The sequence below is a fragment of the Halictus rubicundus genome, unplaced genomic scaffold (assembly GCF_050948215.1).
Source record: "Halictus rubicundus isolate RS-2024b unplaced genomic scaffold, iyHalRubi1_principal scaffold0031, whole genome shotgun sequence".
NCBI classification, from domain to species: Eukaryota; Metazoa; Arthropoda; class Insecta; order Hymenoptera; family Halictidae; genus Halictus; species Halictus rubicundus.
In genome coordinates, this window is record NW_027488572.1 from 204,154 (window position 1) to 492,511 (window position 288,358).

At 44.1% G+C, this 288,358-nt stretch overlaps 2 protein-coding genes across 2 annotated transcripts; both read right to left on the reverse strand.

Annotated features, from left to right (window-relative positions):
- Window positions 1-38,259: 38,259 nt before the first annotated feature.
- LOC143363305 (uncharacterized) lies at window positions 38,260-43,564 on the reverse strand. Its single transcript, XM_076803912.1, has 6 exons — window positions 43,479-43,564; window positions 42,954-43,129; window positions 39,490-42,170; window positions 39,331-39,440; window positions 38,769-39,058; window positions 38,260-38,702 (listed from the first exon to the last, which is right to left on the reverse strand). The coding sequence occupies exons 1-6, from the start codon at window positions 43,562-43,564 to the stop codon at window positions 38,260-38,262; spliced, it is 3,786 nt and encodes a 1,261-aa protein (XP_076660027.1).
- Window positions 43,565-43,648: 84 nt separating this feature from the next.
- Window positions 43,649-185,520, reverse strand: LOC143363306 (uncharacterized). The gene is made up of 7 exons (XM_076803913.1): window positions 185,435-185,520; window positions 184,910-185,085; window positions 181,446-184,126; window positions 181,287-181,396; window positions 180,725-181,014; window positions 180,220-180,658; window positions 43,649-43,799 (listed from the first exon to the last, which is right to left on the reverse strand). The coding sequence occupies exons 1-7, from the start codon at window positions 185,518-185,520 to the stop codon at window positions 43,649-43,651; spliced, it is 3,933 nt and encodes a 1,310-aa protein (XP_076660028.1).
- Window positions 185,521-288,358: the final 102,838 nt, after the last annotated feature.

Genomic DNA, 288,358 nt, shown 5'->3' on the forward strand with positions numbered 1-288,358 from the left:
AAGATAGGATAGAGGATAGGATAGGATAGAGGATAGGATATAGGATTGGTTAGTATAAAGGATAGGATAGGGGATTGGATAGGATAGAGGACAGGAGACGATAGAAGATAGGATAGGGGATTGGATAGGATAGAGGAAAGGAGACGATAGAGATTGGATAGGATAGAGGATAGGATAGGATAGGATAGGATAGAGGATAGGATAGGATAGAGGATAGGATAGGATAGAGGATAGGATATGATAGAGGATAGGATAGGATAGAGGATAGGATAGGATAGAGGATAGGATAGGATAGAGGATAGGATAGGATAGAGGATAGGAGAGGATAGAGGATAGGATAGGATAGAGGATAGGATAGGATAGAGGATAGGATAGGATAGAGGATAGGATAGAGGATAGGATAGAGGATATGATAGGATAGCGGATAGGATATAATGGAGTATAGGATAGGAATGAGGATAGGATAGGTTTCAGGATAGGATAGGATAGAGGATAGGATAAGACAGAGGATAGGTTAGGATAGAGGATAGGATAGGATAGGATAGGATAGAGGATAGGATAGGATAGAGGATAGGAGAGGATAGAGGATAGGATAGGATAGAGGATAGAATAGGATAGGATAGAGGATAGTATAGAGGATTGGTTAGTATAAAGGATAGGAGAGGATAGAGGATAGGATAGGATTGAGGATAGGATAGGATAGAGGATAGGATAGGATAGAGGATAGGATAGGATAGAGGATACGATATTATAGAGGATAGGACAGGATAGAGGATAGGATAGGATAGAGGATAGGATAGGATACAGGATAGGATAGGATAGAGGATAGGTTAGGATAGAGGATAGAATAGGATAGAGGATAGGATAGGATAGAGGATAGGATAGGATGGGAAGGAGGATAGGATAGGATAGAGGATAGGATAGGATAGAGGATAGGATATGATAGAGGATAGGATAGGATAGAGGATAGGATAGGATAGAGGATAGGATAGGATAGAGGATAGGATAGGATAGAGGATTGGGCCGTTCGGGCCATCCTCCCGGTGTTCGATCAATGGAACAGGGGATGGATGGGGCATAGGGTCTCCTACCGGGTGACGCAGGTGATGAGCGGGCACGGGTGCTTCGGCGACTACCTGTGTCGCATCGGGAGGGAGACCGAGGAGGCGTGTCACCACTGCGGCGAGCCGCGGGACACGGCGCAACACACTCTGGAGGAGTGTCCGGCATGGGGGGGAGAGCGCCGTGCCCTGCGGCGCGCGGTGGGCCACGACCTCTCGCTCCCGGCTGTCGTCGCTGCGGCAGCCGGTGGCGAGGAGGCGTGGAGGGGGTTCGCTTCCTTCTGCGAGCGGGTTATGCTGCGGAAGGAGGCTGCGGAACGGGATCGGGAGCGTAATCACGATCCCGGCCGAAGGGGGGGGAGGCGGCGCAGGGTACGCCCCGGGGGCGTACCCCCGTTGCGACGCCTCTGACGCGAGCGGGGACGCCCTTGATGATCTCGAGGCGGGGGATCGGATATCCCCTTACACTCGGTCACCAACGGCGTCCCCGGAGGCCGCCGGGCATCTCGAGCGGGGGCTCGGATGCTCATCGGGCGGCCTAACAGGGGGGAAGGCGCCACGTCGTCCGTTGCGTGGTGCCTTCGGATAGAGTAGGTACGGGAGGGGGCCGCGTCCCCCCCTGGGTGGTATGCAAAGGCGGGGGCACACCGGATTGACATGCGCGCGCAGAGCACGGGTGCCCCCAGGAGTCTAGGGACGGACGGGGAGGAGTTAGTGGGTATACTCGGCGTTGCACCAACCAGCCGAGGAGTCCCACATAACCCGGACCACCCCCCCCCGGGGGGGTTCGGGTATCCGTAACGAGATTACCTCCTCGGAAAAAAAAAAAAAAAAAAAAAAAAAAATAGGATAGAGGATAAGATAGGATAGAGGATAGGATAGGATAGAGGATAGGATATAGGATTGGTTAGTATAAAGGATAGGATAGGGGATTGGATAGGATAGAGGACAGGAGACGATAGAAGATAGGATAGGGGATTGGATAGGATAGAGGAAAGGAGACGATAGAGATTGGATAGGATAGAGGATAGGATAGGATAGGATAGGATAGAGGATAGGATAGGATAGAGGATAGGATAGGATAGAGGATAGGATATGATAGAGGATAGGATAGGATAGAGGATAGGATAGGATAGAGGATAGGATAGGATAGAGGATAGGATAGGATAGAGGATAGGAGAGGATAGAGGATAGGATAGGATAGAGGATAGGATAGGATAGAGGATAGGATAGGATAGAGGATAGGATAGAGGATAGGATAGAGGATATGATAGGATAGCGGATAGGATAGAGGATAGGATAGAGGATATGATAGGATAGCGGATAGGATATAATGGAGTATAGGATAGGAATGAGGATAGGATAGGTTTCAGGATAGGATAGGATAGAGGATAGGATAAGACAGAGGATAGGTTAGGATAGAGGATAGGATAGGATAGGATAGGATAGAGGATAGGATAGGATAGAGGATAGGAGAGGATAGAGGATAGGATAGGATAGAGGATAGAATAGGATAGGATAGAGGATAGTATAGAGGATTGGTTAGTATAAAGGATAGGAGAGGATAGAGGATAGGATAGGATTGAGGATAGGATAGGATAGAGGATAGGATAGGATAGAGGATAGGATAGGATAGAGGATACGATATTATAGAGGATAGGACAGGATAGAGGATAGGATAGGATAGAGGATAGGATAGGATACAGGATAGGATAGGATAGAGGATAGGTTAGGATAGAGGATAGAATAGGATAGAGGATAGGATAGGATAGAGGATAGGATAGGATAGGATAGAGGATAGGATAGGATAGAGGATAGGATAGGATAGAGGATAGGATATGATAGAGGATAGGATAGGATAGAGGATAGGATAGGATAGAGGATAGGATAGGATAGAGGATTGGGCCGTTCGGGCCATCCTCCCGGTGTTCGATCAATGGAACAGGGGATGGATGGGGCATAGGGTCTCCTACCGGGTGACGCAGGTGATGAGCGGGCACGGGTGCTTCGGCGACTACCTGTGTCGCATCGGGAGGGAGACCGAGGAGGCGTGTCACCACTGCGGCGAGCCGCGGGACACGGCGCAACACACTCTGGAGGAGTGTCCGGCATGGGGGGGAGAGCGCCGTGCCCTGCGGCGCGCGGTGGGCCACGACCTCTCGCTCCCGGCTGTCGTCGCTGCGGCAGCCGGTGGCGAGGAGGCGTGGAGGGGGTTCGCTTCCTTCTGCGAGCGGGTTATGCTGCGGAAGGAGGCTGCGGAACGGGATCGGGAGCGTAATCACGATCCCGGCCGAAGGGGGGGGAGGCGGCGCAGGGTACGCCCCGGGGGCGTACCCCCGTTGCGACGCCTCTGACGCGAGCGGGGACGCCCTTGATGATCTCGAGGCGGGGGATCGGATATCCCCTTACACTCGGTCACCAACGGCGTCCCCGGAGGCCGCCGGGCATCTCGAGCGGGGGCTCGGATGCTCATCGGGCGGCCTAACAGGGGGGAAGGCGCCACGTCGTCCGTTGCGTGGTGCCTTCGGATAGAGTAGGTACGGGAGGGGGCCGCGTCCCCCCCTGGGTGGTATGCTAAGGCGGGGGCACACCGGATTGACATGCGCGCGCAGAGCACGGGTGCCCCCAGGAGTCTAGGGACGGACGGGGAGGAGTTAGTGGGTATACTCGGCGTTGCACCAACCAGCCGAGGAGTCCCACATAACCCGGACCACCCCCCCCGGGGGGGTTCGGGTATCCGTAACGAGATTACCTCCTCGGAAAAAAAAAAAAAAAAAAAAAAAAAAAATAGGATAGAGGATAAGATAGGATAGAGGATAGGATAGGATAGAGGATAGGATATAGGATTGGTTAGTATAAAGGATAGGATAGGGGATTGGATAGGATAGAGGACAGGAGACGATAGAAGATAGGATAGGGGATTGGATAGGATAGAGGAAAGGAGACGATAGAGATTGGATAGGATAGAGGATAGGATAGGATAGGATAGGATAGAGGATAGGATAGGATAGAGGATAGGATAGGATAGAGGATAGGATATGATAGAGGATAGGATAGGATAGAGGATAGGATAGGATAGAGGATAGGATAGGATAGAGGATAGGATAGGATAGAGGATAGGAGAGGATAGAGGATAGGATAGGATAGAGGATAGGATAGGATAGAGGATAGGATAGGATAGAGGATAGGATAGAGGATAGGATAGAGGATATGATAGGATAGCGGATAGGATAGAGGATAGGATAGAGGATATGATAGGATAGCGGATAGGATATAATGGAGTATAGGATAGGAATGAGGATAGGATAGGTTTCAGGATAGGATAAGACAGAGGATAGGTTAGGATAGAGGATAGGATAGGATAGGATAGGATAGAGGATAGGATAGGATAGAGGATAGGAGAGGATAGAGGATAGGATAGGATAGAGGATAGAATAGGATAGGATAGAGGATAGTATAGAGGATTGGTTAGTATAAAGGATAGGAGAGGATAGAGGATAGGATAGGATTGAGGATAGGATAGGATAGAGGATAGGATAGGATAGAGGATAGGATAGGATAGAGGATACGATATTATAGAGGATAGGACAGGATAGAGGATAGGATAGGATAGAGGATAGGATAGGATACAGGATAGGATAGGATAGAGGATAGGTTAGGATAGAGGATAGAATAGGATAGAGGATAGGATAGGATAGAGGATAGGATAGGATGGGAAGGAGGATAGGATAGGATAGAGGATAGGATAGGATAGAGGATAGGATATGATAGAGGATAGGATAGGATAGAGGATAGGATAGGATAGAGGATAGGATAGGATAGAGGATAGGATAGGATAGAGGATTGGGCCGTTCGGGCCATCCTCCCGGTGTTCGATCAATGGAACAGGGGATGGATGGGGCATAGGGTCTCCTACCGGGTGACGCAGGTGATGAGCGGGCACGGGTGCTTCGGCGACTACCTGTGTCGCATCGGGAGGGAGACCGAGGAGGCGTGTCACCACTGCGGCGAGCCGCGGGACACGGCGCAACACACTCTGGAGGAGTGTCCGGCATGGGGGGGAGAGCGCCGTGCCCTGCGGCGCGCGGTGGGCCACGACCTCTCGCTCCCGGCTGTCGTCGCTGCGGCAGCCGGTGGCGAGGAGGCGTGGAGGGGGTTCGCTTCCTTCTGCGAGCGGGTTATGCTGCGGAAGGAGGCTGCGGAACGGGATCGGGAGCGTAATCACGATCCCGGCCGAAGGGGGGGGAGGCGGCGCAGGGTACGCCCCGGGGGCGTACCCCCGTTGCGACGCCTCTGACGCGAGCGGGGACGCCCTTGATGATCTCGAGGCGGGGGATCGGATATCCCCTTACACTCGGTCACCAACGGCGTCCCCGGAGGCCGCCGGGCATCTCGAGCGGGGGCTCGGATGCTCATCGGGCGGCCTAACAGGGGGGAAGGCGCCACGTCGTCCGTTGCGTGGTGCCTTCGGATAGAGTAGGTACGGGAGGGGGCCGCGTCCCCCCCTGGGTGGTATGCTAAGGCGGGGGCACACCGGATTGACATGCGCGCGCAGAGCACGGGTGCCCCCAGGAGTCTAGGGACGGACGGGGAGGAGTTAGTGGGTATACTCGGCGTTGCACCAACCAGCCGAGGAGTCCCACATAACCCGGACCACCCCCCCCCGGGGGGGTTCGGGTATCCGTAACGAGATTACCTCCTCGGAAAAAAAAAAAAAAAAAAAAAAAAAATAGGATAGAGGATAAGATAGGATAGAGGATAGGATAGGATAGAGGATAGGATATAGGATTGGTTAGTATAAAGGATAGGATAGGGGATTGGATAGGATAGAGGACAGGAGACGATAGAAGATAGGATAGGGGATTGGATAGGATAGAGGAAAGGAGACGATAGAGATTGGATAGGATAGAGGATAGGATAGGATAGGATAGGATAGAGGATAGGATAGGATAGAGGATAGGATAGGATAGAGGATAGGATATGATAGAGGATAGGATAGGATAGAGGATAGGATAGGATAGAGGATAGGATAGGATAGAGGATAGGATAGGATAGAGGATAGGAGAGGATAGAGGATAGGATAGGATAGAGGATAGGATAGGATAGAGGATAGGATAGGATAGAGGATAGGATAGAGGATAGGATAGAGGATATGATAGGATAGCGGATAGGATAGAGGATAGGATAGAGGATATGATAGGATAGCGGATAGGATATAATGGAGTATAGGATAGGAATGAGGATAGGATAGGTTTCAGGATAGGATAGGATAGAGGATAGGATAAGACAGAGGATAGGTTAGGATAGAGGATAGGATAGGATAGGATAGGATAGAGGATAGGATAGGATAGAGGATAGGAGAGGATAGAGGATAGGATAGGATAGAGGATAGAATAGGATAGGATAGAGGATAGTATAGAGGATTGGTTAGTATAAAGGATAGGAGAGGATAGAGGATAGGATAGGATTGAGGATAGGATAGGATAGAGGATAGGATAGGATAGAGGATAGGATAGGATAGAGGATACGATATTATAGAGGATAGGACAGGATAGAGGATAGGATAGGATAGAGGATAGGATAGGATACAGGATAGGATAGGATAGAGGATAGGTTAGGATAGAGGATAGAATAGGATAGAGGATAGGATAGGATAGAGGATAGGATAGGATAGGATAGAGGATAGGATAGGATAGAGGATAGGATAGGATAGAGGATAGGATATGATAGAGGATAGGATAGGATAGAGGATAGGATAGGATAGAGGATAGGATAGGATAGAGGATTGGGCCGTTCGGGCCATCCTCCCGGTGTTCGATCAATGGAACAGGGGATGGATGGGGCATAGGGTCTCCTACCGGGTGACGCAGGTGATGAGCGGGCACGGGTGCTTCGGCGACTACCTGTGTCGCATCGGGAGGGAGACCGAGGAGGCGTGTCACCACTGCGGCGAGCCGCGGGACACGGCGCAACACACTCTGGAGGAGTGTCCGGCATGGGGGGGAGAGCGCCGTGCCCTGCGGCGCGCGGTGGGCCACGACCTCTCGCTCCCGGCTGTCGTCGCTGCGGCAGCCGGTGGCGAGGAGGCGTGGAGGGGGTTCGCTTCCTTCTGCGAGCGGGTTATGCTGCGGAAGGAGGCTGCGGAACGGGATCGGGAGCGTAATCACGATCCCGGCCGAAGGGGGGGGAGGCGGCGCAGGGTACGCCCCGGGGGCGTACCCCCGTTGCGACGCCTCTGACGCGAGCGGGGACGCCCTTGATGATCTCGAGGCGGGGGATCGGATATCCCCTTACACTCGGTCACCAACGGCGTCCCCGGAGGCCGCCGGGCATCTCGAGCGGGGGCTCGGATGCTCATCGGGCGGCCTAACAGGGGGGAAGGCGCCACGTCGTCCGTTGCGTGGTGCCTTCGGATAGAGTAGGTACGGGAGGGGGCCGCGTCCCCCCCTGGGTGGTATGCTAAGGCGGGGGCACACCGGATTGACATGCGCGCGCAGAGCACGGGTGCCCCCAGGAGTCTAGGGACGGACGGGGAGGAGTTAGTGGGTATACTCGGCGTTGCACCAACCAGCCGAGGAGTCCCACATAACCCGGACCACCCCCCCCCCGGGGGGGTTCGGGTATCCGTAACGAGATTACCTCCTCGGAAAAAAAAAAAAAAAAAAAAAAAAAAAAAATAGGATAGAGGATAAGATAGGATAGAGGATAGGATAGGATAGAGGATAGGATATAGGATTGGTTAGTATAAAGGATAGGATAGGGGATTGGATAGGATAGAGGACAGGAGACGATAGAAGATAGGATAGGGGATTGGATAGGATAGAGGAAAGGAGACGATAGAGATTGGATAGGATAGAGGATAGGATAGGATAGGATAGGATAGAGGATAGGATAGGATAGAGGATAGGATAGGATAGAGGATAGGATATGATAGAGGATAGGATAGGATAGAGGATAGGATAGGATAGAGGATAGGATAGGATAGAGGATAGGATAGGATAGAGGATAGGAGAGGATAGAGGATAGGATAGGATAGAGGATAGGATAGGATAGAGGATAGGATAGGATAGAGGATAGGATAGAGGATAGGATAGAGGATATGATAGGATAGCGGATAGGATAGAGGATAGGATAGAGGATATGATAGGATAGCGGATAGGATATAATGGAGTATAGGATAGGAATGAGGATAGGATAGGTTTCAGGATAGGATAGGATAGAGGATAGGATAAGACAGAGGATAGGTTAGGATAGAGGATAGGATAGGATAGGATAGGATAGAGGATAGGATAGGATAGAGGATAGGAGAGGATAGAGGATAGGATAGGATAGAGGATAGAATAGGATAGGATAGAGGATAGTATAGAGGATTGGTTAGTATAAAGGATAGGAGAGGATAGAGGATAGGATAGGATTGAGGATAGGATAGGATAGAGGATAGGATAGGATAGAGGATAGGATAGGATAGAGGATACGATATTATAGAGGATAGGACAGGATAGAGGATAGGATAGGATAGAGGATAGGATAGGATACAGGATAGGATAGGATAGAGGATAGGTTAGGATAGAGGATAGAATAGGATAGAGGATAGGATAGGATAGAGGATAGGATAGGATAGGATAGAGGATAGGATAGGATAGAGGATAGGATAGGATAGAGGATAGGATATGATAGAGGATAGGATAGGATAGAGGATAGGATAGGATAGAGGATAGGATAGGATAGAGGATTGGGCCGTTCGGGCCATCCTCCCGGTGTTCGATCAATGGAACAGGGGATGGATGGGGCATAGGGTCTCCTACCGGGTGACGCAGGTGATGAGCGGGCACGGGTGCTTCGGCGACTACCTGTGTCGCATCGGGAGGGAGACCGAGGAGGCGTGTCACCACTGCGGCGAGCCGCGGGACACGGCGCAACACACTCTGGAGGAGTGTCCGGCATGGGGGGGAGAGCGCCGTGCCCTGCGGCGCGCGGTGGGCCACGACCTCTCGCTCCCGGCTGTCGTCGCTGCGGCAGCCGGTGGCGAGGAGGCGTGGAGGGGGTTCGCTTCCTTCTGCGAGCGGGTTATGCTGCGGAAGGAGGCTGCGGAACGGGATCGGGAGCGTAATCACGATCCCGGCCGAAGGGGGGGGAGGCGGCGCAGGGTACGCCCCGGGGGCGTACCCCCGTTGCGACGCCTCTGACGCGAGCGGGGACGCCCTTGATGATCTCGAGGCGGGGGATCGGATATCCCCTTACACTCGGTCACCAACGGCGTCCCCGGAGGCCGCCGGGCATCTCGAGCGGGGGCTCGGATGCTCATCGGGCGGCCTAACAGGGGGGAAGGCGCCACGTCGTCCGTTGCGTGGTGCCTTCGGATAGAGTAGGTACGGGAGGGGGCCGCGTCCCCCCCTGGGTGGTATGCTAAGGCGGGGGCACACCGGATTGACATGCGCGCGCAGAGCACGGGTGCCCCCAGGAGTCTAGGGACGGACGGGGAGGAGTTAGTGGGTATACTCGGCGTTGCACCAACCAGCCGAGGAGTCCCACATAACCCGGACCACCCCCCCCGGGGGGGTTCGGGTATCCGTAACGAGATTACCTCCTCGGAAAAAAAAAAAAAAAATAGGATAGGATAGAGGATAGGATAGGATAGAGGATAGGATAGGATAGGATAGAGGATATGATAGGATAGAGGATAGGATAGGATAGAGGATAGGATAGGATAGAGGATAGGATAGGATAGAGGATAGGATAGGATAGAGGATAGGATAGGATAGAGGATAGGATAGGATAGAGGATAGGATAGAGGATTGGATAGGATAGCGGATAGGAGAGGATAGAGGATAGGATAGGATAGAGGATAGGATAGGGTTGAGGATAGGATAGGATAGAGGATAGGATAGAGGATTGGATAGGATAGCGGATAGGATATAATGGAGTATAGGATAGGAATGAGGATAGGATAGGTTTCAGGATAGGATAGGATAGAGGATAGGATAAGACAGAGGATAAGTTAGGATAGAGGATAGGATAGGATAGGATAGAGGATAGGATAGGATAGAGGATAGGAGAGGATAGAGGATAGGATAGGATAGAGGATAGGATAGGATAGGATAGAGGATAGGATAGAGGATTGGTTAGTATAAAGGATAGGAGAGGATAGAGGATAGGATAGGATTGAGGATAGGATAGGATAGAGGATAGGATAGGATAGAGGATAGGATAGGATAGAGGACAGGATAGGATAGAGGATACGATATTATAGAGGATAGGACAGGATAGAGGATAGGATAGGATAGAGGATAGGATAGGATACAGGATAGGATAGGATAGAGGATAGGTTAGGATAGAGGATAGAATAGGATAGAGGATAGGATAGGATAGAGGATAGGATAGGATAGAGGATGGGATAGGATAGAGTATAGAATAGGATAGAGCATAGGATAGGATAGGATTGAGGGTAGGATAGGATAGAGGATAGGATAGGATAGAGGATAGGATAGGGGATTGGATAGGGTATAGGACAGGAGACGATAGAAGATAAGATAGGGGATTGGATAGGATAGAGGAAAGGAGACGATAGAGATTGGATAGGATAGATGATATAATAGGAAAGAGGATAGGATATGATAGAGGATACGACATTAAAGAGGATAGGACAGGATAGAGGATAGGATAGGATAGAGGATAGGATAGGATAGAGGATAGGATAGGGGATTGGATAGGATAGAGGACAGGAGACGATAGAAGATAGGATAGGGGATTGGATAGGATAGCGGAAAGGAGACGATAGAGATTGGATAGGATAGATGATATTATAGGAAAGCGGATAGGATATGATAGAGGATACGATATTATAGAGGATAGGACAGGATAGAGGATAGGATAGGATAGAGGATAGGATAGGATTGAGGATAGGATAGGATAGAGGATAGGATAGGATAGAGGATAGGCTAGGATAGAGGATAGGATAGGATAGAGGATAGGATAGGGTTCAGGATCGGATAGGATAGAGGATAGGATAAGATAGAGGATAGGTTAGGATAGAGGATAGGATAGGATAGGATAGAGGATAGGATAGGATAGAGGATAGGATAGGATAGAGGATAGGATAGGATAGAGGATAGGATAGGATAGAGGATGGGATTGGATAGAGTATAGAATAGGATAGAGCATAGGAGAGGATAGGATTGAGGGTAGGATAGGATAGAGGATAGGATAGGATAGAGGATAGGATAGGGGATTGGATAGGATAGAGGACAGGAGACGATAGAAGATAGGATGGGGGATTGGATAGGATAGAGGAAAGGAGACGATAGAGATTGGATAGGATAGATGATATTATAGGAAAGAGGATAGGATATGATAGAGGATACGATATTATAGAGGATAGGACATGATAGAGGATAGGATAGGATAGAGGATAGGATAGGATACAGGACAGGATAGGATAGAGGATAGGATAGGATAGAGGATAGGTTAGGATAGAGGATAGGATAGGATAGAGGATAGGATAGGATAGAGGATAGGATAGGAAAGAGTATAGGATAGGATAGAGGATAGGTTAGGATAGAGGATAGGATAGGATAGAGGATAGGATAGGATAGAGGATAGGATAGGATAGAGTATAGAATAGGATAGAGCATAGGATAGGATAGGATTGAGGGCAGTATAGGATAGAGGATAGGATAGGATAGAGGATAGGATAGGGGATTGGATAGGATAGAGGACAGGAGACGATAGAGGACAGGAGACGATAGAAGATAAGATAGGGGATTGGATAGGATAGAGGAAAGGAGACGATAGAGATTGGATATGATAGAGGATATTATAGGATAGAGGATATGATAGGATAGCGGATAGGATATAATGGAGTATAGGATAGGAATGAGGATAGGATAGCGTTGAGGATAGGATAGGATAGAGGATAGGATAGGATAGAGGATAGGTTAGGATAGAGGATAGGATAGGATAGAGGATAGGATAGGAAAGAGGATAGGATAGGATAGAGGATAGGTTAGGATACAGGATAGGATAGGATAGAGGATAAGATAGGATAGAGGATAGGATAGGATAGAGTATAGAATAGGATAGAGCATAGGATAGGATAGGATTGAGGGCAGTATAGGATAGAGGATAGGATAGGATAGAGGATAGGATAGGGGATTGGATAGGATAGAGGTCAGGAGACGATAGATGATAAGATAGGGGATTGTATAGGATAGAGGATAGGATAGGATAGAGGATAGGATAGGGGATTGGATAGGATCGAGGATAGGAGACGATGAAGGATAGCATAGGATAGAGGATAGGATAGGATAGAGCAGACGATAGAGGATAGGATAGGATAGAGGATAGGGTAGGGGATTGGATAGGATAGAGGATAGAATAGGGTAGATGATATTATAGGCAAGAGGATAGGATATGATAGAGGATACGATATTATAGAGGATAGGATAGGATAGAGAATAGGATACGATAGAGGATTGGTTAGGATAGAGAATAGGATAGGATAGAGGATAGGATAGGATAGAGGATAGGATAGGATAGAGGATAGGATAGGACAGAGGATAGGATAGGATAGAGGATAGGATAGGATAGGATGGAGGATAGGATAGGATAGAGGATAGGATAGGATAGAGGATAGGATATGATAGAGGATAGGATAGGATAGAGGATAGGATAGGATAGAGGATAGGATAGGATAGAGGATAGGATAGAGGATAGGATAGAGGATAGGATAGAGGATTGGATAGGATAGCGGATAGGATATAATGGACTATAGGATAGGAATGAGGATAGGATAGGGTTGAGGATAGGATAGGATAGAGGATAGGATAGAGGATAGGATAGAGGATAGGATAGAGGATATGATAGGATAGCGGATAGGATATAATGGAGTATAGGATAGGAATGAGGATAGGATAGGTTTCAGGATAGGATAGGATAGAGGATAGGATAAGACAGAGGATAGGTTAGGATAGAGGATAGGATAGGATAGGATAGGATAGAGGATAGGATAGGATAGAGGATAGGAGAGGATAGAGGATAGGATAGGATAGAGGATAGAATAGGATAGGATAGAGGATAGTATAGAGGATTGGTTAGTATAAAGGATAGGAGAGGATAGAGGATAGGATAGGATTGAGGATAGGATAGGATAGAGGATAGGATAGGATAGAGGATAGGATAGGATAGAGGATACGATATTATAGAGGATAGGACAGGATAGAGGATAGGATAGGATAGAGGATAGGATAGGATACAGGATAGGATAGGATAGAGGATAGGTTAGGATAGAGGATAGAATAGGATAGAGGATAGGATAGGATAGAGGATAGGATAGGATGGGAAGGAGGATAGGATAGGATAGAGGATAGGATAGGATAGAGGATAGGATATGATAGAGGATAGGATAGGATAGAGGATAGGATAGGATAGAGGATAGGATAGGATAGAGGATAGGATAGGATAGAGGATTGGGCCGTTCGGGCCATCCTCCCGGTGTTCGATCAATGGAACAGGGGATGGATGGGGCATAGGGTCTCCTACCGGGTGACGCAGGTGATGAGCGGGCACGGGTGCTTCGGCGACTACCTGTGTCGCATCGGGAGGGAGACCGAGGAGGCGTGTCACCACTGCGGCGAGCCGCGGGACACGGCGCAACACACTCTGGAGGAGTGTCCGGCATGGGGGGGAGAGCGCCGTGCCCTGCGGCGCGCGGTGGGCCACGACCTCTCGCTCCCGGCTGTCGTCGCTGCGGCAGCCGGTGGCGAGGAGGCGTGGAGGGGGTTCGCTTCCTTCTGCGAGCGGGTTATGCTGCGGAAGGAGGCTGCGGAACGGGATCGGGAGCGTAATCACGATCCCGGCCGAAGGGGGGGGAGGCGGCGCAGGGTACGCCCCGGGGGCGTACCCCCGTTGCGACGCCTCTGACGCGAGCGGGGACGCCCTTGATGATCTCGAGGCGGGGGATCGGATATCCCCTTACACTCGGTCACCAACGGCGTCCCCGGAGGCCGCCGGGCATCTCGAGCGGGGGCTCGGATGCTCATCGGGCGGCCTAACAGGGGGGAAGGCGCCACGTCGTCCGTTGCGTGGTGCCTTCGGATAGAGTAGGTACGGGAGGGGGCCGCGTCCCCCCCTGGGTGGTATGCTAAGGCGGGGGCACACCGGATTGACATGCGCGCGCAGAGCACGGGTGCCCCCAGGAGTCTAGGGACGGACGGGGAGGAGTTAGTGGGTATACTCGGCGTTGCACCAACCAGCCGAGGAGTCCCACATAACCCGGACCACCCCCCCCCCCGGGGGGGTTCGGGTATCCGTAACGAGATTACCTCCTCGGAAAAAAAAAAAAAAAAAAAAAAAAAAAATAGGATAGAGGATAAGATAGGATAGAGGATAGGATAGGATAGAGGATAGGATATAGGATTGGTTAGTATAAAGGATAGGATAGGGGATTGGATAGGATAGAGGACAGGAGACGATAGAAGATAGGATAGGGGATTGGATAGGATAGAGGAAAGGAGACGATAGAGATTGGATAGGATAGAGGATAGGATAGGATAGGATAGGATAGAGGATAGGATAGGATAGAGGATAGGATAGGATAGAGGATAGGATATGATAGAGGATAGGATAGGATAGAGGATAGGATAGGATAGAGGATAGGATAGGATAGAGGATAGGATAGGATAGAGGATAGGAGAGGATAGAGGATAGGATAGGATAGAGGATAGGATAGGATAGAGGATAGGATAGGATAGAGGATAGGATAGAGGATAGGATAGAGGATATGATAGGATAGCGGATAGGATAGAGGATAGGATAGAGGATATGATAGGATAGCGGATAGGATATAATGGAGTATAGGATAGGAATGAGGATAGGATAGGTTTCAGGATAGGATAGGATAGAGGATAGGATAAGACAGAGGATAGGTTAGGATAGAGGATAGGATAGGATAGGATAGGATAGAGGATAGGATAGGATAGAGGATAGGAGAGGATAGAGGATAGGATAGGATAGAGGATAGAATAGGATAGGATAGAGGATAGTATAGAGGATTGGTTAGTATAAAGGATAGGAGAGGATAGAGGATAGGATAGGATTGAGGATAGGATAGGATAGAGGATAGGATAGGATAGAGGATAGGATAGGATAGAGGATACGATATTATAGAGGATAGGACAGGATAGAGGATAGGATAGGATAGAGGATAGGATAGGATACAGGATAGGATAGGATAGAGGATAGGTTAGGATAGAGGATAGAATAGGATAGAGGATAGGATAGGATAGAGGATAGGATAGGATAGGATAGAGGATAGGATAGGATAGAGGATAGGATAGGATAGAGGATAGGATATGATAGAGGATAGGATAGGATAGAGGATAGGATAGGATAGAGGATAGGATAGGATAGAGGATTGGGCCGTTCGGGCCATCCTCCCGGTGTTCGATCAATGGAACAGGGGATGGATGGGGCATAGGGTCTCCTACCGGGTGACGCAGGTGATGAGCGGGCACGGGTGCTTCGGCGACTACCTGTGTCGCATCGGGAGGGAGACCGAGGAGGCGTGTCACCACTGCGGCGAGCCGCGGGACACGGCGCAACACACTCTGGAGGAGTGTCCGGCATGGGGGGGAGAGCGCCGTGCCCTGCGGCGCGCGGTGGGCCACGACCTCTCGCTCCCGGCTGTCGTCGCTGCGGCAGCCGGTGGCGAGGAGGCGTGGAGGGGGTTCGCTTCCTTCTGCGAGCGGGTTATGCTGCGGAAGGAGGCTGCGGAACGGGATCGGGAGCGTAATCACGATCCCGGCCGAAGGGGGGGGGGGGGAGGCGGCGCAGGGTACGCCCCGGGGGCGTACCCCCGTTGCGACGCCTCTGACGCGAGCGGGGACGCCCTTGATGATCTCGAGGCGGGGGATCGGATATCCCCTTACACTCGGTCACCAACGGCGTCCCCGGAGGCCGCCGGGCATCTCGAGCGGGGGCTCGGATGCTCATCGGGCGGCCTAACAGGGGGGAAGGCGCCACGTCGTCCGTTGCGTGGTGCCTTCGGATAGAGTAGGTACGGGAGGGGGCCGCGTCCCCCCCCCCCCCCTGGGTGGTATGCTAAGGCGGGGGCACACCGGATTGACATGCGCGCGCAGAGCACGGGTGCCCCCAGGAGTCTAGGGACGGACGGGGAGGAGTTAGTGGGTATACTCGGCGTTGCACCAACCAGCCGAGGAGTCCCACATAACCCGGACCACCCCCCCGGGGGGGTTCGGGTATCCGTAACGAGATTACCTCCTCGGAAAAAAAAAAAAAAATAGGATAGGATAGAGGATAGGATAGGATAGAGGATAGGATAGGATAGGATAGAGGATATGATAGGATAGAGGATAGGATAGGATAGAGGATAGGATAGGATAGAGGATAGGATAGGATAGAGGATAGGATAGGATAGAGGATAGGATAGGATAGAGGATAGGATAGGATAGAGGATAGGATAGAGGATAGGATAGAGGATTGGATAGGATAGCGGATAGGAGAGGATAGAGGATAGGATAGGATAGAGGATAGGATAGGGTTGAGGATAGGATAGGATAGAGGATAGGATAGAGGATTGGATAGGATAGAGGATAGGATAGGTTTCAGGATAGGATAGGATAGAGGATAGGATAAGACAGAGGATAAGTTAGGATAGAGGATAGGATAGGATAGGATAGAGGATAGGATAGGATAGAGGATAGGAGAGGATAGAGGATAGGATAGGATAGAGGATAGGATAGGATAGGATAGAGGATAGGATAGGATAGAGGATAGGATAGGATAGAGGATAGGATAGAGGATTGGTTAGTATAAAGGATAGGAGAGGATAGAGGATAGGATAGGATTGAGGATAGGATAGGATAGAGGATAGGATAGGATAGAGGATAGGATAGGATAGAGGACAGGATAGGATAGAGGATACGATATTATAGAGGATAGGACAGGATAGAGGATAGGATAGGATAGAGGATAGGATAGGATACAGGATAGGATAGGATAGAGGATAGGTTAGGATAGAGGATAGAATAGGATAGAGGATAGGATAGGATAGAGGATAGGATAGGATAGAGGATGGGATAGGATAGAGTATAGAATAGGATAGAGCATAGGATAGGATAGGATTGAGGGTAGGATAGGATAGAGGATAGGATAGGATAGAGGACAGGATAGGGGATTGGATAGGATATAGGACAGGAGACGATAGAAGATAAGATAGGGGATTGGATAGGATAGAGGAAAGGAGACGATAGAGATTGGATAGGATAGATGATATAATAGGAAAGAGGATAGGATATGATAGAGGATACGACATTAAAGAGGATAGGACAGGATAGAGGATAGGATAGGATAGAGGATAGGATAGGATAGAGGATAGGATAGGGGATTGGATAGGATAGAGGACAGGAGACGATAGAAGATAGGATAGGGGATTGGATAGGATAGCGGAAAGGAGACGATAGAGATTGGATAGGATAGATGATATTATAGGAAAGCGGATAGGATATGATAGAGGATACGATATTATAGAGGATAGGACAGGATAGAGGATAGGATAGGATAGAGGATAGGATAGGATTGAGGATAGGATAGGATAGAGGATAGGATAGGATAGAGGATAGGCTAGGATAGAGGATAGGATAGGATAGAGGATAGGATAGGATAGAGGATAGGATAGGGTTCAGGATAGGATAGGATAGAGGATAGGATAAGATAGAGGATAGGTTAGGATAGAGGATAGGATAGGATAGGATAGAGGATAGGATAGTATAGAGGATAGGAGAGGATAGAGGATAGGATAGAATAGAGGATAGGATAGGATAGAGGATAGGATAGGATAGAGGATAGGATAGGATAGAGGATAGGATAGAGGATTGGTTAGTATAAAGGATAGGAGAGGATAGAGGATAGGATAGGATTGAGGATAGGATAGGATAGAGGATAGGATAGGATAGAGGATAGGCTAGGATAGAGGATAGGATAGGATAGAGGATAGGATAGGATAGAGGATAGGATAGGATAGAGGATAGGATAGGATAGAGGATGGGATTGGATAGAGTATAGAATAGGATAGAGCATAGGAGAGGATAGGATTGAGGGTAGGATAGGATAGAGGATAGGATAGGATAGAGGATAGGATAGGGGATTGGATAGGATAGAGGACAGGAGACGATAGAAGATAGGATGGGGGATTGGATAGGATAGAGGAAAGGAGACGATAGAGATTGGATAGGATAGATGATATTATAGGAAAGAGGATAGGATATGATAGAGGATACGATATTATAGAGGATAGGACATGATAGAGGATAGGATAGGATAGAGGATAGGATAGGATACAGGACAGGATAGGATAGAGGATAGGATAGGATAGAGGATAGGTTAGGATAGAGGATAGGATAGGATAGAGGATAGGATAGGATAGAGGATAGGATAGGAAAGAGTATAGGATAGGATAGAGGATAGGTTAGGATAGAGGATAGGATAGGATAGAGGATAGGATAGGATAGAGGATAGGATAGGATAGAGTATAGAATAGGATAGAGCATAGGATAGGATAGGATTGAGGGCAGTATAGGATAGAGGATAGGATAGGATAGAGGATAGGATAGGGGATTGGATAGGATAGAGGACAGGAGACGATAGAGGACAGGAGACGATAGAAGATAAGATAGGGGATTGGATAGGATAGAGGAAAGGAGACGATAGAGATTGGATATGATAGAGGATATTATAGGATAGAGGATATGATAGGATAGCGGATAGGATATAATGGAGTATAGGATAGGAATGAGGATAGGATAGCGTTGAGGATAGGATAGGATAGAGGATAGGATAGGATAGAGGATAGGTTGGGATCTACATCTCGCCGAGCTGTGGCCTCGATCAATTTCGGGGGTTCCTGGGCGGGCTGAACAGCTGCATCGCGCGGTGCAGCGCCCGCCCGGTTCTCGTTTTGGGAGACTTCAATGCCCACGCGGTATCGTGGGGGAGTCCCAGGACGACCACTAGGGGTAGCGAGGTGTTAACCTGGGCGGCCGGCCTGGATCTCCGGTTGATTAACCGGGGATCCACGCCGACGTGCGTGCGTCCGCAGGGGGTCTCGATTGTCGACCTGACATGGGGGACTCCCTCGGCCGTGCGCCGGGTGTCGGGATGGAGGGTGGCCGAGGAGATAGAGATTGCGTCAGACCATACGCCCATCGTCATGGACGTGTGGCCCACCCTCCACGCGCGGGATTCCCGGCCGGGCCGGGGGGACCGACGGCCGCGATGGGCCTTGAAGCGGCTGGACGCGGACGCGTTCGGGGCCGCGGTAGCCGCGGCGACATGGACGGGGCCGGCCCTGTCCGAGCTGGCGCCTGCGCAAGGGGCGAGGCGGCTGCGGGAGGTAATGACGGCGGTGTGCGACACCGCCATGCCCCGCAGCCGGTTCGCCCCCAGGAGGGCGGCGTACTGGTGGTCCGCCGGTATTGCGGAGCTCCGGCGTGCCTGCAATGCCGCGCGGCGTCGGTACGGCCGAGCGCGTAGGAGGCGCGACGACGAGGAGGCGACGGCGAGGCTCGGCGGGGAGTACCGAGCCGCGCTCGGGGTTCTCCGCAGGGCTATCGCGCGGGCCAAGGCCGACGCGTGGTCGGAGCTCGTCGGCACGGTGGACTCCGATCCATGGGGGCGCCCGTACAAGCTTGTCATGAACAAGCTGCGCGCGTGGGCGCCTCCGGTGACGGAGTCGATGGACCCCCACCTGCTCGAGGGAGTGGTGGCGTCCCTCTTCCCGCGAGAGGGGGGACAACTGCGCCGCTCCCATTGGGAACAGGAGCCTCTCTCCTGGTCCGCAGAGTGGGAGGTGTCGGCCGGCGAGCTGGGTGAGGCGATGGCCAGGGCGCGGCGGGTGGGCCGCAAGGCCCCGGGCCCGGACGGGGTGCCGGGCCGCGCGTTGGTCTTGGCCCTGGAGGGGGGACTCGCCGCCGAACTCCGGCAGCTGTATAGCGGCTGTCTGAGGGAGGGGGTGTTCCCCACGGAGTGGAAGTCGGGCAGGTTGGTCCTCCTTCCGAAGGGGGGCAAGTCCCGGGACTCGCCCTCAGGGTACCGGCCAATTTGTCTGCTGGACGAGGCGGGGAAGTTGTTCGAGCGCGTACTCGTTGGACGCCTCGTCCGGCACCTGTCGGCGGGAGGGGTCCCCGATCTGAGCGGGGTTCAATTCGGCTTCCGGGAGGGTCTCTCCACCGTCGACGCTATTCGGCGGGTGAGGGCTCTCTCGGAGGCCTGTACGAGGGGGGGCGGTGTTGCGTTGGCGATATCCTTGGATATCGCTAACGCGTTCAACACCGTCCCCTGGGATCGGATAATGGAGGCCCTGGTCTTCCACCGGGTGCCTCTGTATCTCAGAAGGGTGATTGGGAGCTATCTCTCCGACAGGGGTATAGAGTATCCCGGCCGGTACGGGATGGTGCGCAGGGGCGTCGTGCGCGGGGTTCCGCAGGGCTCGGTGTTGGGCCCGTTGCTGTGGAATCTTGCGTACGATCGCGTCCTGCGGGAGGAGATGCCTCCCGGGGTCAGCCTGACGTGTTACGCCGACGACACGCTGGTATTGGCCACCGGGAGGTATGCGAAGGAGGCCATCTGCCTGGCGGAGCGCGGCGCGTGGAGCGCGGTGCGCGCGATCCGGTCGCTGGGCCTAGAGGTGTCCGTCGAGAAAACCAGGGCCATGTGGTTTCTCCGCTCGGCCCGGTTGGCGGCGCCTCCCCAGTGCTGGATCTGCGTGGGGGAGGGGATGGTCAAGGTCGGGTCCCAGATGCGGTACCTGGGACTCGAGCTTGACGGCCGGTGGCGTTTTGACCGCCACCTTGAGTCGCTGGCGCCCCGGGCGGAGAGGGCGACCGCTGCGCTCGGTCGCCTTCTCCCGAATCTCGGGGGACCCTGTGGACGGGTGCGTCGTCTGTTCGCGGTGGTGGTGCGAGTTTTGGTCCTGTACGGAGCCCCTGTGTGGGCGCGCGATGTCTTGGCTAGGGGGCGCAGTGGCGGCACACGGTCGCTGCTGCGTCGCATCGAGCGCAGGCTGGCCATAGGCATCGTGCGGGGGTACCGCACCATTTCATACGCGACGGCGATGGTGATGTCGGGGCTGATCCCCCTCGAGCTGGAGGCCCGCGTGTTGGCGGATGTGCATACGCACTCCAGGGAACTCCGGCTCCGGGGGGTGGCCCCGGATCAGGCGCGGCTCATGGTGGATGAGCTCAGGCGACATGCTCGGCGGCACGCAGCCCGGGAGTGGCGCGATAGCCTTCCCGGGACGAGGGAGGGCGAGAGGCGGGCCGTTCGGGCCATCCTCCCGGTGTTCGATCAATGGAACAGGGGATGGATGGGGCATAGGGTCTCCTACCGTGTGACGCAGGTGATGAGCGGGCACGGGTGCTTCGGCGACTACCTGTGTCGCATCGGGAGGGAGACCGAGGAGGCGTGTCACCACTGCGGCGAGCCGCGGGACACGGCGCAACACACTCTGGAGGAGTGTCCGGCATGGGGGGGAGAGCGCCGTGCCCTACGGCGCGCGGTGGGCCACGACCTCTCGCTCCCGGCTGTCGTCGCTGCGGCAGCCGGTGGCGAGGAGGCGTGGAGGGGGTTCGCTTCCTTCTGCGAGCGGGTTATGCTGCGGAAGGAGGCTGCGGAACGGGATCGGGAGCGTAATCACGATCCCGGCCGAAGGGGGGGGAGGCGCCGCAGGGTACGCCCCGGGGGCGTACCCCCGTTGCGACGCCTCTGACGCGAGCGGGGACGCCCTTGATGATCTCGAGGCGGGGGATCGGATATCCCCTTACACTCGGTCACCAACGGCGTCCCCGGAGGCCGCCGGGCATCTCGAGCGGGGGCTCGGATGCTCATCGGGCGGCCTAACAGGGGGGAAGGCGCCACGTCGTCCGTTGCGTGGTGCCTTCGGATAGAGTAGGTACGGGAGGGGGCCGCGTCCCCCCCTGGGTGGTATGCTAAGGCGGGGGCACACCGGATTGACATGCGCGCGCAGAGCACGGGTGCCCCCAGGAGTCTAGGGACGGACGGGGAGGAGTTAGTGGGTATACTCGGCGTTGCACCAACCAGCCGAGGAGTCCCACATAACCCGGACCACCCCCCCCCCCGGGGGGGTTCGGGTATCCGTAACGAGATTACCTCCTCGGAAAAAAAAAAAAAAAAAAAAATAGGATAGAGGATAGGTTAGGATAGAGGATAGGATAGGATAGAGGATAGGATAGGAAAGAGGATAGGATAGGATAGAGGATAGGTTAGGATACAGGATAGGATAGGATAGAGGATAAGATAGGATAGAGGATAGGATAGGATAGAGTATAGAATAGGATAGAGCATAGGATAGGATAGGATTGAGGGCAGTATAGGATAGAGGATAGGATAGGATAGAGGATAGGGTAGGGGATTGGATAGGATAGAGGATAGAATAGGGTAGATGATATTATAGGCAAGAGGATAGGATATGATAGAGGATACGATATTATAGAGGATAGGATAGGATAGAGAATAGGATACGATAGAGGATTGGTTAGGATAGAGAATAGGATAGGATAGAGGATAGGATAGGATAGAGGATAGGATAGGATAGAGGATAGGATAGGACAGAGGATAGGATAGGATAGAGGATAGGATAGGATAGGATGGAGGATAGGATAGGATAGAGGATAGGATAGGATAGAGGATAGGATATGATAGAGGATAGGATAGGATAGAGGATAGGATAGGATAGAGGATAGGATAGGATAGAGGATAGGATAGAGGATAGGATAGAGGATAGGATAGAGGATTGGATAGGATAGCGGATAGGATATAATGGACTATAGGATAGGAATGAGGATAGGATAGGGTTGAGGATAGGATAGGATAGAGGATAGGATAGAGGATTGGATAGGATAGAGGATATGATAGGATAGCGGATAGGATATAATGGAGTATAGGTTAGGAATGAGGATAGGATAGGGTTCAGGAGAGGATAGGATAGAGAATAGGATAGGATAGCGGATAGTATAGGATAGAGGATAGGATAGGATAGAGGATAGCATAGGATAGAGGATAGGATAGGATAGAGGATAGGAGAGGATAGAGGATAGGATAGGATAGAGGATAGGATAGGATAGAGGATAGGATAGGATAGAGGATAGGATAGGATAGAGGATAGGATAGGATAGAGGATAGGATATAATGGACTATAGGATAGGAAAGAGGATAGGATAGGGTTGAGGATAGGATAGGATAGAGGATAGGATAGAGGATTGGATAGGATAGAGGATATGATAGGATAGCGGATAGGATAGGATAGAGGATACGATATTATAGAGGATAGGACAGGATAGAGGATAGGATAGGATAGAGGATAGGATAGGATACAGGATAGGATAGGATAGAGGATAGGTTAGGATAGAGGATAGAATAGGATAGAGGATAGGATAGGATAGAGGATGGGATAGGATAGAGTATAGAATAGGATAGAGCATAGGATAGGATAGGATTGAGGGTAGGATAGGATAGAGGATAGGATAGGATACAGGACAGGATAGGGGATTGGATAGGATATAGGACAGGAGACGATAGAAGATAAGATAGGGGATTGGATAGGATAGAGGAAAGGAGACGATAGAGATTGTATAGGATAGATGATATAATAGGAAAGAGGATAGGATATGATAGAGGATACGACATTAAAGAGGATAGGACAGGATAGAGGATAGGATAGGATAGAGGATAGGATAGGATAGAGGATAGGATAGGGGATTGGATAGGATAGAGGACAGGAGACGATAGAAGATAGGATAGGGGATTGGATAGGATAGAGGAAAGGAGACGATAGAGATTGGATAGGATAGATGATATTATAGGAAAGAGGATAGGATATGATAGAGGATACGATATTATAGAGGATAGGACAGGATAGAGGATAGGATAGGATAGAGGATATGATAGGATTGAGGATAGGATAGGTTAGAGGATAGGATAGGATAGAGGATAGGCTAGGATAGAGGATAGGATAGGATAGAGGATAGGATAGGATAGAGGATAGGATAGGGTTCAGGATAGGATAGGATAGAGGATAGGATAAGATAGAGGATAGGATAGGATAGAGGATAGGATAGGATAGGATAGAGGATAGGATAGTATAGAGGATAAGAGAGGATAGAGGATAGGATAGGATAGAGGATAGGATAGGATAGAGGATAGGATAGGATAGAGGATAGGATAGGATAGAGGATAGGATAGAGGATTGGTTAGTATAAAGGATAGGAGAGGATAGAGGATAGGATAGGATTGAGGATAGAATAGGATAGAGGTTAGGATAGGATAGAGGATAGGCTAGGATAGAGGATAGGATAGGATAGAGGATAGGATAGGATAGAGGATAGGATAGGATAGAGGATAGGATAGGATAGAGGATAGGATAGGATAGAGGATGGGATAGGATAGAGTATAGAATAGGATAGAGCATAGGAGAGGATAGGATTGAGGGTAGGATAGGATAGAGGATAGGATAGGATGGAGGATAGGATAGGATAGAGGATAGGTTAGGATAGAGGATAGGATAGGATAGAGGATAGGATAGGATAGAGGATAGGATAGGAAAGAGGATAGGATAGGATAGAGGATAGGATAGGATAGAGGATAGGATAGGATAGAGGATAGGATAGGATAGAGTATAGAATAGGATAGAGCATAGGATAGGATAGGATTGAGGGCAGTATAGGATAGAGGATAGGATAGGATAGAGGATAGGATAGGGGATTGGATAGGATAGAGGACAGGAGACGATAGAGGACAGGAGACGATAGAAGATAAGATAGGGGATTCGATAGGATAGAGGAAAGGAGACGATAGATGATAAGATAGGGGATTGGATAGGATAGAGGATAGGATAGGATAGAGGATAGGATAGGGGATTGGATAGGATCGAGGATAGGAGACGATGGAGGATAGCATAGGATAGAGGATAGGATAGGATAGAGCAGACGATAGAGGATAGGATAGGATAGAGGATAGGGTAGGGGATTGGATAGGATAGAGGATAGGATAGGGTAGATGATATTATAGGCAAGAGGATAGGATATGATAGAGGATACGATATTATAGAGGATAGGATAGGATAGAGAATAGGATACGATAGTGGATAGGTTAGGATAGAGTATAGGATAGGATAGAGGATAGGATAGGATAGAGGATAGGATAGGATAGAGGATAGGATAGGATAGAGGATAGGATATGATAGAGGATAGGATAGGATAGAGGATAGGATAGGATAGAGGATAGGATAGGATAGAGGATAGGATAGAGGATAGGATAGAGGATTGGATAGGATAGCGGATAGGATATAATGGACTATAGGATAGGAATGAGGATAGGATAGGAATGAGGATAGGATAGGGTTGAGGATAGGATAGGATAGAGGATAGGATAGTGGATTGGATAGGATAGAGGATATGATAGGATAGCGGATAGGATATAATGGAGTATAGGTTAGGAATGAGGATAGGATAGGGTTCAGGAGAAGATAGGATAGAGAATAGGATAGGATAGCGGATAGTATAGGATAGAGGATAGGATAGGATAGAGGATATAATAGGATAGAGGATAGGAGAGGATAGAGGATAGGATAGGATAGAGGATAGGATAGGATAGAGGATGGGATAGGATAGAGGATAGGATAGAGGATAGGATAGAGGATATGATAGGATAGCGGATAGGATATAATGGAGTATAGGATAGGAATGAGGATAGGATAGGTTTCAGGATAGGATAGGATAGAGGATAGGATAAGACAGAGGATAGGTTACGATAGAGGATAGGATAGGATAGGATAGAGGATAGGATAGGATAGAGGATAGGAGAGGATAGAGGATAGGATAGGATAGAGGATAGTATAGAGGATTGGTTGGTATAAAGGATAGGAGAGGATAGAGGATAGGATAGAGGATAGGATAGGATAGAGGATAGGATAGGATAGAGGATAGGATATGATAGAGGATAGGATAGGATAGAGGATAGGATAGGATAGAGGATTCCCAGGGAGGGGACTCTGCGGAGCCCATGTTAGAGTAGGTACTTTTAATCCTACTCCGGTTCTGCAGGCGAACCTCAACCACTCGCGCGCGGCACAGGACCTGTTTGTCCAAGCCGTGCGCGAGTGGGGGGCTGGGCTGGCAGTTGCGGCGGAGCCGTACGCAATCCCCGAACACCCCTTCTGGGTGGGGGACGAGATCGGCTCCGTAGTAATAGTGGCGGGAAGCCGCCCCGGGTCCCCGTCGGTCTCCCTTCTGGAGCGGGGCGAGGGATTCGTGGCGGTGCAATGGGGGGACATCGCGGTTGTCGGGATCTACATCTCGCCGAGCTGTGGCCTCGATCAATTTCGGGGGTTCCTGGGCGGGCTGAACAGCTGCATCGCGCGGTGCAGCGCCCGCCCGGTTCTCGTTTTGGGAGACTTCAATGCCCACGCGGTATCGTGGGGGAGTCCCAGGACGACCACTAGGGGTAGCGAGGTGTTAACCTGGGCGGCCGGCCTGGATCTCCGGTTGATTAACCGGGGATCCACGCCGACGTGCGTGCGTCCGCAGGGGGTCTCGATTGTCGACCTGACATGGGGGACTCCCTCGGCCGTGCGCCGGGTGTCGGGATGGAGGGTGGCCGAGGAGATAGAGATTGCGTCAGACCATACGCCCATCGTCATGGACGTGTGGCCCACCCTCCACGCGCGGGATTCCCGGCCGGGCCGGGGGGACCGACGGCCGCGATGGGCCTTGAAGCGGCTGGACGCGGACGCGTTCGGGGCCGCGGTAGCCGCGGCGACATGGACGGGGCCGGCCCTGTCCGAGCTGGCGCCTGCGCAAGGGGCGAGGCGGCTGCGGGAGGTAATGACGGCGGTGTGCGACACCGCCATGCCCCGCAGCCGGTTCGCCCCCAGGAGGGCGGCGTACTGGTGGTCCGCCGGCATTGCGGAGCTCCGGCGTGCCTGCAATGCCGCGCGGCGTCGGTACGGCCGAGCGCGTAGGAGGCGCGACGACGAGGAGGCGACGGCGAGGCTCGGCGGGGAGTACCGAGCCGCGCTCGGGGTTCTCCGCAGGGCTATCGCGCGGGCCAAGGCCGACGCGTGGTCGGAGCTCGTCGGCACGGTGGACTCCGATCCATGGGGGCGCCCGTACAAGCTTGTCATGAACAAGCTGCGCGCGTGGGCGCCTCCGGTGACGGAGTCGATGGACCCCCACCTGCTCGAGGGAGTGGTGGCGTCCCTCTTCCCGCGAGAGGGGGGACAACTGCGTCGCTCCCATTGGGAACAGGAGCCTCTCTCCTGGTCTGCAGAGTGGGAGGTGTCGGCCGGCGAGCTGGGTGAGGCGATGGCCAGGGCGCGGCGGGTGGGCCGCAAGGCCCCGGGCCCGGACGGGGTGCCGGGCCGCGCGTTGGTCTTGGCCCTGGAGGGGGGACTCGCCGCCGAACTCCGGCAGCTGTATAACGGCTGTCTGAGGGAGGGGGTGTTCCCCACGGAGTGGAAGTCGGGCAGGTTGGTCCTCCTTCCGAAGGGGGGCAAGTCCCGGGACTCGCCCTCAGGGTACCGGCCAATTTGTCTGCTGGACGAGGCGGGGAAGTTGTTCGAGCGCGTACTCGTTGGACGCCTCGTCCGGCACCTGTCGGCGGGAGGGGTCCCCGATCTGAGCGGGGTTCAATTCGGCTTCCGGGAGGGTCTCTCCACCGTCGACGCTATTCAGCGGGTGAGGGCTCTCTCGGAGGCCTGTGCGAGGGGGGGCGGTGTTGCGTTGGCGATATCCTTGGATATCGCTAACGCGTTCAACACCGTCCCCTGGGATCGGATAATGGAGGCCCTGGTCTTCCACCGGGTGCCTCTGTATCTCAGAAGGGTGATCGGGAGCTATCTCTCCGACAGGGGTATAGAGTATCCCGGCCGGTACGGGATGGTGCGCAGGGGCGTCGTGCGCGGGGTTCCGCAGGGCTCGGTGTTGGGCCCGTTGCTGTGGAATCTTGCGTACGATCGCGTCCTGCGGGAGGAGATGCCTCCCGGGGTCAGCCTGACGTGTTACGCCGACGACACGCTGGTATTGGCCACCGGGAGGTATGCGAAGGAGGCCATCTGCCTGGCGGAGCGCGGCGCGTGGCGCGCGGTGCGCGCGATCCGGTCGCTGGGCCTAGAGGTGTCCGTCGAGAAAACCAGGGCCATGTGGTTTCTCCGCTCGGCCCGGTTGGCGGCGCCTCCCCAGTGCTGGATCTGCGTGGGGGAGGGGATGGTCAAGGTCGGGTCCCAGATGCGGTACCTGGGACTCGAGCTTGACGGCCGGTGGCGTTTTGACCGCCACCTTGAGTCGCTGGCGCCCCGGGCGGAGAGGGCGACCGCTGCGCTCGGTCGCCTTCTCCCGAATCTCGGGGGACCCTGTGGACGGGTGCGTCGTCTGTTCGCGGTGGTGGTGCGAGTTTTGGTCCTGTACGGAGCCCCTGTGTGGGCGCGCGATGTCTTGGCTAGGGGGCGCAGTGGCGGCACACGGTCGCTGCTGCGTCGCATCGAGCGCAGGCTGGCCATAGGCATCGTGCGGGGGTACCGCACCATTTCATACGCGACGGCGATGGTGATGTCGGGGCTGATCCCCCTCGAGCTGGAGGCCCGCGTGTTGGCGGATGTGCATACGCACTCCAGGGAACTCCGGCTCCGGGGGGTGGCCCCGGATCAGGCGCGGCTCATGGTGGATGAGCTCAGGCGACATGCTCGGCGGCACGCAGCCCGGGAGTGGCGCGATAGCCTTCCCGGGACGAGGGAGGGCGAGAGGCGGGCCGTTCGGGCCATCCTCCCGGTGTTCGATCAATGGAACAGGGGATGGATGGGGCATAGGGTCTCCTACCGTGTGGCGCAGGTGATGAGCGGGCACGGGTGCTTCGGCGACTACCTGTGTCGCATCGGGAGGGAGACCGAGGAGGCGTGTCACCACTGCGGCGAGCCGCGGGACACGGCGCAACACACTCTGGAGGAGTGTCCGGCATGGGGGGGAGAGCGCCGTGCCCTGCGGCGCGCGGTGGGCCACGACCTCTCGCTCCCGGCTGTCGTCGCTGCGGCAGCCGGTGGCGAGGAGGCGTGGAGGGGGTTCGCTTCCTTCTGCGAGCGGGTTATGCTGCGGAAGGAGGCTGCGGAACGGGATCGGGAGCGTAATCACGATCCCGGCCGAAGGGGGGGGAGGCGGCGCAGGGTACGCCCCGGGGGCGTACCCCCGTTGCGACGCCTCTGACGCGAGCGGGGACGCCCTTGATGATCTCGAGGCGGGGGATCGGATATCCCCTTACACTCGGTCACCAACGGCGTCCCCGGAGGCCGCCGGGCATCTCGAGCGGGGGCTCGGATGCTCATCGGGCGGCCTAACAGGGGGGAAGGCGCCACGTCGTCCGTTGCGTGGTGCCTTCGGATAGAGTAGGTACGGGAGGGGGCCGCGTCCCCCCCTGGGTGGTATGCTAAGGCGGGGGCACACCGGATTGACATGCGCGCGCAGAGCACGGGTGCCCCCAGGAGTCTAGGGACGGACGGGGAGGAGTTAGTGGGTATACTCGGCGTTGCACCAACCAGCCGAGGAGTCCCACATAACCCGGACCACCCCCCCGGGGGGGGGGGTTCGGGTATCCGTAACGAGATTACCTCCTCGGAAAAAAAAAAAAAAAAAAAAAAAATAGGATAGGATAGAGGATACTATAGGGTAGAGGATAGGATAGAGGATAGGATAGAGGATAGGATAGAGGATAGGATAGAGGATTGGATAGGATAGCGGATAGGATATAATGGACTATAGGATAGGAATGAGGATAGGATAGGGTTGAGGATAGGATAGGATAGAGGATAGGATGGAGGATTGGATAGGATAGAGGATATGATAGGATAGCGGATAGGATATAATGGAGTATAGGTTAGGAATGAGGATAGGATAGGGTTCAGGAGATGATAGGATAGAGGATAGGATAAGACAGAGGATAGGTTAGGATAGAGGATAGAATAGGATAGAGGATAGGATAGGATAGAGGATAGGATAGGATAGAGGATGGGATAGGATAGAGTATAGAATAGGATAGAGCATAGGATAGGATAGGATTGAGGGTAGGATAGGATAGAGGATAGGATAGGATAGAGGACAGGATAGGGGATTGGATAGGATATAGGACAGGAGACGATAGAAGATAAGATAGGGAATTGGATAGGGTAGAGGAAAGGAGACGATAGAGATTGGATAGGATAGATGATGTAATAGGAAAGAGGATAGGATATGATAGAGGATACGACATTAAAGAGGATAGGACAGGATAGAGGATAGGATAGGATAGAGGATAGGATAGGATAGAGGATAGGATAGGATAGAGGATAGGATAGAGGATATGATAGGATAGAGGATTGGATAGGATAGAGGATATTATAGGATAGAGGATATGATACGATAGCGGATAGGATATAATGGAGTATAGGATAGTAATGAGGATAGGATAGCGTTGAGGATAGGATAGGATAGAGGATAGGATAGCGTTGAGGATAGGATAGGATAGAGGATAGGATAGGATAGAGGATAGGTTAGGATAGAGGATAGGATAGGATAGAGAATAGGATAGGATAGAGGATAGGATAGGATAGAGGATAGGATAGGATAGAGGATAGGATAGAGGATAGGATAGGATAGAGGATAGGATAGAGGATAGGATAGAGGATTGGATAGGATAGAGGATAGGATAGGATAGCGGATAGGATATAATGGAGTATAGGATAGGAATGAGGATAGGATAGCGATGAGGATAGGATAGGATAGAGGATAGGATAGGATAGAGGATAGGTTAGGATAGAGAATAGGATAGGATAGAGGATAGGATAGGAAAGAGGATAGGATAGGATAGAGGATAGGTTAGGACAGAGGATAGGATAGGATACAGGATAGGATAGCATAGAGAATAGGATAGGATAGAGGATAGGAGAGGATAGAGGATAGGTTAGGATAGAGGATAAGATAGGATAGAGGATAGGATAGGATAGAGGATAGGATATAGGATTGGTTAGTATAAAGGATAGGATAGGGGATTGGATAGGATAGAGGACAGGAGACGATAGAAGATAGGATAGGGGATTGGATAGGATAGAGGAAAGGAGACGATAGAGATTGGATAGGATAGAGGATAGGATAGGATAGGATAGGATAGAGGATAGGATAGGATAGAGGATAGGATAGGATAGAGGATAGGATATGATAGAGGATAGGATAGGATAGAGGATAGGATAGGATAGAGGATAGGATAGGATAGAGGATAGGATAGGATAGAGGATAGGAGAGGATAGAGGATAGGATAGGATAGAGGATAGGATAGGATAGAGGATAGGATAGGATAGAGGATAGGATAGAGGATAGGATAGAGGATATGATAGGATAGCGGATAGGATATAATGGAGTATAGGATAGGAATGAGGATAGGATAGCGATGAGGATAGGATAGGATAGAGGATAGGATAGGATAGAGGATAGGTTAGGATAGAGAATAGGATAGGATAGAGGATAGGATAGGAAAGAGGATAGGATAGGATAGAGGATAGGTTAGGACAGAGGATAGGATAGGATACAGGATAGGATAGCATAGAGAATAGGATAGGATAGAGGATAGGAGAGGATAGAGGATAGGTTAGGATAGAGGATAAGATAGGATAGAGGATAGGATAGGATAGAGGATAGGATATAGGATTGGTTAGTATAAAGGATAGGATAGGGGATTGGATAGGATAGAGGACAGGAGACGATAGAAGATAGGATAGGGGATTGGATAGGATAGAGGAAAGGAGACGATAGAGATTGGATAGGATAGAGGATAGGATAGGATAGGATAGGATAGAGGATAGGATAGGATAGAGGATAGGATAGGATAGAGGATAGGATATGATAGAGGATAGGATAGGATAGAGGATAGGATAGGATAGAGGATAGGATAGGATAGAGGATAGGATAGGATAGAGGATAGGAGAGGATAGAGGATAGGATAGGATAGAGGATAGGATAGGATAGAGGATAGGATAGGATAGAGGATAGGATAGAGGATAGGATAGAGGATATGATAGGATAGCGGATAGGATATAATGGAGTATAGGATAGGAATGAGGATAGGATAGGTTTCAGGATAGGATAGGATAGAGGATAGGATAAGACAGAGGATAGGTTAGGATAGAGGATAGGATAGGATAGGATAGGATAGAGGATAGGATAGGATAGAGGATAGGAGAGGATAGAGGATAGGATAGGATAGAGGATAGGATAGGATAGGATAGAGGATAGTATAGAGGATTGGTTAGTATAAAGGATAGGAGAGGATAGAGGATAGGATAGGATTGAGGATAGGATAGGATAGAGGATAGGATAGGATAGAGGATAGGATAGGATAGAGGATACGATATTATAGAGGATAGGACAGGATAGAGGATAGGATAGGATAGAGGATAGGATAGGATACAGGATAGGATAGGATAGAGGATAGGTTAGGATAGAGGATAGAATAGGATAGAGGATAGGATAGGATAGAGGATAGGATAGGATAGGATAGAGGATAGGATAGGATAGGATAGAGGATAGGATAGGATAGAGGATAGGATAGGATAGAGGATAGGATAGGATAGAGGATAGGATAGGATAGAGGATAGGAGAGGATAGAGGATAGGATAGGATAGAGGATTGGGCCGTTCGGGCCATCCTCCCGGTGTTCGATCAATGGAACAGGGGATGGATGGGGCATAGGGTCTCCTACCGGGTGACGCAGGTGATGAGCGGGCACGGGTGCTTCGGCGACTACCTGTGTCGCATCGGGAGGGAGACCGAGGAGGCGTGTCACCACTGCGGCGAGCCGCGGGACACGGCGCAACACACTCTGGAGGAGTGTCCGGCATGGGGGGGAGAGCGCCGTGCCCTGCGGCGCGCGGTGGGCCACGACCTCTCGCTCCCGGCTGTCGTCGCTGCGGCAGCCGGTGGCGAGGAGGCGTGGAGGGGGTTCGCTTCCTTCTGCGAGCGGGTTATGCTGCGGAAGGAGGCTGCGGAACGGGATCGGGAGCGTAATCACGATCCCGGCCGAAGGGGGGGAGGCGGCGCAGGGTACGCCCCGGGGGCGTACCCCCGTTGCGACGCCTCTGACGCGAGCGGGGACGCCCTTGATGATCTCGAGGCGGGGGATCGGATATCCCCTTACACTCGGTCACCAACGGCGTCCCCGGAGGCCGCCGGGCATCTCGAGCGGGGGCTCGGATGCTCATCGGGCGGCCTAACAGGGGGGAAGGCGCCACGTCGTCCGTTGCGTGGTGCCTTCGGATAGAGTAGGTACGGGAGGGGGCCGCGTCCCCCCCTGGGTGGTATGCTAAGGCGGGGGCACACCGGATTGACATGCGCGCGCAGAGCACGGGTGCCCCCAGGAGTCTAGGGACGGACGGGGAGGAGTTAGTGGGTATACTCGGCGTTGCACCAACCAGCCGAGGAGTCCCACATAACCCGGACCACCCCCCCCCCGGGGGGGTTCGGGTATCCGTAACGAGATTACCTCCTCGGAAAAAAAAAAAAAAAAAAAAAAAAAAAAAAAATAGGGTTGAGGATAGGATAGGATAGAGGATAGGATAGAGGATTGGATAGGATAGAGGATATGATAGGATAGCGGATAGGATATAATGGAGTATAGGATAGGAATGAGGATAGGATAGGTTTCAGGATAGGATAGGATAGAGGATAGGATAAAACAGAGGATAGGTTAGGATAGAGGATAGGATAGGATAGGATAGAGGATAGGATAGGATAGAGGATAGGAGAGGATAGAGGATAGGATAGGATAGAGGATAGGATAGGATAGGATAGAGGATAGAATAGGATAGAGGATAGGATAGAGGATTGGTTAGTATAAAGGATAGGAGAGGATAGAGGATAGGATAGGATAGAGGATAGGATAGGATAGAGGATAGGATAGGATAGAGGATAGGATAGTTTAGAGGATAGGATAGGATAGAGGATAGGATAGGATAGAGGATACGATATTATAGAGGATAGGACAGGATAGAGGATAGGATAGGATAGAGGATAGGATAGGATACAGGATAGGATAGGATAGAGGATAGGTTAGGATAGAGGATACAATAGGATAGAGGATAGGATAGAGGATTGGTTAGTATAAAGGATAGGAGAGGATAGAGGATAGGATAGGATTGAGGATAGGATAGGATAGAGGATAGGATAGGATAGAGGATAGGATAGGATAGAGGATAGGATAGGATAGAGGATACGATATTATAGAGGATAGGACAGGATAGAGGATAGGATAGGATAGAGGATAGGATAGGATACAGGATAGGATAGGATAGAGGATAGGTTAGGATAGAGGATAGAATAGGATAGAGGATAGGATAGGATAGAGGATGGGATAGGATAGAGTATAGAATAGGATAGAGCATAGGATAGGATAGGATTGAGGGTAGGATAGGATAGAGGATAGGATAGGATACAGGACAGGATAGGGGATTGGATAGGATATAGGACAGGAGACGATAGAAGATAAGATAGGGGATTGGATAGGATAGAGGAAAGGAGACGATAGAGATTGTATAGGATAGATGATATAATAGGAAAGAGGATAGGATATGATAGAGGATACGACATTAAAGAGGATAGGACAGGATAGAGGATAGGATAGGATAGAGGATAGGATAGGATAGAGGATAGGATAGGGGATTGGATAGGATAGAGGACAGGAGACGATAGAAGATAGGATAGGGGATTGGATAGGATAGAGGAAAGGAGACGATAGAGATTGGATAGGATAGATGATATTATAGGAAAGAGGATAGGATATGATAGAGGATACGATATTATAGAGGATAGGACAGGATAGAGGATAGGATAGGATAGAGGATATGATAGGATTGAGGATAGGATAGGATAGAGGATAGGATAGGATAGAGGATAGGCTAGGATAGAGGATAGGATAGGATAGAGGATAGGATAGGATAGAGGATAGGATAGGATAGAGGATAGGATAGGATAGAGGATAGGATAGGATAGAGGATAGGATAGGATAGAGGATGGGATAGGATAGAGTATAGAATAGGATAGAGCATAGGAGAGGATAGGATTGAGGGTAGGATAGGATAGAGGATAGGATAGGATAGAGGATAGGATAGGGGATTGGATAGGATAGAGGACAGGAGACGATAGAAGATAGGATAGGGGATTGGATAGGATAGAGGAAAGGAGACGATAGAGATTGGATAGGATAGATGATATTATAGGAAAGAGGATAGGATATGATAGAGGATACGATATTATAGAGGATAGGACATGATAGAGGATAGGATAGGATAGAGGATAGGATAGGATACAGGACAGGATAGGATAGAGGATAGGATAGGATAGAGGATAGGTTAGGATAGAGGATAGGATAGGATAGAGGATAGGATAGGATAGAGGATAGGATAGGAAAGAGGATAGGATAGGATAGAGGATAGGTAAGGATAGAGGATAGGATAGGATAGAGGATAGGATAGGATAGAGGATAGGATAGGATAGAGTATAGAATAGGATAGAGCATAGGATAGGATAGGATTGACGGTAGTATAGGATAGAGGATAGGATAGGATAGAGGATAGGATAGGGGATTGGATAGGATAGAGGACAGGAGACGATAGAGGACAGGAGACGATAGAAGATAAGATAGGGGATTGGATAGGATAGAGGAAAGGAGACGATAGATGATAAGATAGGGGATTGGATAGGATAGAGGATAGGATAGGATAGAGGATAGGATAGGGGATTGGATAGGATCGAGGATAGGAGACGATGGAGGATAGCATAGGATAGAGGATAGGATAGGATAGAGCAGACGATAGAGGATAGGATAGGATAGAGGATAGGGTAGGGGATTGGATAGGATAGAGGATAGGATAGGGTAGATGATATTATAGGCAAGAGGATAGGATATGATAGAGGATACGATATTATAGAGGATAGGATAGGATAGAGAATAGGATACGATAGAGGATAGGTTAGGATAGAGTATAGGATAGGATAGAGGATAGGATAGGATAGAGGATAGGATAGGATAGAGGATAGGATAGGATAGAGGATAAGATAGGATAGAGGATAGGATAGGATAGGATGGAGGATAGGATAGGATAGAGGATAGGATAGGATAGAGGATAGGATATGATAGAGGATAGGATAGGATAGAGGATAGGATAGGATAGAGGATAGGATAGGATAGAGGATAGGATAGAGGATAGGATAGAGTATAGGATAGAGGATTGGATAGGATAGCGGATAGGATATAATGGACTATAGGATAGGAATGAGGATAGGATAGGGTTTAGGATAGGATAGGATAGAGGATAGGATAGAGGATTGGATAGGATAGAGGATATGATAGGATAGCGGATAGGATATAATGGAGTATAGGTTAGGAATGAGGATAGGATAGGGTTCAGGAGAGGATAGGATAGAGAATAGGATAGGATAGCGGATAGTATAGGATAGAGGATAGGATAGGATAGAGGATAGCATAGGATAGAGGATAGGATAGGATAGAGGATAGGAGAGGATAGAGGATAGGATAGGATAGAGGATAGGATAGGATAGAGGATAGGATAGGATAGAGGATAGGATAGGATAGAGGATAGGATAGGATAGGATAGAGGATAGGATAGGATAGAGGATAGGATAGAGGATAGGATAGAGGATTGGATAGGATAGAGGATATGATAGGATAGCGGATAAGATATAATGGACTATAGGATAGGAATGAGGATAGGATAGGGTTGAGGATAGGATAGGATAGAGGATAGGATAGAGGAAAGGATAGAGGATAGGATAGAGGATAGGATAGAGGATTGGATAGGATAGAGGATGGGATAGGATAGAGGATAGGATAGGATAGAGGATAGGATAGTATAGAGGATAGGATAGGATAGAGGATAGGATAGAGGATAGGATAGCGGATAGGATATAATGGACTATAGGATAGGAATGAGGATAGGATAGGGTTGAGGATAGGATAGGATAGAGGATAGGATAGAGGATTGGATAGGATAGAGGATATGATAGGATAGCGGATAGGATATAATGGAGTATAGGTTAGGAATGAGGATAGGATAGGGTTCAGGAGAGGATAGGATAGAGAATAGGATAGGATAGCGGATAGTATAGGATAGAGGATAGGATAGGATAGAGGATAGTGATCGCGCCGAATGGTCAGCTTCGTTGTTCGGGAGGGGTGTGTTGTGTGGACTGTGATTTCCAGGTTTAACAAAGTAACAAAACTATCACGTTATTTAACATTAATATAAACAAACTTTGTGGACTGTATATTTTTAGCGCGAGTGATTATTACAAGAAAGATGCTCTTGTCTTAATAGCTGTACGTTACAGTTGCCTTAAGAGAAGTACTAAAACTTCGGTATGTTTTTCTAACTAAAGACTGTACGAAACAGTGGCCGTAAGGGAAGTGCTTGGACTTCGGTGTGTATTCTAAATCTACCCGGCGCTTGCCAAACACCGATATTTAAGCTAGTTGTCAATGGGCGGTGACTTGACTGGCCAACGCCCACGATGGTAGAGAAAGTGGTGGAAAAGCGGAAGAAACATTTGGCAAGCCGTGTTGACGGAAAAACCCGGACTCAGGCGGCGCAACGCAGGTAAGGCCCGTCCGGTGACATGTAACAATGACCCAAGTATTTTATGGAGACGGGTGAAAACGGCAATTTCGAAAGTGAAGACCAGGGAAGCACACGTGCAAGGGTAATAAACTACTTCCCGAGTCCTAATCCCCGAAGCGTGATTTTTACTTTCCCGGTTGTAAATGACCTTTTAAAGATTCCGTTCTTGGGACATTTGGTTGCCAAATGTGCAAGACGGGCACTTCGTTCAAGCTAATAAACTGACCCTCGAGGGTCGCACAAACATGCCGCCCACCTTGAACGGCTAGCGTTCAACATACATGAATCTAAATAACACAATATAAAGACGCAGTACCTAACTAAACTCGGACTAGCCTAATAAATGAGATCAAGATATTCGAAACCTACTAACTACGAATGCTATAAGTCTAATGAATAATAAGTAGTTGGATGTTAATACATGTTAAATATAGCACTGCATGATTAACAGTAATGCGCTTGCGACATTTACGACGCCGTCTTATCATCTAACGGTGCAGTGTTGATCTCCTCTGAATGATGACTGTGGCATGATTCCTCATCATGCACGGGCAGGATGCAGATTTTCGAGACTGGACGTGTAAAAACCCCATCAGCCGTTCGAACGGAGACGACCCTCGTAACTCGATCTGCTCCTGGGTGAAGGTTCACGATGCGCCCCAGTCTCCATCGCAAAGGTGGCAAATTGTCCTCCTTGACAATTACCATCGTCCCGATCCGAAACTGTTCAGGAACATCCAGTTTCCATTTGGAACGTTGCTGCAGGTGATGCAAGTATTCCTTTTGCCAACGTTTCCAGAAATGTTGGTACATCGCCTGGAGAAGCTGAAACCGACTCAGTCTATTGACTGATATATCAGTAACGTCGGGATGAGGAATGGCAGTCAGTGGGCCTCCGATTAGGAAGTGGCCTGGTGTTAGAGAGGATAAATCTTGGGAATCGGAAGACACAGGATACAGTGGTCGAGAATTCATACATGCCTCGATTCGCGTCAGAACTGTGGCTAACTCTTCGAACGTCAACCGTGTTTCCCCTACGACCTTTAATAGATGCCGTTTTGCTGATTTTACAGCGCTCTCCCATAGACCTCCGAAATGAGGTGCGCGAGGAGGAATGAAGTGCCAATCGATGCCATGAGTAATTGTATAGTCTAGGATCCTCTGTTTAGTTGTTCCGTCGCGGAAGAAGTCTGTAACCCTTTGCATTTCGTTGCGGGCGCCCACGAAATTTGTCCCGTTATCCGAATATAGATTCCGACACAGACCCCTACGTGCAACAAATCGATCGAGTGCGTTTAGAAATGCTTGGGTTGATAATTCTGTCACTAATTCAAGGTGAACAGCCTTTGTTACGAAGCATACAAATAAACTTAAATATGCTTTAGTCGTAGTTTTGCTTCGTGTCCGATCTTTGACATAAAACGGACCTGCATAATCGACACCGGTACTAAAGAATGGAGCCTGAATACGGACTCGTGTTGCAGGTAGTTGACCCATCAAGTGCTTGCCTACCTGCGGATTCAACCGACGGCAACGTACGCAATCCCGGATAATTTTCCTAACCAGAGATTTCCCCGAAATCGGCCAGTATTTCTGGCGGATTGTGGAAAGGACTGTTTCACACCCAGCATGTAATAAACGTTCATGTTCTTTACGGATGATTAATCTCGTGATGTGGCTATTTTTGGGCAAGATTACTGGATGTTGCTGCTCGTACTCTATGTTCGCGTTGCTCAAACGTCCGCCTACTCTGACGAGTCCCTGATCATCAATAAAGGGATGTAAACACTGTAGTGAATTTAAATCCGATGCGACCTTGCCCTGTTTAATTTCATGAATTTCCCTTGCGAACGCCTGATTTTGAACAATTTTCAATACTGCGATCTCAGCTTGGTTGATCTCGTGAATCGATAATTCTCCGAATGAACCGGAGTCCTTTTCTGGTGGTTGAGACTTCTTGACTCGGTGCTTACAATTGTTGTAATATTTGAAGCAGTAAGCAATTACTCTAAGCAATTTTAAATAACTCGAGAATTTAAACATCCAAGACAAATCAGATGATTTCGTATCTACTATTGCAGCACAAATGACTCGCTGTTCTGGAGGATCGATAGTAGCATAGTCAGGTATTGATGTTTTAATCGATTGCCCTTGGAGCCAGTCTGGACCATTCCACCAAAGATTGTTACTTTCTAATGCAGAAGACCGTACCCCTCGTGACAATAGATCCGCAGGATTCTCACTAGATGGAACGTGACACCATTTACCCCGTGATAACCCTTGAATCTCGGTTACGCGGTTCGCAACAAATGTTTTCCATCTGCTGGGAGAACCTTCTATCCATGCCAATGTGATCATGGAGTCGGACCAATAATACTCGTTAGATATGTGTACCCTGGACGCTTCACGAACCTTACTAATTAGTTGAATTAACAACAATGAGCCACATAATTCCAACCGCGGCAAGCTAACCACCTTTATTGGAGCGACTCTTGACTTAGCGCACAATAAATGCACAGACACCTGTCCCTGCTTGTCTACCGAACGCAGGTAGACACATGCACCGTATGCCCTTTCAGAGGCATCACAGAACCCATGAATTTCTACCTGATTTGCTTGTGCACCTAATGTACATCTTGGGATTGTGAATTTATTTAATAGCTGAATATCCGATTGAAATTCAGAAAACTGTGAATGAATCGTCAGCGGAACTGATTCGTCCCATTTCAAATCTAACTGCCATAATCTCTGCATTAAAATCTTTGCTCGGATAACTATTGGACCGATTAGACCAAGCGGATCAAAAATCTTTGCAATCTCGGATAAAATGATTCGTTTTGTAAGTCGCGAATACCCTGATTCAGTAACACTAACCCGTAGTTCATCTCCAAGTGGACTCCATAACAACCCCAAGGTTTTCGGGTCCTTTGTGGTTTGTAAATCAATTAATCGGTCTGACCCTTCATTATTGCATAATGCTGCAGGTGCATTAGATGCCCACTTACGTAATTTGAACCCAGATGCAGAGAGTGTTTCTTCTATCGAGGTCTTAATGACTTGTGCCTCCTTAACCGTATCTGCGCCCGTTATCAAGTCGTCGACGTAGAAATCACGTGCGATGATTCCACTGATATGTGCATCGGAACACCGTAAACTAACTTCCTTCAGGACTCTAGTCGCAAGAAAAGGTGCAGACGCGGTGCCATATGTAATGGTGTTTAACTCGTAAACAGCTAAAGGCTCAGTTGGTGTTTCTCTCCATAAGATACGCTGATAAGCTCTATCGCGTGGTGCTACCAAGACCTGCCTATACATTTTCTCAATGTCGGCAGTGAGAACTATATGGTGTTGTCTAAAACGAATCAGGATTGTAAACAAGTCATCCTGGATGACTGGTCCCACACTTTGTGCGTCGTTACATGATATCCCGCTTGTGGTTTTCGCCGAACCATCAAATACCACGCGTAATTTCGTGGTTGTGCTTGTAACCTTTGTGACTGCGTGGTGCGGAAAATAACATGAAGCATTCGATTTTAATTGAGAGTTGATCGTGATTTTTGTCATATGACCCAGAAGTTCGTACTCTCGCATAAAAGCAACATAATCCTGCCAAAGTGACGGTGATTTTTGTAGTCTAGATTCTAATTGAAGGAAACGACGTTTAGCAATTTCATAGGATTCCCCGAGATCCTTTAACCTTTCGTTAAATGGAATAGAGACTACATAGCGACCGTCGGGAGTTCTAGTGACTGTTTTAACAAAATGCTCTTCACACGGATGCGGATCTGGAATAACCCTTCCGACGGAAAAATGTTCTATCTCCCAAAATCTGTTCAGACTATGGTGCAGTTGCTCATTCGTTATGAGGTTGCACATTGGAGTCGGTTTCGGAACTAATTTGTTATTGATCCGTCCTCCGAAAATCCAACCGAATTGGGTTTTCACGAGGACTGGAAGGCCCTTTCCTAATTTATGTAAACCTACGCTCATGATCTCCCAAAAATGAGCATTTCCTATCAACAAGTCTACGTCGCGAGGTTCAGCGTATGTGGGATCAGCAAGGGTTATGTGTGACGGAATCTGAGCTGAGTGGGGTAACTCAAAGGTGGGAATAATAGGAGTAATTTTGTCCATCAGAATGCATTTGAGGTTGACGCAGTACCCAGAGACTCGTGATTCTATAGTCATATTCGTATTCCCGATGACTTGTCCAGTTGCGTCATTGCCTCCTACCCCAGTAATTCCGGACGTTGACCTTAAACAATTCAACCCTAATCGCTGAGCAAAGGAACTCTTAACGATGTTTACTGTGGATGCTTGATCTAATAATGCTCTACACTTGTGTCTATTTCCGTGAGTGTCTACTACGTGAATAATTGCTGTAGAAAGCAATACTTGTTCGGGGTCATCCGAATTCGAAACAGTATAACTTTGTGGAGATGGTGACCGTTGCTGATCTCCCTGTTCAGCCTTGCCGGGTATATTTGTTATTTTTGTTTCTGAACCAGAAGCTACAACTTGCGATGCTACAACTTGCCTTGAGCTACCTTTTTGTGCAGAACCTTTCCACACGTGCAGTGCCGTGTGATGCCTTGCCTGGCATTTGCGACAGGGGCCTGCTGTACAGAACTGCACCCCGTGCCCGGGTTTGAGACAATTAAAACAGACGCGCAATTCTTTAACTTTATTTACGCGGTCAATCAACGATAAAGAGAAAAACTCCCTGCATTGGGCCAATGCATGCGATGCTTTACATAAAGGGCATTCAAACGACCCGGAGGTTACAAATGCGAAAGGACGAGCTCGAGATTTTTGTACAGTCTCCTTTCCGTGAGATGCTGTGGAGTGCGCAGGTCCTGACCTGACTGATTTGGAAAGGAATTTGTAATGCTGTTCTAGGAAGGTCTGTAAGTCTTTCATCCCCTTTTTTTCACCTAGTTCTGAGGCCTTCTTGTTCCACGCTTCGGTGGTCCGTGAGTCTAACTTCTTTGATAGTAAATACATTAGCAATGAATCCCAATGATCAACTGGCTCCTTAAGTGATTTTAATGACCTTAAATGGTTGTAGAAATCATCTAGAAGTTGTCTTAAATCTTTTGCTGAATCCTTCGTCATCGACGGACATTCAAATAACGCTCGAATATGAAATTCTATTAGCTCACCTACATCCTCAAAACGTTCCTTCAATGTTTCCCAAGCAACGGTGTAATTTTCATCTGATACCGCGAGCGAAGCGATAGCACGAGCAGCTTCTCCCCGTAGCGCAGACTTTAAGTGGTGGAATCGTGCTATATTACTTAGCGCCTCATTATTGTTGACTAATGATTCAAAACTGTCTCTAAAATAAACCCATTCTCCGAGATCACCACTGAAATTTGGTACCGGAATTGGCCGTAATTTAATTGTAGACGATTCTGATGTTGTCGGTGTAACTGTCGCGGGACGCGATGCAGAATGCATGGCAGGAGACTGTGTCGGATTTCGCGAACGGGCAATATGCGCACGAACACTCCCAATAACGTTAAAATAAGTCTCCTCAAAACTTTCGCGCTGTCTGTGTTGCGTGTCTTCTTCCGACGTACCCGCTACTAATCTATCAATTTGATTCTGGACAACTTCAAATTTATCTAGCAATGATTCATTTCGCTGGAGTCGCGCCTCAAGAGCCTCGAGTAACGTTGTCGCACCCCTTTCTGAACTTAGTCAATTGTGCTTTAATGTGGCTGCGCTCACTAAGTAATTTTTGCAACGTGGTTTCGTCCGAATTAGCCATCGCTCAACACAAATCAAAACCTATGAATCTCGACTCACCAGTAGAAGAATGGATGTACGAGATGGATACTGATGCTGGTCGATGCTAATCCTCAGCTGTTGATGTGACGGATGCTGTTGAACTCGCGTTCCTAGACACCTTCAGACTCCGATGGACCACTTCAGCTTCCAGTAGGCTGGTCCAATGATTCTTCAAACCGCCCACCGTGGTCAGTTGTTGATCGTCGCCGTTAGATCTGGACGTTGGGATGCCCAGTGATGTTGTTTTTGTAAACTGAACTAATTGCAGTCACAGTTTAACTCGTAATTAATCGTAAGATCACAGTCCTTGGATCACGATTTGTTAAGTGGAGTGCACTGTCACACTTGACTGACAATTCAATCCCGAACAGAACACTGAATTTTGCCAAAGTATCCGGCTCGAAGGACCAATTATGATCGCGCCGAATGGTCAGCTTCGTTGTTCGGGAGGGGTGTGTTGTGTGGACTGTGATTTCCAGGTTTAACAAAGTAACAAAACTATCACTTTATTTAACATTAATATAAACAAACTTTGTGGACTGTATATTTTTAGCGCGAGTGATTATTACAAGAAAGATGCTCTTGTCTTAATAGCTGTACGTTACAGTTGCCTTAAGAGAAGTACTAAAACTTCGGTATGTTTTTCTAACTAAAGACTGTACGAAACAGTGGCCGTAAGGGAAGTGCTTGGACTTCGGTGTGTATTCTAAATCTACCCGGCGCTTGCCAAACACCGATATTTAAGCTAGTTGTCAATGGGCGGTGACTTGACTGGCCAACGCCCACGATGGTAGAGAAAGTGGTGGAAAAGCGGAAGAAACATTTGGCAAGCCGTGTTGACGGAAAAACCCGGACTCAGGCGGCGCAACGCAGGTAAGGCCCGTCCGGTGACATGTAACAATGACCCAAGTATTTTATGGAGACGGGTGAAAACGGCAATTTCGAAAGTGAAGACCAGGGAAGCACACGTGCAAGGGTAATAAACTACTTCCCGAGTCCTAATCCCCGAAGCGTGATTTTTACTTTCCCGGTTGTAAATGACCTTTTAAAGATTCCGTTCTTGGGACATTTGGTTGCCAAATGTGCAAGACGGGCACTTCGTTCAAGCTAATAAACTGACCCTCGAGGGTCGCACAAACAGATAGCATAGGATAGAGGATAGGATAGGATAGAGGATAGGAGAGGATAGAGGATAGGATAGGATAGAGGATAGGATAGGATAGAGGATAGGATAGGATAGAGGATAGGATAGAGGATAGGATAGGATAGAGGATAGGATAGAGGATAGGATAGAGGATATGATAGGATAGCGGATAGGATATAATGGAGTATAGGATAGGAATGAGGATAGGATAGGTTTCAGGATAGGATAGGATAGAGGATAGGATAAGACAGAGGATAGGTTAGGATAGAGGATAGGATAGGATAGGATAGGATAGAGGATAGGATAGGATAGAGGATAGGAGAGGATAGAGGATAGGATAGGATAGAGGATAGGATAGGATAGGATAGAGGACAGGATAGGATAGAGGACAGGATAGGATAGAGGATAGTATAGAGGATTGGTTAGTATAAAGGATAGGAGAGGATAGAGGATAGGATAGGATTGAGGATAGGATAGGATAGAGGATAGGATAGGATAGAGGATACGATATTATAGAGGATAGGACAGGATAGAGGATAGGATAGGATAGAGGATAGGATAGGATACAGGATAGGATAGGATAGAGGATAGGTTAGGATAGAGGATAGAATAGGATAGAGGATAGGATAGGATAGAGGATAGGATAGGATAGAGGATGGGATAGGATAGAGTACAGAATAGGATAGAGCATAGGATAGGATAGGATTGAGGGTAGGATAGGATAGAGGATAGGATAGGATAGAGGACAGGATAGGGGATTGGATAGCATATAGGACAGGAGACGATAGAAGATAAGATAGGGAATTGGATAGGATAGAGGAAAGGAGACGATAGAGATTGGATAGGATAGATGATATAATAGGAAAGAGGATAGGATATGATAGAGGATACGACATTAAAGAGGATAGGACAGGATAGAGGATAGGATAGGATAGAGGATAGGATAGGATAGAGGATAGGATAGGATACAGGACAGGATAGGATAGAGGATAGGATAGGATAGAGGATAGGTTAGGCTAGAGGATAGGATAGGATAGAGGATAGGATAGGATAGAGGATAGGATAGGATAGAGGATAGGATAGGATAGGATAGAGGACAGGATAGGATAGAGGATAGTATAGAGGATTGGTTAGTATAAAGGATAGGAGAGGATAGAGGATAGGATAGGATTGAGGATAGGATAGGATAGAGGATAGGATAGGATAGAGGATACGATATTATAGAGGATAGGACAGGATAGAGGATAGGATAGGATAGAGGATAGGATAGGATACAGGATAGGATAGGATAGAGGATAGGTTAGGATAGAGGATAGAATAGGATAGAGGATGGGATAGGATAGAGGATAGGATAGGATAGAGGATGGGATAGGATAGAGTATAGAATAGGATAGAGCATAGGATAGGATAGGATTGAGGGTAGGATAGGATAGAGGATAGGATAGGATAGAGGACAGGATAGGGGATTGGATAGGATATAGGACAGGAGACGATAGAAGATAAGATAGGGGATTGGATAGGATAAAGGAAAGGAGACGATAGAGATTGGATAGGATAGATGATATAATAGGAAAGAGGATAGGATATGATAGAGGATACGACATTAAAGAGGATAGGACAGGATAGAGGATAGGATAGGATAGAGGATAGGATAGGATAGAGGATAGGATAGGATAGAGGATAGGATAGGATAGGATAGAGGATAGGATAGGATAGAGGATAGGATAGGATAGAGGATAGCATAGGATAGAGGATAGGATAGGATAGAGGATAGGAGAGGATAGAGGATAGGATAGGATAGAGGATAGGATAGGATAGAGGATAGGATAGGATAGAGGATAGGATAGGATAGAGGATAGGATAGGATAGAGTATAGAATAGGAAAGAGCATAGGATAGGATAGGATTGAGGATAGGATAGGATAGAGGATAGGATAGGATAGAGGATAGGATAGGGGATTGGATAGGATAGAGGACAGGAGACGATAGAAGATAAGATAGGGGATTGGATAGGATAGAGGGCAGGAGACGATACAGGATAAGATTGGGGATTTGCTAGGATAGATGACAGGGGACGATAGAGATTGGATAGGATAGATGATATTATAGCAAAGAGGATAGGATATGATAGAGGATAGGATATAGGAATGGATAGGACAGAGGATAGGATAGCATAGCGGATAGGATAGGATGTAGGATTGGATAGGATAGAGGATAGGATACGATAGAGGATAGGATAGGATAGAGGATAGGATAGGATAGGATTGAGGGTAGGATAGGATAGAGGATAGGATAGAGGATAGGATAGGCTAGAGGGTAGGATAGGATAGAGGATAGGATGGGGGATTGGATAGGATAGAGGACAGGAGACGATAGAAGATAAGATAGGTGATTGGATAGGATAGAGGAAAGGAGACGGTAGAGATTGGATAGGATAGATGATATTATAGGAAAGAGGATAGGATATGATAGAGGATACGATATTATAGAGGATAGGACTGGATAGAGGATAGGATAGGATAGAGGATAGGATAGGATAGAGGATAGGATAGGATAGAGGATAGGATAGGATAGAGGATAGGATAGGGGATTGGATAGGATAGAGGATAGGAGACGATGGAGGATAGGATAGGATGTAGGATTGGATAGGATAGAATATAGGATACGATAGAGGATAGGGTAGGGGATTGGATAGGATAGAGGATAGGATAGAGGATAGGACAGGATAGAGGATAGGATAGGATAGAGGATAGGATAGGATAGAGGATAGGATAGGGTAGAGGATAGGATAGGATAGAGGATAGGATAGGATAGAGTATAGAATAGGAAAGAGCATAGGATAGGATAGGATTGAGGATAGGATAGGATAGAGGATAGGATAGGATAGAGGATAGGATAGGGGATTGGATAGGATAGAGGACAGGAGACGATAGAAGATAAGATTGGGGATTTGCTAGGATAGATGACAGGGGACGATAGAGATTGGATAGGATAGATGATATTATAGCAAAGAGGATAGGATATGATAGAGGATAGGATATAGGAATGGATAGGACAGAGGATAGGATAGCATAGCGGATAGGATAGGATGTAGGATTGGATAGGATAGAGGATAGGATACGATAGAGGATAGGATAGGATAGAGGATAGGATATGATAGAGGATACGATATTATAGAGGATAGGACAGAATAGAGGATAGGATAGGATAGAGGATAGGATAGGATAGAGGATAGGATAGATGATAGGATAGAGGATAGGATTGAGGATAGGATAGAGGATAGGATAGAGGATAGGATAGAGGATAGGATAGAGGATAGGATAGGATAGAGGATAGGATATTGGATAGGATAGGTGGATTGGATAGGATAGAGGATATTATAGGATATAGGATATGATAGGATAGCCGATAGGATAGAAGATAGGATAGAGGATTGGATAGGATAGAGGATATGATAGGATAGCGGATAGGATATAATGGAGCATAGGTTAGGAATGAGGATAGGATAGGATTGGATAGAGAATAGGATTGGATAGAGGATAGGTTAGGATAGAGTATAGAATAGGATAGAGGATAGCATAGGATAGCGGATAGGATAGGATAGAGGATAGGATAGGATAGAGGATAGGATAGGATAGAGGATAGGATAGGATAGAGGATAGGAGAGGATAGAGGATAGGATAGGATAGAGGATAGGATAGGATAGAGGATAGGATAGAGGATTGGATAGGATAGAGGATATGATAGGATAGGGTAGAGGATAGGATAGGATAGAGGATAGGATCGTATAGAGGATAGGATAGGTGATTGGATAGGATAGAGGATAGGATAGGGTAGATGATAGGATAGAGAATAGGATAGGATAGAGGATAGGATAGAATAGAGGATAGGATCGGATAGAGGATCGGATAGGATAGAGGATAGGATAGGATAGAGGATCGGATAGGATAGAGGATAGGATAGGATAGAGGATAGGATAGGATAGGATAGAGGATAGCATAGGATAGAGGATATGATAGGATAGAGGATAGGATGGGATAGAGGATAGGATAGGATAGAGGATAGGATGGGATAGAGGATAGGATAGGGGATTGGATAGGATAGAGGACAGGAGACGATAGAAGATAAGATAGGGGATTGGATAGGATAGAGGGCAGGAGACGATACAGGATAAGATTGGGGATTTGCTAGGATAGATGACAGGGGACGATAGAGATTGGATAGGATAGATGATATTATAGCAAAGAGGATAGGATATGATAGAGGATAGGATATAGGAATGGATAGGACAGAGCATAGGATAGCATAGCGGATAGGATAGGATGTAGGATTGGAAAGGATAGAGGATAGGATACGATAGAGGATAGGATAGGATAGAGTATAGGATAGGATAGAGGATAGGATAGGATAGCGGATAGGATAGGATAGAGGATAGGATAGGATAGAGGATAGGATATGATAGAGGATAGGATAGGATAGAGGATAGGAGAGGATAGAGGATAGGATAGGATAGAGGATAGGATAGGATAGAGGATAGGATAGGATAGAGGATAGGATAGAGGATTGGATAGGATAGAGGATATGATAGGATAGGGTAGAGGATAGGATAGGATAGAGGATAGGATCGTATAGAGGATAGGATAGGTGATTGGATAGGATAGAGGATAGGATAGGGTAGATGATAGGATAGAGAATAGGATAGGATAGAGGATAGGATCGGATAGAGGATAGGATAGGGGATTGGATAGTATAGAGGATAAGATAGGATAGAGGATAGGATAGGATAGAGGATAGGATAGGCTAGAGGATAGTGTCAGATAGAGGATAGGATAGGATAGAGGATAGGATAGGATAGATTATAGGATAGGATAGAGGATAGGATAGGATAGAGGATAGGATAGGATAGAGGAAAGGATAGGATAGAGGATATTATAGGAAAGAGGATAGGATACGATAGAGGATACGATATTATAGAGGATAGGATAGGATAGAGTATCGGATAGGATAGGACAGAGGATAGGATAGGGGATTGGATAGTATAGAGGACAGGAGACGATAGAGGATAGTATAGGATAGAGGATAGGATAGGATAGAGAATAGGATAAGATAGATGATATTACAGGCAAGAGGATAGAATATGATAGAGGATACGATATTACAGAGGATAGGATAGGATAGAGGATACGATAGGATAGAGGATAGGATAGGATAGAGGATAGGATCGGATAGAGGATAGGATAGGATAGAGGATAGGATAGGATAGAGGATAGGATAGGGGATTGGATAGTATAGAGGACAGGAGACGATAGAGGATAGTATAGGATAGAGGATAGGATAGGATAGAGAATAGGATAAGATAGATGATATTACAGGCAAGAGGATAGAATATGATAGAGGATACGATATTACAGAGGATAGGATAGGATAGAGGATACGATAGGATAGAGGATAGGATAGGGGATTGGATAGTATAGAGGATAAGATAGGATAGAGGATAGGATAGGATAGAGGATAGGATAGAATAGAGGATAGGATCGGATAGAGGATCGGATAGGATAGAGGATAGGATAGGATAGAGGATCGGATAGGATAGAGGATAGGATAGGATAGAGGATAGGATAGGATAGGATAGAGGATAGTATAGGATAGAGGATATGATAGGATAGAGGATAGGATGGGATAGAGGATAGGATAGGATAGAGGATAGGATGGGATAGAGGATAGGATAGGGGATTGGATAGGATAGAGGACACGAGACGACAGAAGATAAGATAGGGGATTGGATAGGATAGAGGGCAGGAGACGATACAGGATAAGATTGGGGATTTGCTAGGATAGATGACAGGGGACGATAGAGATTGGATAGGATAGATGATATTATAGCAAAGAGGATAGGATATGATAGAGGATAGGATATAGGAATGGATAGGACAGAGCATAGGATAGCATAGCGGATAGGATAGGATGTAGGATTGGAAAGGATAGAGGATAGGATACGGTAGAGGATAGGATAGGATAGAGTATAGGATAGGATAGAGGATAGGATAGGATAGCGGATAGGATAGGATAGAGGATAGGATAGGATAGAGGATAGGATAGGATAGAGGATAGGATAGGATAGAGGATAGGATAGAGGATTGGATAGGATAGAGGATATGATAGGATAGGGTAGAGGATAGGATAGGATAGAGGATAGGATCGTATAGAGGATAGGATAGGTGATTGGATAGGATAGAGGATAGGATAGGGTAGATGATAGGATAGAGAATAGGATAGGATAGAGGATAGGATAGAATAGAGGATAGGATCGGATAGAGGATAGGATAGGGGATTGGATAGTATAGAGGATAAGATAGGATAGAGGATAGGATAGGATAGAGGATAGGATAGGATAGATTATAGGATAGGATAGAGGATAGGGTAGGGGATTGGATAGGATAGAGGATAGGATAGAGGATAGGACAGGATAGAGGATAGGATAGGATAGAGGATAGGATAGGATAGAGGATAGGATAGGGTAGAGGATAGGATAGGATAGAGGATAGGATAGGATAGAGTAAAGAATAGGAAAGAGCATAGGATAGGATAGGATTGAGGATAGGATAGGATAGAGGATAGGATAGGATAGAGGATAGGATAGGGGATTGGATAGGATAGAGGACAGGAGACGATAGAAGATAAGATTGGGGATTTGCTAGGATAGATGACAGGGGACGATAGAGATTGGATAGGATAGATGATATTATAGCAAAGAGGATAGGATATGATAGAGGATAGGATATAGGAATGGATAGGACAGAGGATAGGATAGCATAGCGGATAGGATAGGATGTAGGATTGGATAGGATAGAGGATAGGATACGATAGAGGATAGGATAGGATAGAGGATAGGATATGATAGAGGATACGATATTATAGAGGATAGGACAGAATAGAGGATAGGATAGGATAGAGGATAGGATAGGATAGAGGATAGGATAGAGGATAGGATAGAGGATAGGATAGAGGATAGGATAGAGGATAGGATAGAGGATAGGATAGAGGATAGGATAGAGGATAGGATAGGATAGAGGATAGGATATTGGATAGGATAGGTGGATTGGATAGGATAGAGGATATTATAGGATATAGGATATGATAGGATAGCCGATAGGATAGAAGATAGGATAGAGGATTGGATAGGATAGAGGATATGATAGGATAGCGGATAGGATATAATGGAGCATAGGTTATGAATGAGGATAGGATAGGATTGGATAGAGAATAGGATAGGATAGAGGATAGGTTAGGATAGAGTATAGAATAGGATAGAGGATAGCATAGGATAGCGGATAGGATAGGATAGAGGATAGGATAGGATAGAGGATAGGATAGGATAGAGGATAGGAGAGGATAGAGGATAGGATAGGATAGAGGATAGGATAGGATAGAGGATAGGATAGAGGATTGGATAGGATAGAGGATATGATAGGATAGGGTAGAGGATAGGATAGGATAGAGGATAGGATCGTATAGAGGATAGGATAGGTGATTGGATAGGATAGAGGATAGGATAGGGTAGATGATAGGATAGAGAATAGGATAGGATAGAGGATAGGATAGAATAGAGGATAGGATCGGATAGAGGATCGGATAGGATAGAGGATAGGATAGGATAGAGGATCGGATAGGATAGAGGATAGGATAGGATAGAGGATAGGATAGGATAGGATAGAGGAGAGTATAGGATAGAGGATATGATAGGATAGAGGATAGGATGGGATAGAGGATAGGATAGGATAGAGGATAGGATGGGATAGAGGATAGGATAGGGGTTTGGATAGGATAGAGGACAGGAGACGATAGAAGATAAGATAGGGGATTGGATAGGATAGAGGGCAGGAGACGATACAGGATAAGATTCGGGATTTGCTAGGATAGATGACAGGGGACGATAGAGATTGGATAGGATAGATGATATTATAGCAAAGAGGATAGGATATGATAGAGGATAGGATATAGGAATGGATAGGACAGAGCATAGGATAGCATAGCGGATAGGATAGGATGTAGGATTGGAAAGGATAGAGGATAGGATACGATAGAGGATAGGATAGGATAGAGTATAGGATAGGATAGAGGATAGGATAGGATAGCGGATAGGATAGGATAGAGGATAGGATAGGATAGAGGATAGGATAGGATAGCGGATAGGATAGGATAGAGGATAGGATAGGATAGAGGATAGGATATGATAGAGGATAGGATAGGATAGAGGATAGGAGAGGATAGAGGATAGGATAGGATAGAGGATAGGATAGGATAGAGGATAGGATAGGATAGAGGATAGGATAGAGGATTGGATAGGATAGAGGATATGATAGGATAGGGTAGAGGATAGGATAGGATAGAGGATAGGATCGTATAGAGGATAGGATAGGTGATTGGATAGGATAGAGGATAGGATAGGGTAGATGATAGGATAGAGAATAGGATAGGATAGAGGATAGGATCGGATAGAGGATAGGATAGGGGATTGGATAGTATAGAGGATAAGATAGGATAGAGGATAGGATAGGATAGAGGATAGGATAGGCTAGAGGATAGTGTCAGATAGAGGATAGGATAGGATAGAGGATAGGATAGGATAGATTATAGGATAGGATAGAGGATAGGATAGGATAGAGGATAGGATAGGATAGAGGAAAGGATAGGATAGAGGATATTATAGGAAAGAGGATAGGATACGATAGAGGATACGATATTATAGAGGATAGGATAGGATAGAGTATCGGATAGGATAGGACAGAGGATAGGATAGGGGATTGGATAGTATAGAGGACAGGAGACGATAGAGGATAGTATAGGATAGAGGATAGGATAGGATAGAGAATAGGATAAGATAGATGATATTACAGGCAAGAGGATAGAATATGATAGAGGATACGATATTACAGAGGATAGGATAGGATAGAGGATACGATAGGATAGAGGATAGGATAGGATAGAGGATAGGATCGGATAGAGGATAGGATAGGATAGAGGATAGGATAGGATAGAGGATAGGATAGGGGATTGGATAGGATAGAGGATAGGAGACGATGGAGGATAGGATAGGATGTAGGATTGGATAGGATAGAGGATAGGATACGATACAGGATAGGGTATGGGATTGGATAGGATAGAGGATAGGAGACGATGGAGGATAGGATAGGATAGAGGATATTATAGGATAGAGGATATGATAGGATAGCGGATAGGATATAATGGAGTATAGGATAGGAATGAGGATAGGATAGCGTTGAGGATAGGATAGGATAGAGGATAGGTTAGGATAGAGGATAGGATAGGATAGAGGATAGGATAGGATAGAGGATAGGATAGGATAGAGGATAGGTTAGGATAGACGATAGGATAGGATAGAGGATAGGATAGGATACAGGATAGGATAGGATAGAGGATAGGATAGGATAGAGGATAGGATAGGATAGAGGATAGGATAGGATAGAGGATAGGATAGGATAGAGGATAGGATAGGATAGAGGATAGGATAGGATAGAGGATAGGATAGGATAGAGGATAGGATAGAGGATAGGATAGGATAGGATAGAGGATAGGATAGGATAGGATAGAGGATAGGATAGGATAGAGGATGTGATAGGATAGAGTATAGAATAGGATAGAGCATAGGATAGGATAGGATTGAGGGTAGGATAGGATAGAGGATAGGATACGATAGAGGATAGGATAGGGGATTGGATAGGATAGTGGACAGGAGACGATAGAAGATAAGATAGGGGATTGGATAGGATAGAGGAAAGGAGACGATAGAGATTGGATAGGATAGATGATATTATAGGAAAGAGGATAGGATATGATAGAGGATACGATATTATAGAGGACAGGACAGGATAGAGGATAGGATAGGATAGAGGATAGGATAGGATAGAGGATAGGATAGAGGATAGGATAGGATAGAGGATAGGATAGAGGATAGGATAGAGGATTGGATTGGATACAGGATATTATAGGATAGAGGATATGATACGATAGCGGATAGGTTATAATGGAGTATAGGATAGTAATGAGGATAGGATAGCGTTGAGGATAGGATAGGATAGAGGATAGGATAGGATAGAGGATAGGTTAGGATAGAGGATAGGATAGGATAGAGGATAGGATAGGATAGAGGGTAGGATAGGATAGAGGATAGGATAGGATAGAGGATAGGATAGAGGATAGGATAGGATAGAGGATAGGAGACGATGGGGGATAGGATAGGATGTAGGATTGGATAGGATAGAGGATATGATAGGATAGAGGATAGGGTAGGGGATTGGATAGGATAGAGGATAGGTGACGATGGAGGATAGGATAGGAGAGAGGATAGGATAGGATAGAGGATAGGATAGCAAAGCGGATAGGATAGGATAGGATAGAGGATAGGATAGCAAAGCGGATAGGATAGGATGTAGGATTGGATAGGATAGAGGATAGGATAGGATAGAGGATAGGATAGGATAGAGGATAGGATAGGATAGAGGATAGGATAGGATAGATGATATTATAGGATAGAGGATAGAATATGATAGAGGATACGATATTATACAGGATACGATAGGATAGAGGATTGGATAGGGGATTGGATAGGATAGAGGATAGGAGACGATAGAGGATAGGATAGGATAGAGGATAGGATAGGATAGAGAATAGGATAGGATAGATGATATAATAGGCAAGAGGATAGGATATGATAGAGGATACGATATTATAGAGGATAGGATAGGATAGAGGATAGGATAGGCTAGAGGATAGGATCAGATAGAGGATAGGATAGGATAGAGGATAGGATAGGATAGATGATATTATAGGATAGAGGATAGAATATGATAGAGGATACGATATTATACAGGATACGATAGGATAGAGGATTGGATAGGGGATTGGATAGGATAGAGGATAGGAGACGATAGAGGATAGGATAGGATAGAGGATAGGATAGGATAGAGAATAGGATAGGATAGATGATATTATAGGCAAGAGGATAGGATATGATAGAGGATACGATATTATAGAGGATAGGATAGGATAGAGGATAGGATAGGCTAGAGGATAGGATCAGATAGAGGATAGGATAGGATAGAAGATAGGATAGGATAGAGGATAGGATAGGATAGAGGATAGATGATATTATAGGATAGAGGATAGAATATGATAGAGGTTACGATATTATAGAGGATACGATAGGATAGAGGATAGGATAGGGGATTGGATAGGATAGAGGACAGGACACGATAGAGGATAAGATAGGGGATTTGATAGAATAGAGGACAGGAGACGATAGAGAATAGGATATGATAGAGGATAGGATAGGATAGAGGATAGGATAGGATAGAGGATAGGATAGGGGATTGGATAGGATAGAGGATAGGAGACGATGGGGGATAGGATAGGATGTAGGATTGGATAGGATAGAGGATATGATAGGATAGAGGATAGGGTAGGGGATTGGATAGCATAGAGGATAGGTGACGATGGAGGATAGGATAGGAGAGAGGATAGGATAGGATAGAGGATAGGATAGGATAGAGGATAGGATAGGATAGAGGATAGATGATATTATAGGATAGAGGATAGAATATGATAGAGGTTACGATATTATAGAGGATACGATAGGATAGAGGATAGGATAGGGGATTGGATAGGATAGAGGACAGGACACGATAGAGGATAAGATAGGGGATTTGATAGAATAGAGGACAGGAGACGATAGAGAATAGGGTATGATAGAGGATAGGATAGGATAGAGGATAGGATAGGATAGAGGATAGGATAGGGGATTGGATAGGATAGAGGATAGGAGACGATGGGGGATAGGATAGGATGTAGGATTGGATAGGATAGAGGATATGATAGGATAGAGGATAGGGTAGGGGATTGGATAGCATAGAGGATAGGTGACGATGGAGGATAGGATAGGAGAGAGGATAGGATAGGATAGAGGATAGGATAGGATAGAGGATAGGATAGAGGATTGGATAGGATAGAGGATATGATAGGATAGGGTAGAGGATAGGATAGGATAGAGGATAGGATCGTATAGAGGATAGGATAGGTGATTGGATAGGATAGAGGATAGGATAGGGTAGATGATAGGATAGAGAATAGGATAGGATAGAGGATAGGATAGAATAGAGGATAGGATCGGATAGAGGATCGGATAGGATAGAGGATAGGATAGGATAGAGGATCGGATAGGATAGAGGATAGGATAGGATAGAGGATAGGATAGGATAGGATAGAGGATAGTATAGGATAGAGGATATGATAGGATAGAGGATAGGATGGGATAGAGGATAGGATAGGATAGAGGATAGGATGGGATAGAGGATAGGATAGGGGATTGGATAGGATAGAGGACAGGAGACGATAGAAGATAAGATAGGGGATTGGATAGGATAGAGGGCAGGAGACGATACAGGATAAGATTGGGGATTTGCTAGGATAGATGACAGGGGACGATAGAGATTGGATAGGATAGATGATATTATAGCAAAGAGGATAGGATATGATAGAGGATAGGATATAGGAATGGATAGGACAGAGCATAGGATAGCATAGCGGATAGGATAGGATGTAGGATTGGAAAGGATAGAGGATAGGATACGATAGAGGATAGGATAGGATAGAGTATAGGATAGGATAGAGGATAGGATAGGATAGCGGATAGGATAGGATAGAGGATAGGATAGGATAGAGGATAGGATATGATAGAGGATAGGATAGGATAGAGGATAGGATAGGATAGAGGATAGGATAGGATAGAGGATAGGATAGAGGATTGGATAGGATAGAGGATATGATAGGATAGGGTAGAGGATTCGGAGGCCGCCGGGCATCTCGAGCGGGGGCTCGGATGCTCATCGGGCGGCCTAACAGGGGGGAAGGCGCCACGTCGTCCGTTGCGTGGTGCCTTCGGATAGAGTAGGTACGGGAGGGGGCCGCGTCCCCCCCTGGGTGGTATGCTAAGGCGGGGGCACACCGGATTGACATGCGCGCGCAGAGCACGGGTGCCCCCAGGAGTCTAGGGACGGACGGGGAGGAGTTAGTGGGTATACTCGGCGTTGCACCAACCAGCCGAGGAGTCCCACATAACCCGGACCACCCCCCCCCCGGGGGGGTTCGGGTATCCGTAACGAGATTACCTCCTCGGAAAAAAAAAAAAAAAAAAAAAAAATAGGATAGGGTAGAGGATAGGATAGGATAGAGGATAGGATCGTATAGAGGATAGGATAGGTGATTGGATAGGATAGAGGATAGGATAGGGTAGATGATAGGATAGAGAATAGGATAGGATAGAGGATAGGATCGGATAGAGGATAGGATAGGGGATTGGATAGTATAGAGGATAAGATAGGATAGAGGATAGGATAGGATAGAGGATAGGATAGGCTAGAGGATAGTGTCAGATAGAGGATAGGATAGGATAGAGGATAGGATAGGATAGATTATAGGATAGGATAGAGGATAGGATAGGATAGAGGATAGGATAGGATAGAGGAAAGGATAGGATAGAGGATATTATAGGAAAGAGGATAGGATACGATAGAGGATACGATATTATAGAGGATAGGATAGGATAGAGTATCGGATAGGATAGGACAGAGGATAGGATAGGGGATTGGATAGTATAGAGGACAGGAGACGATAGAGGATAGTATAGGATAGAGGATAGGATAGGATAGAGAATAGGATAAGATAGATGATATTACAGGCAAGAGGATAGAATATGATAGAGGATACGATATTACAGAGGATAGGATAGGATAGAGGATACGATAGGATAGAGGATAGGATAGGATAGAGGATAGGATCGGATAGAGGATAGGATAGGATAGAGGATAGGATAGGATAGAGGATAGGATAGGGGATTGGATAGGATAGAGGATAGGAGACGATGGAGGATAGGATAGGATGTAGGATTGGATAGGATAGAGGATAGGATACGATACAGGATAGGGTATGGGATTGGATAGGATAGAGGATAGGAGACGATGGAGGATAGGATAGGATAGAGGATATTATAGGATAGAGGATATGATAGGATAGCGGATAGGATATAATGGAGTATAGGATAGGAATGAGGATAGGATAGCGTTGAGGATAGGATAGGATAGAGGATAGGTTAGGATAGAGGATAGGATAGGATAGAGGATAGGATAGGATAGAGGATAGGATAGGATAGAGGATAGGTTAGGATAGACGATAGGATAGGATAGAGGATAGGATAGGATACAGGATAGGATAGGATAGAGGATAGGATAGGATAGAGGATAGGATAGGATAGAGGATAGGATAGGATAGAGGATAGGATAGGATAGAGGATAGGATAGGATAGAGGATAGGATAGGATAGAGGATAGGATAGGATAGAGGATAGGATAGATTATAGGATAGGATAGGATAGAGGATAGGATAGGATAGAGGATAGGATAGGATAGAGGATGTGATAGGATAGAGTATAGAATAGGATAGAGCATAGGATAGGATAGGATTGAGGGTAGGATAGGATAGAGGATAGGATACGATAGAGGATAGGATAGGGGATTGGATAGGATAGTGGACAGGAGACGATAGAAGATAAGATAGGGGATTGGATAGGATAGAGGAAAGGAGACGATAGAGATTGGATAGGATAGATGATATTATAGGAAAGAGGATAGGATATGATAGAGGATACGATATTATAGAGGACAGGACAGGATAGAGGATAGGATAGGATAGAGGATAGGATAGGATAGAGGATAGGATAGGATAGAGGATAGGATAGAGGATAGGATAGGATAGAGGATAGGATAGGATAGAGGATAGATGATATTATAGGATAGAGGATAGAATATGATAGAGGTTACGATATTATAGAGGATACGATAGGATAGAGGATAGGATAGGGGATTGGATAGGATAGAGGACAGGACACGATAGAGGATAAGATAGGGGATTTGATAGAATAGAGGACAGGAGACGATAGAGAATAGGATATGATAGAGGATAGGATAGGATAGAGGATAGGATAGGATAGAGGATAGGATAGGGGATTGGATAGGATAGAGGATAGGAGACGATGGGGGATAGGATAGGATGTAGGATTGGATAGGATAGAGGATATGATAGGATAGAGGATAGGGTAGGGGATTGGATAGCATAGAGGATAGGTGACGATGGAGGATAGGATAGGAGAGAGGATAGGATAGGATAGAGGATAGGATAGGATAGAGGATAGATGATATTATAGGATAGAGGATAGAATATGATAGAGGTTACGATATTATAGAGGATACGATAGGATAGAGGATAGGATAGGGGATTGGATAGGATAGAGGACAGGACACGATAGGGGATAAGATAGGGGATTTGATAGAATAGAGGACAGGAGACGATAGAGAATAGGGTATGATAGAGGATAGGATAGGATAGAGGATAGGATAGGATAGAGGATAGGATAGGGGATTGGATAGGATAGAGGATAGGAGACGATGGGGGATAGGATAGGATGTAGGATTGGATAGGATAGAGGATATGATAGGATAGAGGATAGGGTAGGGGATTGGATAGCATAGAGGATAGGTGACGATGGAGGATAGGATAGGAGAGAGGATAGGATAGGATAGAGGATAGGATAACAAAGCGGATAGGATAGGATAGGATAGAGGATAGGATAGCAATGCGGATAGGATAGGATAGGATAGAGGATAGGATAGCAAAGCGGATAGGATAGGATGTAGGATTGGATAGGATAGAGGATAGGATAGGATAGAGGATAGGATAGGATAGAGAATAGGATAGGATAGATGATATTATAGGCAAGAGGATAGGATATGATAGAGGATACGATATTATAGAGGATAGGATAGGATAGAGGATAGGATAGGCTAGAGGATAGGATCAGATAGAGGATAGGATAGGATAGAGGATAGGATAGGATAGAGGATAGGATAGGATAGAGGATAGGATAGGATAGAGGATAGGGTAGGATAGAGGATAGGATAGGATAGGATAGAGGATAGGATAGGATAGATGATATTATAGGAAAGAGGATAGGATACGATAGAGGATACGATATCATAGAGAATAGGATAGGATAGAGTATCGGATAGGATAGGACAGAGGATAGGATAGGGGATTGGATAGGATAGAGGACAGGAGACGATAGAGGATAGTATAGGATAGAGGATAGGATAGGATAGAGAATAGGATAGGATAGATGATATTACAGGCAAGAGGATAGAATATGATATAGAATACGATATTATAGAGGATAGGATAGGATAGAGGATAGGATCGGATAGAGGATAGGATAGGATAGAGGATAGGATAGGATAGAGGATAGGATAGGGGATTGGATAGGATAGAGGATAGGAGACGATGGAGGATAGGATAGGATGTAGGATTGGATAGGATAGACGATAGGATAGGATAGAGGATAGGGCAGGGGATTGGATAGGATAGAGGATAGGAGACGATGGAGGATAGGATAGGATAGAGGATATGATAGGATAGAGGATAGGATAGAGGATTGGTTAGTATAAAGGATAGGATAGGATAGAGGATAGGATAGGATAGAGGATAGGATAGAGGATAGGATAGAGGATAGAGGATAGGATAGAGGATAGGATAGAGGATAGGATAGGATAGAGGATAGGATAGAGGATTGGATAGGATAGAGGATATTATAGGATAGAGGATATGATAGGATAGCGGATAGGATATAATGGAGTATAGGATAGGAATGAGGATAGGATAGCGTTGAGGATAGGATAGGATACAGGATAGGATAGGATAGGATAGGATAGAGGATAGGTTAGGATAGAGGATAGGATAGGATAGAGGATAATATAGGATAGAGGATAGGATAGGATAGAGGATAGGTTAGGATAGAGGATAGGATAGGATAGAGGATAGGATAGGATAGAGGATAGGATAGGGGATTGGATAGGATAGAGGATAGGAGACGATGGAGGATAGGATAGGATGTAGGATTGGATAGGATAGAATATAGGATAGGATAGAGGATAGGGTAGGGGATTTAATAGGATAGAGGATAGGAGACGATGGAGGATAGGATAGAATAGAGGATAGGATAGGATAGATGATATTATAGGAAAGAGGATAGGATACGATAGAGGATACGATATTATAGAGGATAGGATAGGATAGAGTATCGGATAGGATAGGACAGAGGATAGGATAGGGGATTGGATAGTATAGAGGACAGGAGACGATAGAGGATAGTATAGGATAGAGGATAGGATAGGATAGAGAATAGGATAGGATAGATGATATTACAGGCAAGAGGATAGAATATGATAGAGGATACGATATTACAGAGGATAGGATAGGATAGAGGATAGGATAGGATAGAGGATAGGATAGGATAGAGGATAGGATCGGATAGAGGATAGGATAGGATAGAGGATAGGATAGGATAGAGGATAGGATAGGGGATTGGATAGGATAGAGGATAGGAGACGATGGAGGATAGGATAGGATGTAGGATTGGATAGGATAGAGGATATGATAGGATAGCGGATAGGATATAATGGAGTATAGGATAGGAATGAGGATAGGATAGCGTTGAGGATAGGATAGGATAGAGGATAGGTTAGGATAGAGGATAGGATAGGATAGAGGATAGGATAGGATAGAGGATAGGATAGGATAGAGGATAGGATAGGATAGAGTATAGGTTAGGATAGAGGATAGGATAGGATAGAGGATAGGATAGGATAGAGGATAGGATAGGATAGAGGATAGGATAGGATAGAGGATAGGATAGGATAGAGGATAGGATAGGATAGAGGATAGGATAGGATAGAGGATAGGATAGAGGATAGGATAGGATAGGATAGAGGATAGGATAGGATAGAGGATAGGATAGGATAGAGGATAGGATAGGATAGAGGATGTGAAAGGATAGAGTATAGAATAGGATAGAGCATAGGATAGGATAGGATTGAGGGTAGGATAGGATAGAGGATAGGGTACGATAGAGGATAGGATAGGGGATTGGATAGGATAGAGGACAGGAGACGATAGAAGATAAGATAGGGGATTGGATAGGATAGAGGAAAGGAGACGATAGAGATTGGATAGGATAGATGATATTATAGGAAAGAGGATAGGATATGATAGAGGATACGATATTATAGAGGACAGGACAGGATAGAGGATAGGATAGGATAGAGGATAGGATAGGATAGAGGATAGGATAGGATAGAGGATAGGATAGAGGATAGGATAGGATAGAGGATAGGATAGAGGATAGGATAGAGGATTGGATTGGATACAGGATATTATAGGATAGAGGATATGATACGATAGCGGATAGGTTATAATGGAGTATAGGATAGTAATGAGGATAGGATAGCGTTGAGGATAGGATAGGATAGAGGATAGGATAGGATAGAGGATAGGTTAGGATAGAGGATAGGATAGGATAGAGGATAGGATAGGATAGAGGGTAGGATAGGATAGAGGATAGGATAGGATAGAGGATAGGATAGAGGATAGGATAGGATAGAGGATAGGAGACGATGGGGGATAGGATAGGATGTAGGATTGGATAGGATAGAGGATATGATAGGATAGAGGATAGGGTAGGGGATTGGATAGGATAGAGGATAGGTGACGATGGAGGATAGGATAGGAGAGAGGATAGGATAGGATAGAGGATAGGATAGCAAAGCGGATAGGATAGGATAGGATAGAGGATAGGATAGCAAAGCGGATAGGATAGGATGTAGGATTGGATAGGATAGAGGATAGGATAGGATAGAGGATAGGATAGGATAGAGGATAGGATAGGATAGATGATATTATAGGATAGAGGATAGAATATGATAGAGGATACGATATTATACAGGATACGATAGGATAGAGGATTGGATAGGGGATTGGATAGGATAGAGGATAGGAGACGATAGAGAATAGGATATGATAGAGGATAGGATAGGATAGAGGATAGGATAGGATAGAGGATAGGATAGGGGATTGGATAGGATAGAGGATAGGAGACGATGGGGGATAGGATAGGATGTAGGATTGGATAGGATAGAGGATATGATAGGATAGAGGATAGGGTAGGGGATTGGATAGCATAGAGGATAGGTGACGATGGAGGATAGGATAGGAGAGAGGATAGGATAGGATAGAGGATAGGATAGCAAAGCGGATAGGATAGGATAGGATAGAGGATAGGATAGCAAAGCGGATAGGATAGGATGTAGGATTGGATAGGATAGAGGATAGGATAGGATAGAGGATAGGATAGGATAGAGAATAGGATAGGATAGATGATATTATAGGCAAGAGGATAGGATATGATAGAGGATACGATATTATAGAGGATAGGATAGGATAGAGGATAGGATAGGCTAGAGGATAGGATCAGATAGAGGATAGGATAGGATAGAGGATAGGATAGGATAGAGGATAGGATGGGATAGAGGATAGGATAGGATAGAGGATAGGATAGGATAGAGGATAGGATAGGATAGAGGATAGGGTAGGATAGAGTATCGGATAGGATAGGACAGAGGATAGGATAGGGGATTGGATAGGATAGAGGACAGGAGACGATAGAGGATAGTATAGGATAGAGGATAGGATAGGATAGAGAATAGGATAGGATAGATGATATTACAGGCAAGAGGATAGAATATGATATAGAATACGATATTATAGAGGATAGGATAGGATAGAGGATAGGATCGGATAGAGGATAGGATAGGATAGAGGATAGGATAGGATAGAGGATAGGATAGGGGATTGGATAGGATAGAGGATAGGAGACGATGGAGGATAGGATAGGATGTAGGATTGGATAGGATAGACGATAGGATAGGATAGAGGATAGGGCAGGGGATTGGATAGGATAGAGGATAGGAGACGATGGAGGATAGGATAGGATAGAGGATATGATAGGATAGAGGATAGGATAGAGGATTGGTTAGTATAAAGGATAGGATAGGATAGAGGATAGGATAGGATAGAGGATAGGATAGAGGATAGGATAGAGGATAGAGGATAGGATAGAGGATAGGATAGAGGATAGGATAGGATAGAGGATAGGATAGAGGATTGGATAGGATAGAGGATATTATAGGATAGAGGATATGATAGGATAGCGGATAGGATATAATGGAGTATAGGATAGGAATGAGGATAGGATAGCGTTGAGGATAGGATAGGATACAGGATAGGATAGGATAGGATAGGATAGAGGATAGGTTAGGATAGAGGATAGGATAGGATAGAGGATAATATAGGATAGAGGATAGGATAGGATAGAGGATAGGTTAGGATAGAGGATAGGATAGGATAGAGGATAGGATAGGATAGAGGATAGGATAGGGGATTGGATAGGATAGAGGATAGGAGACGATGGAGGATAGGATAGGATGTAGGATTGGATAGGATAGAATATAGGATAGGATAGAGGATAGGGTAGGGGATTTAATAGGATAGAGGATAGGAGACGATGGAGGATAGGATAGAATAGAGGATAGGATAGGATAGATGATATTATAGGAAAGAGGATAGGATACGATAGAGGATACGATATTATAGAGGATAGGATAGGATAGAGTATCGGATAGGATAGGACAGAGGATAGGATAGGGGATTGGATAGTATAGAGGACAGGAGACGATAGAGGATAGTATAGGATAGAGGATAGGATAGGATAGAGAATAGGATAGGATAGATGATATTACAGGCAAGAGGATAGAATATGATAGAGGATACGATATTACAGAGGATAGGATAGGATAGAGGATAGGATAGGATAGAGGATAGGATAGGATAGAGGATAGGATCGGATAGAGGATAGGATAGGATAGAGGATAGGATAGGATAGAGGATAGGATAGGGGATTGGATAGGATAGAGGATAGGAGACGATGGAGGATAGGATAGGATGTAGGATTGGATAGGATAGAGGATATGATAGGATAGCGGATAGGATATAATGGAGTATAGGATAGGAATGAGGATAGGATAGCGTTGAGGATAGGATAGGATAGAGGATAGGTTAGGATAGAGGATAGGATAGGATAGAGGATAGGATAGGATAGAGGATAGGATAGGATAGAGGATAGGATAGGATAGAGTATAGGTTAGGATAGAGGATAGGATAGGATAGAGGATAGGATAGGATAGAGGATAGGATAGGATAGAGGATAGGATAGGATAGAGGATAGGATAGGATAGAGGATAGGATAGGATAGAGGATAGGATAGGATAGAGGATAGGATAGAGGATAGGATAGGATAGGATAGAGGATAGGATAGGATAGAGGATAGGATAGGATAGAGGATGTGAAAGGATAGAGTATAGAATAGGATAGAGCATAGGATAGGATAGGATTGAGGGTAGGATAGGATAGAGGATAGGGTACGATAGAGGATAGGATAGGGGATTGGATAGGATAGAGGACAGGAGACGATAGAAGATAAGATAGGGGATTGGATAGGATAGAGGAAAGGAGACGATAGAGATTGGATAGGATAGATGATATTATAGGAAAGAGGATAGGATATGATAGAGGATACGATATTATAGAGGACAGGACAGGATAGAGGATAGGATAGGATAGAGGATAGGATAGGATAGAGGATAGGATAGGATAGAGGATAGGATAGAGGATAGTATAGGATAGAGGATAGGATAGAGGATAGGATAGAGGATTGGATTGGATACAGGATATTATAGGATAGAGGATATGATACGATAGCGGATAGGTTATAATGGAGTATAGGATAGTAATGAGGATAGGATAGCGTTGAGGATAGGATAGGATAGAGGATAGGATAGGATAGAGGATAGGTTAGGATAGAGGATAGGATAGGATAGAGGATAGGATAGGATAGAGGGTAGGATAGGATAGAGGATAGGATAGGATAGAGGATAGGATAGAGGATAGGATAGGATAGAGGATAGGAGACGATGGGGGATAGGATAGGATGTAGGATTGGATAGGATAGAGGATATGATAGGATAGAGGATAGGGTAGGGGATTGGATAGGATAGAGGATAGGTGACGATGGAGGATAGGATAGGAGAGAGGATAGGATAGGATAGAGGATAGGATAGCAAAGCGGATAGGATAGGATAGGATAGAGGATAGGATAGCAAAGCGGATAGGATAGGATGTAGGATTGGATAGGATAGAGGATAGGATAGGATAGAGGATAGGATAGGATAGAGGATAGGATAGGATAGATGATATTATAGGATAGAGGATAGAATATGATAGAGGATACGATATTATACAGGATACGATAGGATAGAGGATTGGATAGGGGATTGGATAGGATAGAGGATAGGAGACGATAGAGGATAGGATAGGATGTAGGATTGGATAGGATAGAGGATATGATAGGATAGAGGATAGGGTAGGGGATTGGATAGGATAGAGGATAGGTGACGATGGAGGATAGGATAGCAAAGCGGATAGGATAGGATGTAGGATTGGATAGGATAGAGGATAGGATAGGATAGAGGATAGGATAGGATAGATGATATTATAGGCAAGAGGATAGGATATGATAGAGGATACGATATTATAGAGGATAGGATAGGATAGAGGATAGGATAGGCTAGAGGATAGGATCAGATAGAGGATAGGATAGGATAGAGGATAGGATAGGATAGAGAATAGGATAGGATAGATGATATTATAGGCAAGAGGATAGGATATGATAGAGGATACGATATTATAGAGGATAGGATAGGATAGAGGATAGGATAGGCTAGAGGATAGGATCAGATAGAGGATAGGATAGGATAGAGGATAGGATAGGATAGAGGATAGGATAGGATAGAGGATAGGATAGGATAGATGATATTACAGGCAAGAGGATAGAATATGATATAGAATACGATATTATAGAGGATAGGATAGGATAGAGGATAGGATCGGATAGAGGATAGGATAGGATAGAGGATAGGATAGGATAGAGGATAGGATAGGATAGAGGATAGGATAGGGGATTGGATAGGATAGAGGATAGGAGACGATGGAGGATAGGATAGGATGTAGGATTGGATAGGATAGAGGATAGGATAGGATAGAGGATAGAATATGATAGAGGATAAGATAGGATAGAGGATAGGATAGGGGATTGGATAGGATAGAGGACAGGACACGATAGAGGATAAGATAGGGGATTTGATAGAATAGAGGACAGGAGACGATAGAGAATAGGATATGATAGAGGATAGGATAGGATAGAGGATAGGATAGGATAGAGGATAGGATAGGGGATTGGATAGGATAGAGGATAGGAGACGATGGGGGATAGGATAGGATGTAGGATTGGATAGGATAGAGGATATGATAGGATAGAGGATAGGGTAGGGGATTGGATAGCATAGAGGATAGGTGACGATGGAGGATAGGATAGGAGAGAGGATAGGATAGGATAGAGGATAGGATAGCAAAGCGGATAGGATAGGATAGGATAGAGGATAGGATAGCAAAGCGGATAGGATAGGATGTAGGATTGGATAGGATAGAGGATAGGATAGGATAGAGGATAGGATAGGATAGAGAATAGGATAGGATAGATGATATTATAGGCAAGAGGATAGGATATGATAGAGGATACGATATCATAGAGGATAGGATAGGATAGAGGATAGGATAGGCTAGAGGATAGGATCAGATAGAGGATAGGATAGGATAGAGGATAGGATAGGATAGAGGATAGGATGGGATAGAGGATAGGATAGGATAGAGGATAGGATAGGATAGAGGATAGGATAGGATAGAGGATAGGGTAGGATAGAGGATAGGATAGGATAGGATAGAGGATAGGATAGGATACATGATATTATAGGAAAGAGGATAGGATACGATAGAGGATACGATATTATAGAGAATAGGATAGGATAGAGTATCGGATAGGATAGGACAGAGGATAGGATAGGGGATTGGATAGGATAGAGGACAGGAGACGATAGAGGATAGTATAGGATAGAGGATAGGATAGGATAGAGAATAGGATAGGATAGATGATATTACAGGCAAGAGGATAGAATATGATATAGAATACGATATTATAGAGGATAGGATAGGATAGAGGATAGGATCGGATAGAGGATAGGATAGGATAGAGGATAGGATAGGATAGAGGATAGGATAGGATAGAGAATAGGATAGGATAGATGATATTACAGGCAAGAGGATAGAATATGATATAGAATACGATATTATAGAGGATAGGATAGGATAGAGGATAGGATCGGATAGAGGATAGGATAGGATAGAGGATAGGATAGGATAGAGGATAGGATAGGATAGAGGATAGGATAGGGGATTGGATAGGATAGAGGATAGGAGACGATGGAGGATAGGATAGGATGTAGGATTGGATAGGATAGAGGATAGGATAGGATAGAGGATAGGGTAGGGGATTGGATAGGATAGAGGATAGGAGACGATGGAGGATAGGATAGGATAGAGGATATGATAGGATAGAGGATAGGATAGAGGATTGGTTAGTATAAAGGATAGGATAGGATAGAGGATAGGATAGGATAGAGGATAGGATAGAGGATAGAGGATAGGATAGAGGATAGGATAGAGGATAGGATAGGATAGAGGATAGGATAGAGGATTGGATAGGATAGAGGATATTATAGGATAGAGGATATGATAGGATAGCGGATAGGATATAATGGAGTATAGGATAGGAATGAGGATAGGATAGCGTTGAGGATAGGATAGGATACAGGATAGGATAGGATATAGGATAGGTTAGGATAGAGGATAGGATAGGATAGAGGATAATATAGGATAGAGGATAGGATAGGATAGAGGATAGGTTAGGATAGAGGATAGGATAGGATAGAGGATAGGATAGGATAGAGGATAGGATAGCAAAGCGGATAGGATAGGATAGGATAGAGGATAGGATAGCAAAGCGGATAGGATAGGATGTAGGATTGGATAGGATAGAGGATAGGATAGGGTAGAGGATAGGATAGGATAGATGATATTATAGGATAGAGGATAGAATATGATAGAGGATACGATATTATACAGGATACGATAGGATAGAGGATTGGATAGGGGATTGGATAGGATAGAGGATAGGAGACGATAGAGGATAGGATAGGATAGAGGATAGGATAGGATAGAGAATAGGATAGGATAGATGATATTATAGGCAAGAGGATAGGATATGATAGAGGATACGATATTATAGAGGATAGGATAGGATAGAGGATAGGATAGGGGATTGGATAGGATAGAGGACAGGAGACGATAGTAGATAAGATAGGGGATTGGATAGGATAGAGGAAAGGAGACGATAGAGATTGGATAGGATAGATGATATTATAGGAAAGAGGATAGGATATGATAGAGGATACGATATTATAGAGGATAGGACTGGATAGAGGATAGGATAGGATAGAGGATAGGAGACGATGGAGGATAGGATAGGATGTAGGATTGGATAGGATAGAGGATAGGATAGGATAGAGGATAGGGTAGGGGATTGGATAGGAAAGAGGATAGGAGACGATGGAGGATAGGATAGGATAGAGGATATGATAGGATAGAGGATAGGATAGAGGATTGGTTAGTATAAAGGATAGGATAGGATAGAGGATAGGATAGGATAGAGGATAGGATAGAGGATAGAGGATAGGATAGAGGATAGGATAGAGGATAGGATAGGATAGAGGATAGGATAGAGGATTGGATAGGATAGAGGATATTATAGGATAGAGGATATGATAGGATAGCGGATAGGATATAATGGAGTATAGGATAGGAATGAGGATAGGATAGCGTTGAGGATAGGATAGGATACAGGATAGGATAGGATAGAGGATAGGTTAGGATAGAGGATAGGATAGGATAGAGGATAATATAGGATAGAGGATAGGATAGGATAGAGGATAGGTTAGGATAGAGGATAGGATAGGATAGAGGATAGGATAGGATAGAGGATAGGATAGGGGATTGGATAGGATAGAGGATAGGAGACGATGGAGGATAGGATAGGATGTAGGATTGGATAGGATAGAATATAGGATAGGATAGAGGATAGGGTATGGGATTGGATAGGATAGAGGATAGGAGACGATGGAGGATAGGATAGGATAGAGGATAGGATAGGATAGAGGATAGGATAGAGGATTGGTTAGTATAAAGGATAGGAGAGGATAGAGGATAGGATAGGATTGAGGATAGGATAGGATAGAGGATAGGATAGGATAGAGGATAGGATAGGATAGAGGATAGGATAGAGGATATGATAGGATAGCGGATAGGATATAATGGAGTATAGGTTAGGAATGAGGATAGGATAGGGTTCAGGATAGGATAGGATAGAGAATAGGATAGGATAGAGGATAGGTTAGGATAGAGTATAGGATAGGATAGAGGATAGGATAGGATAGCGGATAGGATAGGATAGAGGATAGGATAGGATAGAGGATAGGATAGGATAGAGGATAGGATAGGATAGAGGATAGGAGAGGATAGAGGATAGGATAGGATAGAGGATAGGATAGGATAGAGGATAGGATAGGATAGAGGATAGGATAGAGGATTGGATAGGATAGAGGATATGATAGGATAGGGTAGAGGATAGGATAGCATAGAGGATAGGATCGTATAGAGGATAGGATAGGTGATTGGAAAGGATAGAGGATAGGATAGGGTAGATGATAGGATAGACAATAGGATAGGATAGTGGATAGGATAGGGGATTGGATAGGATAGAGGATAGGATAGGATAGGATAGAGGATAGTATAGGATAGAGCATATGATAGGATAGAGGATAGGATGGGATAGAGGATAGGATAGGATAGAGGATAGGATAGGATAGAGGATAGGATAGGATAGAGGATAGGATAGGATAGAGGATAGGATAGGATAGAGGATAGGATAGGATAGGATAGAGGATAGGATAGGATAGAGGATAGGATAGAGGATTGGATAGGATAGAGGATATGATAGGATAGGGTAGAGGATAGGATAGGATAGAGGATAGGATCGTATAGAGGATAGGATAGGTGATTGGATAGGATAGAGGATAGGATAGGGTAGATGATAGGATAGAGAATAGGATAGGATAGAGGATAGGATAGAATAGAGGATAGGATTGGATAGAGGATAGGATAGGATAGAGGATAGGATGGGATAGAGGATAGGATAGGGGATTGGATAGGATAGAGGACAGGAGAAGATAGAAGATAAGATAGGGGATTGGATAGGATAGAGGAAAGGAGACGATAGAGATTGGATAGGATAGAGGATATTATAGGAAAGAGGATAGGATATGATAGAGGATAGGATAGGATAGAGGATGGATAGGATAGAGGATAGGATAGGATAGAGGATAGGATAGGATAGAGGATAGGATAGGATAGAGGATCGGATAGGATAGAGGATAGGATAGGATAAAAGATAGGATAGGATAGAGGATAGGATAGGATAGTGGATACGATAGTGGGATTGGATAGGATAGAGGATAGGATAGGATAGAGGATAGGATGGGATAGAGGATAGGATAGGGGATTGGATAGGATAGAGGACAGGAGAAGATAGAAGATAAGATAGGGGATTGGATAGGATAGAGGAAAGGAGACGATAGAGATTGGATAGGATAGAGGATATTATAGGAAGGAGCATAGGATATGATAGAGGATAGGATAGGATAGAGGATGGATAGGATAGAGGATAGGATAGGATAGAGGATAGGATAGGATAGCGGATAGGATAGGATAGAGGATAGGATAGGATAGAGGATAGGATAGGATAGAGGATAGGATAGGATAGAGGATAGGAGAGGATAGAGGATAGGATAGGATAGAGGATAGGATAGGATAGAGGATAGGATAGGATAGAGGATAGGATAGAGGATTGGATAGGATAGAGGATATGATAGGATAGGGTAGAGGATAGGATAGCATAGAGGATAGGATCGTATAGAGGATAGGATAGGTGATTGGAAAGGATAGAGGATAGGATAGGGTAGATGATAGGATAGACAATAGGATAGGATAGTGGATAGGATAGGGGATTGGATAGGATAGAGGATAGGATAGGATAGGATAGAGGATAGTATAGGATAGAGCATATGATAGGATAGAGGATAGGATGGGATAGAGGATAGGATAGGATAGAGGATAGGATAGGATAGAGGATAGGATAGGATAGAGGATAGGATAGGATAGAGGATAGGATAGGATAGAGGATAGGATAGGATAGGATAGAGGATAGGATAGGATAGAGGATAATATAGGATAGAGGATAGGATAGGATAGAGGATAGGTTAGGATAGAGGATAGGATAGGATAGAGGATAGGATAGGATAGAGGATAGGATAGGGGATTGGATAGGATAGAGGATAGGAGACGATGGAGGATAGGATAGGATGTAGGATTGGATAGGATAGAATATAGGATAGGATAGAGGATAGGATAGGATAGAGGATAGGATAGAGGATTGGTTAGTATAAAGGATAGGAGAGGATAGAGGATAGGATAGGATTGAGGATAGGATAGGATAGAGGATAGGATAGGATAGAGGATAGGATAGGATAGAGGATAGGATAGAGGATATGATAGGATAGCGGATAGGATATAATGGAGTATAGGTTAGGAATGAGGATAGGATAGGGTTCAGGATAGGATAGGATAGAGAATAGGATAGGATAGAGGATAGGTTAGGATAGAGTATAGGATAGGATAGAGGATAGGATAGGATAGCGGATAGGATAGGATAGAGGATAGGATAGGATAGAGGATAGGATAGGATAGAGGATAGGATAGGATAGAGGATAGGAGAGGATAGAGGATAGGATAGGATAGAGGATAGGATAGGATAGAGGATAGGATAGGATAGAGGATAGGATAGAGGATTGGATAGGATAGAGGATATGATAGGATAGGGTAGAGGATAGGATAGCATAGAGGATAGGATCGTATAGAGGATAGGATAGGTGATTGGAAAGGATAGAGGATAGGATAAGGTAGATGATAGGATAGACAATAGGATGGGATAGTGGATAGGATAGGGGATTGGATAGGATAGAGGATAGGATAGGATAGGATAGAGGATAGTATAGGATAGAGCATATGATAGGATAGAGGATAGGATGGGATAGAGGATAGGATAGGATAGAGGATAGGATAGGATAGAGGATAGGATAGGATAGAGGATAGGATAGGATAGAGGATAGGATAGGATAGAGGATAGGATAGGATAGGATAGAGGATAGGATAGGATAGAGGATAGGATAGAGGATTGGATAGGATAGAGGATATGATAGGATAGGGTAGAGGATAGGATAGGATAGAGGATAGGATCGTATAGAGGATAGGATAGGTGATTGGATAGGATAGAGGATAGGATAGGGTAGATGATAGGATAGAGAATAGGATAGGATAGAGGATAGGATAGAATAGAGGATAGGATTGGATAGAGGATAGGATAGGATAGAGGATAGGATGGGATAGAGGATAGGATAGGGGATTGGATAGGATAGAGGACAGGAGAAGATAGAAGATAAGATAGGGGATTGGATAGGATAGAGGAAAGGAGACGATAGAGATTGGATAGGATAGAGGATATTATAGGAAGGAGGATAGGATATGATAGAGGATAGGATAGGATAGAGGATGGATAGGATAGAGGATAGGATAGGATAGAGGATAGGATAGGATAAAAGATAGGATAGGATAGAGGATAGGATAGGATAGTGGATACGATAGGGGATTGGATAGGATAGAGGATAGGATAGGATAGAGGATAGGATGGGATAGAGGATAGGATAGGGGATTGGATAGGATAGAGGACAGGAGAAGATAGAAGATAGGATAGGGGATTGGATAGGATAGAGGGAAGGAGACGATAGAGATTGGATAGGATAGATGATATTATAGGAAAGAGGATAGGATATGATAGAGGATACGATATTATAGAGGATAGGACATGATAGAGGATAGGATAGGATAGAGGATAGGATAGGATACAGGACAGGATAGGATAGAGGATAGGATAGGATAGAGGATAGGTTAGGATAGAGGATAGGATAGGATAGAGGATAGGATAGGATAGAGGATAGGATAGGAAAGAGGATAGGATAGGATAGAGGATAGGTTAGGATAGAGGATAGGATAGGATAGAGGATAGGATAGGATAGTGGATAGGATAGGATAGAGTATAGAATAGGATAGAGCATAGGATAGGATAGGATTGAGGGCAGTATAGGATAGAGGATAGGATAGGATAGAGGATAGGATAGGGGATTGGATAGGATAGAGGACAGGAGACGATAGAGGACAGGAGACGATAGAAGATAAGATAGGGGATTGGATAGGATAGAGGAAAGGAGACGATAGAGATTGGATATGATAGAGGATATTATAGGATAGAGGATATGATAGGATAGCGGATAGGATATAATGGAGTATAGGATAGGAATGAGGATAGGATAGCGTTGAGGATAGGATAGGATAGAGGATAGGATAGGATAGAGGATAGGTTAGGATAGAGGATAGGATAGGATAGAGGATAGGATAGGAAAGAGGATAGGATAGGATAGAGGATAGGTTAGGATAGAGGATAGGATAGGATAGAGGATAAGATAGGATAGAGGATAGGATAGGATAGAGTATAGAATAGGATAGAGCATAGGATAGGATAGGATTGAGGGCAGTATAGGATAGAGGATAGGATAGGATAGAGGATAGGGTAGGGGATTGGATAGGATAGAGGATAGGATAGGGTAGATGATATTATAGGCAAGAGGATAGGATATGATAGAGGATACGATATTATAGAGGATAGGATAGGATAGAGAATAGGATACGATAGAGGATAGGTTAGGATAGAGTATAGGATAGGATAGAGGATAGGATAGGATAGAGGATAGGATAGGATAGAGGATAGGATAGGATAGAGGATAGGATAGGATAGAGGATAGGATAGGATAGGATGGAGGATAGGATAGGATAGAGGATAGGATAGGATAGAGGATAGGATAGGATAGAGGATAGGATAGGATAGAGGATAGGATAGAGGATTGGATAGGATAGAGGATATGATAGGATAGGGTAGAGGATAGGATAGGATAGAGGATAGGCTAGGATAGAGGATAGGATAGGATAGAGGATAGGATAGGATAGAGGATAGGATAGGGTTCAGGATAGGATAGGATAGAGGATAGGATAAGATAGAGGATAGGATAGGATAGAGGATAGTATAGGATTGAGGATAGGATAGAGGATTGGTTAGTATAAAGGATAGGAGAGGATAGAGGATAGGATAGGATTGAGGATAGGATAGGATAGAGGATAGGATAGGATAGAGGATAGGCTAGGATAGAGGATAGGATAGGATAGGGGATTGGATAGTATAGAGGATAAGATAGGATAGAGGATAGGATAGGATAGAGGATCGGATAGGATAGAGGATAGGATAGGATAGAGGATAGGATAGGGTAGATGATAGGATAGGATAGAGGATCGGATGGGATAGAGGATAGGATAGGGGATTGGATAGGATAGAGGACAGGAGAAGATAGAAGATAAGATAGGGGATTGGATAGGATAGAGGAAAGGAGACGATAGAGATTGGATAGGATAGAGGATATTATAGGAAAGAGGATAGGATATGATAGAGGATAGGATAGGATAGAGGATGGATAGGATAGAGGATAGGATAGGATAGAGGATAGGATAGGATAGAGGATAGGATAGGATACGATAGAGGATATAATAGGATAGAGGATAGGATTGGATAGAGGATAGGATAGGATAGAGGATAGGATGGGGTAGAGGATAACATAGGATAGAGGATAGGATAGGATATAGGATAGGATAGAGGATAGGATAGGATAGAATATAGGATAGGATAAAGGATAGGATTGGATAGAGGATAGGATAGGATAGAGAATAGGATAGGATAGAGGATAGGATAGGATTGAGGATAGGATAGGATAGAGGATAGGATAGGATAGAGGATAGGATAGGATAGAGGATAGGATAGGATAGAGGATAGGATAGGATAGAGGATAGGATAGGATAGAGGATAGGATAGGATAGAGGATGTGATAGGATAGAGTATAGAATAGGATAGAGCATAGGATAGGATTGAGGGTAGGATAGGATAGAGGATAGGATAGGATAGAGGATAGGATAGGGGATTGGATAGGATAGAGGACAGGAGACGATAGAAGATAAGATAGGGGATTGGATAGGATAGAGGAAAGGAGACGATAGAGATTGGATAGGATAGATGATATTATAGGAAAGAGGATAGGATATGATAGAGGATACGATATTATAGAGGATAGGACAGGATAGAGGATAGGATAGGATAGAGGATAGGATAGGATACAGGATAGGATAGGATAGAGGATAGGATAGGATAGAGGATAGGTTAGGATAGAGGATGTGATAGGATAGAGTATAGAATAGGATAGAGCATAGGATAGGATAGGATTGACGGTAGGATAGGATAGAGGATAGGATAGGATAGAGGATAGGATAGGGGATTGGATAGGATAGAGGACAGGAGACGATAGTAGATAAGATAGGGGATTGGATAGGATAGAGGAAAGGAGACGATAGAGATTGGATAGGATAGATGATATTATAGGAAAGAGGATAGGATATGATAGAGGATACGATATTATAGAGGATAGGACTGGATAGAGGATAGGATAGGATAGAGGATAGGATAGGATAGAGGATAGGATAGAGGATTGGTTAGTATAAAGGATAGGAGAGGATAGAGGATAGGATAGGATTGAGGATAGGATAGGATAGAGGATAGGATAGGATAGAGGATAGGATAGGATAGAGGATAGGATAGGATAGAGGATAGGATAGGATAGAGGATAGGATAGGATAAAGGATAGGATTGGATAGAGGATAGGATAGGATAGAGGATAGGATAGGATAGAGGATAGGATAGGATAGAGGATAGGATAGGATAGAGGATAGGATAGGATAGAGGATAGGATAGGATAGAGGATAGGATAGGATAGAGGATGTGATAGGATAGAGTATAGAATAGGATAGAGCATAGGATAGGATTGAGGGTAGGATAGGATAGAGGATAGGATAGGATAGAGGATAGGATAGGGGATTGGATAGGATAGAGGACAGGAGACGATAGAAGATAAGATAGGGGATTGGATAGGATAGAGGAAAGGAGACGATAGAGATTGGATAGGATAGATGATATTATAGGAAAGAGGATAGGATATGATAGAGGATACGATATTATAGAGGATAGGACAGGATAGAGGATAGGATAGGATAGAGGATAGGATAGGATACAGGATAGGATAGGATAGAGGATAGGATAGGATAGAGGATAGGTTAGGATAGAGGATGTGATAGGATAGAGTATAGAATAGGATAGAGCATAGGATAGGATAGGATTGACGGTAGGATAGGATAGAGGATAGGATAGGATAGAGGATAGGATAGGGGATTGGATAGGATAGAGGACAGGAGACGATAGTAGATAAGATAGGGGATTGGATAGGATAGAGGAAAGGAGACGATAGAGATTGGATAGGATAGATGATATTATAGGAAAGAGGATAGGATATGATAGAGGATACGATATTATAGAGGATAGGACTGGATAGAGGATAGGATAGGATAGAGGATAGGATAGGATAGAGGATAGGATAGAGGATTGGTTAGTATAAAGGATAGGAGAGGATAGAGGATAGGATAGGATTGAGGATAGGATAGGATAGAGGATAGGATAGGATAGAGGATAGGATAGGATAGAGGATAGGATAGGATAGAGGATAGGATAGGATAGAGGATAGGATAGGATAAAGGATAGGATTGGATAGAGGATAGGATAGGATAGAGAATAGGATAGGATAGAGGATAGGATAGGATTGAGGATAGGATAGGATAGAGGATAGGATAGGATAGAGGATAGGATAGGATAGAGGATAGGATAGGATAGAGGATAGGATAGGATAGAGGATAGGATAGGATAGAGGATGTGATAGGATAGAGTATAGAATAGGATAGAGCATAGGATAGGATTGAGGGTAGGATAGGATAGAGGATAGGATAGGATAGAGGATAGGATAGGGGATTGGATAGGATAGAGGACAGGAGACGATAGAAGATAAGATACGGGATTGGATAGGATATAGGAAAGGAGACGATAGAGATTGGATAGGATAGATGATATTATAGGAAAGAGGATAGGATATGATAGAGGATAAGACAGGATAGAGGATAGGATAGGATAGAGGATAGGATAGGATACAGGATAGGATAGGATAGAGGATAGGATAGGATAGAGGATAAGTTAGGATAGAGGATGGGATAGGATAGAGTATAGAATAGGATAGAGCATAGGATAGGAAAGAGGATAGGATACGATAGAGGATACGATATTGTAGAGAATAGGATAGGATAGAGTATCGGATAGGATAGGACAGAGGATAGGATAGGGGATTGGATAGGATAGAGGACAGGAGACGATAGAGGATAGTATAGGATAGAGGATAGGATAGGATAGAGGATAGGATAGGATACAGGATAGGATAGGATAGAGGATAGGATAGGATAGAGGATACGATATTATAGAGGATAGGACTGGATAGAGGATAGGATAGGATAGAGGATAGGATAGGATAGAGGATAGGATAGGATAGAGGATAGGATAGGATAGAGGATAGGATAGGATAGAGGATAGGATAGGATAGAGGATAGGATAGGATAGAGCATAGGATAGGATAGAGGATAGGATAGAATAGAGGATAGGATAGGATAGAGGATAGGATAGGGTAGAGGATAGGATAGGATAGACGATAGGATAGGATAGAGGATAGGATAGGATAGAGGATAGGATAGGATAGATGATAGGATAGGATAGAGGATAGGATAGAGGATAGGATAGGATAGAGGATAGGATAGAGGATAGGATAGAGGATTGGATTGGATAGAGGATATTATAAGATAGAGGATATGATACGATAGCGGATAGGATATAATGGAGTATAGGATAGTAATGAGGATAGGATAGCGTTGAGGATAGGATAGGATAGAGGATATAATAGGATAGAGGATAGGATGGGGTAGAGGATAACATAGGATAGAGGATAGGATAGGATAGAGGATAGGATAGGATAGAGGATAGGATAGGATAGAGGATAGGATAGGATAGAGGATAGGATAGGATAGAGCATAGGATAGGATAGAGGATAGGATAGGATAGAGGATACGATATTATAGAGGATAGGACAGGATAGAGGATAGGATAGGATAGAGGATAGGATAGGATACAGGATAGGATAGGATAGAAGATAGGATAGGATAGAGGATAGGTTAGGATAGACGATGGGATAGGATAGAGTATAGAATAGGATAGAGCATAGGATAGGATAGGATTGAGGATAGGATAGGATAGAGGATAGGATAGGATAGAGGATAGGATAGGGTTCAGGATAGGATAGGATAGAGGATAGGATAAGATAGAGGATAGGATAGGATAGAGGATAGGATAGGATAGAGGATAGGATAGGATAGAGGATGTGATAGGTTAGAGTATAGAATAGGATAGAGCATAGGATAGGATTGAGGGTAGGATAGGATAGAGGATAGGATAGGATAGAGGATAGGATAGGGGATTGGATAGGATAGAGGACAGGAGACGATAGTAGATAAGATAGGGGATTGGATAGGATAGAGGAAAGGAGACGATAGAGATTGGATAGGATAGATGATATTATAGGAAAGAGGATAGGATATGATAGAGGATACGATATTATAGAGGATAGGACTGGATAGAGGATAGGATAGGATAGAGGATAGGATAGGATAGAGGATAGGATAGGATAGAGGATAGGATAGGATAGAGGATAGGATAGGATAGAGGATAGGATAGGATAGAGGATAGGATAGGATAGAGGATAGGATAGGATAGAGGATAGGATAGGATAGAGGATAGGATAGGATAGAGCATAGGATAGGATAGAGGATAGGATAGGATAGAGGATACGATATTATAGAGGATAGGACAGGATAGAGGATAGGATAGGATAGAGGATAGGATAGGATACAGGATAGGATAGGATAGAAGATAGGATAGGATAGAGGATAGGTTAGGATAGACGATGGGATAGGATAGAGTATAGAATAGGATAGAGCATAGGATAGGATAGGATTGAGGGTAGGATAGGATAGAGGATAGGATAGGATAGAGGATAGGATAGGGGATCGGATAGGATAGAGGACAGGAGACGATAGTAGATAAGATAGGGGATTGGATAGGATAGAGGAAAGGAGACGATAGAGATTGGATAGGATAGAGGATAGGATAGGATAGAGGATAGGATAGGATAGAGGATAGGATAGGATAGAGGATAGGATAGGATAGAGGATAGGATAGGATAGAGGATAGGATAGGATAGAGGATAGGATAGGATAGAGCATAGGATAGGATAGAGGATAGGATAGAATAGAGGATAGGATAGGATAGAGGATAGGATAGGATAGAGGATAGGATAGGATAGAGGATAGGATAGGATAGAGGATAGGATAGGATAGAGGATAGGATAGGATAGAGGATAGGATAAGATAGAGGATAGGATAGGATAGAGGATAGGATAGAGGATAGGATAGAGGATTGGATTGGATAGAGGATATTATAAGATAGAGGATATGATACGATAGCGGATAGGATATAATGGAGTATAGGATAGTAATGAGGATAGGATAGCGTTGAGGATAGGATAGGATAGAGGATAGGATAGGATAGAGGATAGGATAGGATAGAGGATAGGATAGGATAGAGGATAGGATAGAGGATAGGATAGGATAGAGGATAGGATAGAGGATAGGATAGGATAGAGGATTGGATTGGATAGAGGATATTATAAGATAGAGGATATGATACGATAGCGGATAGGATATAATGGAGTATAGGATAGTAATGAGGATAGGATAGCGTTGAGGATAGGATAGGATAGAGGATAGGATAGGATAGAGGATAGGATGGGGTAGAGGATAACATAGGATAGAGGATAGGATAGGATAGAGGATAGGATAGGATAGAGGATAGGATAGGATAGAGGATAGGATAGGATAGAGGATAGGATAGGATAGAGCATAGGATAGGATAGAGGATAGGATAGGATAGAGGATACGATATTATAGAGGATAGGACAGGATAGAGGATAGGATAGGATAGAGGATAGGATAGGATACAGGATAGGATAGGATAGAAGATAGGATAGGATAGAGGATAGGTCAGGATAGACGATGGGATAGGATAGAGTATAGAATAGGATAGAGCATAGGATAGGATAGGATTGAGGGTAGGATAGGATAGAGGATAGGATAGGATAGAGGGTAGGATAGGGGATTGGATAGGATAGAGGACAGGAGACGATAGTGGATAAGATAGGGGATTGGATAGGATAGAGGAAAGGAGACGATAGAGATTGGATAGGATAGATGATATTATAGGAAAGAGGATAGGACATGATAGAGGATACGATATTATAGAGGATAGGACTGGATAGAGGATAGGATAGGATAGAGGATAGGATAGGATAGAGGATAGGATAGGATAGAGGATAGGATAGGATAGAGGATAGGATAGGATAGAGGATAGGATAGGATAGAGGATAGGATAGGATAGAGGATAGGATAGGATAGAGGATATGATAGGATAGAGGATAGGATAGGATAGAGCATAGGATAGGATAGAGGATAGGATAGGATAGAGGATAGGATAGGATAGAGGATAGGATAGGATAGGATAGAGGATAGGATAGGATAGAGGATAGGATAGGATAGAGGATAGGATAGAGGATAGGATAGGATAGAGGATAGGATAGAGGATAGGATAGAGGATTGGATTGGATAGAGGATATTATAAGATAGAGGATATGATACGATAGCGGATAGGATATAATGGAGTATAGGATAGTAATGAGGATAGGATAGCGTTGAGGATAGGATAGGATAGAGGATAGGATGGGGTAGAGGATAACATAGGATAGAGGATAGGATAGGATATAGGATAGGATAGAGGATAGGATAGGATAGAGGATAGGATAGGATAAAGGATAGGATTGGATAGAGTATAGGATAGGATAGAGGATAGGATAGGATAGAGGATAGGATAGGATAGAGGATAGGATAGGGGATTGGATAGGATAGAGGACAGGAGACGATAGAAGATAAGATAGGGGATTGGATAGGATAGAGGAAAGGAGACGATAGAGATTGGATAGGATAGATGATATTATAGGAAAGAGGATAGGATATGATAGAGGATACGATATTATAGAGGATAGGACAGGATAGAGGATAGGATAGGATAGAGGATAGGATAGGATAGAGGATAGGTTAGGATAGAGGATGGGATAGGATAGAGTATAGAATAGGATAGAGCATAGGATAGGATAGGATTGAGGGTAGGATAGGATAGAGGATAGGATAGGTTAGAGGATAGGATAGGGGATTGGATAGGATAGAGGACAGGAGACGATAGTAGATAAGATAGGGGATTGGATAGGATAGAGGAAAGGAGACGATAGAGATTGGATAGGATAGATGATATTATAGGAAACAGGATAGGATATGATAGAGGATACGATATTATAGAGGATAGGATAGGATAGAGGATAGGATAGGATAGAGGATAGGATAGGATAGAGGATAGGATAGGATAGAGGATAGGATAGGATAGAGGATAGGATAGGATAGAGGATAGGATAGGATAGAGGATAGGATAGGATAGAGGATAGGATAGGATAGAGGATAGGATAGGATAGAGGATAGGATAGGATAGAGGATAGGATGGGGTAGAGGATAACATAGGATAGAGGATAGGATAGGATATAGGATAGGATAGAGGATAGGATAGGATAGAGGATAGGATAGGATAAAGGATAGGATTGGATAGAGGATAGGATAGGATAGAGAATAGGATAGGATAGAGGATAGGATAGGTTTGAGGATAGGATTGGATAGAGGATAGGATAGGATAGAGGAAAGGATAGGATAGAGGATAGGATAGGATAGAGGATAGGATAGGATAGAGGATAGGATAGGATAGAGGATGTGATAGGATAGAGTATAGAATAGGATAGAGCATAGGATAGGATAGGATTGAGGGTAGGATAGGATAGAGGATAGGATAGGATAGAGGATAGGATAGGGGATCGGATAGGATAGAGGACAGGAGACGATAGTAGATAAGATAGGGGATTGGATAGGATAGAGGAAAGGAGACGATAGAGATTGGATAGGATAGATGATATTATAGGAAAGAGGATAGGATATGATAGAGGATACGATATTATAGAGGATAGGACTGGATAGAGGATGGGATAGGATAGAGGATAGGATAGGATAGAGGATAGGATAGGATAGAGGATAGGATAGGATAGAGGATAGGATAGGATAGAGGATAGGATAGGATAGAGCATAGGATAGGATTGAGGGTAGGATAGGATAGAGGATAGGATAGGATAGAGGATAGGATAGGGGATTGGATAGGATAGAGGACAGGAGACGATAGAAGATAAGATAGGGGATTGGATAGGATAGAGGAAAGGAGACGATAGTGATTGGATAGGATAGATCATATTATAGGAAAGAGGATAGGATGTGATAGAGGATACGATATTATAGAGGATAGGACAGGATAGAGGATAGGATAGGATAGAGGATAGGATAGGATACAGGATAGGATAGGATAGAGGATAGGATAGGATAGAGGATAGGTTAGGATAGAGGATAGGATAGGATAGAGGATAGGATAGGATAGAGGATAGGATAGGATAGAGGATAGGATAGGATAGGATAGAGGATAGGATACGATAGAGGTAATAGGATAGAGGATAGGATTGGATAGAGGATAGGATAGGGGATTGGATAGGATAGAGGACAGGAGACGATAGTAGATAAGATAGGGGATTGGATAGGATAGAGGAAAGGAGACGATAGAGATTGGATAGGATAGATGATATTATAGGAAAGAGGATAGGATATGATAGAGGATACGATATTATAGAGTATAGGACTGGATAGAGGATAGGATAGGATAGAGGATAGGATAGGATAGAGGATAGGTTAGGATAGAGGATAGGATAGGATAGAGGATAGGATAGGATAGAGGATAGGATAGGATGGAGGATAGGATAGAGGATAGAGGATAGGATAGAGGATAGGATAGGATAGAGGATAGGTTAGGATAGAGGATAGGATAGGATAGAGGATAGGATAGGATAGAGGATAGGATAGGATGGAGGATAGGATAGAGGATAGAGGATAGGATAGAGGATAGGATAGGATAGAGGATAGGATAGGATAGAGGATAGGATAGGATAGAGGATAGGATAGGATAGAGGATAGGATAGGATAGAGGATAGGATAGGATAGAGGATAGGATAGGATAGAGGATAGGATAGGATAGGATAGAGGATAGGATACGATAGAGGTAATAGGATAGAGGATAGGATTGGATAGAGGATAGGATAGGATAGAGGATAGGATGGGGTAGAGGATAACATAGGATAGAGGATAGGATAGGATATAGGATAGGATAGAGGATAGGATAGGATAGAGGATAGGATAGGATAAAGGATAGGATTGGATAGAGGATAGGATAGGATAGAGAATAGGATAGGATAGAGGATAGGATAGGATTGAGGATAGGATAGGATAGAGGATAGGATAGGATAGAGGATAGGATAGGATAGAGGATAGGATAGGATAGAGGATAGGATAGGATAGAGGATAGGATAGGATAGAGGATAGGATAGGATAGAGGATGTGATAGGATAGAGTATAGAATAGGATAGAGCATAGGATAGGATTGAGGGTAGGATAGGATAGAGGATAGGATAGGATAGAGGATAGGATAGGGGATTGGATAGGATAGAGGAAAGGAGACGATAGAGATTGGATAGGATAGAGGATATTATAGGAAAGAGGATAGGATATGATAGAGGATAGGATAGGATAGAGGATGGATAGGATAGAGGATAGGATAGGACAGAGGATAGGATAGGATAGAGGATAGGATAGGATAGAGGATAGGATAGGATAGAGGATAGGATAGGATAGAGGATAGGATAGGATAGAGGATAGGATAGGATAGAGGATAGGATAGGATAGAGGATAGGATAGGATAGAGGATAGGATAGGATAGAGGATAGGATAGGATAGAGGATAGGATAGGATAGAGGATAGGATAGGATAGAGGATAGGATAGGATAGAGGATAGGATAGGATAGAGGATAGGATAGGATAGAGGATAGGATAGGATAGAGGATAGGATAGGATAGAGGATAGGATAGGATAGAGGATAGGATAGGATAGAGGATAGGATAGGATAGAGGATAGGATAGAGGATAGGATAGGATAGAGGATAGGATAGGATAGAGGATAGGATAGAGGATAAGATAGAGGATAGGATAGAGGATAGGATAGGATAGAGGATAGGATAGGATATAGGATAGGATAGGATAGGATAGAGGATAGGATAGGATAGAGGATAGGATAGGATAGAGGATAGGATAGGATAGAGGATAGGATAGGATAGAGGATAGGATAGGATAGAGGATAGGATAGGATAGAGGATAGGATAGGATAGAGGATAGGATAGGATAGAGGATAGGATAGGATAGAGGATAGGATAGAATAGATGATAGGATAGGATAGAGGATAGGATAGGATAGAGGATAGGATAGGATAGAGGATAGGATAGGATAGAGGATAGGATAGGATAGAGGATAGGATAGGATAGGGGATAGGATAGGATAGAGGATAGGATAGGATAGAGAATATGATAGGATAGAGGATAGGGTAGGATAGAGTATAGGATAGGATAGGGGATAGGATAGCATAGAGGATAGGATAGGATAGAGGATAGGATAGGATAGAGAATAGGATAGGATAGAGGATAGGATAGGATAGGATAGAGGATAGGATAGAATAGAGGATAGGATAGGATAGAGGATAGGATAGAGGATAGGATAGAGGATAGGATAGGATAGAGGATAGGATAGCATAGAGGATAGGATAGGATAGAGGATAGGATAGGATAGGATAGGATAGAGGATAGGATAGGATAGACGATAGGATAGGATAGAGGATAGGATAGGATAGAGGATAGGATAGGATAGAGGATAGGATAGAGGATTGGTTAGTATAAAGGATAGGAGAGGATAGAGGATAGGATAGAGGATAGGATAGGATAGAGGATATGATAGAGGATATGATAGAGGATAGGATAGAGGATTGGATAGGATAGAGGATATTATAGGATAGAGGATATGATACGATAGCGGATAGGATGTAATGGAGTATAGGATAGTAATGAGGATAGGATAGCGTTGAGGATAGGATAGGATAGAGGATATAATAGGATAGAGGATAGGTTAGGATAGAGGATAGGATAGGATAGAGGATAGGATAGGATAGAGGATAGGATAGGATAGAGGATAGGATAGAGGATAGGATAGGATAGAGGATAGGATAGGATAGAGGATAGGATAGAGGATAAGATAGAGGATAGGATAGAGGATAGGATAGGATAGAGGATAGGATAGGATAGAGGATAGGATAGGATATAGGATAGGATAGGATAGGATAGAGGATATGATAGGATAGAGGATAGGATAGGATAGAGGATAGGATAGGATAGAGGATAGGATAGGATAGAGGATAGGATAGGATAGAGGATAGGATAGGATAGGGGATAGGATAGGATAGAGGATAGGATAGGATAGAGAATATGATAGGATAGAGGATAGGGTAGGATAGAGTATAGGATAGGATAGGGGATAGGATAGCATAGAGGATAGGATAGGATAGAGGATAGGATAGGATAGAGAATAGGATAGGATAGAGGATAGGATAGGATAGGATAGAGGATAGGATAGAATAGAGGATAGGATAGGATAGAGGATAGGATAGAGGATAGGATAGGATAGAGGATAGGATAGCATAGAGGATAGGGTAGGATAGAGGATAGGATAGGATAGGATAGGATAGAGGATAGGATAGGATAGACGATAGGATAGGATAGAGGATAGGATAGGATAGAGGATAGGATAGGATAGAGGATAGGATAGGATAGAGGATAGGATAGGATAGAGGATAGGATAGGATAGAGGATAGGATAGGATAGAGGATAGGATAGAATAGATGATAGGATAGGATAGAGGATAGGATAGGATAGAGGATAGGATAGGATAGAGGATAGGATAGGATAGAGGATAGGATAGGATAGAGGATAGGATAGGATAGGGGATAGGATAGGATAGAGGATAGGATAGGATAGAGAATATGATAGGATAGAGGATAGGGTAGGATAGAGTATAGGATAGGATAGGGGATAGGATAGCATAGAGGATAGGATAGGATAGAGGATAGGATAGGATAGAGAATAGGATAGGATAGAGGATAGGATAGGATAGGATAGAGGATAGGATAGAATAGAGGATAGGATAGGATAGAGGATAGGATAGAGGATAGGATAGGATAGAGGATAGGATAGCATAGAGGATAGGATAGGATAGAGGATAGGATAGGATAGGATAGGATAGAGGATAGGATAGGATAGACGATAGGATAGGATAGAGGATAGGATAGGATAGAGGATAGGATAGGATAGAGGATAGGATAGAGGATTGGTTAGTATAAAGGATAGGAGAGGATAGAGGATAGGATAGAGGATAGGATAGGATAGAGGATATGATAGAGGATATGATAGAGGATAGGATAGAGGATTGGATAGGATAGAGGATATTATAGGATAGAGGATATGATACGATAGCGGATAGGATGTAATGGAGTATAGGATAGTAATGAGGATAGGATAGCGTTGAGGATAGGATAGGATAGAGGATATAATAGGATAGAGGATAGGTTAGGATAGAGGATAGGATAGGATAGAGGATAGGATAGGATAGATGATAGGATAGGATAGAGGATAGGATAGGATAGAGGATAGGATAGGATAGAGGATAGGATAGGATAGAGGATAGGATAGGATAGAGAATATGATAGGATAGAGGATAGCATAGGATAGAGGATAGGATAGCATAGAGGATAGGATAGGATAGAGGATAGGATAGGATAGAGAATAGGATAGGATAGAGGATAGGATAGGATAGGATAGGATAGGATAGAGGATAGGATAGGATAGAGGATAGGATAGGATAGAGGATAGGATAGGATAGAGGATAGGATAGAGGATAGGATAGGATAGAGGATAGGATAGGATAGAGGATAGGATAGAGGATAGGATAGGATAGAGGATAGGATAGGATAGAGGATAGGATAGGATAGAGGATAGGATAGGATAGAGGATAGGATAGGATAGAGGATAGGATAGGATAGAGGATAGGATAGGATAGGATAGAGGATAGGATAGGATAGACGATAGGATAGGATAGAGGATAGGATAGGATAGAGGATAGGATAGGATAGAGGATAGGATAGAGGATAGGATAGAGGATAGGATAGGATAGAGGATTGGATAGGATAGAGGATATTATAGGATAGAGGATATGATAGGATAGCGGATAGGATATAATGGAGTATAGGATAGGAATGAGGATAGGATAGCGTTGATAATAGGATAGGATAGAGGATAGGATAGGATAGAGGGTAGGTTAGGATAGAGGATAGGATAGGATAGAGGATAGGATAGGAAAGAGGATAGGATAGGATAGAGGATAGGTTAGGATAGAGGATTGGATAGTATAAAGGATAGGTGAGGATAGAGAATAGGATAGCATTGAGGATAGGATAGGATAGTGGATAGGATAGGATAGAGCAGACGATAGAGGATAGGATAGGATAGAGGATAGGGTAGGAGATTGGATAGGATAGAGGATACGATAGGGTAGATGATATCATAGGCAAGAGGATAGGATATGATAGAGGATACGATATTATAGAGGATAGGATAGGATAGAGAATAGGATAGGATAGAGGATAGGTTAGGATAGAGTATAGGATAGGATAGAGGATGGGATAGGATAGAGGATAGGATAGGATAGAGGATAGGATAGGATAGAGGATAGGATAGAGGATAGGATAGGATAGAGGATGGGATAGGATAGAGTATAGAATAGGATAGAGCATAGGATAGGATAGGATTGAGGGTAGGATAGGATAGAGGATAGGACAGGATAGAGGATAGGATAGGGGATTGGATAGGATAGAGGACAGGAGACGATAGAAGATAAGATAGGGGATTGGATAGGATAGAGGAAAGGAGACGATAGAGATTGGATAGGATAGGTGATATAATAGGAAAGAGGATAGGATATGATAGAGGATACGATATTATAGATAATAGGACAGGATAGAGGATAGGATAGGATAGAGGATAGGATAGGATAGAGGATAGGATAGGATAGAGGATAGGATAGGATAGAGGATAGGATAGAGGATAGGATAGGATAGAGGATAGGATCGAGGATTGGATAGGATAGAGGATATTATAGGATAGAGGATAGGATAGGGGATTGGATACGATAGAGGACAGCAGACGATAGAAGATAAGATAGGGGATTGGATAGGATAGAGGATAGGATAGGATAGAGGATAGGATAGGGGATTGGATAGGAGAGAGGATAGGAGACGATGGAGGATAGGATAGGATAGAGGATAGGATAGGATAGAGGATAGGATAGGATAGAGGATACGATATTATAGATAATAGGACAGGATAGAGGATAGGATAGGATAGAGGATAGGATAGGATAGAGGATAGGATAGGATAGAGGATAGGATAGAGGATAGGATAGAGGATAGGATAGGATCGAGGATAGGATAGGGGATTGGATAGGATAGAGGATAGGAGACGATGGAGGATAGGATAGGATAGAGGATAGGATAGGATAGAGGATAGGATAGGATAGAGGATAGGTTAGGATAGAGGATTGGATAGTATAAAGGATAGGTGAGGATAGAGAATAGGATAGCATTGAGGATAGGATAGGATAGTGGATAGGATAGGATAGAGCAGACGATAGAGGATAGGATAGGATAGAGGATAGGATAGGGGATTGGATAGGATAGAGGATAGGAGACCATGGAGGATAGGATAGGATAGAGGATAGGATAGGATAGAGGATAGGATAGGATAGAGGATAGGATAGGATAGAGGATAGGATAGGATAGAGGATAGGATAGGATAGAGGGTAGGATAGGATAGAGGATAGGATAGGATAGAGGATAGGATAGAGGATAGGATAGAATAGAGGATAGGATAGAGGATAGGATAGAGGATGGGATAGGATAGAGGATATTATAGGATAGAGGATATGATAGGATAGCGGATAGGATGTAATGGAGTATAGGATAGGAATGAGGATAGGATAGCGTTGAGGATAGGATAGGATATAGGATAGGATAGGATAGAGGATAGGTTAGGATAGAGGATAGGATAGGATAGAGGATAGGATAGGATAGAGGATAGGATAGGATAGAGGATAGGTTAGGATAGAGGATAGGATACGATAGAGGATAGGATAGGATAGAGGATAGGATAGGATAGAGTATAGAATAGGATAGTGCATAGGATAGGATAGGATTGAGGGTAGGATAGGATAGAGGATAGGATAGGATAGAGGATAGGATAGGGGATTGGATAGGATAGAGGACAGGAGACGATAGAAGATAAGATAGGGGATTGGATAGGATAGAGGAAAGGAGACGGTAGAGATTGGATAGGATAGATGATATTATAGGAAAGAGGATAGGATATTGTAGGAAGAAGATCTTTATTGTTTGACGGTTTTACAAATTCTGGTGTTACGCTGTTCACGCTCAAACATCAGGTTGTTATAAACAAATCGATCGTCGGCTTGTAATGACAACCGGTTACGCAGTCGATTTTTTGTGTTTCTTATTGTATATACGTTCGTTAGTTTGTTGAACTTTAACCATTTTTTTAGCTGCTTCCCTGCGAGTTGTCGAAAGGTCTCTTTTTTCATTGTTTAAAATTTCTAGTGCTTCTCGTACTTTATGCAATACAATGCCTTTTTGATTCATACCAAATAATAACTGGGATGGGCTCTTGCCTGTTGACCGACAAACAGTATTATTTATCCCATATTCTACTTTGTCGACAACTCGGTCCCATTTTCCCGGAGTTTCCGTTAATTTTGCCAACATTGGTGCTATTACTCTGTTAAATCGCTCAATCTGGCCATTCGCACGTGGGGTTCCTATTGCGATTAATATTTGTTCTATTTCGTTATTCGCTAAAAACTCTTTAAATAAATTTGAGGTAAAAGACGTACCTCGGTCACTAATTAGTCGTCTTGGTTTACTATAAGCTCTAAAATATTCCGTTAAGTGTTTTATAACTTCTTCCGATTTTGTTGTTTTACAAGGATATAACCTTATAAATTTAGTAAAACCATCTACTACTGTTAAAATAAATTTATAACTATTCTTGCACTTTTCTAGTGGGCCGAAATGATCTATATGTATTGTTTGGAATGGTAAGTCGCCTTTCCCTAGACTGTGCAAAAATCCCTCTTGTTTACCACTGTTTGGAGAAAATTCAATACATTTCAGACAATTGCTGATGTACTGTTTAATTTTTTTACGCATTTGTGGGAACCAATATACCTGACTATTATTGTTAAATACTTTTTCAAACCCTAAATGCCCTAAATCGTCGTGGCTTGTTTTAATAACGTTATTTTCTAAGCACGCAGGTACGTAAAATAATAATCTGTTGTTGTCAATTTTCCTATATACTAAACCGTCTCGTAACTCATAATATTTTTCTTCGCTTACCTCTAATCTATTCTTAATTTCTTAAAAAAATTTTGTAAAAACATTGCCCAACGTGATATTCGTGGATTAACGTTCTGTTTGTTAAGGGTTAATCTGAAGCTGTCGCAGTCTGTGATTATCTTAAACGCAATCCCTGATAAATAAACATGAAATCTCTTAATCGCATACACTGCCGCTAAACATTCGAGTTCGAAACTATGATATTTCCCTTCTTGGGCGGTCGTCCTTTTACTAAAATAAAAAACAGGACGAAAGACTTTATTAGTTTGTTTTTGTAGTAAAATTGCTCCAAATCCACTGTTACTAGCGTCGCAGTGGAGTTCTGTATCTAGTTTTGGAGAGTAAATTGCCAAAACGGGATCATTTGTTAGACGTTGTTTCAACGTCAGAAATGCCTGGTTTTGTTCTGGGCCAAAATGAAAAATTGCATTTTTTCGTAGTAAATCATACAGGGGTCTCGCAATTAGTGAGAAATCTTTAATAAATCGGCGGAAATAGCTTGCTAGACCTACAAAACGTTGTATTTCTTTTATATTTCTCGGTGTTGGATAATTGACCACGGATTCGATATTTTCTTTCGCCGGCGCGATATCGTTGTCAGATATCGAATATCCCAAATATGTTATTTGACGATATAAAAATGAACATTTATCTAATCTAAATCGTAAATTAAACTTTCTCGCTAAATGAAATATTTCTCGTAAAATATCCAAATGTTCGTCCACCGTTCCCGTAGCTATCAAAAAATCGTCTAAATAAAGTAATAGTTTATTCCGCCTAAGTAAATCACTAAAGACTTCGTTCAAAAATCTTTGAAAAATACGAGGTGCATTGGTCAGTCCAAATGGCATTTTGAGATACTCGTATTGACCTAAAGGTGTAATGAACGATGTATATTTTACAGACGTTTCAGCGACTTTTACGTGGTGAAAACCGTTTTTAAGATCTGTAATATTTCTTGTCTCTAAGTTGGTCTAAACAATCGTCTATAAGTGGTACTGGAAAGTTGTCTCTGATAGTATGTTTGTTTAATTCACGATAATCAATGCACAAGCGGATTTCTCCATTCTTTTTTCTGACCAACACAATTGGACTAGCATAAGGGGAATTACTGGGCCTAATGGTGCCCTCTCTTAACAAATCGTCAAGGATTATACGTAGTTTTTCCTTGTCTGCAAAAGCTAGTCGACGCGGCCGAAAGCTAATTGGATGCTCGGTTTTTAACGAAATAACTGCTTCGACAGTATTCGGGTATTGCTCATTGTCGCCTACGTGAACGTCGTTGCAAAAATAAATTTCCTTGAGTTTCCTCTCTATACTAATATCTAATTCTGGATCAACATTTAATTGGTCGCTCGCGGAATTTGGACTTTCAAGATAATCAATTTTAGGAATTTGTTTGAAAAAAAATTCTTTGTCCGATTCCTCGGACTCTCTTTCCTTTACCTTGATTTCCGCGGAACTCCCTAACTTAATCTCAATCGTAGGCGACCGAATAAAATCTCTACCTAATAATGCGAAGTGTGACATAGTTGTATCTGGTACGACAAAAAGTGTAATTGGAACGTGTGCATCGTTAATACAAATTTCGGTTGTAAATTCACCAAGGATATTAACTGGTGAATAATTTACGCCATAAAATTTATTATTAACCGGCCACTCGAAACAAAAATTAGACGGTAACGCATCTCTTCTGATTAAACTAACGGGCGAACCTGAATCGATAATTGCCACGGTGGAAACGTAGGAGGTCGCTCCGCTGCTGTCCTGGGCTGTGCAAGAAAACGGCACGCTGAACGGGGTTTCCGGAGGACAGGGTTGGACCAAGTGCGTTGTCGTCCCTGGTTGCGTAGTCGAAGTCATCGTCGAGGCAGGGGCCTGTTGCTTTCGCTGTAACTGGGCTGGTAATGTCTGTTGCGGACAATCCTTTGCCCGGTGTGACTTTTCCCCGCATCTGAAACAAGAACCCCATTCCCGCCTTGGTTTGGTGCAGTCCTTCTTCCAATGCCCTGATTCGTTGCAGTTGAAACACCGCACGATCTTCTCCTGCGCGGAGTCCCTGGAGGTACGATCGTGAACGCCGGTGTCCCTCGTCGTCACCAACCTCCCTGGAATCGGCCGTTTCGGATCCTCGAGCTCCCGAACTCTCCTCAATGATAATTTTCGAAACGTATCGAGAAGTTCATCTGCCGTCTCCAAGCGCTGCATACGTGCCTGGTCTCTAAGTTGAGGGTCTGGAATTCCGTCGATCACCAGATCCACCAATTCTTCCGGATCCACCAAAATGTTGTTCGCCAACGTAATTTTGTCATGGAAGTAGTCAGGAAACGACTCATTCTTTTGCCACACACGGTTTTCAAACTCTCTTCTCACGGCTAATTTGTCTAACCGATGGTCAAACATCTTCCGTATTTCTTCCAGCAAGAGTGATGCGGACAATTCTAACAGGCTTGGTTTAGAATGGAACCATTTCAAAGCTTTTCCTCGTAGGCGCAACGTAATTATGGTTACTGTTGCACAATCGTCCAGGCTGTACATCGTTCTGAGTCGCTCTACATGTTGTCTCCAAATTTTGAACGTATTTTCCGCGCCCGAAAATTCACATAGTAAATCAGCGATTGTTCTGATGCTTGTCGTAGGCCTGACGGTAACGCTACTCCCCGTAGAACGCGTCGGTGTGGTTAATTCTCTCTCTCGTCTTAATAAGTCCAATTCGCGTAGATAAAAATCGCGTTCCTGGCGAAGAATCTCTATCTCTCTTTCCCTGAGAGACGTATTTGTATCTGTCTCGTAATTCTCTTGAATAGCGTTTTCGATGTTCGGGTCAGCCTCGATCAAGCGGGCAACTAATTCGGCTTTCGAGCCTGAGACCATCATATCCCTGGATCTGAGAAGTTCCTTGAGCTCAACGATGGTTAGATTGGTCAAATTCCTCCTATTTTCTGACATCGCGAGTCACCAATTTTCAAAGCGCACAGAATCGATATCAAACGAAAGTCCAAAAGTTCACGATCACAACCGCCACTAAATCACCTCTCACACCAAAGATACGATACCAAACTCTCCGAAATTCAATAGTCGCGAACAAAATTTACGAAATTTCACGCAAATCTTTCGTATCCCACTTCTGAGATTTGTAAGAAGAAGATCTTTATTGTTTGACGGATTTACAAATTCTGGTGTTACGCTGTTCACGCTCAAACATCAGGTTGTTATAAACAAATCGATCGTCGGCTTGTAATGACAACCGGTTACCAGTGAAACGAGCAGACGAGACAAACGGATGAATGTCAGATCGTCCCAGCTGACTGCCGACGATCGATCGTCACCAACATTAATGTATATATATGTAACAAACTCGGATAGGATAGGATATGATAGAGGATACGATATTATAGAGGATAGGACAGGATAGAGGATAGGATAGGATGGAGGATAGGATAGGATAGAGGATAGGATAGGGGATTGGATAGGATAGAGGATAGGAGACGATGGAGGATAGGATAGGATAGAGGATAGGATAGGATAGAGGATAGGATACTATGAAGGATAGGTGAGGATAGAGAATAGGATAGCATTGAGGATAGGATAGGATAGTGGATAGGATAGGATAGAGCAGACGATAGAGGATAGGATAGGATAGAGGATAGGGTAGGGGATTGGATAGGATAGAGGATAGGATAGGGTAGATGATATTATAGGCAAAAGGATAGGATATGATAGAGGATACGATATTATAGAGGATAGGATAGGATAGAGGATAGGATAGGATAGAGGATAGGATAGGATAGAGGATAGGATAGGATAGAGGATAGGATAGGATAGAGGATACGATAGGATAGGATAGAGGATACGATAGGATAGGATAGAGGATACGATAGGATAGGATAGAGGGTAGGATAGGATAGAGGAGAGGATAAGATAGATGATATTATAGGATAGAGGATAGAATATGATAGAGGATTCGATATTATACAGGATACGATAGGATAGAGGATTGGATAGGGGATTGGATAGGATAGAGGATAGGAGACGATAGAGGATAGGATAGGATAGAGAATAGGATAGGATAGATGATATTATAGGCAAGAGGATAGGATATGATAGAGGATACGATATTATAGAGGATAGGATAGGATAGAGGATAGGATAGGCTAGAGGATAGGATCAGATAGAGGATCCGCCGGGCATCTCGGGCGGGGGCCCGGAAGCTCATCGGGCGGCCTAACAGGGGAGGAAGGCGCCACGTCGTCCGTTGCGTGGTGCCTTCGGATAGAGTAGGTACGGGAGGGGGCCGCGTCCCCCCCCCTGGGTGGTATGCTAAGGCGGGGGCACACCGGATTGACATGCGCGCGCAGAGCACGGGTGCCCCCAGGAGTCTAGGGACGGACGGGGAGGAGTTAGTGGGTATACTCGGCGTTGCACCAACCAGCCGAGGAGTCCCACATAACCCGGACCACCCCCCCCGGGGGGGTTCGGGTATCCGTAACGAGATTACCTCCTCGAAAAAAAAAAAAAAAAAAAAATAGGATCAGATAGAGGATAGGATAGGATAGAGGATAGGATAGGATAGAGGATAGGATAGGGGATTGGATAGGATAGAGGATAGGAGACGATGGAGGATAGGATAGGATGTAGGATTGGATAGGTTAGAGGATAGGATAGGATAGAGGATAGGGTGGGGGATTGGATAGGATAGAGGATAGGAGACGATGGAGGATAGGATAGGATAGAGGATAGGATAGAGGATTGGTTAGTATAAAGGATAGGAGAGGATAGAGGATATGATAGGATTGAGGATAGGATAGGATAGAGGATAGGATATGATAGAGGAAAGGATAGGATAGAGGATAGGATAGGATAGAGGATAGGATAGGATAGGATAGAGGATAGGACAGGATAGGGGATTGGATAGGATAGAGGACAGGAGACGATAGAAGATAGGATAGGGGATTGGATAGGATAGAGGGCAGGAGACGATAGAGATTGGATAGGATAGATGATATTACAGGATAGAGGATAGGATAGGATAGAGGATAGGATAGGGGATTGGATAGGATAGAGGATTGGAGACGATGGAGGATAGGATAGGATGTAGGATTGGATAGGATAGAGGATAGGATAGGATAGAGGATAGGGTAGGGGATTGGATAGGATAGAGGATAGGAGACGATGGACGATAGGATAGGATAGAGGATAGGATAGAGGATTGGTTAGTATATAGGATAGGATAGGATTGAGGATAGGATAGGATAGAGGATAGGATAGGATAGAGGATAGGATAGGATAGAAGATAGGATAGGATAGAGGATAGGATAGGATAGAGGATAGGATAGGATAGAGGATAGGATAGGATAGAGTATAGAATAGGAAAGAGCATAGGATAGGATAGGATTGAGGATAGGACAGGATAGAGGACAGGAGACGATAGAAGATAAGATAGGGGATTGGATAGGATAGAGGGCAGGTGACGATAGAGGATAAGATAGGGGATTTGCTAGGATAGAGGACAGGGGACGATAGAGATTGGATAGGATAGATGATATTATAGGATAGAGGATAGGATAGGATAGAGAATAGGATAGGGGATTGGATAGGATAGAGGATAGGATAGGATAGAGGATAGGATAGGATAGAGGATAGGATAGGATAGAGGATAGGATAGCATAGCGGATAGGATAGGATGTAGGATTGGATAGGATAGAGGATAGGATGCGATAGAGGATAGAATAGGAAAGAGCATAGGATAGGATAGGATAGAGGATAGGATAGGAAAGAGGATAGGATAGGATAGAGGATAGGATAGCATAGCGGATAGGATAGGATGTAGGATTGGATAGGATAGAGGATAGGATAGGATAGAGGATAGGATAGGATAGAATATCGGATAGGATAGGATAGAGGATTGGATAGGGGATTGGATAGGATAGAGGATAGGAGACGATAGAGGATAGGATAGGATAGAGAATAGGATAGGATAGATGATATTATAGGCAAGAGGATAGGATATGATAGAGGATACGATATTATAGAGGATAGGATAGGATAGAGGATAGGATAGGCTAGAGGATAGGATCAGATAGAGGATCCGCCGGGCATCTCGGGCGGGGGCCCGGAAGCTCATCGGGCGGCCTAACAGGGGAGGAAGGCGCCACGTCGTCCGTTGCGTGGTGCCTTCGGATAGAGTAGGTACGGGAGGGGGCCGCGTCCCCCCCCCTGGGTGGTATGCTAAGGCGGGGGCACACCGGATTGACATGCGCGCGCAGAGCACGGGTGCCCCCAGGAGTCTAGGGACGGACGGGGAGGAGTTAGTGGGTATACTCGGCGTTGCACCAACCAGCCGAGGAGTCCCACATAACCCGGACCACCCCCCCCGGGGGGGTTCGGGTATCCGTAACGAGATTACCTCCTCGAAAAAAAAAAAAAAAAAAAAAATAGGATCAGATAGAGGATAGGATAGGATAGAGGATAGGATAGGATAGAGGATAGGATAGGGGATTGGATAGGATAGAGGATAGGAGACGATGGAGGATAGGATAGGATGTAGGATTGGATAGGTTAGAGGATAGGATAGGATAGAGGATAGGGTGGGGGATTGGGTAGGATAGAGGATAGGAGACGATGGAGGATAGGATAGGATAGAGGATAGGATAGAGGATTGGTTAGTATAAAGGATAGGAGAGGATAGAGGATATGATAGGATTGAGGATAGGATAGGATAGAGGATAGGATATGATAGAGGAAAGGATAGGATAGAGGATAGGATAGGATAGAGGATAGGATAGGATAGAGGATAGGATAGGATAGGATTGAGGATAGGATAGGATAGAGGATAGGACAGGATAGGGGATTGGATAGGATAGAGGACAGGAGACGATAGAAGATAGGATAGGGGATTGGATAGGATAGAGGGCAGGAGACGATAGAGATTGGATAGGATAGATGATATTACAGGATAGAGGATAGGATAGGATAGAGGATAGGATAGGGGATTGGATAGGATAGAGGATTGGAGACGATGGAGGATAGGATAGGATGTAGGATTGGATAGGATAGAGGATAGGATAGGATAGAGGATAGGGTAGGGGATTGGATAGGATAGAGGATAGGAGACGATGGACGATAGGATAGGATAGAGTATAGGATAGAGGATTGGTTAGTATATAGGATAGGATAGGATTGAGGATAGGATAGGATAGAGGATAGGATAGGATAGAGGATAGGATAGGATAGAAGATAGGATAGGATAGAGGATAGGATAGGATAGAGGATAGGATAGGATAGAGGATAGGATAGGATAGAGTATAGAATAGGAAAGAGCATAGGATAGGATAGGATTGAGGATAGGACAGGATAGAGGACAGGAGACGATAGAAGATAAGATAGGGGATTGGATAGGATAGAGGGCAGGTGACGATAGAGGATAAGATAGGGGATTTGCTAGGATAGAGGACAGGGGACGATAGAGATTGGATAGGATAGATGATATTATAGGATAGAGGATAGGATAGGATAGAGAATAGGATAGGGGATTGGATAGGATAGAGGATAGGATAGGATAGAGGATAGGATAGGATAGAGGATAGGATAGGATAGAGGATAGGATAGCATAGCGGATAGGATAGGATGTAGGATTGGATAGGATAGAGGATAGGATGCGATAGAGGATAGAATAGGAAAGAGCATAGGATAGGATAGGATAGAGGATAGGATAGGAAAGAGGATAGGATAGGATAGAGGATAGGATAGCATAGCGGATAGGATAGGATGTAGGATTGGATAGGATAGAGGATAGGATAGGATAGAGGATAGGATAGGATAGAATATCGGATAGGATAGTACAGAGGATAGGATAGGGGATTGGATAGGATAGAGGACAGGAGACGATAGAGGATAGTATAGGATAGAGGATATGATAGGATAGATGATATTATAGGAAAGACGATAGATTATGATATAGGATACGATATTATAGAGGATAGGATAGGATAGAGGATAGGATAGGATAGAGGATAGGATAGGATAGAGGATAGGATAGGATAGAGGATAGGATAGGATAGAGGATAGGATAGGATAGAGTATAGGATAGGATAGAGGATAGGATAGGATAGAGTATACAATAGGAAAGAACATAGGATAGGATAGGATTGAGGATAGGATAGGATAGAGGATAGGACAGGATAGGGGATTGGATAGGATAGAGGACAGGAGACGATAGAAGATAGGATAGGGGATTGGATAGGATAGAGGGCAGGAGACGATAGAGGATAAGATAGGGGATTTGCTAGGGTAGAGGACAGGGGACGATAGAGATTGGATAGGATAGATGGTATTATAGGATAGAGGATAGGATAGGATGGATGATAGGATGGGGGATTGGATAGGATAGAGGATAGGAGACGATGGAGGATAGGATAGGATGTAGGATTGGATAGGATAGAGGATAGGATAGGATAGAGGATAGGATAGAGGATTGGTTAGTATATAGGATAGGAGAGGATACAGGACAGGATGGGATTGAGGATAGGATAGGATAGAGGATAGGATAGGATAGATGATATTATAGGATAGAGGATAGAATATGATAGAGGATACGATATTATAGAGGATACGATAGGATAGAGGATTGGAAAGGGGATTGGATAGGATAGAGGATAGGATAGAGGATAGGATAGAGGATAGGATAGGATAGAGAATAGGATAGGATATATGATATTATAGGCAAGAGGATAGGATATGATAGAGGATACGATATTATAGAGGATAGGATAGGATAGAGTATCGGATAGGATAGGACAGAGGATAGGATAGGGGATTGGATAGGATAGAGGACAGGAGACGATAGAGGATAGTATAGGATAGAGGATAGGATAGGATAGAGAATAGGATAGAATAGATGATATTACAGGCAAGAGGATAGAATATGATAGAGGATACTATATTATAGAGGATAGGATAGGATAGAGGATAGGATCGGATAGAGGATAGGATAGGGGATTGGATAGGATAGAGGATTGGAGACGATGGAGGATAGGATAGGATGTAGGATTGGATAGGATAGAGGATAGGATAGGATAGAGGATAGGGTAGGGGATTGGATAGGATAGAGGTTAGGAGACGATGGACGATAGGATAGGATAGAGGATAGGATAGGATAGAGGATATGCTAGGATAGAGGATAGGATAGGATAGAGGATAGGATAGGATAGAGGATAGGATAGGATAGAGGATAGGATAGGATAGAGGATAGGATAGGATAGAGGATAGGATAGGATAGAGTATAGAATAGGAAAGAGCATAGGATAGGATAGGATTGAGGATAGGATAGGATAGAGGATAGGATAGGATAGAGGATAGGTTGGGGATTGGATAGGATAGAGGACAGGAGACGATAGAAGATAAGATAGGGGATTGGATAGGATAGAGGGCATGTGACGATAGAGGATAAGTTAGGGGATTTGCTAGGATAGAGGACAGGGGACGATAGAGATTGGATAGGATAGATGATATTATAGGATAGAGGATAGGATAGGATAGAGAATAGGATAGGGGATTGGATAGGATAGAGGATAGGAGACGATGGAAGATAGGATAGGATGTAGGATTGGATAGGATAGAGGATAGGATAGAGGATAGGATACGATAGAGGATAGGATAGGATAGAGGATAGGATAGGCTAGAGGATAGGATAGGATAGAGGATAGGATAGGGTAGAGGATAGGATAGGATAGAGGATAGGATAGGATAGAGGATAGGATAGGATAGAGGATAGGATAGCATAGCGGATAGGATAGGATGTAGGATAGGATAGGATAGAGGATAGGATAGGATAGAGGATAGGATAGGATAGAGGATAGGATAGCATAGCGGATAGGATAGGATGTAGGATTGGATAGGATAGAGGACAGGATAGGATAGAGGATAGGATAGGATAGAACATCGGATAGGATAGTACAGAGGATAGGATAGGGGATTGGATAGGATAGAGGACAGGAGACGATAGAGGATAGTATAGGATAGAGGATATGATAGGATAGATGATATTATAGGAAAGACGATAGATTATGATATAGGATACGATATTATAGAGGATAGGATAGGATAGAGGATAGGATAGGATAGAGGATAGGATAGGATAGAGTATAGGATAGGATAGAGGATAGGATAGGATAGAGTATAGAATAGGAAAGAACATATTATAGGATAGGATTGAGGATAGGATAGGATAGAGGATAGGACAGGATAGGGGATTGGATAGGATAGAGGACAGGAGACGATAGAAGATAGGATAGGGGATTGGATAGGATAGAGGATAGGATAGGATAGAGGATAGGATAGGATAGAGGATGGGATAGGATAGAGTATAGGATAGGATAGAGGATAGGATAGAGGATTGGTTAGTATATAGGATAGGAGAGGATACAGGACAGGATAGGATTGAGGATAGGATAGGATAGAGGATAGGATAGGATAGAGAATAGGATAGAATAGATGATGGAGACCGAGGGGATATGGGCTTAGTAGTGGTGACTCGGATCCACTACTAGGTATGCCACAGTGGTGGCGGTCATATCCCTAAAATCCTCTACGCTCCACCTCCTCGTGGTGGTCCCTGGGAACACACATAGTTGTGTGTTGCTAACGGAGCGAGGGGTAATCCGCGGAAAGTAGTCCCAATGATGTATGAGGCGATGCCGGCGGGATCTTCGGATCCTGGCAGGGCCTCCCTTGCCGGTAAGGCTCACACGGAGGGATAAAAAACCGCGGAATGGGTCCTGCGATAACGACCGGGGAGGTCGCCGCAGGGCCCTTGCCGTAAACCGGTGGTCATGTTTTACCGGAACGGTGGTCTTGCCTTAATCGGCCGGGCCGCGAGGATGATAACCTCTATAAAAATCCCTAATGCCCTAAGCTTAGGTGCGCGGTGAGAGGGTACGCCCTGGCTACAGGGCGCGGCTGGTGGGGTACATCAGCCACTAGCGCACCATCTCTGGATACCTGGCGAACTCCAGTTGAAATTAGCCTTACCCGGGCAAGGAGGCTCTGCCCGGGCGGACGTGTTTTTTCCTGCCAATCTCGTGGGACCAGATATGGAATCGTATAATAAAAACCTTGATGTTGTGGGGGAGGCTGCCGATACGGCAGCAGCTGCGGCGGGGGAAGAGACGGCAGCGGTCACTGACGGGGAGGGGATGGCAACGATTACTGCCGGGGAGGACGCGGTCGTGGTCATCGCGGACGAGGACTCGGATGGGGATGAAACAATCATCTCCATCTCGAGCTCCGTCGGCTCGATCGTGACGCGCGGGGGCGCGGAGAAGCGGGGCGCGACATCTGGGGTCTCTGACCCCAAGCGTGCCCGGTTAGAGGGGGGGCAGCACACCCGCGGCGGGTCGGTGTCGCGGACGGACCCCGGGGAGGGCTCGTCGGGGACGCCCACCATGGATCTGGCCCTCGGCGGCCGCGCCGAGAGGAGTCAGACGAGGAGGGTGGATGACCTCATCGAGCTGGGTGGGAGGATGCCGACAGCGCAGCTAGTAGGGGAGGTGGAGGAGGCGATGTTGAGGGTGGAGAGAGTCTCCACCGTCTCAAAGGGCCTCAAGGGGGACCTGACTAAAGACTTGCGGGATTGTTCTGCAGTCGCCAGGGCCCACTGCACCACCTTGATGCAGCGGTGCTTTACCGGGATGGCGTGGCAGGGTAGCCAGGAGGTGGCCCGCCTCCGCGAGCAGAACGCGGCCCTCGCGAAGGAGGCGGGTGACCTCCGGGCGAGGCTCCGGTCAATGGAGGCCGGGCGGCGGGCGAACACCGACAGCGGTCGCCGGGCGGGACATGCGCCAATAGGGGAAGCGCCCCCCGCCTCCTCGACAGCGGGGGTCCGTACGCGGGGGATGGAGGCGATGGGACCGTCGGGGGAGGGAGCGGGAGTTTTGGACTCCGAAGCCCTGCTTCTCCGGGTCGGCGCGCTGATAACGGCCAGGAACCGGGAGCTAGAGGCCCGGATGGAGGAGCGGTTCCGGACAATTCTGGCCGGTTTGGCCCCGGCCCTCCGGGCGGAGGGTAAATCGGCGCGCGAGGCGACGCCGGTGGCTTCTCTGCCGGCGACGTCTGTCACCAAGGGGACTGGACCGGTGGTCGTGTCCAACGTGAGGGTGGTGCCCCCCGTTATCATTCCGCCACCGGTCGTCCCGGCCTCGTGGATGGAGGTGACGAGCAAGGCGGCGAAGAGGGCCAAGAAGAAGATGGCCGCGGAGGAGGCTGCGGCGAGAGCAGCCGCGGCCGAGGCAGCTGCCGCCGCTTCACGGCTGCAGGCTGCGTGGGAGCCGAGGGCGGCGGGCGGCGCACGAGTGCAGGGCGGCGCGAGCGCGGCGAAGCCCGCCGCCGGGAGGGACGGTGGCCTGGGACGCACCCCCAGAACGGGAGCAGTGGCCATCACCATCCCCGAGAGCTGCAAGCTCACTTATTCGGAGGTGATGGCCAGGGCAAAAGAGAGGGTGGACCTCAAGGCTATCGGGATCGAGTCGGGGGTGCTTCCCAGGCGGTCGAAAACCGGCGGGATCCTCCTGGAGGTCAGGGGCACGGGGTGCCAGGAGAAGGCACGGGCCCTCTCCGGGAGGATCGCCGAGGCGCTTGGGGGGACCGGGGTTAAGGTCTCCCAGGCGGTCAAGCGCGGCGAGGTGCGCGTGGCGGGCCTGGACGACTCGGTGTCGCCCGGGGACGTAGCGGCGGCGCTGGCGGCGGCGGGGGGGGGTGTTCCGCGGCGGAGTTCCGGGTCGGCGAGATCCGCAGACCCGCCTCGGAGCAGGCGCTGGGCTCCTGTTGGGCCCAGGGCCCCCTCGCGGCCGTCAAGAAAGTGTTGGCGGGAGGCCGGCTGCTGGTCGGCTGGTCCTCGGCCCGCGTCGAGGCGCTGAGGGAGCGGCCCCTCCAATGCTTCCGTTGTTTGGAGACGGGGCACACGCGGGCGACATGCAAGAGCGCGGTCGACAGAGGCGCGATGTGCTACCGCTGCGGGGCGGCGGAGCACCGGGCTTCGGCCTGTAAGGCCGCCCCCAGGTGTCCGCTCTGCGCGGACCTGGGGAGACCATCGGGCCATAGATTCGGGGCCAAAGCGTGTGCCCCGGCTCCCAAGAGGGGCCGCGCGGCGACGAAAGAGAAGGGCGCGTCTGGGGCTGCATCCGCGCAGCGGCCGCAGACGGCGCCGGGGGCCCGGACCTCCCAGGGAGGGGACTCTGCAGAGCCCATGTTAGAGTAGGTACTTTTAATCCTACTCCGGTTCTGCAGGCGAACCTCAACCACTCGCGCGCGGCACAGGACCTGTTTGTCCAAGCCGTGCGCGAGTGGGGGGCTGGGCTGGCAGTTGCGGCGGAGCCGTACGCAATCCCCGAACACCCCTTCTGGGTGGGGGACGAGATCGGCTCCGTAGTAATAGTGGCGGGAAGCCGCCCCGGGTCCCCGTCGGTCTCCCTTCTGGAGCGGGGCGAGGGATTCGTGGCGGTGCAATGGGGGGACATCGCGGTTGTCGGGATCTACATCTCGCCGAGCTGTGGCCTCGATCAATTTCGGGGGTTCCTGGGCGGGCTGAACAGCTGCATCGCGCGGTGCAGCGCCCGCCCGGTTCTCGTTTTGGGAGACTTCAATGCCCACGCGGTATCGTGGGGGAGTCCCAGGACGACCACTAGGGGTAGCGAGGTGTTAACCTGGGCGGCCGGCCTGGATCTCCGGTTGATTAACCGGGGATCCACGCCGACGTGCGTGCGTCCGCAGGGGGTCTCGATTGTCGACCTGACATGGGGGACTCCCTCGGCCGTGCGCCGGGTGTCGGGATGGAGGGTGGCCGAGGAGATAGAGATTGCGTCAGACCATACGCCCATCGTCATGGACGTGTGGCCCACCCTCCACGCGCGGGATTCCCGGCCGGGCCGGGGGGACCGACGGCCGCGATGGGCCTTGAAGCGGCTGGACGCGGACGCGTTCGGGGCCGCGGTAGCCGCGGCGACATGGACGGGGCCGGCCCTGTCCGAGCTGGCGCCTGCGCAAGGGGCGAGGCGGCTGCGGGAGGTAATGACGGCGGTGTGCGACACCGCCATGCCCCGCAGCCGGTTCGCCCCCAGGAGGGCGGCGTACTGGTGGTCCGCCGGCATTGCGGAGCTCCGGCGTGCCTGCAATGCCGCGCGGCGTCGGTACGGCCGAGCGCGTAGGAGGCGCGACGACGAGGAGGCGACGGCGAGGCTCGGCGGGGAGTACCGAGCCGCGCTCGGGGTTCTCCGCAGGGCTATCGCGCGGGCCAAGGCCGACGCGTGGTCGGAGCTCGTCGGCACGGTGGACTCCGATCCATGGGGGCGCCCGTACAAGCTTGTCATGAACAAGCTGCGCGCGTGGGCGCCTCCGGTGACGGAGTCGATGGACCCCCACCTGCTCGAGGGAGTGGTGGCGTCCCTCTTCCCGCGAGAGGGGGGACAACTGCGCCGCTCCCATTGGGAACAGGAGCCTCTCTCCTGGTCCGCAGAGTGGGAGGTGTCGGCCGGCGAGCTGGGTGAGGCGATGGCCAGGGCGCGGCGGGTGGGCCGCAAGGCCCCGGGCCCGGACGGGGTGCCGGGCCGCGCGTTGGTCTTGGCCCTGGAGGGGGGACTCGCCGCCGAACTCCGGCAGCTGTATAACGGCTGTCTGAGGGAGGGGGTGTTCCCCACGGAGTGGAAGTCGGGCAGGTTGGTCCTCCTTCCGAAGGGGGGCAAGTCCCGGGACTCGCCCTCAGGGTACCGGCCAATTTGTCTGCTGGACGAGGCGGGGAAGTTGTTCGAGCGCGTACTCGTTGGACGCCTCGTCCGGCACCTGTCGGCGGGAGGGGTCCCCGATCTGAGCGGGGTTCAATTCGGCTTCCGGGAGGGTCTCTCCACCGTCGACGCTATTCAGCGGGTGAGGGCTCTCTCGGAGGCCTGTACGAGGGGGGGCGGTGTTGCGTTGGCGATATCCTTGGATATCGCTAACGCGTTCAACACCGTCCCCTGGGATCGGATAATGGAGGCCCTGGTCTTCCACCGGGTGCCTCTGTATCTCAGAAGGGTGATCGGGAGCTATCTCTCCGACAGGGGTATAGAGTATCCCGGCCGGTACGGGATGGTGCGCAGGGGCGTCGTGCGCGGGGTTCCGCAGGGCTCGGTGTTGGGCCCGTTGCTGTGGAATCTTGCGTACGATCGCGTCCTGCGGGAGGAGATGCCTCCCGGGGTCAGCCTGACGTGTTACGCCGACGACACGCTGGTATTGGCCACCGGGAGGTATGCGAAGGAGGCCATCTGCCTGGCGGAGCGCGGCGCGTGGCGCGCGGTGCGCGCGATCCGGTCGCTGGGCCTAGAGGTGTCCGTCGAGAAAACCAGGGCCATGTGGTTTCTCCGCTCGGCCCGGTTGGCGGCGCCTCCCCAGTGCTGGATCTGCGTGGGGGAGGGGATGGTCAAGGTCGGGTCCCAGATGCGGTACCTGGGACTCGAGCTTGACGGCCGGTGGCGTTTTGACCGCCACCTTGAGTCGCTGGCGCCCCGGGCGGAGAGGGCGACCGCTGCGCTCGGTCGCCTTCTCCCGAATCTCGGGGGACCCTGTGGACGGGTGCGTCGTCTGTTCGCGGTGGTGGTGCGAGTTTTGGTCCTGTACGGAGCCCCTGTGTGGGCGCGCGATGTCTTGGCTAGGGGGCGCAGTGGCGGCACACGGTCGCTGCTGCGTCGCATCGAGCGCAGGCTGGCCATAGGCATCGTGCGGGGGTACCGCACCATTTCATACGCGACGGCGATGGTGATGTCGGGGCTGATCCCCCTCGAGCTGGAGGCCCGCGTGTTGGCGGATGTGCATACGCACTCCAGGGAACTCCGGCTCCGGGGGGTGGCCCCGGATCAGGCGCGGCTCATGGTGGATGAGCTCAGGCGACATGCTCGGCGGCACGCAGCCCGGGAGTGGCGCGATAGCCTTCCCGGGACGAGGGAGGGCGAGAGGCGGGCCGTTCGGGCCATCCTCCCGGTGTTCGATCAATGGAACAGGGGATGGATGGGGCATAGGGTCTCCTACCGTGTGACGCAGGTGATGAGCGGGCACGGGTGCTTCGGCGACTACCTGTGTCGCATCGGGAGGGAGACCGAGGAGGCGTGTCACCACTGCGGCGAGCCGCGGGACACGGCGCAACACACTCTGGAGGAGTGTCCGGCATGGGGGGGAGAGCGCCGTGCCCTGCGGCGCGCGGTGGGCCACGACCTCTCGCTCCCGGCTGTCGTCGCTGCGGCAGCCGGTGGCGAGGAGGCGTGGAGGGGGTTCGCTTCCTTCTGCGAGCGGGTTATGCTGCGGAAGGAGGCTGCGGAACGGGATCGGGAGCGTAATCACGATCCCGGCCGAAGGGGGGGGAGGCGGCGCAGGGTACGCCCCGGGGGCGTACCCCCGTTGCGACGCCTCTGACGCGAGCGGGGACGCCCTTGATGATCTCGAGGCGGGGGATCGGATATCCCCTTACACTCGGTCACCAACGGCGTCCCCGGAGGCCGCCGGGCATCTCGAGCGGGGGCTCGGATGCTCATCGGGCGGCCTAACAGGGGGGAAGGCGCCACGTCGTCCGTTGCGTGGTGCCTTCGGATAGAGTAGGTACGGGAGGGGGCCGCGTCCCCCCCTGGGTGGTATGCTAAGGCGGGGGCACACCGGATTGACATGCGCGCGCAGAGCACGGGTGCCCCCAGGAGTCTAGGGACGGACGGGGAGGAGTTAGTGGGTATACTCGGCGTTGCACCAACCAGCCGAGGAGTCCCACATAACCCGGACCACCCCCCCCCGGGGGGGTTCGGGTATCCGTAACGAGATTACCTCCTCGGAAAAAAAAAAAAAAAAAAAAAATAGGATAGAATAGATGATATTACAGGCAAGAGGATAGAATATGATAGAGGATACGATATTATAGAGGATAGGATAGGATAGAGGATAGAATATGATAGAGGATACGATATTATAGAGGATACGATAGGATAGAGGATTGGAAAGGGGATTGGATAGGATAGAGGATAGGATAGAGGATAGGATAGAGGATAGGATAGGATAGAGAATAGGATAGGATAGATGATATTATAGGCAAGAGGATAGGATATGATAGAGGATACGATATTATAGAGGATAGGATAGGATAGAGTATCGGATAGGATAGGACAGAGGATAGGATAGGGGATTGGATAGGATAGAGGACAGGAGACGATAGAGGATAGTATAGGATAGAGGATAGGATAGGATAGAGAATAGGATTGAATAGATGATATTACAGGCAAGAGGATAGAATATGATAGAGGATACGATATTATAGAGGATAGGATAGGATAGAGGATAGGATCGGATAGAGGATAGGATAGGGGATTGGATAGGATAGAGGATTGGAGACGATGGAGGATAGGATAGGATGTAGGATTGGATAGGATAGAGGATAGGATAGGATAGAGGATAGGGTAGGGGATTGGATAGGATAGAGGATAGGAGACGATGGACGATAGGATAGGATAGAGGATAGGATAGAGGATTGGTTAGTATATAGGATAGGAGAGGATACAGGACAGGATAGGATTGAGGATAGGATAGGATAGAGGATAGGATAGGATAGAGGATATGCTAGGATAGAGGATAGGATAGGATAGAGGATAGGATAGGATAGAGGATAGGATAGGATAGAGTATAGAATAGGAAAGAGCATAGGATAGGATAGGATTGAGGATAGGATACGAGAGAGGATAGGATAGGATAGAGGACAGGAGACGATAGAAGATAAGATAGGGGATTGGATAGGATAGAGGGCAGGTGACGATAGAGGATAAGTTAGGGGATTTGCTAGGATAGAGGACAGGGGACGATAGAGATTGGATAGGATAGATGATATTATAGGATAGAGGATAGGATAGGATAGAGGTTACGATATTATAGAGGATACGATAGGATAGAGGATAGGATAGGGTATGGGATAGGATAGAGGACAGGACACGATAGAGGATAAGATAGGGGATTTGATAGAATAGAGGACAGGAGACGATAGAGAATAGGATATGATAGAGGATAGGATAGGATAGAGGATAGGATAGGATAGAAGATTGGATAGGGGATTGGATAGGATAGAGGATAGGAGACGATGGAGGATAGGATAGGATGTAGGATTGGATAGGATAGAGGATAGGATAGGATAGAGGATAGGGTAGGGGATTGGATAGGATAGGGGATTGGATAGGATAGAGGATAGGAGACGATGGAGGATAGGATAGGATAGAGGATAGGATAGAGGATTGGTTAGTATAAAGGATACGAGACTATAGAGGATAGGATAGGATTGAGGATAGGATAGGATAGAGGATAGGATAGGATAGAGGATAGGATAGGATAGAGGATAGGATAGGATAGAGGATAGGATAGGATAGAGGATTGGTTAGTATAAGGGATAGGAGAGGATAGAGGATATGATAGGATTGAGGATAGGATAGGATAGAGGATAGGATATGATAGAGGATAGGATAGGATAGAGGATAGGATAGGATAGAGGATAGGATAGGATAGAGGATAGGATAGGATAGAGGATAGGATAGGATAGAGGATAGGATAGGATAGAGGATAGGATAGGATAGAGGATAGGATAGGATAGAGGATAGGATAGGATAGAGGGCAGGAGACGATAGAGGATAAGATAGGGGATTTGCTAGGGTAGAGGACAGGGGACGATAGAGATTGGATAGGATAGATGGTATTATAGGATAGAGGATAGGATAGGATAGATGATAGGATGGGGGATTGCATAGGATAGAGGATGGGAGACGATGGAGGATAGGATAGGATGTAGGATTGGGTAGGATAGAGGATAGGATAGGATAGAGGATAGGGTAGGGGATTGGATAGGATAGAGGATAGGAGACGATGGACGATACTATAGGATACAGGATAGGATAGGATAGAGGATAGGATGGAGGATTGGTTAGTATATAGGATAGGAGAGGATACAGGACAGGATAGGATTGAGGATAGGATAGGATAGAGGATAGGATAGGATAGATGATATTATAGGATAGAGGATAGAATATGATAGAGGATACGATATTATAGAGGATACGATAGGATAGAGGATACGGTAGGATAGAGGATTGGAAAGGGGATTGGATAGGATAGAGGATAGGATAGAGGATAGGATAGGATAGAGGATAGGATAGGATAGATGATATTATAGGCAAGAGGATAGGATAGGATAGAGTATAGGATAGGATAGAGCATAGGATAGGATAGAGTATAGAATAGGATAGAGTATAGAATAGGAAAGAACATAGGATAGGATAGGATTGAGGATAGGATAGGATAGAGGATAGGACAGGATAGGGGATTGGATAGGATAGAGGACAGGAGACGATAGAAGATAGGATAGGGGATTGGATAGGATAGAGGATAGGATAGGATAGAGGATAGGATAGGATAGAGGATAGGATAGGATAGAGTATAGGATAGGATAGAGGATAATATAGAGGATTGGTTAGTATAAAGGATAGGAGAGGATAGAGGATATGATAGGATTGAGGATAGGATAGGATAGAGGATAGGATATGATAGAGGATAGGATAGGATAGAGGATAGGATAGGATAGAGGATAGGATAGGATAGAGGATAGGATAGGATAGAGGATAGGATAGGATAGAGGATAGGATAGGATAGAGGATAGGATAGGATAGAGTATAGGATAGGATAGAGCATAGGATAGGATAGAGTATAGAATAGGATAGAGTATAGAATAGGAAAGAACATAGGATAGGATAGGATTGAGGATAGGATAGGATAGAGGATAGGACAGGATAGGGGATTGGATAGGATAGAGGACAGGAGACGATAGAAGATAGGATATGGGATTGGATAGGATAGAGGATAGGATAGGATAGAGGATAGGATAGGATAGAGGATAGGATAGGATAGAGTATAGGATAGGATAGAGGATAGGATAGAGGATTGGTTAGTATAAAGGATAGGAGAGGATAGAGGATATGATAGGATTGAGGATAGGATAGGATAGAGGATAGGATATGATAGAGGATAGGATAGGATAGAGGATAGGATAGGATAGAGGATAGGATAGGATAGAGGATAGGATAGGATAGAGGATAGGATAGGATAGAGGATAGGATAGGATAGAGGATAGGATAGGATAGAGGATAGGATAGGATAGAGGGCAGGAGACGATAGAGGATAAGATAGGGGATTTGCTAGGGTAGAGGACAGGGGACGATAGAGATTGGATAGGATAGATGGTATTATAGGATAGAGGATAGGATAGGATAGATGATAGGATGGGGGATTGCATAGGATAGAGGATGGGAGACGATGGAGGATAGGATAGGATGTAGGATTGGATAGGATAGAGGATAGGATAGGATAGAGGATAGGGTAGGGGATTGGATAGGATAGAGGATAGGAGACGATGGACGATACTATAGGATACAGGATAGGATAGGATAGAGGATAGGATAGAGGATTGGTTAGTATATAGGATAGGAGAGGATACAGGACAGGATAGGATTGAGGATAGGATAGGATAGAGGATAGGATAGGATAGATGATATTATAGGATAGAGGATAGAATATGATAGAGGATACGATATTATAGAGGATACGATAGGATAGAGGATTGGAAAGGGGATTGGATAGGATAGAGGATAGGATAGAGGATAGGATAGAGGATAGGATAGAGGATAGGATAGGATAGAGAATAGGATAGGATAGATGATATTATAGGCAAGAGGATAGGATATGATAGAGGATACGATATTATAGAGGATAGGATAGGATAGAGGATAGGATCGGATAGAGGATAGGATAGGGGATTGGATAGGATGGAGGATTGGAGACGATGGAGGATAGGATAGGATGTAGGATTGGATAGGATAGAGGATAGGATAGGATAGAGGATGGGGTAGGGGATTGGATAGGATAGAGGATAGGAGACGATGGACGATAGGATAGGATAGAGGATAGGATAGAGGATTGGTTAGTATATAGGATAGGAGAGGATATAGGACAGGATAGGATTGAGGATAGGAAAGGATAGAGGATAGGATAGGATAGAGGATATGCTAGGATAGAGGAAAGGATAGGATAGAGGATAGGATAGGATAGAGGATAGGATAGGATAGAGGATAGGATAGGATAAAGGATAGGATAGAGGGTTGGTTAGTATAAAGGATAGGAGAGGATTGAGGATAGGATAGGATAGAGGATAGGACAGGATAGAGCATAGGATAGGATAGGATTGAGGGTAGGATAGAGGATAGGATAGGATAGAGGATAGGATAGTATAAAGGATAGGTGAGGATAGAGAATAGGATAGCATTGAGGATAGGATAGGATAGTGGATAGGATAGGATAGAGCAGACGATAGAGGATAGGATAGGGGATTGGATAGGATAGAGGATAGGAGACGATGGACGATAGGATAGGATAGAGGATAGGATAGAGGATTGGTTAGTATATAGGATAGGAGAGGATATAGGACAGGATAGGATTGAGGATAGGAAAGGATAGAGGATAGGATAGGATAGAGGATATGCTAGGATAGAGGAAAGGATAGGATAGAGGATAGGATAGGATAGAGAATAGGATAGGATAGAGGATAGGTTAGGATAGTGTATAGGATAGGATAGAGGATAGGATAGCATAGAGGATAGGATAGGATAGAGGATAGTATAGGATAGAGGATAGGATAGGATAGAGGATAGGATAGCATAGAGGATAGGATAGGATAGAGGATTGGATAGGATAGAGGATAGGATAGGATAGAGGATAGGATAGGATAGGATAGAGGATAGGATAGGATAGAGGATAGGATAGGATAGGATAGAGGATAGGATAGGATAGAGGATAGGATAGAATAGAGGATAGGATAGGATAGAGGATAGGATAGGATAGAGGATAGGATAGGATAGAGGATAGGATAGGATAGAGGATAGGATAGGATAGAAGATAGGATAGGATAGGATAGAGGATAGGATAGAGGATAGGATAGGATAGGATAGGATAGAGGACAGGATAGGATAGAGGATTGGATAGGATAGAGGATATGATAGGATAGCGGATAGGATATAATGGAGTATAGGTTATGAATGAGGATAGGATAGGGTTCAGGATAGGATAGGATAGAGAATAGGATAGGATAGAGGATAGGTTAGGATAGAGTATAGGATAGGATAGAGGATAGGATAGGATAGCGGATAGTATAGGATAGAGGATAGGATAGGATAGGATAGAGGATAGGATAGGATAGAGGATAGGAGACGATAGAGGATAGGATAGGATAGAGGATAGGATAGGATAGAGGATAGGATAGGATAGAGGATAGGATAGGATAGAGGATAGGATAGGATAGAGGATAGGATAGGATAGAGGATAGGATAGGATAGAGAATATGATAGGATAGAGGATAGCATAGGATAGAGGATAGGATAGCATAGAGGATAGGATAGGATAGAGGATAGGATAGGATAGAGAATAGGATAGGATAGAGGATAGGATAGGATAGGATAGGATAGGATAGAGGATAGGATAGGATAGAGGATAGGATAGGATAGAGGATAGGATAGGATAGAGGATAGGATAGGATAGAGGATAGGATAGGATAGAGGATAGGATAGGATAGAGGATAGGATAGGATAGAGGATAGGATAGGATAGAGGATAGGATAGGATAGAGGATAGGATAGGATAGAGGATAGGATAGGATAGAGGATAGGATAGGATAGAGGATAGGATAGGATAGAGGATAGGATAGGATAGAGGATAGGGTAGGGGATTGGATAGGATAGAGGATAGGAGACGATGGACGATACTATAGGATACAGGATAGGATAGGATAGAGGATAGGATAGAGGATTGGTTAGTATATAGGATAGGAGAGGATACAGGACAGGATAGGATTGAGGATAGGATAGGATAGAGGATAGGATAGGATAGATGATATTATAGGATAGAGGATAGAATATGATAGAGGATACGATATTATAGAGGATACGATAGGATAGAGGATTGGAAAGGGGATTGGATAGGATAGAGGATAGGATAGAGGATAGGATAGAGGATAGGATAGGATAGAGAATAGGATAGGATAGATGATATTATAGGCAAGAGGATAGGATATGATAGAGGATACGATATTATAGAGGATAGGATAGGATAGAGGATAGGATCGGATAGAGGATAGGATAGGGGATTGGATAGGATGGAGGATTGGAGACGATGGAGGATAGGATAGGATGTAGGATTGGATAGGATAGAGGATAGGATAGGATAGAGGATAGGGTAGGGGATTGGATAGGATAGAGGATAGGAGACGATGGACGATAGGATAGGATAGAGGATAGGATAGGATAGAGGATAGGATAGAGGATTGGTTAGTATATAGGATAGGAGAGGATATAGGACAGGATAGGATTGAGGATAGGAAAGGATAGAGGATAGGATAGGATAGAGGATATGCTAGGATAGAGGAAAGGATAGGATAGAGGATAGGATAGGATAGAGGATAGGATAGGATAGAGGATAGGATAGGATAGAGGATAGGATAGGATAAAGGATAGGATAGAGGGTTGGTTAGTATAAAGGATAGGAGAGGATTGAGGATAGGATAGGATAGAGGATAGGACAGGATAGAGCATAGGATAGGATAGGATTGAGGGTAGGATAGAGGATAGGATAGGATAGAGGATAGGATAGTATAAAGGATAGGTGAGGATAGAGAATAGGATAGCATTGAGGATAGGATAGGATAGTGGATAGGATAGGATAGAGCAGACGATAGAGGATAGGATAGGGGATTGGATAGGATAGAGGATAGGAGACGATGGACGATAGGATAGGATAGAGGATAGGATAGAGGATTGGTTAGTATATAGGATAGGAGAGGATATAGGACAGGATAGGATTGAGGATAGGAAAGGATAGAGGATAGGATAGGATAGAGGATATGCTAGGATAGAGGAAAGGATAGGATAGAGGATAGGATAGGATAGAGAATAGGATAGGATAGAGGATAGGTTAGGATAGTGTATAGGATAGGATAGAGGATAGGATAGCATAGAGGATAGGATAGGATAGAGGATAGTATAGGATAGAGGATAGGATAGGATAGAGGATAGGATAGCATAGAGGATAGGATAGGATAGAGGATTGGATAGGATAGAGGATAGGATAGGATAGAGGATAGGATAGGATAGGATAGAGGATAGGATAGGATAGAGGATAGGATAGGATAGGATAGAGGATAGGATAGGATAGAGGATAGGATAGAATAGAGGATAGGATAGGATAGAGGATAGGATAGGATAGAGGATAGGATAGGATAGAGGATAGGATAGGATAGAGGATAGGATAGGATAGAAGATAGGATAGGATAGGATAGAGGATAGGATAGAGGATAGGATAGGATAGGATAGGATAGAGGACAGGATAGGATAGAGGATTGGATAGGATAGAGGATATGATAGGATAGCGGATAGGATATAATGGAGTATAGGTTATGAATGAGGATAGGATAGGGTTCAGGATAGGATAGGATAGAGAATAGGATAGGATAGAGGATAGGTTAGGATAGAGTATAGGATAGGATAGAGGATAGGATAGGATAGCGGATAGTATAGGATAGAGGATAGGATAGGATAGGATAGAGGATAGGATAGGATAGAGGATAGGAGACGATAGAGGATAGGATAGGATAGAGGATAGGATAGGATAGAGGATAGGATAGGATAGAGGATAGGATAGGATAGAGGATAGGATAGGATAGAGGATAGGATAGGATAGAGGATAGGATAGGATAGAGAATATGATAGGATAGAGGATAGCATAGGATAGAGGATAGGATAGCATAGAGGATAGGATAGGATAGAGGATAGGATAGGATAGAGAATAGGATAGGATAGAGGATAGGATAGGATAGGATAGGATAGGATAGAGGATAGGATAGGATAGAGGATAGGATAGGATAGAGGATAGGATAGGATAGAGGATAGGATAGGATAGAGGATAGGATAGGATAGAGGATAGGATAGGATAGAGGATAGGATAGGATAGAGGATAGGATAGGATAGAGGATAGGATAGGATAGAGGATAGGATAGGATAGAGGATAGGATAGGATAGAGGATAGGATAGGATAGAGGATAGGATAGGATAGAGGATAGGATAGGATAGAGGATAGGATAGGATAGAGGATAGGATAGGATAGAGGATAGGATAGGATAGAGGATAGGATAGGATAGAGGATAGGATAGGATAGAGGATAGGATAGGATAGAGGATAGGATAGGATAGAGGATAGGATAGGATAGAGGATAGGATAGGATAGAGGATAGGATAGGATAGAGGATAGGATAGGATAGAGGATAGGATAGAGGATAGGATAGGATAGAGGATAGGATAGGATAGAGGATAGGATAGAGGATAAGATAGAGGATAGGATAGAGGATAGGATAGGATAGAGGATAGGATAGGATAGAGGACAGGAGACGATAGAGTATAGTATAGGATAGAGGATAGGATAGGATAGAGAATAGGATAGAATAGATGAGATTACAGGCAAGAGGATAGAATATGATAGAGGATACGATATTATAGAGGATAGGATAGGATAGAGGATAGGATCGGATAGAGGATAGGATAGGGGATTGGATAGGATAGAGGATTGGAGACGATGGAGGATAGGATAGGATGTAGGATTGGATAGGATAGAGGATAGGATAGGATAGAGGATAGGGTAGGGGATTGGATAGGATAGAGGATAGGAGACGATGGACGATAGGATAGGATAGAGGATAGGATAGAGGATTGGTTAGTATATAGGATAGGAGAGGATATAGGACAGGATAGGATTGAGGATAGGAAAGGATAGAGGATAGGATAGGATAGAGGATATGCTAGGATAGGATAGGATAGAGGATAGGATAGGATAGAGGATAGGATAGAGGATAGGATAGAGGATAGGATAGAGGATTGGATAGGATAGAGGATATGATAGGATAGCGGATAGGATATAATGGAGTATAGGTTAGGAATGAGGATAGGATAGGGTTCAGGATAGGATAGGATAGAGAATAGGATAGGATAGAGGATAGGTTAGGATAGAGTATAGGATAGGATAGAGGATAGGATAGGATAGCGGATAGTATAGGATAGAGGATAGGATAGGATAGAGGTTAGGATAGGATAGAGAATAGGATAGAGGATAGGATAGAGGATAGGATAGAGGATATAATAGAGGATAGGATAGAGGATTGGATAGGATAGAGGATATTATTGGATAGAGGATTTGATAGGATAGCGGATAGGATATAATGGAGTATAGGATAGGAATGAGGATAGGATAGCGTTGAGGATAGGATAGGATACAGGATAGGATAGGATAGAGGGTAGGTTAGGATAGAGGATAGGATAGGATAGAGGATAGGGTAGGAGATTGGATAGGATAGAGGATACGATAGGGTAGATGATATCATAGGCAAGAGGATAGGATATGATAGAGGATACGATATTATAGAGGATAGGATAGGATAGAGCAGACGATAGAGGATAGGATAGGGGATTGGATAGGATAGAGGATAGGAGACGATGGAGGATAGGATAGGATAGAGGATAGGATAGGATAGAGGATTGGATAGTATAAAGGATAGGTGAGGATAGAGAATAGGATAGCATTGAGGATAGGATAGGATAGTGGATAGGATAGGATAGAGCAGACGATAGAGGATAGGATAGGATAGAGGATAGGGTAGGAGATTGGATAGGATAGAGGATAGGATAGGGTAGATGATATTATAGGCAAGAGGATAGGATATGATAGAGGATACGATATTATAGAGGATAGGATAGGATAGAGAATAGGATAGGATAGAGGATATGTTAGGATAGAGTATAGGATAGGATAGAGGATAGGATAGGATAGAGGATAGGATAGGATAGAGGATAGGATAGGATAGAGGATAGGATAGGATAGGATAGAGGATAGGATAGGATAGAGGATAGAATAGGATAGAGGATAGGATAGGATAGAGGATAGGATAGCATAGAGGATAGGATAGGATAGAGGATAGGATAGAGGATAGGATAGGATAGAGGATAGGATAGGATAGAGGATAGGATAGGATAGAGGAAAGGATAGGATAGAGGATAGGATAGAGGATTGGTTAGTATAAAGGATAGGAGAGGATAGAGGATAGGATAGGATAGAGGATAGGATAGAGGATAGGATAGGATAGAGGATATGATAGAGGATAGGATAGAGGATTGGATGGGATAGAGGATATTATAGGATAGAGGATATGATACGATAGCGGATAGGATATAATGGAGTATAGGATAGTAATGAGGATAGGATAGCGTTGAGGATATGATAGGATAGAGGATAGGATAGGATAGAGGACAGGTTAGGATAGAGGATAGGATAGGATAGAGGATAGGATAGGATAGAGGATAGGATAGAGGATAGGATAGAGGATAGGATAGAGGATAGGATAGAGGATTGGATAGGATAGAGGATATTATAGGATAGAGGATATGATAGAATAGCGGATAGGATATAATGGAGTATAGGATAGGAATGAGGATAGGATAGCGTTGAGGATAGGATAGGATAGAGAATAGGATAGGATAGAGGATAGGTTAGGATAGAGGATAGGATAGGATAGAGGATAGGATATGATAGAGGATACGATATTATAGAGGATAGGATAGGATAGAGGATAGAGGATAGGATAGGATAGGATAGGATAGAGGATAGGATAGGATAGAGGATAGGATAGGATAGAGGATAGGATAGGATAGAGGATAGGATAGGATAGAGGATAGGATAGGATAGAGGACAGGATAGGATAGAGGATAGGATAGGATAGCGGATAGTATAGGATAGAGGATAGGATAGGATAGAGGATAGGATAGCATAGAGAATAGAATAGGATAGAGGATAGGAGAGGATAGAGGATAGGATAGGATAGAGGATATGATACGATAGTGGATAGGATATAATGGAGTATAGGATAGTAATGAGGATAGGATAGCGTTGAGGATATGATAGGATAGAGGATAGGATAGGATAGAGGACAGGTTAGGATAGAGGATAGGATAGGATAGAGGATAGGATAGGATAGAGGATAGGATAGGATAGGATAGAGGATAGGATAGGATAGAGGATAGGATAGGATAGAGGATAGGATAGGATAGAGGATAGGATAGGACAGAGGATAGGATAGACGATAGGATAGAGGATATGATAGGATAGCGGATAGGATATAATGGAGTATAGGTTAGGAATGAGGATAGGATAGGGTTCAGGATAGGATAGGATAGAGAATAGGATAGGATAGAGGATAGGTTAGGATAGAGTATAGGATAGGATAGAGGATAGGATAGGATAGCGGATAGTATAGGATAGAGGATAGGTTAGGATAGAGGTTAGGATAGGATAGAGAATAGAATAGGATAGAGGATAGGAGAGGATAGAGGATAGGATAGGATAGAGGATAGGATAGGATAGAGGATAGGATAGGACAGAGGATAGGATAGACGATAGGATAGAGGATATGATAGGATAGCGGATAGGATATAATGGAGTATAGGATAGGAATGAGGATAGGATAGGGTTCAGGATAGGATAGGATAGAGGATAGGATAAGATAGAGGATAGGTTAGGATAGAGGATAGGATAGGATAGGATAGAGGATAGGAGAGGATAGAGGATAGGATAGGATAGAGGATAGGATAGGATAAAGGATAGGATAGGATAGAGGAAAGGATAGGATAGAGGATAGGATAGAGGATTGGTTAGTATAAAGGATAGGAGAGGATAGAGGATAGGATAGGATAGAGGATAGGATAGAGGATAGGATAGGATAGAGGATATGATAGAGGATAGGATAGAGGATTGGATAGGATAGAGGATAGGATAGGATAGAGGATAGGATAGAGGATAGGTTAGGATAGAGGATTGGATAGTATAAAGGATAGGTGAGGATAGAGAATAGGATAGCATTGAGGATAGGATAGGATAGTGGATAGGATAGGATAGAGCAGACGATAGAGGATAGGATAGGATAGAGGATAGGGTAGGAGATTGGATAGGATAGAGGATACGATAGGGTAGATGATATCATAGGCAAGAGGATAGGATATGATAGAGGATACGATATTATAGAGGATAGGATAGGATAGAGAATAGGATAGGATAGAGGATAGGTTAGGATAGAGTATAGGATAGGATAGAGGATAGGATAGCATAGAGGATAGGATAGGATAGAGGATAGGATAGTATAGAGGATAGGATAGGATAGTGGATAGGATAGCATAGAGGATAGGATAGGATAGAGGATAGGATAGGATAGAGGATAGGATAGGATAGAGGATAGGATAGGATAGGATAGAGGATAGGATAGGATAGAGGATAGGATAGGATAGAGGATAGGATAGGATAGAGGATAGCATAGGATAGAGGATAGGATAGGATAGAGGATAGGATAGGATAGAGGATAGGATAGGATAGAGGATAGGATAGGATAGATTATAGGATAGGATAGAAGATAGGATAGGATAGAGGATAGGATAGGATAGAGGATAGGATAGGATAGAGGATAGGATAGGATAGAGGATAGGATAGGATAGAGGATAGGATAGGATAGAGGATAGGATAGGATAGAGGATAGGATAGGATAGAGGATAGGATAGGATAGAGGATAGGATAGGATAGAGGATAGGAGACGATGGAGGATAGGATAGGATAGAGGATAGGATAGGATAGAGGATTGGATAGTACAAAGGATAGGTGAGGATAGAGAATAGGATAGCATTGAGGATAGAATAGGATAGTGGATAGGATAGGATAGAGCAGACAATAGAGGATAGGATAGGATATTATAGAGGATAGGATAGGATAGGATAGAGGATAGGATAGGATAGAGGATAGGATAGGATAGAGGATAGGATAGGATAGAGGATAGGATAGGATAGAGGATAGGATAGGATAGAGGATAGGATAGGATAGAGGATAGGGTAGCATAGAGGATAGGATAGGATAGAGGATAGGATAGGATAGAGGATGGGATAGGATAGAAGATTGGATAGGATGGAGGATAGGATAGGATAGAGGATAGGATAGGATAGAGGATAGGATAGGATAGAGGATAGGATAGGATTGAGGATAGGATAGGATAGAGGATAGGATAGGATAGAGGATAGGATAGGATAGAGGATAGGATAGGATAGAGGATAGGATAGGATAGAGGATAGGATAGGATAGGATAGAGGATAGGATAGGATAGAGGATAGGATAGGATAGAGGATAGGATAGGATAGAGGATAGGATAGAGGATAGGATAGAGGATAGGATAGAGGATAGGATAGAGGATATGATAGGATAGCGGATAGGATATAATGGAGTATAGGATAGGAATGAGGATAGGATAGGGTTCAGGATAGGATAGGATAGAGGATAGGATAAGATAGAGGATAGGTTAGGATAGAGGATATGATAGAGGATAGGATAGCGGATTGGATAGGATAGAGGATATTATAGGATAGAGGATATGATACGATAGCGGATAGGATATAATGGAGTATAGGATAGTAATGAGGATAGGATAGCGTTGAGGATAGGATAGGATAGAGGATAGGATAGGATAGAGGATAGGTTAGGATAGAGGATAGGATAGGATAGAGGATAGGATAGGATAGAGGATAGGATAGGATAGAGGATAGGATAGGATAGAGGATAGGATAGGATAGAGGATAGGATAGAGGATAGGATAGGATAGAGGATAGGATAGAGGATAGGATAGAGGATAGGATAGAGGATTGGATAGGATAGAGGATATTATAGGATAGAGGATATGATAGGATAGCGGATAGGATATAATGGAGTATAGGATAGGAATGAGGATAGGATAGAGTTGAGGATAGGATAGGATAGAGGATAGGATAGGATAGAGGGTAGGTTAGGATAGAGGATAGGATAGGATAGAGGATAGGATAGGAAAGAGGATAGGATAGGATAGAGGATAGGTTAGGATCGAGGATTGGATAGTATAAAGGATAGGTGAGGATAGAGAATAGGATAGCATTGAGGATAGGATAGGATAGTGGATAGGATAGGATAGAGCAGACGATAGAGGATAGGATAGGATAGAGGATAGGGTAGGAGATTGGATAGGATAGAGGATACGATAGGGTAGATGATATCATAGGCAAGAGGATAGGATATGATAGAGGATACGATATTATAGAGGATAGGATAGGATAGAGAACAGGATAGGATAGAGGATAGGTTAGGATAGAGTATAGGATAGGATAGAGGATAGGATAGCATAGAGGATAGGATAGGATAGAGGATAGGATAGGATAGAGGATAGGATAGCATAGAGGATAGGATAGGATAGAGGATAGGATAGAGGATAGGATAGGATAGAGGATAGGATAGGATAGAGGATAGGATAGGATAGAGGAAAGGATAGGATAGAGGATAGGATAGAGGATTGGTTAGTATAAAGGATAGGAGAGGATAGAGGATAGGATAGGATAGAGGATAGGATAGAGGATAGGATAGGATAGAGGATATGATAGAGGATAGGATAGAGGATTGGATGGGATAGAGGATATTATAGGATAGAGGATATGATACGATAGCGGATAGGATATAATGGAGTATAGGATAGTAATGAGGATAGGATAGCGTTGAGGATATGATAGGATAGAGGATAGGATAGGATAGAGGACAGGTTAGGATAGAGGATAGGATAGGACAGAGGATAGGATATGATAGAGGATACGATATTATAGAGGATAGGATAGGATAGAGGATAGAGGATAGGATAGGATAGGATAGGATAGAGGATAGGATAGGATAGAGGATAGGATAGGATAGAGGATAGGATAGGATAGAGGATAGGATAGGATAGAGGATAGGATAGGATAGAGGACAGGATAGGATAGAGGATAGGATAGGATAGCGGATAGTATAGGATAGAGGATAGGATAGGATAGAGGATAGGATAGCATAGAGAATAGAATAGGATAGAGGATAGGAGAGGATAGAGGATAGGATAGGATAGAGGATATGATACGATAGCGGATAGGATATAATGGAGTATAGGATAGTAATGAGGATAGGATAGCGTTGAGGATATGATAGGATAGAGGATAGGATAGGATAGAGGACAGGTTAGGATAGAGGATAGGATAGGATAGAGGATAGGATAGGATAGAGGATAGGATAGGATAGGATAGAGGATAGGATAGGATAGAGGGTAGGATAGGATAGAGGATAGGATAGGATAGAGGATAGGATAGGACAGAGGATAGGATAGACGATAGGATAGAGGATATGATAGGATAGCGGATAGGATATAATGGAGTATAGGTTAGGAATGAGGATAGGATAGGGTTCAGGATAGGATAGGATAGAGAATAGGATAGGATAGAGGATAGGTTAGGATAGAGTATAGGATAGGATAGAGGATAGGATAGGATAGCGGATAGTATAGGATAGAGGATAGGATAGGATAGAGGTTAGGATAGGATAGAGAATAGAATAGGATAGAGGATAGGAGAGGATAGAGGATAGGATAGGATAGAGGATAGGATAGGATAGAGGATAGGATAGGACAGAGGATAGGATAGACGATAGGATAGAGGATATGATAGGATAGCGGATAGGATATAATGGAGTATAGGATAGGAATGAGGATAGGATAGGGTTCAGGATAGGATAGGATAGAGGATAGGATAAGATAGAGGATAGGTTAGGATAGAGGATAGGATAGGATAGGATAGAGGATAGGAGAGGATAGAGGATAGGATAGGATAGAGGATAGGATAGGATAAAGGATTGGATAGGATAGAGGAAAGGATAGGATAGAGGATAGGATAGAGGATTGGTTAGTATAAAGGATAGGAGAGGATAGAGGATAGGATAGGATAGAGGATAGGATAGAGGATAGGATAGGATAGAGGATATGATAGAGGATAGGATAGAGGATTGGATAGGATAGAGGATAGGATAGGATAGAGGATAGGATAGAGGATAGGTTAGGATAGAGGATTGGATAGTATAAAGGATAGGTGAGGATAGAGAATAGGATAGCATTGAGGATAGGATAGGATAGTGGATAGGATAGGATAGAGCAGACGATAGAGGATAGGATAGGATAGAGGATAGGGTAGGAGATTGGATAGGATAGAGGATACGATAGGGTAGATGATATCATAGGCAAGAGGATAGGATATGATAGAGGATACGATATTATAGAGGATAGGATAGGATAGAGAAGAGGATAGGATAGAGGATAGGTTAGGATAGAGTATAGGATAGGATAGAGGATAGGATAGCATAGAGGATAGGATAGGATAGAGGATAGGATAGTATAGAGGATAGGATAGGATAGTGGATAGGATAGCATAGAGGATAGGATAGGATAGAGGATAGGATAGGATAGAGGATAGGATAGGATAGAGGATAGGATAGGATAGGATAGAGGATAGGATAGGATAGAGGATAGGATAGGATAGAGGATAGGATAGGATAGAGGATAGGATAGAGGATTGGTTAGTATAAAGGATAGGAGAGGATAGAGGATAGGATAGGATTGAGGATAGGATAGGATAGAGGATAGGATAGGATAGAGGATAGGATAGGATAGAAGATTGGATAGGATGGAGGATAGGATAGGATAGAGGATAGGATAGGATAGAGGATAGGATAGGATAGAGGATAGGATAGGATAGAGGACAGGATAGGATAGAGGATAGGATAGGATAGAGGATAGGATAGAGGATTGGTTAGTATAAAGGATAGGAGAGGATACAGGACAGGATAGGATTGAGGATAGGATAGGATAGAGGATAGGATAGGATAGAGGATATGCTAGGATAGAGGATAGGATAGGATAGAAGATATTATAGGATAGAGGATAGGATAGGATAGAGAATAGGATAGGGGATTGGATAGGATAGAGGATAGGAGACGATGGAAGATAGGATAGGATGTAGGATTGGCTAGGATAGAGGATAGGATACGATAGAGGAGAGGATAGGATAGAGGATAGGATAGGCTAGAGGATAGGATAGGATAGAGGATAGGATAGGGTAGAGGATAGGATAGGATAGAGGATAGGATAGGATAGAGGATAGGATAGCATAGCGGATAGGATAGGATGTAGGATTGGATAGGATAGAGGATAGGATGCGATAGAGGATAGAATAGGAAAGAGCATAGGATAGGATAGGATTGAGGATATGATAGGATAGAGGATAGGTTGGGGATTGGATAGGATAGAGGACAGGAGACGATAGAAGATAAGATAGGGGATTGGATAGGATAGAGGGCAGGTGACGATAGAGGATAAGATAGGGGATTTGCTAGGATAGAGGACAGGGGACGATAGAGATTGGATAGGATAGAGGATAGGATGGGATACAGTATAGGATAGGATAGATGATATTATAGGATAGAGGATAGAATATGATAGAGGTTACGATATTATAGAGGATACGATAGGATAGAGGATAGGATAGGGGATTGGATAGGATAGAGGATAGGAGACGATGGAGGATAGGATAGGAGAGAGGATAGGATAGGATAGAGGATAGGATAGCAAAGCGGATAGGATAGGATAGGATAGAGGATAGGATAGGATAGAGGGTAGGTTAGGATAGAGGATAGGATAGGATAGAGGATAGGATAGGAAAGAGGATAGGATAGGATAGAGGATAGGTTAGGATCGAGGATTAGATAGTATAAAGGATAGGTGAGGATAGAGAATAGGATAGCATTGAGGATAGGATAGGATAGTGGATAGGATAGGATAGAGCAGACGATAGAGGATAGGATAGGATAGAGGATAGGGTAGGAGATTGGATAGGATAGAGGATACGATAGGGTAGATGATATCATAGGCAAGAGGATAGGATATGATAGAGGATACGATATTATAGAGGATAGGATAGGATAGAGAACAGCATAGGATAGAGGATAGGTTAGGATAGAGTATAGGATAGGATAGAGGATAGGATAGCATAGAGGATAGGATAGGATAGAGGATAGGATAGGATAGAGGATAGGATAGGATAGAGGATAGGATAGGATAGGATAATGGATAGGATAGGATAGAGGATAGGATAGGATAGAGGATAGGATAGGATAGAGGATAGGATAGGATAGAGGATAGGATAGGATAGAGGATAGGATAGGATAGAGGATAGGATAGGATAGAGGATAGGATAGAGGATTGGTTAGTATAAAGGATAGGAGAGGATAGAGGATAGGATAGGATTGAGGATACGATAGGATAGAGGATAGGATAGGGGATTGGATAGGATAGAGGATAGGGGACGATGGAGGATAGGATAGGATAGAGGATAGGATAGGATAGAGGATTGGATAGTATAAAGGATAGGTGAGGATAGAGAATAGGATAGCATTGAGGAGAGGATAGGATAGTGGATAGGATAGGATTGAGCAGACGATAGAGGATAGGATAGGATCGAGGAGAGGATAGGGGATTGGATAGGATAGAGGATAGGAGACGATGGAGGATAGGATAGGATAGAGGATAGGATAGGATAGAGGATTGGATAGTATAAAGGATAGGTGAGGATAGAGAATAGGATAGCATTGAGGATAGAATAGGATAGTGGATAGGATAGGATAGAGCAGACAATAGAGGATAGGATAGGATAGAGGATAGGATAGGATAGAGGATAGGATAGGATAGAGGATATGATAGGATAGAAGATAGGATAGGATGGAGGATAGGATAGGATAGAGGATAGGATAGGATAGAGGATAGGATAGGATAGAGGATAGGATAGGATAGAGGACAGGATAGGATAGAGGATAGGATAGGATAGAGGATAGGTTAGGATAGAGTATAGGATAGGATAGAGGATAGGATAGGATAGCGGATAGTATAGGATAGAGGATAGGATAGGATAGAGGTTAGGATAGGATAGAGAATAGAATAGGATAGAGGATAGGAGAGGATAGAGGATAGGATAGGATAGAGGATAGGATAGGATAGAGGATAGGATAGGACAGAGGATAGGATAGACGATAGGATAGAGGATATGATAGGATAGCGGATAGGATATAATGGAGTATAGGATAGGAATGAGGATAGGATAGGGTTCAGGATAGGATAGGATAGAGGATAGGATAAGATAGAGGATAGGTTAGGATAGAGGATAGGATAGGATAGGATAGAGGATAGGAGAGGATAGAGGATAGGATAGGATAGAGGATAGGATAGGATAAAGGATTGGATAGGATAGAGGAAAGGATAGGATAGAGGATAGGATAGAGGATTGGTTAGTATAAAGGATAGGAGAGGATAGAGGATAGGATAGGATAGAGGATAGGATAGAGGATAGGATAGGATAGAGGATATGATAGAGGATAGGATAGAGGATTGGATAGGATAGAGGATAGGATAGGATAGAGGATAGGATAGAGGATAGGTTAGGATAGAGGATTGGATAGTATAAAGGATAGGTGAGGATAGAGAATAGGATAGCATTGAGGATAGGATAGGATAGTGGATAGGATAGGATAGAGCAGACGATAGAGGATAGGATAGGATAGAGGATAGGGTAGGAGATTGGATAGGATAGAGGATACGATAGGGTAGATGATATCATAGGCAAGAGGATAGGATATGATAGAGGATACGATATTATAGAGGATAGGATAGGATAGAGAAGAGGATAGGATAGAGGATAGGTTAGGATAGAGTATAGGATAGGATAGAGGATAGGATAGCATAGAGGATAGGATAGGATAGAGGATAGGATAGTATAGAGGATAGGATAGGATAGTGGATAGGATAGCATAGAGGATAGGATAGGATAGAGGATAGGATAGGATAGAGGATAGGATAGGATAGAGGATAGGATAGGATAGGATAGAGGATAGGATAGGATAGAGGATAGGATAGGATAGGATAATGGATAGGATAGGATAGAGGATAGGATAGGATAGAGGATAGGATAGGATAGAGGATAGGATAGGATAGAGGATAGGATAGGATAGAGGATAGGATAGGATAGAGGATAGGATAGAGGATTGGTTAGTATAAAGGATAGGAGAGGATAGAGGATAGGATAGGATTGAGGATAGGATAGGATAGAGGATAGGATAGGATAGAGGATAGGATAGGATAGAAGATTGGATAGGATGGAGGATAGGATAGGATAGAGGATAGGATAGGATAGAGGATAGGATAGGATAGAGGATAGGATAGGATAGAGGACAGGATAGGATAGAGGATAGGATAGGATAGAGGATAGGATAGAGGATTGGTTAGTATAAAGGATAGGAGAGGATACAGGACAGGATAGGATTGAGGATAGGATAGGATAGAGGATAGGATAGGATAGAGGATATGCTAGGATAGAGGATAGGATAGGATAGAAGATATTATAGGATAGAGGATAGGATAGGATAGAGAATAGGATAGGGGATTGGATAGGATAGAGGATAGGAGACGATGGAAGATAGGATAGGATGTAGGATTGGCTAGGATAGAGGATAGGATACGATAGAGGAGAGGATAGGATAGAGGATAGGATAGGCTAGAGGATAGGATAGGATAGAGGATAGGATAGGGTAGAGGATAGGATAGGATAGAGGATAGGATAGGATAGAGGATAGGATAGCATAGCGGATAGGATAGGATGTAGGATTGGATAGGATAGAGGATAGGATGCGATAGAGGATAGAATAGGAAAGAGCATAGGATAGGATAGGATTGAGGATATGATAGGATAGAGGATAGGTTGGGGATTGGATAGGATAGAGGACAGGAGACGATAGAAGATAAGATAGGGGATTGGATAGGATAGAGGGCAGGTGACGATAGAGGATAAGATAGGGGATTTGCTAGGATAGAGGACAGGGGACGATAGAGATTGGATAGGATAGAGGATAGGATGGGATACAGTATAGGATAGGATAGATGATATTATAGGATAGAGGATAGAATATGATAGAGGTTACGATATTATAGAGGATACGATAGGATAGAGGATAGGATAGGGGATTGGATAGGATAGAGGATAGGAGACGATGGAGGATAGGATAGGAGAGAGGATAGGATAGGATAGAGGATAGGATAGCAAAGCGGATAGGATAGGATAGGATAGAGGATAGGATAGGATAGAGGGTAGGTTAGGATAGAGGATAGGATAGGATAGAGGATAGGATAGGAAAGAGGATAGGATAGGATAGAGGATAGGTTAGGATCGAGGATTAGATAGTATAAAGGATAGGTGAGGATAGAGAATAGGATAGCATTGAGGATAGGATAGGATAGTGGATAGGATAGGATAGAGCAGACGATAGAGGATAGGATAGGATAGAGGATAGGGTAGGAGATTGGATAGGATAGAGGATACGATAGGGTAGATGATATCATAGGCAAGAGGATAGGATATGATAGAGGATACGATATTATAGAGGATAGGATAGGATAGAGAACAGGATAGGATAGAGGATAGGTTAGGATAGAGTATAGGATAGGATAGAGGATAGGATAGCATAGAGGATAGGATAGGATAGAGGATAGGATAGGATAGAGGATAGGATAGGATAGAGGATAGGATAGGATAGGATAATGGATAGGATAGGATAGAGGATAGGATAGGATAGAGGATAGGATAGGATAGAGGATAGGATAGGATAGAGGATAGGATAGGATAGAGGATAGGATAGAGGATTGGTTAGTATAAAGGATAGGAGAGGATAGAGGATAGGATAGGATTGAGGATACGATAGGATAGAGGATAGGATAGGGGATTGGATAGGATAGAGGATAGGGGACGATGGAGGATAGGATAGGATAGAGGATAGGATAGGATAGAGGATTGGATAGTATAAAGGATAGGTGAGGATAGAGAATAGGATAGCATTGAGGAGAGGATAGGATAGTGGATAGGATAGGATTGAGCAGACGATAGAGGATAGGATAGGATCGAGGAGAGGATAGGGGATTGGATAGGATAGAGGATAGGAGACGATGGAGGATAGGATAGGATAGAGGATAGGATAGGATAGAGGATTGGATAGTATAAAGGATAGGTGAGGATAGAGAATAGGATAGCATTGAGGATAGAATAGGATAGTGGATAGGATAGGATAGAGCAGACAATAGAGGATAGGATAGGATAGAGGATAGGATAGGATAGAGGATAGGATAGCATAGAGGATAGGATAGGATAGAGGATAGGATAGGATAGAGGATAGGATAGGATAGAAGATTGGATAGGATGGAGGATAGGATAGGATAGAGGATAGGATAGGATAGAGGATAGGATAGGATAGAGGATAGGATAGGATAGAGGACAGGATAGGATAGAGGATAGGATAGGATAGAGGATAGGATAGAGGATTGGTTAGTATAAAGGTTAGGAGAGGATACAGGACAGGATAGGATTGAGGATAGGATAGGATAGAGGATAGGATAGGATAGAGGATATGCTAGGATAGAGGATAGGATAGGATAGAAGATATTATAGGATAGAGGATAGGATAGGATAGAGAATAGGATAGGGGATTGGATAGGATAGAGGATAGGAGACGATGGAAGATAGGATAGGATGTAGGATTGGCTAGGATAGAGGATAGGATACGATAGAGGAGAGGATAGGATAGAGGATAGGATAGGCTAGAGGATAGGATAGGATAGAGGATAGGATAGGGTAGAGGATAGGATAGGATAGAGGATAGGATAGGATAGAGGATAGGATAGCATAGCGGATAGGATAGGATGTAGGATTGGATAGGATAGAGGATAGGATGCGATAGAGGATAGAATAGGAAAGAGCATAGGATAGGATAGGATTGAGGATATGATAGGATAGAGGATAGGTTGGGGATTGGATAGGATAGAGGACAGGAGACGATAGAAGATAAGATAGGGGATTGGATAGGATAGAGGGCAGGTGACGATAGAGGATAAGATAGGGGATTTGCTAGGATAGAGGACAGGGGACGATAGAGATTGGATAGGATAGAGGATAGGATGGGATACAGTATAGGATAGGATAGATGATATTATAGGATAGAGGATAGAATATGATAGAGGTTACGATATTATAGAGGATACGATAGGATAGAGGATAGGATAGGGGATTGGATAGGATAGAGGATAGGAGACGATGGAGGATAGGATAGGAGAGAGGATAGGATAGGATAGAGGATAGGATAGGATAGACGATTGGATAGTATAAAGGATAGGTGAGGATAGAGAATAGGATAGCATTGAGGATAGAATAGGATAGTGGATAGGATAGGATAGAGCAGACAATAGAGGATAGGATAGGATAGAGGATAGGATAGGATAGGATAGAGGATAGGATAGGATAGAGGATAGGATAGGATAGAAGATAGGATAGGATAGAGGATAGGATAGGATAGAGGATAGGATAGCATAGAGGATAGGATAGGATAGAGGATAGGATAGGATAGAGGATAGGATAGGATAGAAGATTGGATAGGATGGAGGATAGGATATGATAGAGGATAGGATAGGATAGAGGATAGGATAGGATAGAGGATAGGATAGGATAGAGGATAGGATAGGATAGAGGATAGGATAGGATAGAGGATAGGATAGGATAGAGGATAGGATAGGATAGAGGATAGGATAGAGGATTGGTTAGTATAAAGGATAGGAGAGGATAGAGGATAGGATAGCGTTGAGGATAGGATAGGATAGAGGATAGGATAGGATAGAGGATAGGTTAGGATAGAGGATAGGATAGGATAGAGGATTGGATAGGATAGAGGATAGGATAGGATAGATGATAGGATAGGATAGAGGATAGGATAGGATAGAGGATAGGATAGAGGATAGGATAGAGGATTGGAAAGGATAGAGGATATTATAGGATAGAGGATATGATAAGATAGCGGATAGGATATAATGGAGTATAGGATAGGAATGAGGATAGGATAGCGTTGAGGATAGGATAGGATAGAGGATAGGATAGGATAGAGGGTAGGTTAGGATAGAGGATAGGATAGGATATAGGATAGGATAGGAAAGAGGATAGGATAGGACAGAGGATAGGTTAGGATAGAGGATTGGATAGTATAAAGGATAGGTGAGGATAGAGAATAGGATAGCATTGAGGATAGGATAGGATAGTGGATAGGATAGGATAGAGCAGACGATAGAGGATAGGATAGGATAGAGGATAGGGTAGGAGATTGGATAGGATAGAGGATACGATAGGGTAGATGATATCATAGGCAAGAGGATAGGATATGATAGAGGATATGATATTATAGAGGATAGGATAGGATTGAGGATAGGATAGGATAGAGGATAGGATAGGGGATTGGATAGGATAGAGGATAGGATAGGATAGAGGATTGGATAGTATAAAGGATAGGTGAGGATAGAGAATAGGATAGCATTGAGGATAGAATAGGATAGTGGATAGGATAGGATAGAGCAGACAATAGAGGATAGGATAGGATAGAGGATAGGATAGGATAGGATAGAGGATAGGATAGAGGATTGGTTAGTATAAAGGATAGGAGAGGATAGAGGATAGGATAGGATTGAGGATAGGATAGGATAGAGGATAGGATAGGGGATTGGATAGGATAGAGGATAGGATATAATGGAGTATAGGATAGGAATGAGGATAGGATAGCGTTGAGGATAGGATAGGATAGAGGATAGGATAGGATAGAGGGTAGGTTAGGATAGAGGATAGGATAGGATATAGGATAGGATAGGAAAGAGGATAGGATAGGACAGAGGATAGGTTAGGATAGAGGATTGGATAGTATAAAGGATAGGTGAGGATAGAGAATAGGATAGCATTGAGGATAGGATAGGATAGAGGATAGGATAGGATAGAGGATAGGATAGGATAGAGGATAGGATAGGATAGAAGATAGGATAGGATAGAGGATAGGATAGGATAGAGGATAGGATAGGATAGAGGATAGGATAGAGGATTGGTTAGTATAAAGGATAGGAGAGGATAGAGGATAGGATAGGATTGAGGATAGGATAGGATAGAGGATAGGATAGGATAGAGGATAGGATAGGATAGAGGATAGGATAGGACAGCAAGGGGCGAGGCGGCTGCGGGAGGTAATGACGGCGGTGTGCGACACCGCCATGCCCCGCAGCCGGTTCGCCCCCAGGAGGGCGGCGTACTGGTGGTCCGCCGGCATTGCGGAGCTCCGGCGTGCCTGCAATGCCGCGCGGCGTCGGTACGGCCGAGCGCGTAGGAGGCGCGACGACGAGGAGGCGACGGCGAGGCTCGGCGGGGAGTACCGAGCCGCGCTCGGGGTTCTCCGCAGGGCTATCGCGCGGGCCAAGGCCGACGCGTGGTCGGAGCTCGTCGGCACGGTGGACTCCGATCCATGGGGGCGCCCGTACAAGCTTGTCATGAACAAGCTGCGCGCGTGGGCGCCTCCGGTGACGGAGTCGATGGACCCCCACCTGCTCGAGGGAGTGGTGGCGTCCCTCTTCCCGCGAGAGGGGGGACAACTGCGCCGCTCCCATTGGGAACAGGAGCCTCTCTCCTGGTCCGCAGAGTGGGAGGTGTCGGCCGGCGAGCTGGGTGGGGCGATGGCCAGGGCGCGGCGGGTGGGCCGCAAGGCCCCGGGCCCGGACGGGGTGCCGGGCCGCGCGTTGGTCTTGGCCCTGGAGCGGGGACTCGCCGCCGAACTCCGGCAGCTGTATAACGGCTGTCTGAGGGAGGGGGTGTTCCCCACGGAGTGGAAGTCGGGCAGGTTGGTCCTCCTTCCGAAGGGGGGCAAGTCCCGGGACTCGCCCTCAGGGTACCGGCCAATTTGTCTGCTGGACGAGGCGGGGAAGTTGTTCGAGCGCGTACTCGTTGGACGCCTCGTCCGGCACCTGTCGGCGGGAGGGGTCCCCGATCTGAGCGGGGTTCAATTCGGCTTCCGGGAGGGTCTCTCCACCGTCGACGCTATTCGGCGGGTGAGGGCTCTCTCGGAGGCCTGTACGAGGGGGGGCGGTGTTGCGTTGGCGATATCCTTGGATATCGCTAACGCGTTCAACACCGTCCCCTGGGATCGGATAATGGAGGCCCTGGTCTTCCACCGGGTGCCTCTGTATCTCAGAAGGGTGATCGGGAGCTATCTCTCCGACAGGGGTATAGAGTATCCCGGCCGGTACGGGATGGTGCGCAGGGGCGTCGTGCGCGGGGTTCCGCAGGGCTCGGTGTTGGGCCCGTTGCTGTGGAATCTTGCGTACGATCGCGTCCTGCGGGAGGAGATGCCTCCCGGGGTCAGCCTGACGTGTTACGCCGACGACACGCTGGTATTGGCCACCGGGAGGTATGCGAAGGAGGCCATCTGCCTGGCGGAGCGCGGCGCGTGGCGCGCGGTGCGCGCGATCCGGTCGCTGGGCCTAGAGGTGTCCGTCGAGAAAACCAGGGCCATGTGGTTTCTCCGCTCGGCCCGGTTGGCGGCGCCTCCCCAGTGCTGGATCTGCGTGGGGGAGGGGATGGTCAAGGTCGGGTCCCAGATGCGGTACCTGGGACTCGAGCTTGACGGCCGGTGGCGTTTTGACCGCCACATTGAGTCGCTGGCGCCCCGGGCGGAGAGGGCGACCGCTGCGCTCGGTCGCCTTCTCCCGAATCTCGGGGGACCCTGTGGACGGGTGCGTCGTCTGTTCGCGGTGGTGGTGCGAGTTTTGGTCCTGTACGGAGCCCCTGTATGGGCGCACGATGTCTTGGCTAGGGGGCGCAGTGGCGGCACACGGTCGCTGCTGCGTCGCATCGAGCGCAGGCTGGCCATAGGCATCGTGCGGGGGTACGGCACCATTTCATACGCGACGGCGATGGTGATGTCGGGGCTGATCCCCCTCGAGCTGGAGGCCCGCGTGTTGGCGGATGTGCATACGCACTCCAGGGAACTCCGGCTCCGGGGGGTGGCCCCGGATCAGGCGCGGCTCATGGTGGATGAGCTCAGGCGACATGCTCGGCGGCACGCAGCCCGGGAGTGGCGCGATAGCCTTCCCGGGACGAGGGAGGGCGAGAGGCGGGCCGTTCGGGCCATCCTCCCGGTGTTCGATCAATGGAACAGGGGATGGATGGGGCATAGGGTCTCCTACCGTGTGACGCAGGTGATGAGCGGGCACGGGTGCTTCGGCGACTACCTGTGTCGCATCGGGAGGGAGACCGAGGAGGCGTGTCACCACTGCGGCGAGCCGCGGGACACGGCGCAACACACTCTGGAGGAGTGTCCGGCATGGGGGGGAGAGCGCCGTGCCCTGCGGCGCGCGGTGGGCCACGACCTCTCGCTCCCGGCTGTCGTCGCTGCGGCAGCCGGTGGCGAGGAGGCGTGGAGGGGGTTCGCTTCCTTCTGCGAGCGGGTTATGCTGCGGAAGGAGGCTGCGGAACGGGATCGGGAGCGTAGTCACGATCCCGGCCGAAGGGGGGGGGAGGCGGCGCAGGGTACGCCCCGGGGGCGTACCACCGTTGCGACGCCTCTGACGCGAGCGGGGACGCCCTTGATGATCTCGAGGCGGGGGATCGGATATCCCCTTACACTCGGTCACCAACGGCGTCCCCGGAGGCCGCCGGGCATCTCGGGCGGGGGCCCGGATGCTCATCGGGCGGCCTAACAGGGGGGGAAGGCGCCACGTCGTCCGTTGCGTGGTGCCTTCGGATAGAGTAGGTACGGGAGTGGGCCGCGTCCCCCCCCCCTGGGTGGTATGCTAAGGCGGGGGCACACCGGATTGACATGCGCGCGCAGAGCACGGGTGCCCCCAGGAGTCTAGGGACGGACGGGGAGGAGTTAGTGGGTATACTCGGCGTTGCACCAACCAGCCGAGGAGTCCCACATAACCCGGACCACCCCCCCCGGTGGGGTTCGGGTATCCGTAACGAGATTACCTCCTCGGAAAAAAAAAAAAAAAAAAAAAAAAAAAAAAAGAGGATAGGATAGGACAGAGGATAGGATAGGATAGAGGATAGGATAGGATAGAGGATAGGATAGGATAGGATAGAGGATAGGATAGGATAGAGGATAGGATAGGATAGAGGATAGGATAGGATAGAGGATAGGATAGGATAGAGGATAGGATAGGATAGAGGATAGGATAGGATAGAGGATAGGATAGGATAGAGGATAGGATAGGATAGAGGATAGGATAGGATAGAGGATAGGATAGGATAGAGGATAGGATAGGATAGAGGATAGGATAGAGGATGGGATAGAGGATAGGATAGAGGATAGGATAGAGGATAGGATAGAGGATATGATAGGATAGCGGATAGGATATAATGGAGTATAGGATAGGAATGAGGATAGGATAGGGTTCAGGATAGGATAGGATAGAGGATAGGATAAGATAGAGGATAGGTTAGGATAGAGGATAGGATAGGATAGGATAGAGGATAGGATAGGATAGAGGATAGGAGAGGATAGAGGATAGGATAGGATAGGATAGAGGATAGGATAGAGGATTGGTTAGTATAAAGGATAGGAGAGGATAGAGGATAGGATAGGATAGAGGATAGGATAGAGGATAGGATAGGATAGAGGATATGATAGAGGATAGGATAGCGGATTGGATAGGATAGAGGATATTATAGGATAGAGGATATGATACGATAGCGGATAGGATATAATGGAGTATAGGATAGTAATGAGGATAGGATAGCGTTGAGGATAGGATAGGATAGAGGATAGGATAGGATAGAGGGTAGGTTAGGATAGAGGATAGGATAGGATAGAGGATAGGATAGGATAGATGATAGGTTAGGATAGAGGATAGGATAGGATAGAGGATAGGATATAATAGAGGATAGGATAGGATAGAGGATAGAATAGAGGATAGGATAGAGGATTGGATAGGATAGAGGATATTATAGGATAGAGGATTTGATAGGATAGCGGATAGGATATAATGGAGTATAGGATAGGAATGAGGATAGGATAGCGTTGAGGATAGGATAGGATAGAGGATAGGATAGGATAGAGGGTAGGTTAGGATAGAGGATAGGATAGGATAGAGGATAGGATAGGAAAGAGGATAGGATAGGATAGAGGATAGGATAGGATAGAGGATTGGATAGTATAAAGGATAGGTGAGGATAGAGAATAGGATAGCATTGAGGAGAGGATAGGATAGTGGATAGGATAGGATAGAGCAGACGATAGAGAATAGGATAGGATCGAGGATAGGATAGGGGATTGGATAGGATAGAGAATAGGAGACGATGGAGGATAGGATAGGATAGAGGATAGGATAGGATAGAGGATTGGATAGTATAAAGGATAGGTGAGGATAGAGAATAGGATAGCATAGGATAGAGGATAGGATAGGATAGAGGATAGGATAGGATAGAAGATAGGATAGGATAGAGGATAGGATAGGATAGAGGATAGGATAGCATAGAGGATAGGATAGGATAGAGGATAGGATAGGATAGAGGATAGGATAGGATAGAAGATTGGATAGGATGGAGGATAGGATAGGATAGAGGATAGGATAGGATAGAGGACAGGATAGGATAAAGGATAGGATAGGATAGAGGATAGGATAGGATAGGATAGAGGATAAGATAGGATAGAGGATAGGATAGGATAGAGGATAGGATAGGATAGGGGATAGGATAGAGGATAGGATAGAGGATAGGATAGAGGATATGATAGGATAGCGGATAGGATATAATGGAGTATAGGATAGGAATGAGGATAGGATAGGGTTCAGGATAGGATAGGATAGAGGATAGGATAAGATAGAGGATAGGTTAGGATAGAGGATAGGATAGGATAGGATAGAGGATAGGATAGGATAGAGGATAGGAGAGGATAGAGGATAGGATAGGATAGAGGATAGGATACGATAGCGGATAGGATATAATGGAGTATAGGATAGTAATGAGGATAGGATAGCGTTGAGGATAGGATAGGATAGAGGATAGGATAGGATAGAGGATAGGTTAGGATAGAGGATAGGATAGGATAGAGGATAGGATAGGATAGAGGATAGGATAGGATAGATGATAGGATAGGATAGAGGATAGGATAGGATAGAGGATAGGATAGAGGATAGGATAGAGGATTGGAAAGGATAGAGGATATTATAGGATAGAGGATATGATAAGATAGCGGATAGAATATAATGGAGTATAGGATAGGAATGAGGATAGGATAGCGTTGAGGATAGGATAGGATAGAGGATAGGATAGGATAGAGGGTAGGTTAGGATAGAGGATAGGATAGGATAGAGGATAGGATAGGAAAGAGGATAGGATAGGATAGAGGATAGGTTTGGATAGAGGATTGGATAGTATAAAGGATAGGTGAGGATAGAGAATAGGATAGCATTGAGGATAGGATAGGATAGTGGATAGGATAGGATAGAGCAGACGATAGAGGATAGGATAGGATAGAGGATAGGGTAGGAGATTGGATAGGATAGAGGATACGATAGGGTAGATGATATCATAGGCAAGAGGATAGGATATGATAGAGGATACGATATTATAGAGGATAGGATAGGATTGAGGATAGGATAGGATAGAGGATAGGATAGGGGATTGGATAGGATAGAGGATAGGAGACGATGGAGGATAGGATAGGATAGAGGATAGGATAGGATAGAGGATTGGATAGTATAAAGGATAGGTGAGGATAGAGAATAGGATAGCATTGAGGAGAGGATAGGATAGTGGATAGGATAGGATAGAGCAGACGATAGAGAATAGGATAGGATCGAGGATAGGATAGGGGATTGGATAGGATAGAGGATAGGAGACGATGGAGGATAGGATAGTATAGAGGATAGGATAGGATAGAGGATTGGATAGTATAAAGGATAGGTGAGGATAGAGAATAGGATAGCATTGAGGATAGAATAGGATAGTGGATAGGATAGGATAGAGCAGACAATAGAGGATAGGATAGGATAGAGGATAGGATAGGATAAAGGATAGGATAGGATAGAAGATAGGATAGGATAGAGGATAGGATAGGATAGAGGATAGGATAGCATAGAGGATAGGATAGGATGGAAGATAGGATAGGATAGAGGATAGGATAGGATAGAAGATTGGATAGGATGGAGGATAGGATAGGATAGAGGATAGGATAGGATAGAGGATAGGATAGGATAGAGGATAGGATAGGATAGAGGATAGGATAGGATAGAGGATAGGATAGGATAGAGGATAGGATAGAGGATTGGTTAGTATAAAGGATAGGAGAGGATAGAGGATAGGATAGGATTGAGGATAGGATAGGATAGAGGATAGGATAGGATAGAGGATAGGATAGGATAGAGGATAGGAGAGGATAGAGGATAGGATAGGATAGAGGATAGGATAGGATAGAGGATAGGATAGGATAGGATAGAGGATAGGATAGGATAGAGGATAGGATAGGATAGAGGATAGGATAGGATAGAGGATAGGATAGCATAGAGGATAGGATAGGATAGAGGATAGGATAGGATAGAGGATAGGATAGGATAGAAGATTGGATAGGATGGAGGATAGGATAGGATAGAGGATAGGATAGGATAGAGGACAGGATAGGATAGAGGATAGGATAGGATAGAGGATAGGATAGGATAGAGGATAGGATAGGATAGGGGATAGGATAGAGGATTGGATAGGATAGAGGATATTATAGGATAGAGGATATGATAGGATAGCGGATAGGATATAATGGAGTATAGGATAGGAATGAGGATAGGATAGCGTTGAGGATAGGATAGGATAGAGGATAGGATAGGATAGAGGGTAGGTTAGGATAGAGGATAGGATAGGATAGAGGATAGGATAGGAAAGAGGATAGGATAGGATAGAGGATAGGATAGGATAGAGGATAGGATAGGATGGAGGATAGGATAGGATAGAGGATAGGATAGGATAGAGGATAGGATAGGATAGAGGATAGGATAGGATAGAGGATAGGACAGGATAGAGGATAGGATAGGACAGAGGATAGGATAGGATAGAGGATAGGATAGAGGATAGGATAGGATAGAGGATATGATAGAGGATAGGATAGAGGATTGGATAGGATAGAGGATATTATAGGATAGAGGATATGATACGATAGCGAATAGGATATAATGGAGTATAGGATAGTAATGAGGATAGGATAGCGTTGAGGATAGGATAGGATAGAGGATAGGATAGGATAGAGGATAGGTTAGGATAGAGGATAGGATAGGATAGAGGATAGGATAAGATAGAGGATAGGATAGGATAGAGGATAGGATAGGATAGAGGATAGGATAGGATAGAGGATAGGATAGGATAGAGGATAGGATAGGATAGAGGATAGGATAGGATAGAGGATAGGATAGGATAGAGGATAGGATAGGATAGAGGATAGGATAGGATAGAGGATAGGATAGAGGATTGGTTAGTATAAAGGATAGGAGAGGATAGAGGATAGGATAGGATAGAGGATAGGATAGAGGATAGGATAGGATAGAGGATATGATAGAGGATAGGATAGAGGATTGGATTGGATAGAGGATATTATAGGATAGAGGATATGATACGATAGCGGATAGGATATAATGGAGTATAGGATAGTAATGAGGATAGGATAGCGTTGAGGATAGGATAGGATAGAGGATAGGATAGGATAGAGGATAGGTTAGGATAGAGGATAGGATAGGATAGAGGATAGGATAGGATAGAGGATAGGATAGGATAGAGGATTGGATAGGATAGAGGATATTATAGGATAGAGGATATGATAGAATAGCGTATAGGATATAATGGAGTATAGGATAGGAATGAGGATAGGATAGGATAGAGGATAGGATAGGATAGAGGGTAGGTTAGGATAGAGGATAGGATAGGATAGAGGATAGGATAGGAAAGAGGATAGGATAGGATAGAGGATAGGTTAGGATAGAGGATTGGATAGTATAAAGGATAGGTGAGGATAGAGAACAGGATAGCATTGAGGATAGGATAGGATAGTGGATAGGATAGGATAGAGCAGACGATAGAGGATAGGATAGGATAGAGGATACGATAGGGTAAATGATATCATAGGCAAGAGGATAGGATATGATAGAGGATACGATATTATAGAGGATAGGATAGGATTGAGGATAGGATAGGATAGAGGATAGGATAGGGGATTGGATAGGATAGAGGATAGGAGACGATGGAGGATACGATATTATAGAGGATAGGATAGGATAGAGAATAGGATAGGATAGAGGATAGGAGAGGATAGAGTATAGGATAGGATAGAGGATAGGACAGGATAGAGGATAGGATAGGATAGGATAGAGGATAGGATAGGATAGAGGATAGGAGAGGATAGAGTATAGGATAGGATAGAGGATAGGATAGGATAGAGGATAGGATAGGATAGAGGATAGGATAGGATAGAGGATAGGATAGAGGATTGGTTAGTATAAAGGATAGGAGAGGATAGAGGATAGGATAGGATAGAGGATAGGATAGAGGATAGGATAGGACAGAGGATATGATAGAGGATAGGATACCGGATTGGATAGGATAGAGGATATTATAGGATAGAGGATATGATACGATAGCGGATAGGATATAATGGAGTATAGGATAGTAATGAGGATAGGATAGCGTTGAGGATAGGATAGGATAGAGGATAGGATAGGATAGAGGATAGGTTAGGATAGAGGATAGGATAGGATAGAGGATAGGATAGGATAGAGGATAGGATAGGATAGAGGATAGGATAGGATAGATGATAGGATAGGATAGAGGATAGGATAGAGGATAGGATAGGATAGAGGATAGGATAGAGGATTGGATAGGATAGAGGATATTATAGGATAGAGGATATGATAGGATAGCGGATAGGATATAATGGAGTATAGGATAGGAATGAGGATAGGATAGCGTTGAGGATAGGATAGGATAGAGGATAGGATAGGATAGAGGGTAGGTTAGGATAGAGGATAGGATAGGATAGAGGATAGGATAGGAAAGAGGATAGGAAAGGATAGAGGATAGGATAGGATAGAGGATAGGATAGGATGGAGGATAGGATAGGATAGAGGATAGGATAGGATAGATGATAGGATAGGATAGAGGATAGGAGAGGATAGAGGATAGGATAGGATAGAGGATAGGATATTATAGAGGATAGGATAGGATAGAGGATAGGATAGGATAGAGGATAGGATAGGATAGAGGATAGGATAGGATAGAGGATAGGATAGAGGATTGGTTAGTATAAAGGATAGGAGAGGATAGAGGATAGAATAGGATAGAGGATAGGATAGAGGATAGGATAGGATAGAGGATATGATAGAGGATAGGATAGCGGATTGAATAGGATAGAGGATATTATAGGATAGAGGATATGATACGATAGCGGATAGGATATAATGGAGTATAGGATAGTAATGAGGATAGGATAGCGTTGAGGATAGGATAGGATAGAGGATAGGATAGGATAGAGGATAGGTTAGGATAGAGGATAGGATAGGATAGAGGATAGGATAGGATAGAGCATAGGATAGGATAGAGGATAGGATAGGATAGATGATAGGATAGGATAGAGGATAGGATAGAGGATAGGATAGGATAGAGGATAGGATAGAGGATAGGATAGAGGATATTATAGGATAGAGGATAGGATAGAGGATATTATAGGATAGAGGATATGATAGGATAGCGGATAGGATATAATGGAGTATAGGATAGGAATGAGGATAGGATAGCGTTGAGGATAGGATAGGATAGAGGATAGGATAGGATAGAGGGTAGGTTAGGATAGAGGATAGGATAGGATAGAGGATAGGATAGGAAAGAGGATAGGATAGGATAGAGGATAGGTTAGGATAGAGTATTGGATAGTATAAAGGATAGGTGAGGATAGAGAATAGGATAGCATTGAGGATAGGATAGGATAGTGGATAGGATAGGATAGAGCAGACGATAGAGGATAGGATAGGATAGAGGATAGAGTAGGAGATTGGATAGGATAGAGGATACGATAGGGTAGATCATATCATAGGCAAGAGGATAGGATATGATAGAGGATACGATATTATAGAGGATAGGATAGGATAGAGAATAGGATAGGATAGAGGATAGGTTAGGAAAGAGGATAGGATATGATAGAGGATACGATTTTATAGAGGATAGGACAGGATAGAGGATAGGATAGGATAGGATAGAGGATAGGATAGGATAGAGGATAGGAGAGGATAGAGTATAGGATAGGATAGAGGATAGGATAGGATAGAGGATAGGATAGGATAGAGGATAGGATAGGATAGAGGATAGGATAGAGGATTGGTTAGTATAAAGGATAGGAGAGGATAGAGGATAGGATAGGATAGAGGATAGGATAGAGGATAGGATAGGACAGAGGATATGATAGAGGATAGGATACCGGATTGGATAGGATAGAGGATATTATGGGATAGAGGATATGATACGATAGCGGATAGGATATAATGGAGTATAGGATAGTAATGAGGATAGGATAGCGTTGAGGATAGGATAGGATAGAGGATAGGATAGGATAGAGGATAGGTTAGGATAGAGGATAGGATAGGATAGAGGATAGGATAGGATAGAGGATAGGATAGGATAGATGATAGGATAGGATAGAGGATAGGAGAGGATAGAGGATAGGATAGGATAGAGGATAGGATAGGATAGAGGATAGGATAGGATAGAGGATAGGATAGGATAGAGGATAGGATAGGATAGAGGATAGGATAGAGGATTGGTTAGTATAAAGGATAGGAGAGGATAGAGGATAGGATAGGATAGAGGATAGGATAGAGGATAGGATAGGATAGAGGATATGATAGAGGATAGGATAGCGGATTGAATAGGATAGAGGATATTATAGGATAGAGGATATGATACGATAGCGGATAGGATATAATGGAGTATAGGATAGTAATGAGGATAGGATAGCGTTGAGGATAGGATAGGATAGAGGATAGGATAGGATAGAGGATAGGTTAGGATAGAGGATAGGATAGGATAGAGGATAGGATAGGATAGAGCATAGGATAGGATAGAGGATAGGATAGGATAGATGATAGGATAGGATAGAGGATAGGATAGAGGATAGGATAGGATAGAGGATAGGATAGGATAGAGGATAGGATAGAGGATTGGATAGGATAGAGTATATTATAGGATAGAGGATATGATAGGATAGCGGATAGGATATAATGGAGTATAGGATAGGAATGAGGATAGGATAGCGTTGAGGATAGGATAGGATAGAGGATAGGATAGGATAGAGGGTAGGTTAGGATAGAGGATAGGATAGGATAGAGGATAGGATAGGAAAGAGGATAGGATAGGATAGAGGATAGGATAGGATAGAGGATAGGATAGGATGGAGGATAGGATAGGATAGAGGATAGGATAGGATAGAGGATAGGATAGGATAGAGGATAGGATAGGATAGAGGATAGGACAGGATAGAGGATAGGATAGGACAGAGGATAGGATAGGATAGAGGATAGGATAGAGGATAGGATAGGATAGAGGATATGATAGAGGATAGGATAGAGGATTGGATAGGATAGAGGATATTATAGGATAGAGGATATGATAAGATAGCGGATAGGATATAATGGAGTATAGGATAGTAATGAGGATAGGATAGCGTTGAGGATAGGATAGGATAGAGGATAGGATAGGATAGAGGATAGGTTAGGATAGAGGATAGGATAGGATAGAGGATAGGATAAGATAGAGGATAGGATAGGATAGAGGATAGGATAGGATAGAGGATAGGATAGGATAGAGGATAGGATAGGATAGAGGATAGGATAGGATAGAGGATAGGATAGGATAGAGGATAGGATAGGATAGAGGATAGGATAGGATAGAGGATAGGATAGGATAGAGGATAGGATAGAGGATTGGTTAGTATAAAGGATAGGAGAGGATAGAGGATAGGATAGGATAGAGGATAGGATAGAGGATAGGATAGAGGATAGGATAGGATAGAGGATATGATAGAGGATAGGATAGAGGATTGGATTGGATAGAGGATATTATAGGATAGAGGATATGATACGATAGCGGATAGGATATAATGGAGTATAGGATAGTAATGAGGATAGGATAGCGTTGAGGATAGGATAGGATAGAGGATAGGATAGGATAGAGGATAGGTTAGGATAGAGGATAGGATAGGATAGAGGATAGGATAGGATAGAGGATAGGATAGGATAGAGGATTGGATAGGATAGAGGATATTATAGGATAGAGGATATGATAGAATAGCGTATAGGATATAATGGAGTATAGGATAGGAATGAGGATAGGATAGGATAGAGGATAGGATAGGATAGAGGGTAGGTTAGGATAGAGGATAGGATAGGATAGAGGATAGGATAGGAAAGAGGATAGGATAGGATAGAGGATAGGTTAGGATAGAGGATTGGATAGTATAAAGGATAGGTGAGGATAGAGAACAGGATAGCATTGAGGATAGGATAGGATAGTGGATAGGATAGGATAGAGCAGACGATAGAGGATAGGATAGGATAGAGGATACGATAGGGTAAATGATATCATAGGCAAGAGGATAGGATATGATAGAGGATACGATATTATAGAGGATAGGATAGGATTGAGGATAGGATAGGATAGAGGATAGGATAGGGGATTGGATAGGATAGAGGATAGGAGACGATGGAGGATAGGATAGGATAGAGGATAGGATAGGATAGAGGATTGGATAGTATAAAGGATAGGTGAGGATAGAGAATAGGATAGCATTGAGGATAGAATAGGATAGTGGATAGGATAGGATAGAGCAGACAATAGAGGATAGGATAGGATAGAGGTTAGGATAGGATAGGATAGAGGATAGGATAGGATAAAGGATAGGATAGGATAGAAGATAGGATAGGATAGAGGATAGGATAGGATAGAGGATAGGATAGCATAGAGGATAGGATAGGATAGAAGATAGGATAGGATAGAGGATAGGATAGGATAGAAGATTGGATAGGATGGAGGATAGGATAGGAAAGAGGATAGGATAGGATAGAGGATAGGTTAGGATAGAGAATAGGATAGCATTGAGGATAGGATAGGATAGTGGATAGGATAGGATAGAGCAGACGATAGAGGATAGGATAGGATAGAGGATAGGGTAGGAGATTGGATAGGATAGAGGATACGATAGGGTAGATGATATCGTAGGCAAGAGGATAGGATATGATAGAGGATACGATATTATAGAGGATAGGATAGGATAGGGAATAGGATAGGATAGAGGATAGGTTAGGAAAGAGGATAGGATATGATAGAGGATACGATTTTATAGAGGATAGGACAGGATAGAGGATAGGATAGGATAGGATAGAGGATAGGATAGGATAGAGGATAGGATAGGATAGAGGATATGATAGAGGATAGGATAGAGGATTGGATAGGATAGAGGATATTATAGGATAGAGGATATGATACGATAGCGGATAGGATAGGGGATTGGATAGTATAGAGGACAGGAGACGATAGAAGATAGGATAGGGGATTGGATAGGATAGAGGAAAGGAGACGATAGAGATTGGATAGGATAGAGGATAGGATAGGATAGGATAGAGGATAGGATATGATAGAGGATAGGATAGGATAGAGGATAGGATAGGATAGAGGATAGGATATGATAGAGGATAGGATAGGATAGAGGATAGGTTAGGATAGAGGATAGGATAGGATAGAGGATATGATAGAGGATAGGATAGCGGATTGAATAGGATAGAGGATATTATAGGATAGAGGATATGATACGATAGCGGATAGGATATAATGGAGTATAGGATAGTAATGAGGATAGGATAGCGTTGAGGATAGGATAGGATAGAGGATAGGATAGGATAGAGGATAGGTTAGGATAGAGGATAGGATAGGATAGAGGATAGGATAGGATAGAGCATAGGATAGGATAGAGGATAGGATAGGATAGATGATAGGATAGGATAGAGGATAGGATAGAGGATAGGATAGGATAGAGGATAGGATAGAGGATTGGATAGGATAGAGGATATTATAGGATAGAGGATATGATAGGATAGCGGATAGGATATAATGGAGTATAGGATAGGAATGAGGATAGGATAGCGTTGAGGATAGGATAGGATAGAGGATAGGATAGGATAGAGGGTAGGTTAGGATAGAGGATAGGATAGGATAGAGGATAGGATAGGAAAGAGGATAGGATAGGATAGAGGATAGGATAGGATAGAGGATAGGATAGGATGGAGGATAGGATAGGATAGAGGATAGGATAGGATAGAGGATAGGATAGGATAGAGGATAGGATAGGATAGAGGATAGGACAGGATAGAGGATAGGATAGGACAGAGGATAGGATAGGATAGAGGATAGGATAGAGGATAGGATAGGATAGAGGATATGATAGAGGATAGGATAGAGGATTGGATAGGATAGAGGATATTATAGGATAGAGGATATGATACGATAGCGAATAGGATATAATGGAGTATAGGATAGTAATGAGGATAGGATAGCGTTGAGGATAGGATAGGATAGAGGATAGGATAGGATAGAGGATAGGTTAGGATAGAGGATAGGATAGGATAGAGGATAGGATAAGATAGAGGATAGGATAGGATAGAGGATAGGATAGGATAGAGGATAGGATAGGATAGAGGATAGGATAGGATAGAGGATAGGATAGGATAGAGGATAGGATAGGATAGAGGATAGGATAGGATAGAGGATAGGATAGGATAGAGGATAGGATAGGATAGAGGATAGGATAGAGGATTGGTTAGTATAAAGGATAGGAGAGGATAGAGGATAGGATAGGATAGAGGATAGGATAGAGGATAGGATAGGATAGAGGATATGATAGAGGATAGGATAGAGGATTGGATTGGATAGAGGATATTATAGGATAGAGGATATGATACGATAGCGGATAGGATATAATGGAGTATAGGATAGTAATGAGGATAGGATAGCGTTGAGGATAGGATAGGATAGAGGATAGGATAGGATAGAGGATAGGTTAGGATAGAGGATAGGATAGGATAGAGGATAGGATAGGATAGAGGATAGGATAGGATAGAGGATTGGATAGGATAGAGGATATTATAGGATAGAGGATATGATAGAATAGCGTATAGGATATAATGGAGTATAGGATAGGAATGAGGATAGGATAGGATAGAGGATAGGATAGGATAGAGGGTAGGTTAGGATAGAGGATAGGATAGGATAGAGGATAGGATAGGAAAGAGGATAGGATAGGATAGAGGATAGGTTAGGATAGAGGATTGGATAGTATAAAGGATAGGTGAGGATAGAGAACAGGATAGCATTGAGGATAGGATAGGATAGTGGATAGGATAGGATAGAGCAGACGATAGAGGATAGGATAGGATAGAGGATACGATAGGGTAAATGATATCATAGGCAAGAGGATAGGATATGATAGAGGATACGATATTATAGAGGATAGGATAGGATTGAGGATAGGATAGGATAGAGGATAGGATAGGGGATTGGATAGGATAGAGGATAGGAGACGATGGAGGATAGGATAGGATAGAGGATAGGATAGGATAGAGCATAGGATAGGATAGAGGATAGGTTAGGATAGAGTATTGGATAGTATAAAGGATAGGTGAGGATAGAGAATAGGATAGCATTGAGGATAGGATAGGATAGTGGATAGGATAGGATAGAGCAGACGATAGAGGATAGGATAGGATAGAGGATAGAGTAGGAGATTGGATAGGATAGAGGATACGATAGGGTAGATCATATCATAGGCAAGAGGATAGGATATGATAGAGGATACGATATTATAGAGGATAGGATAGGATAGAGAATAGGATAGGATAGAGGATAGGTTAGGAAAGAGGATAGGATATGATAGAGGATACGATTTTATAGAGGATAGGACAGGATAGAGGATAGGATAGGATAGGATAGAGGATAGGATAGGATAGAGGATAGGAGAGGATGGAGTATAGGATAGGATAGAGGATAGGATAGGATAGAGGATAGGATAGGATAGAGGATAGGATAGGATAGAGGATAGGATAGAGGATTGGTTAGTATAAAGGATAGGAGAGGATAGAGGATAGGATAGGATAGAGGATAGGATAGAGGATAGGATAGGACAGAGGATATGATAGAGGATAGGATACCGGATTGGATAGGATAGAGGATATTATAGGATAGAGGATATGATACGATAGCGGATAGGATATAATGGAGTATAGGATAGTAATGAGGATAGGATAGCGTTGAGGATAGGATAGGATAGAGGATAGGATAGGATAGAGGATAGGTTAGGATAGAGGATAGGATAGGATAGAGGATAGGATAGGATAGAGGATAGGATAGGATAGAGGATAGGATAGGATAGATGATAGGATAGGATAGAGGATAGGATAGAGGATAGGATAGGATAGAGGATAGGATAGAGGATTGGATAGGATAGAGGATATTATAGGATAGAGGATATGATAGGATAGCGGATAGGATATAATGGAGTATAGGATAGGAATGAGGATAGGATAGCGTTGAGGATAGGATAGGATAGAGGATAGGATAGGATAGAGGGTAGGTTAGGATAGAGGATAGGATAGGATAGAGGATAGGATAGGAAAGAGGATAGGATAGGATAGAGGATAGGATAGGATAGAGGATAGGATAGGATGGAGGATAGGATAGGATAGAGGATAGGATAGGATAGATGATAGGATAGGATAGAGGATAGGATAGGATAGAGGATAGGATAGGATAGAGGATAGGATAGGATAGAGGATAGGATAGGATAGAGGATAGGATAGGATAGAGGATAGGATAGGATAGAGGATAGGATAGAGGATTGGTTAGTATAAAGGATAGGAGAGGATAGAGGATAGAATAGGATAGAGGATAGGATAGAGGATAGGATAGGATAGAGGATATGATAGAGGATAGGATAGCGGATTGAATAGGATAGAGGATATTATAGGATAGAGGATATGATACGATAGCGGATAGGATATAATGGAGTATAGGATAGTAATGAGGATAGGATAGCGTTGAGGATAGGATAGGATAGAGGATAGGATAGGATAGAGGATAGGTTAGGATAGAGGATAGGATAGGATAGAGGATAGGATAGGATAGAGCATAGGATAGGATAGAGGATAGGATAGGATAGATGATAGGATAGGATAGAGGATAGGATAGAGGATAGGATAGGATAGAGGATAGGATAGAGGATAGGATAGAGGATATTATAGGATAGAGGATATGATAGGATAGCGGATAGGATATAATGGAGTATAGGATAGGAATGAGGATAGGATAGCGTTGAGGATAGGATAGGATAGAGGATAGGATAGGATAGAGGGTAGGTTAGGATAGAGGATAGGATAGGATAGAGGATAGGATAGGAAAGAGGATAGGATAGGATAGAGGATAGGTTAGGATAGAGTATTGGATAGTATAAAGGATAGGTGAGGATAGAGAATAGGATAGCATTGAGGATAGGATAGGATAGTGGATAGGATAGGATAGAGCAGACGATAGAGGATAGGATAGGATAGAGGATAGAGTAGGAGATTGGATAGGATAGAGGATACGATAGGGTAGATCATATCATAGGCAAGAGGATAGGATATGATAGAGGATACGATATTATAGAGGATAGGATAGGATAGAGAATAGGATAGGATAGAGGATAGGTTAGGAAAGAGGATAGGATATGATAGAGGATACGATTTTATAGAGGATAGGACAGGATAGAGGATAGGATAGGATAGGATAGAGGATAGGATAGGATAGAGGATAGGAGAGGATAGAGTATAGGATAGGATAGAGGATAGGATAGGATAGAGGATAGGATAGGATAGAGGATAGGATAGGATAGAGGATAGGATAGAGGATTGGTTAGTATAAAGGATAGGAGAGGATAGAGGATAGGATAGGATAGAGGATAGGATAGAGGATAGGATAGGACAGAGGATATGATAGAGGATAGGATACCGGATTGGATAGGATAGAGGATATTATAGGATAGAGGATATGATACGATAGCGGATAGGATATAATGGAGTATAGGATAGTAATGAGGATAGGATAGCGTTGAGGATAGGATAGGATAGAGGATAGGATAGGATAGAGGATAGGTTAGGATAGAGGATAGGATAGGATAGAGGATAGGATAGGATAGAGGATAGGATAGGATAGATGATAGGATAGGATAGAGGATAGGAGAGGATAGAGGATAGGATAGGATAGAGGATAGGATAGGATAGAGGATATTATAGGATAGAGGATATGATACGATAGCGGATAGGATATAATGGAGTATAGGATAGTAATGAGGATAGGATAGCGTTGAGGATAGGATAGGATAGAGGATAGGATAGGATAGAGGATAGGTTAGGATAGAGGATAGGATAGGATAGAGGATAGGATAGGATAGAGCATAGGATAGGATAGAGGATAGGATAGGATAGATGATAGGATAGGATAGAGGATAGGATAGAGGATAGGATAGGATAGAGGATAGGATAGGATAGAGGATAGGATAGAGGATTGGATAGGATAGAGGATATTATAGGATAGAGGATATGATAGGATAGCGGATAGGATATAATGGAGTATAGGATAGGAATGAGGATAGGATAGCGTTGAGGATAGGATAGGATAGAGGATAGGATAGGATAGAGGGTAGGTTAGGATAGAGGATAGGATAGGATAGAGGATAGGATAGGAAAGAGGATAGGATAGGATAGAGGATAGGATAGGATAGAGGATAGGATAGGATGGAGGATAGGATAGGATAGAGGATAGGATAGGATAGAGGATAGGATAGGATAGAGGATAGGATAGGATAGAGGATAGGACAGGATAGAGGATAGGATAGGACAGGATAGAGGATAGGATAGGACAGGATAGAGGATAGGATAGGATAGAGGATAGGATAGAGGATATGATAGAGGATAGGATAGAGGATACGATAGGGTAGATGATATCGTAGGCAAGAGGATAGGATATGATAGAGGATACGATATTATAGAGGATAGGATAGGATAGGGAATAGGATAGGATAGAGGATAGGTTAGGAAAGAGGATAGGATATGATAGAGGATACGATTTTATAGAGGATAGGACAGGATAGAGGATAGGATAGGATAGGATAGAGGATAGGATAGGATAGAGGATAGGAGAGGATAGAGGATAGGATAGGATAGAGGATAGGATAGGATAGAGGATAGGATAGGATAGAGGATAGGATAGGATAGAGGATAGGATAGGATAGAGGATAGGATAGGATAGAGGATAGGATAGAGGATTGGTTAGTATAAAGGATAGGAGAGGATAGAGGATAGGATAGAGGATAGGATAGGATAGAGGATATGATAGAGGATAGGATAGCGGATTGAATAGGATAGAGGATATTATAGGATAGAGGATATGATACGATAGCGGATAGGATATAATGGAGTATAGGATAGTAATGAGGATAGGATAGCGTTGAGGATAGGATAGGATAGAGGATAGGATAGGATAGAGGATAGGTTAGGATAGAGGATAGGATAGGATAGAGGATAGGATAGGATAGAGCATAGGATAGGATAGAGGATAGGTTAGGATAGAGTATTGGATAGTATAAAGGATAGGTGAGGATAGAGAATAGGATAGCATTGAGGATAGGATATGATAGAGGATACGATATTATAGAGGATAGGATAGGATAGAGAATAGGATAGGATAGAGGATAGGTTAGGAAAGAGGATAGGATATGATAGAGGATACGATTTTATAGAGGATAGGACAGGATAGAGGATAGGATAGGATAGGATAGAGGATAGGATAGGATAGAGGATAGGAGAGGATAGAGTATAGGATAGGATAGAGGATAGGAAAGGATAGAGGATAGGATAGGATAGAGGATAGGATAGGATAGAGGATAGGATAGAGGATTGGTTAGTATAAAGGATAGGAGAGGATAGAGGATAGGATAGGATAGAGGATAGGATAGAGGATAGGATAGGACAGAGGATATGATAGAGGATAGGATACCGGATTGGATAGGATAGGGGATATTATAGGATAGAGGATATGATACGATAGCGGATAGGATATAATGGAGTATAGGATAGTAATGAGGATAGGATAGCGTTGAGGATAGGATAGGATAGAGGATAGGATAGGATAGAGGATAGGTTAGGATAGAGGATAGGATAGGATAGAGGATAGGATAGAGGATTGGATAGGATAGAGGATATTATAGGATAGAGGATATGATAGGATAGCGGATAGGATATAATGGAGTATAGGATAGGAATGAGGATAGGATAGCGTTGAGGATAGGATAGGATAGAGGATAGGATAGGATAGAGGGTAGGTTAGGATAGAGGATAGGATAGGATAGAGGATAGGATAGGAAAGAGGATAGGATAGGATAGAGGATAGGATAGGATAGAGGATAGGATAGGATGGAGGATAGGATAGGATAGAGGATAGGATAGGATAGATGATAGGATAGGATAGAGGATAGGAGAGGATAGAGGATAGGATAGGATAGAGGATAGGATAGGATAGAGGATAGGATAGGATAGAGGATAGGATAGGATAGAGGATAGGATAGGATAGAGGATAGGATAGGATAGAGGATAGGATAGAGGATTGGTTAGTATAAAGGATAGGAGAGGATAGAGGATAGAATAGGATAGAGGATAGGATAGAGGATAGGATAGGATAGAGGATATGATAGAGGATAGGATAGCGGATTGAATAGGATAGAGGATATTATAGGATAGAGGATATGATACGATAGCGGATAGGATATAATGGAGTATAGGATAGGAATGAGGATAGGATAGCGTTGAGGATAGGATAGGATAGAGGATAGGATAGGATAGAGGGTAGGTTAGGATAGAGGATAGGATAGGATAGAGGATAGGATAGGAAAGAGGATAGGATAGGATAGAGGATAGGTTAGGATAGAGTATTGGATAGTATAAAGGATAGGTGAGGATAGAGAATAGGATAGCATTGAGGATAGGATAGGATAGTGGATAGGATAGGATAGAGCAGACGATAGAGGATAGGATAGGATAGAGGATAGAGTAGGAGATTGGATAGGATAGAGGATACGATAGGGTAGATCATATCATAGGCAAGAGGATAGGATATGATAGAGGATACGATATTATAGAGGATAGGATAGGATAGAGAATAGGATAGGATAGAGGATAGGTTAGGAAAGAGGATAGGATATGATAGAGGATACGATTTTATAGAGGATAGGACAGGATAGAGGATAGGATAGGATAGGATAGAGGATAGGATAGGATAGAGGATAGGAGAGGATAGAGTATAGGATAGGATAGAGGATAGGATAGGATAGAGGATAGGATAGGATAGAGGATAGGATAGGATAGAGGATAGGATAGAGGATTGGTTAGTATAAAGGATAGGAGAGGATAGAGGATAGGATAGGATAGAGGATAGGATAGAGGATAGGATAGGACAGAGGATATGATAGAGGATAGGATACCGGATTGGATAGGATAGAGGATATTATAGGATAGAGGATATGATACGATAGCGGATAGGATATAATGGAGTATAGGATAGTAATGAGGATAGGATAGCGTTGAGGATAGGATAGGATAGAGGATAGGATAGGATAGAGGATAGGTTAGGATAGAGGATAGGATAGGATAGAGGATAGGATAGGATAGAGGATAGGATAGGATAGATGATAGGATAGGATAGAGGATAGGAGAGGATAGAGGATAGGATAGGATAGAGGATAGGATAGGATAGAGGATAGGATAGGATAGAGGATAGGATAGGATAGAGGATAGGATAGGATAGAGGATAGGATAGAGGATTGGTTAGTATAAAGGATAGGAGAGGATAGAGGATAGGATAGGATAGAGGATAGGATAGAGGATAGGATAGGATAGAGGATATGATAGAGGATAGGATAGCGGATTGAATAGGATAGAGGATATTATAGGATAGAGGATATGATACGATAGCGGATAGGATATAATGGAGTATAGGATAGTAATGAGGATAGGATAGCGTTGAGGATAGGATAGGATAGAGGATAGGATAGGATAGAGGATAGGTTAGGATAGAGGATAGGATAGGATAGAGGATAGGATAGGATAGAGCATAGGATAGGATAGAGGATAGGATAGGATAGATGATAGGATAGGATAGAGGATAGGATAGAGGATAGGATAGGATAGAGGATAGGATAGAGGATTGGATAGGATAGAGGATATTATAGGATAGAGGATATGATAGGATAGCGGATAGGATATAATGGAGTATAGGATAGGAATGAGGATAGGATAGCGTTGAGGATAGGATAGGATAGAGGATAGGATAGGATAGAGGGTAGGTTAGGATAGAGGATAGGATAGGATAGAGGATAGGATAGGAAAGAGGATAGGATAGGATAGAGGATAGGATAGGATAGAGGATAGGATAGGATGGAGGATAGGATAGGATAGAGGATAGGATAGGATAGAGGATAGGATAGGATAGAGGATAGGATAGGATAGAGGATAGGACAGGATAGAGGATAGGATAGGACAGAGGATAGGATAGGATAGAGGATAGGATAGAGGATAGGATAGGATAGAGGATATGATAGAGGATAGGATAGAGGATTGGATAGGATAGAGGATATTATAGGATAGAGGATATGATACGATAGCGAATAGGATATAATGGAGTATAGGATAGTAATGAGGATAGGATAGCGTTGAGGATAGGATAGGATAGAGGATAGGATAGGATAGAGGATAGGTTAGGATAGAGGATAGGATAGGATAGAGGATAGGATAAGATAGAGGATAGGATAGGATAGAGGATAGGATAGGATAGAGGATAGGATAGGATAGAGGATAGGATAGAGGATTGGTTAGTATAAAGGATAGGAGAGGATAGAGGATAGGATAGGATATAGGATAGGATAGAGGATAGGATAGGATAGAGGATATGATAGAGGATAGGATAGAGGATTGGATTGGATAGAGGATATTATAGGATAGAGGATATGATACGATAGCGGATAGGATATAATGGAGTATAGGATAGTAATGAGGATAGGATAGCGTTGAGGATAGGATAGGATAGAGGATAGGATAGGATAGAGGATAGGTTAGGATAGAGGATAGGATAGGATAGAGGATAGGATAGGATAGAGGATAGGATAGGATAGAGGATTGGATAGGATAGAGGATATTATAGGATAGAGGATATGATAGAATAGCGTATAGGATATAATGGAGTATAGGATAGGAATGAGGATAGGAGAGGATAGAGTATAGGATAGGATAGAGGATAGGATAGGATAGAGGATAGGATAGGATAGAGGATAGGATAGGATAGAGGATAGGATAGAGGATTGGTTAGTATAAAGGATAGGAGAGGATAGAGGATAGGATAGGATAGAGGATAGGATAGAGGATAGGATAGGACAGAGGATATGATAGAGGATAGGATACCGGATTGGATAGGATAGAGGATATTATAGGATAGAGGATATGATACGATAGCGGATAGGATATAATGGAGTATAGGATAGTAATGAGGATAGGATAGCGTTGAGGATAGGATAGGATAGAGGATAGGATAGGATAGAGGATAGGTTAGGATAGAGGATAGGATAGGATAGAGGATAGGATAGGATAGAGGATAGGATAGGATAGAGGATAGGATAGGATAGATGATAGGATAGGATAGAGGATAGGATAGAGGATAGGATAGGATAGAGGATAGGATAGAGGATTGGATAGGATAGAGGATATTATAGGATAGAGGATATGATAGGATAGCGGATAGGATATAATGGAGTATAGGATAGGAATGAGGATAGGATAGCGTTGAGGATAGGATAGGATAGAGGATAGGATAGGATAGAGGGTAGGTTAGGATAGAGGATAGGATAGGATAGAGGATAGGATAGGAAAGAGGATAGGATAGGCTAGAGGATAGGATAGGATAGAGGATAGGATAGGATGGAGGATAGGATAGGATAGAGGATAGGATAGGATAGATGATAGGATAGGATAGAGGATAGGAGAGGATAGAGGATAGGATAGGATAGAGGATAGGATATTATAGAGGATAGGATAGGATAGAGGATAGGATAGGATAGAGGATAGGATAGGATAGAGGATAGGATAGGATAGAGGATAGGATAGAGGATTGGTTAGTATAAAGGATAGGAGAGGATAGAGGATAGAATAGGATAGAGGATAGGATAGAGGATAGGATAGGATAGAGGATATGATAGAGGATAGGATAGCGGATTGAATAGGATAGAGGATATTATAGGATAGAGGATATGATACGATAGCGGATAGGATATAATGGAGTATAGGATAGTAATGAGGATAGGATAGCGTTGAGGATAGGATAGGATAGAGGATAGGATAGGATAGAGGATAGGTTAGGATAGAGGATAGGATAGGATAGAGGATAGGATAGGATAGAGCATAGGATAGGATAGAGGATAGGATAGGATAGATGATAGGATAGGATAGAGGATAGGATAGAGGATAGGATAGGATAGAGGATAGGATAGAGGATAGGATAGAGGATATTATAGGATAGAGGATATGATAGGATAGCGGATAGGATATAATGGAGTATAGGATAGGAATGAGGATAGGATAGCGTTGAGGATAGGATAGGATAGAGGATAGGATAGGATAGAGGGTAGGTTAGGATAGAGGATAGGATAGGATAGAGGATAGGATAGGAAAGAGGATAGGATAGGATAGAGGATAGGTTAGGATAGAGTATTGGATAGTATAAAGGATAGGTGAGGATAGAGAAGAGGATAGCATTGAGGATAGGATAGGATAGTGGATAGGATAGGATAGAGCAGACGATAGAGGATAGGATAGGATAGAGGATAGAGTAGGAGATTGGATAGGATAGAGGATACGATAGGGTAGATCATATCATAGGCAAGAGGATAGGATATGATAGAGGATACGATATTATAGAGGATAGGATAGGATAGAGAATAGGATAGGATAGAGGATAGGTTAGGAAAGAGGATAGGATATGATAGAGGATACGATTTTATAGAGGATAGGACAGGATAGAGGATAGGATAGGATAGGATAGAGGATAGGATAGGATAGAGGATAGGAGAGGATAGAGTATAGGATAGGATAGAGGATAGGATAGGATAGAGGATAGGATAGGATAGAGGATAGGATAGGATAGAGGATAGGATAGAGGATTGGTTAGTATAAAGGATAGGAGAGGATAGAGGATAGGATAGGATAGAGGATAGGATAGAGGATAGGATAGGACAGAGGATATGATAGAGGATAGGATACCGGATTGGATAGGATAGAGGATATTATGGGATAGAGGATATGATACGATAGCGGATAGGATATAATGGAGTATAGGATAGTAATGAGGATAGGATAGCGTTGAGGATAGGATAGGATAGAGGATAGGATAGGATAGAGGATAGGTTAGGATAGAGGATAGGATAGGATAGATGATAGGATAGGATAGAGGATAGGAGAGGATAGAGGATAGGATAGGATAGAGGATAGGATAGGATAGAGGATAGGATAGGATAGAGGATAGGATAGGATAGAGGATAGGATAGGATAGAGGATAGGATAGAGGATTGGTTAGTATAAAGGATAGGAGAGGATAGAGGATAGGATAGGATAGAGGATAGGATAGAGGATAGGATAGGACAGGATAGAGGATAGGATAGGATAGGATAGAGGATAGGATAGGATAGAGGATAGGAGAGGATAGAGTATAGGATAGGATAGAGGATAGGATAGGATAGAGGATAGGATAGGATAGAGGATAGGATAGGATAGAGGATAGGATAGAGGATTGGTTAGTATAAAGGATAGGAGAGGATAGAGGATAGGATAGGATAGAGGATAGGATAGAGGATAGGATAGGACAGAGGATATGATAGAGGATAGGATACCGGATTGGATAGGATAGAGGATATTATGGGATAGAGGATATGATACGATAGCGGATAGGATATAATGGAGTATAGGATAGTAATGAGGATAGGATAGCGTTGAGGATAGGATAGGATAGAGGATAGGATAGGATAGAGGATAGGTTAGGATAGAGGATAGGATAGGATAGAGGATAGGATAGGATAGAGGATAGGATAGGATAGATGATAGGATAGGATAGAGGATAGGAGAGGATAGAGGATAGGATAGGATAGAGGATAGGATAGGATAGAGGATAGGATAGGATAGAGGATAGGATAGGATAGAGGATAGGATAGGATAGAGGATAGGATAGAGGATTGGTTAGTATAAAGGATAGGAGAGGATAGAGGATAGGATAGGATAGAGGATAGGATAGGATAGAGGATAGGATAGAGGATAGGATAGGATAGAGGATATGATAGAGGATAGGATAGCGGATTGAATAGGATAGAGGATATTATAGGATAGAGGATATGATACGATAGCGGATAGGATATAATGGAGTATAGGATAGTAATGAGGATAGGATAGCGTTGAGGATAGGATAGGATAGAGGATAGGATAGGATAGAGGATAGGTTAGGATAGAGGATAGGATAGGATAGAGGATAGGATAGGATAGAGCATAGGATAGGATAGAGGATAGGATAGGATAGATGATAGGATAGGATAGAGGATAGGATAGAGGATAGGATAGGATAGAGGATAGGATAGGATAGAGGATAGGATAGAGGATTGGATAGGATAGAGGATATTATAGGATAGAGGATATGATAGGATAGCGGATAGGATATAATGGAGTATAGGATAGGAATGAGGATAGGATAGCGTTGAGGATAGGATAGGATAGAGGATAGGATAGGATAGAGGGTAGGTTAGGATAGAGGATAGGATAGGATAGAGGATAGGATAGGAAAGAGGATAGGATAGGATAGAGGATAGGATAGGATAGAGGATAGGATAGGATGGAGGATAGGATAGGATAGAGGATAGGATAGGATAGAGGATAGGATAGGATAGAGGATAGGATAGGATAGAGGATAGGACAGGATAGAGGATAGGATAGGACAGAGGATAGGATAGGATAGAGGATAGGATAGAGGATAGGATAGGATAGAGGATATGATAGAGGATAGGATAGAGGATTGGATAGGATAGAGGATATTATAGGATAGAGGATATGATACGATAGCGGATAGGATATAATGGAGTATAGGATAGTAATGAGGATAGGATAGCGTTGAGGATAGGATAGGATAGAGGATAGGATAGGATAGAGGATAGGTTAGGATAGAGGATAGGATAGGATAGAGGATAGGATAAGATAGAGGATAGGATAGGATAGAGGATAGGATAGGATAGAGGATAGGATAGGATAGAGGATAGGATAGGATAGAGGATAGGATAGGATAGAGGATAGGATAGGATAGAGGATAGGATAGGATAGAGGATAGGATAGGATAGAGGATAGGATAGGATAGAGGATAGGATAGAGGATTGGTTAGTATAAAGGATAGGAGAGGATAGAGGATAGGATAGGATAGAGGATAGGATAGAGGATAGGATAGGATAGAGGATATGATAGAGGATAGGATAGAGGATTGGATTGGATAGAGGATATTATAGGATAGAGGATATGATACGATAGCGGATAGGATATAATGGAGTATAGGATAGTAATGAGGATAGGATAGCGTTGAGGATAGGATAGGATAGAGGATAGGATAGGATAGAGGATAGGTTAGGATAGAGGATATGATAGAATAGCGTATAGGATATAATGGAGTATAGGATAGGAATGAGGATAGGATAGGATAGAGGATAGGATAGGATAGAGGGTAGGTTAGGATAGAGGATAGGATAGGATAGAGGATAGGATAGGAAAGAGGATAGGATAGGATAGAGGATAGGTTAGGATAGAGGATTGGATAGTATAAAGGATAGGTGAGGATAGAGAACAGGATAGCATTGAGGATAGGATAGGATAGAGGATAGGTTAGGATAGAGGATTGGATAGTATAAAGGATAGGTGAGGATAGAGAACAGGATAGCATTGAGGATAGGATAGGATAGTGGATAGGATAGGATAGAGCAGACGATAGAGGATAGGATAGGATAGAGGATACGATAGGGTAAATGATATCATAGGCAAGAGGATAGGATATGATAGAGGATACGATATTATAGAGGATAGGATAGGATTGAGGATAGGATAGGAAAGAGGATAGGATAGGATAGAGGATAGGTTAGGATAGAGTATTGGATAGTATAAAGGATAGGTGAGGATAGAGAAGAGGATAGCATTGAGGATAGGATAGGATAGTGGATAGGATAGGATAGAGCAGACGATAGAGGATAGGATAGGATAGAGGATAGAGTAGGAGATTGGATAGGATAGAGGATACGATAGGGTAGATCATATCATAGGCAAGAGGATAGGATATGATAGAGGATACGATATTATAGAGGATAGGATAGGATAGAGAATAGGATAGGATAGAGGATAGGTTAGGAAAGAGGATAGGATATGATAGAGGATACGATTTTATAGAGGATAGGACAGGATAGAGGATAGGATAGGATAGGATAGAGGATAGGATAGGATAGAGGATAGGAGAGGATAGAGTATAGGATAGGATAGAGGATAGGATAGGATAGAGGATAGGATAGGATAGAGGATAGGATAGGATAGAGGATAGGATAGAGGATTGGTTAGTATAAAGGATAGGAGAGGATAGAGGATAGGATAGGATAGAGGATAGGATAGAGGATAGGATAGGACAGAGGATATGATAGAGGATAGGATACCGGATTGGATAGGATAGAGGATATTATGGGATAGAGGATATGATACGATAGCGGATAGGATATAATGGAGTATAGGATAGTAATGAGGATAGGATAGCGTTGAGGATAGGATAGGATAGAGGATAGGATAGGATAGAGGATAGGTTAGGATAGAGGATAGGATAGGATAGAGCATAGGATAGGATAGAGGATAGGATAGGATAGATGATAGGATAGGATAGAGGATAGGATAGAGGATAGGATAGGATAGAGGATAGGATAGAGGATTGGATAGGATAGAGGATATTATAGGATAGAGGATATGATAGGATAGCGGATAGGATATAATGGAGTATAGGATAGGAATGAGGATAGGATAGCGTTGAGGATAGGATAGGATAGAGGATAGGATAGGATAGAGGGTAGGTTAGGACAGAGGATAGGATAGGATAGAGGATAGGATAGGAAAGAGGATAGGATAGGATAGAGGATAGGATAGGATAGAGGATAGGATAGGATGGAGGATAGGATAGGATAGAGGATAGGATAGGATAGAGGATAGGATAGGATAGAGGATAGGATAGGATAGAGGATAGGACAGGATAGAGGATAGGATAGGACAGAGGATAGGATAGGATAGAGGATAGGATAGAGGATAGGATAGGATAGAGGATATGATAGAGGATAGGATAGAGGATTGGATAGGATAGAGGATATTATAGGATAGAGGATATGATACGATAGCGAATAGGATATAATGGAGTATAGGATAGTAATGAGGATAGGATAGCGTTGAGGATAGGATAGGATAGAGGATAGGATAGGATAGAGGATAGGTTAGGATAGAGGATAGGATAGGATAGAGGATAGGATAAGATAGAGGATAGGATAGGATAGAGGATAGGATAGGATAGAGGATAGGATAGGATAGAGGATAGGATAGGATAGAGGATAGGATAGGATAGAGGATAGGATAGGATAGAGGATAGGATAGGATAGAGGATAGGATAGGATAGAGGATAGGATAGGATAGAGGATAGGATAGAGGATTGGTTAGTATAAAGGATAGGAGAGGATAGAGGATAGGATAGGATAGAGGATAGGATAGAGGATAGGATAGGATAGAGGATATGATAGAGGATAGGATAGAGGATTGGATTGGATAGAGGATATTATAGGATAGAGGATATGATACGATAGCGGATAGGATATAATGGAGTATAGGATAGTAATGAGGATAGGATAGCGTTGAGGATAGGATAGGATAGAGGATAGGATAGGATAGAGGATAGGTTAGGATAGAGGATAGGATAGGATAGAGGATAGGATAGGATAGAGGATAGGATAGGATAGAGGATTGGATAGGATAGAGGATATTATAGGATAGAGGATATGATAGAATAGCGTATAGGATATAATGGAGTATAGGATAGGAATGAGGATAGGATAGGATAGAGGATAGGATAGGATAGAGGATAGGTTAGGATAGAGGATAGGATAGGATAGAGGATAGGATAAGATAGAGGATAGGATAGGATAGAGGATAGGATAGGATAGAGGATAGGATAGGATAGAGGATAGGATAGGATAGAGGATAGGATAGGATAGAGGATAGGATAGGATAGAGGATAGGATAGGATAGAGGATAGGATAGGATAGAGGATAGGATAGGATAGAGGATAGGATAGAGGATTGGTTAGTATAAAGGATAGGAGAGGATAGAGGATAGGATAGGATAGAGGATAGGATAGAGGATAGGATAGGATAGAGGATATGATAGAGGATAGGATAGAGGATTGGATTGGATAGAGGATATTATAGGATAGAGGATATGATACGATAGCGGATAGGATATAATGGAGTATAGGATAGTAATGAGGATAGGATAGCGTTGAGGATAGGATAGGATAGAGGATAGGATAGGATAGAGGATAGGTTAGGATAGAGGATAGGATAGGATAGAGGATAGGATAGGATAGAGGATAGGATAGGATAGAGGATTGGATAGGATAGAGGATATTATAGGATAGAGGATATGATAGAATAGCGTATAGGATATAATGGAGTATAGGATAGGAATGAGGATAGGATAGGATAGAGGATAGGATAGGATAGAGGGTAGGTTAGGATAGAGGATAGGATAGGATAGAGGATAGGATAGGAAAGAGGATAGGATAGGATAGAGGATAGGTTAGGATAGAGGATTGGATAGTATAAAGGATAGGTGAGGATAGAGAACAGGATAGCATTGAGGATAGGATAGGATAGTGGATAGGATAGGATAGAGCAGACGATAGAGGATAGGATAGGATAGAGGATACGATAGGGTAAATGATATCATAGGCAAGAGGATAGGATATGATAGAGGATACGATATTATAGAGGATAGGATAGGATTGAGGATAGGATAGGATAGAGGATAGGATAGGGGATTGGATAGGATAGAGGATAGGAGACGATGGATGATAGGATAGGATAGAGGATAGGATAGGATAGAGCATAGGATAGGATAGAGGATAGGTTAGGATAGAGTATTGGATAGTATAAAGGATAGGTGAGGATAGAGAATAGGATAGCATTGAGGATAGGATAGGATAGTGGATAGGATAGGATAGAGCAGACGATAGAGGATAGGATAGGATAGAGGATAGAGTAGGAGATTGGATAGGATAGAGGATACGATAGGGTAGATCATATCATAGGCAAGAGGATAGGATATGATAGAGGATACGATATTATAGAGGATAGGATAGGATAGAGAATAGGATAGGATAGAGGATAGGTTAGGAAAGAGGATAGGATATGATAGAGGATACGATTTTATAGAGGATAGGACAGGATAGAGGATAGGATAGGATAGGATAGAGGATAGGATAGGATAGAGGATAGGAGAGGATAGAGTATAGGATAGGATAGAGGATAGGATAGGATAGAGGATAGGATAGGATAGAGGATAGGATAGGATAGAGGATAGGATAGGATAGAGGATAGGATAGAGGATTGGTTAGTATAAAGGATAGGAGAGGATAGAGGATAGGATAGGATAGAGGATAGGATAGAGGATAGGATAGGACAGAGGATATGATAGAGGATAGGATACCGGATTGGATAGGATAGAGGATATTATAGGATAGAGGATATGATACGATAGCGGATAGGATATAATGGAGTATAGGATAGTAATGAGGATAGGATAGCGTTGAGGATAGGATAGGATAGAGGATAGGATAGGATAGAGGATAGGTTAGGATAGAGGATAGGATAGGATAGAGGATAGGATAGGATAGAGGATAGGATAGGATAGAGGATAGGATAGGATAGATGATAGGATAGGATAGAGGATAGGATAGAGGATAGGATAGGATAGAGGATAGGATAGAGGATTGGATAGGATAGAGGATATTATAGGATAGAGGATATGATAGGATAGCGGATAGGATATAATGGAGTATAGGATAGGAATGAGGATAGGATAGCGTTGAGGATAGGATAGGATAGAGGATAGGATAGGATAGAGGGTAGGTTAGGATAGAGGATAGGATAGGATAGAGGATAGGATAGGAAAGAGGATAGGATAGGATAGAGGATAGGATAGGATAGAGGATAGGATAGGATGGAGGATAGGATAGGATAGAGGATAGGATAGGATAGATGATAGGATAGGATAGAGGATAGGAGAGGATAGAGGATAGGATAGGATAGAGGATAGGATAGGATAGAGGATAGGATAGGATAGAGGATAGGATAGGATAGAGGATAGGATAGGATAGAGGATAGGATAGGATAGAGGATAGGATAGAGGATTGGTTAGTATAAAGGATAGGAGAGGATAGAGGATAGAATAGGATAGAGGATAGGATAGAGGATAGGATAGGATAGAGGATATGATAGAGGATAGGATAGCGGATTGAATAGGATAGAGGATATTATAGGATAGAGGATATGATACGATAGCGGATAGGATATAATGGAGTATAGGATAGTAATGAGGATAGGATAGCGTTGAGGATAGGATAGGATAGAGGATAGGATAGGATAGAGGATAGGTTAGGATAGAGGATAGGATAGGATAGAGGATAGGATAGGATAGAGCATAGGATAGGATAGAGGATAGGATAGGATAGATGATAGGATAGGATAGAGGATAGGATAGAGGATAGGATAGGATAGAGGATAGGATAGAGGATAGGATAGAGGATATTATAGGATAGAGGATATGATAGGATAGCGGATAGGATATAATGGAGTATAGGATAGGAATGAGGATAGGATAGCGTTGAGGATAGGATAGGATAGAGGATAGGATAGGATAGAGGGTAGGTTAGGATAGAGGATAGGATAGGATAGAGGATAGGATAGGAAAGAGGATAGGATAGGATAGAGGATAGGTTAGGATAGAGTATTGGATAGTATAAAGGATAGGTGAGGATAGAGAATAGGATAGCATTGAGGATAGGATAGGATAGTGGATAGGATAGGATAGAGCAGACGATAGAGGATAGGATAGGATAGAGGATAGAGTAGGAGATTGGATAGGATAGAGGATACGATAGGGTAGATCATATCATAGGCAAGAGGATAGGATATGATAGAGGATACGATATTATAGAGGATAGGATAGGATAGAGAATAGGATAGGATAGAGGATAGGTTAGGAAAGAGGATAGGATATGATAGAGGATACGATTTTATAGAGGATAGGACAGGATAGAGGATAGGATAGGATAGGATAGAGGATAGGATAGGATAGAGGATAGGAGAGGATAGAGTATAGGATAGGATAGAGGATAGGATAGGATAGAGGATAGGATAGAGGATTGGTTAGTATAAAGGATAGGAGAGGATAGAGGATAGGATAGGATAGAGGATAGGATAGAGGATAGGATAGGATAGAGGATATGATAGAGGATAGGATAGCGGATTGAATAGGATAGAGGATATTATAGGATAGAGGATATGATACGATAGCGGATAGGATATAATGGAGTATAGGATAGTAATGAGGATAGGATAGCGTTGAGGATAGGATAGGATAGAGGATAGGATAGGATAGAGGATAGGTTAGGATAGAGGATAGGATAGGATAGAGGATAGGATAGGATAGAGCATAGGATAGGATAGAGGATAGGATAGGATAGATGATAGGATAGGATAGAGGATAGGATAGAGGATAGGATAGGATAGAGGATAGGATAGGATAGAGGATAGGATAGAGGATTGGATAGGATAGAGGATATTATAGGATAGAGGATATGATAGGATAGCGGATAGGATATAATGGAGTATAGGATAGGAATGAGGATAGGATAGCGTTGAGGATAGGATAGGATAGAGGATAGGATAGGATAGAGGGTAGGTTAGGATAGAGGATAGGATAGGATAGAGGATAGGATAGGAAAGAGGATAGGATAGGATAGAGGATAGGATAGGATAGAGGATAGGATAGGATGGAGGATAGGATAGGATAGAGGATAGGATAGGATAGAGGATAGGATAGGATAGAGGATAGGATAGGATAGAGGATAGGACAGGATAGAGGATAGGATAGGACAGAGGATAGGATAGGATAGAGGATAGGATAGAGGATAGGATAGGATAGAGGATATGATAGAGGATAGGATAGAGGATTGGATAGGATAGAGGATATTATAGGATAGAGGATATGATACGATAGCGGATAGGATATAATGGAGTATAGGATAGTAATGAGGATAGGATAGCGTTGAGGATAGGATAGGATAGAGGATAGGATAGGATAGAGGATAGGTTAGGATAGAGGATAGGATAGGATAGAGGATAGGATAAGATAGAGGATAGGATAGGATAGAGGATAGGATAGGATAGAGGATAGGATAGGATAGAGGATAGGATAGGATAGAGGATAGGATAGGATAGAGGATAGGATAGGATAGAGGATAGGATAGGATAGAGGATAGGATAGGATAGAGGATAGGATAGGATAGAGGATAGGATAGAGGATTGGTTAGTATAAAGGATAGGAGAGGATAGAGGATAGGATAGGATAGAGGATAGGATAGAGGATAGGATAGGATAGAGGATATGATAGAGGATAGGATAGAGGATTGGATTGGATAGAGGATATTATAGGATAGAGGATATGATACGATAGCGGATAGGATATAATGGAGTATAGGATAGTAATGAGGATAGGATAGCGTTGAGGATAGGATAGGATAGAGGATAGGATAGGATAGAGGATAGGTTAGGATAGAGGATAGGATAGGATAGAGGATAGGATAGGATAGAGGATAGGATAGGATAGAGGATTGGATAGGATAGAGGATATTATAGGATAGAGGATATGATAGAATAGCGTATAGGATATAATGGAGTATAGGATAGGAATGAGGATAGGATAGGATAGAGGATAGGATAGGATAGAGGGTAGGTTAGGATAGAGGATAGGATAGGATAGAGGATAGGATAGGAAAGAGGATAGGATAGGATAGAGGATAGGTTAGGATAGAGGATTGGATAGTATAAAGGATAGGTGAGGATAGAGAACAGGATAGCATTGAGGATAGGATAGGATAGTGGATAGGATAGGATAGAGCAGACGATAGAGGATAGGATAGGATAGAGGATACGATAGGGTAAATGATATCATAGGCAAGAGGATAGGATATGATAGAGGATACGATATTATAGAGGATAGGATAGGATTGAGGATAGGATAGGATAGAGGATAGGATAGGGGGTTGGATAGGATAGAGGATAGGAGACGATGGAGGATAGGATAGGATAGAGGATAGGATAGGATAGAGGATTGGATAGTATAAAGGATAGGTGAGGATAGAGAATAGGATAGCATTGAGGATAGAATAGGATAGTGGATAGGATAGGATAGAGCAGACAATAGAGGATAGGATAGGATAGAGGTTAGGATAGGATAGGATAGAGGATAGGATAGGATAAAGGATAGGATAGGATAGAAGATAGGATAGGATAGAGGATAGGATAGGATAGAAGATTGGATAGGATGGAGGATAGGATAGGAAAGAGGATAGGATAGGATAGAGGATAGGTTAGGATAGAGGATTGGATAGTATAAAGGATAGGTGAGGATAGAGAATAGGATAGCATTGAGGATAGGATAGGATAGTGGATAGGATAGGATAGAGCAGACGATAGAGGATAGGATAGGATAGAGGATAGGGTAGGAGATTGGATAGGATAGAGGATACGATAGGGTAGATGATATCGTAGGCAAGAGGATAGGATATGATAGAGGATACGATATTATAGAGGATAGGATAGGATAGGGAATAGGATAGGATAGAGGATAGGTTAGGAAAGAGGATAGGATATGATAGAGGATACGATTTTATAGAGGATAGGACAGGATAGAGGATAGGATAGGATAGGATAGAGGATAGGATAGGATAGAGGATAGGAGAGGATAGAGGATAGGATAGGATAGAGGATAGGATAGGATAGAGGATAGGATAGGATAGAGGATAGGATAGGATAGAGGATAGGATAGGATAGAGGATAGGATAGAGGATTGGTTAGTATAAAGGATAGGAGAGGATAGAGGATAGGATAGGATAGAGGATAGGATAGAGGATAGGATAGGATAGAGGATACGATATTATAGAGGATAGGACAGGATAGAGGATAGGATAGGATAGAGGATAGGATAGGATACAGGATAGGATAGGATAGAGGATAGGTTAGGATAGAGGATAGAATAGGATAGAGGATAGGATAGGATAGAGGATAGGATAGGATAGAGGATGGGATAGGATAGAGTATAGAATAGGATAGAGCATAGGATAGGATAGGATTGAGGGTAGGATAGGATAGAGGATAGGATAGGATAGAGGACAGGATAGGGGATTGGATAGGATATAGGACAGGAGACGATAGAAGATAAGATAGGGAATTGGATAGGATAGAGGAAAGGAGACGATAGAGATTGGATAGGATAGATGATATAATAGGAAAGAGGATAGGATATGATAGAGGATACGACATTAAAGAGGATAGGACAGGATAGAGGATAGGATAGGATAGAGGATAGGATAGATGATAGGATAGGATAGAGGATAGGATAGAGGATAGGATAGGATAGAGGATATGATAGAGGATAGGATAGAGGATTGGATAGTATAGAGGATATTATAGGATAGAGGATATGATACGATAGCGGATAGGATAGGGGATTGGATAGTATAGAGGACAGGAGACGATAGAAGATAGGATAGGGGATTGGATAGGATAGAGGAAAGGAGACGATAGAGATTGGATAGGATAGAGGATAGGATAGGATAGGATAGAGGATAGGATATGATAGAGGATAGGATAGGATAGAGGATAGGATAGGATAGAGGATAGGATATGATAGAGGATAGGATAGGATAGAGGATAGGATAGGATAGAGGATAGGATAGGATAGAGGATAGGATAGGATAGAGGATAGGATAGAGGATAGGATAGAGGATTGGATAGGATAGCGGATAGGATATAATGGACTATAGGATAGGAATGAGGATAGGATAGGGTTGAGGATAGGATAGGATAGAGGATAGGATAGAGGATTGGATAGGATAGAGGATATGATAGGATAGCGGATAGGATATAATGGAGTATAGGTTAGGAATGAGGATAGGATAGGGTTCAGGAGAGGATAGGATAGAGAATAGGATAGGATAGCGGATAGTATAGGATAGAGGATAGGATAGGATAGAGGATAGCATAGGATAGAGGATAGGATAGGATAGAGGATAGGAGAGGATAGAGGATAGGATAGGATAGAGGATAGGATAGGATAGAGGATAGGATAGGATAGAGGATTGGATAGAGGATAGGATAGAGGATATGATAGGATAGCGGATAGGATATAATGGAGTATAGGATAGGAATGAGGATAGGATAGGTTTCAGGATAGGATAGGATAGAGGATAGGATAAGACAGAGGATAGGTTAGGATAGAGGATAGGATACGATAGGATAGAGGATAGGATAAGATAGAGGTTAGGAGAGGATAGAGGATAGGATAGGATAGAGGATAGGATAGGATAGAGGATAGGATAGGATAGAGGATAGGATAGGAAAGAGGATAGGATAGGATAGAGGATAGGTTAGGATAGAGGATAGGATAGGATAGAGGATAAGATAGGATAGAGGATAGGATTGGATAGAGTATAGAATAGGATAGAGCATAGGATAGGATAGGATTGAGGGCAGTATAGGATAGAGGATAGGATAGGATAGAGGACAGGATAGGGGATTGGATAGGATAGAGGACAGGAGACGATAGATGATAAGATAGGGGATTGGATAGGATAGAGGATAGGATAGGATAGAGGATAGGATAGGGGATTGGATAGGATCGAGGATAGGAGATAATGGAGGATAGCATAGGATAGAGGATAGGATAGGATAGAGCAGACGATAGAGGATAGGATAGGATAGAGGATAGGGTAGGGGATTGGATATGATAGAGGATACGATATTATAGAGGATAGGATAGGATAGAGAATAGGATACGATAGAGGATAGGTTAGGATAGAGTATAGGATAGGATAGAGGATAGGATAGGATAGAGGATAGGATAGGATAGAGGATAGGATAGGATAGAGGATAGGATAGGATAGAGGATAGGATAGGATAGAGGATAGGATAGGATAGGATAGAGGATAGGATAGGATAGAGGATAGGATAGGATAGAGGATAGGATATGATAGAGGATAGGATAGGATAGAGGATAGGATAGGATAGAGGATAGGATAGGATAGAGGATAGGATAGGATAGAGGATAGGATAGAGGATAGGATAGAGTATAGGATAGAGGATAGGATAGAGGATAGGATAGAGGATTGGATAGGATAGCGGATAGGATATAATGGACTATAGGATAGGAATGAGGATAGGATAGGGTTGAGGATAGGATAGGATAGAGGATAGGATAGGATAGAGGATAGGATAGGATAGAGGATAGGATAGGATAGAGGATAGGATAGGATAGGATAGACGATAGGATAGGATAGAGGATAGGATAGGATAGAGGATAGGATATGATAGAGGATAGGATAGGATAGAGGATAGGATAGGATAGAGGATAGGATAGATGATAGGATAGGATAGAGGATAGGATAGAGGATAGGATAGGATAGAGGATATGATAGAGGATAGGATAGAGGATTGGATAGGATAGAGGATATTATAGGATAGAGGATATGATACGATAGCGGATAGGATAGGGGATTGGATAGTATAGAGGACAGGAGACGATAGAAGATAGGATAGGGGATTGGATAGGATAGAGGAAAGGAGACGATAGAGATTGGATAGGATAGAGGATAGGATAGGATAGGATAGAGGATAGGATATGATAGAGGATAGGATAGGATAGAGGATAGGATAGGATAGAGGATAGGATATGATAGAGGATAGGATAGGATAGAGGATAGGATAGGATAGAGGATAGGATAGGATAGAGGATAGGATAGAGGATAGGATAGAGGATTGGATAGGATAGCGGATAGGATATAATGGACTATAGGATAGGAATGAGGATAGGATAGGGTTGAGGATAGGATAGGATAGAGGATAGGATGGAGGATTGGATAGGATAGAGGATATGATAGGATAGCGGATAGGATATAATGGAGTATAGGTTAGGAATGAGGATAGGATAGGGTTCAGGAGATGATAGGATAGAGGATAGGATAAGACAGAGGATAGGTTAGGATAGAGGATAGAATAGGATAGAGGATAGGATAGGATAGAGGATAGGATAGGATAGAGGATGGGATAGGATAGAGTATAGAATAGGATAGAGCATAGGATAGGATAGGATTGAGGGTAGGATAGGATAGAGGATAGGATAGGATAGAGGACAGGATAGGGGATTGGATAGGATATAGGACAGGAGACGATAGAAGATAAGATAGGGAATTGGATAGGGTAGAGGAAAGGAGACGATAGAGATTGGATAGGATAGATGATGTAATAGGAAAGAGGATAGGATATGATAGAGGATACGACATTAAAGAGGATAGGACAGGATAGAGGATAGGATAGGATAGAGGATAGGATAGGATAGAGGATAGGATAGGATAGAGGATAGGATAGAGGATATGATAGGATAGAGGATTGGATAGGATAGAGGATATGATAGGATAGAGGATATGATACGATAGCGGATAGGATATAATGGAGTATAGGATAGTAATGAGGATAGGATAGCGTTGAGGATAGGATAGGATAGAGGATAGGATAGCGTTGAGGATAGGATAGGATAGAGGATAGGATAGGATAGAGGATAGGTTAGGATAGAGGATAGGATAGGATAGAGAATAGGATAGGATAGAGGATAGGATAGGATAGAGGATAGGATAGGATAGAGGATAGGATAGAGGATAGGATAGGATAGAGGATAGGATAGAGGATAGGATAGAGGATTGGATAGGATAGAGGATAGGATAGGATAGCGGATAGGATATAATGGAGTATAGGATAGGAATGAGGATAGGATAGCGATGAGGATAGGATAGGATAGAGGATAGGATAGGATAGAGGATAGGTTAGGATAGAGAATAGGATAGGATAGAGGATAGGATAGGAAAGAGGATAGGATAGGATAGAGGATAGGTTAGGACAGAGGATAGGATAGGATACAGGATAGGATAGCATAGAGAATAGGATAGGATAGAGGATAGGAGAGGATAGAGGATAGGTTAGGATAGAGGATAAGATAGGATAGAGGATAGGATAGGATAGAGGATAGGATATAGGATTGGTTAGTATAAAGGATAGGATAGGGGATTGGATAGGATAGAGGACAGGAGACGATAGAAGATAGGATAGGGGATTGGATAGGATAGAGGAAAGGAGACGATAGAGATTGGATAGGATAGAGGATAGGATAGGATAGGATAGGATAGAGGATAGGATAGGATAGAGGATAGGATAGGATAGAGGATAGGATATGATAGAGGATAGGATAGGATAGAGGATAGGATAGGATAGAGGATAGGATAGGATAGAGGATAGGATAGGATAGAGGATAGGAGAGGATAGAGGATAGGATAGGATAGAGGATAGGATAGGATAGAGGATAGGATAGGATAGTGGATAGGATAGAGGATAGGATAGAGGATATGATAGGATAGCGGATAGGATATAATGGAGTATAGGATAGGAATGAGGATAGGATAGGTTTCAGGATAGGATAGGATAGAGGATAGGATAAGACAGAGGATAGGTTAGGATAGAGGATAGGATAGGATAGGATAGGATAGAGGATAGGATAGGATAGAGGATAGGATAGGATAGAGGATAGGATAGAGGATTGGATAGGATAGAGGATATGATAGGATAGCGGATAGGATATAATGGAGTATAGGATAGGAATGAGGATAGGATAGGTTTCAGGATAGGATAGGATAGAGGATAGGATAAAACAGAGGATAGGTTAGGATAGAGGATAGGATAGGATAGGATAGAGGATAGGATAGGATAGAGGATAGGAGAGGATAGAGGATAGGATAGGATAGAGGATAGGATAGGATAGGATAGAGGATAGAATAGGATAGAGGATAGGATAGAGGATTGGTTAGTATAAAGGATAGGAGAGGATAGAGGATAGGATAGGATAGAGGATAGGATAGGATAGAGGATAGGATAGGATAGAGGATAGGATAGTTTAGAGGATAGGATAGGATAGAGGATAGGATAGGATAGAGGATACGATATTATAGAGGATAGGACAGGATAGAGGATAGGATAGGATAGAGGATAGGATAGGATACAGGATAGGATAGGATAGAGGATAGGTTAGGATAGAGGATACAATAGGATAGAGGATAGGATAGAGGATTGGTTAGTATAAAGGATAGGAGAGGATAGAGGATAGGATAGGATTGAGGATAGGATAGGATAGAGGATAGGATAGGATAGAGGATAGGATAGGATAGAGGATAGGATAGGATAGAGGATACGATATTATAGAGGATAGGACAGGATAGAGGATAGGATAGGATAGAGGATAGGATAGGATACAGGATAGGATAGGATAGAGGATAGGTTAGGATAGAGGATAGAATAGGATAGAGGATAGGATAGGATAGAGGATGGGATAGGATAGAGTATAGAATAGGATAGAGCATAGGATAGGATAGGATTGAGGGTAGGATAGGATAGAGGATAGGATAGGATACAGGACAGGATAGGGGATTGGATAGGATATAGGACAGGAGACGATAGAAGATAAGATAGGGGATTGGATAGGATAGAGGAAAGGAGACGATAGAGATTGTATAGGATAGATGATATAATAGGAAAGAGGATAGGATATGATAGAGGATACGACATTAAAGAGGATAGGACAGGATAGAGGATAGGATAGGATAGAGGATAGGATAGGATAGAGGATAGGATAGGGGATTGGATAGGATAGAGGACAGGAGACGATAGAAGATAGGATAGGGGATTGGATAGGATAGAGGAAAGGAGACGATAGAGATTGGATAGGATAGATGATATTATAGGAAAGAGGATAGGATATGATAGAGGATACGATATTATAGAGGATAGGACAGGATAGAGGATAGGATAGGATAGAGGATATGATAGGATTGAGGATAGGATAGGATAGAGGATAGGATAGGATAGAGGATAGGCTAGGATAGAGGATAGGATAGGATAGAGGATAGGATAGGATAGAGGATAGGATAGGATAGAGGATAGGATAGGATAGAGGATAGGATAGGATAGAGGATAGGATAGGATAGAGGATGGGATAGGATAGAGTATAGAATAGGATAGAGCATAGGAGAGGATAGGATTGAGGGTAGGATAGGATAGAGGATAGGATAGGATAGAGGATAGGATAGGGGATTGGATAGGATAGAGGACAGGAGACGATAGAAGATAGGATAGGGGATTGGATAGGATAGAGGAAAGGAGACGATAGAGATTGGATAGGATAGATGATATTATAGGAAAGAGGATAGGATATGATAGAGGATACGATATTATAGAGGATAGGACATGATAGAGGATAGGATAGGATAGAGGATAGGATAGGATACAGGACAGGATAGGATAGAGGATAGGATAGGATAGAGGATAGGTTAGGATAGAGGATAGGATAGGATAGAGGATAGGATAGGATAGAGGATAGGATAGGAAAGAGGATAGGATAGGATAGAGGATAGGTAAGGATAGAGGATAGGATAGGATAGAGGATAGGATAGGATAGAGGATAGGATAGGATAGAGTATAGAATAGGATAGAGCATAGGATAGGATAGGATTGACGGTAGTATAGGATAGAGGATAGGATAGGATAGAGGATAGGATAGGGGATTGGATAGGATAGAGGACAGGAGACGATAGAGGACAGGAGACGATAGAAGATAAGATAGGGGATTGGATAGGATAGAGGAAAGGAGACGATAGATGATAAGATAGGGGATTGGATAGGATAGAGGATAGGATAGGATAGAGGATAGGATAGGGGATTGGATAGGATCGAGGATAGGAGACGATGGAGGATAGCATAGGATAGAGGATAGGATAGGATAGAGCAGACGATAGAGGATAGGATAGGATAGAGGATAGGGTAGGGGATTGGATAGGATAGAGGATAGGATAGGGTAGATGATATTATAGGCAAGAGGATAGGATATGATAGAGGATACGATATTATAGAGGATAGGATAGGATAGAGAATAGGATACGATAGAGGATAGGTTAGGATAGAGTATAGGATAGGATAGAGGATAGGATAGGATAGAGGATAGGATAGGATAGAGGATAGGATAGGATAGAGGATAAGATAGGATAGAGGATAGGATAGGATAGGATGGAGGATAGGATAGGATAGAGGATAGGATAGGATAGAGGATAGGATATGATAGAGGATAGGATAGGATAGAGGATAGGATAGGATAGAGGATAGGATAGGATAGAGGATAGGATAGAGGATAGGATAGAGTATAGGATAGAGGATTGGATAGGATAGCGGATAGGATATAATGGACTATAGGATAGGAATGAGGATAGGATAGGGTTTAGGATAGGATAGGATAGAGGATAGGATAGAGGATTGGATAGGATAGAGGATATGATAGGATAGCGGATAGGATATAATGGAGTATAGGTTAGGAATGAGGATAGGATAGGGTTCAGGAGAGGATAGGATAGAGAATAGGATAGGATAGCGGATAGTATAGGATAGAGGATAGGATAGGATAGAGGATAGCATAGGATAGAGGATAGGATAGGATAGAGGATAGGAGAGGATAGAGGATAGGATAGGATAGAGGATAGGATAGGATAGAGGATAGGATAGGATAGAGGATAGGATAGGATAGAGGATAGGATAGGATAGGATAGAGGATAGGATAGGATAGAGGATAGGATAGAGGATAGGATAGAGGATTGGATAGGATAGAGGATATGATAGGATAGCGGATAAGATATAATGGACTATAGGATAGGAATGAGGATAGGATAGGGTTGAGGATAGGATAGGATAGAGGATAGGATAGAGGAAAGGATAGAGGATAGGATAGAGGATAGGATAGAGGATTGGATAGGATAGAGGATGGGATAGGATAGAGGATAGGATAGGATAGAGGATAGGATAGTATAGAGGATAGGATAGGATAGAGGATAGGATAGAGGATAGGATAGCGGATAGGATATAATGGACTATAGGATAGGAATGAGGATAGGATAGGGTTGAGGATAGGATAGGATAGAGGATAGGATAGAGGATTGGATAGGATAGAGGATATGATAGGATAGCGGATAGGATATAATGGAGTATAGGTTAGGAATGAGGATAGGATAGGGTTCAGGAGAGGATAGGATAGAGAATAGGATAGGATAGCGGATAGTATAGGATAGAGGATAGGATAGGATAGAGGATAGTGATCGCGCCGAATGGTCAGCTTCGTTGTTCGGGAGGGGTGTGTTGTGTGGACTGTGATTTCCAGGTTTAACAAAGTAACAAAACTATCACTTTATTTAACATTAATATAAACAAACTTTGTGGACTGTATATTTTTAGCGCGAGTGATTATTACAAGAAAGATGCTCTTGTCTTAATAGCTGTACGTTACAGTTGCCTTAAGAGAAGTACTAAAACTTCGGTATGTTTTTCTAACTAAAGACTGTACGAAACAGTGGCCGTAAGGGAAGTGCTTGGACTTCGGTGTGTATTCTAAATCTACCCGGCGCTTGCCAAACACCGATATTTAAGCTAGTTGTCAATGGGCGGTGACTTGACTGGCCAACGCCCACGATGGTAGAGAAAGTGGTGGAAAAGCGGAAGAAACATTTGGCAAGCCGTGTTGACGGAAAAACCCGGACTCAGGCGGCGCAACGCAGGTAAGGCCCGTCCGGTGACATGTAACAATGACCCAAGTATTTTATGGAGACGGGTGAAAACGGCAATTTCGAAAGTGAAGACCAGGGAAGCACACGTGCAAGGGTAATAAACTACTTCCCGAGTCCTAATCCCCGAAGCGTGATTTTTACTTACCCGGTTGTAAATGACCTTTTAAAGATTCCGTTCTTGGGACATTTGGTTGCCAAATGTGCAAGACGGGCACTTCGTTCAAGCTAATAAACTGACCCTCGAGGGTCGCACAAACATGCCGCCCACCTTGAACGGCTAGCGTTCAACATACATGAATCTAAATAACACAATATAAAGACGCAGTACCTAACTAAACTCGGACTAGCCTAATAAATGAGATCAAGATATTCGAAACCTACTAACTACGAATGCTATAAGTCTAATGAATAATAAGTAGTTGGATGTTAATACATGTTAAATATAGCACTGCATGATTAACAGTAATGCGCTTGCGACATTTACGACGCCGTCTTATCATCTAACGGTGCAGTGTTGATCTCCTCTGAATGATGACTGTGGCATGATTCCTCATCATGCACGGGCAGGATGCAGATTTTCGAGACTGGACGTGTAAAAACCCCATCAGCCGTTCGAACGGAGACGACCCTCGTAACTCGATCTGCTCCTGGGTGAAGGTTCACGATGCGCCCCAGTCTCCATCGCAAAGGTGGCAAATTGTCCTCCTTGACAATTACCATCGTCCCGATCCGAAACTGTTCAGGAACATCCAGTTTCCATTTGGAACGTTGCTGCAGGTGATGCAAGTATTCCTTTTGCCAACGTTTCCAGAAATGTTGGTACATCGCCTGGAGAAGCTGAAACCGACTCAGTCTATTGACTGATATATCAGTAACGTCGGGATGAGGAATGGCAGTCAGTGGGCCTCCGATTAGGAAGTGGCCTGGTGTTAGAGAGGATAAATCTTGGGAATCGGAAGACACAGGATACAGTGGTCGAGAATTCATACATGCCTCGATTCGCGTCAGAACTGTGGCTAACTCTTCGAACGTCAACCGTGTTTCCCCTACGACCTTTAATAGATGCCGTTTTGCTGATTTTACAGCGCTCTCCCATAGACCTCCGAAATGAGGTGCGCGAGGAGGAATGAAGTGCCAATCGATGCCATGAGTAATTGTATAGTCTAGGATCCTCTGTTTAGTTGTTCCGTCGCGGAAGAAGTCTGTAACCCTTTGCATTTCGTTGCGGGCGCCCACGAAATTTGTCCCGTTATCCGAATATAGATTCCGACACAGACCCCTACGTGCAACAAATCGATCGAGTGCGTTTAGAAATGCTTGGGTTGATAATTCTGTCACTAATTCAAGGTGAACAGCCTTTGTTACGAAGCATACAAATAAACTTAAATATGCTTTAGTCGTAGTTTTGCTTCGTGTCCGATCTTTGACATAAAACGGACCTGCATAATCGACACCGGTACTAAAGAATGGAGCCTGAATACGGACTCGTGTTGCAGGTAGTTGACCCATCAAGTGCTTGCCTACCTGCGGATTCAACCGACGGCAACGTACGCAATCCCGGATAATTTTCCTAACCAGAGATTTCCCCGAAATCGGCCAGTATTTCTGGCGGATTGTGGAAAGGACTGTTTCACACCCAGCATGTAATAAACGTTCATGTTCTTTACGGATGATTAATCTCGTGATGTGGCTATTTTTGGGCAAGATTACTGGATGTTGCTGCTCGTACTCTATGTTCGCGTTGCTCAAACGTCCGCCTACTCTGACGAGTCCCTGATCATCAATAAAGGGATGTAAACACTGTAGTGAATTTAAATCCGATGCGACCTTGCCCTGTTTAATTTCATGAATTTCCCTTGCGAACGCCTGATTTTGAACAATTTTCAATACTGCGATCTCAGCTTGGTTGATCTCGTGAATCGATAATTCTCCGAATGAACCGGAGTCCTTTTCTGGTGGTTGAGACTTCTTGACTCGGTGCTTACAATTGTTGTAATATTTGAAGCAGTAAGCAATTACTCTAAGCAATTTTAAATAACTCGAGAATTTAAACATCCAAGACAAATCAGATGATTTCGTATCTACTATTGCAGCACAAATGACTCGCTGTTCTGGAGGATCGATAGTAGCATAGTCAGGTATTGATGTTTTAATCGATTGCCCTTGGAGCCAGTCTGGACCATTCCACCAAAGATTGTTACTTTCTAATGCAGAAGACCGTACCCCTCGTGACAATAGATCCGCAGGATTCTCACTAGATGGAACGTGACACCATTTACCCCGTGATAACCCTTGAATCTCGGTTACGCGGTTCGCAACAAATGTTTTCCATCTGCTGGGAGAACCTTCTATCCATGCCAATGTGATCATGGAGTCGGACCAATAATACTCGTTAGATATGTGTACCCTGGACGCTTCACGAACCTTACTAATTAGTTGAATTAACAACAATGAGCCACATAATTCCAACCGCGGCAAGCTAACCACCTTTATTGGAGCGACTCTTGACTTAGCGCACAATAAATGCACAGACACCTGTCCCTGCTTGTCTACCGAACGCAGGTAGACACATGCACCGTATGCCCTTTCAGAGGCATCACAGAACCCATGAATTTCTACCTGATTTGCTTGTGCACCTAATGTACATCTTGGGATTGTGAATTTATTTAATAGCTGAATATCCGATTGAAATTCAGAAAACTGTGAATGAATCGTCAGCGGAACTGATTCGTCCCATTTCAAATCTAACTGCCATAATCTCTGCATTAAAATCTTTGCTCGGATAACTATTGGACCGATTAGACCAAGCGGATCAAAAATCTTTGCAATCTCGGATAAAATGATTCGTTTTGTAAGTCGCGAATACCCTGATTCAGTAACACTAACCCGTAGTTCATCTCCAAGTGGACTCCATAACAACCCCAAGGTTTTCGGGTCCTTTGTGGTTTGTAAATCAATTAATCGGTCTGACCCTTCATTATTGCATAATGCTGCAGGTGCATTAGATGCCCACTTACGTAATTTGAACCCAGATGCAGAGAGTGTTTCTTCTATCGAGGTCTTAATGACTTGTGCCTCCTTAACCGTATCTGCGCCCGTTATCAAGTCGTCGACGTAGAAATCACGTGCGATGATTCCACTGATATGTGCATCGGAACACCGTAAACTAACTTCCTTCAGGACTCTAGTCGCAAGAAAAGGTGCAGACGCGGTGCCATATGTAATGGTGTTTAACTCGTAAACAGCTAAAGGCTCAGTTGGTGTTTCTCTCCATAAGATACGCTGATAAGCTCTATCGCGTGGTGCTACCAAGACCTGCCTATACATTTTCTCAATGTCGGCAGTGAGAACTATATGGTGTTGTCTAAAACGAATCAGGATTGTAAACAAGTCATCCTGGATGACTGGTCCCACACTTTGTGCGTCGTTACATGATATCCCGCTTGTGGTTTTCGCCGAACCATCAAATACCACGCGTAATTTCGTGGTTGTGCTTGTAACCTTTGTGACTGCGTGGTGCGGAAAATAACATGAAGCATTCGATTTTAATTGAGAGTTGATCGTGATTTTTGTCATATGACCCAGAAGTTCGTACTCTCGCATAAAAGCAACATAATCCTGCCAAAGTGACGGTGATTTTTGTAGTCTAGATTCTAATTGAAGGAAACGACGTTTAGCAATTTCATAGGATTCCCCGAGATCCTTTAACCTTTCGTTAAATGGAATAGAGACTACATAGCGACCGTCGGGAGTTCTAGTGACTGTTTTAACAAAATGCTCTTCACACGGATGCGGATCTGGAATAACCCTTCCGACGGAAAAATGTTCTATCTCCCAAAATCTGTTCAGACTATGGTGCAGTTGCTCATTCGTTATGAGGTTGCACATTGGAGTCGGTTTCGGAACTAATTTGTTATTGATCCGTCCTCCGAAAATCCAACCGAATTGGGTTTTCACGAGGACTGGAAGGCCCTTTCCTAATTTATGTAAACCTACGCTCATGATCTCCCAAAAATGAGCATTTCCTATCAACAAGTCTACGTCGCGAGGTTCAGCGTATGTGGGATCAGCAAGGGTTATGTGTGACGGAATCTGAGCTGAGTGGGGTAACTCAAAGGTGGGAATAATAGGAGTAATTTTGTCCATCAGAATGCATTTGAGGTTGACGCAGTACCCAGAGACTCGTGATTCTATAGTCATATTCGTATTCCCGATGACTTGTCCAGTTGCGTCATTGCCTCCTACCCCAGTAATTCCGGACGTTGACCTTAAACAATTCAACCCTAATCGCTGAGCAAAGGAACTCTTAACGATGTTTACTGTGGATGCTTGATCTAATAATGCTCTACACTTGTGTCTATTTCCGTGAGTGTCTACTACGTGAATAATTGCTGTAGAAAGCAATACTTGTTCGGGGTCATCCGAATTCGAAACAGTATAACTTTGTGGAGATGGTGACCGTTGCTGATCTCCCTGTTCAGCCTTGCCGGGTATATTTGTTATTTTTGTTTCTGAACCAGAAGCTACAACTTGCGATGCTACAACTTGCCTTGAGCTACCTTTTTGTGCAGAACCTTTCCACACGTGCAGTGCCGTGTGATGCCTTGCCTGGCATTTGCGACAGGGGCCTGCTGTACAGAACTGCACCCCGTGCCCGGGTTTGAGACAATTAAAACAGACGCGCAATTCTTTAACTTTATTTACGCGGTCAATCAACGATAAAGAGAAAAACTCCCTGCATTGGGCCAATGCATGCGATGCTTTACATAAAGGGCATTCAAACGACCCGGAGGTTACAAATGCGAAAGGACGAGCTCGAGATTTTTGTACAGTCTCCTTTCCGTGAGATGCTGTGGAGTGCGCAGGTCCTGACCTGACTGATTTGGAAAGGAATTTGTAATGCTGTTCTAGGAAGGTCTGTAAGTCTTTCATCCCCTTTTTTTCACCTAGTTCTGAGGCCTTCTTGTTCCACGCTTCGGTGGTCCGTGAGTCTAACTTCTTTGATAGTAAATACATTAGCAATGAATCCCAATGATCAACTGGCTCCTTAAGTGATTTTAATGACCTTAAATGGTTGTAGAAATCATCTAGAAGTTGTCTTAAATCTTTTGCTGAATCCTTCGTCATCGACGGACATTCAAATAACGCTCGAATATGAAATTCTATTAGCTCACCTACATCCTCAAAACGTTCCTTCAATGTTTCCCAAGCAACGGTGTAATTTTCATCTGATACCGCGAGCGAAGCGATAGCACGAGCAGCTTCTCCCCGTAGCGCAGACTTTAAGTGGTGGAATCGTGCTATATTACTTAGCGCCTCATTATTGTTGACTAATGATTCAAAACTGTCTCTAAAATAAACCCATTCTCCGAGATCACCACTGAAATTTGGTACCGGAATTGGCCGTAATTTAATTGTAGACGATTCTGATGTTGTCGGTGTAACTGTCGCGGGACGCGATGCAGAATGCATGGCAGGAGACTGTGTCGGATTTCGCGAACGGGCAATATGCGCACGAACACTCCCAATAACGTTAAAATAAGTCTCCTCAAAACTTTCGCGCTGTCTGTGTTGCGTGTCTTCTTCCGACGTACCCGCTACTAATCTATCAATTTGATTCTGGACAACTTCAAATTTATCTAGCAATGATTCATTTCGCTGGAGTCGCGCCTCAAGAGCCTCGAGTAACGTTGTCGCACCCCTTTCTGAACTTAGTCAATTGTGCTTTAATGTGGCTGCGCTCACTAAGTAATTTTTGCAACGTGGTTTCGTCCGAATTAGCCATCGCTCAACACAAATCAAAACCTATGAATCTCGACTCACCAGTAGAAGAATGGATGTACGAGATGGATACTGATGCTGGTCGATGCTAATCCTCAGCTGTTGATGTGACGGATGCTGTTGAACTCGCGTTCCTAGACACCTTCAGACTCCGATGGACCACTTCAGCTTCCAGTAGGCTGGTCCAATGATTCTTCAAACCGCCCACCGTGGTCAGTTGTTGATCGTCGCCGTTAGATCTGGACGTTGGGATGCCCAGTGATGTTGTTTTTGTAAACTGAACTAATTGCAGTCACAGTTTAACTCGTAATTAATCGTAAGATCACAGTCCTCGGATCACGATTTGTTAAGTGGAGTGCACTGTCACACTTGACTGACAATTCAATCCCGAACAGAACACTGAATTTTGCCAAAGTATCCGGCTCGAAGGACCAATTATGATCGCGCCGAATGGTCAGCTTCGTTGTTCGGGAGGGGTGTGTTGTGTGGACTGTGATTTCCAGGTTTAACAAAGTAACAAAACTATCACTTTATTTAACATTAATATAAACAAACTTTGTGGACTGTATATTTTTAGCGCGAGTGATTATTACAAGAAAGATGCTCTTGTCTTAATAGCTGTACGTTACAGTTGCCTTAAGAGAAGTACTAAAACTTCGGTATGTTTTTCTAACTAAAGACTGTACGAAACAGTGGCCGTAAGGGAAGTGCTTGGACTTCGGTGTGTATTCTAAATCTACCCGGCGCTTGCCAAACACCGATATTTAAGCTAGTTGTCAATGGGCGGTGACTTGACTGGCCAACGCCCACGATGGTAGAGAAAGTGGTGGAAAAGCGGAAGAAACATTTGGCAAGCCGTGTTGACGGAAAAACCCGGACTCAGGCGGCGCAACGCAGGTAAGGCCCGTCCGGTGACATGTAACAATGACCCAAGTATTTTATGGAGACGGGTGAAAACGGCAATTTCGAAAGTGAAGACCAGGGAAGCACACGTGCAAGGGTAATAAACTACTTCCCGAGTCCTAATCCCCGAAGCGTGATTTTTACTTACCCGGTTGTAAATGACCTTTTAAAGATTCCGTTCTTGGGACATTTGGTTGCCAAATGTGCAAGACGGGCACTTCGTTCAAGCTAATAAACTGACCCTCGAGGGTCGCACAAACAGATAGCATAGGATAGAGGATAGGATAGGATAGAGGATAGGAGAGGATAGAGGATAGGATAGGATAGAGGATAGGATAGGATAGAGGATAGGATAGGATAGAGGATAGGATAGAGGATAGGATAGGATAGAGGATAGGATAGAGGATAGGATAGAGGATATGATAGGATAGCGGATAGGATATAATGGAGTATAGGATAGGAATGAGGATAGGATAGGATAGAGGATAGGATAGGATAGAGGATACGATATTATAGAGGATAGGACAGGATAGAGGATAGGATAGGATAGAGGATAGGATAGGATACAGGATAGGATAGGATAGAGGATAGGTTAGGATAGAGGATAGAATAGGATAGAGGATAGGATAGGATAGAGGATAGGATAGGATAGAGGATGGGATAGGATAGAGTATAGAATAGGATAGAGCATAGGATAGGATAGGATTGAGGGTAGGATAGGATAGAGGATAGGATAGGATAGAGGACAGGATAGGGGATTGGATAGCATATAGGACAGGAGACGATAGAAGATAAGATAGGGAATTGGATAGGATAGAGGAAAGGAGACGATAGAGATTGGATAGGATAGATGATATAATAGGAAAGAGGATAGGATATGATAGAGGATACGACATTAAAGAGGATAGGACAGGATAGAGGATAGGATAGGATAGAGGATAGGATAGGATAGAGGATAGGATAGGATAGAGGATAGGATGGGGTAGAGGATAACATAGGATAGAGGATAGGATAGGATATAGGATAGGATAGAGGATAGGATAGGATAGAGGATAGGATAGGATAAAGGATAGGATTGGATAGAGGATAGGATAGGATAGAGAATAGGATAGGATAGAGGATAGGATAGGTTTGAGGATAGGATTGGATAGAGGATAGGATAGGATAGAGGAAAGGATAGGATAGAGGATAGGATAGGATAGAGGATAGGATAGGATAGAGGATAGGATAGGATAGAGGATGTGATAGGATAGAGTATAGAATAGGATAGAGCATAGGATAGGATAGGATTGAGGGTAGGATAGGATAGAGGATAGGATAGGATAGAGGATAGGATAGGGGATCGGATAGGATAGAGGACAGGAGACGATAGTAGATAAGATAGGGGATTGGATAGGATAGAGGAAAGGAGACGATAGAGATTGGATAGGATAGATGATATTATAGGAAAGAGGATAGGATATGATAGAGGATACGATATTATAGAGGATAGGACTGGATAGAGGATGGGATAGGATAGAGGATAGGATAGGATAGAGGATAGGATAGGATAGAGGATAGGATAGGATAGAGGATAGGATAGGATAGAGGATAGGATAGGATAGAGGATAGGATAGGATAGAGGATAGGATGGGGTAGAGGATAACATAGGATAGAGGATAGGATAGGATATAGGATAGGATAGAGGATAGGATAGGATAGAGGATAGGATAGGATAAAGGATAGGATTGGATAGTTGATAGGATAGGATAGAGAATAGGATAGGATAGAGGATAGGATAGGTTTGAGGATAGGATAGGATAGAGGATAGGATAGGATAGAGGAAAGGATAGGATAGAGGATAGGATAGGATAGAGGATAGGATAGGATAGAGGATAGGATAGGATAGAGGATGTGATAGGATAGAGTATAGAATAGGATAGAGCATAGGATAGGATTGAGGGTAGGATAGGATAGAGGATAGGATAGGATAGAGGATAGGATAGGGGATTGGATAGGATAGAGGACAGGAGACGATAGAAGATAAGATAGGGGATTGGATAGGATAGAGGAAAGGAGACGATAGTGATTGGATAGGATAGATGATATTATAGGAAAGAGGATAGGATGTGATAGAGGATACGATATTATAGAGGATAGGACAGGATAGAGGATAGGATAGGATAGAGGATAGGATAGGATACAGGATAGGATAGGATAGAGGATAGGATAGGATAGAGGATAGGTTAGGATAGAGGATAGGATAGGATAGAGGATAGGATAGGATAGAGGATAGGATAGGATAGAGGATAGGATAGGATAGGATAGAGGATAGGATACGATAGAGGTAATAGGATAGAGGATAGGATTGGATAGAGGATAGGATAGGGGATTGGATAGGATAGAGGACAGGAGACGATAGTAGATAAGATAGGGGATTGGATAGGATAGAGGAAAGGAGACGATAGAGATTGGATAGGATAGATGATATTATAGGAAAGAGGATAGGATATGATAGAGGATACGATATTATAGAGTATAGGACTGGATAGAGGATAGGATAGGATAGAGGATAGGATAGGATAGAGGATAGGTTAGGATAGAGGATAGGATAGGATAGAGGATAGGATAGGATAGAGGATAGGATAGGATGGAGGATAGGATAGAGGATAGAGGATAGGATAGAGGATAGGATAGGATAGAGGATAGGTTAGGATAGAGGATAGGATAGGATAGAGGATAGGATAGGATAGAGGATAGGATAGGATGGAGGATAGGATAGAGGATAGAGGATAGGATAGAGGATAGGATAGGATAGAGGATAGGATAGGATAGAGGATAGGATAGGATAGAGGATAGGATAGGATAGAGGATAGGATAGGATAGAGGATAGGATAGGATAGAGGATAGGATAGGATAGAGGATAGGATAGGATAGAGGATAGGATAGGATAGGATAGAGGATAGGATACGATAGAGGTAATAGGATAGAGGATAGGATTGGATAGAGGATAGGATAGGATAGAGGATAGGATGGGGTAGAGGATAACATAGGATAGAGGATAGGATAGGATATAGGATAGGATAGAGGATAGGATAGGATAGAGGATAGGATAGGATAAAGGATAGGATTGGATAGAGGATAGGATAGGATAGAGAATAGGATAGGATAGAGGATAGGATAGGATTGAGGATAGGATAGGATAGAGGATAGGATAGGATAGAGGATAGGATAGGATAGAGGATAGGATAGGATAGAGGATAGGATAGGATAGAGGATAGGATAGGATAGAGGATGTGATAGGATAGAGTATAGAATAGGATAGAGCATAGGATAGGATTGAGGGTAGGATAGGATAGAGGATAGGATAGGATAGAGGATAGGATAGGGGATTGGATAGGATAGAGGAAAGGAGACGATAGAGATTGGATAGGATAGAGGATATTATAGGAAAGAGGATAGGATATGATAGAGGATAGGATAGGATAGAGGATGGATAGGATAGAGGATAGGATAGGACAGAGGATAGGATAGGATAGAGGATAGGATAGGATAGAGGATAGGATAGGATAGAGGATAGGATAGGATAGAGGATAGGATAGGATAGAGGATAGGATAGGATAGAGGATAGGATAGGATAGAGGATAGGATAGGATAGAGGATAGGATAGGATAGAGGATAGGATAGGATAGAGGATAGGATAGGATAGAGGATAGGATAGGATAGAGGATAGGATAGGATAGAGGATAGGATAGGATAGAGGATAGGATAGGATAGAGGATAGGATAGGATAGAGGATAGGATAGGATAGAGGATAGGATAGGATAGAGGATAGGATAGGATAGAGGATAGGATAGGATAGAGGATAGGATAGAGGATAGGATAGGATAGAGGATAGGATAGGATAGAGGATAGGATAGAGGATAAGATAGAGGATAGGATAGAGGATAGGATAGGATAGAGGATAGGATAGGATATAGGATAGGATAGGATAGGATAGAGGATAGGATAGGATAGAGGATAGGATAGGATAGAGGATAGGATAGGATAGAGGATAGGATAGGATAGAGGATAGGATAGGATAGAGGATAGGATAGGATAGAGGATAGGATAGGATAGAGGATAGGATAGGATAGAGGATAGGATAGGATAGAGGATAGGATAGGATAGAGGATAGGATAGAATAGATGATAGGATAGGATAGAGGATAGGATAGGATAGAGGATAGGATAGGATAGAGGATAGGATAGGATAGAGGATAGGATAGGATAGAGGATAGGATAGGATAGGGGATAGGATAGGATAGAGGATAGGATAGGATAGAGAATATGATAGGATAGAGGATAGGGTAGGATAGAGTATAGGATAGGATAGGGGATAGGATAGCATAGAGGATAGGATAGGATAGAGGATAGGATAGGATAGAGAATAGGATAGGATAGAGGATAGGATAGGATAGGATAGAGGATAGGATAGAATAGAGGATAGGATAGGATAGAGGATAGGATAGAGGATAGGATAGAGGATAGGATAGGATAGAGGATAGGATAGCATAGAGGATAGGATAGGATAGAGGATAGGATAGGATAGGATAGGATAGAGGATAGGATAGGATAGACGATAGGATAGGATAGAGGATAGGATAGGATAGAGGATAGGATAGGATAGAGGATAGGATAGAGGATTGGTTAGTATAAAGGATAGGAGAGGATAGAGGATAGGATAGAGGATAGGATAGGATAGAGGATATGATAGAGGATATGATAGAGGATAGGATAGAGGATTGGATAGGATAGAGGATATTATAGGATAGAGGATATGATACGATAGCGGATAGGATGTAATGGAGTATAGGATAGTAATGAGGATAGGATAGCGTTGAGGATAGGATAGGATAGAGGATATAATAGGATAGAGGATAGGTTAGGATAGAGGATAGGATAGGATAGAGGATAGGATAGGATAGATGATAGGATAGGATAGAGGATAGGATAGGATAGAGGATAGGATAGGATAGAGGATAGGATAGGATAGAGGATAGGATAGGATAGAGAATATGATAGGATAGAGGATAGCATAGGATAGAGGATAGGATAGCATAGAGGATAGGATAGGATAGAGGATAGGATAGGATAGAGAATAGGATAGGATAGAGGATAGGATAGGATAGGATAGGATAGGATAGAGGATAGGATAGGATAGAGGATAGGATAGGATAGAGGATAGGATAGGATAGAGGATAGGATAGGATAGAGGATAGGATAGGATAGAGGATAGGATAGGATAGAGGATAGGATAGGATAGAGGATAGGATAGGATAGAGGATAGGATAGGATAGAGGATAGGATAGGATAGAGGATAGGATAGGATAGAGGATAGGATAGGATAGAGGATAGGATAGGATAGAGGATAGGATAGGATAGAGGATAGGATAGGATAGAGGATAGGATAGGATAGAGGATAGGATAGGATAGAGGATAGGATAGGATAGAGGATAGGATAGGATAGAGGATAGGATAGGATAGAGGATAGGATAGAGGATAGGATAGGATAGAGGATAGGATAGGATAGAGGATAGGATAGAGGATAAGATAGAGGATAGGATAGAGGATAGGATAGGATAGAGGATAGGATAGGATAGAGGATAGGATAGGATATAGGATAGGATAGGATAGGATAGAGGATAGGATAGGATAGAGGATAGGATAGGATAGAGGATAGGATAGGATAGAGGATAGGATAGGATAGAGGATAGGATAGGATAGAGGATAGGATAGGATAGAGGATAGGATAGGATAGAGGATAGGATAGGATAGAGGATAGGATAGGATAGAGGATAGGATAGAATAGATGATAGGATAGGATAGAGGATAGGATAGGATAGAGGATAGGATAGGATAGAGGATAGGATAGGATAGAGGATAGGATAGGATAGAGGATAGGATAGGATAGGGGATAGGATAGGATAGAGGATAGGATAGGATAGAGAATATGATAGGATAGAGGATAGGGTAGGATAGAGTATAGGATAGGATAGGGGATAGGATAGCATAGAGGATAGGATAGGATAGAGGATAGGATAGGATAGAGAATAGGATAGGATAGAGGATAGGATAGGATAGGATAGAGGATAGGATAGAATAGAGGATAGGATAGGATAGAGGATAGGATAGAGGATAGGATAGAGGATAGGATAGGATAGAGGATAGGATAGCATAGAGGATAGGATAGGATAGAGGATAGGATAGGATAGGATAGGATAGAGGATAGGATAGGATAGACGATAGGATAGGATAGAGGATAGGATAGGATAGAGGATAGGATAGGATAGAGGATAGGATAGAGGATTGGTTAGTATAAAGGATAGGAGAGGATAGAGGATAGGATAGAGGATAGGATAGGATAGAGGATATGATAGAGGATATGATAGAGGATAGGATAGAGGATTGGATAGGATAGAGGATATTATAGGATAGAGGATATGATACGATAGCGGATAGGATGTAATGGAGTATAGGATAGTAATGAGGATAGGATAGCGTTGAGGATAGGATAGGATAGAGGATATAATAGGATAGAGGATAGGTTAGGATAGAGGATAGGATAGGATAGAGGATAGGATAGGATAGATGATAGGATAGGATAGAGGATAGGATAGGATAGAGGATAGGATAGGATAGAGGATAGGATAGGATAGAGGATAGGATAGGATAGAGAATATGATAGGATAGAGGATAGCATAGGATAGAGGATAGGATAGCATAGAGGATAGGATAGGATAGAGGATAGGATAGGATAGAGAATAGGATAGGATAGAGGATAGGATAGGATAGGATAGGATAGGATAGAGGATAGGATAGGATAGAGGATAGGATAGGATAGAGGATAGGATAGGATAGAGGATAGGATAGGATAGAGGATAGGATAGGATAGAGGATAGGATAGGATAGAGGATAGGATAGGATAGAGGATAGGATAGGATAGAGGATAGGATAGGATAGAGGATAGGATAGGATAGAGGATAGGATAGGATAGAGGATAGGATAGGATAGAGGATAGGATAGGATAGAGGATAGGATAGGATAGAGGATAGGATAGGATAGAGGATAGGATAGGATAGAGGATAGGATAGGATAGAGGATAGGATAGGATAGAGGATAGGATAGGATAGAGGATAGGATAGGATAGAGGATAGGATAGAGGATAGGATAGGATAGAGGATAGGATAGGATAGAGGATAGGATAGAGGATAAGATAGAGGATAGGATAGAGGATAGGATAGGATAGAGGATAGGATAGGATAGAGGATAGGATAGGATATAGGATAGGATAGGATAGGATAGAGGATAGGATAGGATAGAGGATAGGATAGGATAGAGGATAGGATAGGATAGAGGATAGGATAGGATAGAGGATAGGATAGGATAGAGGATAGGATAGGATAGAGGATAGGATAGGATAGAGGATAGGATAGGATAGAGGATAGGATAGGATAGAGGATAGGATAGAATAGATGATAGGATAGGATAGAGGATAGGATAGGATAGAGGATAGGATAGGATAGAGGATAGGATAGGATAGAGGATAGGATAGGATAGAGGATAGGATAGGATAGGGGATAGGATAGGATAGAGGATAGGATAGGATAGAGAATATGATAGGATAGAGGATAGGGTAGGATAGAGTATAGGATAGGATAGGGGATAGGATAGCATAGAGGATAGGATAGGATAGAGGATAGGATAGGATAGAGAATAGGATAGGATAGAGGATAGGATAGGATAGGATAGAGGATAGGATAGAATAGAGGATAGGATAGGATAGAGGATAGGATAGAGGATAGGATAGGATAGAGGATAGGATAGCATAGAGGATAGGATAGGATAGAGGATAGGATAGGATAGGATAGGATAGAGGATAGGATAGGATAGACGATAGGATAGGATAGAGGATAGGATAGGATAGAGGATAGGATAGGATAGAGGATAGGATAGAGGATTGGTTAGTATAAAGGATAGGAGAGGATAGAGGATAGGATAGAGGATAGGATAGGATAGAGGATATGATAGAGGATATGATAGAGGATAGGATAGAGGATTGGATAGGATAGAGGATATTATAGGATAGAGGATATGATACGATAGCGGATAGGATGTAATGGAGTATAGGATAGTAATGAGGATAGGATAGCGTTGAGGATAGGATAGGATAGAGGATATAATAGGATAGAGGATAGGTTAGGATAGAGGATAGGATAGGATAGAGGATAGGATAGGATAGATGATAGGATAGGATAGAGGATAGGATAGGATAGAGGATAGGATAGGATAGAGGATTGGATAGGATAGAGGATAGGATAGGATAGAGAATATGATAGGATAGAGGATAGCATAGGATAGAGGATAGGATAGCATAGAGGATAGGATAGGATAGAGGATAGGATAGGATAGAGAATAGGATAGGATAGAGGATAGGATAGGATAGGATAGGATAGGATAGAGGATAGGATAGGATAGAGGATAGGATAGGATAGAGGATAGGATAGGATAGAGGATAGGATAGAGGATAGGATAGGATAGAGGATAGGATAGGATAGAGGATAGGATAGAGGATAGGATAGGATAGAGGATAGGATAGGATAGAGGATAGGATAGGATAGAGGATAGGATAGGATAGAGGATAGGATAGGATAGAGGATAGGATAGGATAGAGGATAGGATAGGATAGGATAGAGGATAGGATAGGATAGACGATAGGATAGGATAGAGGATAGGATAGGATAGAGGATAGGATAGGATAGAGGATAGGATAGAGGATAGGATAGAGGATAGGATAGGATAGAGGATTGGATAGGATAGAGGATATTATAGGATAGAGGATATGATAGGATAGCGGATAGGATATAATGGAGTATAGGATAGGAATGAGGATAGGATAGCGTTGATAATAGGATAGGATAGAGGATAGGATAGGATAGAGGGTAGGTTAGGATAGAGGATAGGATAGGATAGAGGATAGGATAGGAAAGAGGATAGGATAGGATAGAGGATAGGTTAGGATAGAGGATTGGATAGTATAAAGGATAGGTGAGGATAGAGAATAGGATAGCATTGAGGATAGGATAGGATAGTGGATAGGATAGGATAGAGCAGACGATAGAGGATAGGATAGGATAGAGGATAGGGTAGGAGATTGGATAGGATAGAGGATACGATAGGGTAGATGATATCATAGGCAAGAGGATAGGATATGATAGAGGATACGATATTATAGAGGATAGGATAGGATAGAGAATAGGATAGGATAGAGGATAGGTTAGGATAGAGTATAGGATAGGATAGAGGATGGGATAGGATAGAGGATAGGATAGGATAGAGGATAGGATAGGATAGAGGATAGGATAGAGGATAGGATAGGATAGAGGATGGGATAGGATAGAGTATAGAATAGGATAGAGCATAGGATAGGATAGGATTGAGGGTAGGATAGGATAGAGGATAGGACAGGATAGAGGATAGGATAGGGGATTGGATAGGATAGAGGACAGGAGACGATAGAAGATAAGATAGGGGATTGGATAGGATAGAGGAAAGGAGACGATAGAGATTGGATAGGATAGGTGATATAATAGGAAAGAGGATAGGATATGATAGAGGATACGATATTATAGATAATAGGACAGGATAGAGGATAGGATAGGATAGAGGATAGGATAGGATAGAGGATAGGATAGGATAGAGGATAGGATAGGATAGAGGATAGGATAGAGGATAGGATAGGATAGAGGATAGGATCGAGGATTGGATAGGATAGAGGATATTATAGGATAGAGGATAGGATAGGGGATTGGATACGATAGAGGACAGCAGACGATAGAAGATAAGATAGGGGATTGGATAGGATAGAGGATAGGATAGGATAGAGGATAGGATAGGGGATTGGATAGGAGAGAGGATAGGAGACGATGGAGGATAGGATAGGATAGAGGATAGGATAGGATAGAGGATAGGATAGGATAGAGGATACGATATTATAGATAATAGGACAGGATAGAGGATAGGATAGGATAGAGGATAGGATAGGATAGAGGATAGGATAGGATAGAGGATAGGATAGAGGATAGGATAGGATCGAGGATAGGATAGGGGATTGGATAGGATAGAGGATAGGAGACGATGGAGGATAGGATAGGATAGAGGATAGGATAGGATAGAGGATAGGATAGGATAGAGGATAGGTTAGGATAGAGGATTGGATAGTATAAAGGATAGGTGAGGATAGAGAATAGGATAGCATTGAGGATAGGATAGGATAGTGGATAGGATAGGATAGAGCAGACGATAGAGGATAGGATAGGATAGAGGATAGGATAGGGGATTGGATAGGATAGAGGATAGGAGACCATGGAGGATAGGATAGGATAGAGGATAGGATAGGATAGAGGATTGGATAAGATAGAGGATAGGTTAGGATAGAGGATATGATACGATAGCGGATAGGATATAATGGAGTATACGATAGTAATGAGGATAGGATAGCGTTGAGGATATGATAGGATAGAGTATAGGATAGGATAGAGGATAGGATAGGATAGAGGATAGGATAGAGGATTGGATAGGATAGATGACAGGAGACGATATAAGATAAGATAGGGGATTGGATAGGATAGAGGATAGGATAGGATAGGGGATTGGATAGGATAGAGGATAGGAGACGATGGAGGATAGGATAGGATAGAGGATAGGATAGGATAGAGGATTGGATAGTATAAAGGATAGGTGAGGATAGAGAATAGGATAGCATTGAGGATAGGATAGGATAGTGGGTAGGATAGGATAGAGCAGACGATGGAGGATAGGATAGGATCGAGGATAGGATAGGGGATTGGATAGGATAGAGGATAGGAGACGATGGAGGATAGGATAGGATAGAGGATAGGATAGGATAGAGGATAGGATAAGATAGAGGATAGGTTAGGATAGAGGATAGGATAGGATAGAGGATAGGATAGGATAGAGGATACGATAGGATAGAGGATAGGATAGGATAGAGGATAGGATAGGATAGAGGATAGGATAGGATAGAGGATAGGATAGGATAGAGGATAGGATAGGATAGAGGATAGGATAGGATAGAGGGTAGGATAGGATAGAGGATAGGATAGGATAGAGGATAGGATAGAGGATAGGATAGAATAGAGGATAGGATAGAGGATAGGATAGAGGATGGGATAGGATAGAGGATATTATAGGATAGAGGATATGATAGGATAGCGGATAGGATGTAATGGAGTATAGGATAGGAATGAGGATAGGATAGCGTTGAGGATAGGATAGGATATAGGATAGGATAGGATAGAGGATAGGTTAGGATAGAGGATAGGATAGGATAGAGGATAGGATAGGATAGAGGATAGGATAGGATAGAGGATAGGTTAGGATAGAGGATAGGATACGATAGAGGATAGGATAGGATAGAGGATAGGATAGGATAGAGTATAGAATAGGATAGTGCATAGGATAGGATAGGATTGAGGGTAGGATAGGATAGAGGATAGGATAGGATAGAGGATAGGATAGGGGATTGGATAGGATAGAGGACAGGAGACGATAGAAGATAAGATAGGGGATTGGATAGGATAGAGGAAAGGAGACGGTAGAGATTGGATAGGATAGATGATATTATAGGAAAGAGGATAGGATATTGTAGGAAGAAGATCTTTATTGTTTGACGGTTTTACAAATTCTGGTGTTACGCTGTTCACGCTCAAACATCAGGTTGTTATAAACAAATCGATCGTCGGCTTGTAATGACAACCGGTTACGCAGTCGATTTTTTGTGTTTCTTATTGTATATACGTTCGTTAGTTTGTTGAACTTTAACCATTTTTTTAGCTGCTTCCCTGCGAGTTGTCGAAAGGTCTCTTTTTTCATTGTTTAAAATTTCTAGTGCTTCTCGTACTTTATGCAATACAATGCCTTTTTGATTCATACCAAATAATAACTGGGATGGGCTCTTGCCTGTTGACCGACAAACAGTATTATTTATCCCATATTCTACTTTGTCGACAACTCGGTCCCATTTTCCCGGAGTTTCCGTTAATTTTGCCAACATTGGTGCTATTACTCTGTTAAATCGCTCAATCTGGCCATTCGCACGTGGGGTTCCTATTGCGATTAATATTTGTTCTATTTCGTTATTCGCTAAAAACTCTTTAAATAAATTTGAGGTAAAAGACGTACCTCGGTCACTAATTAGTCGTCTTGGTTTACTATAAGCTCTAAAATATTCCGTTAAGTGTTTTATAACTTCTTCCGATTTTGTTGTTTTACAAGGATATAACCTTATAAATTTAGTAAAACCATCTACTACTGTTAAAATAAATTTATAACTATTCTTGCACTTTTCTAGTGGGCCGAAATGATCTATATGTATTGTTTGGAATGGTAAGTCGCCTTTCCCTAGACTGTGCAAAAATCCCTCTTGTTTACCACTGTTTGGAGAAAATTCAATACATTTCAGACAATTGCTGATGTACTGTTTAATTTTTTTACGCATTTGTGGGAACCAATATACCTGACTATTATTGTTAAATACTTTTTCAAACCCTAAATGCCCTAAATCGTCGTGGCTTGTTTTAATAACGTTATTTTCTAAGCACGCAGGTACGTAAAATAATAATCTGTTGTTGTCAATTTTCCTATATACTAAACCGTCTCGTAACTCATAATATTTTTCTTCGCTTACCTCTAATCTATTCTTAATTTCTTAAAAAAATTTTGTAAAAACATTGCCCAACGTGATATTCGTGGATTAACGTTCTGTTTGTTAAGGGTTAATCTGAAGCTGTCGCAGTCTGTGATTATCTTAAACGCAATCCCTGATAAATAAACATGAAATCTCTTAATCGCATACACTGCCGCTAAACATTCGAGTTCGAAACTATGATATTTCCCTTCTTGGGCGGTCGTCCTTTTACTAAAATAAAAAACAGGACGAAAGACTTTATTAGTTTGTTTTTGTAGTAAAATTGCTCCAAATCCACTGTTACTAGCGTCGCAGTGGAGTTCTGTATCTAGTTTTGGAGAGTAAATTGCCAAAACGGGATCATTTGTTAGACGTTGTTTCAACGTCAGAAATGCCTGGTTTTGTTCTGGGCCAAAATGAAAAATTGCATTTTTTCGTAGTAAATCATACAGGGGTCTCGCAATTAGTGAGAAATCTTTAATAAATCGGCGGAAATAGCTTGCTAGACCTACAAAACGTTGTATTTCTTTTATATTTCTCGGTGTTGGATAATTGACCACGGATTCGATATTTTCTTTCGCCGGCGCGATATCGTTGTCAGATATCGAATATCCCAAATATGTTATTTGACGATATAAAAATGAACATTTATCTAATCTAAATCGTAAATTAAACTTTCTCGCTAAATGAAATATTTCTCGTAAAATATCCAAATGTTCGTCCACCGTTCCCGTAGCTATCAAAAAATCGTCTAAATAAAGTAATAGTTTATTCCGCCTAAGTAAATCACTAAAGACTTCGTTCAAAAATCTTTGAAAAATACGAGGTGCATTGGTCAGTCCAAATGGCATTTTGAGATACTCGTATTGACCTAAAGGTGTAATGAACGATGTATATTTTACAGACGTTTCAGCGACTTTTACGTGGTGAAAACCGTTTTTAAGATCTGTAATATTTCTTGTCTCTAAGTTGGTCTAAACAATCGTCTATAAGTGGTACTGGAAAGTTGTCTCTGATAGTATGTTTGTTTAATTCACGATAATCAATGCACAAGCGGATTTCTCCATTCTTTTTTCTGACCAACACAATTGGACTAGCATAAGGGGAATTACTGGGCCTAATGATGCCCTCTCTTAACAAATCGTCAAGGATTATACGTAGTTTTTCCTTGTCTGCAAAAGCTAGTCGACGCGGCCGAAAGCTAATTGGATGCTCGGTTTTTAACGAAATAACTGCTTCGACAGTATTCGGGTATTGCTCATTGTCGCCTACGTGAACGTCGTTGCAAAAATAAATTTCCTTGAGTTTCCTCTCTATACTAATATCTAATTCTGGATCAACATTTAATTGGTCGCTCGCGGAATTTGGACTTTCAAGATAATCAATTTTAGGAATTTGTTTGAAAAAAAATTCTTTGTCCGATTCCTCGGACTCTCTTTCCTTTACCTTGATTTCCGCGGAACTCCCTAACTTAATCTCAATCGTAGGCGACCGAATAAAATCTCTACCTAATAATGCGAAGTGTGACATAGTTGTATCTGGTACGACAAAAAGTGTAATTGGAACGTGTGCATCGTTAATACAAATTTCGGTTGTAAATTCACCAAGGATATTAACTGGTGAATAATTTACGCCATAAAATTTATTATTAACCGGCCACTCGAAACAAAAATTAGACGGTAACGCATCTCTTCTGATTAAACTAACGGGCGAACCTGAATCGATAATTGCCACGGTGGAAACGTAGGAGGTCGCTCCGCTGCTGTCCTGGGCTGTGCAAGAAAACGGCACGCTGAACGGGGTTTCCGGAGGACAGGGTTGGACCAAGTGCGTTGTCGTCCCTGGTTGCGTAGTCGAAGTCATCGTCGAGGCAGGGGCCTGTTGCTTTCGCTGTAACTGGGCTGGTAATGTCTGTTGCGGACAATCCTTTGCCCGGTGTGACTTTTCCCCGCATCTGAAACAAGAACCCCATTCCCGCCTTGGTTTGGTGCAGTCCTTCTTCCAATGCCCTGATTCGTTGCAGTTGAAACACCGCACGATCTTCTCCTGCGCGGAGTCCCTGGAGGTACGATCGTGAACGCCGGTGTCCCTCGTCGTCACCAACCTCCCTGGAATCGGCCGTTTCGGATCCTCGAGCTCCCGAACTCTCCTCAATGATAATTTTCGAAACGTATCGAGAAGTTCATCTGCCGTCTCCAAGCGCTGCATACGTGCCTGGTCTCTAAGTTGAGGGTCTGGAATTCCGTCGATCACCAGATCCACCAATTCTTCCGGATCCACCAAAATGTTGTTCGCCAACGTAATTTTGTCATGGAAGTAGTCAGGAAACGACTCATTCTTTTGCCACACACGGTTTTCAAACTCTCTTCTCACGGCTAATTTGTCTAACCGATGGTCAAACATCTTCCGTATTTCTTCCAGCAAGAGTGATGCGGACAATTCTAACAGGCTTGGTTTAGAATGGAACCATTTCAAAGCTTTTCCTCGTAGGCGCAACGTAATTATGGTTACTGTTGCACAATCGTCCAGGCTGTACATCGTTCTGAGTCGCTCTACATGTTGTCTCCAAATTTTGAACGTATTTTCCGCGCCCGAAAATTCACATAGTAAATCAGCGATTGTTCTGATGCTTGTCGTAGGCCTGACGGTAACGCTACTCCCCGTAGAACGCGTCGGTGTGGTTAATTCTCTCTCTCGTCTTAATAAGTCCAATTCGCGTAGATAAAAATCGCGTTCCTGGCGAAGAATCTCTATCTCTCTTTCCCTGAGAGACGTATTTGTATCTGTCTCGTAATTCTCTTGAATAGCGTTTTCGATGTTCGGGTCAGCCTCGATCAAGCGGGCAACTAATTCGGCTTTCGAGCCTGAGACCATCATATCCCTGGATCTGAGAAGTTCCTTGAGCTCAACGATGGTTAGATTGGTCAAATTCCTCCTATTTTCTGACATCGCGAGTCACCAATTTTCAAAGCGCACAGAATCGATATCAAACGAAAGTCCAAAAGTTCACGATCACAACCGCCACTAAATCACCTCTCACACCAAAGATACGATACCAAACTCTCCGAAATTCAATAGTCGCGAACAAAATTTACGAAATTTCACGCAAATCTTTCGTATCCCACTTCTGAGATTTGTAAGAAGAAGATCTTTATTGTTTGACGGATTTACAAATTCTGGTGTTACGCTGTTCACGCTCAAACATCAGGTTGTTATAAACAAATCGATCGTCGGCTTGTAATGACAACCGGTTACCAGTGAAACGAGCAGACGAGACAAACGGATGAATGTCAGATCGTCCCAGCTGACTGCCGACGATCGATCGTCACCAACATTAATGTATATATATGTAACAAACTCGGATAGGATAGGATATGATAGAGGATACGATATTATAGAGGATAGGACAGGATAGAGGATAGGATAGGATGGAGGATAGGATAGGATAGAGGATAGGATAGGGGATTGGATAGGATAGAGGATAGGAGACGATGGAGGATAGGATAGGATAGAGGATAGGATAGGATAGAGGATAGGATACTATGAAGGATAGGTGAGGATAGAGAATAGGATAGCATTGAGGATAGGATAGGATAGTGGATAGGATAGGATAGAGCAGACGATAGAGGATAGGATAGGATAGAGGATAGGGTAGGGGATTGGATAGGATAGAGGATAGGATAGGGTAGATGATATTATAGGCAAAAGGATAGGATATGATAGAGGATACGATATTATAGAGGATAGGATAGGATAGAGGATAGGATAGGATAGAGGATAGGATAGGATAGAGGATAGGATAGGATAGAGGATAGGATAGGATAGAGGATACGATAGGATAGGATAGAGGATACGATAGGATAGGATAGAGGATACGATAGGATAGGATAGAGGGTAGGATAGGATAGAGGAGAGGATAAGATAGATGATATTATAGGATAGAGGATAGAATATGATAGAGGATTCGATATTATACAGGATACGATAGGATAGAGGATTGGATAGGGGATTGGATAGGATAGAGGATAGGAGACGATAGAGGATAGGATAGGATAGAGAATAGGATAGGATAGATGATATTATAGGCAAGAGGATAGGATATGATAGAGGATACGATATTATAGAGGATAGGATAGGATAGAGGATAGGATAGGCTAGAGGATAGGATCAGATAGAGGATCCGCCGGGCATCTCGGGCGGGGGCCCGGAAGCTCATCGGGCGGCCTAACAGGGGAGGAAGGCGCCACGTCGTCCGTTGCGTGGTGCCTTCGGATAGAGTAGGTACGGGAGGGGGCCGCGTCCCCCCCCTGGGTGGTATGCTAAGGCGGGGGCACACCGGATTGACATGCGCGCGCAGAGCACGGGTGCCCCCAGGAGTCTAGGGACGGACGGGGAGGAGTTAGTGGGTATACTCGGCGTTGCACCAACCAGCCGAGGAGTCCCACATAACCCGGACCACCCCCCCCGGGGGGGTTCGGGTATCCGTAACGAGATTACCTCCTCGAAAAAAAAAAAAAAAAAAAAAATAGGATCAGATAGAGGATAGGATAGGATAGAGGATAGGATAGGATAGAGGATAGGATAGGGGATTGGATAGGATAGAGGATAGGAGACGATGGAGGATAGGATAGGATGTAGGATTGGATAGGTTAGAGGATAGGATAGGATAGAGGATAGGGTGGGGGATTGGATAGGATAGAGGATAGGAGACGATGGAGGATAGGATAGGATAGAGGATAGGATAGAGGATTGGTTAGTATAAAGGATAGGAGAGGATAGAGGATATGATAGGATTGAGGATAGGATAGGATAGAGGATAGGATATGATAGAGGAAAGGATAGGATAGAGGATAGGATAGGATAGAGGATAGGATAGGATAGAGGATAGGATAGGATAGGATTGAGGATAGGATAGGATAGAGGATAGGACAGGATAGGGGATTGGATAGGATAGAGGACAGGAGACGATAGAAGATAGGATAGGGGATTGGATAGGATAGAGGGCAGGAGACGATAGAGATTGGATAGGATAGATGATATTACAGGATAGAGGATAGGATAGGATAGAGGATAGGATAGGGGATTGGATAGGATAGAGGATTGGAGACGATGGAGGATAGGATAGGATGTAGGATTGGATAGGATAGAGGATAGGATAGGATAGAGGATAGGGTAGGGGATTGGATAGGATAGAGGATAGGAGACGATGGACGATAGGATAGGATAGAGGATAGGATAGAGGATTGGTTAGTATATAGGATAGGATAGGATTGAGGATAGGATAGGATAGAGGATAGGATAGGATAGAGGATAGGATAGGATAGAAGATAGGATAGGATAGAGGATAGGATAGGATAGAGGATAGGATAGGATAGAGGATAGGATAGGATAGAGTATAGAATAGGAAAGAGCATAGGATAGGATAGGATTGAGGATAGGACAGGATAGAGGACAGGAGACGATAGAAGATAAGATAGGGGATTGGATAGGATAGAGGGCAGGTGACGATAGAGGATAAGATAGGGGATTTGCTAGGATAGAGGACAGGGGACGATAGAGATTGGATAGGATAGATGATATTATAGGATAGAGGATAGGATAGGATAGAGAATAGGATAGGGGATTGGATAGGATAGAGGATAGGATAGGATAGAGGATAGGATAGGATAGAGGATAGGATAGGATAGAGGATAGGATAGCATAGCGGATAGGATAGGATGTAGGATTGGATAGGATAGAGGATAGGATGCGATAGAGGATAGAATAGGAAAGAGCATAGGATAGGATAGGATAGAGGATAGGATAGGAAAGAGGATAGGATAGGATAGAGGATAGGATAGCATAGCGGATAGGATAGGATGTAGGATTGGATAGGATAGAGGATAGGATAGGATAGAGGATAGGATAGGATAGAATATCGGATAGGATAGGATAGAGGATTGGATAGGGGATTGGATAGGATAGAGGATAGGAGACGATAGAGGATAGGATAGGATAGAGAATAGGATAGGATAGATGATATTATAGGCAAGAGGATAGGATATGATAGAGGATACGATATTATAGAGGATAGGATAGGATAGAGGATAGGATAGGCTAGAGGATAGGATCAGATAGAGGATCCGCCGGGCATCTCGGGCGGGGGCCCGGAAGCTCATCGGGCGGCCTAACAGGGGAGGAAGGCGCCACGTCGTCCGTTGCGTGGTGCCTTCGGATAGAGTAGGTACGGGAGGGGGCCGCGTCCCCCCCCCTGGGTGGTATGCTAAGGCGGGGGCACACCGGATTGACATGCGCGCGCAGAGCACGGGTGCCCCCAGGAGTCTAGGGACGGACGGGGAGGAGTTAGTGGGTATACTCGGCGTTGCACCAACCAGCCGAGGAGTCCCACATAACCCGGACCACCCCCCCCGGGGGGGTTCGGGTATCCGTAACGAGATTACCTCCTCGAAAAAAAAAAAAAAAAAAAAATAGGATCAGATAGAGGATAGGATAGGATAGAGGATAGGATAGGATAGAGGATAGGATAGGGGATTGGATAGGATAGAGGATAGGAGACGATGGAGGATAGGATAGGATGTAGGATTGGATAGGTTAGAGGATAGGATAGGATAGAGGATAGGGTGGGGGATTGGATAGGATAGAGGATAGGAGACGATGGAGGATAGGATAGGATAGAGGATAGGATAGAGGATTGGTTAGTATAAAGGATAGGAGAGGATAGAGGATATGATAGGATTGAGGATAGGATAGGATAGAGGATAGGATATGATAGAGGAAAGGATAGGATAGAGGATAGGATAGGATAGAGGATAGGATAGGATAGAGGATAGGATAGGATAGGATTGAGGATAGGATAGGATAGAGGATAGGACAGGATAGGGGATTGGATAGGATAGAGGACAGGAGACGATAGAAGATAGGATAGGGGATTGGATAGGATAGAGGGCAGGAGACGATAGAGATTGGATAGGATAGATGATATTACAGGATAGAGGATAGGATAGGATAGAGGATAGGATAGGGGATTGGATAGGATAGAGGATTGGAGACGATGGAGGATAGGATAGGATGTAGGATTGGATAGGATAGAGGATAGGATAGGATAGAGGATAGGGTAGGGGATTGGATAGGATAGAGGATAGGAGACGATGGACGATAGGATAGGATAGAGGATAGGATAGAGGATTGGTTAGTATATAGGATAGGATAGGATTGAGGATAGGATAGGATAGAGGATAGGATAGGATAGAGGATAGGATAGGATAGAAGATAGGATAGGATAGAGGATAGGATAGGATAGAGGATAGGATAGGATAGAGGATAGGATAGGATAGAGTATAGAATAGGAAAGAGCATAGGATAGGATAGGATTGAGGATAGGACAGGATAGAGGACAGGAGACGATAGAAGATAAGATAGGGGATTGGATAGGATAGAGGGCAGGTGACGATAGAGGATAAGATAGGGGATTTGCTAGGATAGAGGACAGGGGACGATAGAGATTGGATAGGATAGATGATATTATAGGATAGAGGATAGGATAGGATAGAGAATAGGATAGGGGATTGGATAGGATAGAGGATAGGATAGGATAGAGGATAGGATAGGATAGAGGATAGGATAGGATAGAGGATAGGATAGCATAGCGGATAGGATAGGATGTAGGATTGGATAGGATAGAGGATAGGATGCGATAGAGGATAGAATAGGAAAGAGCATAGGATAGGATAGGATAGAGGATAGGATAGGAAAGAGGATAGGATAGGATAGAGGATAGGATAGCATAGCGGATAGGATAGGATGTAGGATTGGATAGGATAGAGGATAGGATAGGATAGAGGATAGGATAGGATAGAATATCGGATAGGATAGTACAGAGGATAGGATAGGGGATTGGATAGGATAGAGGACAGGAGACGATAGAGGATAGTATAGGATAGAGGATATGATAGGATAGATGATATTATAGGAAAGACGATAGATTATGATATAGGATACGATATTATAGAGGATAGGATAGGATAGAGGATAGGATAGGATAGAGGATAGGATAGGATAGAGGATAGGATAGGATAGAGGATAGGATAGGATAGAGGATAGGATAGGATAGAGTATAGGATAGGATAGAGGATAGGATAGGATAGAGTATACAATAGGAAAGAACATAGGATAGGATAGGATTGAGGATAGGATAGGATAGAGGATAGGACAGGATAGGGGATTGGATAGGATAGAGGACAGGAGACGATAGAAGATAGGATAGGGGATTGGATAGGATAGAGGGCAGGAGACGATAGAGGATAAGATAGGGGATTTGCTAGGGTAGAGGACAGGGGACGATAGAGATTGGATAGGATAGATGGTATTATAGGATAGAGGATAGGATAGGATGGATGATAGGATGGGGGATTGGATAGGATAGAGGATAGGAGACGATGGAGGATAGGATAGGATGTAGGATTGGATAGGATAGAGGATAGGATAGGATAGAGGATAGGATAGAGGATTGGTTAGTATATAGGATAGGAGAGGATACAGGACAGGATGGGATTGAGGATAGGATAGGATAGAGGATAGGATAGGATAGATGATATTATAGGATAGAGGATAGAATATGATAGAGGATACGATATTATAGAGGATACGATAGGATAGAGGATTGGAAAGGGGATTGGATAGGATAGAGGATAGGATAGAGGATAGGATAGAGGATAGGATAGGATAGAGAATAGGATAGGATATATGATATTATAGGCAAGAGGATAGGATATGATAGAGGATACGATATTATAGAGGATAGGATAGGATAGAGTATCGGATAGGATAGGACAGAGGATAGGATAGGGGATTGGATAGGATAGAGGACAGGAGACGATAGAGGATAGTATAGGATAGAGGATAGGATAGGATAGAGAATAGGATAGAATAGATGATATTACAGGCAAGAGGATAGAATATGATAGAGGATACTATATTATAGAGGATAGGATAGGATAGAGGATAGGATCGGATAGAGGATAGGATAGGGGATTGGATAGGATAGAGGATTGGAGACGATGGAGGATAGGATAGGATGTAGGATTGGATAGGATAGAGGATAGGATAGGATAGAGGATAGGGTAGGGGATTGGATAGGATAGAGGTTAGGAGACGATGGACGATAGGATAGGATAGAGGATAGGATAGAGGATTGGTTAGTATATAGGATAGGAGAGGATACAGGACAGGATAGGATTGAGGATAGGATAGGATAGAGGATAGGATAGGATAGAGGATATGCTAGGATAGAGGATAGGATAGGATAGAGGATAGGATAGGATAGAGGATAGGATAGGATAGAGGATAGGATAGGATAGAGGATAGGATAGGATAGAGGATAGGATAGGATAGAGTATAGAATAGGAAAGAGCATAGGATAGGATAGGATTGAGGATAGGATAGGATAGAGGATAGGATAGGATAGAGGATAGGTTGGGGATTGGATAGGATAGAGGACAGGAGACGATAGAAGATAAGATAGGGGATTGGATAGGATAGAGGGCATGTGACGATAGAGGATAAGTTAGGGGATTTGCTAGGATAGAGGACAGGGGACGATAGAGATTGGATAGGATAGATGATATTATAGGATAGAGGATAGGATAGGATAGAGAATAGGATAGGGGATTGGATAGGATAGAGGATAGGAGACGATGGAAGATAGGATAGGATGTAGGATTGGATAGGATAGAGGATAGGATAGAGGATAGGATACGATAGAGGATAGGATAGGATAGAGGATAGGATAGGCTAGAGGATAGGATAGGATAGAGGATAGGATAGGGTAGAGGATAGGATAGGATAGAGGATAGGATAGGATAGAGGATAGGATAGGATAGAGGATAGGATAGCATAGCGGATAGGATAGGATGTAGGATAGGATAGGATAGAGGATAGGATAGGATAGAGGATAGGATAGGATAGAGGATAGGATAGCATAGCGGATAGGATAGGATGTAGGATTGGATAGGATAGAGGACAGGATAGGATAGAGGATAGGATAGGATAGAACATCGGATAGGATAGTACAGAGGATAGGATAGGGGATTGGATAGGATAGAGGACAGGAGACGATAGAGGATAGTATAGGATAGAGGATATGATAGGATAGATGATATTATAGGAAAGACGATAGATTATGATATAGGATACGATATTATAGAGGATAGGATAGGATAGAGGATAGGATAGGATAGAGGATAGGATAGGATAGAGTATAGGATAGGATAGAGGATAGGATAGGATAGAGTATAGAATAGGAAAGAACATATTATAGGATAGGATTGAGGATAGGATAGGATAGAGGATAGGACAGGATAGGGGATTGGATAGGATAGAGGACAGGAGACGATAGAAGATAGGATAGGGGATTGGATAGGATAGAGGATAGGATAGGATAGAGGATAGGATAGGATAGAGGATGGGATAGGATAGAGTATAGGATAGGATAGAGGATAGGATAGAGGATTGGTTAGTATATAGGATAGGAGAGGATACAGGACAGGATAGGATTGAGGATAGGATAGGATAGAGGATAGGATAGGATAGAGAATAGGATAGAATAGATGATGGGGACCGAGGGGATATGGGCTTAGTAGTGGTGACTCGGATCCACTACTAGGTATGCCACAGTGGTGGCGGTCATATCCCTAAAATCCTCTACGCTCCACCTCCTCGTGGTGGTCCCTGGGAACACACATAGTTGTGTGTTGCTAACGGAGCGAGGGGTAATCCGCGGAAAGTAGTCCCAATGATGTATGAGGCGATGCCGGCGGGATCTTCGGATCCTGGCAGGGCCTCCCTTGCCGGTAAGGCTCACACGGAGGGATAAAAAACCGCGGAATGGGTCCTGCGATAACGACCGGGGAGGTCGCCGCAGGGCCCTTGCCGTAAACCGGTGGTCATGTTTTACCGGAACGGTGGTCTTGCCTTAATCGGCCGGGCCGCGAGGATGATAACCTCTATAAAAATCCCTAATGCCCTAAGCTTAGGTGCGCGGTGAGAGGGTACGCCCTGGCTACAGGGCGCGGCTGGTGGGGTACATCAGCCACTAGCGCACCATCTCTGGATACCTGGCGAACTCCAGTTGAAATTAGCCTTACCCGGGCAAGGAGGCTCTGCCCGGGCGGACGTGTTTTTTCCTGCCAATCTCGTGGGACCAGATATGGAATCGTATAATAAAAACCTTGATGTTGTGGGGGAGGCTGCCGATACGGCAGCAGCTGCGGCGGGGGAAGAGACGGCAGCGGTCACTGACGGGGAGGGGATGGCAACGATTACTGCCGGGGAGGACGCGGTCGTGGTCATCGCGGACGAGGACTCGGATGGGGATGAAACAATCATCTCCATCTCGAGCTCCGTCGGCTCGATCGTGACGCGCGGGGGCGCGGAGAAGCGGGGCGCGACATCTGGGGTCTCTGACCCCAAGCGTGCCCGGTTAGAGGGGGGGCAGCACACCCGCGGCGGGTCGGTGTCGCGGACGGACCCCGGGGAGGGCTCGTCGGGGACGCCCACCATGGATCTGGCCCTCGGCGGCCGCGCCGAGAGGAGTCAGACGAGGAGGGTGGATGACCTCATCGAGCTGGGTGGGAGGATGCCGACAGCGCAGCTAGTAGGGGAGGTGGAGGAGGCGATGTTGAGGGTGGAGAGAGTCTCCACCGTCTCAAAGGGCCTCAAGGGGGACCTGACTAAAGACTTGCGGGATTGTTCTGCAGTCGCCAGGGCCCACTGCACCACCTTGATGCAGCGGTGCTTTACCGGGATGGCGTGGCAGGGTAGCCAGGAGGTGGCCCGCCTCCGCGAGCAGAACGCGGCCCTCGCGAAGGAGGCGGGTGACCTCCGGGCGAGGCTCCGGTCAATGGAGGCCGGGCGGCGGGCGAACACCGACAGCGGTCGCCGGGCGGGACATGCGCCAATAGGGGAAGCGCCCCCCGCCTCCTCGACAGCGGGGGTCCGTACGCGGGGGATGGAGGCGATGGGACCGTCGGGGGAGGGAGCGGGAGTTTTGGACTCCGAAGCCCTGCTTCTCCGGGTCGGCGCGCTGATAACGGCCAGGAACCGGGAGCTAGAGGCCCGGATGGAGGAGCGGTTCCGGACAATTCTGGCCGGTTTGGCCCCGGCCCTCCGGGCGGAGGGTAAATCGGCGCGCGAGGCGACGCCGGTGGCTTCTCTGCCGGCGACGTCTGTCACCAAGGGGACTGGACCGGTGGTCGTGTCCAACGTGAGGGTGGTGCCCCCCGTTATCATTCCGCCACCGGTCGTCCCGGCCTCGTGGATGGAGGTGACGAGCAAGGCGGCGAAGAGGGCCAAGAAGAAGATGGCCGCGGAGGAGGCTGCGGCGAGAGCAGCCGCGGCCGAGGCAGCTGCCGCCGCTTCACGGCTGCAGGCTGCGTGGGAGCCGAGGGCGGCGGGCGGCGCACGAGTGCAGGGCGGCGCGAGCGCGGCGAAGCCCGCCGCCGGGAGGGACGGTGGCCTGGGACGCACCCCCAGAACGGGAGCAGTGGCCATCACCATCCCCGAGAGCTGCAAGCTCACTTATTCGGAGGTGATGGCCAGGGCAAAAGAGAGGGTGGACCTCAAGGCTATCGGGATCGAGTCGGGGGTGCTTCCCAGGCGGTCGAAAACCGGCGGGATCCTCCTGGAGGTCAGGGGCACGGGGTGCCAGGAGAAGGCACGGGCCCTCTCCGGGAGGATCGCCGAGGCGCTTGGGGGGACCGGGGTTAAGGTCTCCCAGGCGGTCAAGCGCGGCGAGGTGCGCGTGGCGGGCCTGGACGACTCGGTGTCGCCCGGGGACGTAGCGGCGGCGCTGGCGGCGGCGGGGGGGGGGTGTTCCGCGGCGGAGTTCCGGGTCGGCGAGATCCGCAGACCCGCCTCGGAGCAGGCGCTGGGCTCCTGTTGGGCCCAGGGCCCCCTCGCGGCCGTCAAGAAAGTGTTGGCGGGAGGCCGGCTGCTGGTCGGCTGGTCCTCGGCCCGCGTCGAGGCGCTGAGGGAGCGGCCCCTCCAATGCTTCCGTTGTTTGGAGACGGGGCACACGCGGGCGACATGCAAGAGCGCGGTCGACAGAGGCGCGATGTGCTACCGCTGCGGGGCGGCGGAGCACCGGGCTTCGGCCTGTAAGGCCGCCCCCAGGTGTCCGCTCTGCGCGGACCTGGGGAGACCATCGGGCCATAGATTCGGGGCCAAAGCGTGTGCCCCGGCTCCCAAGAGGGGCCGCGCGGCGACGAAAGAGAAGGGCGCGTCTGGGGCTGCATCCGCGCAGCGGCCGCAGACGGCGCCGGGGGCCCGGACCTCCCAGGGAGGGGACTCTGCAGAGCCCATGTTAGAGTAGGTACTTTTAATCCTACTCCGGTTCTGCAGGCGAACCTCAACCACTCGCGCGCGGCACAGGACCTGTTTGTCCAAGCCGTGCGCGAGTGGGGGGCTGGGCTGGCAGTTGCGGCGGAGCCGTACGCAATCCCCGAACACCCCTTCTGGGTGGGGGACGAGATCGGCTCCGTAGTAATAGTGGCGGGAAGCCGCCCCGGGTCCCCGTCGGTCTCCCTTCTGGAGCGGGGCGAGGGATTCGTGGCGGTGCAATGGGGGGACATCGCGGTTGTCGGGATCTACATCTCGCCGAGCTGTGGCCTCGATCAATTTCGGGGGTTCCTGGGCGGGCTGAACAGCTGCATCGCGCGGTGCAGCGCCCGCCCGGTTCTCGTTTTGGGAGACTTCAATGCCCACGCGGTATCGTGGGGGAGTCCCAGGACGACCACTAGGGGTAGCGAGGTGTTAACCTGGGCGGCCGGCCTGGATCTCCGGTTGATTAACCGGGGATCCACGCCGACGTGCGTGCGTCCGCAGGGGGTCTCGATTGTCGACCTGACATGGGGGACTCCCTCGGCCGTGCGCCGGGTGTCGGGATGGAGGGTGGCCGAGGAGATAGAGATTGCGTCAGACCATACGCCCATCGTCATGGACGTGTGGCCCACCCTCCACGCGCGGGATTCCCGGCCGGGCCGGGGGGACCGACGGCCGCGATGGGCCTTGAAGCGGCTGGACGCGGACGCGTTCGGGGCCGCGGTAGCCGCGGCGACATGGACGGGGCCGGCCCTGTCCGAGCTGGCGCCTGCGCAAGGGGCGAGGCGGCTGCGGGAGGTAATGACGGCGGTGTGCGACACCGCCATGCCCCGCAGCCGGTTCGCCCCCAGGAGGGCGGCGTACTGGTGGTCCGCCGGCATTGCGGAGCTCCGGCGTGCCTGCAATGCCGCGCGGCGTCGGTACGGCCGAGCGCGTAGGAGGCGCGACGACGAGGAGGCGACGGCGAGGCTCGGCGGGGAGTACCGAGCCGCGCTCGGGGTTCTCCGCAGGGCTATCGCGCGGGCCAAGGCCGACGCGTGGTCGGAGCTCGTCGGCACGGTGGACTCCGATCCATGGGGGCGCCCGTACAAGCTTGTCATGAACAAGCTGCGCGCGTGGGCGCCTCCGGTGACGGAGTCGATGGACCCCCACCTGCTCGAGGGAGTGGTGGCGTCCCTCTTCCCGCGAGAGGGGGGACAACTGCGCCGCTCCCATTGGGAACAGGAGCCTCTCTCCTGGTCCGCAGAGTGGGAGGTGTCGGCCGGCGAGCTGGGTGAGGCGATGGCCAGGGCGCGGCGGGTGGGCCGCAAGGCCCCGGGCCCGGACGGGGTGCCGGGCCGCGCGTTGGTCTTGGCCCTGGAGGGGGGACTCGCCGCCGAACTCCGGCAGCTGTATAACGGCTGTCTGAGGGAGGGGGTGTTCCCCACGGAGTGGAAGTCGGGCAGGTTGGTCCTCCTTCCGAAGGGGGGCAAGTCCCGGGACTCGCCCTCAGGGTACCGGCCAATTTGTCTGCTGGACGAGGCGGGGAAGTTGTTCGAGCGCGTACTCGTTGGACGCCTCGTCCGGCACCTGTCGGCGGGAGGGGTCCCCGATCTGAGCGGGGTTCAATTCGGCTTCCGGGAGGGTCTCTCCACCGTCGACGCTATTCAGCGGGTGAGGGCTCTCTCGGAGGCCTGTACGAGGGGGGGCGGTGTTGCGTTGGCGATATCCTTGGATATCGCTAACGCGTTCAACACCGTCCCCTGGGATCGGATAATGGAGGCCCTGGTCTTCCACCGGGTGCCTCTGTATCTCAGAAGGGTGATCGGGAGCTATCTCTCCGACAGGGGTATAGAGTATCCCGGCCGGTACGGGATGGTGCGCAGGGGCGTCGTGCGCGGGGTTCCGCAGGGCTCGGTGTTGGGCCCGTTGCTGTGGAATCTTGCGTACGATCGCGTCCTGCGGGAGGAGATGCCTCCCGGGGTCAGCCTGACGTGTTACGCCGACGACACGCTGGTATTGGCCACCGGGAGGTATGCGAAGGAGGCCATCTGCCTGGCGGAGCGCGGCGCGTGGCGCGCGGTGCGCGCGATCCGGTCGCTGGGCCTAGAGGTGTCCGTCGAGAAAACCAGGGCCATGTGGTTTCTCCGCTCGGCCCGGTTGGCGGCGCCTCCCCAGTGCTGGATCTGCGTGGGGGAGGGGATGGTCAAGGTCGGGTCCCAGATGCGGTACCTGGGACTCGAGCTTGACGGCCGGTGGCGTTTTGACCGCCACATTGAGTCGCTGGCGCCCCGGGCGGAGAGGGCGACCGCTGCGCTCGGTCGCCTTCTCCCGAATCTCGGGGGACCCTGTGGACGGGTGCGTCGTCTGTTCGCGGTGGTGGTGCGAGTTTTGGTCCTGTACGGAGCCCCTGTATGGGCGCACGATGTCTTGGCTAGGGGGCGCAGTGGCGGCACACGGTCGCTGCTGCGTCGCATCGAGCGCAGGCTGGCCATAGGCATCGTGCGGGGGTACCGCACCATTTCATACGCGACGGCGATGGTGATGTCGGGGCTGATCCCCCTCGAGCTGGAGGCCCGCGTGTTGGCGGATGTGCATACGCACTCCAGGGAACTCCGGCTCCGGGGGGTGGCCCCGGATCAGGCGCGGCTCATGGTGGATGAGCTCAGGCGACATGCTCGGCGGCACGCAGCCCGGGAGTGGCGCGATAGCCTTCCCGGGACGAGGGAGGGCGAGAGGCGGGCCGTTCGGGCCATCCTCCCGGTGTTCGATCAATGGAACAGGGGATGGATGGGGCATAGGGTCTCCTACCGTGTGACGCAGGTGATGAGCGGGCACGGGTGCTTCGGCGACTACCTGTGTCGCATCGGGAGGGAGACCGAGGAGGCGTGTCACCACTGCGGCGAGCCGCGGGACACGGCGCAACACACTCTGGAGGAGTGTCCGGCATGGGGGGGAGAGCGCCGTGCCCTGCGGCGCGCGGTGGGCCACGACCTCTCGCTCCCGGCTGTCGTCGCTGCGGCAGCCGGTGGCGAGGAGGCGTGGAGGGGGTTCGCTTCCTTCTGCGAGCGGGTTATGCTGCGGAAGGAGGCTGCGGAACGGGATCGGGAGCGTAATCACGATCCCGGCCGAAGGGGGGGGAGGCGGCGCAGGGTACGCCCCGGGGGCGTACCCCCGTTGCGACGCCTCTGACGCGAGCGGGGACGCCCTTGATGATCTCGAGGCGGGGGATCGGATATCCCCTTACACTCGGTCACCAACGGCGTCCCCGGAGGCCGCCGGGCATCTCGAGCGGGGGCTCGGATGCTCATCGGGCGGCCTAACAGGGGGGAAGGCGCCACGTCGTCCGTTGCGTGGTGCCTTCGGATAGAGTAGGTACGGGAGGGGGCCGCGTCCCCCCCTGGGTGGTATGCTAAGGCGGGGGCACACCGGATTGACATGCGCGCGCAGAGCACGGGTGCCCCCAGGAGTCTAGGGACGGACGGGGAGGAGTTAGTGGGTATACTCGGCGTTGCACCAACCAGCCGAGGAGTCCCACATAACCCGGACCACCCCCCCCCGGGGGGGTTCGGGTATCCGTAACGAGATTACCTCCTCGGAAAAAAAAAAAAAAAAAAAAAATAGGATAGAATAGATGATATTACAGGCAAGAGGATAGAATATGATAGAGGATACGATATTATAGAGGATAGGATAGGATAGAGGATAGAATATGATAGAGGATACGATATTATAGAGGATACGATAGGATAGAGGATTGGAAAGGGGATTGGATAGGATAGAGGATAGGATAGAGGATAGGATAGAGGATAGGATAGGATAGAGAATAGGATAGGATAGATGATATTATAGGCAAGAGGATAGGATATGATAGAGGATACGATATTATAGAGGATAGGATAGGATAGAGTATCGGATAGGATAGGACAGAGGATAGGATAGGGGATTGGATAGGATAGAGGACAGGAGACGATAGAGGATAGTATAGGATAGAGGATAGGATAGGATAGAGAATAGGATTGAATAGATGATATTACAGGCAAGAGGATAGAATATGATAGAGGATACGATATTATAGAGGATAGGATAGGATAGAGGATAGGATCGGATAGAGGATAGGATAGGGGATTGGATAGGATAGAGGATTGGAGACGATGGAGGATAGGATAGGATGTAGGATTGGATAGGATAGAGGATAGGATAGGATAGAGGATAGGGTAGGGGATTGGATAGGATAGAGGATAGGAGACGATGGACGATAGGATAGGATAGAGGATAGGATAGAGGATTGGTTAGTATATAGGATAGGAGAGGATACAGGACAGGATAGGATTGAGGATAGGATAGGATAGAGGATAGGATAGGATAGAGGATATGCTAGGATAGAGGATAGGATAGGATAGAGGATAGGATAGGATAGAGGATAGGATAGGATAGAGTATAGAATAGGAAAGAGCATAGGATAGGATAGGATTGAGGATAGGATACGAGAGAGGATAGGATAGGATAGAGGACAGGAGACGATAGAAGATAAGATAGGGGATTGGATAGGATAGAGGGCAGGTGACGATAGAGGATAAGTTAGGGGATTTGCTAGGATAGAGGACAGGGGACGATAGAGATTGGATAGGATAGATGATATTATAGGATAGAGGATAGGATAGGATAGAGGTTACGATATTATAGAGGATACGATAGGATAGAGGATAGGATAGGGTATGGGATAGGATAGAGGACAGGACACGATAGAGGATAAGATAGGGGATTTGATAGAATAGAGGACAGGAGACGATAGAGAATAGGATATGATAGAGGATAGGATAGGATAGAGGATAGGATAGGATAGAAGATTGGATAGGGGATTGGATAGGATAGAGGATAGGAGACGATGGAGGATAGGATAGGATGTAGGATTGGATAGGATAGAGGATAGGATAGGATAGAGGATAGGGTAGGGGATTGGATAGGATAGGGGATTGGATAGGATAGAGGATAGGAGACGATGGAGGATAGGATAGGATAGAGGATAGGATAGAGGATTGGTTAGTATAAAGGATACGAGACTATAGAGGATAGGATAGGATTGAGGATAGGATAGGATAGAGGATAGGATAGGATAGAGGATAGGATAGGATAGAGGATAGGATAGGATAGAGGATAGGATAGGATAGAGGATTGGTTAGTATAAGGGATAGGAGAGGATAGAGGATATGATAGGATTGAGGATAGGATAGGATAGAGGATAGGATATGATAGAGGATAGGATAGGATAGAGGATAGGATAGGATAGAGGATAGGATAGGATAGAGGATAGGATAGGATAGAGGATAGGATAGGATAGAGGATAGGATAGGATAGAGGATAGGATAGGATAGAGGATAGGATAGGATAGAGGATAGGATAGGATAGAGGGCAGGAGACGATAGAGGATAAGATAGGGGATTTGCTAGGGTAGAGGACAGGGGACGATAGAGATTGGATAGGATAGATGGTATTATAGGATAGAGGATAGGATAGGATAGATGATAGGATGTGGGATTGCATAGGATAGAGGATGGGAGACGATGGAGGATAGGATAGGATGTAGGATTGGATAGGATAGAGGATAGGATAGGATAGAGGATAGGGTAGGGGATTGGATAGGATAGAGGATAGGAGACGATGGACGATACTATAGGATACAGGATAGGATAGGATAGAGGATAGGATGGAGGATTGGTTAGTATATAGGATAGGAGAGGATACAGGACAGGATAGGATTGAGGATAGGATAGGATAGAGGATAGGATAGGATAGATGATATTATAGGATAGAGGATAGAATATGATAGAGGATACGATATTATAGAGGATACGATAGGATAGAGGATACGGTAGGATAGAGGATTGGAAAGGGGATTGGATAGGATAGAGGATAGGATAGAGGATAGGATAGGATAGAGGATAGGATAGGATAGATGATATTATAGGCAAGAGGATAGGATAGGATAGAGTATAGGATAGGATAGAGCATAGGATAGGATAGAGTATAGAATAGGATAGAGTATAGAATAGGAAAGAACATAGGATAGGATAGGATTGAGGATAGGATAGGATAGAGGATAGGACAGGATAGGGGATTGGATAGGATAGAGGACAGGAGACGATAGAAGATAGGATAGGGGATTGGATAGGATAGAGGATAGGATAGGATAGAGGATAGGATAGGATAGAGGATAGGATAGGATAGAGTATAGGATAGGATAGAGGATAATATAGAGGATTGGTTAGTATAAAGGATAGGAGAGGATAGAGGATATGATAGGATTGAGGATAGGATAGGATAGAGGATAGGATATGATAGAGGATAGGATAGTATAGAGGATAGGATAGGATAGAGGATAGGATAGGATAGAGGATAGGATAGGATAGAGGATAGGATAGGATAGAGGATAGGATAGGATAGAGGATAGGATAGGATAGAGTATAGGATAGGATAGAGCATAGGATAGGATAGAGTATAGAATAGGATAGAGTATAGAATAGGAAAGAACATAGGATAGGATAGGATTGAGGATAGGATAGGATAGAGGATAGGACAGGATAGGGGATTGGATAGGATAGAGGACAGGAGACGATAGAAGATAGGATATGGGATTGGATAGGATAGAGGATAGGATAGGATAGAGGATAGGATAGGATAGAGGATAGGATAGGATAGAGTATAGGATAGGATAGAGGATAGGATAGAGGATTGGTTAGTATAAAGGATAGGAGAGGATAGAGGATATGATAGGATTGAGGATAGGATAGGATAGAGGATAGGATATGATAGAGGATAGGATAGGATAGAGGATAGGATAGGATAGAGGATAGGATAGGATAGAGGATAGGATAGGATAGAGGATAGGATAGGATAGAGGATAGGATAGGATAGAGGATAGGATAGGATAGAGGATAGGATAGGATAGAGGGCAGGAGACGATAGAGGATAAGATAGGGGATTTGCTAGGGTAGAGGACAGGGGACGATAGAGATTGGATAGGATAGATGGTATTATAGGATAGAGGATAGGATAGGATAGATGATAGGATGGGGGATTGCATAGGATAGAGGATGGGAGACGATGGAGGATAGGATAGGATGTAGGATTGGATAGGATAGAGGATAGGATAGGATAGAGGATAGGGTAGGGGATTGGATAGGATAGAGGATAGGAGACGATGGACGATACTATAGGATACAGGATAGGATAGGATAGAGGATAGGATAGAGGATTGGTTAGTATATAGGATAGGAGAGGATACAGGACAGGATAGGATTGAGGATAGGATAGGATAGAGGATAGGATAGGATAGATGATATTATAGGATAGAGGATAGAATATGATAGAGGATACGATATTATAGAGGATACGATAGGATAGAGGATTGGAAAGGGGATTGGATAGGATAGAGGATAGGATAGAGGATAGGATAGAGGATAGGATAGAGGATAGGATAGGATAGAGAATAGGATAGGATAGATGATATTATAGGCAAGAGGATAGGATATGATAGAGGATACGATATTATAGAGGATAGGATAGGATAGAGGATAGGATCGGATAGAGGATAGGATAGGGGATTGGATAGGATGGAGGATTGGAGACGATGGAGGATAGGATAGGATGTAGGATTGGATAGGATAGAGGATAGGATAGGATAGAGGATGGGGTAGGGGATTGGATAGGATAGAGGATAGGAGACGATGGACGATAGGATAGGATAGAGGATAGGATAGAGGATTGGTTAGTATATAGGATAGGAGAGGATATAGGACAGGATAGGATTGAGGATAGGAAAGGATAGAGGATAGGATAGGATAGAGGATATGCTAGGATAGAGGAAAGGATAGGATAGAGGATAGGATAGGATAGAGGATAGGATAGGATAGAGGATAGGATAGGATAGAGGATAGGATAGGATAAAGGATAGGATAGAGGGTTGGTTAGTATAAAGGATAGGAGAGGATTGAGGATAGGATAGGATAGAGGATAGGACAGGATAGAGCATAGGATAGGATAGGATTGAGGGTAGGATAGAGGATAGGATAGGATAGAGGATAGGATAGTATAAAGGATAGGTGAGGATAGAGAATAGGATAGCATTGAGGATAGGATAGGATAGTGGATAGGATAGGATAGAGCAGACGATAGAGGATAGGATAGGGGATTGGATAGGATAGAGGATAGGAGACGATGGACGATAGGATAGGATAGAGGATAGGATAGAGGATTGGTTAGTATATAGGATAGGAGAGGATATAGGACAGGATAGGATTGAGGATAGGAAAGGATAGAGGATAGGATAGGATAGAGGATATGCTAGGATAGAGGAAAGGATAGGATAGAGGATAGGATAGGATAGAGAATAGGATAGGATAGAGGATAGGTTAGGATAGTGTATAGGATAGGATAGAGGATAGGATAGCATAGAGGATAGGATGGGATAGAGGATAGTATAGGATAGAGGATAGGATAGGATAGAGGATAGGATAGCATAGAGGATAGGATAGGATAGAGGATTGGATAGGATAGAGGATAGGATAGGATAGAGGATAGGATAGGATAGGATAGAGGATAGGATAGGATAGAGGATAGGATAGGATAGGATAGAGGATAGGATAGGATAGAGGATAGGATAGAATAGAGGATAGGATAGGATAGAGGATAGGATAGGATAGAGGATAGGATAGGATAGAGGATAGGATAGGATAGAGGATAGGATAGGATAGAAGATAGGATAGGATAGGATAGAGGATAGGATAGAGGATAGGATAGGATAGGATAGGATAGAGGACAGGATAGGATAGAGGATTGGATAGGATAGAGGATATGATAGGATAGCGGATAGGATATAATGGAGTATAGGTTATGAATGAGGATAGGATAGGGTTCAGGATAGGATAGGATAGAGAATAGGATAGGATAGAGGATAGGTTAGGATAGAGTATAGGATAGGATAGAGGATAGGATAGGATAGCGGATAGTATAGGATAGAGGATAGGATAGGATAGGATAGAGGATAGGATAGGATAGAGGATAGGAGACGATAGAGGATAGGATAGGATAGAGGATAGGATAGGATAGAGGATAGGGTAGGATAGAGGATAGGATAGGATAGAGGATAGGATAGGATAGAGGATAGGATAGGATAGAGGATAGGATAGGATAGAGAATATGATAGGATAGAGGATAGCATAGGATAGAGGATAGGATAGCATAGAGGATAGGATAGGATAGAGGATAGGATAGGATAGAGAATAGGATAGGATAGAGGATAGGATAGGATAGGATAGGATAGGATAGAGGATAGGATAGGATAGAGGATAGGATAGGATAGAGGATAGGATAGGATAGAGGATAGGATAGGATAGAGGATAGGATAGGATAGAGGATAGGATAGGATAGAGGATAGGATAGGATAGAGGATAGGATAGGATAGAGGATAGGATAGGATAGAGGATAGGATAGGATAGAGGATAGGATAGGATAGAGGATAGGATAGGATAGAGGATAGGATAGGATAGAGGATAGGATAGGATAGAGGATAGGGTAGGGGATTGGATAGGATAGAGGATAGGAGACGATGGACGATACTATAGGATACAGGATAGGATAGGATAGAGGATAGGATAGAGGATTGGTTAGTATATAGGATAGGAGAGGATACAGGACAGGATAGGATTGAGGATAGGATAGGATAGAGGATAGGATAGGATAGATGATATTATAGGATAGAGGATAGAATATGATAGAGGATACGATATTATAGAGGATACGATAGGATAGAGGATTGGAAAGGGGATTGGATAGGATAGAGGATAGGATAGAGGATAGGATAGAGGATAGGATAGGATAGAGAATAGGATAGGATAGATGATATTATAGGCAAGAGGATAGGATATGATAGAGGATACGATATTATAGAGGATAGGATAGGATAGAGGATAGGATCGGATAGAGGATAGGATAGGGGATTGGATAGGATGGAGGATTGGAGACGATGGAGGATAGGATAGGATGTAGGATTGGATAGGATAGAGGATAGGATAGGATAGAGGATAGGGTAGGGGATTGGATAGGATAGAGGATAGGAGACGATGGACGATAGGATAGGATAGAGGATAGGATAGAGGATTGGTTAGTATATAGGATAGGAGAGGATATAGGACAGGATAGGATTGAGGATAGGAAAGGATAGAGGATAGGATAGGATAGAGGATATGCTAGGATAGAGGAAAGGATAGGATAGAGGATAGGATAGGATAGAGGATAGGATAGGATAGAGGATAGGATAGGATAGAGGATAGGATAGGATAAAGGATAGGATAGAGGGTTGGTTAGTATAAAGGATAGGAGAGGATTGAGGATAGGATAGGATAGAGGATAGGACAGGATAGAGCATAGGATAGGATAGGATTGAGGGTAGGATAGAGGATAGGATAGGATAGAGGATAGGATAGTATAAAGGATAGGTGAGGATAGAGAATAGGATAGCATTGAGGATAGGATAGGATAGTGGATAGGATAGGATAGAGCAGACGATAGAGGATAGGATAGGGGATTGGATAGGATAGAGGATAGGAGACGATGGACGATAGGATAGGATAGAGGATAGGATAGAGGATTGGTTAGTATATAGGATAGGAGAGGATATAGGACAGGATAGGATTGAGGATAGGAAAGGATAGAGGATAGGATAGGATAGAGGATATGCTAGGATAGAGGAAAGGATAGGATAGAGGATAGGATAGGATAGAGAATAGGATAGGATAGAGGATAGGTTAGGATAGTGTATAGGATAGGATAGAGGATAGGATAGCATAGAGGATAGGATAGGATAGAGGATAGTATAGGATAGAGGATAGGATAGGATAGAGGATAGGATAGCATAGAGGATAGGATAGGATAGAGGATTGGATAGGATAGAGGATAGGATAGGATAGAGGATAGGATAGGATAGGATAGAGGATAGGATAGGATAGAGGATAGGATAGGATAGGATAGAGGATAGGATAGGATAGAGGATAGGATAGAATAGAGGATAGGATAGGATAGAGGATAGGATAGGATAGAGGATAGGATAGGATAGAGGATAGGATAGGATAGAGGATAGGATAGGATAGAAGATAGGATAGGATAGGATAGAGGATAGGATAGAGGATAGGATAGGATAGGATAGGATAGAGGACAGGATAGGATAGAGGATTGGATAGGATAGAGGATATGATAGGATAGCGGATAGGATATAATGGAGTATAGGTTATGAATGAGGATAGGATAGGGTTCAGGATAGGATAGGATAGAGAATAGGATAGGATAGAGGATAGGTTAGGATAGAGTATAGGATAGGATAGAGGATAGGATAGGATAGCGGATAGTATAGGATAGAGGATAGGATAGGATAGGATAGAGGATAGGATAGGATAGAGGATAGGAGACGATAGAGGATAGGATAGGATAGAGGATAGGATAGGATAGAGGATAGGATAGGATAGAGGATAGGATAGGATAGAGGATAGGATAGGATAGAGGATAGGATAGGATAGAGGATAGGATAGGATAGAGAATATGATAGGATAGAGGATAGCATAGGATAGAGGATAGGATAGCATAGAGGATAGGATAGGATAGAGGATAGGATAGGATAGAGAATAGGATAGGATAGAGGATAGGATAGGATAGGATAGGATAGGATAGAGGATAGGATAGGATAGAGGATAGGATAGGATAGAGGATAGGATAGGATAGAGGATAGGATAGGATAGAGGATAGGATAGGATAGAGGATAGGATAGGATAGAGGATAGGATAGGATAGAGGATAGGATAGGATAGAGGATAGGATAGGATAGAGGATAGGATAGGATAGAGGATAGGATAGGATAGAGGATAGGATAGGATAGAGGATAGGATAGGATAGAGGATAGGATAGGATAGAGGATAGGATAGGATAGAGGATAGGATAGGATAGAGGATAGGATAGGATAGAGGATAGGATAGGATAGAGGATAGGATAGGATAGAGGATAGGATAGGATAGAGGATAGGATAGGATAGAGGATAGGATAGGATAGAGGATAGGATAGGATAGAGGATAGGATAGGATAGAGGATAGGATAGGATAGAGGATAGGATAGAGGATAGGATAGGATAGAGGATAGGATAGGATAGAGGATAGGATAGAGGATAAGATAGAGGATAGGATAGAGGATAGGATAGGATAGAGGATAGGATAGGATAGAGGACAGGAGACGATAGAGTATAGTATAGGATAGAGGATAGGATAGGATAGAGAATAGGATAGAATAGATGAGATTACAGGCAAGAGGATAGAATATGATAGAGGATACGATATTATAGAGGATAGGATAGGATAGAGGATAGGATCGGATAGAGGATAGGATAGGGGATTGGATAGGATAGAGGATTGGAGACGATGGAGGATAGGATAGGATGTAGGATTGGATAGGATAGAGGATAGGATAGGATAGAGGATAGGGTAGGGGATTGGATAGGATAGAGGATAGGAGACGATGGACGATAGGATAGGATAGAGGATAGGATAGAGGATTGGTTAGTATATAGGATAGGAGAGGATATAGGACAGGATAGGATTGAGGATAGGAAAGGATAGAGGATAGGATAGGATAGAGGATATGCTAGGATAGGATAGGATAGAGGATAGGATAGGATAGAGGATAGGATAGAGGATAGGATAGAGGATAGGATAGAGGATTGGATAGGATAGAGGATATGATAGGATAGCGGATAGGATATAATGGAGTATAGGTTAGGAATGAGGATAGGATAGGGTTCAGGATAGGATAGGATAGAGAATAGGATAGGATAGAGGATAGGTTAGGATAGAGTATAGGATAGGATAGAGGATAGGATAGGATAGCGGATAGTATAGGATAGAGGATAGGATAGGATAGAGGTTAGGATAGGATAGAGAATAGGATAGAGGATAGGATAGAGGATAGGATAGAGGATATAATAGAGGATAGGATAGAGGATTGGATAGGATAGAGGATATTATTGGATAGAGGATTTGATAGGATAGCGGATAGGATATAATGGAGTATAGGATAGGAATGAGGATAGGATAGCGTTGAGGATAGGATAGGATACAGGATAGGATAGGATAGAGGGTAGGTTAGGATAGAGGATAGGATAGGATAGAGGATAGGGTAGGAGATTGGATAGGATAGAGGATACGATAGGGTAGATGATATCATAGGCAAGAGGATAGGATATGATAGAGGATACGATATTATAGAGGATAGGATAGGATAGAGCAGACGATAGAGGATAGGATAGGGGATTGGATAGGATAGAGGATAGGAGACGATGGAGGATAGGATAGGATAGAGGATAGGATAGGATAGAGGATTGGATAGTATAAAGGATAGGTGAGGATAGAGAATAGGATAGCATTGAGGATAGGATAGGATAGTGGATAGGATAGGATAGAGCAGACGATAGAGGATAGGATAGGATAGAGGATAGGGTAGGAGATTGGATAGGATAGAGGATAGGATAGGGTAGATGATATTATAGGCAAGAGGATAGGATATGATAGAGGATACGATATTATAGAGGATAGGATAGGATAGAGAATAGGATAGGATAGAGGATATGTTAGGATAGAGTATAGGATAGGATAGAGGATAGGATAGGATAGAGGATAGGATAGGATAGAGGATAGGATAGGATAGAGGATAGGATAGGATAGGATAGAGGATAGGATAGGATAGAGGATAGAATAGGATAGAGGATAGGATAGGATAGAGGATAGGATAGCATAGAGGATAGGATAGGATAGAGGATAGGATAGAGGATAGGATAGGATAGAGGATAGGATAGGATAGAGGATAGGATAGGATAGAGGAAAGGATAGGATAGAGGATAGGATAGAGGATTGGTTAGTATAAAGGATAGGAGAGGATAGAGGATAGGATAGGATAGAGGATAGGATAGAGGATAGGATAGGATAGAGGATATGATAGAGGATAGGATAGAGGATTGGATGGGATAGAGGATATTATAGGATAGAGGATATGATACGATAGCGGATAGGATATAATGGAGTATAGGATAGTAATGAGGATAGGATAGCGTTGAGGATATGATAGGATAGAGGATAGGATAGGATAGAGGACAGGTTAGGATAGAGGATAGGATAGGATAGAGGATAGGATAGGATAGAGGATAGGATAGAGGATAGGATAGAGGATAGGATAGAGGATAGGATAGAGGATTGGATAGGATAGAGGATATTATAGGATAGAGGATATGATAGAATAGCGGATAGGATATAATGGAGTATAGGATAGGAATGAGGATAGGATAGCGTTGAGGATAGGATAGGATAGAGAATAGGATAGGATAGAGGATAGGTTAGGATAGAGGATAGGATAGGATAGAGGATAGGATATGATAGAGGATACGATATTATAGAGGATAGGATAGGATAGAGGATAGAGGATAGGATAGGATAGGATAGGATAGAGGATAGGATAGGATAGAGGATAGGATAGGATAGAGGATAGGATAGGATAGAGGATAGGATAGGATAGAGGATAGGATAGGATAGAGGACAGGATAGGATAGAGGATAGGATAGGATAGCGGATAGTATAGGATAGAGGATAGGATAGGATAGAGGATAGGATAGCATAGAGAATAGAATAGGATAGAGGATAGGAGAGGATAGAGGATAGGATAGGATAGAGGATATGATACGATAGTGGATAGGATATAATGGAGTATAGGATAGTAATGAGGATAGGATAGCGTTGAGGATATGATAGGATAGAGGATAGGATAGGATAGAGGACAGGTTAGGATAGAGGATAGGATAGGATAGAGGATAGGATAGGATAGAGGATAGGATAGGATAGGATAGAGGATAGGATAGGATAGAGGATAGGATAGGATAGAGGATAGGATAGGATAGAGGATAGGATAGGACAGAGGATAGGATAGACGATAGGATAGAGGATATGATAGGATAGCGGATAGGATATAATGGAGTATAGGTTAGGAATGAGGATAGGATAGGGTTCAGGATAGGATAGGATAGAGAATAGGATAGGATAGAGGATAGGTTAGGATAGAGTATAGGATAGGATAGAGGATAGGATAGGATAGCGGATAGTATAGGATAGAGGATAGGTTAGGATAGAGGTTAGGATAGGATAGAGAATAGAATAGGATAGAGGATAGGAGAGGATAGAGGATAGGATAGGATAGAGGATAGGATAGGATAGAGGATAGGATAGGACAGAGGATAGGATAGACGATAGGATAGAGGATATGATAGGATAGCGGATAGGATATAATGGAGTATAGGATAGGAATGAGGATAGGATAGGGTTCAGGATAGGATAGGATAGAGGATAGGATAAGATAGAGGATAGGTTAGGATAGAGGATAGGATAGGATAGGATAGAGGATAGGAGAGGATAGAGGATAGGATAGGATAGAGGATAGGATAGGATAAAGGATAGGATAGGATAGAGGAAAGGATAGGATAGAGGATAGGATAGAGGATTGGTTAGTATAAAGGATAGGAGAGGATAGAGGATAGGATAGGATAGAGGATAGGATAGAGGATAGGATAGGATAGAGGATATGATAGAGGATAGGATAGAGGATTGGATAGGATAGAGGATAGGATAGGATAGAGGATAGGATAGAGGATAGGTTAGGATAGAGGATTGGATAGTATAAAGGATAGGTGAGGATAGAGAATAGGATAGCATTGAGGATAGGATAGGATAGTGGATAGGATAGGATAGAGCAGACGATAGAGGATAGGATAGGATAGAGGATAGGGTAGGAGATTGGATAGGATAGAGGATACGATAGGGTAGATGATATCATAGGCAAGAGGATAGGATATGATAGAGGATACGATATTATAGAGGATAGGATAGGATAGAGAATAGGATAGGATAGAGGATAGGTTAGGATAGAGTATAGGATAGGATAGAGGATAGGATAGCATAGAGGATAGGATAGGATAGAGGATAGGATAGTATAGAGGATAGGATAGGATAGTGGATAGGATAGCATAGAGGATAGGATAGGATAGAGGATAGGATAGGATAGAGGATAGGATAGGATAGAGGATAGGATAGGATAGGATAGAGGATAGGATAGGATAGAGGATAGGATAGGATAGAGGATAGGATAGGATAGAGGATAGCATAGGATAGAGGATAGGATAGGATAGAGGATAGGATAGGATAGAGGATAGGATAGGATAGAGGATAGGATAGGATAGATTATAGGATAGGATAGAAGATAGGATAGGATAGAGGATAGGATAGGATAGAGGATAGGATAGGATAGAGGATAGGATAGGATAGAGGATAGGATAGGATAGAGGATAGGATAGGATAGAGGATAGGATAGGATAGAGGATAGGATAGGATAGAGGATAGGATAGGATAGAGGATAGGATAGGATAGAGGATAGGAGACGATGGAGGATAGGATAGGATAGAGGATAGGATAGGATAGAGGATTGGATAGTACAAAGGATAGGTGAGGATAGAGAATAGGATAGCATTGAGGATAGAATAGGATAGTGGATAGGATAGGATAGAGCAGACAATAGAGGATAGGATAGGATATTATAGAGGATAGGATAGGATAGGATAGAGGATAGGATAGGATAGAGGATAGGATAGGATAGAGGATAGGATAGGATAGAGGATAGGATAGGATAGAGGATAGGGTAGCATAGAGGATAGGATAGGATAGAGGATAGGATAGGATAGAGGATGGGATAGGATAGAAGATTGGATAGGATGGAGGATAGGATAGGATAGAGGATAGGATAGGATAGAGGATAGGATAGGATAGAGGATAGGATAGGATTGAGGATAGGATAGGATAGAGGATAGGATAGGATAGAGGATAGGATAGGATAGAGGATAGGATAGGATAGAGGATAGGATAGGATAGAGGATAGGATAGGATAGGATAGAGGATAGGATAGGATAGAGGATAGGATAGGATAGAGGATAGGATAGGATAGAGGATAGGATAGAGGATAGGATAGAGGATAGGATAGAGGATAGGATAGAGGATATGATAGGATAGCGGATAGGATATAATGGAGTATAGGATAGGAATGAGGATAGGATAGGGTTCAGGATAGGATAGGATAGAGGATAGGATAAGATAGAGGATAGGTTAGGATAGAGGATATGATAGAGGATAGGATAGCGGATTGGATAGGATAGAGGATATTATAGGATAGAGGATATGATACGATAGCGGATAGGATATAATGGAGTATAGGATAGTAATGAGGATAGGATAGCGTTGAGGATAGGATAGGATAGAGGATAGGATAGGATAGAGGATAGGATAGGATAGAGGATAGGATAGGATAGAGGATAGGATAGGATAGAGGATAGGATAGAGGATAGGATAGGATAGAGGATAGGATAGAGGATAGGATAGAGGATAGGATAGAGGATTGGATAGGATAGAGGATATTATAGGATAGAGGATATGATAGGATAGCGGATAGGATATAATGGAGTATAGGATAGGAATGAGGATAGGATAGAGTTGAGGATAGGATAGGATAGAGGATAGGATAGGATAGAGGGTAGGTTAGGATAGAGGATAGGATAGGATAGAGGATAGGATAGGAAAGAGGATAGGATAGGATAGAGGATAGGTTAGGATCGAGGATTGGATAGTATAAAGGATAGGTGAGGATAGAGAATAGGATAGCATTGAGGATAGGATAGGATAGTGGATAGGATAGGATAGAGCAGACGATAGAGGATAGGATAGGATAGAGGATAGGGTAGGAGATTGGATAGGATAGAGGATACGATAGGGTAGATGATATCATAGGCAAGAGGATAGGATATGATAGAGGATACGATATTATAGAGGATAGGATAGGATAGAGAACAGGATAGGATAGAGGATAGGTTAGGATAGAGTATAGGATAGGATAGAGGATAGGATAGCATAGAGGATAGGATAGGATAGAGGATAGGATAGGATAGAGGATAGGATAGCATAGAGGATAGGATAGGATAGAGGATAGGATAGAGGATAGGATAGGATAGAGGATAGGATAGGATAGAGGATAGGATAGGATAGAGGAAAGGATAGGATAGAGGATAGGATAGAGGATTGGTTAGTATAAAGGATAGGAGAGGATAGAGGATAGGATAGGATAGAGGATAGGATAGAGGATAGGATAGGATAGAGGATATGATAGAGGATAGGATAGAGGATTGGATGGGATAGAGGATATTATAGGATAGAGGATATGATACGATAGCGGATAGGATATAATGGAGTATAGGATAGTAATGAGGATAGGATAGCGTTGAGGATATGATAGGATAGAGGATAGGATAGGATAGAGGACAGGTTAGGATAGAGGATAGGATAGGACAGAGGATAGGATATGATAGAGGATACGATATTATAGAGGATAGGATAGGATAGAGGATAGAGGATAGGATAGGATAGGATAGGATAGAGGATAGGATAGGATAGAGGATAGGATAGGATAGAGGATAGGATAGGATAGAGGATAGGATAGGATAGAGGATAGGATAGGATAGAGGACAGGATAGGATAGAGGATAGGATAGGATAGCGGATAGTATAGGATAGAGGATAGGATAGGATAGAGGATAGGATAGCATAGAGAATAGAATAGGATAGAGGATAGGAGAGGATAGAGGATAGGATAGGATAGAGGATATGATACGATAGCGGATAGGATATAATGGAGTATAGGATAGTAATGAGGATAGGATAGCGTTGAGGATATGATAGGATAGAGGATAGGATAGGATAGAGGACAGGTTAGGATAGAGGATAGGATAGGATAGAGGATAGGATAGGATAGAGGATAGGATAGGATAGGATAGAGGATAGGATAGGATAGAGGGTAGGATAGGATAGAGGATAGGATAGGATAGAGGATAGGATAGGACAGAGGATAGGATAGACGATAGGATAGAGGATATGATAGGATAGCGGATAGGATATAATGGAGTATAGGTTAGGAATGAGGATAGGATAGGGTTCAGGATAGGATAGGATAGAGAATAGGATAGGATAGAGGATAGGTTAGGATAGAGTATAGGATAGGATAGAGGATAGGATAGGATAGCGGATAGTATAGGATAGAGGATAGGATAGGATAGAGGATAGGATAGGATAGCGGATAGTATAGGATAGAGGATAGGAGAGGATAGAGGATAGGATAGGATAGAGGATAGGATAGGATAGAGGATAGGATAGGACAGAGGATAGGATAGACGATAGGATAGAGGATATGATAGGATAGCGGATAGGATATAATGGAGTATAGGATAGGAATGAGGATAGGATAGGGTTCAGGATAGGATAGGATAGAGGATAGGATAAGATAGAGGATAGGTTAGGATAGAGGATAGGATAGGATAGGATAGAGGATAGGAGAGGATAGAGGATAGGATAGGATAGAGGATAGGATAGGATAAAGGATTGGATAGGATAGAGGAAAGGATAGGATAGAGGATAGGATAGAGGATTGGTTAGTATAAAGGATAGGAGAGGATAGAGGATAGGATAGGATAGAGGATAGGATAGAGGATAGGATAGGATAGAGGATATGATAGAGGATAGGATAGAGGATTGGATAGGATAGAGGATAGGATAGGATAGAGGATAGGATAGAGGATAGGTTAGGATAGAGGATTGGATAGTATAAAGGATAGGTGAGGATAGAGAATAGGATAGCATTGAGGATAGGATAGGATAGTGGATAGGATAGGATAGAGCAGACGATAGAGGATAGGATAGGATAGAGGATAGGGTAGGAGATTGGATAGGATAGAGGATACGATAGGGTAGATGATATCATAGGCAAGAGGATAGGATATGATAGAGGATACGATATTATAGAGGATAGGATAGGATAGAGAAGAGGATAGGATAGAGGATAGGTTAGGATAGAGTATAGGATAGGATAGAGGATAGGATAGCATAGAGGATAGGATAGGATAGAGGATAGGATAGTATAGAGGATAGGATAGGATAGTGGATAGGATAGCATAGAGGATAGGATAGGATAGAGGATAGGATAGGATAGAGGATAGGATAGGATAGAGGATAGGATAGGATAGGATAGAGGATAGGATAGGATAGAGGATAGGATAGGATAGGATAATGGATAGGATAGGATAGAGGATAGGATAGGATAGAGGATAGGATAGGATAGAGGATAGGATAGGATAGAGGATAGGATAGGATAGAGGATAGGATAGGATAGAGGATAGGATAGAGGATTGGTTAGTATAAAGGATAGGAGAGGATAGAGGATAGGATAGGATTGAGGATAGGATAGGATAGAGGATAGGATAGGATAGAGGATAGGATAGGATAGAAGATTGGATAGGATGGAGGATAGGATAGGATAGAGGATAGGATAGGATAGAGGATAGGATAGGATAGAGGATAGGATAGGATAGAGGACAGGATAGGATAGAGGATAGGATAGGATAGAGGATAGGATAGAGGATTGGTTAGTATAAAGGATAGGAGAGGATACAGGACAGGATAGGATTGAGGATAGGATAGGATAGAGGATAGGATAGGATAGAGGATATGCTAGGATAGAGGATAGGATAGGATAGAAGATATTATAGGATAGAGGATAGGATAGGATAGAGAATAGGATAGGGGATTGGATAGGATAGAGGATAGGAGACGATGGAAGATAGGATAGGATGTAGGATTGGCTAGGATAGAGGATAGGATACGATAGAGGAGAGGATAGGATAGAGGATAGGATAGGCTAGAGGATAGGATAGGATAGAGGATAGGATAGGGTAGAGGATAGGATAGGATAGAGGATAGGATAGGATAGAGGATAGGATAGGATAGGATAGGATAGAGGACAGGATAGGATAGAGGATTGGATAGGATAGAGGATATGATAGGATAGCGGATAGGATATAATGGAGTATAGGTTATGAATGAGGATAGGATAGGGTTCAGGATAGGATAGGATAGAGAATAGGATAGGATAGAGGATAGGTTAGGATAGAGTATAGGATAGGATAGAGGATAGGATAGGATAGCGGATAGTATAGGATAGAGGATAGGATAGGATAGGATAGAGGATAGGATAGGATAGAGGATAGGAGACGATAGAGGATAGGATAGGATAGAGGATAGGATAGGATAGAGGATAGGGTAGGATAGAGGATAGGATAGGATAGAGGATAGGATAGGATAGAGGATAGGATAGGATAGAGGATAGGATAGGATAGAGAATATGATAGGATAGAGGATAGCATAGGATAGAGGATAGGATAGCATAGAGGATAGGATAGGATAGAGGATAGGATAGGATAGAGAATAGGATAGGATAGAGGATAGGATAGGATAGGATAGGATAGGATAGAGGATAGGATAGGATAGAGGATAGGATAGGATAGAGGATAGGATAGGATAGAGGATAGGATAGGATAGAGGATAGGATAGGATAGAGGATAGGATAGGATAGAGGATAGGATAGGATAGAGGATAGGATAGGATAGAGGATAGGATAGGATAGAGGATAGGATAGGATAGAGGATAGGATAGGATAGAGGATAGGATAGGATAGAGGATAGGATAGGATAGAGGATAGGATAGGATAGAGGATAGGGTAGGGGATTGGATAGGATAGAGGATAGGAGACGATGGACGATACTATAGGATACAGGATAGGATAGGATAGAGGATAGGATAGAGGATTGGTTAGTATATAGGATAGGAGAGGATACAGGACAGGATAGGATTGAGGATAGGATAGGATAGAGGATAGGATAGGATAGATGATATTATAGGATAGAGGATAGAATATGATAGAGGATACGATATTATAGAGGATACGATAGGATAGAGGATTGGAAAGGGGATTGGATAGGATAGAGGATAGGATAGAGGATAGGATAGAGGATAGGATAGGATAGAGAATAGGATAGGATAGATGATATTATAGGCAAGAGGATAGGATATGATAGAGGATACGATATTATAGAGGATAGGATAGGATAGAGGATAGGATCGGATAGAGGATAGGATAGGGGATTGGATAGGATGGAGGATTGGAGACGATGGAGGATAGGATAGGATGTAGGATTGGATAGGATAGAGGATAGGATAGGATAGAGGATAGGGTAGGGGATTGGATAGGATAGAGGATAGGAGACGATGGACGATAGGATAGGATAGAGGATAGGATAGAGGATTGGTTAGTATATAGGATAGGAGAGGATATAGGACAGGATAGGATTGAGGATAGGAAAGGATAGAGGATAGGATAGGATAGAGGATATGCTAGGATAGAGGAAAGGATAGGATAGAGGATAGGATAGGATAGAGGATAGGATAGGATAGAGGATAGGATAGGATAGAGGATAGGATAGGATAAAGGATAGGATAGAGGGTTGGTTAGTATAAAGGATAGGAGAGGATTGAGGATAGGATAGGATAGAGGATAGGACAGGATAGAGCATAGGATAGGATAGGATTGAGGGTAGGATAGAGGATAGGATAGGATAGAGGATAGGATAGTATAAAGGATAGGTGAGGATAGAGAATAGGATAGCATTGAGGATAGGATAGGATAGTGGATAGGATAGGATAGAGCAGACGATAGAGGATAGGATAGGGGATTGGATAGGATAGAGGATAGGAGACGATGGACGATAGGATAGGATAGAGGATAGGATAGAGGATTGGTTAGTATATAGGATAGGAGAGGATATAGGACAGGATAGGATTGAGGATAGGAAAGGATAGAGGATAGGATAGGATAGAGGATATGCTAGGATAGAGGAAAGGATAGGATAGAGGATAGGATAGGATAGAGAATAGGATAGGATAGAGGATAGGTTAGGATAGTGTATAGGATAGGATAGAGGATAGGATAGCATAGAGGATAGGATAGGATAGAGGATAGTATAGGATAGAGGATAGGATAGGATAGAGGATAGGATAGCATAGAGGATAGGATAGGATAGAGGATTGGATAGGATAGAGGATAGGATAGGATAGAGGATAGGATAGGATAGGATAGAGGATAGGATAGGATAGAGGATAGGATAGGATAGGATAGAGGATAGGATAGGATAGAGGATAGGATAGAATAGAGGATAGGATAGGATAGAGGATAGGATAGGATAGAGGATAGGATAGGATAGAGGATAGGATAGGATAGAGGATAGGATAGGATAGAAGATAGGATAGGATAGGATAGAGGATAGGATAGAGGATAGGATAGGATAGGATAGGATAGAGGACAGGATAGGATAGAGGATTGGATAGGATAGAGGATATGATAGGATAGCGGATAGGATATAATGGAGTATAGGTTATGAATGAGGATAGGATAGGGTTCAGGATAGGATAGGATAGAGAATAGGATAGGATAGAGGATAGGTTAGGATAGAGTATAGGATAGGATAGAGGATAGGATAGGATAGCGGATAGTATAGGATAGAGGATAGGATAGGATAGGATAGAGGATAGGATAGGATAGAGGATAGGAGACGATAGAGGATAGGATAGGATAGAGGATAGGATAGGATAGAGGATAGGATAGGATAGAGGATAGGATAGGATAGAGGATAGGATAGGATAGAGGATAGGATAGGATAGAGGATAGGATAGGATAGAGAATATGATAGGATAGAGGATAGCATAGGATAGAGGATAGGATAGCATAGAGGATAGGATAGGATAGAGGATAGGATAGGATAGAGAATAGGATAGGATAGAGGATAGGATAGGATAGGATAGGATAGGATAGAGGATAGGATAGGATAGAGGATAGGATAGGATAGAGGATAGGATAGGATAGAGGATAGGATAGGATAGAGGATAGGATAGGATAGAGGATAGGATAGGATAGAGGATAGGATAGGATAGAGGATAGGATAGGATAGAGGATAGGATAGGATAGAGGATAGGATAGGATAGAGGATAGGATAGGATAGAGGATAGGATAGGATAGAGGATAGGATAGGATAGAGGATAGGATAGGATAGAGGATAGGATAGGATAGAGGATAGGATAGGATAGAGGATAGGATAGGATAGAGGATAGGATAGGATAGAGGATAGGATAGGATAGAGGATAGGATAGGATAGAGGATAGGATAGGATAGAGGATAGGATAGGATAGAGGATAGGATAGGATAGAGGATAGGATAGGATAGAGGATAGGATAGAGGATAGGATAGGATAGAGGATAGGATAGGATAGAGGATAGGATAGAGGATAAGATAGAGGATAGGATAGAGGATAGGATAGGATAGAGGATAGGATAGGATAGAGGACAGGAGACGATAGAGTATAGTATAGGATAGAGGATAGGATAGGATAGAGAATAGGATAGAATAGATGAGATTACAGGCAAGAGGATAGAATATGATAGAGGATACGATATTATAGAGGATAGGATAGGATAGAGGATAGGATCGGATAGAGGATAGGATAGGGGATTGGATAGGATAGAGGATTGGAGACGATGGAGGATAGGATAGGATGTAGGATTGGATAGGATAGAGGATAGGATAGGATAGAGGATAGGGTAGGGGATTGGATAGGATAGAGGATAGGAGACGATGGACGATAGGATAGGATAGAGGATAGGATAGAGGATTGGTTAGTATATAGGATAGGAGAGGATATAGGACAGGATAGGATTGAGGATAGGAAAGGATAGAGGATAGGATAGGATAGAGGATATGCTAGGATAGGATAGGATAGAGGATAGGATAGGATAGAGGATAGGATAGAGGATAGGATAGAGGATAGGATAGAGGATTGGATAGGATAGAGGATATGATAGGATAGCGGATAGGATATAATGGAGTATAGGTTAGGAATGAGGATAGGATAGGGTTCAGGATAGGATAGGATAGAGAATAGGATAGGATAGAGGATAGGTTAGGATAGAGTATAGGATAGGATAGAGGATAGGATAGGATAGCGGATAGTATAGGATAGAGGATAGGATAGGATAGAGGTTAGGATAGGATAGAGAATAGGATAGAGGATAGGATAGAGGATAGGATAGAGGATATAATAGAGGATAGGATAGAGGATTGGATAGGATAGAGGATATTATTGGATAGAGGATTTGATAGGATAGCGGATAGGATATAATGGAGTATAGGATAGGAATGAGGATAGGATAGCGTTGAGGATAGGATAGGATACAGGATAGGATAGGATAGAGGGTAGGTTAGGATAGAGGATAGGATAGGATAGAGGATAGGGTAGGAGATTGGATAGGATAGAGGATACGATAGGGTAGATGATATCATAGGCAAGAGGATAGGATATGATAGAGGATACGATATTATAGAGGATAGGATAGGATAGAGCAGACGATAGAGGATAGGATAGGGGATTGGATAGGATAGAGGATAGGAGACGATGGAGGATAGGATAGGATAGAGGATAGGATAGGATAGAGGATTGGATAGTATAAAGGATAGGTGAGGATAGAGAATAGGATAGCATTGAGGATAGGATAGGATAGTGGATAGGATAGGATAGAGCAGACGATAGAGGATAGGATAGGATAGAGGATAGGGTAGGAGATTGGATAGGATAGAGGATAGGATAGGGTAGATGATATTATAGGCAAGAGGATAGGATATGATAGAGGATACGATATTATAGAGGATAGGATAGGATAGAGAATAGGATAGGATAGAGGATATGTTAGGATAGAGTATAGGATAGGATAGAGGATAGGATAGGATAGAGGATAGGATAGGATAGAGGATAGGATAGGATAGAGGATAGGATAGGATAGGATAGAGGATAGGATAGGATAGAGGATAGAATAGGATAGAGGATAGGATAGGATAGAGGATAGGATAGCATAGAGGATAGGATAGGATAGAGGATAGGATAGAGGATAGGATAGGATAGAGGATAGGATAGGATAGAGGATAGGATAGGATAGAGGAAAGGATAGGATAGAGGATAGGATAGAGGATTGGTTAGTATAAAGGATAGGAGAGGATAGAGGATAGGATAGGATAGAGGATAGGATAGAGGATAGGATAGGATAGAGGATATGATAGAGGATAGGATAGAGGATTGGATGGGATAGAGGATATTATAGGATAGAGGATATGATACGATAGCGGATAGGATATAATGGAGTATAGGATAGTAATGAGGATAGGATAGCGTTGAGGATATGATAGGATAGAGGATAGGATAGGATAGAGGACAGGTTAGGATAGAGGATAGGATAGGATAGAGGATAGGATAGGATAGAGGATAGGATAGAGGATAGGATAGAGGATAGGATAGAGGATAGGATAGAGGATTGGATAGGATAGAGGATATTATAGGATAGAGGATATGATAGAATAGCGGATAGGATATAATGGAGTATAGGATAGGAATGAGGATAGGATAGCGTTGAGGATAGGATAGGATAGAGAATAGGATAGGATAGAGGATAGGTTAGGATAGAGGATAGGATAGGATAGAGGATAGGATATGATAGAGGATACGATATTATAGAGGATAGGATAGGATAGAGGATAGAGGATAGGATAGGATAGGATAGGATAGAGGATAGGATAGGATAGAGGATAGGATAGGATAGAGGATAGGATAGGATAGAGGATAGGATAGGATAGAGGATAGGATAGGATAGAGGACAGGATAGGATAGAGGATAGGATAGGATAGCGGATAGTATAGGATAGAGGATAGGATAGGATAGAGGATAGGATAGCATAGAGAATAGAATAGGATAGAGGATAGGAGAGGATAGAGGATAGGATAGGATAGAGGATATGATACGATAGTGGATAGGATATAATGGAGTATAGGATAGTAATGAGGATAGGATAGCGTTGAGGATATGATAGGATAGAGGATAGGATAGGATAGAGGACAGGTTAGGATAGAGGATAGGATAGGATAGAGGATAGGATAGGATAGAGGATAGGATAGGATAGGATAGAGGATAGGATAGGATAGAGGATAGGATAGGATAGAGGATAGGATAGGATAGAGGATAGGATAGGACAGAGGATAGGATAGACGATAGGATAGAGGATATGATAGGATAGCGGATAGGATATAATGGAGTATAGGTTAGGAATGAGGATAGGATAGGGTTCAGGATAGGATAGGATAGAGAATAGGATAGGATAGAGGATAGGTTAGGATAGAGTATAGGATAGGATAGAGGATAGGATAGGATAGCGGATAGTATAGGATAGAGGATAGGTTAGGATAGAGGTTAGGATAGGATAGAGAATAGAATAGGATAGAGGATAGGAGAGGATAGAGGATAGGATAGGATAGAGGATAGGATAGGATAGAGGATAGGATAGGACAGAGGATAGGATAGACGATAGGATAGAGGATATGATAGGATAGCGGATAGGATATAATGGAGTATAGGATAGGAATGAGGATAGGATAGGGTTCAGGATAGGATAGGATAGAGGATAGGATAAGATAGAGGATAGGTTAGGATAGAGGATAGGATAGGATAGGATAGAGGATAGGAGAGGATAGAGGATAGGATAGGATAGAGGATAGGATAGGATAAAGGATAGGATAGGATAGAGGAAAGGATAGGATAGAGGATAGGATAGAGGATTGGTTAGTATAAAGGATAGGAGAGGATAGAGGATAGGATAGGATAGAGGATAGGATAGAGGATAGGATAGGATAGAGGATATGATAGAGGATAGGATAGAGGATTGGATAGGATAGAGGATAGGATAGGATAGAGGATAGGATAGAGGATAGGTTAGGATAGAGGATTGGATAGTATAAAGGATAGGTGAGGATAGAGAATAGGATAGCATTGAGGATAGGATAGGATAGTGGATAGGATAGGATAGAGCAGACGATAGAGGATAGGATAGGATAGAGGATAGGGTAGGAGATTGGATAGGATAGAGGATACGATAGGGTAGATGATATCATAGGCAAGAGGATAGGATATGATAGAGGATACGATATTATAGAGGATAGGATAGGATAGAGAATAGGATAGGATAGAGGATAGGTTAGGATAGAGTATAGGATAGGATAGAGGATAGGATAGCATAGAGGATAGGATAGGATAGAGGATAGGATAGTATAGAGGATAGGATAGGATAGTGGATAGGATAGCATAGAGGATAGGATAGGATAGAGGATAGGATAGGATAGAGGATAGGATAGGATAGAGGATAGGATAGGATAGGATAGAGGATAGGATAGGATAGAGGATAGGATAGGATAGAGGATAGGATAGGATAGAGGATAGCATAGGATAGAGGATAGGATAGGATAGAGGATAGGATAGGATAGAGGATAGGATAGGATAGAGGATAGGATAGGATAGATTATAGGATAGGATAGAAGATAGGATAGGATAGAGGATAGGATAGGATAGAGGATAGGATAGGATAGAGGATAGGATAGGATAGAGGATAGGATAGGATAGAGGATAGGATAGGATAGAGGATAGGATAGGATAGAGGATAGGATAGGATAGAGGATAGGATAGGATAGAGGATAGGATAGGATAGAGGATAGGAGACGATGGAGGATAGGATAGGATAGAGGATAGGATAGGATAGAGGATTGGATAGTACAAAGGATAGGTGAGGATAGAGAATAGGATAGCATTGAGGATAGAATAGGATAGTGGATAGGATAGGATAGAGCAGACAATAGAGGATAGGATAGGATATTATAGAGGATAGGATAGGATAGGATAGAGGATAGGATAGGATAGAGGATAGGATAGGATAGAGGATAGGATAGGATAGAGGATAGGATAGGATAGAGGATAGGGTAGCATAGAGGATAGGATAGGATAGAGGATAGGATAGGATAGAGGATGGGATAGGATAGAAGATTGGATAGGATGGAGGATAGGATAGGATAGAGGATAGGATAGGATAGAGGATAGGATAGGATAGAGGATAGGATAGGATTGAGGATAGGATAGGATAGAGGATAGGATAGGATAGAGGATAGGATAGGATAGAGGATAGGATAGGATAGAGGATAGGATAGGATAGAGGATAGGATAGGATAGGATAGAGGATAGGATAGGATAGAGGATAGGATAGGATAGAGGATAGGATAGGATAGAGGATAGGATAGAGGATAGGATAGAGGATAGGATAGAGGATAGGATAGAGGATATGATAGGATAGCGGATAGGATATAATGGAGTATAGGATAGGAATGAGGATAGGATAGGGTTCAGGATAGGATAGGATAGAGGATAGGATAAGATAGAGGATAGGTTAGGATAGAGGATATGATAGAGGATAGGATAGCGGATTGGATAGGATAGAGGATATTATAGGATAGAGGATATGATACGATAGCGGATAGGATATAATGGAGTATAGGATAGTAATGAGGATAGGATAGCGTTGAGGATAGGATAGGATAGAGGATAGGATAGGATAGAGGATAGGTTAGGATAGAGGATAGGATAGGATAGAGGATAGGATAGGATAGAGGATAGGATAGGATAGAGGATAGGATAGGATAGAGGATAGGATAGGATAGAGGATAGGATAGAGGATAGGATAGGATAGAGGATAGGATAGAGGATAGGATAGAGGATAGGATAGAGGATTGGATAGGATAGAGGATATTATAGGATAGAGGATATGATAGGATAGCGGATAGGATATAATGGAGTATAGGATAGGAATGAGGATAGGATAGAGTTGAGGATAGGATAGGATAGAGGATAGGATAGGATAGAGGGTAGGTTAGGATAGAGGATAGGATAGGATAGAGGATAGGATAGGAAAGAGGATAGGATAGGATAGAGGATAGGTTAGGATCGAGGATTGGATAGTATAAAGGATAGGTGAGGATAGAGAATAGGATAGCATTGAGGATAGGATAGGATAGTGGATAGGATAGGATAGAGCAGACGATAGAGGATAGGATAGGATAGAGGATAGGGTAGGAGATTGGATAGGATAGAGGATACGATAGGGTAGATGATATCATAGGCAAGAGGATAGGATATGATAGAGGATACGATATTATAGAGGATAGGATAGGATAGAGAACAGGATAGGATAGAGGATAGGTTAGGATAGAGTATAGGATAGGATAGAGGATAGGATAGCATAGAGGATAGGATAGGATAGAGGATAGGATAGGATAGAGGATAGGATAGCATAGAGGATAGGATAGGATAGAGGATAGGATAGAGGATAGGATAGGATAGAGGATAGGATAGGATAGAGGATAGGATAGGATAGAGGAAAGGATAGGATAGAGGATAGGATAGAGGATTGGTTAGTATAAAGGATAGGAGAGGATAGAGGATAGGATAGGATAGAGGATAGGATAGAGGATAGGATAGGATAGAGGATATGATAGAGGATAGGATAGAGGATTGGATGGGATAGAGGATATTATAGGATAGAGGATATGATACGATAGCGGATAGGATATAATGGAGTATAGGATAGTAATGAGGATAGGATAGCGTTGAGGATATGATAGGATAGAGGATAGGATAGGATAGAGGACAGGTTAGGATAGAGGATAGGATAGGACAGAGGATAGGATATGATAGAGGATACGATATTATAGAGGATAGGATAGGATAGAGGATAGAGGATAGGATAGGATAGGATAGGATAGAGGATAGGATAGGATAGAGGATAGGATAGGATAGAGGATAGGATAGGATAGAGGATAGGATAGGATAGAGGATAGGATAGGATAGAGGACAGGATAGGATAGAGGATAGGATAGGATAGCGGATAGTATAGGATAGAGGATAGGATAGGATAGAGGATAGGATAGCATAAAGAATAGAATAGGATAGAGGATAGGAGAGGATAGAGGATAGGATAGGATAGAGGATATGATACGATAGCGGATAGGATATAATGGAGTATAGGATAGTAATGAGGATAGGATAGCGTTGAGGATATGATAGGATAGAGGATAGGATAGGATAGAGGACAGGTTAGGATAGAGGATAGGATAGGATAGAGGATAGGATAGGATAGAGGATAGGATAGGATAGGATAGAGGATAGGATAGGATAGAGGGTAGGATAGGATAGAGGATAGGATAGGATAGAGGATAGGATAGGACAGAGGATAGGATAGACGATAGGATAGAGGATATGATAGGATAGCGGATAGGATATAATGGAGTATAGGTTAGGAATGAGGATAGGATAGGGTTCAGGATAGGATAGGATAGAGAATAGGATAGGATAGAGGATAGGTTAGGATAGAGTATAGGATAGGATAGAGGATAGGATAGGATAGCGGATAGTATAGGATAGAGGATAGGATAGGATAGAGGTTAGGATAGGATAGAGAATAGAATAGGATAGAGGATAGGAGAGGATAGAGGATAGGATAGGATAGAGGATAGGATAGGATAGAGGATAGGATAGGACAGAGGATAGGATAGACGATAGGATAGAGGATATGATAGGATAGCGGATAGGATATAATGGAGTATAGGATAGGAATGAGGATAGGATAGGGTTCAGGATAGGATAGGATAGAGGATAGGATAAGATAGAGGATAGGTTAGGATAGAGGATAGGATAGGATAGGATAGAGGATAGGAGAGGATAGAGGATAGGATAGGATAGAGGATAGGATAGGATAAAGGATTGGATAGGATAGAGGAAAGGATAGGATAGAGGATAGGATAGAGGATTGGTTAGTATAAAGGATAGGAGAGGATAGAGGATAGGATAGGATAGAGGATAGGATAGAGGATAGGATAGGATAGAGGATATGATAGAGGATAGGATAGAGGATTGTATAGGATAGAGGATAGGATAGGATAGAGGATAGGATAGAGGATAGGTTAGGATAGAGGATTGGATAGTATAAAGGATAGGTGAGGATAGAGAATAGGATAGCATTGAGGATAGGATAGGATAGTGGATAGGATAGGATAGAGCAGACGATAGAGGATAGGATAGGATAGAGGATAGGGTAGGAGATTGGATAGGATAGAGGATACGATAGGGTAGATGATATCATAGGCAAGAGGATAGGATATGATAGAGGATACGATATTATAGAGGATAGGATAGGATAGAGAAGAGGATAGGATAGAGGATAGGTTAGGATAGAGTATAGGATAGGATAGAGGATAGGATAGCATAGAGGATAGGATAGGATAGAGGATAGGATAGTATAGAGGATAGGATAGGATAGTGGATAGGATAGCATAGAGGATAGGATAGGATAGAGGATAGGATAGGATAGAGGATAGGATAGGATAGAGGATAGGATAGGATAGGATAGAGGATAGGATAGGATAGAGGATAGGATAGGATAGGATAATGGATAGGATAGGATAGAGGATAGGATAGGATAGAGGATAGGATAGGATAGAGGATAGGATAGGATAGAGGATAGGATAGGATAGAGGATAGGATAGGATAGAGGATAGGATAGAGGATTGGTTAGTATAAAGGATAGGAGAGGATAGAGGATAGGATAGGATTGAGGATAGGATAGGATAGAGGATAGGATAGGATAGAGGATAGGATAGGATAGAAGATTGGATAGGATGGAGGATAGGATAGGATAGAGGATAGGATAGGATAGAGGATAGGATAGGATAGAGGATAGGATAGGATAGAGGACAGGATAGGATAGAGGATAGGATAGGATAGAGGATAGGATAGAGGATTGGTTAGTATAAAGGATAGGAGAGGATACAGGACAGGATAGGATTGAGGATAGGATAGGATAGAGGATAGGATAGGATAGAGGATATGCTAGGATAGAGGATAGGATAGGATAGAAGATATTATAGGATAGAGGATAGGATAGGATAGAGAATAGGATAGGGGATTGGATAGGATAGAGGATAGGAGACGATGGAAGATAGGATAGGATGTAGGATTGGCTAGGATAGAGGATAGGATACGATAGAGGAGAGGATAGGATAGAGGATAGGATAGGCTAGAGGATAGGATAGGATAGAGGATAGGATAGGGTAGAGGATAGGATAGGATAGAGGATAGGATAGGATAGAGGATAGGATAGCATAGCGGATAGGATAGGATGTAGGATTGGATAGGATAGAGGATAGGATGCGATAGAGGATAGAATAGGAAAGAGCATAGGATAGGATAGGATTGAGGATATGATAGGATAGAGGATAGGTTGGGGATTGGATAGGATAGAGGACAGGAGACGATAGAAGATAAGATAGGGGATTGGATAGGATAGAGGGCAGGTGACGATAGAGGATAAGATAGGGGATTTGCTAGGATAGAGGACAGGGGACGATAGAGATTGGATAGGATAGAGGATAGGATGGGATACAGTATAGGATAGGATAGATGATATTATAGGATAGAGGATAGAATATGATAGAGGTTACGATATTATAGAGGATACGATAGGATAGAGGATAGGATAGGGGATTGGATAGGATAGAGGATAGGAGACGATGGAGGATAGGATAGGAGAGAGGATAGGATAGGATAGAGGATAGGATAGCAAAGCGGATAGGATAGGATAGGATAGAGGATAGGATAGGATAGAGGGTAGGTTAGGATAGAGGATAGGATAGGATAGAGGATAGGATAGGAAAGAGGATAGGATAGGATAGAGGATAGGTTAGGATCGAGGATTAGATAGTATAAAGGATAGGTGAGGATAGAGAATAGGATAGCATTGAGGATAGGATAGGATAGTGGATAGGATAGGATAGAGCAGACGATAGAGGATAGGATAGGATAGAGGATAGGGTAGGAGATTGGATAGGATAGAGGATACGATAGGGTAGATGATATCATAGGCAAGAGGATAGGATATGATAGAGGATACGATATTATAGAGGATAGGATAGGATAGAGAACAGGATAGGATAGAGGATAGGTTAGGATAGAGTATAGGATAGGATAGAGGATAGGATAGCATAGAGGATAGGATAGGATAGAGGATAGGATAGGATAGAGGATAGGATAGGATAGAGGATAGGATAGGATAGGATAATGGATAGGATAGGATAGAGGATAGGATAGGATAGAGGATAGGATAGGATAGAGGATAGGATAGGATAGAGGATAGGATAGGATAGAGGATAGGATAGAGGATTGGTTAGTATAAAGGATAGGAGAGGATAGAGGATAGGATAGGATTGAGGATACGATAGGATAGAGGATAGGATAGGGGATTGGATAGGATAGAGGATAGGGGACGATGGAGGATAGGATAGGATAGAGGATAGGATAGGATAGAGGATTGGATAGTATAAAGGATAGGTGAGGATAGAGAATAGGATAGCATTGAGGAGAGGATAGGATAGTGGATAGGATAGGATTGAGCAGACGATAGAGGATAGGATAGGATCGAGGAGAGGATAGGGGATTGGATAGGATAGAGGATAGGAGACGATGGAGGATAGGATAGGATAGAGGATAGGATAGGATAGAGGATTGGATAGTATAAAGGATAGGTGAGGATAGAGAATAGGATAGCATTGAGGATAGAATAGGATAGTGGATAGGATAGGATAGAGCAGACAATAGAGGATAGGATAGGATAGAGGATAGGATAGGATAGAGGATAGGATAGCATAGAGGATAGGATAGGATAGAGGATAGGATAGGATAGAGGATAGGATAGGATAGAAGATTGGATAGGATGGAGGATAGGATAGGATAGAGGATAGGATAGGATAGAGGATAGGATAGGATAGAGGATAGGATAGGATAGAGGACAGGATAGGATAGAGGATAGGATAGGATAGAGGATAGGATAGAGGATTGGTTAGTATAAAGGATAGGAGAGGATACAGGACAGGATAGGATTGAGGATAGGATAGGATAGAGGATAGGATAGGATAGAGGATATGCTAGGATAGAGGATAGGATAGGATAGAAGATATTATAGGATAGAGGATAGGATAGGATAGAGAATAGGATAGGGGATTGGATAGGATAGAGGATAGGAGACGATGGAAGATAGGATAGGATGTAGGATTGGCTAGGATAGAGGATAGGATACGATAGAGGAGAGGATAGGATAGAGGATAGGATAGGCTAGAGGATAGGATAGGATAGAGGATAGGATAGGGTAGAGGATAGGATAGGATAGAGGATAGGATAGGATAGAGGATAGGATAGCATAGCGGATAGGATAGGATGTAGGATTGGATAGGATAGAGGATAGGATGCGATAGAGGATAGAATAGGAAAGAGCATAGGATAGGATAGGATTGAGGATATGATAGGATAGAGGATAGGTTGGGGATTGGATAGGATAGAGGACAGGAGACGATAGAAGATAAGATAGGGGATTGGATAGGATAGAGGGCAGGTGACGATAGAGGATAAGATAGGGGATTTGCTAGGATAGAGGACAGGGGACGATAGAGATTGGATAGGATAGAGGATAGGATGGGATACAGTATAGGATAGGATAGATGATATTATAGGATAGAGGATAGAATATGATAGAGGTTACGATATTATAGAGGATACGATAGGATAGAGGATAGGATAGGGGATTGGATAGGATAGAGGATAGGAGACGATGGAGGATAGGATAGGAGAGAGGATAGGATAGGATAGAGGATAGGATAGGATAGACGATTGGATAGTATAAAGGATAGGTGAGGATAGAGAATAGGATAGCATTGAGGATAGAATAGGATAGTGGATAGGATAGGATAGAGCAGACAATAGAGGATAGGATAGGATAGAGGATAGGATAGGATAGGATAGAGGATAGGATAGGATAGAGGATAGGATAGGATAGAAGATAGGATAGGATAGAGGATAGGATAGGATAGAGGATAGGATAGCATAGAGGATAGGATAGGATAGAGGATAGGATAGGATAGAGGATAGGATAGGATAGAAGATTGGATAGGATGGAGGATAGGATATGATAGAGGATAGGATAGGATAGAGGATAGGATAGGATAGAGGATAGGATAGGATAGAGGATAGGATAGGATAGAGGATAGGATAGGATAGAGGATAGGATAGGATAGAGGATAGGATAGGATAGAGGATAGGATAGAGGATTGGTTAGTATAAAGGATAGGAGAGGATAGAGGATAGGATAGCGTTGAGGATAGGATAGGATAGAGGATAGGATAGGATAGAGGATAGGTTAGGATAGAGGATAGGATAGGATAGAGGATTGGATAGGATAGAGGATAGGATAGGATAGATGATAGGATAGGATAGAGGATAGGATAGGATAGAGGATAGGATAGAGGATAGGATAGAGGATTGGAAAGGATAGAGGATATTATAGGATAGAGGATATGATAAGATAGCGGATAGGATATAATGGAGTATAGGATAGGAATGAGGATAGGATAGCGTTGAGGATAGGATAGGATAGAGGATAGGATAGGATAGAGGGTAGGTTAGGATAGAGGATAGGATAGGATATAGGATAGGATAGGAAAGAGGATAGGATAGGACAGAGGATAGGTTAGGATAGAGGATTGGATAGTATAAAGGATAGGTGAGGATAGAGAATAGGATAGCATTGAGGATAGGATAGGATAGTGGATAGGATAGGATAGAGCAGACGATAGAGGATAGGATAGGATAGAGGATAGGGTAGGAGATTGGATAGGATAGAGGATACGATAGGGTAGATGATATCATAGGCAAGAGGATAGGATATGATAGAGGATATGATATTATAGAGGATAGGATAGGATTGAGGATAGGATAGGATAGAGGATAGGATAGGGGATTGGATAGGATAGAGGATAGGATAGGATAGAGGATTGGATAGTATAAAGGATAGGTGAGGATAGAGAATAGGATAGCATTGAGGATAGAATAGGATAGTGGATAGGATAGGATAGAGCAGACAATAGAGGATAGGATAGGATAGAGGATAGGATAGGATAGGATAGAGGATAGGATAGAGGATTGGTTAGTATAAAGGATAGGAGAGGATAGAGGATAGGATAGGATTGAGGATAGGATAGGATAGAGGATAGGATAGGGGATTGGATAGGATAGAGGATAGGATATAATGGAGTATAGGATAGGAATGAGGATAGGATAGCGTTGAGGATAGGATAGGATAGAGGATAGGATAGGATAGAGGGTAGGTTAGGATAGAGGATAGGATAGGATATAGGATAGGATAGGAAAGAGGATAGGATAGGACAGAGGATAGGTTAGGATAGAGGATTGGATAGTATAAAGGATAGGTGAGGATAGAGAATAGGATAGCATTGAGGATAGGATAGGATAGAGGATAGGATAGGATAGAGGATAGGATAGGATAGAGGATAGGATAGGATAGAAGATAGGATAGGATAGAGGATAGGATAGGATAGAGGATAGGATAGGATAGAGGATAGGATAGAGGATTGGTTAGTATAAAGGATAGGAGAGGATAGAGGATAGGATAGGATTGAGGATAGGATAGGATAGAGGATAGGATAGGATAGAGGATAGGATAGGATAGAGGATAGGATAGGACAGCAAGGGGCGAGGCGGCTGCGGGAGGTAATGACGGCGGTGTGCGACACCGCCATGCCCCGCAGCCGGTTCGCCCCCAGGAGGGCGGCGTACTGGTGGTCCGCCGGCATTGCGGAGCTCCGGCGTGCCTGCAATGCCGCGCGGCGTCGGTACGGCCGAGCGCGTAGGAGGCGCGACGACGAGGAGGCGACGGCGAGGCTCGGCGGGGAGTACCGAGCCGCGCTCGGGGTTCTCCGCAGGGCTATCGCGCGGGCCAAGGCCGACGCGTGGTCGGAGCTCGTCGGCACGGTGGACTCCGATCCATGGGGGCGCCCGTACAAGCTTGTCATGAACAAGCTGCGCGCGTGGGCGCCTCCGGTGACGGAGTCGATGGACCCCCACCTGCTCGAGGGAGTGGTGGCGTCCCTCTTCCCGCGAGAGGGGGGACAACTGCGCCGCTCCCATTGGGAACAGGAGCCTCTCTCCTGGTCCGCAGAGTGGGAGGTGTCGGCCGGCGAGCTGGGTGGGGCGATGGCCAGGGCGCGGCGGGTGGGCCGCAAGGCCCCGGGCCCGGACGGGGTGCCGGGCCGCGCGTTGGTCTTGGCCCTGGAGCGGGGACTCGCCGCCGAACTCCGGCAGCTGTATAACGGCTGTCTGAGGGAGGGGGTGTTCCCCACGGAGTGGAAGTCGGGCAGGTTGGTCCTCCTTCCGAAGGGGGGCAAGTCCCGGGACTCGCCCTCAGGGTACCGGCCAATTTGTCTGCTGGACGAGGCGGGGAAGTTGTTCGAGCGCGTACTCGTTGGACGCCTCGTCCGGCACCTGTCGGCGGGAGGGGTCCCCGATCTGAGCGGGGTTCAATTCGGCTTCCGGGAGGGTCTCTCCACCGTCGACGCTATTCGGCGGGTGAGGGCTCTCTCGGAGGCCTGTACGAGGGGGGGCGGTGTTGCGTTGGCGATATCCTTGGATATCGCTAACGCGTTCAACACCGTCCCCTGGGATCGGATAATGGAGGCCCTGGTCTTCCACCGGGTGCCTCTGTATCTCAGAAGGGTGATCGGGAGCTATCTCTCCGACAGGGGTATAGAGTATCCCGGCCGGTACGGGATGGTGCGCAGGGGCGTCGTGCGCGGGGTTCCGCAGGGCTCGGTGTTGGGCCCGTTGCTGTGGAATCTTGCGTACGATCGCGTCCTGCGGGAGGAGATGCCTCCCGGGGTCAGCCTGACGTGTTACGCCGACGACACGCTGGTATTGGCCACCGGGAGGTATGCGAAGGAGGCCATCTGCCTGGCGGAGCGCGGCGCGTGGCGCGCGGTGCGCGCGATCCGGTCGCTGGGCCTAGAGGTGTCCGTCGAGAAAACCAGGGCCATGTGGTTTCTCCGCTCGGCCCGGTTGGCGGCGCCTCCCCAGTGCTGGATCTGCGTGGGGGAGGGGATGGTCAAGGTCGGGTCCCAGATGCGGTACCTGGGACTCGAGCTTGACGGCCGGTGGCGTTTTGACCGCCACATTGAGTCGCTGGCGCCCCGGGCGGAGAGGGCGACCGCTGCGCTCGGTCGCCTTCTCCCGAATCTCGGGGGACCCTGTGGACGGGTGCGTCGTCTGTTCGCGGTGGTGGTGCGAGTTTTGGTCCTGTACGGAGCCCCTGTATGGGCGCACGATGTCTTGGCTAGGGGGCGCAGTGGCGGCACACGGTCGCTGCTGCGTCGCATCGAGCGCAGGCTGGCCATAGGCATCGTGCGGGGGTACCGCACCATTTCATACGCGACGGCGATGGTGATGTCGGGGCTGATCCCCCTCGAGCTGGAGGCCCGCGTGTTGGCGGATGTGCATACGCACTCCAGGGAACTCCGGCTCCGGGGGGTGGCCCCGGATCAGGCGCGGCTCATGGTGGATGAGCTCAGGCGACATGCTCGGCGGCACGCAGCCCGGGAGTGGCGCGATAGCCTTCCCGGGACGAGGGAGGGCGAGAGGCGGGCCGTTCGGGCCATCCTCCCGGTGTTCGATCAATGGAACAGGGGATGGATGGGGCATAGGGTCTCCTACCGTGTGACGCAGGTGATGAGCGGGCACGGGTGCTTCGGCGACTACCTGTGTCGCATCGGGAGGGAGACCGAGGAGGCGTGTCACCACTGCGGCGAGCCGCGGGACACGGCGCAACACACTCTGGAGGAGTGTCCGGCATGGGGGGGAGAGCGCCGTGCCCTGCGGCGCGCGGTGGGCCACGACCTCTCGCTCCCGGCTGTCGTCGCTGCGGCAGCCGGTGGCGAGGAGGCGTGGAGGGGGTTCGCTTCCTTCTGCGAGCGGGTTATGCTGCGGAAGGAGGCTGCGGAACGGGATCGGGAGCGTAGTCACGATCCCGGCCGAAGGGGGGGGGAGGCGGCGCAGGGTACGCCCCGGGGGCGTACCACCGTTGCGACGCCTCTGACGCGAGCGGGGACGCCCTTGATGATCTCGAGGCGGGGGATCGGATATCCCCTTACACTCGGTCACCAACGGCGTCCCCGGAGGCCGCCGGGCATCTCGGGCGGGGGCCCGGATGCTCATCGGGCGGCCTAACAGGGGGGGAAGGCGCCACGTCGTCCGTTGCGTGGTGCCTTCGGATAGAGTAGGTACGGGAGGGGGCCGCGTCCCCCCCCCCTGGGTGGTATGCTAAGGCGGGGGCACACCGGATTGACATGCGCGCGCAGAGCACGGGTGCCCCCAGGAGTCTAGGGACGGACGGGGAGGAGTTAGTGGGTATACTCGGCGTTGCACCAACCAGCCGAGGAGTCCCACATAACCCGGACCACCCCCCCCGGTGGGGTTCGGGTATCCGTAACGAGATTACCTCCTCGGAAAAAAAAAAAAAAAAAAAAAAAAAAAAAAAGAGGATAGGATAGGACAGAGGATAGGATAGGATAGAGGATAGGATAGGATAGAGGATAGGATAGGATAGGATAGAGGATAGGATAGGATAGAGGATAGGATAGGATAGAGGATAGGATAGGATAGAGGATAGGATAGGATAGAGGATAGGATAGGATAGAGGATAGGATAGGATAGAGGATAGGATAGGATAGAGGATAGGATAGGATAGAGGATAGGATAGGATAGAGGATAGGATAGGATAGAGGATAGGATAGGATAGAGGATAGGATAGGATAGAGGATAGGATAGAGGATGGGATAGAGGATAGGATAGAGGATAGGATAGAGGATAGGATAGAGGATATGATAGGATAGCGGATAGGATATAATGGAGTATAGGATAGGAATGAGGATAGGATAGGGTTCAGGATAGGATAGGATAGAGGATAGGATAAGATAGAGGATAGGTTAGGATAGAGGATAGGATAGGATAGGATAGAGGATAGGATAGGATAGAGGATAGGAGAGGATAGAGGATAGGATAGGATAGGATAGAGGATAGGATAGAGGATTGGTTAGTATAAAGGATAGGAGAGGATAGAGGATAGGATAGGATAGAGGATAGGATAGAGGATAGGATAGGATAGAGGATATGATAGAGGATAGGATAGCGGATTGGATAGGATAGAGGATATTATAGGATAGAGGATATGATACGATAGCGGATAGGATATAATGGAGTATAGGATAGTAATGAGGATAGGATAGCGTTGAGGATAGGATAGGATAGAGGATAGGATAGGATAGAGGGTAGGTTAGGATAGAGGATAGGATAGGATAGAGGATAGGATAGGATAGATGATAGGTTAGGATAGAGGATAGGATAGGATAGAGGATAGGATATAATAGAGGATAGGATAGGATAGAGGATAGAATAGAGGATAGGATAGAGGATTGGATAGGATAGAGGATATTATAGGATAGAGGATTTGATAGGATAGCGGATAGGATATAATGGAGTATAGGATAGGAATGAGGATAGGATAGCGTTGAGGATAGGATAGGATAGAGGATAGGATAGGATAGAGGGTAGGTTAGGATAGAGGATAGGATAGGATAGAGGATAGGATAGGAAAGAGGATAGGATAGGATAGAGGATAGGATAGGATAGAGGATTGGATAGTATAAAGGATAGGTGAGGATAGAGAATAGGATAGCATTGAGGAGAGGATAGGATAGTGGATAGGATAGGATAGAGCAGACGATAGAGAATAGGATAGGATCGAGGATAGGATAGGGGATTGGATAGGATAGAGAATAGGAGACGATGGAGGATAGGATAGGATAGAGGATAGGATAGGATAGAGGATTGGATAGTATAAAGGATAGGTGAGGATAGAGAATAGGATAGCATAGGATAGAGGATAGGATAGGATAGAGGATAGGATAGGATAGAAGATAGGATAGGATAGAGGATAGGATAGGATAGAGGATAGGATAGGATAGAGGATAGGATAGAGGATAGGATAGAGGATTGGAAAGGATAGAGGATATTATAGGATAGAGGATATGATAAGATAGCGGATAGAATATAATGGAGTATAGGATAGGAATGAGGATAGGATAGCGTTGAGGATAGGATAGGATAGAGGATAGGATAGGATAGAGGGTAGGTTAGGATAGAGGATAGGATAGGATAGAGGATAGGATAGGAAAGAGGATAGGATAGGATAGAGGATAGGTTTGGATAGAGGATTGGATAGTATAAAGGATAGGTGAGGATAGAGAATAGGATAGCATTGAGGATAGGATAGGATAGTGGATAGGATAGGATAGAGCAGACGATAGAGGATAGGATAGGATAGAGGATAGGGTAGGAGATTGGATAGGATAGAGGATACGATAGGGTAGATGATATCATAGGCAAGAGGATAGGATATGATAGAGGATACGATATTATAGAGGATAGGATAGGATTGAGGATAGGATAGGATAGAGGATAGGATAGGGGATTGGATAGGATAGAGGATAGGAGACGATGGAGGATAGGATAGGATAGAGGATAGGATAGGATAGAGGATTGGATAGTATAAAGGATAGGTGAGGATAGAGAATAGGATAGCATTGAGGAGAGGATAGGATAGTGGATAGGATAGGATAGAGCAGACGATAGAGAATAGGATAGGATCGAGGATAGGATAGGGGATTGGATAGGATAGAGGATAGGAGACGATGGAGGATAGGATAGTATAGAGGATAGGATAGGATAGAGGATTGGATAGTATAAAGGATAGGTGAGGATAGAGAATAGGATAGCATTGAGGATAGAATAGGATAGTGGATAGGATAGGATAGAGCAGACAATAGAGGATAGGATAGGATAGAGGATAGGATAGGATAAAGGATAGGATAGGATAGAAGATAGGATAGGATAGAGGATAGGATAGGATAGAGGATAGGATAGCATAGAGGATAGGATAGGATGGAAGATAGGATAGGATAGAGGATAGGATAGGATAGAAGATTGGATAGGATGGAGGATAGGATAGGATAGAGGATAGGATAGGATAGAGGATAGGATAGGATAGAGGATAGGATAGGATAGAGGATAGGATAGGATAGAGGATAGGATAGGATAGAGGATAGGATAGAGGATTGGTTAGTATAAAGGATAGGAGAGGATAGAGGATAGGATAGGATTGAGGATAGGATAGGATAGAGGATAGGATAGGATAGAGGATAGGATAGGATAGAGGATAGGAGAGGATAGAGGATAGGATAGGATAGAGGATAGGATAGGATAGAGGATAGGATAGGATAGGATAGAGGATAGGATAGGATAGAGGATAGGATAGGATAGAGGATAGGATAGGATAGAGGATAGGATAGCATAGAGGATAGGATAGGATAGAGGATAGGATAGGATAGAGGATAGGATAGGATAGAAGATTGGATAGGATGGAGGATAGGATAGGATAGAGGATAGGATAGGATAGAGGACAGGATAGGATAGAGGATAGGATAGGATAGAGGATAGGATAGGATAGAGGATAGGATAGGATAGGGGATAGGATAGAGGATTGGATAGGATAGAGGATATTATAGGATAGAGGATATGATAGGATAGCGGATAGGATATAATGGAGTATAGGATAGGAATGAGGATAGGATAGCGTTGAGGATAGGATAGGATAGAGGATAGGATAGGATAGAGGGTAGGTTAGGATAGAGGATAGGATAGGATAGAGGATAGGATAGGAAAGAGGATAGGATAGGATAGAGGATAGGATAGGATAGAGGATAGGATAGGATGGAGGATAGGATAGGATAGAGGATAGGATAGGATAGAGGATAGGATAGGATAGAGGATAGGATAGGATAGAGGATAGGACAGGATAGAGTATAGGATAGGAATGAGGATAGGATAGGATAGAGGATAGGATAGGATAGAGGGTAGGTTAGGATAGAGGATAGGATAGGATAGAGGATAGGATAGGAAAGAGGATAGGATAGGATAGAGGATAGGTTAGGATAGAGGATTGGATAGTATAAAGGATAGGTGAGGATAGAGAACAGGATAGCATTGAGGATAGGATAGGATAGTGGATAGGATAGGATAGAGCAGACGATAGAGGATAGGATAGGATAGAGGATACGATAGGATAGAGGATAGGTTAGGATAGAGGATAGGATAGGATAGAGGATAGGATAAGATAGAGGATAGGATAGGATAGAGGATAGGATAGGATAGAGGATAGGATAGGATAGAGGATAGGATAGGATAGAGGATAGGATAGGATAGAGGATAGGATAGGATAGAGGATAGGATAGAGGATTGGTTAGTATAAAGGATAGGAGAGGATAGAGGATAGGATAGGATAGAGGATAGGATAGAGGATAGGATAGGATAGAGGATATGATAGAGGATAGGATAGAGGATTGGATTGGATAGAGGATATTATAGGATAGAGGATATGATACGATAGCGGATAGGATATAATGGAGTATAGGATAGTAATGAGGATAGGATAGCGTTGAGGATAGGATAGGATAGAGGATAGGATAGGATAGAGGATAGGTTAGGATAGAGGATAGGATAGGATAGAGGATAGGATAGGATAGAGGATAGGATAGGATAGAGGATTGGATAGGATAGAGGATATTATAGGATAGAGGATATGATAGAATAGCGTATAGGATATAATGGAGTATAGGATAGGAATGAGGATAGGATAGGAGAGAGGATAGGATAGGATAGAGGGTAGGTTAGGATAGAGGATAGGATAGGATAGAGGATAGGATAGGAAAGAGGATAGGATAGGATAGAGGATAGGTTAGGATAGAGGATTGGATAGTATAAAGGATAGGTGAGGATAGAGAACAGGATAGCATTGAGGATAGGATAGGATAGTGGATAGGATAGGATAGAGCAGACGATAGAGGATAGGATAGGATAGAGGATACGATAGGATAGAGGATAGGTTAGGATAGAGGATAGGATAGGATAGAGGATAGGATAAGATAGAGGATAGGATAGGATAGAGGATAGGATAGGATAGAGGATAGGATAGGATAGAGGATAGGATAGGATAGAGGATAGGATAGGATAGAGGATAGGATAGGATAGAGGATAGGATAGGATAGAGGATAGGATAGGATAGAGGATAGGAGAGGATAGAGTATAGGATAGGATAGAGGATAGGATAGGATAGAGGATAGGATAGGATAGAGGATAGGATAGGATAGAGGATAGGATAGAGGATTGGTTAGTATAAAGGATAGGAGGGAGGAAATGAGGAGATGGAGGAAGAAGGGGGGAGAGGGCGAGATGTACAGGGAAAGCAGAAAGAGGTACAGGCTGCTGTGTGAGGAGAAGAAGAAGGAGGAGAGAACGAAATGGGAAAGGGAACTGGAGGGGGTGAAGACGGAGAAGCAGGTATGGCAGGTGGTAAACAGGGAAAGAAAGAAAAGAGCTTGGATAGACGAAGGAATAAAGATGGAAGAATGGAATGAGCATTTCAGGGGGCTGTTGGGTGGGGTGGAACAGAGGGCAAGGGTGGGAGAGGTAACAAGAAGAAGGCGGGACAGTGAAAGGGAAATAGAAATAGGGGAGGTAAAGAGGGTTATAAAGGGGCTGAAGGAGAAGAAAGCGGCGGGTGGGGACGGAATAGGGAACGAGGTTTGGAAATATGGAGGGAACGAGGTGGAAATGTGGTTGTGGAGGGTATGCAATAGGGTGTGGAGGGGAGAGGGTTGGGTGGAGGAGTGGTCGGAAGGGACAGTTATACCCATTGCGAAGAAGAGAAATAGCAGAAAGGTGGAAGACTACAGGGGGGTTACGCTGTTACAAACAGCGTATAAGGTGTACGCAGCAATCCTGGCGGAGAGGTTAAGGGAGGAAGTGGAGGGGAAAGGCATGTTACCGGCGAGTCAGACGGGGTTCAGGAAGGGGGTGGGGTGCGTAGATAATATATACGTGCTCAATTATCTCCTAAACAGGCAGGTGAGAAGGAAGGAAAGGAAGATGGTGATCTTCTTTGTAGACCTGAAGGCGGCATTCGACGCGGTGGACAGGGAAATATTGGTGAAAGCCTTAAGAGAAAGGGGAGTAAGGGAGGGGCTGGTTGTGAGATGTGAGGAGATATTGAGGGAGACGAGGAGTAAAGTTAGGGTGGGAGGGGAGGAGGGGGCAAGTTTTTGGACGATAAGGGGGGTGAGGCAGGGGTGCCCGCTGAGCCCGTTGCTATTCACACTGATGCTGGCGGATATGGACGAAGTGCTGGAGAAGGGAGGATGGGGGGGTGTAAAATTAGGGGAGAGGAAAATCTTTACGCTGGCGTACGCGGATGATGTAGCTATGATGGCGGAGGATGAGGAGGGCATGAGGGGTATGATGAGGGGTTTGGAGAGATACCTGGAAGAAAGGAAGCTACAACTGAATGTGGAAAAGTCGAAGATGATGAGGTGCAGAAGGGGTGGGGGCAGGTGGAAAAAGATCATATGGAGGTGGAAGGGCAAGGTGCTGGAGGAGGTGGCAGAATTTAAGTACCTGGGGTACGTGGTTATGAGGGACGGGGGACAGAGGAAGCACGTGGAGGATAGAATTAGGAAGGGGGCAGCGATAATGGGGCAAGTATGGGGGATTGGGAAGAGGAGGTTAGGTAAAGACTGGGGAAGGAGAATTTGGTTATTCGACAGGTTGGTGTGGTCGGTTATCAGCTACGGGGTGGAAATTTGGGGTTGGAAGGAATGGGAAGGTATAGAAAGACTGCAAGAGAGGTTTCTGAGATGGGTGCTAGGGGTAGAGAGGTGCACGCCGGGATACATGATAAGGGAAGAGTTGCAGAGGGAGCTGTTGAGAGGGAGGGCGGGGTTAAGGGCATGGGGTTACGAGAAGAAGCTGCGGGAGGGAAGAGGGGGGGAGTTAGCAAGGATGTGCTTAGAACAGGTAAGAGGCAGGGGTAGAAGGGGAGGGGAGGTAGAGGGGTGGGAGAATGAGAGAAGACGTTTCTGGGAAGAGAGAGGCTGGTCAGCAGAGGAGACAGAGGTGATGATGGAGGAGAGGATAGAGGTAGTGAGCGAAGAGTTAATAAAGAGGGAAAGGAGGAAGCAGCAGGAGGAGAGATGGGAAAAGATAAGGAGAGCGAGATACAATGTGTGGTATGGGAGGGTCAAGGGAGAGGGGATACCAGGATATTTGAGGAAAGGGTGGGGAGAGAGTAGGTGGCAAAGAGTAGCTAGATTTAGGTTGGGTAATGAGATGAGGGGTGGAAGGTACTGGATGGAAGAAGAGGAGAGAAGGTGTAGGGTCTGTGGGTGGGAGATGGAAACGTGGGAGCATGTGTGGGAACTGTGCTGGGGAGGGGATGAGGGAAGGGGGTGGCAGGATAGGGTAGGGGAGGTGCTAGGAGATGAAGGAGAGGGAGAGGAGTGGATGAGGAGGTTAGAGGAGTGGAGGGAAGGTACGGAGGGAAGAGGCGCGGGGGCGGGGGAGCAAGGTATGAATGATTAAGAATGGAAAGAGTGAGTGCAGCCGGAAGAGGAGGTCCAGGGGGGAGGGAAAGGATGGGGGAGTGGTAGAGGAGGGGGGGAGTGGAGATGGTATGAATGTGTGTGTGAGAGGAAAATTGGGAATGTGGAATGTGGAGTAAACAAGAGTAAGAACTCTCTCTCTCTCTCGTATGGATTAGAATTAAGTTAAGTTAAGGTACGTTAAGTTAAGTTTAAGTTTAGTAAATTAAGATAAGTTAAGATAAGTTAGGTTAACTTAGGTTAAGCATAGCCTAAGCTTTAGGTTAAGAGTTAGGTAAGAGAAGAGAGGAGGAAAGAATTGTAACCCCTAGGGGAACAATAAATGATACTACTAGTATAAAGGATAGGAGAGGATAGAGGATAGGATAGGATAGAGGATAGGATAGAGGATAGGATAGGACAGAGGATATGATAGAGGATAGGATACCGGATTGGATAGGATAGAGGATATTATAGGATAGAGGATATGATACGATAGCGGATAGGATATAATGGAGTATAGGATAGTAATGAGGATAGGATAGCGTTGAGGATAGGATAGGATAGAGGATAGGATAGGATAGAGGATAGGTTAGGATAGAGGATAGGATAGGATAGAGGATAAGATAGGATAGAGGATAGGATAGGATAGAGGATAGGATAGGATAGATGATAGGATAGGATAGAGGATAGGATAGAGGATAGGATAGGATAGAGGATAGGATAGAGGATTGGATAGGATAGAGGATATTATAGGATAGAGGATATGATAGGATAGCGGATAGGATATAATGGAGTATAGGATAGGAATGAGGATAGGATAGCGTTGAGGATAGGATAGGATAGAGGATAGGATAGGATAGAGGGTAGGTTAGGATAGAGGATAGGATAGGATAGAGGATAGGATAGGAAAGAGGATAGGAAAGGATAGAGGATAGGATAGGATAGAGGATAGGATAGGATGGAGGATAGGATAGGATAGAGGATAGGATAGGATAGATGATAGGATAGGATAGAGGATAGGAGAGGATAGAGGATAGGATAGGATAGAGGATAGGATATTATAGAGGATAGGATAGGATAGAGGATAGGATAGGATAGAGGATAGGATAGGATAGAGGATAGGATAGGATAGAGGATAGGATAGAGGATTGGTTAGTATAAAGGATAGGAGAGGATAGAGGATAGAATAGGATAGAGGATAGGATAGAGGATAGGATAGGATAGAGGATATGATAGAGGATAGGATAGCGGATTGAATAGGATAGAGGATATTATAGGATAGAGGATATGATACGATAGCGGATAGGATATAATGGAGTATAGGATAGTAATGAGGATAGGATAGCGTTGAGGATAGGATAGGATAGAGGATAGGATAGGATAGAGGATAGGTTAGGATAGAGGATAGGATAGGATAGAGGATAGGATAGGATAGAGCATAGGATAGGATAGAGGATAGGATAGGATAGATGATAGGATAGGATAGAGGATAGGATAGAGGATAGGATAGGATAGAGGATAGGATAGAGGATAGGATAGAGGATATTATAGGATAGAGGATATGATAGGATAGCGGATAGGATATAATGGAGTATAGGATAGGAATGAGGATAGGATAGCGTTGAGGATAGGATAGGATAGAGGATAGGATAGGATAGAGGGTAGGTTAGGATAGAGGATAGGATAGGATAGAGGATAGGATAGGAAAGAGGATAGGATAGGATAGAGGATAGGTTAGGATAGAGTATTGGATAGTATAAAGGATAGGTGAGGATAGAGAATAGGATAGCATTGAGGATAGGATAGGATAGTGGATAGGATAGGATAGAGCAGACGATAGAGGATAGGATAGGATAGAGGATAGAGTAGGAGATTGGATAGGATAGAGGATACGATAGGGTAGATCATATCATAGGCAAGAGGATAGGATATGATAGAGGATACGATATTATAGAGGATAGGATAGGATAGAGAATAGGATAGGATAGAGGATAGGTTAGGAAAGAGGATAGGATATGATAGAGGATACGATTTTATAGAGGATAGGACAGGATAGAGGATAGGATAGGATAGGATAGAGGATAGGATAGGATAGAGGATAGGAGAGGATAGAGTATAGGATAGGATAGAGGATAGGATAGGATAGAGGATAGGATAGGATAGAGGATAGGATAGGATAGAGGATAGGATAGAGGATTGGTTAGTATAAAGGATAGGAGAGGATAGAGGATAGGATAGGATAGAGGATAGGATAGAGGATAGGATAGGACAGAGGATATGATAGAGGATAGGATACCGGATTGGATAGGATAGAGGATATTATGGGATAGAGGATATGATACGATAGCGGATAGGATATAATGGAGTATAGGATAGTAATGAGGATAGGATAGCGTTGAGGATAGGATAGGATAGAGGATAGGATAGGATAGAGGATAGGTTAGGATAGAGGATAGGATAGGATAGAGGATAGGATAGGATAGAGGATAGGATAGGATAGATGATAGGATAGGATAGAGGATAGGAGAGGATAGAGGATAGGATAGGATAGAGGATAGGATAGGATAGAGGATAGGATAGGATAGAGGATAGGATAGGATAGAGGATAGGATAGGATAGAGGATAGGATAGAGGATTGGTTAGTATAAAGGATAGGAGAGGATAGAGGATAGGATAGGATAGAGGATAGGATAGAGGATAGGATAGGATAGAGGATATGATAGAGGATAGGATAGCGGATTGAATAGGATAGAGGATATTATAGGATAGAGGATATGATACGATAGCGGATAGGATATAATGGAGTATAGGATAGTAATGAGGATAGGATAGCGTTGAGGATAGGATAGGATAGAGGATAGGATAGGATAGAGGATAGGTTAGGATAGAGGATAGGATAGGATAGAGGATAGGATAGGATAGAGCATAGGATAGGATAGAGGATAGGATAGGATAGATGATAGGATAGGATAGAGGATAGGATAGAGGATAGGATAGGATAGAGGATAGGATAGGATAGAGGATAGGATAGAGGATTGGATAGGATAGAGTATATTATAGGATAGAGGATATGATAGGATAGCGGATAGGATATAATGGAGTATAGGATAGGAATGAGGATAGGATAGCGTTGAGGATAGGATAGGATAGAGGATAGGATAGGATAGAGGGTAGGTTAGGATAGAGGATAGGATAGGATAGAGGATAGGATAGGAAAGAGGATAGGATAGGATAGAGGATAGGATAGGATAGAGGATAGGATAGGATGGAGGATAGGATAGGATAGAGGATAGGATAGGATAGAGGATAGGATAGGATAGAGGATAGGATAGGATAGAGGATAGGACAGGATAGAGGATAGGATAGGACAGAGGATAGGATAGGATAGAGGATAGGATAGAGGATAGGATAGGATAGAGGATATGATAGAGGATAGGATAGAGGATTGGATAGGATAGAGGATATTATAGGATAGAGGATATGATAAGATAGCGGATAGGATATAATGGAGTATAGGATAGTAATGAGGATAGGATAGCGTTGAGGATAGGATAGGATAGAGGATAGGATAGGATAGAGGATAGGTTAGGATAGAGGATAGGATAGGATAGAGGATAGGATAAGATAGAGGATAGGATAGGATAGAGGATAGGATAGGATAGAGGATAGGATAGGATAGAGGATAGGATAGGATAGAGGATAGGATAGGATAGAGGATAGGATAGGATAGAGGATAGGATAGGATAGAGGATAGGATAGGATAGAGGATAGGATAGGATAGAGGATAGGATAGAGGATTGGTTAGTATAAAGGATAGGAGAGGATAGAGGATAGGATAGGATAGAGGATAGGATAGAGGATAGGATAGAGGATAGGATAGGATAGAGGATATGATAGAGGATAGGATAGAGGATTGGATTGGATAGAGGATATTATAGGATAGAGGATATGATACGATAGCGGATAGGATATAATGGAGTATAGGATAGTAATGAGGATAGGATAGCGTTGAGGATAGGATAGGATAGAGGATAGGATAGGATAGAGGATAGGTTAGGATAGAGGATAGGATAGGATAGAGGATAGGATAGGATAGAGGATAGGATAGGATAGAGGATTGGATAGGATAGAGGATATTATAGGATAGAGGATATGATAGAATAGCGTATAGGATATAATGGAGTATAGGATAGGAATGAGGATAGGATAGGATAGAGGATAGGATAGGATAGAGGGTAGGTTAGGATAGAGGATAGGATAGGATAGAGGATAGGATAGGAAAGAGGATAGGATAGGATAGAGGATAGGTTAGGATAGAGGATTGGATAGTATAAAGGATAGGTGAGGATAGAGAACAGGATAGCATTGAGGATAGGATAGGATAGTGGATAGGATAGGATAGAGCAGACGATAGAGGATAGGATAGGATAGAGGATACGATAGGGTAAATGATATCATAGGCAAGAGGATAGGATATGATAGAGGATACGATATTATAGAGGATAGGATAGGATTGAGGATAGGATAGGATAGAGGATAGGATAGGGGATTGGATAGGATAGAGGATAGGAGACGATGGAGGATAGGATAGGATAGAGGATAGGATAGGATAGAGGATTGGATAGTATAAAGGATAGGTGAGGATAGAGAATAGGATAGCATTGAGGATAGAATAGGATAGTGGATAGGATAGGATAGAGCAGACAATAGAGGATAGGATAGGATAGAGGTTAGGATAGGATAGGATAGAGGATAGGATAGGATAAAGGATAGGATAGGATAGAAGATAGGATAGGATAGAGGATAGGATAGGATAGAGGATAGGATAGCATAGAGGATAGGATAGGATAGAAGATAGGATAGGATAGAGGATAGGATAGGATAGAAGATTGGATAGGATGGAGGATAGGATAGGAAAGAGGATAGGATAGGATAGAGGATAGGTTAGGATAGAGAATAGGATAGCATTGAGGATAGGATAGGATAGTGGATAGGATAGGATAGAGCAGACGATAGAGGATAGGATAGGATAGAGGATAGGGTAGGAGATTGGATAGGATAGAGGATACGATAGGGTAGATGATATCGTAGGCAAGAGGATAGGATATGATAGAGGATACGATATTATAGAGGATAGGATAGGATAGGGAATAGGATAGGATAGAGGATAGGTTAGGAAAGAGGATAGGATATGATAGAGGATACGATTTTATAGAGGATAGGACAGGATAGAGGATAGGATAGGATAGGATAGAGGATAGGATAGGATAGAGGATAGGAGAGGATAGAGGATAGGATAGGATAGAGGATAGGATAGGATAGAGGATAGGATAGGATAGAGGATAGGATAGGATAGAGGATAGGATAGGATAGAGGATAGGATAGAGGATTGGTTAGTATAAAGGATAGGAGAGGATAGAGGATAGGATAGGATAGAGGATAGGATAGAGGATAGGATAGGATAGAGGATACGATATTATAGAGGATAGGACAGGATAGAGGATAGGATAGGATAGAGGATAGGATAGGATACAGGATAGGATAGGATAGAGGATAGGTTAGGATAGAGGATAGAATAGGATAGAGGATAGGATAGGATAGAGGATAGGATAGGATAGAGGATGGGATAGGATAGAGTATAGAATAGGATAGAGCATAGGATAGGATAGGATTGAGGGTAGGATAGGATAGAGGATAGGATAGGATAGAGGACAGGATAGGGGATTGGATAGGATATAGGACAGGAGACGATAGAAGATAAGATAGGGAATTGGATAGGATAGAGGAAAGGAGACGATAGAGATTGGATAGGATAGATGATATAATAGGAAAGAGGATAGGATATGATAGAGGATACGACATTAAAGAGGATAGGACAGGATAGAGGATAGGATAGGATAGAGGATAGGATAGATGATAGGATAGGATAGAGGATAGGATAGAGGATAGGATAGGATAGAGGATATGATAGAGGATAGGATAGAGGATTGGATAGGATAGAGGATATTATAGGATAGAGGATATGATACGATAGCGGATAGGATAGGGGATTGGATAGTATAGAGGACAGGAGACGATAGAAGATAGGATAGGGGATTGGATAGGATAGAGGAAAGGAGACGATAGAGATTGGATAGGATAGAGGATAGGATAGGATAGGATAGAGGATAGGATATGATAGAGGATAGGATAGGATAGAGGATAGGATAGGATAGAGGATAGGATATGATAGAGGATAGGATAGGATAGAGGATAGGTTAGGATAGAGGATAGGATAGGATAGAGGATATGATAGAGGATAGGATAGCGGATTGAATAGGATAGAGGATATTATAGGATAGAGGATATGATACGATAGCGGATAGGATATAATGGAGTATAGGATAGTAATGAGGATAGGATAGCGTTGAGGATAGGATAGGATAGAGGATAGGATAGGATAGAGGATAGGTTAGGATAGAGGATAGGATAGGATAGAGGATAGGATAGGATAGAGCATAGGATAGGATAGAGGATAGGATAGGATAGATGATAGGATAGGATAGAGGATAGGATAGAGGATAGGATAGGATAGAGGATAGGATAGAGGATTGGATAGGATAGAGGATATTATAGGATAGAGGATATGATAGGATAGCGGATAGGATATAATGGAGTATAGGATAGGAATGAGGATAGGATAGCGTTGAGGATAGGATAGGATAGAGGATAGGATAGGATAGAGGGTAGGTTAGGATAGAGGATAGGATAGGATAGAGGATAGGATAGGAAAGAGGATAGGATAGGATAGAGGATAGGATAGGATAGAGGATAGGATAGGATGGAGGATAGGATAGGATAGAGGATAGGATAGGATAGAGGATAGGATAGGATAGAGGATAGGATAGGATAGAGGATAGGACAGGATAGAGGATAGGATAGGACAGAGGATAGGATAGGATAGAGGATAGGATAGAGGATAGGATAGGATAGAGGATATGATAGAGGATAGGATAGAGGATTGGATAGGATAGAGGATATTATAGGATAGAGGATATGATACGATAGCGAATAGGATATAATGGAGTATAGGATAGTAATGAGGATAGGATAGCGTTGAGGATAGGATAGGATAGAGGATAGGATAGGATAGAGGATAGGTTAGGATAGAGGATAGGATAGGATAGAGGATAGGATAAGATAGAGGATAGGATAGGATAGAGGATAGGATAGGATAGAGGATAGGATAGGATAGAGGATAGGATAGGATAGAGGATAGGATAGGATAGAGGATAGGATAGGATAGAGGATAGGATAGGATAGAGGATAGGATAGGATAGAGGATAGGATAGGATAGAGGATAGGATAGAGGATTGGTTAGTATAAAGGATAGGAGAGGATAGAGGATAGGATAGGATAGAGGATAGGATAGAGGATAGGATAGGATAGAGGATATGATAGAGGATAGGATAGAGGATTGGATTGGATAGAGGATATTATAGGATAGAGGATATGATACGATAGCGGATAGGATATAATGGAGTATAGGATAGTAATGAGGATAGGATAGCGTTGAGGATAGGATAGGATAGAGGATAGGATAGGATAGAGGATAGGTTAGGATAGAAGATAGGATAGGATAGAGGATAGGATAGGATAGAGGATAGGATAGGATAGAGGATTGGATAGGATAGAGGATATTATAGGATAGAGGATATGATAGAATAGCGTATAGGATATAATGGAGTATAGGATAGGAATGAGGATAGGATAGGATAGAGGATAGGATAGGATAGAGGGTAGGTTAGGATAGAGGATAGGATAGGATAGAGGATAGGATAGGAAAGAGGATAGGATAGGATAGAGGATAGGTTAGGATAGAGGATTGGATAGTATAAAGGATAGGTGAGGATAGAGAACAGGATAGCATTGAGGATAGGATAGGATAGTGGATAGGATAGGATAGAGCAGACGATAGAGGATAGGATAGGATAGAGGATACGATAGGGTAAATGATATCATAGGCAAGAGGATAGGATATGATAGAGGATACGATATTATAGAGGATAGGATAGGATTGAGGATAGGATAGGATAGAGGATAGGATAGGGGATTGGATAGGATAGAGGATAGGAGACGATGGAGGATAGGATAGGATAGAGGATAGGATAGGATAGAGCATAGGATAGGATAGAGGATAGGTTAGGATAGAGTATTGGATAGTATAAAGGATAGGTGAGGATAGAGAATAGGATAGCATTGAGGATAGGATAGGATAGTGGATAGGATAGGATAGAGCAGACGATAGAGGATAGGATAGGATAGAGGATAGAGTAGGAGATTGGATAGGATAGAGGATACGATAGGGTAGATCATATCATAGGCAAGAGGATAGGATATGATAGAGGATACGATATTATAGAGGATAGGATAGGATAGAGAATAGGATAGGATAGAGGATAGGTTAGGAAAGAGGATAGGATATGATAGAGGATACGATTTTATAGAGGATAGGACAGGATAGAGGATAGGATAGGATAGGATAGAGGATAGGATAGGATAGAGGATAGGAGAGGATGGAGTATAGGATAGGATAGAGGATAGGATAGGATAGAGGATAGGATAGGATAGAGGATAGGATAGGATAGAGGATAGGATAGAGGATTGGTTAGTATAAAGGATAGGAGAGGATAGAGGATAGGATAGGATAGAGGATAGGATAGAGGATAGGATAGGACAGAGGATATGATAGAGGATAGGATACCGGATTGGATAGGATAGAGGATATTATAGGATAGAGGATATGATACGATAGCGGATAGGATATAATGGAGTATAGGATAGTAATGAGGATAGGATAGCGTTGAGGATAGGATAGGATAGAGGATAGGATAGGATAGAGGATAGGTTAGGATAGAGGATAGGATAGGATAGAGGATAGGATAGGATAGAGGATAGGATAGGATAGAGGATAGGATAGGATAGATGATAGGATAGGATAGAGGATAGGATAGAGGATAGGATAGGATAGAGGATAGGATAGAGGATTGGATAGGATAGAGGATATTATAGGATAGAGGATATGATAGGATAGCGGATAGGATATAATGGAGTATAGGATAGGAATGAGGATAGGATAGCGTTGAGGATAGGATAGGATAGAGGATAGGATAGGATAGAGGGTAGGTTAGGATAGAGGATAGGATAGGATAGAGGATAGGATAGGAAAGAGGATAGGATAGGATAGAGGATAGGATAGGATAGAGGATAGGATAGGATGGAGGATAGGATAGGATAGAGGATAGGATAGGATAGATGATAGGATAGGATAGAGGATAGGATAGGATAGAGGATAGGATAGGATAGAGGATAGGATAGGATAGAGGATAGGATAGGATAGAGGATAGGATAGGATAGAGGATAGGATAGGATAGAGGATAGGATAGAGGATTGGTTAGTATAAAGGATAGGAGAGGATAGAGGATAGAATAGGATAGAGGATAGGATAGAGGATAGGATAGGATAGAGGATATGATAGAGGATAGGATAGCGGATTGAATAGGATAGAGGATATTATAGGATAGAGGATATGATACGATAGCGGATAGGATATAATGGAGTATAGGATAGTAATGAGGATAGGATAGCGTTGAGGATAGGATAGGATAGAGGATAGGATAGGATAGAGGATAGGTTAGGATAGAGGATAGGATAGGATAGAGGATAGGATAGGATAGAGCATAGGATAGGATAGAGGATAGGATAGGATAGATGATAGGATAGGATAGAGGATAGGATAGAGGATAGGATAGGATAGAGGATAGGATAGAGGATAGGATAGAGGATATTATAGGATAGAGGATATGATAGGATAGCGGATAGGATATAATGGAGTATAGGATAGGAATGAGGATAGGATAGCGTTGAGGATAGGATAGGATAGAGGATAGGATAGGATAGAGGGTAGGTTAGGATAGAGGATAGGATAGGATAGAGGATAGGATAGGAAAGAGGATAGGATAGGATAGAGGATAGGTTAGGATAGAGTATTGGATAGTATAAAGGATAGGTGAGGATAGAGAATAGGATAGCATTGAGGATAGGATAGGATAGTGGATAGGATAGGATAGAGCAGACGATAGAGGATAGGATAGGATAGAGGATAGAGTAGGAGATTGGATAGGATAGAGGATACGATAGGGTAGATCATATCATAGGCAAGAGGATAGGATATGATAGAGGATACGATATTATAGAGGATAGGATAGGATAGAGAATAGGATAGGATAGAGGATAGGTTAGGAAAGAGGATAGGATATGATAGAGGATACGATTTTATAGAGGATAGGACAGGATAGAGGATAGGATAGGATAGGATAGAGGATAGGATAGGATAGAGGATAGGAGAGGATAGAGTATAGGATAGGATAGAGGATAGGATAGGATAGAGGATAGGATAGGATAGAGGATAGGATAGGATAGAGGATAGGATAGAGGATTGGTTAGTATAAAGGATAGGAGAGGATAGAGGATAGGATAGGATAGAGGATAGGATAGAGGATAGGATAGGACAGAGGATATGATAGAGGATAGGATACCGGATTGGATAGGATAGAGGATATTATAGGATAGAGGATATGATACGATAGCGGATAGGATATAATGGAGTATAGGATAGTAATGAGGATAGGATAGCGTTGAGGATAGGATAGGATAGAGGATAGGATAGGATAGAGGATAGGTTAGGATAGAGGATAGGATAGGATAGAGGATAGGATAGGATAGAGGATAGGATAGGATAGATGATAGGATAGGATAGAGGATAGGAGAGGATAGAGGATAGGATAGGATAGAGGATAGGATAGGATAGAGGATAGGATAGGATAGAGGATAGGATAGGATAGAGGATAGGATAGGATAGAGGATAGGATAGAGGATAGGATAGGATAGAGGATATGATAGAGGATAGGATAGCGGATTGAATAGGATAGAGGATATTATAGGATAGAGGATATGATACGATAGCGGATAGGATATAATGGAGTATAGGATAGTAATGAGGATAGGATAGCGTTGAGGATAGGATAGGATAGAGGATAGGATAGGATAGAGGATAGGTTAGGATAGAGGATAGGATAGGATAGAGGATAGGATAGGATAGAGCATAGGATAGGATAGAGGATAGGATAGGATAGATGATAGGATAGGATAGAGGATAGGATAGAGGATAGGATAGGATAGAGGATAGGATAGGATAGAGGATAGGATAGAGGATTGGATAGGATAGAGGATATTATAGGATAGAGGATATGATAGGATAGCGGATAGGATATAATGGAGTATAGGATAGGAATGAGGATAGGATAGCGTTGAGGATAGGATAGGATAGAGGATAGGATAGGATAGAGGGTAGGTTAGGATAGAGGATAGGATAGGATAGAGGATAGGATAGGAAAGAGGATAGGATAGGATAGAGGATAGGATAGGATAGAGGATAGGATAGGATGGAGGATAGGATAGGATAGAGGATAGGATAGGATAGAGGATAGGATAGGATAGAGGATAGGATAGGATAGAGGATAGGACAGGATAGAGGATAGGATAGGACAGGATAGAGGATAGGATAGGACAGGATAGAGGATAGGATAGGATAGAGGATAGGATAGAGGATATGATAGAGGATAGGATAGAGGATAGGATAGGATAGAGGATAGGATAGGATAGAGGATAGGATAGGATAGAGGATAGGATAGGATAGAGGATAGGATAGAGGATTGGTTAGTATAAAGGATAGGAGAGGATAGAGGATAGAATAGGATAGAGGATAGGATAGAGGATAGGATAGGATAGAGGATATGATAGAGGATAGGATAGCGGATTGAATAGGATAGAGGATATTATAGGATAGAGGATATGATACGATAGCGGATAGGATATAATGGAGTATAGGATAGTAATGAGGATAGGATAGCGTTGAGGATAGGATAGGATAGAGGATAGGATAGGATAGAGGATAGGTTAGGATAGAGGATAGGATAGGATAGAGGATAGGATAGGATAGAGCATAGGATAGGATAGAGGATAGGATAGGATAGATGATAGGATAGGATAGAGGATAGGATAGAGGATAGGATAGGATAGAGGATAGGATAGAGGATAGGATAGAGGATATTATAGGATAGAGGATATGATAGGATAGCGGATAGGATATAATGGAGTATAGGATAGGAATGAGGATAGGATAGCGTTGAGGATAGGATAGGATAGAGGATAGGATAGGATAGAGGGTAGGTTAGGATAGAGGATAGGATAGGATAGAGGATAGGATAGGAAAGAGGATAGGATAGGATAGAGGATAGGTTAGGATAGAGTATTGGATAGTATAAAGGATAGGTGAGGATAGAGAATAGGATAGCATTGAGGATAGGATAGGATAGTGGATAGGATAGGATAGAGCAGACGATAGAGGATAGGATAGGATAGAGGATAGAGTAGGAGATTGGATAGGATAGAGGATACGATAGGGTAGATCATATCATAGGCAAGAGGATAGGATATGATAGAGGATACGATATTATAGAGGATAGGATAGGATAGAGAATAGGATAGGATAGAGGATAGGTTAGGAAAGAGGATAGGATATGATAGAGGATACGATTTTATAGAGGATAGGACAGGATAGAGGATAGGATAGGATAGGATAGAGGATAGGATAGGATAGAGGATAGGAGAGGATAGAGTATAGGATAGGATAGAGGATAGGATAGGATAGAGGATAGGATAGGATAGAGGATAGGATAGGATAGAGGATAGGATAGAGGATTGGTTAGTATAAAGGATAGGAGAGGATAGAGGATAGGATAGGATAGAGGATAGGATAGAGGATAGGATAGGACAGAGGATATGATAGAGGATAGGATACCGGATTGGATAGGATAGAGGATATTATAGGATAGAGGATATGATACGATAGCGGATAGGATATAATGGAGTATAGGATAGTAATGAGGATAGGATAGCGTTGAGGATAGGATAGGATAGAGGATAGGATAGGATAGAGGATAGGTTAGGATAGAGGATAGGATAGGATAGAGGATAGGATAGGATAGAGGATAGGATAGGATAGATGATAGGATAGGATAGAGGATAGGAGAGGATAGAGGATAGGATAGGATAGAGGATAGGATAGGATAGAGGATAGGATAGGATAGAGGATAGGATAGGATAGAGGATAGGATAGGATAGAGGATAGGATAGAGGATAGGATAGGATAGAGGATATGATAGAGGATAGGATAGCGGATTGAATAGGATAGAGGATATTATAGGATAGAGGATATGATACGATAGCGGATAGGATATAATGGAGTATAGGATAGTAATGAGGATAGGATAGCGTTGAGGATAGGATAGGATAGAGGATAGGATAGGATAGAGGATAGGTTAGGATAGAGGATAGGATAGGATAGAGGATAGGATAGGATAGAGCATAGGATAGGATAGAGGATAGGATAGGATAGATGATAGGATAGGATAGAGGATAGGATAGAGGATAGGATAGGATAGAGGATAGGATAGGATAGAGGATAGGATAGAGGATTGGATAGGATAGAGGATATTATAGGATAGAGGATATGATAGGATAGCGGATAGGATATAATGGAGTATAGGATAGGAATGAGGATAGGATAGCGTTGAGGATAGGATAGGATAGAGGATAGGATAGGATAGAGGGTAGGTTAGGATAGAGGATAGGATAGGATAGAGGATAGGATAGGAAAGAGGATAGGATAGGATAGAGGATAGGATAGGATAGAGGATAGGATAGGATGGAGGATAGGATAGGATAGAGGATAGGATAGGATAGAGGATAGGATAGGATAGAGGATAGGATAGGATAGAGGATAGGACAGGATAGAGGATAGGATAGGACAGGATAGAGGATAGGATAGGACAGGATAGAGGATAGGATAGGATAGAGGATAGGATAGAGGATATGATAGAGGATAGGATAGAGGATACGATAGGGTAGATGATATCGTAGGCAAGAGGATAGGATATGATAGAGGATACGATATTATAGAGGATAGGATAGGATAGGGAATAGGATAGGATAGAGGATAGGTTAGGAAAGAGGATAGGATATGATAGAGGATACGATTTTATAGAGGATAGGACAGGATAGAGGATAGGATAGGATAGGATAGAGGATAGGATAGGATAGAGGATAGGAGAGGATAGAGGATAGGATAGGATAGAGGATAGGATAGGATAGAGGATAGGATAGGATAGAGGATAGGATAGGATAGAGGATAGGATAGGATAGAGGATAGGATAGGATAGAGGATAGGATAGAGGATTGGTTAGTATAAAGGATAGGAGAGGATAGAGGATAGGATAGAGGATAGGATAGGATAGAGGATATGATAGAGGATAGGATAGCGGATTGAATAGGATAGAGGATATTATAGGATAGAGGATATGATACGATAGCGGATAGGATATAATGGAGTATAGGATAGTAATGAGGATAGGATAGCGTTGAGGATAGGATAGGATAGAGGATAGGATAGGATAGAGGATAGGTTAGGATAGAGGATAGGATAGGATAGAGGATAGGATAGGATAGAGCATAGGATAGGATAGAGGATAGGTTAGGATAGAGTATTGGATAGTATAAAGGATAGGTGAGGATAGAGAATAGGATAGCATTGAGGATAGGATATGATAGAGGATACGATATTATAGAGGATAGGATAGGATAGAGAATAGGATAGGATAGAGGATAGGTTAGGAAAGAGGATAGGATATGATAGAGGATACGATTTTATAGAGGATAGGACAGGATAGAGGATAGGATAGGATAGGATAGAGGATAGGATAGGATAGAGGATAGGAGAGGATAGAGTATAGGATAGGATAGAGGATAGGATAGGATAGAGGATAGGATAGGATAGAGGATAGGATAGGATAGAGGATAGGATAGAGGATTGGTTAGTATAAAGGATAGGAGAGGATAGAGGATAGGATAGGATAGAGGATAGGATAGAGGATAGGATAGGACAGAGGATATGATAGAGGATAGGATACCGGATTGGATAGGATAGAGGATATTATAGGATAGAGGATATGATACGATAGCGGATAGGATATAATGGAGTATAGGATAGTAATGAGGATAGGATAGCGTTGAGGATAGGATAGGATAGAGGATAGGATAGGATAGAGGATAGGTTAGGATAGAGGATAGGATAGGATAGAGGATAGGATAGGATAGAGGATAGGATAGGATAGATGATAGGATAGGATAGAGGATAGGAGAGGATAGAGGATAGGATAGGATAGAGGATAGGATAGGATAGAGGATAGGATAGGATAGAGGATAGGATAGGATAGAGGATAGGATAGGATAGAGGATAGGATAGAGGATAGGATAGGATAGAGGATATGATAGAGGATAGGATAGCGGATTGAATAGGATAGAGGATATTATAGGATAGAGGATATGATACGATAGCGGATAGGATATAATGGAGTATAGGATAGTAATGAGGTTAGGATAGCGTTGAGGATAGGATAGGATAGAGGATAGGATAGGATAGAGGATAGGTTAGGATAGAGGATAGGATAGGATAGAGGATAGGATAGGATAGAGCATAGGATAGGATAGAGGATAGGATAGGATAGATGATAGGATAGGATAGAGGATAGGATAGAGGATAGGATAGGATAGAGGATAGGATAGGATAGAGGATAGGATAGAGGATTGGATAGGATAGAGGATATTATAGGATAGAGGATATGATAGGATAGCGGATAGGATATAATGGAGTATAGGATAGGAATGAGGATAGGATAGCGTTGAGGATAGGATAGGATAGAGGATAGGATAGGATAGAGGGTAGGTTAGGATAGAGGATAGGATAGGATAGAGGATAGGATAGGAAAGAGGATAGGATAGGATAGAGGATAGGATAGGATAGAGGATAGGATAGGATGGAGGATAGGATAGGATAGAGGATAGGATAGGATAGAGGATAGGATAGGATAGAGGATAGGATAGGATAGAGGATAGGACAGGATAGAGGATAGGATAGGACAGGATAGAGGATAGGATAGGACAGGATAGAGGATAGGATAGGATAGAGGATAGGATAGAGGATATGATAGAGGATAGGATAGAGGATAGGATAGGATAGAGGATAGGATAGGATAGAGGATAGGATAGGATAGAGGATAGGATAGGATAGAGGATAGGATAGAGGATTGGTTAGTATAAAGGATAGGAGAGGATAGAGGATAGAATAGGATAGAGGATAGGATAGAGGATAGGATAGGATAGAGGATATGATAGAGGATAGGATAGCGGATTGAATAGGATAGAGGATATTATAGGATAGAGGATATGATACGATAGCGGATAGGATATAATGGAGTATAGGATAGTAATGAGGATAGGATAGCGTTGAGGATAGGATAGGATAGAGGATAGGATAGGATAGAGGATAGGTTAGGATAGAGGATAGGATAGGATAGAGGATAGGATAGGATAGAGCATAGGATAGGATAGAGGATAGGATAGGATAGATGATAGGATAGGATAGAGGATAGGATAGAGGATAGGATAGGATAGAGGATAGGATAGAGGATAGGATAGAGGATATTATAGGATAGAGGATATGATAGGATAGCGGATAGGATATAATGGAGTATAGGATAGGAATGAGGATAGGATAGCGTTGAGGATAGGATAGGATAGAGGATAGGATAGGATAGAGGGTAGGTTAGGATAGAGGATAGGATAGGATAGAGGATAGGATAGGAAAGAGGATAGGATAGGATAGAGGATAGGTTAGGATAGAGTATTGGATAGTATAAAGGATAGGTGAGGATAGAGAATAGGATAGCATTGAGGATAGGATAGGATAGTGGATAGGATAGGATAGAGCAGACGATAGAGGATAGGATAGGATAGAGGATAGAGTAGGAGATTGGATAGGATAGAGGATACGATAGGGTAGATCATATCATAGGCAAGAGGATAGGATATGATAGAGGATACGATATTATAGAGGATAGGATAGGATAGAGAATAGGATAGGATAGAGGATAGGTTAGGAAAGAGGATAGGATATGATAGAGGATACGATTTTATAGAGGATAGGACAGGATAGAGGATAGGATAGGATAGGATAGAGGATAGGATAGGATAGAGGATAGGAGAGGATAGAGTATAGGATAGGATAGAGGATAGGATAGGATAGAGGATAGGATAGGATAGAGGATAGGATAGGATAGAGGATAGGATAGAGGATTGGTTAGTATAAAGGATAGGAGAGGATAGAGGATAGGATAGGATAGAGGATAGGATAGAGGATAGGATAGGACAGAGGATATGATAGAGGATAGGATACCGGATTGGATAGGATAGAGGATATTATAGGATAGAGGATATGATACGATAGCGGATAGGATATAATGGAGTATAGGATAGTAATGAGGATAGGATAGCGTTGAGGATAGGATAGGATAGAGGATAGGATAGGATAGAGGATAGGTTAGGATAGAGGATAGGATAGGATAGAGGATAGGATAGGATAGAGGATAGGATAGGATAGATGATAGGATAGGATAGAGGATAGGAGAGGATAGAGGATAGGATAGGATAGAGGATAGGATAGGATAGAGGATAGGATAGGATAGAGGATAGGATAGGATAGAGGATAGGATAGGATAGAGGATAGGATAGAGGATAGGATAGGATAGAGGATATGATAGAGGATAGGATAGCGGATTGAATAGGATAGAGGATATTATAGGATAGAGGATATGATACGATAGCGGATAGGATATAATGGAGTATAGGATAGTAATGAGGATAGGATAGCGTTGAGGATAGGATAGGATAGAGGATAGGATAGGATAGAGGATAGGTTAGGATAGAGGATAGGATAGGATAGAGGATAGGATAGGATAGAGCATAGGATAGGATAGAGGATAGGATAGGATAGATGATAGGATAGGATAGAGGATAGGATAGAGGATAGGATAGGATAGAGGATAGGATAGGATAGAGGATAGGATAGAGGATTGGATAGGATAGAGGATATTATAGGATAGAGGATATGATAGGATAGCGGATAGGATATAATGGAGTATAGGATAGGAATGAGGATAGGATAGCGTTGAGGATAGGATAGGATAGAGGATAGGATAGGATAGAGGGTAGGTTAGGATAGAGGATAGGATAGGATAGAGGATAGGATAGGAAAGAGGATAGGATAGGATAGAGGATAGGATAGGATAGAGGATAGGATAGGATGGAGGATAGGATAGGATAGAGGATAGGATAGGATAGAGGATAGGATAGGATAGAGGATAGGATAGGATAGAGGATAGGACAGGATAGAGGATAGGATAGGACAGGATAGAGGATAGGATAGGACAGGATAGAGGATAGGATAGGATAGAGGATAGGATAGAGGATATGATAGAGGATAGGATAGAGGATACGATAGGGTAGATGATATCGTAGGCAAGAGGATAGGATATGATAGAGGATACGATATTATAGAGGATAGGATAGGATAGGGAATAGGATAGGATAGAGGATAGGTTAGGAAAGAGGATAGGATATGATAGAGGATACGATTTTATAGAGGATAGGACAGGATAGAGGATAGGATAGGATAGGATAGAGGATAGGATAGGATAGAGGATAGGAGAGGATAGAGGATAGGATAGGATAGAGGATAGGATAGGATAGAGGATAGGATAGGATAGAGGATAGGATAGGATAGAGGATAGGATAGGATAGAGGATAGGATAGGATAGAGGATAGGATAGAGGATTGGTTAGTATAAAGGATAGGAGAGGATAGAGGATAGGATAGAGGATAGGATAGGATAGAGGATATGATAGAGGATAGGATAGCGGATTGAATAGGATAGAGGATATTATAGGATAGAGGATATGATACGATAGCGGATAGGATATAATGGAGTATAGGATAGTAATGAGGATAGGATAGCGTTGAGGATAGGATAGGATAGAGGATAGGATAGGATAGAGGATAGGTTAGGATAGAGGATAGGATAGGATAGAGGATAGGATAGGATAGAGCATAGGATAGGATAGAGGATAGGTTAGGATAGAGTATTGGATAGTATAAAGGATAGGTGAGGATAGAGAATAGGATAGCATTGAGGATAGGATATGATAGAGGATACGATATTATAGAGGATAGGATAGGATAGAGAATAGGATAGGATAGAGGATAGGTTAGGAAAGAGGATAGGATATGATAGAGGATACGATTTTATAGAGGATAGGACAGGATAGAGGATAGGATAGGATAGGATAGAGGATAGGATAGGATAGAGGATAGGAGAGGATAGAGTATAGGATAGGATAGAGGATAGGAAAGGATAGAGGATAGGATAGGATAGAGGATAGGATAGGATAGAGGATAGGATAGAGGATTGGTTAGTATAAAGGATAGGAGAGGATAGAGGATAGGATAGGATAGAGGATAGGATAGAGGATAGGATAGGACAGAGGATATGATAGAGGATAGGATACCGGATTGGATAGGATAGGGGATATTATAGGATAGAGGATATGATACGATAGCGGATAGGATATAATGGAGTATAGGATAGTAATGAGGATAGGATAGCGTTGAGGATAGGATAGGATAGAGGATAGGATAGGATAGAGGATAGGTTAGGATAGAGGATAGGATAGGATAGAGGATAGGATAGAGGATTGGATAGGATAGAGGATATTATAGGATAGAGGATATGATAGGATAGCGGATAGGATATAATGGAGTATAGGATAGGAATGAGGATAGGATAGCGTTGAGGATAGGATAGGATAGAGGATAGGATAGGATAGAGGGTAGGTTAGGATAGAGGATAGGATAGGATAGAGGATAGGATAGGAAAGAGGATAGGATAGGATAGAGGATAGGATAGGATAGAGGATAGGATAGGATGGAGGATAGGATAGGATAGAGGATAGGATAGGATAGATGATAGGATAGGATAGAGGATAGGAGAGGATAGAGGATAGGATAGGATAGAGGATAGGATAGGATAGAGGATAGGATAGGATAGAGGATAGGATAGGATAGAGGATAGGATAGGATAGAGGATAGGATAGGATAGAGGATAGGATAGAGGATTGGTTAGTATAAAGGATAGGAGAGGATAGAGGATAGAATAGGATAGAGGATAGGATAGAGGATAGGATAGGATAGAGGATATGATAGAGGATAGGATAGCGGATTGAATAGGATAGAGGATATTATAGGATAGAGGATATGATACGATAGCGGATAGGATATAATGGAGTATAGGATAGGAATGAGGATAGGATAGCGTTGAGGATAGGATAGGATAGAGGATAGGATAGGATAGAGGGTAGGTTAGGATAGAGGATAGGATAGGATAGAGGATAGGATAGGAAAGAGGATAGGATAGGATAGAGGATAGGTTAGGATAGAGTATTGGATAGTATAAAGGATAGGTGAGGATAGAGAATAGGATAGCATTGAGGATAGGATAGGATAGTGGATAGGATAGGATAGAGCAGACGATAGAGGATAGGATAGGATAGAGGATAGAGTAGGAGATTGGATAGGATAGAGGATACGATAGGGTAGATCATATCATAGGCAAGAGGATAGGATATGATAGAGGATACGATATTATAGAGGATAGGATAGGATAGAGAATAGGATAGGATAGAGGATAGGTTAGGAAAGAGGATAGGATATGATAGAGGATACGATTTTATAGAGGATAGGACAGGATAGAGGATAGGATAGGATAGGATAGAGGATAGGATAGGATAGAGGATAGGAGAGGATAGAGTATAGGATAGGATAGAGGATAGGATAGGATAGAGGATAGGATAGGATAGAGGATAGGATAGAGGATAGGATAGGACAGAGGATATGATAGAGGATAGGATACCGGATTGGATAGGATAGAGGATATTATAGGATAGAGGATATGATACGATAGCGGATAGGATATAATGGAGTATAGGATAGTAATGAGGATAGGATAGCGTTGAGGATAGGATAGGATAGAGGATAGGATAGGATAGAGGATAGGTTAGGATAGAGGATAGGATAGGATAGAGGATAGGATAGGATAGAGGATAGGATAGGATAGATGATAGGATAGGATAGAGGATAGGAGAGGATAGAGGATAGGATAGGATAGAGGATAGGATAGGATAGAGGATAGGATAGGATAGAGGATAGGATAGGATAGAGGATAGGATAGGATAGAGGATAGGATAGAGGATTGGTTAGTATAAAGGATAGGAGAGGATAGAGGATAGGATAGGATAGAGGATAGGATAGAGGATAGGATAGGATAGAGGATATGATAGAGGATAGGATAGCGGATTGAATAGGATAGAGGATATTATAGGATAGAGGATATGATACGATAGCGGATAGGATATAATGGAGTATAGGATAGTAATGAGGATAGGATAGCGTTGAGGATAGGATAGGATAGAGGATAGGATAGGATAGAGGATAGGTTAGGATAGAGGATAGGATAGGATAGAGGATAGGATAGGATAGAGCATAGGATAGGATAGAGGATAGGATAGGATAGATGATAGGATAGGATAGAGGATAGGATAGAGGATAGGATAGGATAGAGGATAGGATAGAGGATTGGATAGGATAGAGGATATTATAGGATAGAGGATATGATAGGATAGCGGATAGGATATAATGGAGTATAGGATAGGAATGAGGATAGGATAGCGTTGAGGATAGGATAGGATAGAGGATAGGATAGGATAGAGGGTAGGTTAGGATAGAGGATAGGATAGGATAGAGGATAGGATAGGAAAGAGGATAGGATAGGATAGAGGATAGGATAGGATAGAGGATAGGATAGGATGGAGGATAGGATAGGATAGAGGATAGGATAGGATAGAGGATAGGATAGGATAGAGGATAGGATAGGATAGAGGATAGGACAGGATAGAGGATAGGATAGGACAGAGGATAGGATAGGATAGAGGATAGGATAGAGGATAGGATAGGATAGAGGATATGATAGAGGATAGGATAGAGGATTGGATAGGATAGAGGATATTATAGGATAGAGGATATGATACGATAGCGAATAGGATATAATGGAGTATAGGATAGTAATGAGGATAGGATAGCGTTGAGGATAGGATAGGATAGAGGATAGGATAGGATAGAGGATAGGTTAGGATAGAGGATAGGATAGGATAGAGGATAGGATAGGATAGAGGATAGGATAGGATAGAGGATAGGATAGGATAGATGATAGGATAGGATAGAGGATAGGATAGAGGATAGGATAGGATAGAGGATAGGATAGAGGATTGGATAGGATAGAGGATATTATAGGATAGAGGATATGATAGGATAGCGGATAGGATATAATGGAGTATAGGATAGGAATGAGGATAGGATAGCGTTGAGGATAGGATAGGATAGAGGATAGGATAGGATAGAGGGTAGGTTAGGATAGAGGATAGGATAGGATAGAGGATAGGATAGGAAAGAGGATAGGATAGGCTAGAGGATAGGATAGGATAGAGGATAGGATAGGATGGAGGATAGGATAGGATAGAGGATAGGATAGGATAGATGATAGGATAGGATAGAGGATAGGAGAGGATAGAGGATAGGATAGGATAGAGGATAGGATATTATAGAGGATAGGATAGGATAGAGGATAGGATAGGATAGAGGATAGGATAGGATAGAGGATAGGATAGGATAGAGGATAGGATAGAGGATTGGTTAGTATAAAGGATAGGAGAGGATAGAGGATAGAATAGGATAGAGGATAGGATAGAGGATAGGATAGGATAGAGGATATGATAGAGGATAGGATAGCGGATTGAATAGGATAGAGGATATTATAGGATAGAGGATATGATACGATAGCGGATAGGATATAATGGAGTATAGGATAGTAATGAGGATAGGATAGCGTTGAGGATAGGATAGGATAGAGGATAGGATAGGATAGAGGATAGGTTAGGATAGAGGATAGGATAGGATAGAGGATAGGATAGGATAGAGCATAGGATAGGATAGAGGATAGGATAGGATAGATGATAGGATAGGATAGAGGATAGGATAGAGGATAGGATAGGATAGAGGATAGGATAGAGGATAGGATAGAGGATATTATAGGATAGAGGATATGATAGGATAGCGGATAGGATATAATGGAGTATAGGATAGGAATGAGGATAGGATAGCGTTGAGGATAGGATAGGATAGAGGATAGGATAGGATAGAGGGTAGGTTAGGATAGAGGATAGGATAGGATAGAGGATAGGATAGGAAAGAGGATAGGATAGGATAGAGGATAGGTTAGGATAGAGTATTGGATAGTATAAAGGATAGGTGAGGATAGAGAAGAGGATAGCATTGAGGATAGGATAGGATAGTGGATAGGATAGGATAGAGCAGACGATAGAGGATAGGATAGGATAGAGGATAGAGTAGGAGATTGGATAGGATAGAGGATACGATAGGGTAGATCATATCATAGGCAAGAGGATAGGATATGATAGAGGATACGATATTATAGAGGATAGGATAGGATAGAGAATAGGATAGGATAGAGGATAGGTTAGGAAAGAGGATAGGATATGATAGAGGATACGATTTTATAGAGGATAGGACAGGATAGAGGATAGGATAGGATAGGATAGAGGATAGGATAGGATAGAGGATAGGAGAGGATAGAGTATAGGATAGGATAGAGGATAGGATAGGATAGAGGATAGGATAGGATAGAGGATAGGATAGGATAGAGGATAGGATAGAGAATAGGATAGGATAGAGGATAGGTTAGGAAAGAGGATAGGATATGATAGAGGATACGATTTTATAGAGGATAGGACAGGATAGAGGATAGGATAGGATAGGATAGAGGATAGGATAGGATAGAGGATAGGAGAGGATAGAGTATAGGATAGGATAGAGGATAGGATAGGATAGAGGATAGGATAGGATAGAGGATAGGATAGGATAGAGGATAGGATAGAGGATTGGTTAGTATAAAGGATAGGAGAGGATAGAGGATAGGATAGGATAGAGGATAGGATAGAGGATAGGATAGGACAGAGGATATGATAGAGGATAGGATACCGGATTGGATAGGATAGAGGATATTATGGGATAGAGGATATGATACGATAGCGGATAGGATATAATGGAGTATAGGATAGTAATGAGGATAGGATAGCGTTGAGGATAGGATAGGATAGAGGATAGGATAGGATAGAGGATAGGTTAGGATAGAGGATAGGATAGGATAGATGATAGGATAGGATAGAGGATAGGAGAGGATAGAGGATAGGATAGGATAGAGGATAGGATAGGATAGAGGATAGGATAGGATAGAGGATAGGATAGGATAGAGGATAGGATAGGATAGAGGATAGGATAGAGGATTGGTTAGTATAAAGGATAGGAGAGGATAGAGGATAGGATAGGATAGAGGATAGGATAGAGGATAGGATAGGACAGGATAGAGGATAGGATAGGATAGGATAGAGGATAGGATAGGATAGAGGATAGGAGAGGATAGAGTATAGGATAGGATAGAGGATAGGATAGGATAGAGGATAGGATAGGATAGAGGATAGGATAGGATAGAGGATAGGATAGAGGATTGGTTAGTATAAAGGATAGGAGAGGATAGAGGATAGGATAGGATAGAGGATAGGATAGAGGATAGGATAGGACAGAGGATATGATAGAGGATAGGATACCGGATTGGATAGGATAGAGGATATTATGGGATAGAGGATATGATACGATAGCGGATAGGATATAATGGAGTATAGGATAGTAATGAGGATAGGATAGCGTTGAGGATAGGATAGGATAGAGGATAGGATAGGATAGAGGATAGGTTAGGATAGAGGATAGGATAGGATAGAGGATAGGATAGGATAGAGGATAGGATAGGATAGATGATAGGATAGGATAGAGGATAGGAGAGGATAGAGGATAGGATAGGATAGAGGATAGGATAGGATAGAGGATAGGATAGGATAGAGGATAGGATAGGATAGAGGATAGGATAGGATAGAGGATAGGATAGAGGATTGGTTAGTATAAAGGATAGGAGAGGATAGAGGATAGGATAGGATAGAGGATAGGATAGGATAGAGGATAGGATAGAGGATAGGATAGGATAGAGGATATGATAGAGGATAGGATAGCGGATTGAATAGGATAGAGGATATTATAGGATAGAGGATATGATACGATAGCGGATAGGATATAATGGAGTATAGGATAGTAATGAGGATAGGATAGCGTTGAGGATAGGATAGGATAGAGGATAGGATAGGATAGAGGATAGGTTAGGATAGAGGATAGGATAGGATAGAGGATAGGATAGGATAGAGCATAGGATAGGATAGAGGATAGGATAGGATAGATGATAGGATAGGATAGAGGATAGGATAGAGGATAGGATAGGATAGAGGATAGGATAGGATAGAGGATAGGATAGAGGATTGGATAGGATAGAGGATATTATAGGATAGAGGATATGATAGGATAGCGGATAGGATATAATGGAGTATAGGATAGGAATGAGGATAGGATAGCGTTGAGGATAGGATAGGATAGAGGATAGGATAGGATAGAGGGTAGGTTAGGATAGAGGATAGGATAGGATAGAGGATAGGATAGGAAAGAGGATAGGATAGGATAGAGGATAGGATAGGATAGAGGATAGGATAGGATGGAGGATAGGATAGGATAGAGGATAGGATAGGATAGAGGATAGGATAGGATAGAGGATAGGATAGGATAGAGGATAGGACAGGATAGAGGATAGGATAGGACAGAGGATAGGATAGGATAGAGGATAGGATAGAGGATAGGATAGGATAGAGGATATGATAGAGGATAGGATAGAGGATTGGATAGGATAGAGGATATTATAGGATAGAGGATATGATACGATAGCGGATAGGATATAATGGAGTATAGGATAGTAATGAGGATAGGATAGCGTTGAGGATAGGATAGGATAGAGGATAGGATAGGATAGAGGATAGGTTAGGATAGAGGATAGGATAGGATAGAGGATAGGATAAGATAGAGGATAGGATAGGATAGAGGATAGGATAGGATAGAGGATAGGATAGGATAGAGGATAGGATAGGATAGAGGATAGGATAGGATAGAGGATAGGATAGGATAGAGGATAGGATAGGATAGAGGATAGGATAGGATAGAGGATAGGATAGGATAGAGGATAGGATAGAGGATTGGTTAGTATAAAGGATAGGAGAGGATAGAGGATAGGATAGGATAGAGGATAGGATAGAGGATAGGATAGGATAGAGGATATGATAGAGGATAGGATAGAGGATTGGATTGGATAGAGGATATTATAGGATAGAGGATATGATACGATAGCGGATAGGATATAATGGAGTATAGGATAGTAATGAGGATAGGATAGCGTTGAGGATAGGATAGGATAGAGGATAGGATAGGATAGAGGATAGGTTAGGATAGAGGATATGATAGAATAGCGTATAGGATATAATGGAGTATAGGATAGGAATGAGGATAGGATAGGATAGAGGATAGGATAGGATAGAGGGTAGGTTAGGATAGAGGATAGGATAGGATAGAGGATAGGATAGGAAAGAGGATAGGATAGGATAGAGGATAGGTTAGGATAGAGGATTGGATAGTATAAAGGATAGGTGAGGATAGAGAACAGGATAGCATTGAGGATAGGATAGGATAGAGGATAGGTTAGGATAGAGGATTGGATAGTATAAAGGATAGGTGAGGATAGAGAACAGGATAGCATTGAGGATAGGATAGGATAGTGGATAGGATAGGATAGAGCAGACGATAGAGGATAGGATAGGATAGAGGATACGATAGGGTAAATGATATCATAGGCAAGAGGATAGGATATGATAGAGGATACGATATTATAGAGGATAGGATAGGATTGAGGATAGGATAGGATAGAGGATAGGATAGGGGATTGGATAGGATAGAGGATAGGAGACGATGGAGGATAGGATAGGATAGAGGATAGGATAGGATAGAGGATTGGATAGTATAAAGGATAGGTGAGGATAGAGAATAGGATAGCATTGAGGATAGAATAGGATAGTGGATAGGATAGGATAGAGCAGACAATAGAGGATAGGATAGGATAGAGGTTAGGATAGGATAGGATAGAGGATAGGATAGGATAGAAGATTGGATAGGATGGAGGATAGGATAGGAAAGAGGATAGGATAGGATAGAGGATAGGTTAGGATAGAGAATAGGATAGCATTGAGGATAGGATAGGATAGTGGATAGGATAGGATAGAGCAGACGATAGAGGATAGGATAGGATAGAGGATAGGGTAGGAGATTGGATAGGATAGAGGATACGATAGGGTAGATGATATCGTAGGCAAGAGGATAGGATATGATAGAGGATACGATATTATAGAGGATAGGATAGGATAGGGAATAGGATAGGATAGAGGATAGGTTAGGAAAGAGGATAGGATATGATAGAGGATACGATTTTATAGAGGATAGGACAGGATAGAGGATAGGATAGGATAGGATAGAGGATAGGATAGGATAGAGGATAGGAGAGGATAGAGGATAGGATAGGATAGAGGATAGGATAGGATAGAGGATAGGATAGGATAGAGGATAGGATAGGATAGAGGATAGGATAGGATAGAGGATAGGATAGAGGATTGGTTAGTATAAAGGATAGGAGAGGATAGAGGATAGGATAGGATAGAGGATAGGATAGAGGATAGGATAGGATAGAGGATACGATATTATAGAGGATAGGACAGGATAGAGGATAGGATAGGATAGAGGATAGGATAGGATACAGGATAGGATAGGATAGAGGATAGGTTAGGATAGAGGATAGAATAGGATAGAGGATAGGATAGGATAGAGGATAGGATAGGATAGAGGATGGGATAGGATAGAGTATAGAATAGGATAGAGCATAGGATAGGATAGGATTGAGGGTAGGATAGGATAGAGGATAGGATAGGATAGAGGACAGGATAGGGGATTGGATAGGATATAGGACAGGAGACGATAGAAGATAAGATAGGGAATTGGATAGGATAGAGGAAAGGAGACGATAGAGATTGGATAGGATAGATGATATAATAGGAAAGAGGATAGGATATGATAGAGGATACGACATTAAAGAGGATAGGACAGGATAGAGGATAGGATAGGATAGAGGATAGGATAGATGATAGGATAGGATAGAGGATAGGATAGAGGATAGGATAGGATAGAGGATATGATAGAGGATAGGATAGAGGATTGGATAGGATAGAGGATATTATAGGATAGAGGATATGATACGATAGCGGATAGGATAGGGGATTGGATAGTATAGAGGACAGGAGACGATAGAAGATAGGATAGGGGATTGGATAGG

Bases quoted from the DNA above. Each gene is read 5' to 3' on its own strand.
- LOC143363305 (XM_076803912.1), bottom strand. From the start codon at position 43,564: ATGGCTAATTCGGACGAAACCACGTTGCAAAAATTACTTAGTGAGCGC. The intron at 43,130-43,478 runs GTGCGACAACGT...GGTTTATTTTAG, and splicing joins TTGACTAAGTTCAGAAAGGG to AGACAGTTTTGAATCATTAG. The intron at 38,703-38,768 runs GTATGAATTCTC...CTCTAACACCAG, and splicing joins TCTGACGCGAATCGAGGCAT to GCCACTTCCTAATCGGAGGC.
- LOC143363306 (XM_076803913.1), bottom strand. From the start codon at position 185,520: ATGGCTAATTCGGACGAAACCACGTTGCAAAAATTACTTAGTGAGCGC. The intron at 181,397-181,445 runs GTAATCTTGCCC...TCATCCGTAAAG, and splicing joins AGTACGAGCAGCAACATCCA to AACATGAACGTTTATTACAT. The intron at 181,015-181,286 runs GTACGTTGCCGT...TGTTGCACGTAG, and splicing joins GGAAAATTATCCGGGATTGC to GGGTCTGTGTCGGAATCTAT.